The sequence below is a fragment of the Heterodontus francisci genome, chromosome 17 (assembly GCF_036365525.1).
Source record: "Heterodontus francisci isolate sHetFra1 chromosome 17, sHetFra1.hap1, whole genome shotgun sequence".
NCBI lineage: Eukaryota > Metazoa > Chordata > Chondrichthyes > Heterodontiformes > Heterodontidae > Heterodontus > Heterodontus francisci.
The window spans coordinates 70767001-71055358 of NC_090387.1; the positions used below are offsets into that span (position 1 = coordinate 70767001).

At 44.3% G+C, this 288358-nt stretch overlaps 3 protein-coding genes across 11 annotated transcripts; 2 read left to right on the forward strand and 1 right to left on the reverse strand.

The window, feature by feature from the left end:
* Positions 1–9476: 9476 nt before the first annotated feature.
* Positions 9477–121130, reverse strand: LOC137379034 (adhesion G-protein coupled receptor G1-like). Of its 6 annotated transcripts, none has more exons than XM_068049618.1 (17): positions 121076–121130; positions 113063–113154; positions 99682–99711; positions 95308–95349; positions 84886–84927; positions 73528–73569; positions 69843–69921; positions 63116–63266; positions 50767–50907; positions 46950–47069; positions 40036–40081; positions 39845–39948; positions 38572–38699; positions 19913–20181; positions 13607–13706; positions 12428–12705; positions 9477–11293 (listed from the first exon to the last, which is right to left on the reverse strand). In XM_068049618.1, the coding sequence occupies exons 2-17, from the start codon at positions 113148–113150 to the stop codon at positions 11214–11216; spliced, it is 1740 nt and encodes a 579-aa protein (XP_067905719.1). In that variant the 5' UTR covers positions 113151–113154; positions 121076–121130; the 3' UTR covers positions 9477–11213. The 6 variants fall into 6 exon arrangements, with proteins under 6 accessions (XP_067905719.1, XP_067905720.1, XP_067905721.1 ...); XM_068049619.1 differs by having other exon boundaries at positions 121053–121106; XM_068049620.1 differs by lacking the exon at positions 121076–121130 and adding an exon at positions 121049–121069.
* Positions 121131–204818: 83688 nt separating this feature from the next.
* On the forward strand, positions 204819–222620 carry LOC137379036 (uncharacterized). 3 transcript variants are annotated; one of them, XM_068049624.1, is made up of 6 exons: positions 204819–205037; positions 205537–205854; positions 214601–214906; positions 217667–217786; positions 219763–219806; positions 220527–222620. In XM_068049624.1, exons 1-6 carry the CDS (start codon positions 204992–204994, stop codon positions 220785–220787), a joined length of 1095 nt encoding a protein of 364 aa, XP_067905725.1. In that variant the 5' UTR covers positions 204819–204991; the 3' UTR covers positions 220788–222620. The 3 variants fall into 3 exon arrangements, with proteins under 3 accessions (XP_067905725.1, XP_067905727.1, XP_067905726.1); XM_068049626.1 differs by having other exon boundaries at positions 220536–222620; XM_068049625.1 differs by having other exon boundaries at positions 217676–217786.
* Positions 222621–250877: 28257 nt separating this feature from the next.
* LOC137379037 (uncharacterized) lies at positions 250878–271963 on the forward strand. 2 transcript variants are annotated; one of them, XM_068049628.1, is made up of 7 exons: positions 250878–250943; positions 251787–252005; positions 252505–252822; positions 261287–261592; positions 266927–267037; positions 269142–269185; positions 269903–271963. In XM_068049628.1, exons 2-7 carry the CDS (start codon positions 251960–251962, stop codon positions 270161–270163), a joined length of 1086 nt encoding a protein of 361 aa, XP_067905729.1. In that variant the 5' UTR covers positions 250878–250943; positions 251787–251959; the 3' UTR covers positions 270164–271963. The 2 variants fall into 2 exon arrangements, with proteins under 2 accessions (XP_067905729.1, XP_067905728.1); XM_068049627.1 differs by having other exon boundaries at positions 250880–250943; positions 266918–267037.
* Positions 271964–288358: the final 16395 nt, after the last annotated feature.

Genomic DNA, 288358 nt, shown 5'->3' on the forward strand with positions numbered 1-288358 from the left:
TTGCGAGGTCCAATACAAACCTGGAAACCTCATGGTTATGTCTGACACATTGAGCAGGCTACCCAATGCCAAGAAGACAGAAGATGTACTGTTGGATGTCCAAGTGGACGAAGTAGTTTTGGAACTGGATGTGTATAAATTGACCTAATGCAATTTGGACAGAATAAACATGAAGAGCTCCAAAGAAAGACTTCTAAAGATCCTGTCCTCAGAGAATTATTGCAGCTTATCATCAGTGAATGGGATGATAAAATGCAAGAGGTTCTCACAGACCTCAGAACTTTTTGTCCATATCGTGACGAATTAGGGATATCAAGTGCAGCCATTTTCAAAGCCAGACAAGTATTGATACCAAAAGCACTTTGTCAAGACATCCTTACCCAATTGCATCAAAGTCACATGGGCATTGACATTGTTAGGACCGAGGTAGGATTAATGCACAGTCAATTCAGTCCCATCATTCCATAGGTCGCAACATATTATTAAAGTTTTCCCACCCAACTGGAAAACAACCAAATTAAACACTCTAGTAACCCCCAGAATAAAATAGACCAAACCAGGTATCTCTGGACAATAACAAATTAACAATTTATTAAAACTAAATTTTAAACACTATTAAGGTAACCTTATGTCTAAAGACCTTATAACTTATTTTAACCTAACTCCCCCATTCACACACATACATTAAAAAATCAACAGTTAACAGTTTAAAAAAATTATGGATTAAAAATTAGCTGTTTCTTAAGAATAAATAAATAACTGGGTTATAAGTCTTTGTGGGCTACTTTCCTGATGGGTGAGGTATCCTAGTGTAAAAATAACCATATGCCACTCATAGTCTCCATGCGGATTTGATGAAACAATTTTTTCTTGATAGGCATTCAAAGCACTTCAGCTGCAGTAGGCGTCGAACAGTTCTTTCAACACGGGGTATAATGATAGGTCTATGTTTGGATTTTAAAATTGGTAGATTTCAGCGGAAGCTTTGCTGTGAATTCCAGAAAACACAATCAGTCTTGAAGCAAAGACTCCTTAGATTGGAAGTAAAGAAAAAGGAATTTTGCTACCTCCAGCAAAACGAATGTTCTCTTCAAAAGGAATTTTTTTCTTCTGAGGCAATTAACACAGCATGTGGCACATTGTAGAATTTCTGCTGAGAGAATTCTTTTCTTTCAAGGCAAGCACGCTTCACTGGTGGCTCTCTCAAAACTGGTGTCAGCCAGTCCCCTGCACACAGTCAAATTTAAACAGTACACCATGTGACCTCTCATTCCTGCTGCTGCCTAGGTAACAGGTGCAGCTGTCACACTATACCTCTTAGTTTTTAAAGGCACACTGTTTTTAAACAGAGTCTTAAGGGCACACTGTTTTAATCAGAGGAGAAAATAAGTAGTTCTGTGACAAAAGATCAAGACGACTTGCGAATGAGGCAGTTTATTGGCCAGGGATCAATGACGCCATAGAACAAGCAGTGAGGATGTGCAATGCATGTCAAAGGCATCAGTCAATTCAGCACAGAGAGCCATTCCATCGTCATGATGTTCCATCACATCCATGGTCAAGGATAGTTACTGACTTATTTACTGTCAGAGGTGACGACTTCTTATTTCTTACTGACTATTTCTCCAAATTTTCTATAATTCGCCAACTGAGGGATACATCAAGTGCATCAGAAGCAAACATGATGAGTGCAATTTTCAGTCTCTTTGGTTCCCTGGAGGAGATAGTGTCGGATAACAGTCCACAGTACACCAGTAAGCCATTCCAGGACATGTGCGCAAAGTGGGCAGTAGATCATGTTACGTCATCTCCACACTATCCAACGTCAAATGGACTAGCAGAAAGGATGGTGCGGACGGTAAAGTCACTAATCTTGAAATGTAAAGAGACCAATCAAGACATTCAAAAAGCAATGTTGCACCTACAAGCAACACCACTGGACATGGGATTACCATCCCCAGCAGAGATCATGTTCGGAAGACAAGTCAGAATAGCTTTTCCGAGTCATCATTGGAGCAGATCATCTTCAGTCCAAGATAAATTATTGGCAAGACAAGAGTGAATGAAACACACACATGACAAAGATGCAGGCGTAGAGTTGCCTCTACCGCATGTAGGACAGAAAGTCAGAGTGATCCCGCCGCAACAGAAGACATGGTTCCCTGTGGAAGTGTCCAAGATCTGTAATGAACCATGGTCATGTGAAGTAACCACCCCAAATGGAGCGACGTTGAGGAGGAATTGATGTCAGCTGAGAGAGTTATCCAACAGTATCACATCTAATACTCCTGTAGAACCAAGAACACATTCACATTCAGGTTCTGAGAGTGGGGAGTTAAGGAAGATGACATGTACAACACTTAAGTACAAGATAATTGTCAGTCTAGACCTATGATTTTTTTCCCCCAAAAATATACTTTATTCATAAAAATCTGTAAAAATGCATTACAAAGCAGTTCAAAACAGCACCAAGTTGACATTCCAAAGAATGCAAAGGAAATCAGTTTTCTTCAATACAGGAGTGAGTTGCCTCACAACCCTTCCATTCCATTTTACATGCCATGTACATTTTACAGCAAACCCATATTTGGTGTATACAGCCCAAGGGGTTCCCCATGGGTCCAGCCCCTCAGTTCACTATGGTGGGAGGACCTTACACAGTGGTCTTTCTCCATTGAGTCTTTGCAGTGGCTGCCCCAAACTTTAGTGCGTCCCTCAGCACGTAGTCCTGGATCTTGGAATGTGCCAGTCTGCAACACTCGGTCATGGACAACTCTTTGCGCTGGAAGACCAGCATGTTTTGGGCAGACCAAAGAGCATCTTTCACCGAATTGAGACCTATGAGTCAAGGGAAAAGAACTCACAATTCCAGATCTCAGCAAAGTTTCACTGTTACCAGCTCAGGTTGAGTCAGCAGACCACCTGTACATTTCAGAGACATGAATAATTAATGTGGAAGTCCATAAATGTGTAAATCCTGTTCACAATTAATTATGTACATAGCTTATAACTTACATAATGTTTCTGTTTAAGGAAAGGAGGATGTTGTGATATTGCTTTAATTGCTTTAATACTAATTAACATACGACTGAATATATAAATAGTTAAGTATACATCATCACAGGAAATGATGCAATTAATATGTGATACAGTAATTGCAGCAGTGTTAGTGAGAGGTAGCATTTGTATTGAAGAGCTCTCCTAAAATTCTGTTATTCTTCACTAAAGAACCCTTCGTTTAGTTTACCAATCATTGTTATAGTGTTTGGTACGTTTGTGTTGAGGACCAATAACAGAACAATCTGTTGGCCCTAAGAGTACTTGCTGGAATTACCAGCCTAGCCTCTGAACACTCCTTGACATGGCCTCAAACTTCTGTCTCAATGTAGAAGACACAGCAACTTTCCTCCCATTCAGGATTTCAGATCCAATTTAACTAAGGCAAAAAACCATTCCAAATTCCTGCCCTCGCAGGAGATCCAGCCAAGTTGCTCCCTCTCTAACTCAGGAATTTCAGGCCCCAAATGTTTATCTTTATTGACAGAAAATTGTACCTTACAGCCCAGCAATATGAATAAAGATACCACAGTGTTTGAAACTGATGGTAAGGTTAAGTTAACAAAACCAGTTCACTTTAAAATAAGTCATTGGTTGTTTTCTTTGAAAAGTTGGTTTTATTTCCAACAGCAAAACGTCACAACATTCAGTAAAATAGGCAATAGGCTCCAGGTCCATATCAACAGAAACAGAACAATTCTGGATTACGTCTCTGCAGTGTCATTACATTCTAAGGGCAGGGGACTTTTCAAATAGCTAAAGAATTTCCAAACTTTCTGCGAATAAAGAAACACAAGAATGTTACCTTGTAATCCGAGGTGATACTCTATATGTAATAATGCATCATGAATACATGTAACAGAACTACAGAGTATCCTCCAGTTACATATTTTCCACTGAAGCCAGTCTTGCTTTTTTAAACTGATTGTTGCTGTTGATCCATTCTGCTCTTGCCACAAACTTTGCTTAGCTTGGGTTTGGGAGAAGAAAGAGGAGAAATTAATTATTTCCTCTATCTTAACATTACACTGCATTTCCCTTTTGGAAAGAAGTGATGGCTGGTTGTCAATCTTGAATCTGGAATGCCCACTTCTTTCTATTCACTGTCTCCCTTGCTTTTGTTTAAAGATGCATGACTGTGCAGGTCAAACAGCATTGCTGAAATCCAAGAAGCAAACTGCAGTAGTTTCAAAATGGGCAGCTGACTGGCCAAATAGTTTTCTGTAATGTCGATGAGGGGAGAGGGCAAATATGGATGGGCAATAAATACTTGCCTTGCCAGCGACGCTCACATCCCATGAACGAATTCTCTTTGGCCTCCTTGTCACGGGAGACAATGGGTAAGCACCTGGAGGTGGTCAGTGGTGTGTGAAACAGCGCCTGGAGTGGCTATAAAGGCCCATTCTAGAGTGACAGACTCTTCCACAGGTGCTACAGATAAGATTGGTTGTTGGGGCTGTTACACAGTTGGCTCTCCCCTTGCGCTTCTGTCTTTTTTCCTGCCAACTGCTAAGTCTCTTCGACTTGCCACACTTTAGCCCCGCCTTTATGGCTGCCCGCCAGCTCTGGCGATCGCTGGCAACTGACTCCCACGACTTGTGATCAATGTCACAGGACTTCATGTCGCGTTTCCAGACGTCTTTAAAGTGGAGACATGGACGGCCGGTGGGTCTGATAGCAGTGACGGGCTCACTGTACAATGCGTCCTTGGGGATCCTGCCATTTTCCATGCAGCTCACATGGCCAAGCCATCTCAAGCGCCGCTGGCTCAGTAGGGTGTATATGCTGGGGATGTTGGCCGCCTCAAGGACTTCTGTGTTGGAGATACGGTCCTGCCACCTGATGCCAAGGATTCTCTGGAGGCAGCGAAGATGGAATGAATTGAGACGTCGCTCTTGGTTGACACGTTGTCCAGGCCTCGCTGCTGTAGAGCAAGGTACTGAGGACACAGGCTTGATACACTCGGACTTTTGTGTTCCGTGTCAGTGCGCCATTTTCCCACACCCTCTTGGCCAGTCTGGACATAGCAGTGGAAGCCTTTCCCATGCGCTTGTTGATTTCTGCATCGAGAGACAGGTTACTGGTGATAGTTGAGCCTAGGTAGGTGAAATCCTCAACCACTTCCAGAGCGTGGTAGCCGATATTGATGGATGGAGCATTTCTGACGTCCTGCCCCATGATGTTCGTTTTTTTGAGGCTGATGGTTAGGCCAAATTCCCATGAACGAATAAAAAAAAGGTAAACATGGAAGTGGATTGCAGGATGTATTCAGTTTTCATCATTGAAAAGCCTGTATGCTGCTGTGTTTATCTGTGTATCGAATTACTTCTTCATACCTATTTCTCTCTCCATCAGGATTCTCTTCACCCCACTTTGTATTGTCTGCTTACAAGGTTCCATTGATCCCTTCACCCAGGGAGGACAGCAGCATGTCATGTGGCAGCAGAAGCTTTACAATCTAAAAGGAGCAATGCTACTGCTGGACAACTCCAAAAGTTTTAAATATCTGTTTTGTGTGACCAAGTGGACAAAGGGGTGCAAGTGCTTCTGTCCACATGAGGTGGGCCTTAACCCTGTTGTTAATCAATACACTGAAGCTTTGTTGTAAAGTGTTCTCTGAAACAGTACAAGGCTAGCCAGTGTTATGAAAGTACCTCTGTTTTTGTTAAATATATTTTTTTGAGGATTCATAGTCAAACTGAAGAATGTTGGACCAGTTTTTTTCAAGAGGGTCATCAAGAGGACATTGAAAGGACTTGTTTGACAACATTATTTACTGGTTGTCACATGACTCAACTTAAATATAGAACAGAAACCCTTGTAACTGGGGAGGATGTGTGCAGAGAAGTGTCAGATCAGAAGGTAGACTTTCTGTTTCCAGTTTGACTTTTGAAAATGGGATTAGAATAGATAGGTGCTTGATGGCCGGCACGGACACGATGGGCCGAAGGGCCTGTTTCTGGGCTGTATAACTGTATGACTCTATGAATTGTTTGGAGTTCGGAATGAACTGTTTAAAAGGAGTTGGAGTTTTAAAAAAACAAGACTGAAGGACAGAACCCCAGCTTAGCCCAGCCTGTTCCATCTCTTTAAAAACCCTGCAGAAGAAGAGAACTTCCAAGGAGAGAAGCAAATTCCCAAAGGAGAGTAGAGCAAACCCCAGCTCAGCTTTCCAGCACCTCCCTAAAAGAATCTGAGAAGTCCACTGTGTCAACTCATCTCGTCTCCTATCTTTGAAGAAAAGCCTGCTAAATTAATTCTCAAAGCTGCCTGAAGAGAACTGTTCCAAAAGATCCCGGTGACCTGTCTACGTGTACACGGAGGCCAGACTATATGCCAATTTTGGAACACAATGGGCTGAATTTTAATCGTGTGCCACATTCCTCGGTGGTGCGCTTTCAACTCGGCGGCCTTTTGACACAGAAGGGCTGCCGAGGAGCCCCCACAATATTTCGTGCAGGGGTTCATTTAAATAGTGGGAGCAGAGTGGCCGTCTCCGATGACGTGTAGGGGCAGCCTCCATGTCCCCAGCAATGGCGTCCGGCGCCACCGTACAGGCGCTAGCGCCATTTTTTAAGGGCTTTTAGCTCTTAGAATTACTTTTAATTTTTAAAGGTGCAGCAGTGTTAAATTTTAATTAAACAATAAGATGTGGATGGCCCTTCCCCAACCCCCCCCAAATTTCAATGCCCGAAATGACCAACATATGCCTTTTCCTTACCTGAATTTTACCTCCTAAACTTCTAACATTTGGCCAAGGACCCCTTCCCACCATCCCCACATCCAATAAAAATTGATTTCCCCGCTCCTCCACCCCCACCCCGGCCTGAAATTTTTATAATTCCCCCCTCCCCACCAGGTTCTCGCCTCCGAACTCCATTTTTGATGTTCGTTTGCATATGGAGATGAAGGGCCCACCGCCAGGCGGTGGGAGGGCCGCACTGAGGTCCCCCCGCTGCCGGTAATATGCGGCAGGCCTCTCCCTGCAGAATTTCTCCAGCCCCCGCGTCGCGACCCTCGGCATCGAGGGGCCAGTAAAATTCAGCCCAACATATCTCATCGGCTGTTTCTTCAAGATTGAGCGAGTATTCAGCCCGAGTGTTTTTTGTCTATAACAGAGCTCTAAACAAAAATCCCTTTTATTTTTTCGGTTAACTGGTGTATGTGTGTGTGCGTGTGTGAGGGGCTAAGGTAAGAAAGGGAACTTTAATATTTCAATCTGTGTGTTTATGCTTCACTTCATTACTGGCTAAGACTTGTTTTATTATAAGCTGATAATTTTGTTGTTTATTAAAGAAACCTGGTTAGTGTGTTTTATTCTGGGAAAAATCGAGTATGTGATTGATTGTATCGTTAAGTGGGAAGATTTAAATATATGTTGTGACCTGTGGAGAAGTGGGACTAGAATAAACAGCGCAGTCCTCCTGACTCAGTTGTAACACCAGATGCTTGAAGCTTGAATCTCATGTGACAGGTCTCAAGTGCGATATAGAAAGAATGGCACAATACCTCGGGGATACAGAACTCCCAGAACTTTCACCAGCTGTGCCTAATACAGCTGAAGGATCTCGTATGCAGCTGATTCTTTTGACACTTTTCTGGAAGTACTGGTATTTTCCCTGAATGGAAGACTTTCATATTGGAAACCAGGAGAGTGTACTGACAACTGAGTAAACATATCACCTTCTGAAACTTACCCTACAGACCATTTCAGGCCTGGACACTATCGTTTTGCTGATTAACCCTTGTAGCCCACAAACAGAATGATAATTGAAATGCTATAAATATTTGATTTAGCAAACCAATCTACTAAGATGTTCCTATTGGTGTTTGGATAAAAGAAATAGGAAATGTTAAGTACAGGCATGGTCTCTTCTTCATTGAGATTACCTTGAGGTTTCTGTTCTGAAACATTTAATCTAACTTCTTCAGCCCTTCCTTGTAAATTACATTGCTGATATCTGGAATCAATTCCGCTGCCAATGTCTGCACTTTGACAAGACCAAGACTGATGATTAAATGATCAGGACTGAACATTACACTTCAGGTGAGGTCTGATCAATGTCTTAAACAGCAGCTTCTTTTCATTCTACTTTACTGCAACCTAAGAACTTATGATGTTATTTTTAGCTAAGCTAAGATTTATCCACCATTTCCTAACATATCTTTCCTAATCAACTCTTCGTAACTTTGTTCTATTTAACTCATTTTTGCTCACTATTTTATTTTGATCCCGTTGAGTTGTATTTGCCACCTACTGGACCAGTTAAAACACAACTAAATCCTGTTGAATCTGATTGTATTCTCCTCATTATTTAAAGTTCTTCTTACTTTCCTATCTTTTATAAACTTGTAGGCTCCAATTTTGATAGCCTTAATTGATTAAATGCATATATTATAATGTTGGGTTCCAAGGATAATTCCTGGTGTACTCTGCTCATAACCTGAAATGTTCTCATTATGACTACTTTCTGTTATCTATTTTAGTCCATTCTCTATTCAGACCCAGACATCTGTTCCATGACACCTTATGTTAGCCATTGATTATCATTGTGGAGCCCTGTCAAAGGCTTTGTGAAAATCCAAGCATGCAATATCCACCAGCCTCCCCCACATCACCCCCCCCACCCCCCCCCCCACCCGATGATGGACCAATCCTTGCATTGTCCACATGAAAAGAGACCCATACTGAGCCAAGATCTGGGTCCAGAAATTAATGCCTGAGGCAATTTCTGAAATGTCAGCCTGTTGTTTTTCTTGTTTCTTGCTCCCTCTCAAGTTTGCTGAGACTAACTGCCTCAGCTGAGACAAGTCATGCTGCACAGAAGGGTAATCGAATCTGTCATCGCGCTCAATGATGACCTCCAGATCTGATCCTACCAGAATCTGTAGGGTCACTGGGAGTGAAATTCATTAACAAGAGGATGGATGTTCTGCTTTGGGTCTATCTCTGGTACCCACCATATCGACAGAAACCTCAGCTTTTGAGTTGCCAGGAAACCTTCCCAACCTCAGCCCAATCCCAGCACTGGGCTCCTGAGCTAGGTAGCCAATCAATGATTTTTTTTAAACAAACACTTGGTACCACTTTAGGGGCCCAGGTCATTCTCCAAGCCCACATGCACCCTAATAGAGGCCGCTCTGTCCCCATTTACTTGGCAAATTGGCAGCCACACAAACACTCAATCCCAACTGTGAAATGCAGCAGGAAATTCTACTTAAGGAGGCCCACTCCTGACCCATCATTTGCCTTGAAGTTCCAACGTTTACAAGACACTGAGGAAACTAACTCTATGGAATCCGCCTTCAGAATTCCAGCTCTTAATTGTTTTTCTCTCAGCACTGCCTCATTGTGAGACAATTATCAACAGTGAGAATTGATATTAGATTTGGTCTTTCATACTCAAAGACTAGATGGATCCGAAGTATATATGTTTTATTACAGTTATAAAAGAAGTTACAATACAAGAAGTAAAAGATGATAAAATACAAAGGTTACACTTACAACGTTCTGCTTAAGCCATTGACATACAACCTGCTTAGCATTGCAAGCTTCTGAGGTGATCAAACTTGAGTTCCTTTACAATCACCTGAGTGTGCCGGGTCCATTCTGAGAAACTTTCTAACATCTATGCTTTACGAAAGCTTATTTACATTAATCACTCATTACATTATGGGACCCTGAATCTGCTTTTGGGACAGCAAGTCAACCAATTTCAATAGTTCTTAAGCCAAGCAGCCACCTGACAACTCCCACACATTCTGTAATAAGCAGAAACAGTCAACTAATGATTATCCATGCTATGTTCGCATAAACACAAGCTAATTATTGGAGACAGTATGGACCCCTACGTGGGTTCTTTAAGGATGTACCAACTAAACAAAGGTTACTCAATCTTCAAACAAGCCCTGATGATGCTCCTGACAATTTATACAGTAGTTTGCACAGAATCTTTTTCTCACATCACATTAATTGCTTGGCAAAGATAAGAAGCTGTGTTATACACACGATTATCCAAAATATAAAATATTAGTCAGTATACAAAAAGGAGCAGAAAAATTTCCAGTGCACCTAGATTTTAAAATATCAATGATTCTGTAGGTGAAGTTTCGAATATCTGAATTCTTTAGATTGGAGCCAAGGTCAAGTCAGGCACTACAGATTTCTATTAAATGCCTAATTATAACAGAAACATATACTACAGTAAATACTGTGTAATCAATGCTTCATGAGGAGCAAATAACTTTGTGAGGAGATAAACTAATATAAAACTATGGAGAAGTAAAAATAACTTGCAGATTTCCTTTGATGTTGCTAATAGTGAGTCAGAGGATGCACTATTTTATAATAGGAGAGGTATTACACCGATTAACATCCAGCATAATAGATACTTAATCTTCCCTGGCATTGCTTATAGATTCCACTCTAACTTGGTCAGGATGGGAAGCTGAAAGGATTGGGTTTATAAATTTAGTGGAGTTGATTGGTGCAGTTAAAGTGCAAAAGGGAGGGCTTTTTGTGATCGACATGGAATCCAGCCAATCAAGAAGAACCAGAGAAATAGACCGCAAAACATCAGCCAAGTATTCCAACATGCCAGGAAGCATGTTGGAATAAACATTGTATTCCAAATTGTTTAATGTTTTTACAAGAGAACAATGCTGCAGATGCTGGAAATCAAATAAAAACAGAAAATGCTGGAAATACTCAGCAGGTCAGGTAGCATCTGTGGAGAGAGAAAAACAGAGTTAACATTTCAGGTCTATGTCTGATTGCTCAGCTTTCTGAATGGAACTGATTTTGATTTTTTTTCATGTTACATTAATTGGATATTTGATTGGTAATTTAACAGATAACTCCTCATTTCAACAAATCACTAGTTCTAGTCCTATGGGGTGTGATGCAGAAATACACGCTAGATGCAAGATGCTTAATTATATAGGTAATAGCATTCAGAACAAATGGCCTTCCAAGCATAGAGATATTGAACATTTTTGTGCTGATTTCTAGGACGTGCTGAAACTACAAATGTAACAAAAAATTTCACTCATATTTAAGATACTTTACAAACAGTGAGGCTCTTTAAGAAGAGCTTGTTTTTGTAAACCGTTATAAAGGTGAATGGAACACAAGTGACTGCACTTTCACCTCTTTTCTATGTTGTTGATGTGTTAGTTGAAGTGTTGTCTTTGGTTGGTCGTTTTAGAGCATAGTACCACAAGAACATCAAAAATCCTGCAAAGATTTTTTTAAAATGACATTGTCATTAGTTACTTCATTTTGTGTTTGTTTTTCCATTTAATATTTGTCTACTCAAACTGCCTTAAATATAGGGCTGGATTTTATGGAGAAGGCAGGGCTCTTGGCGCTTTGCCAAAATGGCAGGGAGAACCCCATCTCAGCCTTTTCGTGCCCCACGCCTCCCTCCCCCCCACCCCCCACCCCGCCCGTGGAGTGATCTTCCATTGTTTTTCTAGCTAAGTGCCCCATGCCAGGATACCTGTACCTTTAAAGACGGGGATCCCGCCTCCAAGAGCTGCTGGCCAATCACAGGGCTGGCAGCTCAGCAGTATCGGCAGCGCCACCGGGAGCAGTGGCCACTGTCAGGATTGCAGAGGCCTTGGACCCAGGCCCAGTGCTGGAACCCCACACCTCAGGTAAGTGAGGAAGTTAGGCGAGGTCACTGGAGTCAGTCTGGAAGGCCCCGCCGAGGGGTTTTGCCGGTGTGGGGGGGGGGGGGGGGTGGGGGGGGGGGGGGGTGGGGGGGTGGGGGGGGGGGGGGGGGGGGGGTGGGGGTAGGGTGGGAAGGTGGTCCTGGGAGCTGCATTGTTTCCCGGCCCGTGCCCTCCATGGGCCACAGATCGCATGGAGAAGGGGCCACCACATCCCACATCATTTTACAAGGCACCCTCCCCGTGTGGCGGTTATATTCAGGCAGTGGCGAGAAGAGGCTCTTAAGTGGCTATTAATAGGCCATTTAAGGGCCTCAATTGGCCTTTGGGTGAGAAGGCCATCACCGGCCTGGCAAGTTCTCTTGGCGATGGAGCGGTGATGGCCCCTCCACCCCACCACCACCTGTCGGGATTCTCCGAACTCGGGGTGGGGCGGGGCCCATTAAATTCAGCCCACAGAACCATTTCGTTGTTTCGAACTGGTGAAAATGTCAGGCTCATGAGGAATGAGGGAAAGGTCGCCTCTGGGTGCCGCATCATACAAAGAGCCTTCCCAATTAATTCACTTTGTTTTCAAAGAACTTATTTCATGAAGTAAATTCAGTTAATAAAATAGCACTAACATTCTTATCAGTGACTATTTATTACCAATAATTGACTGCCAATATGTGTATATAGCACTAAAGCATTGACTAACCGTGCAAGGAATTTAAGATGGTGAACAGGTAGATTTGAGTCAACCGCATTGGACCAAACGAAAAGAAAGCCAAAGCCCAGGTTGTGCCCAAAAAGCAGCAGAGACCAAGAACTGTCCACAGATCCTTCCAAACAGACCCTTTCTCATAATTGCTCCTTCTGTGCATATAAATTATCTTGATACAGATGGTGATTAGCATTGCTGTATTCCCAAAGCATATAATGACGAAATAGCCGATGTTTGTAACATAGTGGACCATGTTATTTGTTATCCAGCACCTGTTCAAAAGGAAAGAATCTTTGAAGTGTACAACGTGGAACTTTACCTTTAATTTCAGATACCATTGCATGCCATGTTTCTAACTAGTGCTTGACCAAGTTATTTTCCAATCAAATTCTTGTTCATCTCATGTACATTGCAAACTGAGATATAGTGCATCAGTATTCTTGGACAGGTGTGGCTTTAACCTAATCCTTTCTCATAGGTTTAGATCCAGTGCAAGCATGTAACAGGAACAAAAGATGGTTTATTTAAGCAGGTAAATTACAAGTGGGTAATTTAACTTCCTCACAGAATATGCCACATGTTGCTTCACAGCAATTTGTCACAACCAATGCAATTTACTCTGCGATGAAATGGCAGAAATTGCACAGCGTTCACAATGTAATACTGAGTCTTCTCGAGCTGCAAAGAACAGGAAGTAGCCACTTACTGTTCCAAACAGTTTTTTAATTAAATCATTTCCCTTTCCTGTCTCTCAAAGATGTTGCCTTATTACTAGCTTATGGTTGTACCGACACTAGTCACCCTCCAACTTCCTGTCTTGATCATGAGTGTGAACAGACTATTTGACTGCATCACAGTGAAGTCTGATTCGACTTCACCTGAGGTCCATGCATTCCCGGCAGTGCTCACTGGATACCCATTAGAAGCAGGAACACTGGCAGATTTCCCTCTAACCATTAAGGTGTTCAGGCAAATTATAGCACAGTTGCCACCAGTTGACTGAACCAGGTAATTCAGAACAGATCCAGCACTGATCCTGAAAACTTCCTGGTGTTCAATGGCTCAGCTTCTGAATGGAATTTTATCTCTCCTGAAACTCTAGTGGCAAGACTTAACAGTGGAAGAAAACAAAATACAAGCATTATTGCTCCTGGCATTTTGACCATGACCTACATTGAAAGAGAGCTGTTTTTGTCCCGGGTTTCAATCACAAACAGGCCATAATTGTTTTTATTCACTCCGATACACACAAACACCACTAGAGCAGGAATACCTGTCAATAGAAGAAAATGATTTACATTCATCACTATATTAACATTTGATAAACACAATTCAGTAATATATCTTAAGAATACTAGGGAAGAATGGGGTAATTGAGCTAAGGGTTTCCAAGGCTTGAGAGCTAGTTTCCATCTTCTGCACCCAAATTCAGCTCTGGAAAAGCAGGTGTTAGATGCAGAATAATGCACCCTTGACAAAACTCTTTAAAAAAGGAACATATTTTAAACTCATTGTTAGCAAATAATCCATCTTTGCGGTTCCATTTCTCATGTCAGCTATCTTTGTGGGCTGCTTAAGTGAGATTGACAATTAAGCACCAGTTCATGCTGAATAATGGGTAGTTTTGAGCTGTAAGTGTATACACAAGAACTGGGTTGTGCCTAACTCATACACACAAGATCATAGAAATTCTGGTGCTAGTGTTGCAGCATTAGAAGTATGCTAGGACCATGTTCTAAATACCTGGAGATGGAGTCATTAACAAAATAGTTCTTGCTGACAATGCCAGTAGCAGTGCAATAGAGTACCCACTGAGTGTTAACTATGTTAATTTCAGAGTGGCATCCTGCCAGTTTGGGAGGGGGAGCTACCAGCCAGTTAAACTCAAGGGTGAATACAACACTTTTTCAGCAGTCAACAGCTCTTACATTTGCAGGGCCACAATTCAATGGGAGTTGACTTTGCTAGGATATTTTGCTGCTTACAAATGTCACATTTGTTCCAGAACAGCACCTATACCTGCTATCCCCAGATGTAGGTATTGCTAGGCCTATCAGCAGCATATCTGACAGGATTCCTGGGGTAGTCGAGGAGTGCCTTCAGACATTGCCCCACACTGTTGTTTGGACACAAGTTGCATGGGCAAAAAAATGCCCATGCCATCTTGGCCAGAATTTACTGTGCTGGGCAAATCTGCCGTGTCTTAGTCGCACCCCATTTTCTGACGCTGCTGCCAGGCATCTGCCATCCTTTCATGGAAAAAATTGCATGATTCCTAGTTATCTTCATCCCTTTCACTGCCATAAGAATGGAAGGTTACACCGAGTGGACGCCTTCGTCTCAATCAAAATAATACTAACATATTTGCAGAGAGGGTAAATAGAGAAATGGTGAAGGACTTAAACTAATATGACAGGGATGTAGGGAAAATTTCAGTTTGACTTTGGAGAGGGAGAGTGGATGAATGTAGATGTTGGAAGACAAAGCAGAAGGTTTTGTTCAAATAAATAGAAAACATCACAGAACAGGAGGAAAAACTTCTGCGAAGAGATGGAGAGCAGGTAAAAGTCATGGTCCATGTTGGAAGCAATAGCGTAGATTGGAGTACATTTGAAATCTTGCAGAAGGAGTTAAAAAGTTAGGCACTAGATTGAAAAAAATACCTCCAGTGAAGCGATCTCAGAGCAGGAAAGGAAAGAAGCTTTGAGCTAGTGAGGGGTTAAAAACACTGTTTCGAAGGGGCCAAGGATATCAAAAAATTCAATAAGAAAACCAGGAAAATTAATAATGGTCAGCTTTCCAAATAGCGAGTCAGGATTGACAGGTATGTACATGAATGCACAAAGCATTCAAAACAAATTTGGATAGTTAGAAGCATTAATATCTGTGGAGCAATATGATATAGTAGCTATAATGGAAGTTTGCACTTAGTTGCAACTTTTTCAGGAGAGTTAGTGAGGGTGTTGCCTGTGTTAGTTAGAAAGGCTCTATCTGATGTAAGAGCAGGAAATAGTTGGGAAATAGAGGCCACAACATTATTAGGTTCAATATAAAAACAGAAAAGGATAAAAAGGACAAAGATAAGGGTACTTAGCAAAGGACTCAGTTTTACCCCCTTACACGCCCACCTCAACGAATTTCATGCTCAGCGTGACATTGAGCTCTTCTTCTGTCGCCTTCACCTCCAGGGTCACTTCTTTGGCCAGGAATCCTACCCCTGACCAGCAGACCCATTCACCTGCCTGCGGTATTCTCTCTCCACCTGGACCCCTCCCTCTGGCCTCTTACCCACTCCTGATCTTTTCATTGAGAACTGTTGGCGTGACATCGGCTGTCCTAATTTCTCTGCTTCCTTCACTCACTCCAACTTGTCTCCCTCCAAACTTGGTGCACTCCATTCTCTCAGGTCTAATCGCGACATTGTGATTAAACCTGCAGACAAGGGTAGCGTTGTCATTGTTTGGCGTACCAACCTCTACCTTGCAGAGGCTGAGCGCCAACTCTCAGACACTTCTTCCTACCTCCCCCTGGACCATGACCCCACCACTGAACATCAAGTCACTGTCTCCCGGACTGTCACCGGCCTCATCTCCTCTGGAGATCTTACCTCCACTGTTTCCCACCTCATATTCCCGCAATCCCAGACAGCCCGCTTCTAGCTCCTTCCCAAAATCCAGACAGGACTGTCCTATCCCTGCCCCACTGAATTTATTTCCTCCTATCTTGACTCTATCTTTTCTCCCCAGGTCCAGTCTCTTCCCACCTGCATCCGTGGCTTTTCTGACACCCTACGTCATTTTGGCAATTTCCAGTTTCTTGGCTCTAACTGCCTCCTCTTCACCATGGATATCCAATCTCACTACACCTCCATCCATCACCAGGATGGTTTGAGGGCTCTCCCCTTCTTCCTTGAACAGAGGCCCAACCAGTCCCCATCCAGCAACACCCTCCTCTGCCTGGCTGAACTTGTTCTTACATTGAAAAACTTCTCCTTCAACTCCATTCACTTGCTCCAAATTAAAGATGTTGCTATGTGTACCTGTATTGGTCCCAGTTATGCCTGTCTTTTTGTGGGGTATGTCGACCTTGTTTCAGTCCTGCTCAGGCCCCCTCCCCCAAATCTTTTTCCAGTACATTGATGACTGTATTGGTGCTATTTCCTGCTCTCGTCCCGAACTGGAAAACGTCATCAACTTTTCTTCCAATTTCCACCCTACTCTCACCTTTACATGATCCATCTCTGCCACTTCCCTTCCCTTCCCCGACTTCTCCGTCTCCATGTCTGTGGATAGACTGTCCACTAATATTCATTAAAAACCCACCGACTTCCACAGCTACCTCTAATACACTTCCTCACACCCCGCTTCCTGTAAGGGCTCCATTCCATTCTCCCAATTTCACTATCTCCGACGCATCTGTTCTGATGATGCAACCTTCCATAACAGCGCTTCTGACATATCTTCCTTTTTCCTCAACTGAGGATTCCACCCCCCCCCCCCCCCCCACCACTGTGGTTGACAGGGCCCTCGACCGTGTCCGGCCCATTTCCTGCACTTCTGCCCTCACCCCTTCCCCTCCCTTCCAGAATCATGACAGGGTTCCCCTTGTCCTCACTTTCCACCCCTCCAGCCTCCACATCCAAAGGATCACTCTCCACCAATTCCGCCACCTCCAGTGTGATGCCACCACCAAATATACCTTCTTCTCCCCTCCCTTGTCAACATTCTGAAGGGACCATTCCCTCCGCGACACCTTGGTCCATTCCTCCATCACCACCAACACCTTGTCCCCTTCCCACAGCACCTTACCACGCAATAGCAGGAACTTTAACTCCTCTCTCCTCACCATCAAAGGCCTTAAACACTCTTTCCAGGTGAAGCAGCGATTTGCTTCTATTTCTTTCAATTTATTATACTGTATTTGCTGCTCACAATGTGGTTGCCTCTACACTGGGGAGACCAAACACAGATTGAGTGATTGCTTTGCAGAACACCTCCACTCAGTCCGCAAGCATGATCCCAAGCTTCTGGTTGTTTGCCATTTTAAATTGCCACCCTACTGTCACACCCACATTTCTGTCTTTGGCCTGCTACAGTGTTCCAATGAAGCTCAACGCAAGCTCGAGGAACAGCACTCATCTTCTGATTAGGCACTCTACAGCCTTCTGGACCCAACATTGATTTCAACAATTTCAGAGCATGACATCCTTTTTTTAATTTTAATTTTTAATTTTATTTTACTTATTTCAAATTTTTTTAAATTTTATTTAATTTTTAACCATGTGCCTGTCTTAAACTTGTTTTTCATGTTTTAAACCTTTGGACAGAGCTGTTCATTATTCTGCCATTAACACTCTCTCTGGACTCATGCTTTGTCTTTTACTATAACTATTAGCACTCCTTTTGCTTTTTGTTCTGTGGTATCTCTGTCATTTACTCTCTCCTGCCCTATCACACGTGCTTCCCTATCAGTGCTATCCCACCTCTAAGTCAATAGGGTATGGGTTTAATCAGCACTATAGACTTGGATGAGATGTAAAACTGAGGTTCTTTGTTCCTGCTGATGTAGAAGTAAAACAGGGTTGTCCAACCTTTTCACATGGGGGGCCATATTACAATTTCTGTCTTACATAGGAGGCCGGTGAGGCACTTTCAGAAAGATGAAGGCATTAAACAATTATCTTACAATTATCAAAACAACAAATGTGCATTTTTGCGATGAAGCTTTAAATGAGAAGATTAATTTATTGATTTACTTTCTCATCACTATGTTGGACACTGATTTAGTGAGTTACCTGGCATTTCTTTGCTTGCACAAGTAGTCAATGTTTGCCCGCACACTGGTTGTAGTAATGCGGAGTTTTCTGGATAGATGTTCATCGGTCAGCAGTGATCTTGATCACTCTCTCTCTGTCCTCCCTGTCTCTCCCCTCTGTGTTGCTCCCCCCGCTGTCTCTCTCTGTTCCACCTCTCTCTCTCATTCCACCTCTCTCTCTCTGTTCCACCTCTCCCTCTCTGTTCCACCTCTCTCCCTTTCTGTTCCACCCCTTTCACACTCTCTCTCTCTGTTCCACCCCTCTCTCTTTCTCTGTTTCACCACTCTCTCTCTGTCTGTTCCACCCCTCTCTCTTTTTCTCTCTCTGTTCCATCTCTCTCTCTCTCTGTTCCTCCTCTTTCTCTCTCTCCCTCTCTGTTCCACCTCTCTCTCTCTCTGTCTGTTCCACCTCTCTCTCTGCCCCCCTCTCTCTCTCTTACAGTTGTAGGAAGCAGGAGCACTCAGCACAGCAGCTTTGTGGTTGGTCAGTTTTTTAAAGTAAAATCTTGCTGTCATTTTCACAGTTGATAGGTGCTGACATTGGGAAGAGTGGGTTCTCAACTTTGGACAGATTCATGGTTTTCTGGCAGGCTTTTGAAAAAAGTCAGAACCTGCCAGAAAACCCCGAATCTGTCCGAAGTTGGAAAACCGCTGTCAGCACCTGTCAGCTGTGAAACTGACCTGCAATTTTTAAAAAAGCCAGTCTGTAAGAAGAAGACAATGGAAATTTTCTCATCCCTGAAATAAATCCACGGGCCGGATGGAAACCTTTGGCGGGACAGATTTGTCGGGCCATTTGTTAGACAACCCTGACTAAAATATTGCTTCGAACTTTCCAAAAATGAGCACATAGTTTGCTCAGTGTCTTGACTAATATTCCTCCTTCAATCAAAACCACAAATAACACATCATTTGATCATTCATTCATTTGCTGTTTTTGCACAAATTGGTGATTGTATTTGTGCCCATAACAACAGTAACCGCATTTCATCCATTGGCTGTAAAGTACTTTGAAAACTCCTGAGGATATGCTAAGATGCCATATAAATTCTTTCTGTTTTCCTACTTTACTTCATTCTCCTCCTCACCCACTACTGTCTTTCACGTTCCTCTTTCACTTCTTGCTTGCAATTTTTTCACAGGCCATTGGCTCAGGGTGCACTTGAGCAGGTGAACAAGTTGGATAGCACTGTGCATAAGTGGAAAGTAGCTGGCTTGGGAAACACTGATGGCGGGCAGGCCTGGGTAAGTGAGCAGATGGATCAGGAAGTATGCAAGGCAAATGCATAATTCAGCCGTCCTTTCGAAATGTTGCACCATTTGTTACCAGCAGTGGCGAAATAGTAAAAAATCCAGTAAAAGCTATTGAAATTGATCTAAAATTTGGATCATTTTGAGCAACGAGTATTTTTTTTTCATAACAGCAAGTTATCTAAAGTTTGTATTTTTCTAACTGATACCTGTTATAGAAATGGGTGATAGATAGGCCTCATAACAGTATCATCTTTTGGGAGCACCTGTGCTTAACTATCCATTGGGTATCTGACCGCTGCACACTATTTTGAAAAATATTCTATTGGGGCACCTAATGTTTGATGTGCAAAGCACAAAATGGGGTCAATAAAATTAGCCACAAAAAGTGAAAGGAAAATACTTCATACTCACCCCAGCCAATCACAGCCAGTTTTTGTAAGTAGTATCTTATATAGGTGTTGAACACTTTGATCAGCATCAAATACAGCTGAAATGCTTCGATTCCCATCCAGGTCAAAGTGCACAGCAATGAATAATGTAGAAATACGGCAATGGTCTTACAGAGACTGTCATTCCTCAACTTACTGAGCCATACATTTGTCAAGAAGCTCATGTTTAAAAGAAATAAGGCAGTGCAGAGGTTCATGTGGATCATGGTGACTTGCTCACATTTAATCTTCCTAAAAACAAAAACAAAAGCAAGAAAATTTTTTCCAACATTGTGAGGGTAACTACACAGGTATACTGCAGGCACCTGTTTGATACTGGTACTATTTTTATTTTTTATTTAGAGATACAGCACTGAAACAAGCCCTTCGGCCCACCGAGTCTGTGCCGACCATCAACCACCCATTTATACTAATCCTACACTAATCCCATATTCCTACCACATCCCCACCTGTCCCTATATTCCCCTACCTATTCTAGGGGCAATTTATAATGGCCAATTTACCTATCAACCTGCAAGTCTTTGGTGGTGGGAGGAAACCAGAGTACCTGGCGAAAACCCACGCAGACACAGGGAGAACTTGCGAACTCCACACAGGCAGTACCCAGAATTGAACCCGGGTCGCTGGAGCTGTGAGGCTGCGGTGCTAACCACTGTGCCACTGCGCAGACAGTTCACTTTTACAGCCCTGTTCACATTATTCTAATCAGCTCTGTTCATGTCCGGAGAGCTCTGCTGGCCAAGGTGAAATTTTCAATCTCCAGTCGTAATGGTGGTGGAAGACCAGTGGAATTCCTGAAGAAGTGGCGTGAATGACTAGAAAAAAGGCAGGTGAATGGGAAAATTCCCACAGAAGTTCCTGGCAAGTGAAAAACAGCCAAGGGGAGCCAAAATGTTACTTTTTACGAACATTAGAAATCTAACAGTGCTCAAGCAGAAACATTGACATCTTCTCTACTGATCTTTCAATGTAACTGGATTATGCAGGGGTGATAAGTGGGATAGAGTCATAGAGAGATACAGCACTGAAACAGGACCTTCGACCAACAACTACCCATTTATATTAATCCTACATTAATCCCATATTCCATACCACATCCCCACCACCTACTGACACTAGGGGCAATTTACAATGGCCAATTTACCTATCAACCTGCAAGTCTTTGGCTGTGGGAGGAAACCAGAGCACCCGGTGGAGACCCAAGCACCTGGTGGAAACCCATACGGTCACAGGAAAACTTGCAAACTCCGCACAGGCAGTACCTAGAACTGAATCCGGGTTGCTGGAGCTGGGAGGCTGCAGTGCTAACCACTGCTCCACTTTGCCACCCAGGTTAGAACACAATCTGTTGCATTCCTGTCCATTCTTGTGCACCCTGATTTTCTGCAGGTAGAGACCAGTTCCATACAATAGATCCATCCAAGTATGGATGAAATATAGCAAGCGTATGGGAATGTTGGATGTGTTGGGACTGTAATATGTGCACGTTTGTGGACAGCAAGAATGTCCCGGATTGCCACGTCTGTAGTAAATGTTTCTGGCTTGAGACATTCCAGCTCAAAGTCTTTGACTCAGTACTTCAGGGTACTCAGTATTTTGAAAGGATAGGCAGGAAGGAAAAGGAGGAGGTGTAGCTTTGTTAGTAAAGGAAGAGATCAGTGCTGTAGTGAGAAACGATATAGGCACTGGAGATCAAGATGTAGAATCAGTCTGGGTAGAAATAAGAAATAGCAAGGGAAAGAAGTACCTGGTGGGAGTAATCTATAGGTCCCCAAACAGTCGTTCCGCAGTGGGGCACAGTATAAACCAGGAAATACTGGGGGCTTGTAAGAAAGGTACGGCAATAATCATGGGTGAATTTAATATGCATATAGACTGGATTAGTCAAATTGGCAAAAGTAGCCTCGAGGGAGAGTTCATTGAATGTATTAGAGATTGTTTTTTGGAGCAGTATGTTGTGGAACCAACCAGGGAGCAGGCTATTCTAGATTTGGTATTGTGTAATGAGGTGGGATTGATTAATGATCTCATAGTTAAGGATCCTCTAGGGAAGAGTGATCAAAGCATGCTAAAATTTCAAATTCAGTTTGAGGGTGAGAAACTGGAGTCCCACACTTGCGTTCTGGAGTTAAACAAAGGTAATTACCTAGGCATGAGGACAGATTTGGCCCTAGTGGACTGGGCAGGAAGACTAAAAGGTAGGACAGTTGATGAGCAGTGGCAGATGTTTAAGGAGATATTTAATTCCTCCCAACTAAAATATAGTCCAGAGAGGAAGAAAGGTTCTAAGAGGGGGAAAAAACATCCATGACTAAGCAAGGAAGTTAAGGACAACATAAAGACAAAAACTAAGGCATACCATATTGCAAAGGCCAGTGATTGGGAAACTTTTAAAGATCAACAAAGGGTTACTAAAAAAGTAATAAAAAGAGCAAAGGTAAATTATGAAAGAAAACTAGCGCAAAATATAAAAACAGATGGCAAAAGCTTCTATAAGTATATAAAAGGTAAGAGAGTAGCTAAAGTGAATGTTGGTCCCTTGGAGGATGAGACTGGGGAGTTAATAGAGGGGAACACAGAAATGGCGGAGACACTAAATCAGTATTTTTCCTCAGTTTTCACGGTGGAGGACACTAGTACCATCCCAATAGTGACAGGTAATGCAGAGGTAATAGAAAGAGAGGAACTTAGAAATATCATCATCACTAGGGAAAAACTACTGAGCAAACTATTGGAATTGAAGGCAGACAAGTCCCCAGGGCCTGATGGCCTACATCCTAGGATCTTAAAGGAAGTGGCAGTGGAGATAGTGGATCCATTGGTTATAATATTCCAAAATTCCTTGGATGCGGGAAAGGTTCCAGTGGATTGGAAAAAGCTAATATAATGCCCTTATTCAAAAAGGGAGGGAGACAGAAAGTAGGAAACTATAGACAGTTTAACATCTGTCGTTGGGAAATTGTTAGAATCCATTATTAAGGAAGTAATAACAGGACATTTAGAAAGTCAAAATGCAATCCATCAGAGTCAGCATGGTTTTATGAAGGGTAAATTGTGTTTGACTAACTTGCTAGAGTTCTTTGAAGCTGTGACAAGCAAAGTGGGGACCCTGCAGATGTAGTATATCTGGACTTCCAGAAGGCATTTGATAAGGTGCCGCACAAAAGGTTAATACACAAGGTAAAATCACATGGGGTTAGGGGAAATGTATTAGCTTGGATAGAGGATTGGCGAACCAACAGAAAACAGAGAGTCAGGATAAATGGATCTTTTTCTGGTTGGCAAGATGTAACTAGTGGGATGTCACAGGGTTTGGTCCTCAGGCCCCAACTATTTACAATCTATATTAAAGATTTGGATGCAGGGATAGAAGGTACTATAGCCAAATTTGCAGATGACACTAATATAGGTGGGATAGTAAGTTGCAATAAAGAAATAAGAAATTTACAAATGGATATGGATAGGTTAGGTGAATGGGCCAAAATTTGGCAGATGGAGTTTAACGTGAATAAGTGTGGGGTTATCCATTTTGGTCAGAAGAATAGAGAGGCAAATTATTATCTAAATGGACAGAAACTTCAGCGTGCTTCGGTGCAGAGGGATCTGGGTGTCCTCATACATGAATTGCAGAAAACTAGTATGCAGGTGCAGCAGGAAGGCAAATGGAATTTTGGCATTTATTGCTAAAGGAATAGAGTACAAAAGTAGGGAAGTGTTGCTGCAACTGTACAAGGCATTAATGAGACCCCTCCTGGAGCATTGTGTACAGTTTTGGTCCCCTTACTTGAGGAAGGATGTAGTTGCATTGGAGGCAGTTCAGAGGAGGTTCACTAGATTGATTCCAGGGATGAGGGGTTTGTCTTTTGAAGAGAGATTGAGCAGTTTAGGCCTTTACTCTCGAGAGTTTAGAAGAATGAGAGGAGATCTAATTGAGGTATATAAGATGATTAAGGGGATTGACAAAGTAGACGTAGAGAGGATGTTTCCTCTTGTGGGGCAATCTGGAATGAGATGTCATAGTTTTAGGATAAGGGGTAGCAAATTTAAAACAGAGGTGAGGAGAAATTACTTCTCTCAAAAGGTCGTGAGTCTGTGGAATTCACTATCCCAGAGTGTGGTGGATGCCCAGACATTGAGTAAATTTAATGAGGAGATAGACAAATTTTTAATTAGTAATGGGTTGAAGGCTTATGGAGAACGGGCAGGAAAGTGGAGTTGAGGCCGAGATGAGATCAGCCTTGATCATATTAAATGGCGGAGCAGGCTCGAGGGGCTGAATAGCCTACTCCTGCTCCTAGTTCTTATGAGTGCGAGTTACAGACACTCTGACATATAAGGGAGCGGGAGGAACCATTTGATACTTTAGTTTAGTTTAGCTTAGTTTAGAGATACAGCACTGAAACAGGCCCTTCGACCCACCGAGTCTGTGCCGACCATCAACCACCCATTTATACTAATCCTACACTAATCCCATATCCCTACCACATCCCCACCTGTCCCTATATTTCCCTACCACCTACCTATACTAGCGGCAATTTATAATAGCCAATTAACCTATCAACCTGCAAGTCTTTGGCATGTGGGAGGAAACCGGAGCACCCAGAGAAAACCCACGCAGACACAGGGAGAACTTGCAAACTCCACACAGGCAGTACCCAGAATCGAACCCGGGTCACTGGAGCTGTGAGGCTGCGGTGCTAACCACTGCGCCACTGTGCCGCCAAAAATACTCACACCTCAAGGGCAAGGAAAGGTGCAGGATGAGGAGAGTGTGACTGTCAATCAGCAGGGTAAAGGGGAACCAAAGGGGAGATAGAGAAGGAGGTCCTACAGACAGTGGTCTCATCCAACAGATACAGTGTACTTCCTACCTGTGAGGATAAGGGTGCAGGTTGTGGGGTGGACAGTCAGAATGATAACCAACACACTGTGGAGCAGGAGCCAGTACAAGGTGGTGTGCGTGGTGGGGGATTGGGGGGGGGGGAGCGAGTGGAATAGAAAGACTGTAGTCATAGGGGATTCAATTATTAGGGGGATTGATATCATTCTCTGCAGTCACAACTCAGAATCCAGAAGGGTGTATAGCCTGCCTGAAGGATATCTTGGAGCAACTGGAGGGGAACTTGGAAAGGGAGGGGAGGAAGATCCAGTTGTCGTGGTGCATGTTGGGACCAAAAGGAAGGAGGTCCTGGTAAGGGAATATCCGAAGTTAGGAAACAAATTAAAAAGCAGGATTTACATATGATAATCTTGGGATTACTACCCGAGCCACTTGCTAATTAACATACAATAAGGCAGATCAGATTGGTGGAAAGACAGGAGAGGTTCCATTTCATGGCATACTGACACCAATACAGGGATGGGAAGGAGCTGTACTGTTAGGATGGGCTCCATCTGAATTGGAGTGCAACCAGTGTCCTAGCAAACAAGGGTAGAGATCTGGTGAAAATAACAAGTCTGAAGATAAAAAGGGTGTAGGATAAGCCATGGAACTATAGGCCTGTCAGTTTAACTTTGGTGGTGAGAAAGCTTTTAGGAAAGATAATCTGAGACACAATTAACAGTCACTTGGACAAATGTAGATTAATTAAGGAAAGCCAGCACATATTTGTTAAAGGTGAATTGTGTTTAACTAACTTGATTGAGTTTTTTGTTGAGGTAACAGAGAGGGTTGATGAGGGTAATGCAGTTGATGTGGTGGTACATGGACTTCCAAAAGGCATTGATAAAGTGCCACATAACAGGCTTGTTAGCAAAGTCAAAGCCCATGGAATAAAATGGACAGTGGCAGCATGGATACGAAATTGGCTGAATGACAGGAAACAGAGCAGTGGTGAATTAGGACTAATGCTGTTCTAGACATATATTAATGACCTAGACTTGGGTGTGCAGGGCACAATTACAAAATTTGAAGATAACACGAAACTTGGAAGTATTGTGAATTGTGAGGAGGATAGTGATAAACTTCAAGAGGACATTAACAGGCTGGTGAAATGGGCAGACACATGGCAGATAAAATTTAATGCAGAAAAGAGTGAAGTAATACAGTTTGGTAGGAAGAAAGAGGAGAGTCAACATAAAATAAAGGATACAATTCTAAAAGTGTTGCAGAGGACCTGGGGGTGTCTGTGCACATATTGTTGACGGTGGCAGGGCAGATTGAAAAAGTGGTTAATAAGGCATAAGTGATCTCGGGTTTTGTAAATAGAGGCAGAGAGTACAAAATCAAGGGAGCTATGGTGAACCTTTATAAAATACTGGCACGGCCTGAACTGGAGTATTGTGTCCAATGCTGGGTACCAGACTTTAGGAAAGGTGTGAAAGAATTGGTGAGGGTGCAGAAAAGATGTATGAGAATGTTTCCAGGTATAAGGGACTTCAGTTATGTGGATAGATTGAAGAAGCTTTTTTTTCTCTTTAGAGAAAAGACAGAGGATTTTTGATAAAGGTGTTCAAAATCATGAGGGATCTGGACAGAGTAGATAGGGAGAAACTGTTCCCATTGATGAAAGGGTTGAAAACAAGAGGACACCCATTTAAGGTGAATGGCAAAAGAACTAAAGGCTACATGAGGATAAACTTTTTTACATAACAAATGGTTAGAATCTGGAATGCACTATCTAAGAGTGTGGTTGGGTCAGATTCAATCTTGGCTTTCAAAAGGGAATGGATAATTATCTGAACAGAAAAAAAGTTGCAGGGATACAGGGAAAGGGTGGGGAAGTGGGCCTAGCTGAGGTGCCATTGAAGACAGCAGCACAGATTACCAACAATGGCATCTGCCCAGCTATGTGGAAAATTGCCTCGGTACGTCCTGTGCACAAAAAGTAGAATAAATCCAACCCGGCCAATTACTGCCCATCAGTCTACTCCCGATCATCAGCAAAGTGATGGAAGAGGTCATCAACAGTGCTACCAAGTGACACTTGCTCAGCAATAACCTGCTCACTGACACTCAGTTTGGGTTCCGCCAGGGCCAGTCAGCTCCTCACTTCATTACAGCCTTAGTCCAAACACGGATAAAAGAGATGAACTCCAGAGCTGAGGTGAGAGTGACTGCCCTTGACATCAAGGCAGCATTTGACCAAGTATGGCATCAAGGAGCCCTAGCAAAACTGAAGTCAATGGGAATCAGGGGGAAAACTCTCCGCTGGTTGGAGTCATACATAGCACAAACGAAGATGTGGTTGTTGGAGGTCAATTATCTCAGTACCAGGCCATCACTGCAGGAGTTCTTCAGGGTAGTGTCCTAGGCCCAACCATCTTCAGCTGCTTCATCAATGACTACCCTCCATCTTAAGGTCAGAAGTGAGGATGTTCGCTGATGATTGCACAATGTTCAGCACCATTCGTGACTCCTCAGATATTGAAGCAGCCCATGTCCATATGCAGCCAGACCTGGACAACATCCAGACTTGGGCTGATAAGTGGCAAGTAAAATTCACGCCACACAAGTGCCACACCATCTCAAACAAGACAGAATCTAACCATCTTCCCTTGCTGCTCAATGGCATTACCATCGCTGAATCACCCACTATCAACATCCTGGATGTCACCGTTGACCAGAAACTGAACTGGACCAGTCACTTAAATGCTGTGGCTACAAGAGCAGGTCAGAGGCTGGGAATTCTGCAATGAGTAACTCACCTCCTGTCTCCCCAGTGCATATCCAACATCTATAAGGCACATGTCAGGAGTGTGATGGAATACTTTCCACCTGCTTGGATGGGTGCAGCTCCAACAACACTCAAGAAGCTCAACAGCATCCAGGACAAAGCAGCCCACTTGATTGGCACCCCATGCACCACCTTGAACATTCACTCCCTCGACCACTGGCGTACAGTGGCAGCAGTGTATACCATATATAAGATGCACTGTAGCAAGTCACCAAGTCTCCTTCAACAGCACCTTCCAACCTGCGACCTCTACCACCTAGAAGGACAAGGGCAGCAGATGCATGGGAACACCTGCACCTGCGTGTTTCCCTCTTAGCCACACACCATTCTGACTTGTAACTATACGTAAAAAGGGAACGTTTGGCTAAGACAAATGTGGGTCCATTACAGGCAGAGTCAGGAGAATTTATAATGGGGGAAATAGAGAAATGGCAGAGAAGCAAAATGATGACTTTGGGTCTGTCTTCACTGAAGTAGATACAAGAAATCTCCTGTAATTAGAGTTTCAAGTATTAGTAAGAAAATTGTATTGGAGAAATTAATGGCGCTGAAGGTTGATTAGTCCCCGGGACCTGATATTTTACATCCCAGAGTGTTGAAAGAGGTAGCTATGGAGATAGTCAATGCACTGGTGATCATCTTCCAAAATTCTATAGATTCTGGAGCAGTTCCTGCAATTTGGAAGGTAGCAAATGTCACCCCACTATTTAAGAAGGGAGGAAAGAGAGAAAACAAGGAATTAGTGACCTGTTAGCCTTACATTAGTTGTTGGGAAAATGCTAGAATATATTCTAAAGGATGTGATCAATGAACACTTGGATAATAATGATCTGATTGGGCATAGTCAACATGGATTTATAAATGGGAAATCATGTTTGATGAACCAATTAGAGTTTTTTGAGGATGTTACGAACAGAATTGATAAGGAGAGTCGGCGGACATAGTATACTTGGATTTTCAGAAAGCTTTTGATAAAGTTAGCAAAATTAAAGCACATGGGATAGGAGGTAATATACTGGGATGGATTAAGGATTGGTTAACAGGCAGAAAGAGAGAATAGCAATAAACGGGTCATTCTCACATTGGCAGACTGTGACCAACGGGGTACTGCAGGATCAGTGCTTGGGCCCCAGCTGTTCACAATATATATCAATGATTTGGATGTGGGGACCAAATGTAGTATTTCCAAGTTCATGGATGACACAAAACTAGGTGGGAATGTGAGTTGTGAAGAAGATGCAAAGCGGCTTCAAGGGATTTGAATAGACTTAGTGAGTGGGCAAAAACATGGCAGATGGAATAGAATGTGGAAAAATGTGAAGTTATCCACTTTGGTAGGAGGAACAGATGTGCAGAGTATTTCTTAAATGGTAAGAGATTAGAAAGTCTAGATGTACAAAGGGACTTGGGTGTCCTTGTCAATAAGTCACTGAAATCTAACATGCTGGTGCAGCAAGCAATTAGGAAGGCTAATGGTATGTTAGCCTTTATCGCAAGAGTATCTGAGTACAGGAGTAGTCAAGTCTTGTTTCAATTGTATAGAACCTTGCTTAGACCGCACCTGGAGTACCGTGTGCAGCTTTGGTCCCCTTACCTTAGGAAGGATATTATTGCCATAGAGGGAATGTAATGAAGGTTCACCAGACTTGGTGAGATGGCGGGAGTGTCCTATGAAGAGGAATTGGCGAAACTGGGCCTGTATTCTCTAGAGTTTCGAAGAATGAGAGGTGATCTCATTGAAACCTACAAAATACTTAAAGGGATAGACAGGGTAGATGCAGCTAAGATGTTTCCCCTGGTTGGGGAGTCTAGATCCAGGGGACACAATTTCAAAATAAGGGGGAAGCCACTTAGGACAGAGATGAGGAGAAACTTCTTTACTCAGAGGGTTGTGAATCTTTGGAATTCTCTACCCCAGAAGGCTGTGGAAGCTCAGTCATTGAGTATGTTTAAAACAGAGATTGACAGATTTCTAAATACCAATGGCATAAGGGGATATGAGGATAGTGTGGGGAAAAAAGGCATTGAAGTGGATGATTAGCCATGATCATATTGAATGGCGGGGTAGGCTTGATGGGCTGAATGGCCTACTCCTCTGCTCCTATGTTCCTATGTTCCGATATTCCTATGTTTCTGTATTGCCGTTGCTGGGTCAAACTCCCGGAACTCCTATCCTAACAGCACTGTTGGTGTAGCTGCACACCAAGGACTGCAGCGATTCAAGAATACAGTTCACCACCACCATCTCAAGGGCAATTACAAGATGGGCCTTTCCAGCGATACTCACCACCCCTGAATGAATAAAATATAACCATTCTATTTATTTAAATTCATTCATGGGATGTGGGCGTCAGTGGCTAGGCCAGCATTTATTGCCCATCCCTAATTGCCTTTGAGAAGGTGGTGGTGAGTTGCCTTCTTGAACTGCTGCAGTCCGTGTGGGGTAGGTACATCCACAGTGCTGTTAGGAAGGGAGTTCCAGGATTTTGACCCAGCGACAGTGAAGGAATGATGATATAGTTCCAAGTCAGGATGGTGTGTGACCTGGAGCGGAACTTGCAGGTGGTGGTGTCCCCATGCATTTGCTGCCCTTGTCCTTCTAGTTGGTAGATGTTGAGGGTTTGGAAGGTGCTGTCTAAGGAGCCTAGGTGTGTTGCTGCAGTGCATCTTGTAGATGGTACACACTGCTGCCACTGTGCATTGGTGGTGGAGGGAGTGAATGTTTTGTGGATGGGGTGCCAATCAAGCGGGCTGCTTTTTCCTGCATGGTGTCGAGCATCTTGAGTGTTGTTGGAGCTGCACCCATCCAGGCAAGTGGAGAGTATTCCATCACACTCCTGACTTGTGCCCTGTAGATGGTGGATAGGTTTTGGGGCGTCAGGAGCTGAGTTACTCGCTGTAGGATTCCTAACCTCTGACCTGCTGTTGTAGCCACGGTATTTATATGGCTACTCCAGTTCAGTTTCTGGCCAATGGTAGCCCCTAGGATATTGATAGTTGGGGATTCAGCGATGGTAATGCCATTCAATATCAAGGGGAGATGGTTAGATTCTCTCTTGTTGGAGATGGTCATTGCCTGGCACTTGTGTGGCACGAATGTTACTTGCCACTTATCAGCCCAAGCCTGGATATGGTCCAGGTCTTGCTGCATTTCTACACGGACTGCTTCAGTATCTGAGGAGTCGCGAATGGTGCTGAACATTGTGAAATCATCAGCGAACATCCCCACCTCTGACCTTATGATTGAAGGAAGGTCATTGATGAAGCAGCTGAAAATGGTTGGGCCGAGGACACTACCCTGAGGAACTCCTGCAGTGATGTCCTGGAGCTCAGATGATTGACCTCAAACAACCACAACCATCTTCCTTTGCGTTAGGTATGACTCTCATTGACTCCAGTTTTGCTAGGGCTCCTTGATGCCATACTTGGTCAAATGCTGCCTTGATGTCAAGGGCAGTCACTCTCACCTCACCTCTTGAGTTCAGCTCTTTTGTCCATGTTTGAACCAAGGCTGTAACGAGGTCAGGAGCTGAATGGCCCTGGCGGAACCCAAACTGAGCATCACTGAGCAGGTTATTGCTAAGCAAGTGCTGCTTGATGGCACTGTTGATGACACCTTCCATCACTTTACTGATGATTGAGAGTAGATGATGGGTGGTAATTGGTAGGGTTGGATTTGTCCTGCTTTTTGTGTACAGGACATACCTGGGCAATTTTCCACATTGCAGGGTAGATGCCAGTGTTGTAGATGTACTAGAACAGCTTGGCTAGGGGTACGGCAAGTTCTGGAGCACAGGTCTTCAGTACTATTGCCGGAATATTGTCAGGGCCCATAGCTTTTGCAGTATCCAGAGCCTTTAGTCATTTCTTGATGTCGTGCAGAGTGAATCGAATTGACTAAATTCTGGCATCTGTGATGCTGGGGACTTCAGGAGGAGGCCGAGATGGATCATCAACTCAGCACTTCTGGCTGAAGATTGTTGCAAATGCTATGATGAAAGAAATAGGAGATAAAAGTAAAGGTGAGACTAGAGTAAGGAACAAGAGTAACATAAATGATCAGGAAACAAATGCAGTTATAAAACAGAAACCTAAAAGAACTATTAAAAATAAAGAAATAGGAAAATTGTAAGGGATATATTAAACTGTCTGTACGGCAATTTACACAGAATCCAAAACAAAATGGGTGAACTGGAGGCAATAATCCACAGTGAGGAACCAGATGTAGTACGAAGTACTGAAATATGGCTCCACAAAGAACAGGTCTGGCACTCCATGATGACATGGAGGGGGCAGGCAATGGTGTCTGGCGCCACTGTGTTGGCGCCGGCACCATTTTTAAAGGGGCTTACAGCCTGCAATGCACATTTAAAATTTAAAGGGACGAGTAAGTTTAAGTTTCCTAAAACTAAACAAAATATATGTACTATGCATTCTCTCACCCTACAATGGCAATGACAATATTCCTGCCCTTTTCCCTCCCGGAATACAGATATTTAAAATTTGACCTTCCCCACCCCCCCCCCCCCTCAAAGTTCAGCACATTTGCCCTTTACTCCTTCCCATCCCCCACCACCCCCCCCCCCCCCACCCCCTGACACGTCTGCAGCATTTTAACCCTGCTCTCCCTCTCACACACAGAGAAAAAAATCCTCCTCCCCCTTCCCACAGGTGTTGTGCCATGTTTCCCCGATTGGGGATTCAAAGGTGCGGCATTGTCGGCCGCCTGAATGAAGATCAGTGCAGTGATTAAGGAGGCGACGGGACCCTCATTAAATCAGGTATATAATTTAGTTTACATATTTAAATGGGGGGTCCCATCGCTGAGCAGCGGAGTGGCTGCTACGAGATCTTGCTGCCACCACCGTGATCGGCATGGGGCCTGTTGCTGTCGGGGTCGGTGGCGGGCCTCCACCTTTATTGCCCCCCCTCCCACCACCAATGCTCCCAATGGCAGAGGGGCTTTAAATTCCAGCCTGTAGTCTCAGTCCCCAGCCAGAATAATGACCTAGGAATTTTGAGTGAACTATCTGTGCTGTACCCATTAAGAAGACAGTAAAGGCAATCACTTGGGACATTAAACTAGTGGAGATGAACCACTTGTTATGACAAGGTGAGAAAGGTGTCTAGGGGTCCCTCTCAGCCTTCACCTGGTCTTACCGTAACAGGGTTTAATTTTTAAAACACCATTTTTTTAGCTCTCCCTTGGTGGACCCTTATTCACCGTTTTCCAATTATAAGGCAAAGAAACCAGCACAAACAGGTTTTCTTAGGTTTAGAGAAGAAAAGTTGAAATTTATTAAACTTGAACTTTAACTCTAATTTGGTTAACGCCTATGGATCCATGACGCGTCCCATGCTAGCATGCACACGCGATACACACATGCAAAAAGAGACAGAAAAGAGAGGAAGAAAAATAAAGTGGAAAAGTTTGAGGCAATATCTGAAGAGTTTTTGTTACGGTTCTTCAAGATCATTGTCGAGTCCTTGATTGTAGGCAGATCTTGCTTTTCGTTGGAGCCAAGTATTCTTCTTAAAGCTTGTTCGCTGTAGGAGACATTTCTCTCTTGGGGTTCATCTGCCTTCAGTGGATTCAGAGGCTTGTGAGAAAGAGATGGGAGCAGACAGGAGAGATCTTCTCAGTCCAGGAGCAAACAGTCTTTGAGTTCAAACTCTCTGTGTCCAGTTCAAAAGAAAACCCTGGAACAGCCAGTTAGTTATGTGACAAGCTGGTCTAACCACTCCCGGCCCTTGTGGATTGTATCCTCCTTAGCAAGCCCTGGAATGTGCAGCCTCCCCTTCGATGTCTGTTAGTATGTGAATGTTTTTTTCCAGCCTCGGCTGATCTATTTAACAAGTCATTTCCTCGCTCCAACAACAGTTAAAAATCATTGTTCATGACAAAATTGATGCACCCCATTCTTGGCAGATGGGGACCTAGCATGACATACTCAAACCTAATCACTTGAACAATGGGACTCTGGTTGAGAGAAGGGGATTCCTAGGCATGAACTGATTAAGTTATGAGAGGAAATACACACTGGGTGATAGTCATGTTACAGTTGGTTTGTCGCTCTCTGCAGACCAGACAAGCAACTAGACACTGACCAGAGAAGACCCAAGAGGGTTTCCCCCACCTCCCTCTCTCTCTCCAGCCCACCTTGCAAATTTCAAACGCTGCCTGCTGGCTGTAATCACCTAGGCCTATCACTGCTGCCGACAGAGACCCTGTGAAGGAAACCATCTGCATTGCTGTCTCCAGTGTTATGACCTACCGCTCCTGTCAAAGCCCCCAATCAAAATATACCATTCTGATTGTGGAAGAGACGCACTGATAATTCAATCCTGTCGCTCCACAGATCGCCTAACATATCATTTAAAACTTTCCAAGTTAAGGAAAGACCCAGCCAAATTGTGCCATCTATTAACCCCTGAATGAGGCTAACAAAACCAGCTGTCTTTAAATCAACAAATTAACTCTTCAATTAGAAGAACTAAATTCTTAAACACTATGAAGATATAAACAACATGTAAAATAGAAAATATTAGAGTCCTTGCAAATTTACAGTCCAATGTTGCTTGAAGTCCTCACAGAATGTTGTTTGAAGTCCTCACAGAAGGTTGCTTGAAGTCCGCACAGTCATCCGATATGGGAAAAAAGGTTCTTCCACAGTAGAACAATCCATAGTCTAACTGCAGCAGTAGGTGATGCTTTCCTTCTCCAGCAAATTTCAACAATTAACGACTTGCGAAAACTTTCAATGGAATCAAGCTGACGTTAGAGTTTTTGAGGGATAAAAACTTCCCTTTCTTCAATTTAAATTACCAGAGATCTCTGTTTTGGCTTGACTTTTTTAGAATTTTGAGAGATAATAATTATACAGACTAAAGTCCTATTTAGGGCGGCACAGTGGCGCAGTGGTTAGCACCGCAGCCTCACAGCTCCAGGGACCCGGGTTCGATTCCAGGTACTGCCTGTGTGGAGTTTGCAAGTTCTCCCTGTGTCTGCGTGGGTTTTCTCCGGGTGCTCCGGTTTCCTCCCACAAGCCAAAAGACTTGCAGGTTGATAGGTAAATTGGCCATTATAAATTGTCACTAGTGTAGGTAGGTGGTAGGGAAATATAGGGACAGGTGGGGATGTTTGGTAGGAATATGGGATTAGTGTAGGATTAGTATAAATGGGTGGTTGATGTTCGGCACAGACTCGGTGGGCCGAAGGGCCTGTTTCAGTGCTGTATCTCTAATCTAATCTAATCCTTCAGTTTAAATGGTTGAGAGCTCTTTTTCAGGTGTGCTCATCACAGCTGTCTGTGTGTCCTCTGTGTCTGTGTACTGTTAGAACAAACTGTGTTCAACTAAAAAGCCAGTTCAAAATTGAATTGTAACAAATGTAATGCATGAGACGCATGCCCAGTGGTTGTATCTATGGGAACGAGAATGCACCCTTTAAATCACAGTCTCCAAATGGCTGTTTCTAAGGCAACAAAAATGCACCTTCCTATAACTCCTGAGGCTTGATGGGTCTTAAAGCAATATTAATCCCTTGCAAACCTTAAAGGCAAACTGCATATTCCCGGAAAAAAAAACTACAGGACCATGACACCAGGAAAACCCAAATCAGCTGGCCACATCTTCCAGCTAGAAGTCTCAGGACCACGGTGTTCATCCTGAAGACAACCAAGTCACCAAACTCCACAGACTGTATACCCCTTTTTATTGCTCGGGATTCTAACCAGAGCAATCTATCCTTCCCCACTCCATAATCTATTTGTTTGTGTGTGTCTGTCTGTGTGTATGTGAAAGTTATTTTACTTAGATTGCTTTAAGTGCAAAAAAGCTAACCTCTTTGTTAAACTCAGGAAAACCTGTCCAATTGGTTCTTTTCATGATTGCAGAATGTAAATAGTTAAACACACTGAATTGGAAAGCATATTGATTTTTAAAAAAAGAAATAAACCCTGTTGTGGTCAAAAAAGGAGAGGAAGAAGAGGGGAGCCCTTTGACCCCTCCTCACCTAATCGTAACAGAAGTTAGGGAACAGATAATAGAAGCACTATTCACTAGTAAAGGAATAGTGCTAGAGGATTGGTGGGCAACTAATGTCATTGCTATACATTAAAAGTGAGATTGAACAAGTCCAGGGAACTACAGATCAATTAGCTTAGCTTTGATGGTAGGAAAGCTAATAGAATCCTTCTATTCTAAGGTGTAATAGAAAAACATCAAGAAACTAAAAGTGGAATAAAGAGTAGTCAGCATGGGTTCCAAAGGGAACATGGGAACATAGGAGCAGGAGTAGGCCATTCAGCCTGTCCAGTCTGCCCTGCCATTCAATTAGTTCATGGCTGATCATCTACCTCAACACCACTTTCCCGTGCTATCCCCATATCCCTTGATGTCATGAGTATCCAGATATCTATCAATTTCTGTCTTGAACAAGCTCAGTGATTGAGCTTAATCAGCCCTCTGGGGTAGAGAGTTTCAAAGATGACACTAGGAAGGTCATGCTTGACCAAACTTATCAAATGCTTTGAAGAAGTAACAGAAAGGATAGATTAGGGTAATTAGGGTAATGCAGTAGATATAATATATTTGGATTTCCAAAAAGCCTTTGATAAGATGCAGCATAGTTGACTCAGGATGAACGTCGTAACATATAGGGCTCAATTTTATAGTCTCCCCGCCAAAATCAGCGGCGGGCGAAAAAAATGGCGGCCCACACACCAAAGAGCTGCCGCGATTCCAAGCGCGGTGGCTCATTTAAATAGTCAGGCAGGACACCCCCCCGATTACATGTAGGGGGCGGGCTGTGCGTCCCCGGCAATTGCATCATCTGCCTATGCACAGGCACTGACGTCATTTTTAAAGGGCTGTCAGCCGTACCGGTAAATTTAAATATTTAAAGATACATTAAATGAAGTAAAATAAATACATTTCTTTTGCCCATCTCCCACCCCACAATATCAAATTATTTGCCTTTTCCCCCTCAAAACACTTAACTTTACCATCTGACCTTACCCCTACACCCATTACGTTCATTTTACACTGAATCCTCCCACCCCCGCACTGAGAAGCGTACCTCTTTCCCCCTCCCCAACAGTGTTGCACTTCGTTTCCCCAGACAGGGATCCGAAGGTGCGCAGGTTCCAGCCGCCGGGGTGAAGATCGCAGCGGGACTTCAGGAGCTGATGGGAGACTCATTTATTCAGGTAAGTTAATTTATTTACATATTTAAATGGTGGTCTCTGCGCCAAGTGGCGGGGGGCTGTGACGAGGCCTTGCCGCCATCGGCAATATCGGGCCGGGCCCTGCTGGCATCGAGGTCCGTGGCGGGCCTCATCCAGGGCAATCTTCATGCCTCCCCCCACCACAGATCCTGACATTGAGGGCTGTATAAAATCCAGCCCCATGGAGTCACAGGACAAGTAGCAGATTGGATAGCAAGCTGATTACAAAACAGAAAACAGAGAGTGGGGGTTAAAAGTAGAAATACTCAACAGGTCTGGCAACATTTGTGGAGAGAAACAAGTCATAGAGTCATACAGCACAGAAACAGGCCCTTCAGACGACTGTGTCTGCGCCAGTCATCAAGCCTATCTATTCGAATCCTATTTTCCCGCACTTGGTCTTTAGCCCTGTATGCTATGGTGTTTCAAGTGCTCATCTAAATACTTCTTAAATGTTGTGAGGGTTCCTGCCTCTACCACCCCTTCAGGCAGTGCGTTCCAGATATGACATTTCATCAGAACAGGAAAAAATTAGAGATGCAACAGATTTTAAGTGTGTACAGAGACAGGGAAGGGGTGGGGGGAGAACTAAAGGGAAGGTCTGTGGAAGGCAGGAGTGATTAAATGACAAAAGGGGTGATGTTGCAAGGCAAAAGGAGATGGTAATGGGACAAATAAAAGAACAAAAGTTGGGTCCAAGAAAGGTATAATTGGGAAAAGCAGAATCATCATCAATAGCGCCATCCAAAAACAAGAAAAGGGGCAGAGGTTATAATCTGAAATTACTGAACTCAGTGTTGAGTCCAGAGGCTGTCAAATGTCTAATCAAACGAAGAGATGCTGTTCCTCGAGCTAACATTGAGCTTCATTGGAACAGTGTAGGAGGGCAGAGAGGTCAGAGTGGGAATGGGGTGAAGGATTAAAATGATAGGCGACCCTGATCTTCAATGACTGACATTCTGCTTGGTCCTGTAAAGTGCCCACAGGTCATGTTAATAGCCTGGGAAAGGAAATCCTAGCACTTCTGGACCTGGCCAGGAACTGCATTTTGCATAATTTATTTCCATCTGCCAGTCCAGAAGATGCTGGCTCTGCCCAGGCTGAGGTTGAGTATGATATTGGCGTAGTAAATTCCGAGGGAGGATGCAAAATGAGTTGAGCCTGAGACCAGGCTGGTAAACAGATCAGGCGTGGATAGGCTACAGACTTAGGCCACAGGTTGAGGTTTGACAGGGCTGGTGTTGGGTCAGAGACTGAGTACAATTAATACTAAATTTGATATCAAACAAGGTTGGAGAACACAGGATCAGAACAGTGGCTGATGTAGTCACATAATGTTTTAGACAGGAGAAGAGCCTTGGTCTACCAAACCTATCCTTCAAAACCTCACATCGGTTTCCTTTTGGCGATTGTGGAACGAATAGCTCTGTGTCCACTTTCCTAATAGAAATTCATCCCATCATTGTTTGAAGAACTTACTACAGTTTTTGTTCCACCATTCTTGCAAATAGTCTGTTCCTTTGAAGACAACCACCTCCCCACAAACTGGCAATCGCATCCATCACCCCTGATGATGATGTATTACTAAACAAAAATGTCTAAATTTCCTATTTTCTTTTGGCTACCTTAACTTGAAACAGTTAAATAATGAAGGAAGATTACTAGGATCAATGACAAGGGAGATTCAGAAGTTAAATAGCTAGATCTGTGTGACTCACCTGTATACACAGTAAAAGATCACCGTGACGGCTAAGAAGATGGCAGAAATCCCACAGCCAATCTGTGTGAGGTACATTAATGATGACCCAACATCCGTATCCAAAGTGCTGTTCTCGTTACGAAAGTCCTTTTGGAAATAAAAGCATAGCCAATACTGAGTAATGATTAAATCCAGTCTCGCTCAGAACAGCCTGTTTCTAGTGCCAGTTCAAAACACTTATGGATAAAACTACTTGAGTATTAGGAGCATCTCAAGTGCATGTACCTGTAAGTTGGAAGTGGTATTGTGTGTAGATCCCTGGTGAGGCTGCACTTGGGGCATTAGGCCAGAAATTAAGTCATTCTGGGAGTCCTATTCTGGAGCAATTCCTGCAGAGGAATTGTAAAATGTGGCAATGCCTGAATCCCACAGATTCTGCCCCATTCTGTAAAAGCCATCAAATGTTAAGTGGGGAGGGTGGTTGTAGACACTTCTACCCACCCCCACTTACATTCAGCCTACATTTTTGGGGTGTATTTGTGGGCATTCATGGGCTACCCTGGAAATCTCATCAGACATGCCCCCTAAGCACATAGATTTACAACAGATGTAGGTTCTGTGCTAGCCCCAAAATCTAACTATGCCAACAGGAGCCTCATATCAATGGAGTTTAACATTAGTGAGATATTGGGCCTTTCTGACTTTGGCTGGACCAGCCTCTGGCTGTTCCTCTCAGAGCGGCAAGCTACAGCTCTGAGGTTCTGACGTCTCTGCCCGGTGAGTGCCTCTGTTGCGCCGCTAAAGGTGCAGGTGCCCGCCCTTGATATCTAGTGACCGTGTCTCCAGGTTTGGGATGGGGGTGGTGGGTGGTGGTGGGAGTCACTGCCAGTTGAAAGCAGTGGGCAGAAGTTGCATCCTGCTTCACTTCGGGTGGTGCGGCTGCATTGCAAAATTTCTTCCCTGTTGCCTGCAATTTCAGCTGGTATATCTTGAAAAAAAACTTTGATGCCTTGGAGAGGACAGAAAGGTGAGTAGCCGGGATAAGTTTAGTACTTGAGGTCTGAATAGGGAGATTCACAAAGCTCAATATATTTTCATAGAAATTTTTGCAAAGCAGTAAACAATGGAGACTTCAAAGGATCAGAAAATGCTGCAAATGTTGAAGTGCTCAAATGAGGAAAACGTGTGAGAGGATCAAGGGGATAGACTGAGATGTCTACTGGTGATGACAGACGCACTACCATCCCTCATCTCTCGATCCCATATATAATGATCATAAGTGTTTAACTTACCAGTAACACAGCAAAGTATGACAGATGGTCACATTGGCATATGGTTTGATTTGGCTGAATTGTCGTTTTACAACCAGTAGAATCCCAGTGATCCGTCATGTTGTCTGTAACATGAGTTGATAATCTATAAATTACAGTTTAAAAAGGTTTTCTAACAGTAACTTAAATATTTTAACAGGCCTTTTGCTTACCATCTTCATTTTCAAACCAGAATACACACCGATTTATTGACTTATCCTGAAATGAAGAGCATTTGTTTGATTAGTTTGTGTTTTACTATAATGCTTTTGAAATGTCTAAGCTACAGGTATACTACAATGGAGACCAGTGTTTACACAACACAATGCTCAGTCTACAACTGAATTATACTGCTGACTGCATCTCACACCAGGATCATTAACTGAACTGTGTATTTCCATGCTCAGACACATATGCTCTGCTCTCCTGATAGCTATTATTTAATGTAATACAATCACAGGAAATAATGGGCACTTCCTCATAGCATCAAAAAGATTGAAATAGAATTTAGAAAGTCCTCAGGAAACAGAGACTTTCTGAACATGTTTACAGTGCTGTTTTACAGGGCTAGAGTTCTATTACACCTTGTGTTATTTTAAAATGGAGTAAAATGAACTACTCAGGGTGCTCTCACATCTCATGCTTTACTGCACTAACATGCCAGAGCTAGACTCTTGAAGCATATCCAAACTGACTCACATCAATGCAGAAGTGGAAGCATATCTGCATATTCAGTGAGGTGTTTCAGTAGGAGTCAATGCAGCAGTTCACGTGTGCAGAAGGTAAACTGAGAAGTTTCTGAAGGTCACTCCCTAGAGCCAAGTAGATGTTTATTGGTATATGATTGAGGTATTTGCAAATATTACAGTGGCTGAATTGGATAACTCCTGGAAACGGATGCAGGTATCACAATGAGTAATTAACCTGCCCTCACAGGCTGAGGAAGTTCCCACCCGGGCTGAGCACAAGTCAGCCCATTTAAGTTACTGCTCATGCGTATCTGCACATAATAATTCAAGGGGCCTGCACTCTTAAAATGAATAGGCCATGCACAACAAAAAGAAACAGAGGGAATGTTGCTCAGCAGAGGGCCCAAGTTTGTGCGACACTGACTCTGTTTAAAGCTAGGCTGCATGACTTAAAGGCAGCCTGCACCTTTTAAAGAGAAGGAGACTTCTGACTGCAGCAGGAGCTGGAACTGATTATAGAAGAGAGTGTGAGTAAGAAGAACACTAAATTATGGTGCAATAGGGCAGAGAGCATGTTCCAAAGTTCTCACACACTGCTCTGGATGCCTTGGTGGAGTAGGGGGACAGGTAGAGAGAGGTCCTCTAGCCACAGAGGCCAGGAAGCCTTCCAGACAAAATGTGCGAAGGCCGTGGGAGCAGATAGGCATCGCAGTCAATGCCAGAAGTTGAGCCCCAAGGACCTGGATACAGTGTCACTAGAACTTCAAGCACCTTACACAAATGGTCAAGGTCAGTGAATGCATCTTCAAATGCCATATCTTACCAACTGCACACTGGCCTCTCGCACTGCCCAATACATCACCACCCCCACTACTCACCTACGAACAATCTCTATCAATCAGGACTCATACCTCACCTTCATGGCTCCATCTCACCCTCACACAGTTAGCACTGCTGCAAACCTCACACCCACATCTCACAGCTTGCATACAATGTCAGCTATTCAACCATGACAGCTACATCACCTAAACATATTGCAGCACACTCACTGACATACTTCCCTCTCTCTTGCAGGACAAGTTAATGCCTAACCAGAGGCAGTAGAATCTAATGGCAGGGGGATGGGCACACCTGCCTGTTCTTACCTCGATGAAGGAGATGGTGCTCGCCAACATTGGAGCAGCCATTGCTGAGACTGTGGCCTGCAGTGGGACTGAAGCCACCAAATATGACGGTATGCTCATACTTAATCCTCCTTTCATAATCCACTTCCCCAGTCATCCCACACTCTCATCTGATTTACAAGCTGCAGATAGAGTAAGCAGGTACCTCTTTGTTCCCCCCCCCCCCCCCACCCCCCCCTTTCCTCACCACAACCCTATCCTTCTGTCTTTATCCCTTCAGATACCCAAGAACTGCAACCTGGCCAGGCACTGGTGGAGAAGCAGAGGAACTGGAAGAGCAGGAACACAGTGGTGAAGAAGAAACACTGTCACTCGCTCTCACTGTTCAGCCACCAGCTCAAAAACTAACACTGTGTGTAATTTAGAGCATAGCTTAGAGGTGGGATCTGCACCCATGAGTCAGTGGGCATGAGTGGCCTGCAGACAGGGCAAGGGGCAAGGATAGCTCAGATGCCAGCTTGCTGAAGGGGAAGTGTGAACACAAGTCCTGCTGCAGTACTCAGATGAGCACTTTGATGGGGTAGGCTACAGAAGAAGGGTTTGTACAATGAAATGCTTGGTGCATTGGCAAACTTGCCAGAAAGCCTGCGGTCAATGTCAAGGAGCACGGAAGGGTCTGGCACCAACTTGGAACAGGGCTTTGCGCAGAGCTAGGAGCCCAACCTTACCAGTGTGGAAGTGGTGGCCAACTCCATGAGTGCATTTGTGGATCCAATCATAATGCGGCCTCTGATGGCCGATGTCTCAGCTTCAATTGTAGCACAGGTAGAAGCCACACAATGTCTGAATGCTGCAGTGGAAGCTACGCTGAAGTCATGCAAGCTCAGACTGCTCTCACACATGCTCTGCTTGTGCCCCAACAGATTACTGGGATCACTGAGGCACTGCCCTGGGGGAGTGGCAGTGGCTTCATGGAGCACGAACATGTTGTCCTCGCTCAGGATGACAGCATTCACCCTCTCACCTCTGCCATTCTGTCGGCGCCCTTGCCAGTCAGCCAGCCAACCCAGACTGCTGTTGTCTACATTGAGGTGGTGCAGTCCAAATCTGGGACTTCTAGGCCCAAAGTTGCTTGAGGTCATCCTCCAAAGCTACTTGCAGTGTCCCCCGATGAAAGTCAGCAGCCTTCCACCAGCCATACTGCCACTACTGGGTAGCACCATGTAGGAGGACTAGGCCAGGCGATGGTACATGGAACGCAAGCACTAAGGGAACATACAAGGTTTACTTGAAACTTGTGTGCAATATGGCGTGGCTTGTCTTATATTGTGCTGGCTTTTATTTTTGCATTGTGGCCAAGCGGACACTCTGATGCACAGTAACAGAAGGAAGGTAAGGTATGGGACTGTTGGTGAATGGGGAATTAGGTGTTGCATTTACTGGGATCACAGTCAGATGAGATGTTCATGAACAGCCCAGCTGCAAAGGGACTATGTAGGCTGCCACCTCCCTACCTCTTCCTCTTCCTGCTCCTTCTCGTGCTCCTCAGCTGCTCATCACATAGCTGGTGACAAGGACTTTGCCCTCAATATGGCGAGGCCGTGCAGGGTGTAGCTGGCCACCATGAATCTGCTGAGTATTGCAGGGCTCCTCCAGAGTGGCCCAGGCAGTAGAAGCATTGGGCTGAATTTTATGAGCGCGCCGCAAATCTCGGCGGTCTGCCCACGCAGATCGGTGATATTTTGCACGGATTCTCATTTAAATGGAGGGGGCAGAACAACTGTCCCCGATGACATAGAGGGGGCAGCCACTCCATTCCCGGCAATGGTGTCCGGCACCACCACGCAGTCGCCAACGCCATTTTTAAAGGGCGCTAAGCTCTTTAGGTGAAGTAATATTTTTAAAGGGACATTAATTTGACATGGAGTTACAAATATTCAATAAAAGATGAAAGCCCCTATACCACCGCACCCCCCCCCCCCTACCCCCCGCCCCCCCAATGACGACACTTTATTTTTGGGCCATTCCCACCAAACAAAAAACATTTTTCCCACCTCGAACTTTCCCCCCTGAACTTAGTCACCTTTCCCCTTCAACCCCTTTCCACCATTCCCTCAGCCAATGGAATAACTTTTCTCTGCTCCCCCCGAACTATTTAGTTTAGTTTAGTTTAGAGATACAGCACTGAAACAGGCGCTTCGGCCCACCGAGTCTGTGCCGACCATCAACCACACACTTATACTAATCCTACACTAATTCCACATTCCTACCACATCCCCATCTGTCCCTATATTTCCCTACCACCTACCTATACTAGCGGCAATTTTATAATGGCCAATTAACCTATCAACCAGCAAGTCTTTGGCATGTGGGAGGAAACCGGAGCACCCGGAGGAAACCCACACAGACACAGGGAGAACTTGCAAACTCCACACAGGCAGTACCCAGAATTGAACCCGGGTCGCTGGAGCTGTGAGGCTGCGGTGCTAACCACTGCGCCACTGTGCCGAACTGAAAATTAAATTCCTCCCCTCTCCCCACCAGTATTTCACCTCAGATCCCCAAACGGGGACCTGAAGGTGCAGGACTGCCAGCCACCAGTCAGAATATCGGCATGGGATGGCTGCCCAGTCAGTTAAGTTAATTTACATTTATTAGAATTAATTTGACTAGGCAAATGAAGGCTCTGCTGCTGTGGGGCGGGGGTGGGGGGTAGGGGGGCGGTGGGTGGGGGCCACACTGAGGCCTCGCCACTGCCGGTATAATGTGACGGGGCCTTCCCAGCGTTGGGCGTTGTGGTGGGCCTCTCCCGGAATGATTTTCTGGCCCCCCACCCACCACAACCCCCGATGTCGGAGGGCTGGTAAAATTTAGCCCATTATTTCAGCACCCCAATGGTCTGCTGTATCTCATTTTGTGTGGCAGCATGGCATTCATTATATGCATGCTGGCCATCTGTGCCTAGTGTCATGCAGGCCCCCACCTGCCAAGAATGAGGCACATTAAATTTGCCACATGGACATTACATTTCAAATAGTTGCTGGGAAGAAGTGAAGGTCTGTTACAAGAAATTGCCAGGCCCCTGGCCGGAAAGACATTTTTTCATATTAGCTGACAGTGTTGGAACAAAGGACCATTTCCTGACCCACACAATACACAAAGCCAAAAGTGGTTATACCTGTCATGTGACCACCCTGCTGGCCAACTTAGGGAGTTTTAAATTGTAGAGACAATATTTGAACTGGCAGAAAGCTCTTGGCTGCTGGATTGAGAACACATCTCTCCTGTCTGCTCCCATCTCTTTCTCGCAGCTTCGGAATCCATTGAAGACACATGAATCCCAAGAGAAAAAAGTCTCCTACAGTGAACAAGGTTTAAGAAGAATACTGGGCCCCAACAAAAAGCAAGATCTATCTGCAAGCAGGGACTCTACAGTGAGCTCAAAGACCCGTAACAAAAAACTCTTCAGATATTGCCTCAAACCTTTCCACTTTATTTCTTCTCTTTTCCGTCCCTACCTGCATCTATGTATCGCGTATGCATGCTAGCATAGGCGCGTCGTCTAGCCGTAGAGGTTAACCGAATTAGAGTTTAAGTTCAAGTTTAATAAAATTTCACCTTTCTTCTTTAAACCTAAAAATGCCTGTTTGTGCTTGTTTCTTTACCTTATAATTGGAAAGTGGTGAATAAGGATTCACCAAGAGGGAGCTCAAAACACTGTTTAAAAATTAAACCCTGTTATGGTCAGACCAGGTGAAAGTTGAGAGGGACCCCTAGACACCTATTTCACCTGGTCGTTATACTAGGTTGTACACCAGTCGTGAGACATGTTGTCAAGCGATAGCCCTTGTCACCCAGTAGCCACCCTCTGGTTTGTTGTGGTCACTTAAATGCAGTTGGCACAGCGGATGAAGGCATCATGACTGCTGCCAGGATACTGTTCATTGATCTGCATGATGTGCTGCATATTGTCAGACACCACCTTTCCAGTTGTGGTACATTGCAGAGTTGACAAGTGGCACCTGCCAAGTGACCTATATGTTGTCTATGTCACCCTGCACCATGGGGAAGCCCACAATCTTCACAAAGTCATGTGTTCACTCTGCTGATCTCAGGCAAGAGAGAATGAAATATATTCAGCTCTCTTGGAATACAGCGCCTCAATGAGCTCCCTTATGCAACAGTGGATGGCAAAATGGGGGATGTTGCAAATATCTCCAGCTTCAGCCTGGAAGGAGCCTGACACATAAAAGTTCACAGTAACGGTCACCATAACAGCCACTGGCAAATCTGTCCTCACCCTGTTCTGAGGCTTCAGTTATGCCTGCAGCAATTGGCAGATTTCAGTGAGAATAACTTCAGTGAAGCACAGACATCTCACACACTGTTCCTCACTTCGAGTAGGAGAATTGGCCCCTGAACACAGTGGATGGATATGGCATCCTGCTGAAAGCCCTTCTCCCCCGCCTCCTGCTCCCTCTTCCAGCAGCTGGTGCTGCTCTGTGTGCCCTCTGTTCATTCTCCTGGTCATGCTGTACTTTAAGGGGAGTGTCGACTACTGAACCCACGTCTGGTTTTGCAGAAGTCTTTCGGTCAGAATTATGTCCTTCAGCATCTGCCACACCATTCCCTGTCGACTTTTGCAACTTTGAAGAACACTAGAAATCACCAAACACTTCAATTGTAGCAACAGCCAATGAAAATCAGTCAGCAACTAACCTGCAAGTAGTTGATGATCCCTTTAAATAGCACTGTTGGGGCTTCCTTCCTGCTGCTAAACAGCTGTTCAGCTGTGTGTGTTTAATAGATGGCGTTAGCTGTAGCATTTTGTTCCAAAATGGCAGCACTGGTATACACACTGATTGAAGTCACAATCTACCTACTCTGCAAACTTCCGGTGGATGTTCCTTGCATGTGTGCTGAAGCTGTTGCCAAAATGTGTCTGATGCGACTTGCACCAGAAGGATGTGTGCATGGCACAGATGCCATTTTGAAGCAAAAACATCATTCATAGCTCCAAAGAAACAGACGCTAAGAAGCCAAATTTTGCAGCTTAAATTGTTTAGATAGAATCAACAAAGAACATTACTTTATAAATCTTTACAATAATCTGTCAGTTCGAAGCAATTCAAACGTCAGCTAAACAGCAAGTATGTACAAAACAGAACAGGTTGTTGTAATGGCTGTTAGTGTAACAAAGGGATAACATTCAATCAACCTAAAGGCTTTTCTTTATCTTTGAATGTTCTTATTAATTACTGAGGATTTTCTTACCAGCATCTCTTTATTGTGGATAATCCTAAGAGTCATATATTCTGTGAGGTTCTGAATGCTTGTATTTCCAACAATAACTCCAAACACTCTTCCATTTAATAGGCTACTGTTATTTTCATCCTGTAGAGAAATAAGCCATGAGATCTGTCTGCAATTTTTAGTGGTGAAGAACATTTCATGAGGCACTTAAAACACCTCGAGAATAAATAAATAGAGGCCAAATATCTTTGACTATTCTGGTGCACTCCTGTTTGTGGTGGAACAGACACAAATTTGGCTGTGACCCAGATACACCAGGTAAGTGGTTCAATTGAACTCCCAGTGGGCAACATGTCTGCCAACTTTCCTGCCACTGGCAAATGGCATGGCAGTGGGAATAAACTGGCACCCACCCCCACGATGCCTTCCCACACCATTTTGCCAGCCTTCCTGCCTCCCAGCATGTCGCCAAGGGGCTGGTAAAATCCCGGACATAATTTCCTGCCTCCCCCAACCCCATCCTCTGCCAGGCCGTGTACAGGCTGAGAAATTTAACCCCCACTTGCCCTGTTAAAATTCAGTTGAGACAAGTGATTGCTGCTGGGTGAGCAGTCATCAGTTGGTTTTATGCTAATCCCACCATGCTAGACCCCTGCTGGTTCTGCACACAGACCCAAAGATTGGTGCTAATATGTCCCAAGTGAGAGGGAGTGGCTAGGATATAATTTTGAATTCTTTTATCTAATCACTTAAAATTATGCGATAATGGTTTTCAATGTCTCAATGATTGCAAGCTGAAGAAAAAGCGTTTGAATCTCCATTTTGCACACAACATACTTCACCTGACTGACTGATGCAATAACTACCTGTGAAAGGACCATTAGAAGTGATTCTTCTTTGCTATTGCCCTGTTGTTCTTCTATTCTTTCTGCTGCTGGCCTTTTCTCTGGGCCATTACGCTTCATGTCTTTACTAATCATTTTTGACCTCACCTGCATTTGTGTCATATTTTGGTTTTCATTCTTTGATGATTTTTCAATATTTCCCTTATTAGTTCCTCATCAGTTTTAAATGAGTATTATTTAATCTCTCCTGACCCCCTCCGAAATTTACCTGGAAAACCTAACATTCATTTTTCTTCTGGAATTATTTTTTACATGGACTTTCTTTTACATAAAAGACAGAGATCCTTAATGAAGTCTTGTGAAGAGACAACTTGGTTTAAAAAGTCATTAAATAGTATAGAAAAGGTCTACTTGAAGCACTACACAAGGGTGGGCAAAGGGCACAGATTCGAACTGGTGAAAAGAACATTTTGGACTAATGTCAGGCTTTTTTTGTACACAGAATGATTACCAGGTACAGTGGACTCTTGGTAGGAAAACTGGAAGCAAAACCCTTGGAATCATAAGAGATGGATACTATGAGGGGAACCATGGGCTTTTGTAGATTTGTGAGCTAAGATGGGCTGAAAGGCCTTTTTCATCTGGATTTATCTTATGAGCTTGTTATAAAGTTTCTGATTGCCATTTATTAAAATGCATTGGCATAGCTGTAGGGTGCAAGAGGAATGTGACCCATGCAGCAGTCATGCACATTAGCACACATATTTCTGCACGTATGTTGCCATACACACAGCATACAGTAAACCATATACTGCCCAATGTTTGAATTGTCTATCACTGTATAGTTGTTGATATTTATACATTCTCTAAGACACACAATATCCTCTGTAATGGCAATCTTACCTTATCTCTTTAACAGCTCATCTCTATGTGTCGCTTCCCTCAATGATTTGGCAATAAAACTTGCTATAAGAGCATCCAAAAAGACTTTGTAGAAGAGGATATTAGATGGGCATGGTCATAATATAAGGTCTTTTTCAGATATGTTAAGCGCTAGAGGGCCATTAAAGACATAGAACCTTTGAAGGATTCCTCAGGGCAGATTCAGGTGGATTCCCAGAATGTGGTAGAGATTTTAAACGGTACTTTGTGTCAGTCTTCACTGCAGAAAATGATACTGAATTACCAATAATACATTGCAGAGGTAATGCTAAAATTGAAAACGTCAAAGTGGAAACTGATACAATCCTGAATTGAAGAAGGGATCTCAAAACAGATTGGGGATCCAGTGCTGACAATGTTCCCTGTAAGCTACAAGCACTGCCACGCAGTAACCCAAAAGTTACTGCGCAGGCTGCTCACAAGATGTTCCCTTTAAGATACCGCACATGCGCGGTTGCATAAAATAATTTAAAGGTACTGTGCATTTAAATGAACAGGCTACGCACACCACAGATAATTTAGAGCAGACATTGGTCCTGACCTCATTTACCTGAGGATGCTCAAAGAAATAGTGACATTGATCTGCAAGCCCCTTGCTAATTTACGGGGATCTGGTAATGTCACATGGGCCAGAGAGAGGTGACGGTGATGCTTATATTTAAAAAGAACACTAAGTTAAAACTGGAAATTACAGTCCCACTAGCTTGACTTTGATTATAGGCAAGTCATTAGAAGGGATCATTAGAGATACACTGTACACCTTGAAACAGCAGGAGTTACTAGAGAGTTCCAACATGTATGCTGTAATGGATGGATGTATCTCATCAATTTGAGGGAATTTCTTTGAGGAAGTAACTAAGTTGGTGGATGTAGGTAGCCTAGTTGACATTGTATATCTTAATTTTCAAAAAACCTTTGACAAGATACCATATAATAGGTTACTTCCTAAGATTATTCCTGTGTTACTACCAAGCAGGTTTTGGGTTTGATGTGGAATTGGATGCATTTTCATCGACATAAAATGGACATCAATGGTTTTGCGTGGTGTCTTGTCACTAGACTTAGCGTCATAGAGTCATTACTGCACAGAAGGAGGCCATTGAGTTCATGCCGACCCTTTGTCGGGCAATCCAGTCAGTCCCACCCACCTGCTATATCCCTGTAGTCCTGAAAATCTATTGATTTCAAATCCTGTAGGCATCAGTGTTCAAGCCATTGCTCTTCCACATCTTTATCAATGATCTGGATGAAGGGGTCAGGTCAGTAGTCCTCTTAATTATGCTTTCATAAGCCTCAAATACATCATCATACATGCACTTCATCCTCCCCACTCCTCACTGTTGAAATTATGGTTCATCATACTGCCTCCTACTCTGCAACAAAAACAAGAAATGCTGGAAATACTCAGCAGGTCCGGCAGCATCTGTGGAGAGAGAAACAGAATTAACGTTTCAGGTCACGATAAAGGGTCTGCCGGACCTGTTGAGTATTTCCAGCATTTCTTGTTTTTGTTTCAGATTTCCAGCATCTGCAGTATTTTGCTTTTATTATGCCTCCTACTCTAGTTCATTTCATACAGGGTCTCAAACATATGGAACTCCTTCCTGTCCTCAGCCTCCCCTTACTCCTAAAAGTAAGTAAAAGATAAATGTGATGGCAATTACTTTGCCCAGCCAATTATGATACACAATAGTTAGCTATTTACATTGACTTTGTCGTCACAGTAATATATAAAGGACAGTGAAAAATCAATCCCGAAAAATAATATAGTCGGTTGCTAACTGCTGCTGACTACTTTCCTTATGGATTCATTGGCCCTTTCCTTGTGTTACAATAAACTCCTATCAGTCCTGATACAAAGGAAATGGCTATGTTGCAATACTTGGTTGATACTCTTGTCAGGGATAGCAGGCTATGCCTAGTTATTCTCACTGTCGATTCCTTGTCCTTTTGAATTGCATTGTAGTGATGTGGGGGGACAAAAAGTGTATCTTTAATTTTACAATTATACAAGTTTATACAGACCTTAGTGCAGATTTTAAACATTTTACCTCAAACAGCGTTGTATTATCAAATATTGCGAAAGTGATGCTTGATAGATCATTATGCTGCTCCTCAGCTTTCTTGGACAACTCTGATGGCAGCACCAGCTCAACTTCAACATTCTGAACATCAGTGGTTTCTTCGCCTATCTGAACAACACAAAGAGAAACCATTTCGCCTATCGGATTGTTCAATTGTAATTTATAGATATAATAGATTTGGATTTGGATGTTTATGCTAAAGTACAAAGAAAAGTATCTTCTCTGATAATGCAGCATTCCCTCACCACCGCATTGAAGTTACTGCAATTATTCTGCGAAAAGGATGGATCGATCAAATAAATGTAAGTCTGGAAAATCAACCACCCAACAATATTGCTCTTTCTGCGACAACATCTGTTGTTTATATGGACAAAATCCAACAGGGCCTGTTCTTGTGAGAATGCGACAAATTTTTTCAGAGTTGTGAATGGGGAATGAGATCTAGCTATCGTCCTGAACTCAGCAGAACAAGGCCCTAGTTAAATCTTTGAACAGGGTAAAGCCTGTGAAACATTCTTCTGATTTCCAAAGTCCTACATTTATCACTTAATTGTTGAGGTATCTGTAGCTCTTGGGAAAGAAGGGAGGGTGACATTTTCATGGTACTTATATTATGGGGTAGCATCTTAGAATCTGCCTGTTTGGGGAACATGATCCATAGATTTGCAAAAAAATTACTGTCTGCTATTACTGCTCACTTTTCTCTGGATATCAGTTATGCTCACTCAGAGCCTATCATCTCTTCTAGATTATGGAATCAGCCTGTTGGGATTTCCATGTAGATCTGAATCAGTTTACTGTCTCTGACATTCTATTGGATAGGTCACAATATTCCCTTCTTGTTATATTTAGGGCGTTAAGAGAAACTGATGGTCCAGTCTTGAATCCCTGCATTAGCAATTTACTTGGAGGATAGGGGCTCTGCTGAAGGCATAGATGTGGATTTCAAGGTGTTTCAGCACCATGGCTAAGTGTCTGGAAGAGACTGGCTCCAGCCTATATTATGGTATATACACTCTGCAATCTACCATGGCTATTTTGAATGATGCTGCAGGCAAGTTCTCACAGCAGGAATCAACATTTGCATACATCAAAACTTTGGTGGAAGCTCAAATGTCTGCTATGCAGTCTCTGGTCTCCACCCTGGAGAGACAGGTGCCCACCTGGGACAGAGAGGCATCCACTTTGCACAGACTGGTGGACCATATAGATAGGGGCTTTGAAGCACCCACTTACCTTCTGCAGTCTGCTAGTCCTGTAAATTAGTGGAAGTGATGAGGCCCAACCCCATGGGATTGGCAGGGGAGATATGGATCTATTCCATTGAATGAACAGTCAAGGCAATTCTTAGAGACAAGAAGCTTAAGATGTTGAAGGGTCACAAAATAATACATTGTTTTACCAGAACACCAAATCCAGTGTATAATACTGTGGTAAAACTGTAGTCAGGATCGTACGATCACTTTATGGAAGTCACAGCATGGGGGGGGACTTCAAATCACAACACAAGTAATAGAACCATCCATTGAAAATATAGGGTAAATCCTATATGTGGTTGATGTGATGTACCTGGACTTCCAAAAGGCATTTGATAAAATGCCACATAACAGGCTTGTCAGCAAAGTTAGAGCCCATGGAATAAATGGGACAGTAGCAGCATGGATTTGAAATTGGCTGACTGACAGGAAACAAAAAGTAGTAGTGAATGGTTGTTTTTCAGTAGGAAGGTGTACAGTGGGGGTTCCCCAGGGGTCAGTGTTAGGACCCCTGCTTTTCTTAATATATATTGATAACCGAGACTTGGGTATACAGGGCACAATTTCAAAATTTAAAGATAACACAAAACTTGGAGATATTGTGAGCTGTGAGGAGAATATTGATAAATTTCAAGAGGACATCGACAGGCTGGTGAAATGGACAGACATGTGGCAGATGAAATTTAATACAGAAAAGTATGAAGTGATTCATTTTGGTAGGAAGAATGAGAAGAGGCAATATAATTTAAAAGGTACATTTCTGAAGGGGATGCAGGAGCAGAGGGACCTGGGGGTATATGAGCACAAATCATTGAAGGTTGCAGGACAGGTTGAGAAAGCGGTTAATAAAGCATATGGGATCCTGGGCTTTGTAAATAGTGGCATACAATACAAAAACAAGGAACTTACAATAAACCTGTATAAACACTTGTTCGGCCTCAACTGGAGTATTGTCTCCAGGTCTGGGCACCACACTTTCGGAAGGATATTAAGGCATAAAGAGAGTGCAGAAAAGATTCACGAGAATGGTTCCAGGGATTAGGAATTTCAGTTATATGGATAGGTTGGAGAAGCTGGGTCTGTTCTCCTTGGAGAAGAGAAGGTTGAGAGGAGATTTGATAGACGTGTTCAAAACCATGAAGGGCCTAGACAGAGTATTTATTTATTTAGAGATACAGCACTGAAACAGGCCCTTCGGCCCACCGGGTCTGTGCCGACCAACAACCACCCATTTATACTAACCCTACAGTAATCCCATATTTCCTATCACCTCCCTACACTAGGGGCAATTTACAACGGCCAATTTACCTATCACCTGCAAGTCTTTTGGATGTGGGAGGAAACCGAGTAGATCGAGAGAAACTGTTCCCATTGGTGGAAGGCTACCGAACCAGAAGACATTGATTTAAGATAACTGGCTAAAGAAGCACCAGCAACATGAGGAAAAACTTTTATAAGCAGCAATTGGTTAGGATCTAGAATGCACTGCCTGAGAGTGTGATGGAGGCAAATTCAATCGAGGCTTTCTAAAAAGAACTGGATAATTATCTGGAGAGAAAACATTTTCAGGGTTACGAGGGAAAGACAGGGGAGTGGAACGAGGTGAGTTGCTGTTGCAGAGAGCCAGCAAGGAGATGATGGGCCAAATGGCCACCTTTTATGCTGTAACCATTCTATGATTCATGCTAATGCACTTAGGAAAGTATACAGAAAAGTATCTTCTCCAGCAATGGAATAGAGGGTTATGTGTTCACAGAGTTGTGAGTAGCTGTTAAACAGAGTGGCAATGGGAGTGTAGGTATTCGGTGCAGAGGGGAAGGAGGTGCTCAGTGCTTTAAACCAAAGGGGCACCAGTAAATATATAATCAGTAATTATTTAGAGCTACAGACCTAAAATTAAAGTTAACTATATAGAAGGTACCAACATTAATGGGATCCAGATTGCATTAAATAAAAATCTGCTATATATAAATAATAAATAGATGCAAGGGAATACTAGATGAAAAACATATATAACATAAGTAGATAAGACTTTTGAGAAAAGTGATGGGACAACTGAGACCTGTTGCCTGCAATTCCTGTGCCATGTGGGAACTGCAGCATGCTTCATTTTTAAAAATTCTTTCATGGGATGTGGGCGTCGCTGGCAAGGCCAGCATTTGATGCTCATCCCTACCTGCCATTGACAACTGATTGGCTTGCTAGGCCATTTCAGAGAGCAGTTAAGACTCAACTACATTTCTGTGGGTCTGGAGTCACATGTAGGCCAGCCATCAGATTTCCTTCCCGAAAGTACTGTGTCTTGGATAACCCAATGTGCAGCAAGTGCCTCCAGTTACTGAACTCAAGCTCGGGGCTTCTGAGCTTGAAGAGCATCTGGATTCACTGCAGGGTATACAACAGGCTAGGAATTTCCTGGAGCACATGTTCCAGAAGGTGGTCACCCCACAGCTACAGTGTTCAGGAGGATAGTAAGTGGGTGCCCATCTAGAACGGTAGGATGACACAGGCAGTGTAGGAGTCAAATTGGTTTGCAGTGAGGGTGATGACTACCTTGGGAGATTGCAGTCCCTAGTTACATCCATGGCAGTGTGTGGTAAATGACTGCATGGGGGACAAACCAAAGTGTAGAAATGCAGTGGTCATAGGGCATTTGATAATCAGGGAGATAGACGTTTCTGCAACTGTCAATGTGAGTCTTGCATGACATGTTGCCACCCTGGTGCCAGAGTAAAGAACATCACTGAGAGGGTGCAGAACATTTTGAAGGGGAAGGGGAACAGTCATATAAATACTCTGGGTATAAGATCAGGTTAGAGGCTGGGAATTCTGTGGTGAGTACCTCACTTCCTGATTCCCCAACGCCTGTCAACCATTTACAAGGCACAAGTCAGGAGTGTGATGGAATACTCTCCACTTGCCTGGATGAGTGCAGCTCCAACAACACTTAAGAAGTTCAAAACCTTCCAGGACAAAGCAGCCTGCTTAGTTAGCACCCCATCCACCTACTTAAATATTCACACCCTCCACCACCAGTGCAAAATGGCAGCAGTGTGTACCATCTACAAGATGCACTTCAGCAACTCGCCAAGGCTCCTTGGCAACCCACGACCTCTACCACCTAGAAGGACAAGGGCAGCATATGTGTGGGAACAACACCACCTGCAAGTTCCCCTCCAAGTCACTCACCATCCTGAATTGGAAATATATACTGCCGCTCCTTCACTGTCCCTGGGTCAAAATCCTGGAACTCCCTTCCCAGAAGTGGGTGCATCTACACCACATGGATTGCAGCGATTCAAGAAGAAGACTCACCACCACTTTCTTAAGGGCAATTAGGGATCGGCAACAAATTCTGGCCTTGCCAGCGATGCTCACAACCCATGAAAGAATAAATTAAAAAATACAACCAAAAGTTGTGGTCCATGTAGATACCAATGACATAGGACAGAAAAAAGGTTGAGGCCCTGCAGTCAGAATTTCAGGAGCTCCAGAGAAAATTGAAGAGCAAGACCTTAAACCTATTAATCTTCTGAATTATTCACAGTGCCATGCACAAGTGAATATATGAATACTACAATAAGACACTTTAATGTATTTCTGAAGAAATGGTGCTGGAGGGAGAACTTCAGATTTCTGGGGCATTGGGACCAGTTTATGGCAGGAGGGACCTTATCATGGTAACAGGTTGCACCTTAACAGGGCTGGGACAAATGTCCTCATGGGAAGGTTAACTAATGCTGTGAGGGTGGGTTTAAACTAATTTGGCAGGGGTTGGGCAGCTGAATGAAACATTACAGAGAGGAAACATGATGCACAGAGCACTGGGAGAGACAAATAACACTAGTGTAAAGAATAGTTCAGCAATAGGAGGGATCAAAGAGGGACCAAATGTGATGGGTTGGAGCGCATATGCGTAAACACATGTAGCACAATAAATAATGTTAATGAGCAGCAGGCACAAGTTGTCATATGGTATTTTGATATAGTAGCAGTAGCAGAGACTTGGCTCAGAGAAGGACAGGTTTGGGAACTTAATATTCCTAGCTACAAGGTATTCAGGAAAGATAGGAAAGAAAAGAAAGGAGAGGAGGGTGGCAGTATTGATTGAAGGAACTATTATACCCCAGGAGAGGGATGATTTAATTGAGAGGTCAAAGACACAATCTATTTGGTTGAAATTAAGGAACGATAGGGGAGTTATTATGCTATTGGGTGTCGGCTATAGGCTACCAAATAGAGGAATAGATTTTAAGGCAAATTACAGAAAGATGCAAGAACTTCAGAGTAGTGATAATGAGAAACCTCAATTCTCCTAATTAAGACAGGGATAGTAACAGTGTAAATGACAAAGAGGGGCAGGAATTCCTCACATTGAACAGGAGAACTTTCTTGATCTATGTGTTTCTAGCCCAACGAGGAAGGAATTAGTGCTAGATCTAGTTATGGGGAATGAATTGGGCAAGTGGATCATGTTTCAGTGCGAGAGCATTTGGGTAACAGCGATCATAATATCATCAGGTTTAGAATAGTTATGGAAAACGGAAAGATCAGCCCCTCTCATGGTGACACCAGCGCCTCAAGAAGCCACTGAGGCAAAGGGGCTCATGCACACCTCCAGGCATCAGGCTACCAGAGGACAACCACCACAGTTATCAGAAGCCACAGAGCAGAGGGTTCAGCAGCCTGCCTCCACCTCAGCTGACAGCACAGGAGGAAGCACCATGTAGGAGCATCTGCAAGATCATGAAAAAGTCCACCTATCTGCACTTGGGTTTCACCGGTTTATATTTTGATATTAGATGCCACCTTGCCTTAAATGAATTCTGAGATGTTGCACCACTAAAAGTGTCCTTCACATTTTTTCAACACTACTGGAGATAAAGCAGCAGGAGCAAAGAGGAGATTCAAAAAGCGCCCCAAAAAATCAGAGGCCTGAGATAACGCTGCGGGAGTGGAGAGGAGGTTCGGAGCCAAATCAAACACAGGAGAAACAAAAATCAAGAAGTGACATCAGAATGTCATCACAATCAATGGAGAAAGAGAGAGAGACAGAGAGAGAGACAGAGAAAGGGGAAACAGAAAGCAAGCTGGGGTGAGTATCCTGGTAAGCTTTCAATTTAATCTAAGTTAATCAACTGTAAAGTAAGACTTGATAGATCCAATGGTCTAAAAAAATAAAGTGGATTTTAAAGTTTCATATATACTAGACCTGGTATTGTGCAACAAGATAGGATTAATTAATGACCTCATTGTGAAAGTGCCCCTAGGCAACAGCGATCATAATATGATTGAATTTTACATTCAGTTTGAGGGAGAGAAGAGTGGGTCTAAGACTAGTATTCTAAATTTAAATAAGGGCAATTATGAGGGCATGAAAGCAGAGCTAACAAAAGTGAACTGGCAAAGTAGGTTAAGGGATAGGTCAACAGAGATGCAGTGGCAGACATTTAAGGGGATATTTCAGAATACACAGAATAGATACGTTCCAACGAGAAAGAAAAATTCCAAGGGGGGAGTGGCATCAGTGGTTAACTAAAAAAGTTAAACATAGTATCAAACTTAAAGAAAAAGCATATAATTGCGCAAAGATGGGTGGCAGGTCAAAAGATTAGACAAAATATAAAAGGCAGCAAAGAATGACTAAAAGATTAATAAGGAGAGAAAAATTAGAGTATAAGAGAAAGCTGGCTAGAAATATAAAAACAGATAGTAAGAGTTTCTATAGATATGTAAAAAAGAAAACAGTTAACAAAGTGAGCTGGGGAATTAATAAGGGAAAATAAGGAGATGACAGATGAATTGAACAGGAATTTTGCATCGGGCTTCACCATAGAGGATACAAGTAACATCTCAGAAATAGCTGTAAATCAGGAAATGGAAGGGAGGGAGGAACTCAAGAAAATTACAATCACCATGGAAGTGGTAGTGAACAAATTGTTGGAGCTGTGGGCTTACAAGTCCCCGGGTCCTGATGGACTTCATCTTAGGGTCTTCAAAGAAGTGGCTAGTAGATAGTTAATGCGTTGAAATTCCCTAGATTTGGGGAAGCTTCTGTTACGACCAGGTGAGAAAGGTGTCTAGGGGTCCCTTTTAGTCTTCACCTGGTCTTATTGTAGCAGGTTTTATGTTTTTAAACACACTGTCTTGAGCTCCCCCTTGGCGAATCCTTGTTCACCGCTTTCCAATTCTAAGGCAAAGAAATGAGCGCAAACAGGCTTTCTTAGGTTTAAAGAAGAAAAGTGAAATTTATTAAAACTTAAACTCTAATTCAGGTAACGCCCATGGATACATGCTGTGCCCCACGCTTGCATGCATACGCGATATACACATGCAAATAGAGACAGAAAAGAGCAAAAGAAAAAATGGAGGGGTTTGAGGCAATCTCTGAAGATGGGTTTTTTGTTACTGTGCTTCAAGCTTGCTGTAGTCCTTAATTGTAGGTAGATCTTGCTTTTTGTTGGGGCCCAGTATTCTTCTTAAACCTTGCTCACTGTAGGAGACTTTTCTCACTTGGGATTCATATGTCTTCAATGGTTTCCAAAGCGAGTGAGAGAGATGAGAGTGACAGGAGAGGGGCGATGACAAGCCAGCCATGAGAGGTCTTTTCCAATCCAAGAGCAAACAGCTTTCTGAGTTCAATTTTAATTCCCCTAGTTGGCCAGCAGGTGGTCACGTGACCAACTTGTTTGACCAGGTCTCTTCTGTGTATTGGTACAGGGACTGGTTCCTTTGTTCCTACACTGTCTGCTTGGTTGAAAAAAAATGTCTTTCCAGCCAGGGACTTGGCAACCCCTTGTAATAGGCCCTCTTTTCTTCCCAGCAACAATTTTAAAATTTAATGTCCATATGTGTCTCATTCTTGGCAGGTGGGGGCCTGCATGACAGTTCCATTACAGTGGAAAATAGCCAATGTTACTCCTTTATTCAAAAGTGAGGGAGACAAAAAGCAGGAAACAACAGGCCAGTTAGCTTAACATCTATCTAAGGGAAAATGTTAGAAGCTATTGTTATAGCAGGACATTTAGAAAAATCAAAGGTAATCAGGCGGTGTCAATACGGTTTTGTGAAAGGGAAATCATGTTAAACCAATTTAGCGGAGTTCTTTGAAGAAGTAAAATGTGCTGTGGATAAAGGGGAACCGGTGGTTGTAATGTACTTAGATTTCCAGAAGGCATTTGTTAAGGTGCCACATCAAAGGTTATTGTGGAAAATAAAAGCTCATGGTGTAGGGGGTAACATTTTGGCATGGATAGAAGATTGGCTAGCTAATACGAAACAGAGGGTAAGCAAAAATAGGTAATTTTCTGGTTGGCAAGATGTAACAAGTGGTTTGCCACAGGGATCAGTGCTGGGGCCTCAACTTTTTACAAGCTAAATAAATGACTTGGATGAAGGCACCAAAGGTATGGTTGCTAAATTTGCTGATGACACAGAGATAGGTAAGAAAGTAATTTGTAAAGATGACATAAGGAAGCTACAAAGGGATATAGATAGGTTAAGTGAGTGGGCGAAGATCTGGCAAATGGAGTATAATGTGGGAAAATTTGCAATTGTCCATTTTGGAAGGAAGAATAAAAAAGAAGCATATTAACTAAATGGTGAGAGATTGCAGAGCTCTGAAATGCAGAGGGATCTGAGTGTCCTAGTGCGTGAATCGCAAAAGGTCAGTATGCAGGTACAGCATGTAATTAAGAAAGCGAATAGAATGTTATTGTTTATCGCGATGTGATTGAATACAAAAGTAGGGAGGTTATGCTTCAGTTATACAGGGCATTGGTGAGACCACATCTGGAGTACTGTGTACAGTACTGGTTTCCTTATTTAAGGAAGGATGTAAATGCATTGGAAGCAGTTCATTGGAAGTTAATGAGACTAATACCTGGAATGAGCGGGTTGTCTTGTGAAGAAAGGTTGGACAGGCTGGGCTTGTATCTGCTGGAGTTAAAGAGTAAGAGGCAACTTAATTGAAATATAATTGATTCTGAGGGGTCTTGACAGGGTGGATGTGGAAAGGATGTTTCCCCTTGTGGGAGAATCTAGAACTAGGGGTCACTGTTTAAAAATAAGGGGTCACCCATTTAAGAAAGCGATGAGAAATTTTTCTCTCTGAGGGTCGTGCTTCTTTGGAATTCTCTTCCTCAAAAGGCAGTACTAGCAGAGTCTTTAAATATTTTTAAGGCAGAGCTGGATAGATTCTTGACGTGCAAGGGGGTGAAAGGTTATCAAAGATAGGCGGGAATGTGTTGAGGTCACAATCAGATCAGCCATGATCTTGTTGAATGGCAGAGCAGGCTCGAGTGGCCGAGTGGCCTATTCCTTCTCCTAATTCATATGTTCGTATGTTAATCAAATGTCAGTAAGGGAATATTTAGGAGACAATGGACATAGCATCATAAGGTTTAGGGTAGCTATGGAAAGGACAAGGAGCAATTCAGTATAAAGATAATTAATTGGGGGAGGGCCAACTTCAATGGACTGAGAATGGATCTGGCCCACATAAATTGGAATCAAAGATTGGAAAGTAAAACTGTAACTGAACAATGGAATTATTTTAAAGAGGAGATAGTTCAGGTACAATCAAATTACTTTCCCACAAGGGGGTAAGGTAGAGCAAACAGATTCAGAGCTCCCTGAATGATGAAAGAGATAGAAAGTATGACGAAGCAGAAAAAGGGTGCTAACATTCAAGGGAATCTAAAAGTCTTCTATCGGCATATAAATAGTAAAAGGTGGTAAAAGAAGGGAATGGCTTAGCTCTAATTAAGATAATGTCCCCTTATTCTTGATTTCTTATTAGGGGAAATAGTTTCTGCATATTTACTGTATCAAAAACACTTAATATTTTAAACGCACCAATCAGATAACCCCTCAATCTCCTATAATCAAAGAAATACAAGCCAAGCTAATGCAATGTGTCCTGATAATTTAGCCCTCTAAGCCCCAGTATCATTCTGGTGAATCTGCCTTGCACCTGCTGCAAGGTCAATCCGTCCTGAAGTTTGGTGCTCAAAACTGAATGCAGTATTCCAGATGGGGTGTGACCAAATCTCTATGCAACTGAAGTGTAACTTACTCCGCTTTGTATTCCAACCCCCTTGAAATAAAGGAAAGAATTTCATTAGGCTTCTTGATTGCATTTTGTACCTATCTACTATCTTTTAGTGATTTCTGTTCTTCAATTAACAAATCTCTTTGCTTCTCTGCAGTCACTAATGTCGCACCATTTGAAAAATACTCTGATTTATTTTCTGAGGGTCCAAACAGCATTGCTTCCTCCTTGGCCACATTGACCTCCATTTGCCATAGTTTTACCCACTCATTTAATCTGTCTATGTCCCTTTGTAACTTCCTGCTCTCACCTCAATTGGCCTAAAGGCAGGTGGGCCGCCCACCATCTCCTTTGCCACTCCCAACCTGCTCCCCGGCAGTGGGGGTGGGCATAAAATTCTGGGCTCTGTCTCCTGTGTCCTAACCAATTTTCAATCCAAGTCAAAAGGCTGCCTCCAATTCTGTGCACTCTCATTTTTGCTAATAATTTCTTGTGTGGAAACTTATTGAATGCTTTCTGGAAGCCCATATAGATAACATCCATTGACACTCCTTTAACTACCTTGATAGTGACATCCTCATAAAATTTAACTAGGTTAATCAGACACGACTTACCCTTAATAAAGCCATGCTGGCTGTCTCTGATGAGCTCATATTTATTCAAGTGCTCACCCTATACCTAATATTAGACTCTATTAGCTTCCCCACAACTGAAATTAAACTGTGTTTGCCTGGTTACTCTCTCATACTCAAACAATGCAGTGATATTAACAAATTTCTAACCTAACAGCACAATTCCTAAATCAAAGAAGGCTTGAAAGATTGTGACTAACACTTCTGCAATTTCCTTACCTACTTTTTTTAATAGCCTGAGCTGGAAACCAGACGCTCCTGGAGACTTATCCATTCAAAGTCCTATTATTTGTTCTATTACCATTTTTAAAAACTTATATTGAATCTGATGTTCCTTCCCTTCATTTATTTTTAGTTGCCTTTTTATCATTGGCATTTCATCTTCTTCCTCTACTGTGAAAATGGATACAAAGTACTCATTTAATAAATCTGCCATTACTTTGGTGGTTTATTACAGTATCACCAGTGTCTGTCTTTAAAAGGCTCAAGCCTCCCTTACTCTCAATTTATTTATAAAAACGTTTACTATTATCTTGTTTATTTCTTGCGAGTTTCTTTAATTCCCTTTTTGCTGCTATTATTATTTAGTATTCATTTGTTGTTTTCTATTATTCTCCCAGTCCACTGGATTGCCACTGTTCTTGGCATTTGCATAAGCCATTTGCTTTAGTTTTGAACTCCATCATACCTGAACTTGCTACATCAATCAAGCAAATTTCCTGATTGATTTTGTCAGTTAGAGAGGAGTTTCCCCGATTTGTCCATTAGATTTTTCTGGGGCTTTTTTGTCTCTCCTTGCAGACAGCATTGTTCGGAAGTTGGTGGTTGATGTGTGAGGTTGCACTATCCACTGAATTGGGTGACATGATGGACCCGAAAGCCTTTCCTCACCCTTCCTTTTGTATGTTGATATTTATTCTCAATCTAGCAGGTGTACTGAATTTGGAACCATGTCTAATGCCTAGTCCATTGCACCACCCTATTTCCCGAGTCAGGCAATGTTACTGGCTGAGTATGCAGCTTGGGATGTAAATAGAAACCCTAAATCATGAAGAGTCCATAATTTTACCAAGCTAGGTGAAGCTAGTGATAGAGATAAATATCAACGGACCAAATGGTCTAAATCTCATTCAATTCCTTTTATGTTCATCGAAGCATGTTCAAATTTAAATGCATATTAAGAAAAAGATGCAAACATCAAATATGAGTTTTGAACTTGATATTAAATATGTTGGAAATCACATTAGATTGCTCTTACAAGGCAAACCTTCCTTTCTACCTTGTATACATTATCAACATTTAGATCAGAGACCTAAAGATTGGTTTTACATGTAGTTGTAGCATCACTAGGCATTGTTTGAGCAAAAATCACTTACCCAAGAGGAATTAGCACTTAGTTTTATTCCTCGAAATTGTGAGATGCAACTTTTTCTGGCATGAACTCTAAGTTGTGGATAGATTTGTGTGATGTTGGCCAATTCTAAAGCCCCAAACCTAAATGCCTTATTCAAGCATTTCCTGAGAAATCTGTAACAAGATAAGATATTAAAATATGTCAATGGTGAAATTATAGCTGTCTAGATTAATGAAAGTGCAACCAGTTATATGAGTCACAAAGAGCTTCATCCCTATTGACTTTTTCTTTGATCCTTTTCCCTTATTTTCTTACTTTGTGTTTCTGTCCACCCTCCCTCTTTGATCATCAGCACTATTTAAAATAACCAGCTGATGTTACATTCAACACTCACCAGCACTGGAGTATATTTAAACAGGCAAGTGGCTCTTGCATCAGTAGGTTCTAGCAAACAATGTATGATAACTGGTGAATTCAGGTGTAATGGACAAATTAACTGGATAAAAGTGATCTGCACTTTCTCCCAATATAACATACATTGTATCCTCACTATAATGGACATTTACCTGAATTTTATAAGCCCCTGATGTCATTTTTTTATTTCCAAAATATACTTTATTCATAAAAATCTGTAAAAATTACATTCCCAAACAGTTTTAAAACAGCACCAAGTCAAAAAATACAAACAGTGCAATGATCAGTTTCCTTCCATACAATTATGAGTTGCCTCACAACCCTTCCATTTCATTGTCATGCCATATACATTTTTAACATTTACAACACACAAAATTTTCCCAATATAGTTCGAGGGGTTTCCCATGAATCCAGCCCCTCAATTCAGCTTGGTGGGGGGACCTTACACTGTGGTCTTTCCCCATTGAACCTTTGCTGCGGCTGCCCAAGCTTTAGTGCATCCCTCAGCACGTAGTCCTGGACCTTGGAATGTGCCAGTCTGCAACATTCGGTCGTGGACAACTCTTTGCGCTGGAAGACCAGCAAGTTTCCGGCAGACCAAAGGGCGTCTTTCACCGAATTGATAGTCCTCCAGCAGCAGTTGATGTTTGTCTCGGTGTGCGTCCCTGGGAACAGCCCGTAGAGCACAGACTCCTATGTTACAGAGCTGCTTGGGATGAACCTCGCCAAAAACCACTGCACCTCTTTCCACACCTGCTTTGCAAAGACACATTCCAGGAGGAGGTGGGCAACCGTCTCTTCCCCACCACAGCCACCGTGGGGGCATTGTGCAGAGGGGGCGAGACTTCGGGCGTGCATGAAGGATCTGACGGGGAGTGCCCTTCTCACCACCAGCCAAGCTACATCTTGGTGCTTGTTTGAAAGTTCTGGTGATGAGGCATTCCGCCAAATGACTTTGGCGGTCTGCTCGGGGAACCATCTGACAGGATCCCCCATCTCCTTTTCCCGTAGGGCCTTGAGGACATTCCGTGCAGACCACTGCCTGATGGACCGGTGGTCAAAGGTGTTTTTCCGCAGAAACTGCTCCATGGAGGATAGGTGGTACGGCACGGCCCAACTGCATGGAGCGTTCCGCGGCAATGTGACCAGGCCCATCCTTCACAACACCGGGGACAGATAGAACCTCAGCACGTAGTGACACTTGGAGTTTGCATACTGGAGATCTCCACACAGCTTGATGCAGCCACACACGAAGGTGGTCATCAGGATGAGGGCCACGTTGGGTACATTTTTCCCACACTTGTCCAGAGATTTGAACATCGTGTCCCTCCGGACCTGGTCCATTTTAGATCCCCAGATGAAGCGCAAAATGGCTCGGGTGACTACCACAGCGCAGGAGTGGGGTATGGGCCAGACCTGCGCCACATACAGCAACAACGTGAGCGCCTCGCACCTGATGACCAGGTTCTTACCCACAATGGAGAGAGATCGCTGCCCGCACATGCCCATCTTTTGTCATACCTTGGCTACTCGCTCCTCCCAGGTTTTGGTGCATGCCCCTTCCGAACCATATCCCCAGCACCTTCAGGTAATCTGACCTGACGGTGAAGGGGACAAAGGATCGGTCAGCCCAGTTCCCAAAGAACATGGCCTCGCTCTTGCCGTGGTTAACGTTGGCTCCCAAGGGCAGTTCGAACTGGTCGCAGATGCTCATCAGTCTGCGCACGGACAGCGGATCCGAGCAGAAGACGGCGACGTCATCCATGTACAGGGAGGTTTTAACCTGAGTGCCTCCGCTGCCTGGGATTGTCACCCCTCTTATGCTCGCATCCTTCCTAATAGACTCAGCAAAGGGTTCAATACAGCAAACAAACAAGACCGGGGACAGAGGACAGCCCTGTCTGACTCCAGATTTGATCGGGAAACTTTCCGATTCCCACCCGTTGATTGAGACTGCGCTACTGATGTTTGTGTAGAGCAGTTTGATCCAATTGCAGATTCCCTCCCCAAACCCCATTTTGGAAAGTACGTCCATCATGTAGGTGTGCGATATCCTGTCAAAAGCCTTCTCCTGCTCCAGGCTGATGAGGCAGGTGTCTACCCTCCTGTCCCGTACGTAGGCGATCGTATCCCTGAGTAGCGTGAGACTATCAGAGATCTTCCTGCCGAGTACAGTACAGGTCTGATCGGGGTGGATCACCAACTCCAGAGCAGACTTGACTCGAGTGGCTATGACTTTGGACAGAATCTTGTAGTCAACATTAAGCAGTGAGATGGGCCGTCAATTTCTGATTTCTGCCCTCTCCCCCTTCCGCTTGTAAATGAGGGTGTTGATGCCTTTCCTCATGGATTCTGACATGCTGCCGGCCAGGAGCATACTCTCGTATACTTCCAGCAGGTCCGGGCTGACCCAGTCCCACAGGGCCGAATACAACTCAACCGGAAAGCCGTCGCTTCCGGGAGTTTTACTCATCTCGAAGGACCCGACGGCCTTTGTCAGCTCGTCCAGAGTTAGCGGCTTGTCCAGTCTCTCCCTCCTGCTGTCATCTAAGACCTCTGTGACCTCTAAGGACTGGGAGGCTCTGCTGTCTGTGGGCTTCGCGTCATACAGCCCAGCATAAAAGGATTTGCTGATCCTTAGTATGTCGGACTGCGAAGACGTTACCGAGCCATCTTCTTCCTTCAGGCTACTGATAACAGAGTTCTCTCTGTGTACCTTTTGGAAGAAGTAACGCGAGCACGTCTCATCCTGCTCGATGGAGCGGACTCTGGACCGGAAGATGATCTTGGAGGCCTCCTTGGCAAAGAGTGAGGCCTGCTGGCTCTTCACCACTTGGAGGTCCTCCTTGACCTCGACCCCCATTGACTGCAACCGGAGCAGATTTTGCATACTTTTCTGGAGTCAGGACATTTCCCTCTGTCTCTCTCTCGCCCTCTGAACGCCTTTGTGGATGAAGAACCTCTTGATGTTCTCCTTAATCACTTCCCACCAGTGAACTGGAGACTCAAAGAGGGGTTTCACGGTCATCCAAACTTTGTAATCCCTTTTGAGTTCCTCAACATTCTCTGGGGTCAGCAGTGTAGCATTGAGCTTCCACGTCCCCCTGCCAACCCGCTGGTCGTCCTGTAAGTGACAGTCGGCCAGTAAGAGGCAGTGGTCGGAGAAGAACACCGACTTGATGTCGGTGGATCCGACCGTGACGGCACGGGACACAAACAGGAAGTCAATCCTGAAACGGGCAGACCGTCTGATCTTGACCATGTGTATCTGCGCTGCGCTCCGTCTGCAGGTTTGCTGAAGACGTCATGCAGTTTGGAATCTTTAACTGTTTCTACTAGGAATCTGGACGTAGCGTCCAGTTTGCTGTTGTCACTGCCGGATCGTCCAGCCGCATCGATGATGCAGTTGAAGTCACCGCCTAGGATGACCAGCCTGGACGTCGCCAGCAGCAGTGGGAGCTGCTGGAAGATGGTCAGCCGCACGCTGCGTTGTACCGGGGCGTACACGTTGATCAACCGGAGCGGAGCGTTGTTGTACATTACGTCTGCTACCAGGAGGCGACCGCCCACCACCTCCTTAACTTTGGAGATGGTGAAGTTACCTCCCCGCAGCAGAATACCCAGGCCGGAGGAACGGCAATCATTACCCCCTGACCAGATCGATGGCCTGTGGGACCACCATCGCGACCACTGCCTGTAGGTGCTGAGGTGTGGTATTCCACACTCCTGCAGAAACAGTAGGTCGGCTTTGACTTTGGCGAGGTAATCCAAGGTTGAAACACATCGCGTAGTGGATTTAATGCTATGCACATTAATGGAAGCAATTCTTACACCCATTTAAAAAAGTTAGTTGTTGCTTCCCATACCATTTGTCCTTGCTAGTCCCAGTCCTTCAGGATGTTCCTGCATACCCATCGTGTGCGCAAGCTGTTTCACGTTGGTTGGGTTCAGAAACCCCTCCTGGTTTTTCATGCAGGGGTCGTTCTGCTGGGGTGACCTCAGGGGGGCGGGTCTTGTAGGCAGCAAAGATTGGATTATCCTCTGCTGCTTCCATCTGTTCCTCCTCGAAAACATCACTGCCCTCGGCTTCCCGGAGCTGAGGTGCGCCAGACACGTCTTTGCTCTCAGTGTCCCGGAGCTGAGATGCGTTGGCCACGTCGTTACGTGTGGCGCTTTGGGGTTGGGGCACGCCGGGCCCATCACAGCTTCCCGTGCCCGGGGGCTGGGGGGCTTTAACTTCCATCTCCTTGGAGTTCTGCCGCCTCTTTTGAAGGGGCTGTCGTTCCAGCATTCCCCCGTCCAGTGAAGAGGAGCTGTTGCAGTCTGATTCAGAAGGTAGCCTCCTCTTGCCACTGGTTTGCGTGGTGGCCTGTTCCGCTTTTGGAGGTTTTTTCTTTGTGGTTTTCCTTTGTACCACTTGTCACTGACCTGTTTGTCCATCTGCTGCCTCCTCCTCCATTGATTCTGTCTGTGGAGGAGGGGTTTCCGGGCGCAGGGTAGGTGCTTGGTCGCTGGTTTCAGCTGCCTCCCCTTCCTTCTCCTTCTCATATTGAAGTTCCTCACTGCGGAGAAGATTGCTGGTCTCCTTTTGCACGCCTTCGTCGAATCTTTTAACTTCCATTGAAGGGCATGAAGCCTTTGTAAAATGGTGCCAGCGCCTGTGTGGTGGCACCGGACACCATTGCCAGGGACGAAGCGCCCACCCATTCTACATCATCAGGGGCGGGCATTCCGCTCCCACCATGTTAATGAACTGCCACGCGAAATATCACGGCAGCTCTGTGGCGCACGGCTCAAGCGTGCGCTGCGTACTTTTGCCATCTCGCCACTGAGAACGGTGGCAAATGAAATTCCAAGAACGGTGGAATGCTACTAAAATTCAGCCCTTGGAGTCAGGCATGATTTTTTTCATTTGTTTTCTTTGGAAGGAGGCTGAATCTTTTTTGCTCAACAAGCGGCAGCTGTCAGAATTAGGCAATTAATTTTTTTTCCAGATTTTCTTCCTCTGCTCAGCTCCAATACTGTACCCTGACCTCCATACAGAGAAGCCGATGTGATGTTTTAATTTCCCTTACCAGCCATTAGTATGGCCCCTGCATGAGGCAAGCAATTTGCATGTCATAGTGAAGATCCCATATCAGCACAGAGCTGCCATTTCCTTCCAATAATAACTCTGTCTTTTTATGAAAAGTGGAACCTTTTATTCTATGTCTTACTGCAGAACCATTACCCAGCTTTGTCCTTTTAAGTAGATTTGCAATGCACTCTACTGATTCAATAAGTTACAATATTTCAAACGCTTGGATTTGACAGCATTGATAGCATAAAATGACAAGAAAATTTACAATCCTACGTGTTAGTAGCCTCATTAAACAGAGATAATGCTGAGAGGCATTCATATCATAGGAGTTGAGTTAATAGGAGATGGAGAGTTCTCCTTCTGTTAGTGTTTATACCCTGGAATGCAGCTATCAAGAACGAATGGTATCACAGACCCACAAAAATGTAGGTCCACAAATGTGCTGTCAAGGAGCCAGTTACAATTAAGTAAACAAGGGGAGTTAGATGCGACAACTGGGTCTCCACATTCCACTAAAGGAAGGCCCTTGCATCCTTATCCCATTGTGATGTGAGAGAATACCCAACAGTCATTGATGACCACTGATCATTCCTACAGTTCCCTGGCTGCAGCCGAATTCCCTTTCCCACTTGCTGGCCAGGTAGTCAATCTGGCCATGTTTTTGGTGGGACTCTCCAAATATTTATTGAAATGAGGCCCTGCTGTTAAGATTGGCAGGACTTCTATGATCTCGACCCATTACTGGGCTACTGCACATGCTTCCCTCGCCCCAGTGAAAATGGAGGTCAGAGTGTAAGGAAGGCATTTGACTGCAGGGAGCATCTTATCATGCTTAATTGTGTCCTCTTCCCACATTAATAAACATCCAACAGGGTTCATTGCATAGTGGTCAGGTGCAGGAAACCTGATCGATATTTCTGCCCCATCCAGTCGCACCAATGGGGGCATTTGTACTAGGTCCACTGCTGCTCAGACTGAGACGAGCTAACTCCGGACAGCCTAGAGATCAAATATGGTTCCTTCTTACTTTGTGTCATTCAGGGCCTCACTGCATGGTGCATTTACCAACTTGGCTAGGAATGATCTGTATTTTAGAATTTTTGAAACAAGTTGTTGAAAGTACGACAGATCATGAGAACAAAATCTATAAGTGGTCTGTTCCACTCAGATCTCAATTCAGTCTTTAACTGTTAACTCAGGTTATATTTCCTGATTGTACAGCACTGTAAAACAGGCTCAAGCCACATAAACGTACTTCTGACTTTCTTTGTTATCTTTGCAAAATGTGTTCTGCTTGTTGGCAAATGTGTCAGATCCGACTCCTCTTACAGCTTCTGAAATAAAATGATAAAAAGTTGATTTAATCTTTTGAAAGTAACTGACATTCTCTTTTTCTTATTTCTTCCTTTATAAACAATGGTTAAACTGGTCAAACACTCTTTAAGTAAAAGTGGCTCTGTAGCTTAAAAAGCTGTGTTTAACTCATGATATGAAATGCCAAACCAGAGTGTGCCCGGGCATGCTAACAATTGCTTAAAAGCAGTTTATCACCATGCATCAAATTCCATTAAGACACCATGGACTGGAAATTCCATGAGGGAGTGGTGGGGCAGGGGAGTGGGTGCATTTTTACTGATCTCCTACCATAACTCCAACTTACATCACATGGTTACAAGGTTTTTGATAGGAGAAGGACATTCAGCCCATCTTAATTCATTACATGGAGTTACATCAAGTTCCGTTGAGCGTCCATCATGGAAACAGGCCATTCAACCCAACTGGTGTTTATACACCACATGATTCTTCTCCTACCTTCTTCATCTAACTCTATCAGCAGAACCTCCCATTCCTTTCTCCCTTATTTGGTTAATTCGCTTCCCCTTAAATGCATTTATGCTATTTGCCCCAACTATTCCTTGTGGTAACAAGTTCCACAATCTTATCACTCTTTGGGTAAAGAAGTTTCCCTTGAATTCCCTTTTGAATTTTCAGTGACTATCTTATGCTTATGGCCTCTATTTTTGGACTCCTGCACAATTGGAAACCTATTCTCCATATCTACACTTCCATACTGATAAGGTGGATAGGGAACAGATAGGGTAGAGAGAAAGAAACTATTTCTGTTGGTTGGGAAGTCAAGGTCCCAGGGGCATAGTCTCAAAATTAGAGTCAGACTTTCAGGCGTGAAATTAGGAAACATTTCTACAGACAAGGGTGACAGAAGTTTGGAACTCTCTTCTGGCACAGCAATTGATGCTGATCAATTATAAATTTTACATCTGATATTGACAGATTTTTGTTATACAAAGCTTTAAAGGATATGGGGCAAAAGCAGGTATATGGAATTAGGTTGTGTGAAGGAAGTCAAGGACAGATTTTTTTCTCTGTTTAAAAACTAAGGGGGTTTGAGTACCTTTAAGACTGAAAGCAGTTTGTGTAAAGACTGGCTGGAACTGGTTTGATCCAGCAGACCAGCGAAGCATGCTCTCCTTGAAGGAAAGATTTGTCTCTCTCTCTCTCTCTCTCTCTCTCTCAGCAGGAAATCTACATTGGCCTACAGACTGACTTTCGCCTAAAGAGGAAAAGACCCCTGGAAAGGAATATTTGCATTGTTAGAGGTAGGGAATTTATTTTTACTTCCAGTCTTTAAGAAGTCTTTGCCACAGGAGTAACCTTCTGTTGCCTTTCGTGTTGCTGGGAGTTCTGGACTTCTCAATAAAGTTTCTACTGATAGACTGCTAATTCAAAATCTAAATAGATCTGTTGCTATACTCCTTGTTGAAATATCTGTGTGGTGCCTGCTGCAGCCAAAGTGCCTTGAATGCCTATCAATTACAGACTGTTCATCAAACTCACCTGGAGGCATTGAGTGACATCTGACTATTCAACTCTGGGATACCTCACTGCTCTGGGAAAGCGGCCCACCAGGACTTACAACCCAGTTATTTTTATTATTCCCAAGAAACAGCTCTAATTTAAGACATTATTTTTAAAACCAGTTATCTGTTGGTTTTTGAATGTATGCATGTGTGCCTGAGGGTTAGGAGGAATAAGAAGTTATAAAATCTTTTTAGACATAGATTTATCTCAGTATTGTTTAAGATTTAGTTTATTAATAAATTGTTAAGATGTTGCTGTTTAAAGATACCTGATTTGGTGTGTTTTATTTTGGCGGTTAATAAAGTGTTTAATGTGGCTTATTTCCAGTAGGTGGGAAACTTTAATAATATGTTGTGACCTGTGGAGTAATGGGACTGAATTAACAGTGCATTACTCCTGCCTCAGTCATAACAGTTGCAGATGAGTCATAATCGCATTGAATGGCAGAACAGGCTCAAGGGGCTAAATGAACTACTTCTGTTCTTATACTCCCATGTTCCTCTGTTCCCAGTTTCTCTGGGTAGGATTTTCCTGTGGGCTTCTAAACCCTGCGGTCTGGTTGAAACATGGGTCCGAAACCCATACTGTGTGGGAAACAGTCACTCTATGTTTTTCCTCAGGGCGGCCATTTAATAGGTGGGGGGAGGGGGGTGTTGGTGGGGGTGGGCTCATCGTCCAATTAAGGACAGCGGGTGGCTCTCAAAGTTGGAAGGTCAATCACAGACCTTACAGCTTGAAAGAAACAGCAGGCTGCAATAGAAGGTAAGTAAGCGAGAGGGTGCTTCAAGATGGAGGTGCCCTCTCTCCAAATGGGGGGTGGAGTTCCGGCTCTTACACAGTCAAAGGATATTGATCACCACTATTGTCCAGACTAATCTTGTTAATTGAATCAAGTAGCACCCCATTGTCTCTCCATTCATGTCTCTCTGAATGCAAATATACAACCATGTTTCAGCCGCTCAGCTCTGTTTTATTTTAAACAAGTTGCTTGCAACGTCCAGTAAAAAAGTTTCAAGTAGTGTCCCAAATGACAAAATTAATGTTTCCATTTGGCAGGTGTTATTTCTGTCACACTGATAATTAATATGTAATCTGTAAACTAAATATATTGACTATGATTTGTCTGTTATTTCATGCTTAATTTATGTTCATAATGGTTTGATAAAGCAAATGATTATAAAAATGGAATCATATCAATTTGGTTGTTTTATTGGGGGGGGGCGGTCATTCAGTAAATTTGGTTCTTTTGGTTAGTTGATCTCCACAGAGATCATAGCACAGCCATCTGTTCGTCATGGTTCAATGTGCAATTGCTTCAAGATATCTGCTCACAAAATTCAGTTCTGTAGCGCCTGTCTTTTCTGTGTTACGATTGCCAGAATGGCATCCGTATCTTGCGCATGCATTTCTGGTGCTGGCTGTATTGGCAATCCTCTCCCTAGTTGTAGCAATATTTAGTTTCAATCCATGATGATTCACACAGGTTAACATGAGCCTCGCACTACCATTGGCGTCTTCGCTAACCTAGAAGTCTAGTAATACCCAGTTGCCCTTGTTAACAGCCATACTACTCTCAGCTTTAATCAGCTTCTGTTCCTTTCTCTCTCAAGCCACAGTTGTTTGGTTCAAGATGTCACCATTTGTTCAATATTAGCAATCTTATCTCTGAATCACAGTTTGTAGCGTCAGGCCTCACTCGGAAGACTTAAGCAACCGTCCTCAGCTGACATTTCAGTGCTGTAGTGAGGGAATCAATTATTTCTTTGCTAATCATGGATCATTGCTGTGCAAAAACTGGCTGCCATTTTTCCCTATATTGTAACAGTGACAATACTTCAAAAGTACTTCATTAGCTGTAATATGCTTTAGGACCGACTTGGGTTGTGGAAGGTGCTTGATAAATGAAACATTGCTCTCTGTCTCTAACACTCTCTACCTCCCCCTTTTTCCCCTCAAAAATTGTCACATCTTTTCATCTTTTTGTTGTTTCCAGTCAATAAGGTAACGGAACAAAAAGAAAGCAGACATTTCTAATAACATTTAAAAATTACATTACTCACCATTGCTGTTCGGACATTTACGATTGTTGTTGCATGGTTTATCTGTAAAAATAAAAAGAAACAGCTGTAAATGTTGGAAACCTTAAATAAACGCTTTGTTTGGTCAGGCTCTCCCTTTTTGAGACAGTTCCTAACGAAGAGTGGAACTAAAAACTCAGGGATGGGGGGGGGGGGGGGGCGGGGGGGAGACAGAACGAGTTGAAACCAGAAAAGAGACAAAGTCATCGGACCGCAGTCATCTCCCAATCACAAGATTGGAGAGTGCAAGGAGGCTGCAGGCAGAGTTTTTTTGCAGAGAAGCTGCAGACGGAGTGGAAGCTGGATCTGAGAGCTGGGCATTGGCTAATACAAATTGCTGCAGCTGCTTTTGTGACTTAAAGAGATACTGGTAGAGCTGCATCATCAAGGTTACTGTGAGCGGTGCGAAGGAGGTTCAAGAACAGTGCACTGTTTTTGATGGAGAATTCCGGATTACAGGGGAACAGTTGTCAGATGAAAATCGGTGACTGCATCTTGGAAGACAGGAGCTGAAAATCTATGTGAAGAAGTTCAGAGTTCTGAAGAACATCGGTGCCATATTTACGGAGTGCATTGCCCAGGAGATCCGTGAGAAATATATTTGTTGTATCTGATAATTAACGTGTAATCTGTAAACTATATATCGACCATGATTTGTCTGTTATTTCATGCTTCATTTATATTGATTTTAGTCTGATAAAGTAAACGATTATAAAAATGGAATCATGTACGTTTGTTTTATTATTGGGAATCATTCAGTAAATTTCGTTCTTTTGGTGCATTGATCGCCACAGAATCATAACACAGCCACCTCTGTGTCATGGCTCAATGTGCAATTGCTTCAAGACATCAGGTCACAAAATTCAGATCTGTAGTGCCTGTAATTTCTGTGCTGCAAGTGCAAGAATGGTGTCCATACCCTGAACATGCATTTCTGGTGCCTGCTGTATCGGATGCCATAGTGCTTGGGGTGCCAGCATGGGCACAGGGAGAGTGAGCCAGAAGTATGCAAAGTAGGCAGATTTGACACCAGTGGTACTATTTTCAACCTGAACACACCAATTAATTCCCTCTCCTAACCTCACACTGCCTGCAGCAACAGCAAAGACCCCCATTTCCACCAGTGCTATTTAAAGGAATTGTTAACTATTTGCAGGTTTATTGATAATTCATTTCTATTGGCTGTTGCTGAGTTTGTAGAAGTGCTTGGTGGCTTGTGCTGTTATATAAAGTTGTTTAAGTCTACAGGGAGTGATGTGATACATGCTGACTGGCTTAGTTCTGACTTCAAGGGTTCTGCACAGACTTGCTCCCAGTCATGGGTGTAGTACTTTGTATCGCCCTTGTCCTGCAAATTGACAGGGAGAATCAGCAGAGGTGACACAGTGAAGGACAAGCTGCTGGAAGAGGGAAGAGAAGGACAGGGCGAGAAAGGCTCTCAGAGTGTGCTCATAAATGCCCTGGGTCATCACAAGCCATTCTCCCATCTCAACTACAAGGAGGAATATGCATGAGACATCTCTGATTCGCCAAGGAAGTGTTTGGTGAACTCTGCAACCTGTTGTAGCCAGAACTGTAGCCTCAGAGCAGGGTGAGGACAGCATTGGCAGTGACTTTGAAAATGACCATGGCCATGAGCTTTTGTGTCTGTCTCCTTCCAGGCTGGAGTAGGAGATATTTGCCATATCTCCCATGCCTTCCACCGTTGCATAAGGGAGGTCACTCAGGTTCTGTATTCCAAGAAAGCTGAAAACATTTCATTTTCACTTGCAGGGAGCAGCAGGCAGAGTAAGCATGAGGCTTCATGAGGATTGAAGGCTTCGCCGTGGTGAAGGGTTGCTCTTGACTGCATAGACGTTCCTTTGCAGGCACATCATCTAAATTCTAGACGTACCACAACTGCAAAGCAATTCAACTCCCACAATGTCCAGCTGGTGTGTGACTACACTCAGCGAATCATGCAGGCCAATGCCCAGCATCCTCTCAGCAGTCATGATACCTTCATTCTGCGCCAGTCTGCTGTTCCATCAGCATATAAGCCACCATGAGAAACCAGAGGGTGGCTACTGGGTGACCAAGGCTATCCTCTGACCACCTGGCTGATGTTTCCAGAGTGCAACCCACGCAGAGAAGGGCAGAAAGCATATAACAAAAGTCGTGCTGCTGCACAACATGTGACACAGCAGACCATTGGTATGCTTAAAGAACAGCTCTGAACAAGCCCTGCTATGCTGGCCAGAGTGCATATCACAATTCATCATTGTTTGATGCATCCTTCATCATGAGGGTGGAGCCCTTGCCACCAGGTCTATGGTGTGCAATTGAGGAAGAGGAGGCAGGTGTGGAGGAGGAGGAGGAGACGACGGCAACGACAACAGAAGAGACTGAGAAGACAGAGAGGGAGACCAACATTTCCCCTTTCTGGACGGGCTGTCCGTAATCAGCTCATGTGACTGTGGTTCCAGTGAACACAACACCAATTCCCCATTCTACAGCAGTCCCACACTTTATCTTCCCTCTGTTACTAGCAATCACAGTGCCCACTTGGTCATATTGCTGAAATTTAAGCCACCACAAAACATACATTCCAAACAATCTTTATAGAACAACCTATCCAATATTCCATACAAAACACAATTAATCACCCTTGTGCATTGCTTTTGTGCCTGTCTTCCAGGTGCCTTCACCTGTCCTAGTGGTCCTATACGTTGTTACACCAGTGGCTGCAGTGTGGCTGGCGGAAAGCTGCTAATTTTCACTGTGGGAGACTGCAGATGGCCTTGGAGGACAACCTCGAGCAGCTCTGACCCTCGCAGACTCTGCTTTGGATTGCACCACCTCAGCATGGGCTGCAGCAGTCTGGACTGACTGACAGGGAACAGCAAGGACACCATTGGAGTGGCAATGGTGGGAGGATGTATGTTGTCATCCTGGGAAAGGACAGCAGATTCATGCTGCATGGAGCCATTGCCACTTCCAATGGGGCAAAGCTTCAGCAATGTGTTGGAGGTTAGATTACTGGCCTGCTCTGAGACTGTGCAAGCCCCTTTGAACACGCAGCTATGATACTAGCAGTCTGATCATGTATGACTTCAGTCTGATCTTCCACTGCTGCATCCAAACATTGGGTGTTAGAAGGGCAAAGACAGAGTATGAGAGTAGAATAGCACTGAACATAAAAGTGAACCCAAAAGTCTTTTATAAAAACATACATAGTAAAAGGGAAGTCAAAGGATGAGTGGGTCTGATTAGGAAGTGAATGGAGTTCTTTTTGTGGAGGCAGAAGGCATAGCTTAGGTACTAAATGAGTACTTTGCATCTGTCTTCACTAGAAAAGAGGATGTTGCCAATGTCACTGTAAAGGAGGAGGCAGTAAGTAGCAAAATTGGAAAGGATAAAATTAGAGCAAGAGTAGTTACTCGGGTGGAGCATAAATGGTGGAATGGACTGGACGGGCAGAATGGCCTGTTTCTGTGCTGTGCTGTGTATTCTATGTAGTACTTAAAAGTTTGCCAGTCCTCAAAGTAGAAAAAACACCCGGTCTGGAGGGATGCATCCAAGGTTAAATAAAGGTAAACATTGAGGAAGCTCTGGCCACAATTTTCCAATCCTCCTTGGATATGGGGGTGTTGCCACAGGACTGGAGGACTGTGCATGTTACACCCCTGAAGAACAAAGAATAGAATTAAACCCGACAACTACAAGTCCATCCATTTAACGTCAGTGATGGAGAAACTGAGAAATAATAATCCAGGACAAAATCCATTGACATTTGAAAATATACGGGATAATAAATGAAAGTCCGCAGCATTTATTGAAGTCAAATTGCGTTTGACTGGCTTGAGTTCTTTGAAGTAATGGAGGTGGTTGATTTAGGGTAGTGCAGTTGATGTTATGTAGAGGGTTTTCAAAAGGTGATTGACTACCACATAACACACTTGTTTGCAAAATAACAGCTCATGGGATTAAAGGGATAGTGGCAACATGGCTACAAAATTGCCTGAAGGACAGAAAATAGAGAGTAGTGATGAATGGTTGTTTATCAGACTGGAAAGAAGTATATAATGGTGTTCACCAGCGGTCAATATTAGGATCACTGCTTCTTTTGATATATATTAACGACCTGGGCATGAGTATACAGGGCATAATTTCAAAGTTTGCAAATGATACAAAACTTGTAACAGTGAGGGGGATAATAACAGACTTAGGGAGGATGCGGACAGACTCGTGAAATTGACAAACATATGGCAGATGAATTAATTGTAGAGGTGTGAAGTGGGAAGAATGAGAATAGCCAAAATGAACTAAGTAGTGCAGTTTTTAATGGAGTGCAGGAACAGAGATCTGGAGGTGTAGGTGTACAAACCTTTGAAGGTGGCAGGACAGGTTGAGAAGCCTTCGGAAAACCAAGGGTCCAAAATGATTTTCCATCAGAACAACAAAGTACAAAAACAAGGGAATTATTCTAAACTTTATAATACAATGGTTAGACCTCAGCTAGAGTATTTTGTTCAGTTATGGGCAGCAGACTTTAGGAAGGATGTTAAGGCATTGAAGAGGGTGCTGAGGAGACTTAATTACCATGGATGAGGGATTTCAGTATGTGGAGAGACTGGTGATGCTGGAGTTGTTCCCTTTAGAGCACAGAAAGCTCAGAGAAGATTTGATGAAGGTGTTCAAAATCATGAATGGTTTTGTTAGAGTAAATAAAGAGAACTTCCAGTGACAGAAGTGTCAATAACCAGAGGATGCAGATTTAAGGTGAATGGCAAAAGAATTAGAGGCAACTTGAGGAAACATTATTTTACACAGAGAGTTGTTGTGAACTGGAATGAACTGCCTAAAAGGGTGGTGGAAGAAAATTCAATAGTAGCATTCAAAAGAGAATTGGTTAAATGCTTGAAGGGGACAGAAGAACTAGAGGGCAATATGGAAAGAACAGGGGAGTGGGATTAATTGGATAGTTCTGTCAAAGAATCAAAGAACTGACATGGTGGGCTGAATGGCCTCTTTCTGTGCTGTATTGTTCTATGCTTCTGTGTTACTATGAATTGAGAACTGGTGAAGTCTGAAGGTATAATGAATACTCCCAGAAAACTGGCTGCAGTCCTACAGCATTCGCTGCCTGTGGTCAGAGTTAGATTCAAGTCGTTCAACCCCTTCCTATTGTAAAATGCAGCTGCTTCTTAAGGGAGCGAATGCAGGACAATGTTAGTGCAGTCGATGATGCGTTGCACCTGGAAAAACCCAGCAATTTGGGCAAATCTGAGCTCTCTCCTCCTGATCAGAGGACATCCATTGCCTGCATGATGGTCTTCCGGGCAGCAAACTGACTGATGTTGCTGCTGTCGTGGTCCAGCCTGGAATGAGCCTGTGGGCCGAAGTTGTGAGCTACCGTTACTTCATAGCCACAGGCAATACCAGGTGTGCTGTCGTGTTAGACATTAATTTCAGATGCAACATGTGACATAGGTCAGTGGTTCAAGGCCTCCTTATATATTGCGAGTCTGTCGTGTTGAGGTAAAATGTAGGCCGGACTTTCCAGATATTGGGGAAGCAACGGCATTCGCTGCAGACTTGAAGAAAGCTGCTGACAAAGATCTAGCCATCTCTGTGGTGTGGTTTATCCCTTTTCTAATGGCAATTTAAATCTGACAGCAAGTCAAGTGGACCTCCAGGTGTACTGTAGCAGTGACATCAGCAAGCTGAGTAAACATCCAATCACATTGAAACATGCTCACAGACAGCAAACCAGGAAGTGAAAAGCACTGGTTATCCTTCACTTTTAATTTTTCACATCACGAAATAAATGATTATGATTGGATTACCTTAGATGTTGCAATTTCATGAACAAACTTTAAAAAAAATTAAAAATGTGGATTTTGTCATCATGATGGAGAAATTTTACATTCCACAAATATAAAATTAGTTTTTCAGGCCAGTGAGGATGTTTAGTAGTAATAATAAACTTAGTACCCCATTAAAAACCCAGTTACATCTCATTCAACAAGGTGTATGTTGAATGAATACCTGGCTGAAGAGATGGTGTGAGGGGGAGGGTCTTAGATCCTGGGACTGGTTCTGGGGGAGGTGGGACCAGTACAAAGTGGACGGGTTACACCTGGGCAGGACCGGGACTGGTGCCCCAGAGAGAATATTTGCGAGAGTGATTGGGGAGGGTTTAAACTAAAATGGCAGGGTGATGGGAACCATTGCAAGGAGTCAGAGGAGGGGGGATCAAAGACAAGAGCAAAAGACAGTGTGGGGAATAAGAAAAGTGATAGGCAGAGAAATCAAGGGCCAGAATCAAACAGGGCCACAGTAAGAAATAGTGGGAAGGGGACAAGTAATGTTAAAAAGATGAGCCTTAAGTCTTTGTGCCTTAACGTGTGGAGCATTCACACTAAAGTGATGAATTAATCGGACAAATGGATGTAAACGGGTATCATATAGTCGGGATTACGGAGACATGGCTGCAGGGTGACCAGGGATGGGAATTGAACATCCAGGGATATTCATTATTTCGGAAGGACAGACAAAAAGAAAAGGTGGTGGAGTTGCTGGTTAAAAAGGAAATTAACGCGATAGTGAGGAAGGATATTAGCTCTGACGACGTGGAATCTGTATGGGTAGAGCTGAGAAACATTAAGGGGCAAAAAAAATTAGTGGGGGTTGTATATAGACCCCCAAACCGTAGTGGTGATGTTGGGAAAGGCATTAAACAGGAAATTAGAGACGTATGCGAAAAAGGAACATCTGTAATTATGGGTGACTTTCATCTGCAGATAGATTGGGCAAATCAAATTAGTCACAATACCGTAGAGGAGGAATTCATGGAGTGTATACAGGATGGTTTTCTGGACCAATACGTTGAGGAACCAACCAGAGAACAGGCCATGCTGGACTGTGTATAGTGTATTGAGAGAGGAATAATTGACAATCCAGATGTGCGAGACCCCTTGGGGTTGAGCAACCATAATAAGATAGAATTCTTCATCAAGATGGAGAGTGACGTATTTGAATCGGAGACAAGGGTCCTGAATCTTAATAAAGGAAACTACGAAGGTATGAGATGCAAGGTGGCTATGATGCATTGGGAAATGTTACTTAAAGGGATGATGGTGGATAGGCAATGGCAAACATTCAAAGAGCACATGGATGAACTGCAACAATTGTTTATTCCTGTCTGACGCAAATGTAAAATGGGAAAGTTAGCCAAACCATGGCTTACAAGGGAAATTAGAGATAGCATTAGATCCAAGGGAACAACGGACCTGAGGACTGGGAACAGTTTAGAATTCAGCAAAGGAGGACCAAGGGATTGATTAAGAAGGGGAAAATAGAGTACGAGAGTAAGCTTGCGGGGAACATACAAACTGACTGTCGAGGTTTCTACAGGTATGTGAAGAGAAAAAGATTGGCGAAGACAAATGAAGGTCCCTTACATCAGAAACAGGGGAATTTATTATAGGGAACTAAGAAATGACTGACCAACTAAATTCATACTTTGGTTCTGTCTTCACAAAGGAGGACACAAATATCATACCAGAAATGTTGGGGAACACAGGGTTTAGTGATAGGGAGGAACTGATGGAAATCAGTATTACTAGAGAAATGATGTTGGGGAAATTGATGGGATTGAGGGCCGAAAAATCCCCAGGACCTGATATTCTACATCCCAGAGTACTTAAGGATGTGGCCCTAGAAATAGTGGATGCATTGATGGTCATCTTCCAGGATTCTACAGACTCTGGAACAGTTCTGACTGATTGGAAGGTAGCTAATGTAACCCCATTAATTAAAAAGGGAGGTAGAGAGAAAACAGGGAATTATAGACCAGTCAGCATGACGTTGGTAATGGAGAAAATTCTAGAGTCCATTATCAAAGATTTTATAGCAGAGCACTTGGAGAACAATGGTAGAATAGGGCATGGATTTATGAAAGGGAAATCATGCTTGACAAATCTACTAGAATTCTTCGAGAATGTAACTAGTAAAGTTGATGAGGGGGAGCCAGTGGATGTGGTTTATTTGGGCTTTCAGAAGGCTTTCGACAAAGTCCTACATAAGAGATTAGCATGTAAAATTAAAGCGCATGGGGTTGGGGGTAGTGTATTGTGATGGATAGAAAATTGGCTGGCAGACAGGAAACAAAGTGCAGGAATAAACTGGTCTTTTTCCAAATGGCAGGCAGTGACTAGTGGGGTACCGCAGGGATCGGTGCTAGGACCCCAGTTATTCACAATATATATTAATGAGTTAGATGAGGGAAATAAATGTAATATTTCAAAATATGCAGATGACACAAAACTGGGTGGGAGGGTGAGTTGTGAGGAGAATGCAGAGAGGCTTCAGGATGATTTGGACAAGTTGAGTGAGTGGGCAAATGCATGGCTGATGCAGTATAATGTGGATAAATGTGAGGTTCTGCACTTTGGCAGCAGATGACTTGTTGAATGCCACGGTGAAAATAATCCCTTTTGCAGAGAATATTCATATTGCTGGAGGTAGCAAAATTCCTTTTTCTTTACTTCCAATCTAAAGAGTCTTTGCTTCAAGATTGAATCTCTCTTGACTAATTGTGTTTTCTGGAATTCACAGTAAAGCTTCGATTGAAATCTACCAATTTTAAAATCCAAACATAGACCTGTCATTGTACCCATGTTGAAAGAACTGTTTGACGCCTGCTGCAGCTGAAGTGCTTTGAATGCCGATCAAGAAAAGACAGTTTCATCGAATCCGCGTGGAGGCTTCGAGTGTCAGATTAGTTTTACACTCAGATACCTCACCCATCAGGAACATAACCCACAAAGACTTATTTATTTATTCTTAAGAAACAGCTAGTTTTTAAAACATTTTATAAAAACAGGTTAACCATTGATTTTTCAGTGTATGTGTGTGAATGGGGGAGTTAGGTTAAAATAAGAAGTGATAAAGTCTTTGGACAGAGGATTATCATAATAGTGTTTAAGATTTAGTTTTTAATAAATAGTTAATTTGTTGTTGTCTAAAGATACCTGGTCTGGTCTGTTTTATTCTGGGGGTTACTATGGTGTTTAATTTGGCTGTTTTCCGGTTAGGTGGGAAAACTTTGATAATATGCTGTGACCTGTGCAGTGATGGGACTGAACTGACAGTGAACTGCTCCCGCCTCGGTCGTAATATATATCTTTGCTGTATCTGATCGTTACGACCAGGTGAGGAAGGGGTCTCAGGCTCCCCTCTTGCCCCTTTTCTGGTTTGGCTAGAAAAAGGTTTATCTTTTTAAAACACAGTGATTTTAGCTTCTCCATTTCATTGAGCCCTTGCTCACTGCACTCTAATTGCAATTGCAAATGAAGCAATCAGACAGGTTTTCTTCAGGTTTAAACAAGACAGGTGTACGTTTATTAGCCTTATCACTCTAACCAGGTTAAAATTACCAAAATACGTGACAGAATCCCACTCGCATGCATATGAGAGGCACACACACACACACACAAATAGATACAGAGGAGGAGAAAGAATTGGTGGGGGAGGTTTGAAGTCGAGTTTGTAATAAATGGAATTCAATTACTGGATGGTAATGTCCTTGATACAATGTCCTCAATTGAAGTTAAGGTCTTGAAGTCCTCACTGGGCCTCAGTGCACAATTTCAAGCTCGCTTCTCTGGTACCAGAAGGCCAAAGAGAGGCTTTGTCTGTAGTCTTGAAGCATAGAAGCTGCTAATGTAGGTACCCTGGGACTTTTCTGGGGAGAGAGAAGCAGAGAAAGAGAGGGGATCTTCTCTTTCTGCCAGTCCAGCTGCAGTCTTTCTCCTTTCTGTTGAAATTGCAGTCTGTTTCCTTTCTGTGAGGCACAATTCAAAAAAGCCCCAGTATTACCAGCAGGTAGGTGGATGAATAGGATGGGAATAGAGGGTTACGCCCCCCGGAAGTGCAGAAGGTTTTAGTTTAGGCAGGCATCAAAATCGGCGCTGGCTTGGAGGGCCGAATGGCCTGTTCCTGTGCTGTACTGTTCTTTGTTCTTTGTTTGTTGTAGGTCATGTGACCATCTCATGCTTGAAACAACCACTTCTGAGAGGATTGTTGGATTTCAAAGCTTTCCAGACACACCCGGTGGGGGGTGGAGTTCCGGCTCTTGCACAGTCAAAGGATATTGATCACCACTATTGTCCAGACTAATCTTGTTAATTGAATCAAGTAGCACCCCATTGTCTCTCCATTCATGTCTCTCTGAATGCAAATATACAACCATGTTTCAGCCGCTCAGCTCTGTTTTATTTTAAACAAGTTGCTTGCAACGTCCAGTAAAAAAGTTTCAAGTAGTGTCCCAAATGACAAAATTAATGTTTCCATTTGGCAGGTGTTATTTCTGTCACACTGATAATTAATGTGTAATCTGTAAACTAAATATATTGACTATGATTTGTCTGTTATTTCATGCTTAATTTATGTTCATTATGGTTTGATAAAGCAAATGATTATAAAAATGGAATCATATCAATTTGGTTGTTTTATTGGGGGGGGGACGTTCATTCAGTAAATTTGGTTCTTTTGGTTAGTTGATCTCCACAGAGATCATAGCACAGCCATCTGTTCGTCATGGTTCAATGTGCAATTGCTTCAAGATATCTGCTCACAAAATTCAGTTCTGTAGCGCCTGTCTTTTCTGTGTTACGATTGCCAGAATGGCATCCGTATCTTGCGCATGCATTTCTGGTGCTGGCTGTATTGGCAATCCTCTCCCTAGTTGTAGCAATATTTAGTTTCAATCCATGATGATTAACATGAGCCTCGCACTACCATTGGCGTCTTCGCTAACCTAGAAGTCTAGTAATACCCAGTTGCCCTTGTTAACAGCCATACTACTCTCAGCTTTAATCAGCTTCTGTTCCTTTCTCTCTCAAGCCACAGTTGTTTGGTTCAAGATGTCACCATTTGTTCAATATTAGCAATCTTATCTCTGAATCACAGTTTGTAGCGTCATGCCTCACTCCGAAGACTTAAGCAACAGTCCTCAGCTGACATTTCAGTGCTGTCGTGAGGGAATCAATTATTTCTTTGCTAATCATGGATCATTGCTGTGCAAAAACTGGCTGCCATTCTTCCCTATATTGTAACAGTGACAATACTTCAAAAGTACTCCATTAGCTGTAATATGCTTTAGGACCGACTTGGGTTGTGGAAGGTGCTTGATAAATGAAACATTGCTCTCTGTCTCTAACACTCTCTACCTCCCCCTTTTTCCCCTCAAAAATTGTCACATCTTTTCATCTTTTTGTTGTTTCCAGTCAATAAGGTAACGGAACAAAAAGAAAGCAGACATTTCTAATAACATTTAAAAATTACATTACTCACCATTGCAGTTCGGACATTTACGATTGTTGTTGCATGGTTTATCTGTAAAAATAAAAAGAAACAGCTGTAAATGTTGGAAACCTTAAAGAAACGCTTTGTTTGGTCAGGCTCTCCCTTTTTGAGACAGTTCCTAACTAAGAGTGGAACTAAAAACTCAGGGATGGGGGGAGACAGAACTAGTTGAAACCAGAAAAGAGACAAAGTCATCGGACCGCAGTCATCTCCCGATCACAAGATTGGAGAGTGCAAGGAGGCTGCAGGCAGAGTTTTTTTTGCAGAGAAGCTGCAGACAGAGTGGAAGCTGGATCTGAGAGCTGGGCATTGGCTAATACAAATTGCTGCAGCTGCTTTTGTGACTTAAAGAGATACTGGTAGAGCTGCATCATCAAGGTTACTGTGAGCAGAGCGAAGGAGGTTCAAGAACAGTGCACTGTTTTTGATGGAGACCATACCCGTGGAATTCCGGATTACAGGGGAACAGTTGTCAGATGAAAATCGGTGACTGCATCTTGGAAGACAGGAGCTGAAAATCTATGTGAAGAAGTTCAGAGTTCTGAAGAACATCGGTGCCATATTTACGGAGTGCATTGCCCAGGAGATCCGTGAGAAATATATTTGTTGTATCTGATAATTAACGTGTAATCTGTAAACTACATATAGACCATGATTTGTCTGTTATTTCATGCTTCATTTATATTGATTTTAGTCTGATAAAGTAAACGATTATAAAAATGGAATCATGTACGTTTGTTTTATTATTGGGAATCATTCAGTAAATTTCGTTCTTTTGGTGCATTGATCGCCACAGAATCATAACACAGCCACCTCTGTGTCATGGCTCAATGTGCAATTGCTTCAAGACATCAGGTCACAAAATTCAGATCTGTAGTGCCTGTAATTTGTGTGCTGCAAGTGCAAGAATGGTGTCCATACCCTGAACATGCATTTCTGGTGCCTGCTGTATCGGATGTCATAGTGCTCGGGGTGCCAGCATGGGCACAGGGAGAGTGCGCCAGAAGTATGCAAAGGAGGCAGATTTGACACCAGTGGTACCATTTTCAACCTGAACACACCAATTAATTCCCTCCACCATAGCCAAGCCACCATGACAAACCAGAGGGTGGCTGCTGGGTGACCAGGGCTATCCTCTGACCACCTGGCTGATGTTTCCAGAGTGCAGCCCACGCAGAGAAGGGCAGAAAGCATATAACAAAAGTCGTGCTGCTGCACAACATGTGACACAGCAGACCATTGGTATGCTTAAAGAACACTTCTGCCTGCACAGCTCTGAACAAGCCCTGCTATACTGGCCAGAGTGCATATCACAATTCATCATTGTTTGATGCATCCTTCATCATGAGGGCTGAGCCCTTGCCACCAGGTCTATGGTGTGCAATTGAGGAAGAGGAGGCAGATGTGGAGGAGGAGGAGGAGACGACGGCAACGACAACAGAAGAGACTGAGAAGTCAGAGAGGGAGACCAACATTTCCCCTTTCTGGACGGGCTGTCCGTGATCAGCTCATGTGATTGTGGATCCAGTGAACACAACACCAATTCCCCATTCTACAGCATTCCCACACTTTATCTTCCCTCTGTTACTAGCAATCACAATATACTCTTGGTCATATTGCTGAAGTTTAAGCCACCACAAAACATACATTCCAAACAAACGTTATAGAACAACCTATCCAATATTCCATACAAAACACAATTAATCACCCTTGTGCATTGCTTTTGTGCCTGTCTTCCAGGTGCCTTCACCTGTCCTAGTGGTCCTATACGTTGCTACACCAGTGGCTGCAGTGTGGCTGGCGGAAAGCTGCTAATTTTCACTGTGGGAGACTGCAGACGGCCTTGGAGGACAACTTCGAGCAACTCTGACCCTCGCAGACTCTGCTTTGGATTGCACCACCTCAGCATGGGCTGCAGCAGTCTGGACTGACTGACAGGGAACAGCAAGGACACCATTGGAGTGGCAATGGTGGGAGGATGTATGTTGTCATCCTGGGAAAGGACAGCAGATTCATGCTGCATGGAGCCATTGCCACTTCCAATGGGGCAAAGCTTCAGCAATGTGTTGGAGGTTAGATTACTGGCCTGCTCTGAGACTGTGCAAGCCCCTTTGAACACGCAGCTATGATACTAGCAGTCTGATCATGTATGACTTCAGTCTGATCTTCCACTGCTGCATCCAAACATTGGGTGTTAGAAGGGCAAAGACAGAGTATAAGAGTAGAATAGCACTGAACATAAAAGTGAACCCAAAAGTCTTTTATAAAAACATACATAGTAAAAGGGAAGTCAAAGGATGAGTGGGTCTGATTAGGAAGCGAATGGAGTTCTTTTTGTGGAGGCAGAAGGCATAGCTTAGGTACTAAATGAGTACTTTGCATCTGTCTTCACTAGAAAAGAGGATGTTGCCAATGTCACTGTAAAGGAGGAGGCAGTAAGTAGCAAAATTGGAAAGGATAAAATTAGAGCAAGAGTAGTTACTCGGGTGGAGCATAAATGGTGGAATGGACTGGACGGGCAGAATGGCCTGCTTCTGTGCTGTGCTGTGTATTCTATGTAGTACTTAAAAGTTTGCCAGTCCTCAAAGTAGAAAAAACACCCGGTCTGGAGGGATGCATCCAAGGTTAAATAAAGGTAAACATTGAGGAAGCTCTGGCCACAATTTTCCAATCCTCCTTGGATGTGGGGGTGTTGCCACAGGACTGGAGGACTGTGCATGTTACACCCCTGAAGAACAAAGAATAGAATTAAACCCGACAACTACAAGTCCATCCATTTAACGTCAGTGATGGAGAAACTGAGAAATAATAATCCAGGACAAAATCCATTGACATTTGAAAATATACGGGATAATAAATGAAAGTCCGCAGCATTTATTGAAGTCAAATTGCGTTTGACTGGCTTGAGTTCTTTGAAGTAATGGAGGTGGTTGATTTAGGGTAGTTCAGTTGATGTTATGTAGAGGGTTTTCAAAAGGTGATTGACTACCACATAACACACTTGTTTGCAAAATAACAGCTCATGGGATTAAAGGGATAGTGGCAACATGGCTACAAAATTGCCTGAAGGACCGAAAATAGAGAGTAGTGATGAATGGTTGTTTATCAGACTGGAAAGAAGTATATAATGGTGTTCACCAGCAGTCAATATTAGGATCACTGCTTCTTTTGATATATATTAACGACCTGGGCATGAGTATACAGGGCATAATTTCAAAGTTTGCAAATGATACAAAACTTGTAACAGTGAGGGGGATAATAACAGACTTAGGGAGGATGTGGACAGACTCGTGAAATTGACAAACATATGGCAGATGAATTAATTGTAGAGGTGTGAAGTGGGAAGAATGAGAATAGCCAAAATGAACTAAGTAGTGCAGTTTTTAATGGAGTGCAGGAACAGAGATCTGGAGGTGTAGGTGTACAAACCTTTGAAGGTGGCAGGACAGGTTGAGATGCCTTCGGAAAACCAAGGGTCCAAAATGATTTTCCATCAGAACAACAAAGTACAAAAACAAGGGAATTATTCTAAACTTTATAATACAATGGTTAGACCTCAGCTAGAGTATTTTGTTCAGTTATGGGCAGCAGACTTTAGGAAGGATGTTAAGGCATTGAAGAGGGTGCTGAGGAGACTTAATTACCATGGATGAGGGATTTCAGTATGTGGAGAGACTGGTGATGCTGGAGTTGTTCCCTTTAGAGCACAGAAAGCTCAGAGAAGATTTGATGAAGGTGTTCAAAATCATGAATGGTTTTGTTAGAGTAAATAAAGAGAACTTCCAGTGACAGAAGTGTCAATAACCAGAGGATGCAGATTTAAGGTGAATGGCAAAAGAATTAGAGGCAACTTGAGGAAACATTATTTTACACAGAGAGTTGTTGTGAACTGGAATGAACTGCCTAAAAGGGTGGTGGAAGAAAATTCAATAGTAGCATTCAAAAGAGAATTGGTTAAATGCTTGAAGGGGACAGAAGAACTAGAGGGCAATATGGAAAGAACAGGGGAGTGGGATTAATTGGATAGTTCTGTCAAAGAATCAAAGAACTGACATGGTGGGCTGAATGGCCTCTTTCTGTGCTGTATTGTTCTATGCTTCTGTGTTACTATGAATTGAGAACTGGTGAAGTCTGAAGGTATAATGAATACTCCCAGAAAACTGGCTGCAGTCCTACAGCATTCGCTGCCTGTGGTCAGAGTTAGATTCAAGTCGTTCAACCCCTTCCTATTGTAAAATGCAGCTGCTTCTTAAGGGAGCGAATGCAGGACAATGTTAGTGCAGTCGATGATGCGTTGCACCTGGAAAAACCCAGCAATTTGGGCAAATCTGAGCTCTCTCCTCCTGATCAGAGGACATCCATTGCCTGCATGATGGTCTTCCGGGCAGCAAACTGACTGATGTTGCTGCTGTCGTGGTCCAGCCTGGAATGAGCCTGTGGGCCGAAGTTGTGAGCTACCGTTACTTCATAGCCACAGGCAATACCAGATGTGCTGTCGTGTTAGACATTAATTTCAGATGCAACATGTGACATAGGTCAGTGGTTCAAGGCCTCCTTATATATTGCGAGTCTGTCGTGTTGAGGTAAAATGTAGGCCGGACTTTCCAGATATTGGGGAAGCAACGGCATTCGCTGCAGACTTGAAGAAAGCTGCTGACAAAGATCTAGCCATCTCTGTGGTGTGGTTTATCCCTTTTCTAATGGCAATTTAAATCTGACAGCAAGTCAAGTGGACCTCCAGGTGTACTGTAGCAGTGACATCAGCAAGCTGAGTAAACATCCAATCACATTGAAACATGCTCACAAACAGCAAACCAGGAAGTGAAAAGCACTGGTTATCCTTCACTTTTAATTTTTCACATCACGAAATAAATGATTATGATTGGATTACCTTAGATGTTGCAATTTCATGAACAAACTTTAAAAAAAATTAAAAATGTGGATTTTGTCATCATGATGGAGAAATTTTACATTCCACAAATATAAAATTAGTTTTTCAGGCCAGTGAGGATGTTTAGTAGTAATAATAAACTTAGTACCCCATTAAAAACCCAGTTACATCTCATTCAACAAGGTGTATGTTGAATGAATACCTGGCTGAAGAGATGGTGTGAGGGGGAGGGTCTTAGATCCTGGGACTGGTTCTGGGGGAGGTGGGACCAGTACAAAGTGGACGGGTTACACCTGGGCAGGACCGGGACTGATGCCCTAGAGAGAATATTTGCGAGAGTGATTGGGGAGGGTTTAAACTAAAATGGCAGGGTGATGGGAACCATTGCAAGGAGTCAGAGGAGGGGGGATCAAAGACAAGAGCAAAAGACAGTGTGGGGAATAAGAAAAGTGATAGGCAGAGAAATCAAGGGCCAGAATCAAACAGGGCCACAGTAAGAAATAGTGGGAAGGGGACAAGTAATGTTAAAAAGATGAGCCTTAAGTCTTTGTGCCTTAACGTGTGGAGCATTCACACTGAAGTGATGAATTAATCGGACAAATAGATGTAAACGGGTATCATATAGTCGGGATTACGGAGACATGGCTGCAGGGTGACCAGGGATGGGAATTGAACATCCAGGGATATTCAGTATTTAGGAAGGAGAGACAAAAAGAAAAGGTGGTGGAGTTGCTGGTTAAAAAGGAAATTAACGCGATAGTGAGGAAGGATATTAGCTCTGACGACGTGGAATCTGTATGGGTAGAGCTGAGAAACATTAAGGGGCAAAAAAAATTAGTGGGGGTTGTATATAGACCCCCAAACCGTAGTGGTGATGTTGGGAAAGGCATTAAACAGGAAATTAGAGGCGTATGCGAAAAAGGAACATCTGTAATTATGGGTGACTTTCATCTGCAGATAGATTGGGCAAATCAAATTAGTCACAATACCGTAGAGGAGGAATTCATGGAGTGTATACAGGATGGTTTTCTGGACCAATACGTTGAGGAACCAACCAGAGAACAGGCCATGCTAGACTGTGTATAGTGTATTGAGAGAGGAATAATTGACAATCCAGATGTGCGAGACCCCTTGGGGTTGAGCAACCATAATAAGATAGAATTCTTCATCAAGATGGAGAGTGACGTATTTGAATCGGAGACAAGGGTCCTGAATCTTAATAAAGGAAACTACGAAGGTATGAGATGCAAGGTGGCTATGATGCATTGGGAAATGTTACTTAAAGGGATGATGGTGGATAGGCAATGGCAAACATTCAAAGAGCACATGGATGAACTGCAGCAATTGTTTATTCCTGTCTGACGCAAATGTAAAATGGGAAAGTTAGCCAAACCATGGCTTACAAGGGAAATTAGAGATAGCATTAGATCCAAGGGAACAACGGACCTGAGGACTGGGAACAGTTTAGAATTCAGCAAAGGAGGACCAAGGGATTGATTAAGAAGGGGAAAATAGAGTACGAGAGTAAGCTTGCAGGGAACATACAAACTGACTGTCGAGGTTTCTACAGGTATGTGAAGAGAAAAAGATTGGCGAAGACAAATGAAGGTCCCTTACATCAGAAACAGGGGAATTTATTATAGGGAACTAAGAAATGACTGACCAACTAAATTCATACTTTGGTTCTGTCTTCACAAAGGAGGACACAAATATCATACCAGAAATGTTGGGGAACACAGGGTTTAGTGATAGGGAGGAACTGATGGAAATCAGTATTACTAGAGAAATGATGTTGGGGAAATTGATGGGATTGAGGGCCGAAAAATCCCCAGGACCTGATATTCTACATCCCAGAGTACTGAAGGATGTGACCCTAGAAATAGTGGATGCATTGGTGGTCATCTTCCAGGATTCTACAGACTCTGGAACGGTTCTGACTGATTGGAAGGTAGCTAATGTAACCCCATTAATTAAAAAGGGAGGTAGAGAGAAAACAGGGAATTATAGACCAGTCAGCATGACGTTGGTAATGGAGAAAATTCTAGAGTCCATTATCAAAGATTTTATAGCAGAGCACTTGGAGAACAATGGTAGAATAGGGCATGGATTTACGAAAGGGAAATCATGCTTGACAAATCTACTAGAATTCTTCGAGAATGTAACTAGTAAAGTTGATGAGGGGGAGCCAGTGGATGTGGTTTATTTGGGCTTTCAGAAGGCTTTCGACAAAGTCCTACATAAGAGATTAGCATGTAAAATTAAAGCGCATGGGGTTGGGGGTAGTGTATTGTGATGGATAGAAAATTGGCTGGCAGACAGGAAACAAAGTGCAGGAATAAACTGGTCTTTTTCCAAATGGCAGGCAGTGACTAGTGGGGTACCGCAGGGATCGGTGCTAGGACCCCAGTTATTCACAATATATATTAATGAGTTAGATGAGGGAAATAAATGTAATATTTCAAAATATGCAGATGACACAAAACTGGGTGGGAGGGTGAGTTGTGAGGAGAATGCAGAGAGGCTTCAGGATGATTTGGACAAGTTGAGTGAGTGGGCAAATGCATGGCTGATGCAGTATAATGTGGATAAATGTGAGGTTCTGCACTTTGGCAGCAGATGACTTGTTGAATGCCACGGTGAAAATAATCCCTTTTGCAGAGAATATTCATATTGCTGGAGGTAGCAAAATTCCTTTTTCTTTACTTCCAATCTAAAGAGTCTTTGCTTCAAGATTGAATCTCTCTTGACTAATTGTGTTTTCTGGAATTCACAGTAAAGCTTCGATTGAAATCTACCAATTTTAAAATCCAAACATAGACCTGTCATTGTACCCATGTTGAAAGAACTGTTTGACGCCTGCTGCAGCTGAAGTGCTTTGAATGCCGATCAAGAAAAGACAGTTTCATCGAATCCGCGTGGAGGCTTCGAGTGTCAGATTAGTTTTACACTCAGATACCTCACCCATCAGGAACATAACCCACAAAGACTTATTTATTTATTCTTAAGAAACAGCTCGTTTTTAAAACATTTTATAAAAACAGGTTAACCATTGATTTTTCAGTGTATGTGTGTGAATGGGGGAGTTAGGTTAAAATAAGAAGTGATAAAGTCTTTGGACAGAGGATTATCGTAATAGTGTTTAAGATTTAGTTTTTAATAAATAGTTAATTTGTTGTTGTCTAAAGATACCTGGTCTGGTCTGTTTTATTCTGGGGGTTACTATGGTGTTTAATTTGGCTGTTTTCGGGTTAGGTGGGAAAACTTTGATAATATGCTGTGACCTGTGCAGTGATGGGACTGAACTGACAGTGAACTGCTCCCGCCTCGGTCGTAATATATATCTTTGCTGTATCTGATCGTTACGACCAGGTGAGGAAGGGGTCTCAGGCTCCCCTCTTGCCCCTTTTCTGGTTTGGCCAGAAAAAGGTTTATCTTTTTAAAACACAGTGATTTTAGCTTCTCCATTTCATTGAGCCCTTGCTCACTGCACTCTAATAGCAATTGCAAATGAACCAATCAGACAGGTTTTCTTCCGGTTTAAACAAGACAGGTGTAAGTTTATTAGCCTTATCACTCTAACCAGGTTAAAATTACCAAAATACGTGACAGAATCCCACTCGCATGCATATGAGAGGCACACACACACACACAAATAGATACAGAGGAGGAGAAAGAATTGGTGGGGGAGGTTTGAAGTCGAGTTTGTAATAAATGAAATTCAATTACTGGATGGTAATGTCCTTGATACAGTGTCCTCAATTGAAGTTAAGGTCTTGGAGTCCTCACTGGGCCTCAGTGCACAATTTCAAGCTCGCTTCTCTGGTACCAGAAGGCCAAAGAGAGGCTTTGTCTGTAGTCTTGAAGCATAGAAGCTGCTAATGTAGGTACCCTGGGACTTTTCTGGGGAGAGAGAAGCAGAGAAAGAGAGGGGATCTTCTCTTTCTGCCAGTCCAGCTGCAGTCTTTCTCCTTTCTGTTGAAATTGCAGTCTGTTTCCTTTCTGTGAGGCACAATTCAAAAAAGCCCCAGTATTACCAGCAGGTAGGTGGATGAATAGGATGGGAATAGAGGGATACGCCCCCCAGAAGTGCAGAAGGTTTTAGTTTAGGCAGGCATCAAAATCGGCACCGGCTTGGAGGGCCGAATGGCCTGTTCCTGTGCTGTACTGTTCTTTGTTCTTTGTTTGTTGTAGGTCATGTGACCATCTCATGCTTGAAACAACCACTTCTGAGAGGATTGTTGGATTTCAAAGCTTTCCAGACACACCCGGTGGGGGGTGGAGTTCCGGCTCTTGCACAGTCAAAGGATATTGATCACCACTATTGTCCAGACTAATCTTGTTAATTGAATCAAGTAGCACCCCATTGTCTCTCCATTCATGTCTCTCTGAATGCAAATATACAACCATGTTTCAGCCGCTCAGCTCTGTTTTATTTTAAACAAGTTGCTTGCAACGTCCAGTAAAAAAGTTTCAAGTAGTGTCCCAAATGACAAAATTAATGTTTCCAATTGGCAGGTGTTATTTCTGTCACACTGATAATTAATGTGTAATCTGTAAACTAAATATATTGACTATGATGTGTCTGTTATTTCATGCTTAATTTATGTTCATTATGGTTTGATAAAGCAAATGATTATAAAAATGGAATCATATCCATTTGGTTGTTTTATGGGGGGGGGGCGGTCATTCAGTAAATTTGGTTATTTTGGTTAGTTGATCTCCACAGAGATCATAGCACAGCCATCTGTTTGTCATGGTTCAATGTGCAATTGCTTCAAGATATCTGCTCACAAAATTCAGTTCTGTAGCGCCTGTCTTTTCTGTGTTACGATTGCCAGAATGGCATCCGTATCTTGCGCATGCATTTCTGGTGCTGGCTGTATTGGCAATCCTCTCCCTAGTTGTAGCAATATTTAGTTTCAATCCATGATGATTCACACAGGTTAACATGAGCCTCGCACTACCATTGGCGTCTTCGCTAACCTAGAAGTCTAGTAATACCCAGTTGCCCTTGTTAACAGCCATACTACTCTCAGCTTTAATCAGCTTCTGTTCCTTTCTCTCTCAAGCCACAGTTGTTTGGTTCAAGATGTCACCATTTGTTCAATATTAGCAATCTTATCTCTGAATCACAGTTTGTAGCGTCATGCCTCACTCCGAAGACTTAAGCAACAGTCCTCAGCTGACATTTCAGTGCTGTAGTGAGGGAATCAATTATTTCTTTGCTAATCATGGATCATTGCTGTGCAAAAACTGGCTGCCATTCTTCCCTATATTGTCACAGTGACAATACTTCAAAAGTACTCCATTAGCTGTAATATGCTTCAGGACCGACTTGGGTTGTGGAAGGTGCTTGAAAAATGAAACATTGCTCTCTGTCTCTAACACTCTCTACCTCCCCCTTTTTCCCCTCAAAAATTGTCACATCTTTTCATCTTTTTGTTGTTTCCAGTCAATAAGGTAACGGAACAAAAAGAAAGCAGACATTTCTAATAACATTTAAAAATTACATTACTCACCATTGCTGTTCGGACATTTACGATTGTTGTTGCATGGTTTATCTGTAAAAATAAAAAGAAACAGCTGTAAATGTAGGAAACCTTAAAGAAACGCTTTGTTTGGTCAGGCTCTCCCTTTTTGAGACAGTTCCTAACTAAGAGTGGAACTAAAAACTCAGGGATGGGGGGAGACAGAACTAGTTGAAACCAGAAAAGAGACAAAGTCATCGGACCGCAGTCATCTCCCGATCACAAGATTGGAGAGTGCAAGGAGGCTGCAGGCAGAGTTTTTTTGCAGAGAAGCTGCAGACAGAGTGGAAGCTGGATCTGAGAGCTGGGCATTGGCTAATACAAATTGCTGCAGCTGCTTTTGTGACTTAAAGAGATACTGGTAGAGCTACATCATGAAGGTTACTGTGAGCGGTGCGAAGGAGGTTCAAGAACAGTGCACTGTTTTTGATGGAGACCATACCCGTGGAATTCCGGATTACAGGGGAACAGTTGTCAGATGAAAATCGGTGACTGCATCTTGGAAGACAGGAGCTGAAAATCTATGTGAAGAAGTTCAGAGTCCTGAAGAACATCGGTGCCATATTTACGGAGTGCATTGCCCAGGAGATCCGTGAGAAATATATTTGTTGTATCTGATAATTAACGTGTAATCTGTAAACTACATATAGACCATGATTTGTCTGTTATTTCATGCTTCATTTATATTGATTTTAGTCTGATAAAGTAAACGATTATAAAAATGGAATCATGTACGTTTGTTTTATTATTGGGAATCATTCAGTAAATTTCGTTCTTTTGGTGCATTGATCGCCACAGAATCATAACACAGCCACCCCTGTGTCATGGCTCAATGTGCAATTGCTTCAAGACATCAGGTCACAAAATTCAGATCTGTAGTGCCTGTAATTTCTGTGCTGCAAGTGCAAGAATGGTGTCCATACCCTGAACATGCATTTCTGGTGCCTGCCGTATCGGATGCCATAGTGCTTGGGGTGCCAGCATGGGCACAGGGAGAGTGCGCCAGAAGTATGCAAAGTAGGCAGATTTGACACCAGTGGTACTATTTTCAACCTGAACACACCAATTAATTCCCTCTCCTAACCTCACACTGCCTGCAGCAACAGCAAAGACCCCCATTTCCACCAGTGCTATTTAAAGGAATTGTTAACTATTTGCAGGTTTATTGATAATTCATTTCTATTGGCTGTTGCTGAGTTTGTAGAAGTGCTTGGTGGCTTGTGCTGTTATATAAAGTTGTTTAAGTCTACAGGGAGTGATGTGATACATGCTGACTGGCTTAGTTCTGACTTCAAGGGTTCTGCACAGACTTGCTCCCAGTCATGGGTGTAATACTTTGTATCGCCCTTGTCCTGCAAATTGACAGGGAGAATCAGCAGAGGTGACACAGTGAAGGACAAGCTGCTGGAAGAGGGAAGAGAAGGACAGGGCGAGAAAGGCTCTCAGAGTGTGCTCATAAATGCCCTGGGTCATCACAAGCCATTCTCCCATCTCAACTACAAGGAGGAATATGCATGAGACATCTCTGATTCACCAAGGAAGTGTTTGGTGAACTCTGCAACCTGTTGTAGCCAGAACTGTAGCCTCAGAGCAGGGTGAGGACAGCATTGGCAGTGACTTTGAAAATGACCATGGCCATGAGCTTTTGTGTCTGTCTCCTTCCAGGCTGGAGTAGGAGATATTTGCCATATCTCCCATGCCTTCCACCGTTGCATAAGGGAGGTCACTCAGGTTCTGTATTCCAAGAAAGCTGAAAACATTTCATTTTCACTTGCAGGGAGCAGCAGGCAGAGTAAGCATGAGGCTTCATGAGGATTGAAGGCTTCGCCGTGGTGAAGGGTTGCTCTTGACTGCATAGACGTTCCTTTGCAGGCACATCATCTAAATTCTAGACGTACCACAACTGCAAAGCAATTCAACTCCCACAATGTCCAGCTGGTGTGTGACTACATTCAGCGAATCATGCAGGCCAATGCCCAGCATCCTCTCAGCAGTCATGATACCTTCATTCTGCGCCAGTCTGCTGTTCCATCAGCATATAAGCCACCATGACAAACCAGAGGGTGGCTGCTGGGTGACCAAGGCTATCCTCTGACCACCTGGCTGATGTTTCCAGAGTGCAACCCACGCAGAGAAGGGCAGAAAGCATATAACAAAAGTCGTGCTGCTGCACAACATGTGACACAGCAGACCATTGGTATGCTTAAAGAACAGCTCTGAACATGCCCTGCTATGCTGGCCAGAGTGCATATCACAATTCATCATTGTTTGATGCATCCTTCATCATGAGGGTGGAGCCCTTGCCACCAGGTCTATGGTGTGCAATTGAGGAAGAGGAGGCAGGTGTGGAGGAGGAGGAGGAGACGACGGCAACGACAACAGAAGAGACTGAGAAGACAGAGAGGGAGACCAACATTTCCTCTTTCTGGACGGGCTGTCCGTAATCAGCTCATGTGACTGTGGTTCCAGTGAACACAACACCAATTCCCCATTCTACAGCAGTCCCACACTTTATCTTCCCTCTGTTACTAGCAATCACAGTGCCCACTTGGTCATATTGCTGAAATTTAAGCCACCACAAAACATACATTCCAAACAAACTTTATAGAACAACCGATCCAATATTCCATACAAAACACAGCTAATCACCCTTGTGCATTGCTTTTGTGCCTGTCTTCCAGGTGCCTTCACCTGTCCTAGTGGTCCTATACGTTGTTACACCAGTTGTTACACCAGTGGCTGGCAATGTGGCTGGCGGAAAGCTGCTAATTTGCACTGTGGGAGACTGCAGATGGCCTTGGAGGACAACCTCGAGCAGCTCTGACCCTCGCAGACTCTGCAGCATGGGCTGCAGCAGTCTGGACTGACTGACAGGGAACAGCAAGGACACCATTGGAGTGGCAGTGTTGGTAGGATGAATGTTGTTGTCCTGGGAAAGGACAGCAGATTCATGCTCCATGGAGCCATTGCCACTTCCAATGGGGCAGAGCTTCAGCAATGTGTTGGATGTTAGATTACTGGCCTGCTCTGAGACTGTGCAAGCCCCTTTGAACACGCAGCTATGATACTAGCAGTCTGATCATGTATGACTTCAGTCTGATCTTCCAGTGCAGCATCCAAAATTTGGGTGGTAGAAGGGCAAAGACAGAGTATGAGAGTAGAATAGCACTGAACATAAAAGTGAACCCAAAAGTCTTTTATAAAAACATACATAGTAAAAGGGAAGTCAAAGGATGAGTGGGTCTGATTAGGAAGCGAATGGAGTTCTTTTTGTGGAGGCAGAAGGCATAGCTTAGGTACTAAATGAGTACTTTGCATCTGTCTTCACTAGAAAAGAGGATGTTGCCAATGTCACTGTAAAGGAGGAGGCAGTAAGTAGCAAAATTGGAAAGGATAAAATTAGAGCAAGAGTAGTTACTCGGGTGGAGCATAAATGGTGGAATGGACTGGACGGGCAGAATGGCCTGTTTCTGTGCTGTGCTATGTATTCTATGTAGTACTTAAAAGTTTGCCAGTCCTCAAAGTAGAAAAAACACCCGGTCTGGAGGGATGCATCCAAGGTTAAATAAAGGTAAACATTGAGGAAGCTCTGGCCACAATTTTCCAATCCTCCTTGGATATGGGGGTGTTGCCACAGGACTGGAGGGCTGTGCATGTTACACCCCTGAAGAACAAAGAATAGAATTAAACCCGACAACTACAAGTCCATCCATTTAACGTCAGTGATGGAGAAACTGAGAAATAATAATCCAGGACAAAATCCATTGACATTTGAAAATATACGGGATAATAAATGAAAGTCCGCAGCATTTATTGAAGTCAAATTGCGTTTGACTGGCTTGAGTTCTTTGAAGTAATGGAGGTGGTTGATTTAGGGTAGTGCAGTTGATGTTATGTAGAGGGTTTTCAAAAGGTGATTGACTACCACATAACACACTTGTTTGAAAAATAAAAGCTCATTTGATGAAAGGGATAGTGGCAACATGGCTACAAAATTGCCTGAAGGACAGAAAATAGAGAGTAGTGATGAATGGTTGTTTATCAGACTGGAAAGAAGTATATAATGGTGTTCACCAGCGGTCAATATTAGGATCACTGCTTCTTTTGATATATATTAATGACCTGGGCATGAGTATACTGGGCATAATTTCAAAGTTTGCAAATGATACAAAACTTGTAACAGTGAGGGGGATAGTAACAGACTTAGGGAGGATGTGGACAGACTTGTGAAATTGACAAACATATGGCAGATGAATTAATTGTAGAGGTGTGACGTGGGAAGAATGAGAATAGCCAAAATGAACTAAGTAGTGCAGTTTTTAATGGAGTGCAGGAACAGAGATCTGGAGGTGTAGGTGTACAAACCTTTGAAGGTGGCAGGACAGGTTGAGAAGCCTTCGGAAAACCAAGGGTCCAAAATGATTTTCCATCAGAACAACAAAGTACAAAAATATTAATGATGCGGACATTTCAAAGTTTGCAGATGATATGAAACTTTTAATGTAACAGTGATGGGGATGGTTACAGACTTCTGGAGGATGTGGAAAGACTCATGAAATGGGAAAACACATGGCAGATGAATTAATTGCAGAGAAGTGTGAAATGATGCATTTTAGTGGGAAGAATGAGGAAAGTCAAAATGAACGAAATGCTGCAATTTTTACAGGGGTGCAGAAGCAAAGAGATGGAGGTGTAGGTGTACAAATCTTTGAAGGTGGCAGGACAAGTTGAGAAGCCTGTTCGGGAAACCAAGGATCCCAAATGATTTCCTAGCAGGGCATTAGAGTGCAAAAACAAGGAAATTATGCTAAACTTTATAATACAATGGTTAGGCCTCAGCTAAAGTATTGTATTCAAATATGGCCAGCAGACATTAGGAAGGATGTTAAGGCATTGAAGAGGGTGCTGAGGAGTTTTGTTACAATGGTACCGAGGATGAAGGATTTCAGTATGTGGAGAGACTGGTGATGCTGGAGTTGTTCCCTTTAGAGCAGAAAAGGCTCAGAGAGGATTTGATAAAGGTGTTCAAAATCATGAATGGTTTTGATAGAGTAAATAAAGAGAAACTGTTTCCAGTGGCAGAAGTGTCAATAACCAGAGATTGCAGATTTAATGGCAAAAGAATCAGAGGCAACTTGAGGAAACATTATTCCACACAGAGAGTTGTTGTGAACTGGAAGGCAGTGCCTAAAAGGGTAGTGGAAGAAGATTCAATCGTAGCAATCAAAAGCGAATTGGTTAAATGCTTGAAGAGGTCAAAAAAAACTACAGAGCTATGTGGAAAGGGCAGGGGAGTGGGATTAATTGGATAGTTCATGGGTGAGGAGGGGAGTTAGTAGGTCGCTGTCAGATTGTGTTGCTGTGTGCTCTGCAAGCTGGCTTGCAGTCTTGGGGGCTCTGCAAGGGTTTTGTGTGGATTTTGGGGGGCCTGAAATGGGTTATGAAACTGCTGTGTGATATGTTTGATTTCTCATACAACTACTTCAAGAGGCTGTTGGATGGCCACCTGAGAGAAATAGACTTGGAGGGCTCCGGGGATCGAGCCAGGGAATGGGACTGACTGCATAGCTCCCTGGAGAACCGGCATGGACTCGAAGGGCTGAATGGCCTCCTTCTGTGCTGTAAATGGCTCTAAGAGGGTTGGATATTTGCAAGGTTGGGCTTTGAGTGCCATCAGGGACTCCACCGAGAGAATTATCAAAACATCAGTTGACAAGGCAGGGTTGTTTTGGCATCGACACCGATCTGCAGGCCCACTGGTCACCTGGCATGGGTCTCACACACCCTGTCTTCTCAGGCATCTTGGTTGCCTGGATACAACCATACAGAGAAGGAGATCAGGACTTCAAATGTATCCATTTTGACTTTGAAAGCTGGTTTTGCAGAGACACACAGTTAACAGACTGTTTTGGCACATGAAGAAAACAGGAGAGCTCTCCCTCAGTCTATTTAAACCCTATTTATTATTCTCTCTCAAAATTTTAAAGAAGCTTCAAGCCAGATTAATTCTTTTAAAAACAATAATAGCTATTTGTTAATCTGCGGTGTTCATCGCTGAAAAAAGAGTAACACTTCAATGCTGAACTAGCCAACTGAATTTCCTATTGTTGAAGAACTTGTTTTTTTCCCCATCAGACAACTGTGAAGACTTCAAGCAACCTTAGACTGTGTCTACATTGAAGATTCCAATTCGTAAGGAACATAAATCGACAAAGACTTTATTGTTATTTCTAATTTTTCAGGCAGCTAATTAAACACCAAACTACCTTTAGTTTGGGTATATGTATGGGAATGCAGGAGTTAGATTCTTTAAATAAGTTATAAGGTCTTTAGATATTGGTTTATCTTAGTAGTGTCTAAGATTTAGTTTTTTTTTCTACTAAACAGTTAATTTGTTGATATCTAAAGATACCTGGTTTGGTTCGCCTCATTCGGGGGTTACTAGATTGGCTTTCTTTGATTTGGGAAAACTCTAAGATATGTATGATGTGACCTGTGGAGTGGCAGGACTGAATTGACAGTGCATTGCTCCCACCGCAGTCAGAACTATATATATATATATATATATATATATATATATATAAAATATATATATATTGATTGGGAGCTTTGTCTTGAGCAGTCGTGCCATAACAATGTGTAAAAAATGACTGCTGTTTCCTACATTATAACAGTGACTACACTTCAAAAGTACTTCATTGGTTGTAAAGCATGTTGGTACATCCTGAGGTTGTGAAAGGTGCTATATAAATGCAAATATTTCTTTTCACTCTTAAAAGGAGACATCAGTTTTTGCCAAAGATTATAAATGGGTAATATAGCTCAAGGAGCTCCCTTCAGTGAAGAGAGTCTGGAGATTCAGTTGGAGAAGGAAAGTGACTTCTTTTGGAGCAGGCGGAAATTATCCAAAACATAGCCAGTGTACAGTAAGCCTGGAAATAGGCTGCCAATCATGTGAGTGCTGTCTCCTCAGTGCATCACTCATGGGAGCAAATGAGAAAATTTTCTCGAGACTGAGGAAGGGCGGCAAGGTAAGGAACATTAATAGATGTCCACTAAAATGAAGAGTATACTTAAGAACAGAAGAAATAGGAGCAGGAGTAGGCTATACAGTGCATTGAGCCTACTCCACCATTCAATAAGATTATGGCCGAACCTCTGCATCAGCTCTACATTCCCGTCCTATCCCCCATACCCCTTTGATTCCCTTAGTGTCCAAAACTCTATTGATCTCAGTCATGAATAGAATCCTCGACTGAAGATTCAAGGCTCGCTGGGGAAGAGAATTTTTTTTTTATTCTTTCGCTGGCAAGTCAGCATTTGTTGCCCATCCCTAATTGCCCTTGAGAAGGTGGAGAGCCACCTTCTTGAACTGCTGCAGCCCATCTGTTGTAGGTACACCAACAGTGTTGTTAGGAAGGGAGTTCCAGGTTTCTGACCCAGGGACAGTGAAGCAACAGCGAGCGATACAGACCCAAGTCAGGGTGATGAATGACTTGGGAGGGAACTTGCAGGTGGTGGTGTTCCCATGCCTCTGCTGCCCTTGTCCTTCTTGGTGGAAGAAGTCACGAGTTTAGAAGGTGCTGTTGAAGCAGTGCATCGTGTATATGTTATACACTGCTGCCACTGTGCGCTGGTGGTGGAGGGAGTGAATGTTTAAGGTGATGGATGGGGTGCCCATCAAGCGGGCTTCTTTGTCTTGGATGGTGTCGAGCTTCTTGGGTGTTGTTGGAGCTGCACCTATCAAGGCAAGTGGGGAGTATTCCATCACATTCCTGACTTGTGCCTTGTAAATAGTGGACAGGCTTTGGGGATTCAGGAGGTGAGTTACTAGCCGCAGGACTCTTAACTTTTGACCTGCTGTTGTACAAGGTACCATAAAAAGACAATTACAGATGGTAAATTGCAAAATGAAATGGTACTTACAAAAACAAATGCCAAGTAAGCCCAATTACTAACAATTTGGCCAGATAAAAGCTCAAAACTTTAAGAGAAGGGAATTTCCAGCAAATACATTAAGAGGGAATGGTAGCTAATGATATTACCATATATGGATCTCAAAAGCAGGAAAAACACACATAGAAAGGTAACACCTACATTCTAAAAGATGAAATGAAAGATTAGAAACAGTATAAACGTGAGAGTTTTGAGTCAAAAACCAGAAGTGTCCCTCATCACTGCTTCTCAACCTATGGTACTCGAGGAATTTAAAGTAAAAGTTTACTTTAAATTTTGGTGGATATTCTAAGATATTTGCTGTAACATTGTCAAGGTTGAATTTTTGGATTCTAGTTTAGAAATAAGATTATGTTTTATATCTCTTCGTAATCTTTGATATTGTAGTATACTTAGCCACTTAAAGTGTATATCATATTCAATTATTTAATAAATATATAAAAGTTAATAAATCATCTCAAGTAGCATTCTGTATACAACTACAAGAACCCCCTCTCTGTGACTCCTTAAGTGGGGAGATACTTATTGAAGAGAGTTTCCCAGACCCTTATAATAACTGGGATATTTATGACTTAGCTATGATTATTTTAAAAATAGGCTACCTGAAAGATAGCAATAGTCTCTGTTAGTTTTCTTTCTTTGAGGGAAGACTAGTTCAGTTCTTCAGACCCAAACAATTGTCTGTAGGAATCTGTTTGGTCTGAACTTAATTCAGGGAGAGTTATAGGGATGTACACTTAATTTGGTTCAGTCCCTATAAGGGGTTAAAGTCATAAATCACTTCATGTTAACCTTCTGTAATTCATGTACAAGGACACCCAAATCCTCTGACTACTAACATTTACTCATCTCTCATCTTTTTAAAAGAGATTTTTTTTTCTATTCTTACCAAAGGAAATAATTTCACACTTCCCCACATTATACTCCATCATCACCTTCTTGCCCAATCACTTAACCACTCTCTATCCCTTTGCAGCCTTTTTGTGCCTTCCGCATTCTAGAATGGTCCCTGTGGATTGGAAGATAACAAGAAAGGACGGAGAAAGAAGGTGGAGAACTATAAGCTAGTTAGCCAGACATCATAGTATGGAAAATGCTAAAACCTATTATTAGGGATGTGATAACAAGGCACTTAGAACATCATAATATAATTGGGCAGAGTCAGTATGGATTTATGAAAGTGAAACTATGCTTGACAAATCTGTTAATTACGATAGAGCCATGCAAGCATTCAATCCCAGAGACAGAGCACTTTCTCTGCCACTTTGGATGCTGGGTATAGAGCACCCAATTCCACAAAAGTTGTTTCTTTCACCTGCTGCCATCTTGCGTTTGACCTGCATGGCTCATGTTTCAATTTGTAAATGGACTTCATGCATTGAAGGCTGTCTATAGCACATAATTTGTGAGTGTCCGTGGTTTCAAGGTGCAGCTTGTATCCGTCATAATGTGAGCTATTTGGGACTGCCAATAAGTGTCAGTGTTTTATCAAGGAGTCTGTTTTTTGGTTGTGTCTGTTCGTACAGATTTCAGTGTACAAATCCTTAAAAATGGGTAAACAGGTTAAGAAATGGCATTGAAGAAAGAACTTGCATTTATATAGAACCATAGAAAAAGTACAGCACAGAAGGCGGTCATTCAGCCCATTGTGTCTGCGCTGGCCAAATAAACTATCCGCCCAAACTAATCCCACCTTCCAGCACCTAGTCCATAGCCCTGTTGGTTACAGCACTTCAGGTACATGTCCTTTTACCTTTTAAAAGAATTGAGAGTCTCTGCCTCCACCACCGTTCCAGGCAATGAATTCCAAACACCCACCACCCTCTGGGTTAAAAAGTTTCCCCTCATGTCATCTCTAATCGTTCTACCTTAATCCTTAAATCTTTGCCCCCTGGTAACTGACCTCCCCGCTAGGGGAAGCAGTTCCTTCCTGTCCACTCTATCTAGGCCCCTCATAATTTTGTACACCTCAATCAAGTCAACCCTCAGCCTCCTCAGTTCCAGGAAAAACAACCCTAGCCTATCCAATCTTTCCTCGTAGCTGCAACCTTCAAGCCCTGGCAACATTCTTGTAAATCTCTTCTGTACTCTCTCCAGAGCAATTATGTCCTTTATGTAATGTGGTGACCAGAACTGTACGCAATACTCCAACTGTGGCCGAACCGGTGTTTTATCCAGTTCCAGCATTACATCCCTGCTTTTGTATTCTATACCTCAGCCAATAAACGAAAGCATTCCATATGCCTTCTTCACCACTCTATCCACCTGTCCTGCCACTTCAGGGACCTGTAGGTCTCTCACTTCTTCAACCCCTCTCAATATCCTCCTGTTTATTGTATATTCCCTCGCTTTATTTGCCCTTCCCAAATGCATTATCTCACACTTCTCTGGATTGAATTCCATTTGCCACTTTTCTGCCCACTCAACTAAAACATTAATATCATTCTGGAATCCACAGTTTTCCTCCGCACTATCAACTACACGGCCAATTTTTGTGTCAACAGCAAATTTCCCAAGCATGCCACCCATATTTAAGTCCAAATCATTAATATATACCACAAACAGCAAGGGACCCAACATTGAGCCCTGTGGAACGCCACTGGAAACCGCTTTCCATTCAAAAAAGCATCCGTCGACACTGTTACGACCAGGTGAGAAAGGTGTCTAGGGGTCTGTTACTGTCTTGACCTGATCTTACTGTAACAGGGTTTAATTTTAAACACAGTGTTTTGAGCTCCCCCTTTGTGAATTCTTGTTCACAGCTTTCCAATTATAAGGCAAAGAAATGGTTAACAGGTTGTCTTTGGTTTAAAGGAGAAAAGTGAAATTTATTAAACTTACTTAAACTTAAACTCTAATTCGGTTAACGCCTATGGATATTTGACGTGCCCACCCTAGCATGCACACATGATACACACATGCAAAGAGGGACGGAAAAGAGCAGCAGAAATAACAAAGTAAAAGGTTTGAGGCAATCTCTGAAGAGGGGTTTTTTACTGTGCTTCGCGCTAGGTGTAATCCTTTGTTGTAGGTAGTCTTGCTTCTCAATGGTGCCCAGTATTCTTCTTTAAACCTTGTTCACTGCAGGAGACTTTTCTCTCTTAGTGCTCATATGTCTTCAATGGTTTCCGATACTGGTATGAGTGAGATGAGAGCAGACAGGAGAGAGATGTCCTCAGTCCAGGAGAAAAGTGCCTTCTGATTTCAAATTCCTTGTTGGAAGTTCAAATTCAAAAAACTCCAACAGTCAGTCATGTGACTAAAACTGGTCTGACCACTTCTTCTTTGTTTGTGGATTCTGCTATCTTAGCAGTCAACCTGGAATGCTAGCTCCCCCACCTTCAATTTCTGGTAATCAAAAGTCCATTTTTGGTTGTATGGGTCATGTCCTTTGTCCCTTGTTCCAACACTGTCTGTTACTATGCAAGTGTCTTTCCAGTCAGGGGCTTGCAATTTTAAGTTTTAATGTTCATGTGGCAAAGTCATTTGTGCCTCAGTCTCGGCAGATGGGGGGGTTTGCCTGACACCTCAACACCCAGGGGAGTGAAATGCAATTTGAAGAAAAACAGCACATTTCATTACAGGGTTTGAAAGAAATATAAGGTACAGAAAGAAAAAACATGCATTTCTCTCATTCACTTCCATTCATTCAACAATCTTAAAGCCTCTTATAAATGGTCTTTTCTGGGTGCCAGGGCTGTTTTAATTTCCCCCTTTTTTTCTCAGGAGAGTTAGTAGTGGGCGTATCTATCCTGAACTCTCTGAGTCATGCAAAGACTTTTGGCTTCAGGGATGGGTGGTTCCCTTTTCCTCTGACTGTGTGGGAGGAGTTTTTATTACTCTACACTTAGTTCTCTGGGACACTCCTACCTTTAGGTATTTGTGCAATCTTGGCTATAATCTCCTGTGGAACTTCAACTAGGTGAGGCATCACCCTCACGGTTTCTGTGTCCCATAGAGGTCTCTTGTTGTCTCTGCAGGTTCCTGTAAATGCTGTTTGCAACTCTGGTGGGGTGCTTCTAGAGTCTACATTTACATACGAGGATCTGGGGTCTAACTTTTCACATTTTCCGGGGTTGGTTGACCAGACAGTAGGGGTTTTCATCCGGGATTCTTCCTGGACTACTTTTAACCTGCCCTCTTGGTCACTTTTTCCCCTTCTCTTTCTAAACTTTTGCCAGCTGTGTGCCTGCCTGTCCCCTTTTGTTCTCGGCAGGGATCCCTTACAGTTCACCAGCCCTCTGCTCAAGGGTCCTCCTAACATCAGTACAGGACTTAGGGATGCAGGTTTCACTGTAGGTTGGGTTTCCCTCAACCTGGCACATGTGGCAACTCCAGCAGTTATCCACCACATCTTTGTGGAGTCTTGACCAGTCAAACTGCTGCCTTATGTGAGCTTTGGTCTTTCGTATACCAGCATGGACAGCCACTGTAGTCTCGTGGGCCTTCTTAATATTTCTCCCCAGTATTTCTGGGGCACCACTAACTGGTGAACTACTGTCCAGTCCTTGTCCTCAGGTCTGTGAGGAGAACTCCATTTTCTCATCAGTACCTCATTCTTTAAATAGTAGCAATCAGGGACTCCCTCTGCTTCACTGTCAGACTGGGAAGACTGAGCTAATTCTCACAATACTAGGTTGGCTCACTGAGCTTCACCTAGGGAAAATCCATTTAGTTCATTCCCTGGATCTTCTAACTTTCCAAAGAAAGTCTCAGACAGGCAGACCTCATGGTCATTTGCCTGCAGTGCCAATGCAGTCTCTGGGGGAGCTGGTTTGATCATGGCCTAATCCACTACACATTCAGGGACTCTGCAGGGGACCATCTCCTGCCACTGCCTGTTCTCTCTGACCTCCTATGGTGTTTCGTTCAATACTGGTGGGGGGGGGGTACCACCTTCACCCCCGCCAGATCATTACCTAGCAGCAAATCAACCCCGTCCACAGGCAAACGAGGGACAATCCCTACAGTCACCAGTCTCGAAACTAGGTCACACTCCAGGTGCACCCGGTGTACAGGTACAGGCATACACTGCCCTCCAATACCATTCCCCACCATTCTGGTGTTCAATGCATTCAATGGGAGAAAGGTCAGGCTTTTTCCCAGTAAAAGGGATTTAGTCACACCTGTGTCCCTGAGCTTGCTTGTCCCACTCGGGGGATATGTGGTTATTCTTCCTTCAAATAAAAAACCCTGATAACCTTCAGGAATCCTATTAACCTTTCCTGCACTTGCCATATTAAGCTTCATGGGTTTCACTCTTACTGCTGTTAAAGCCACAGCTTGTTCTGTGTTTTGCATCAGGGTCCCATCTGCACTGAGCGGATGTACCTTGATTAACCCTACCGGTTTTCCCTTTAGTTTCCAGCAGCTTCTAAATGCCCTGCTTTATTACAATGGAAGCACACAAGTCTCCGGGTCTCACTCTTGCTTACAGCACCTTCCTTTTTGGCTGGAGAAGGGCCCTCTGTGTCTCCTGCTTTCCTTTCTCTTCCAGAACTGCCTGGGTGGATATCACCTTCCCACCCTTTGTCCTTTTTGGATTTGTGAGGGTGATTAGGAAAGGTTCTCCTTGGGAAACTGACTTATAACTTAAAGTAAACTCATCGTCCAGAACAGCCACTTGCCGGGCTCCCTGAACCCGCTGCTCTTCTACATGGATCTTTATTGAGAATGGGAGAGAGTTTTTAAATTCCTCTAACAGAACTACTTCTCTGAGAGTCTTATAGCTGAGTTGTATTTTTAAAGCCCTCAGTCACTGGTCAAAAGCCAGCTGCTTACTTCTTTCAAATGCCAAATAAGTTTGATTGGCTTGCTTTTTGAGGGTTCTAAATTTTTGGCGATAGGCTTCAGGTACTAATTCATATGCCCCAAGGATTACATTTTCGGTCAGTTCATAATTTGATGAACTCTCATCTAGCAATAAGGAATAAACCTCATGGATTTTTCTGGTTAGTTTGCTTTGCATTAAAAGAGACCAGGTCTCAGCTGGCCATTTTGGTTCCATTCCCAGTTTCTCAAAAGACACCAAGAACATTTCCACATCTTCCTCATTGAATTTTGGAATTAATTAAGCGAGTTTTAACAATCTTGTACCCAGCCCTGAATTGTTCGCTTCCCTATTGGCTATACTTTCACTAGGGTTACTCTGTCACCCGCTTGTTAACTCAAGCCACTTCAACTCTCTTTCTTCACATTCTTTCCAGAATTTTCTTTCTCTCTCTCTCTCTGCTCTCTCTCGTTCCTTCTCCTGTCTTTCTTTCTCTCTGTCCTTCCTTGCATTTTCTTCATGTTCCTTTTAGAAGGCTTTCTCTTTCTCCCTCTCCTGCTTCTCTCTCTGTCTTTCTCCCTCTCTTGTCTCTCACTCTCTTTTTCTCATTCCTCTATTTCAAGTTTCCTTTGTTACAATTGTATCTTTTCTAACAATACCCTGTCAGATTCTGCTTCTAACCCTGTTTCTGCTTCTTCAGATTCAAGGGAAAAATAGCTGGCCTCTAGCCTTAGGAGTTCAGACTTCCTAGCCTTGCCATGTACAGTGATCCCACACTGCTCAGCCATTTTTCTCAACTCCTCCATAGACTTTTAACTTATCCCAAGTTACTTCACCCTGGCTTGGAGAGCTATTCGCTTCAGTTGCAGACATGTTCGTTTTCAATCACACACAACAACAAGAAAATCTGTATTGAAATTTTGTTCTTTTTTTGATTGGGAACAATTTGGCATCCCACTTCGATTTTCACTCATTTGTGGGTAAAATTCCAGATGCTAGTGCCCACATTTCTGTTACGACCAGGTGAGAAAGGTGTCTAGGGGTCTTTTACTGTCTTTACCTGGTCTTATTGTAACAGGGTTTAATTTTAAACACATTGGGTTTTGAGCTCCCCCTTTGTGAACCCTTGTTCACAGCTTTCTAATTATAAGGCAAAGAAATGAGCACAAACAGGCATTCTTCAATTTAAAGGAGAAAAGTGGAATTTATTAAGCCTTAAACTTAACCGAATTAGAGTTTAACACCTACGGATATATGATGCGCCCACGCTAGCATGCACACACGATACACACATGCAAATAGGGACAGAAAAGAGCAGCAGAAAAAAGCAAAGTTAAAAGTTTGAGGCAATCTCTGAAGAGGGTTTTTTTACTGTACTTCACGCTAGCTGTAATCCTTGATTGTAGATAGACTTGCTTTTCGTTGGTGCCCAGTATTCTTCTTTAAACCTTGTTCATTGTAGGAGACTTTTCTCTCTTAGTGCTTATATGTCTTCAATGGCTTCCGATGGTGAGCGAGATGAGAGCAGACAGGAGAGAGATGTCCTCAGTCCAGGAGAAAAGTGCCTTCTGATTTCAAATTCCTTGTTGGAAGTTCAAATACAAAAAACTCCAACAGTCAGTCAGTCATGTGATTAAAACTGGTCTGACCACTTCTTCTGCATTTGTGGATTCTGCTATCTTAGCAGTCAACCTGGAATGCTAGCTCCCCCACCTTCAATGTCTGATAACAAAAGTCCATTTTTGGTTGAATGTGTCAGGGCATGGTCCTTTGTCCCTTGTTCCAACACTGTCTGTTACGATGCAAATGTCTTTCCAGTCAGGGGCTTGCAATTTTAAGTTTTAATGTTCATGTGGCAAAATCATGTGTGCCTCAGTCTTGGCAGGTGGGGGGTTTGCCTGACAAATACTACCCTTTGTTTCCTGTCATTGAGCCAATTCTGGATCCATCCTGCCACATTCCCCTATATCCAATGGGTTTTCACTTTACTGACCAGTCTGCCATGTGGGAAATTGTCAAATGCCTGACTAAAATCCATGTAAACCACATCCACTGCACTACCCTCATCAATCCTGCTTGTCATTTCCTCAAAAAACTCAATCAAGTTCGTAAGACATGACCTTCCCTTAACAAATCCATGCTGACTATCCCTGATTAATCCGTGCCTTTCCAAGTGACAGTTTATCCTGTCCCTCAGAATAGATTGTAACAATTTACGCACCACCGAGGTCAAACTGACTGGCCTATAATTACCTGGCTTATCCATCATACCCTTTTTAAACAACGGTACAACTTTCGCAGGCCTCCAATCATCTGGTATTTCACCTGTATCTAGTGAGGATTTGAAGATGATCCTCAGCGCATCCGTTATTTCCTCCCTGGCTTCCTTTAACAACCTGGGATGCAATCCATCCGGTCCTGGCGATTTATTCGCTTTCAGGGATGTCAGACCCTCTAGTACTTCCTCTCTCATTATGCTTATGATATCTAATATTTCACACTCCTCCTTTTTAGCTACAATGTCTGCATCATCCCTCTCCTTTGTGAAGACAGAGACAAAAAACTCATTAAGAACTCTGCCCACATCATCTGCATCCAGGCACAAGTTCCCCTGTACATCTCTGATAGGTCTGACCCTTTCCTTAGTTATCCTCTTTCTCTTAATGTACTGATAAAACATCTTCGGGTTTTCCTTGATTTTACCTGGCAATAATTTTTCATGTCCTCTCTTTGGTTTTCTCATTTCCTTTTTTACTTCACCCCTGCACTTTCTATACTCCTGTCGGCTTTCTAAAGTATTAAAATATTTTTGATCATCATAAACTTTCCTTTTTTGCTTTATCTTACACTGTAAGCTTCTAGATAACCAGGGGGTTCTAGATTTGGCAGTACCACCCTTAATCTTTGTGGGGACATGCCTACATTGTGCCCGTAATGTCTCACTTTTGAATGCTTCCCACTGGTTTGCCACTGATTTTCCTTCAAGTAGCTGTATCCAGTCTACTTTCTCCAGGTCACCTCGCAGTTTCGTAAAATTTGCCTTACCCCAATTTAGAACCTTAGCTTCTGTTTTATCTACATCCTTTTCGATGATTATGCTAAAACTAACTGTATTATGTTCACTAACTCCAAAATGGTCACCCACTGTTACTTCATCCACTTGCCCAGCTTCATTACCGAAGACTAAATCTAGAATTGCAACCCCTCTCGTTGAGCTTGTAACGTGCTGCCAAAAAAGTTCTCTTGAACACAGTTCAAGAATTTTGTCCTCTCTGTGCCCTTCACACTGTTTGTATCCCAGTTGTTATTGGGGTAGTTGAAATCCCCAACTGTTATTGCCCTAAAGTTTTTGCACTCAGAAATCTGCCTACATATTTGTTCTTCAATCTCCCTCTCACTATTTGGGGGTCTATAGTACACGCCCAGTAATGTAGCTGCCTCCTTTTTATTTCTGAGCTCCACCCATATGGTCTCGTTTAATGATTCATTTAGCATATCAACCCTCCTCAAAGCTGTTATTGATTCCTTAACTAACAATGCTACACCCCCTCTTTTTTTTATCTCTCTCTCTATCACACCTGAAAACTCTGCATCCAGGGATGTTGAGCTGCCATTCTTGCCCCTCTTTAAGCCAAGTTTCCATTATAGCAATGATATCGTGTTGCCATGTGTCTATCTGTGCCCTCAGCACATTGGCTTTATTTACTATACTCCTTGCATTTAAATAAATACCCTTCAACACTGCCACATTCCAGTGTCGCACACATTTTAACCTTTGCATTCAGTACCTTTCATAACATCAGGATGTTCCAAAGCGCTTTACTGCCCGTGGATTAATTTCAAAGTGCAGTCATTATTGTTATGTGGGAAAGTTAAGAAAGCAAGTTGTTTTGGGGCTAAGATGGAAGAGGATCGAATACAAAAAGTAGAGGTCAGTCAATCGGTTGCAACAAATAAAAAAAAATTGAAAACTTGTGATCTATTAATTCAAATGGAATAAGAAGCAATTAAATATCTTACCATTTCCTTGTGCACACAGAAAAATGAGGACAAACAAAATAATATATTTTGTTTCCCAGGTGAACGTATATCTCCTTGTGTTTTTCATTTTCCTGTTCAGAGGGATAAAAGTATTCCATGATCAGACACCATACAGAAGAATTCTCTAAATCAAATACTAATTCTAATGTATCTTTTCACACTCGATGCAGCATTGCACAAAAGCCAGAGTATGGGTGCAAGGTGACAATACACGTTGTTGTCGGGTAGTAGTGTAAATTGCTGGGTTAAAATGGAACTAGAATGTGCAGTGTTGTCAGACATCACTAGGGCTGGAGGGTTTTCATAGGAGCAGGAGGGATATAAATAAATAAACTGGTTCTGAAATTCCAAAATGAGCTCCCAATATGGATTTCTGCCTGCTAATCCACTCTTTTGTGGGGTCAGCTTATTTAAATATCTGCTGACATTGAGTGTAATTCCTGTGTAACATGAGAATAGTGTGCAGGGGGTGGAAACCTCAGCTGTAGGCTTCAAACCATAATGACTTGAAGGGTACAATAGCAGGCTGGGGGAACAGCAGGTAAATGGTGAACCTTATGCAAAAATGAATGGAATCTCAGTTAGTGGTAATAAGTGGCTCAGCTGAGACTTCAGGAGAGTTTAAAAGAATGTCTTCGACTGGGGGAACAGACAGAAGGACCTAAAGAAGAGAACAGATAATTTAGAGGAGACACGAGCACAAAGTAATGATACTCCTGGATGAAATGCAGCAAAGTAGAGAAAGGCTGCTGGGTGCACATGCAAAGAAACCTCAAAAAGTGTAGGGGTAGTGAGAGGAGGACTGAGAATAATGGGCGGCACAGTGGCGCAGTGGTTAGCACCGCAGCCTCACAGCTCCAGCGACCCGGGTTCAATTCCGGATACTGCCTGTGTGGAGTTTGCAAGTTCTCCCTGTGTCTGCGTGGGTTTCCTCCGGGTGCTCCGGTTTCCTCCCACATGCCAAAGACTTGCAGGTTGGTAGGTAAATTGGCCATTAGAAATTGCCCCTAGTATAGGTAGGTGGTAGGGAAAATATAGGGACAAGTGGGGATGTGGTAGGAATATGGAACTAGTGTAGGATTAGTATAAATGGGTGGTTGATGGTCGGCACAGACTCGGTGGGCCGAAGGGCCTGTTTCAGTGCTGTATCACTAAACTAAACTAAATAATGTAGAGAGAGGTGGCAATGAACGAGTGCCACATCTCTCACCTCCACGACTACAGACCAGTGGCACAAAAAGTCCAATGACTTGACAAATGCAAGCAAGGTAACAGATTGACAACAGTCTCTTTCCTTTCCTGGGCACTATGGGCAGCAACACACTGTTTACCCTGTAAAATGACTTGTTGTGCAAGTCATTCTTCTCACTGCATTGTGTCCCAGGAATACTTATCTGATTGTCTGCATTTAGATGCCTTTTGCAGCCCATTTTGTGCTGCATTGTCTGCAAAGAAGCTAGGAACACCACTCTTGGAATTTCCATGCACAGGCCTTTTTGGCATGCAAAGTTATGCTGGGAACAGCAAGGTACCATTATGTGGAATACATGATGGGAGCAGATGTCAGAGTCACTCTGATCAACTCCTATACTTCCTAGCAGAGGCCTAAGCTTTGTTGTAGTGCTCCTCAGCTGCTGTTCTTGCAACCTGTGGAGGGGTCATTATCTATTGTAGCAAAGGATACACTACTGACAACTTTCAGCAAATTTGATATTGATTTGGAAAATTGTTTGCATCAGGTAAATCTGTACATCTAGCATTATTCAGAAAGTTCAGGAGGTTTACTGTCAGAGCTCACAATGCTATGCTGATATCATCTACTGCATTCTGCACTTTGAACAACGCAGCAGTGAAAATAAAACCATATGGCCCGATCATGCTGCTGCCTTGTTATCATTAACAAATTGGATGAAATCCCATGTCTCCAGGAAATGATGTCGGTAACCTGATGAATGCCCAGATATTATCCTGAGTAATATTATAGATATCCCCTGTGACTGCGTCAAAGGAGCTGATGGCATAGAACTTTTGGTTTGAACATACTTTTGGTTGTGCGTCCATGTAGCTTGCCTGTAGCCTCTTTGGTGAATTGCGCTTTTCTCACACAGAGCTCCTCATTGAGGTCTTCATGGGCTCTGCATGACCAATAAATTCTTTGGGGGAGTGGGGTATTATCTCGTGGGGTGCATCTTGCTCAGATGCTGCCCTACTCTCCATTGCCCCATCCTGTATTGTTCTTCTTTCTCCTCCTCCATTAAAGTAGTGAACCAGAGAATGCCGATTGGCAATCCCATTCTACTGACTCAGATACTCTGACTTCAGATCGGGGTTGAAAATTCCCATTGATTTCACAGACCCTTAGGCTATCAGAGGCAAGGTCAGTACTATCAAGCCATTAAGCAAAAAAAAAACCACTCCAAAAAGTCTCTTCTAATGCTAGCAATTGCAGTATAAAGCTTCTTCAGGCTGCTGACAACAAAATAGAAGCACTTAAACTAGTATCAGATGATGATGGCAACACATCCACCTCTTTTATTTCATTTTGAACTAGTGTTGCTACATTGGGAGTCAAAATCATAGGTTGTGGACATTGCTACACTGTTGATTTCATTAGCATGTCTTATAATGAACTCTCCACAACAGTGGCAACGAAAGAGGCCAAAATCCAAGCAGAGAAAGTGGTTTCGCTTTTAAGGGACGGAAACCTAATGTAAATAGGAGCTGCTCCAATTTTCAGGCCTCACAAAGTAGAAATATCATTCTAACATCAATGATGCACTGGAAATGACAAGTAAATTCTGGCTCATTGTATCCAAGACTGCTATTTGACCCATATTCAAACCAAGACCTGCTCTGTAAGCTACTTGAAGTAATGAGCCGCTACATTCCTCTGTAGTGCAAAAGTCAAGCAGTCTGGTTACAGGGCAGGAATTTGGGTCATAACCTTTTAGACCCTAATTCAAAATTTCATTGGGAGAATGCTGTGGGGATAGTGTGTGTGTGTGGGGGGCGGGGGTGGGGGAAGGCACTTGCTTCTTGACCACCCCCACCCCCACCCCCCCATTCTGTGGTGACGGCATTGAAAGAGGTGGCATTGATGGGATGATGCCAGGCATTCTAAAATCTGTCTCATAGCGCATGTATGCCACAGACTGAATCCTGGCAGAGGTGAGGTGCAGAAGTTTCTTTTAATATTAGTTTGCATGCAGTCACTGTCCAAGATATCTACATTCACGGAGCCCTGATTTCAGACAGTCAGTGTTGGGGCTGATCAGCAGGTGAAATGGATCTGATCTACTGTGTTCCTGCCATTTTTAAATTGTTTTGATTTTTCACTGGAAGTGACGGGTGATATGCAAGGCGGGTGTGGTATAGCGATATTCACATGACAGGAACATGTTACCCAATGTGCTTTCCATCAATTGGACCATAACATTGCTGTATCCCAGGAATGCTTATTTGTTCCTGGTGTCTACTGTTTGTAGTGGTAGCAAGTTATTTAAAATTCCAAATCTAGAATTGTAGGGCAATTGTAGGGAGTGTGGCCTGATGCTCACAACATTTTAATTTGTTTTTTTATCTTTGACTGGCCCACCAAAGATGCTTCTCAATTCCTCACTGACAGATAAATCCAGCTTCTGATCTGGGAAATGGAAAATGCCCTAATGATGAAGTAACTGGCACTGTTCTGAAATTGGGGGTTGAGGCATATTGCTGGGGTAGAGTAGAGGAAGCTTTGCTTTTCGCCACACTGCAGCTGACCTGGCAGCTCATGATGCCCATGCATGAACAAGCAAGTTACTTATTTGTCACCTCATTGAAAAAATTTCATCAAACAAAAGTAGAAGAAATATTTCCTCTGATCTTTAAATTGGGTTTTACTCCACAACTTGTGACTATATATTAAGGTTAAATTCCCCTCAGTTTGGCGTATCTGTCGTAACCTCATAGGGTTGCCAAACAGGAAATTATGAAATGTATTCCACTTGTTTACACTTGACAATTAAGTAACTTCTTATTTCATGCATGGGCAGCATGAGCTGCCAGGTCAGCTGCAGTGTGGCTAAAAGCAAAGCTTCCTCTACTCTACCCCAGCAATGTACCTCAACCCCCGCAATTTCAGAAGGTAGGCTTCTGCTTCCGAGCAACATTTGGGCTGGTTTCCTTTGTAGGAAGTTTAATTCCTGATTTTAGTACCCACAAAATACAGTGTAGAATTTGTTCAAACCACAATGGAACTATAACACCTGGACAGCCAGAAATAAACTTGTATATTTTTCAGCATTCACAGACACTGACATTGGACATTAAGATCTGAGGTCTCACACAGGAGCTGTATACTCGCCAAATCACTTAACTAGAGTTAAAAGAGGGCAAACTCTTCCCATTACACGGGCTTCATAGAATAGCCAAGTGGCATTGAAGTGTTTTCCTTTTTTTAAAGCTTTTTTCTTGTTTATCTCTTTTTTTTTAAACAGTGCTCTTCAAAAGCGATGGGATTTGGAAGTTTTGTTTTCCTCACTTGACAGCTGTAAATGTCCTGAAGCAAACATCCTGATCACCAATTGTTCTGCAATTATAACCAGTGGTCTGCCAATGAAATCCTACCAGGGCTCTTCACAAGATGGTTCGAGGCCCTCTCCCATTCCCTCTTTCCCAGTGTGGAGCCCTAACCTTGGTTCTAGATTTTCCTCAGCAGTGGAGTTTACACTGTAAATGTGGCATAACTATGCTTCCAGCCACTCTGGTTATCCTCGCAGGCTTTCCTGACTCCAATCGATTTGCACATTGTGTAGTGAGACTTGGGAGACTGCCTCTGGGTGGGAGGGAAATCCAGTGCTGTTGCAGCATGTAACTGGCAGAGCAGACATTCTGAAGATTTTCAAGCAGGAAAAGATGCCTGAATAATGTTCACTGAACCTAAAATATACAGAATCTGTAATGGGAAAGAGAACTCACTGGGGAAGGATGTCAACCAATAGCATGACCCAGGCCCAGTGAGAATACGTGCCTCACCACCCATAACCCTTGCATGACAAATCAATTCAGGAAGAAGTTTAATGACCTCAACAAGTCGCCAAAGGTAAAGGGAGTCACAGGCCCTTGTATTTGACTTGATCCCCTCTTTTACACAGCACGTCCCATGTGCCTCAGAAAGCATGAAAACGTTCACATCCTCTTCCTGCCCTTGTAACAGATCCCCATAAAAAAAGGAATTCTTATTCTAGTTTAGGTATCATCCCTCCTGATGGGAAGCAAAGTTCCCCTTGAAGGAGAAAACTACATACAATGCTCACCTGAGGTGTACCCCTTGGCAAGAAATCCCCAGCCTGAAGCCCCTCACTTCTTTCGAGGAGGAACCTGTAGCAGGCCAGTGGCAGGCTGATCAAGAAAGTCAATGGTTGCAAAATTCTGATGCGTTGCACTCCTTTTTTCCGTGCTATGTGTGTTGTTTTATCTCCAAAATGGCGATTGTGATGCACCCACACATTTCCAGTTTGCCCTCACTGGATGCTATCTTGGTGAAGGTATAAGTTAGGAAGCATCCTCCAGATGTATGTAGAGTAAGTAGTTACTATGCCAATTAGCATGTAACAATGATTTGGTGGCAGCACTGCCATTTTGGAGATCAACGCTTCAGCTATCGCCGCCTCTTAACCTTGCACAGCTGCACATGTGTTTAACAGCAGGAAGGACCCCCGCCTACATCAAGTACTATTTAAAAGGATCATTAGCTGCATTCAGGTTAGTTGCTGATTGATCCCTATTGGGTCTTGCTGTGATTGTAGAAATGTTTGGCCAATTCCAGAGTTGTGTAAAGTTGAAGTCTAGAGAGAGTGGTGCGGGATGTGATGAAGGAATTTGTCTTGACTTCAAGGATTTTGCACAAGCCACTTGCTCCCAGACATGGGTGCAGTAGTTTGCACTCCCATTGGCCTGCTGTCTAACAGGGAGAATGAGTAGAGGTAACACACAGGAGGGCAAGATGTTGGAAGATGCAGGAGGAGGATGGGTAGAAGGGCTTTCAGCTGGAGGCAATTCTACCTGAACTTCAGTGACGCACAATGTGTGAGAGGGCTCCACTCACTCAGGACACCTTCAGTGAAATCTGCCATCTGCTGCACCACAATTGCAGCCTCAGAACAAGGCAAGGATAGAATTGGCAGTGGCTGTGAAGGTGCCCATGGCAATGAACTTTTATGTGCATTTTTCGTTTCAGGCTGGAGAAGGCAATATTTGCAACATCTCCCAGTTCTTCATCTACTGTTGCATAAAGGAAGTCACTGGGCTCTGTCTTTCAAGAGAGTCAAATACAGTTAATTTTCTCTTGCCAGAGAGAAGCAGATGGAGGGAACACACAGCTTTGTGAGGATTGCAGGCTTCCCCATGGTGCAGAATGCCATTGACTGCACACACATTGCTTTGCAGACGCTGCATGTCAATTCTGAGGGATTCCACTCTCTCAGTGTCCAGCTAGTTTGTGACCATACGCAGTGAATCATACAGGTTGCCCAGTGTTGTGGCTGCAGTCATGATACCTTTATTTTGCACTGGTTTATTGTACACATAGGTAGCAAGTATATAGTGAGTGCTATGCTGCCATACAAAATGAAATTGAGCAGACCATTTGGATTGCTTAAGCAATATTTCTGCTCTGGAGGAGCCCTGCAGTACTTGCCAGGGTGCATGTCACAATTGATAGTGGTCTGCTGCGTCCTGCACAACCTTGCCATCAAGAGGGAACTACCCTTGCCACCAGAAACCAGCTAAAGATGAGGAAGTGGAGGAGGAGGAGGAAGGGGAGAAGGAAAGGAGAAGGCAACCAAAACAGCCTCTTTCTGGCTGGGCTGTCCATAATTGACTTACCCAACTGCAATACCAGTGAATGCAACCCCAATTCCCCATTCAGTGATGGTCCCACATCTTACCTTCCCTCTGTCACTGACCATCACAGTGTCCTCTTAGCCACAATGCTGAAATAAAAGCCACTACAAAACAAACACTGCAAATTAAATTTATGAATTAACATATTGCACCCTTGTACCAGTGACCCTTGGGGGAAATCATGATTGGAAGGTGAGCAAGATTGGGCATGGGGGTCGGGTGGGGGGGTCAGGTCAGATTGCAGGGTGGGCTGAAGATCAGGGCTTCGGGGGTGGAAGGATGTCATCAATCATGGCAGGGGCTAGTGCGAGGCTGCGATCAGCAGAAGGAAAGCCGAAGGGGGGGCAACACTCCTGCTTCTCCTGGCCCACAAGTAGTGCTATAAAAAGCACTTATCTTCTGTAGTTGGCAGTTCCCATCTCCATTATGCTGCCAGGTTTCTTCAGCCTTGGGAAACCCAGCTGACAGCAGTTAAATTTAAATCAGACTCCTAACTGCACTGTGAGAGCTTGATTTAGATATGTTAATGAAGTGTCCAGCCTCGCCAAGGCAAAACACTTCTACACCTTGTCAGTTGCTGCCATAAAAGCGCAGTGAGTTGGGGGTGCGTTCCTTGTTTTTTAGAATAGAGTTTTAATAATGGTACCTCTGAGGCATTTTGAAAGACCTTATTTAAAATCAAACCATTCACATCAAACAATAGCAACAAACATTAGTTTTCAAACATTCCAACCTTCATAAAAATTATGAACACCTCTATTAAATCTTCCCCTGTTCTAAGGAAAACAACCCCAGTTTCTCCAGTCTGTCCAGGTAACTGAAGTCCATCACCCCTGGTATAATTCTGGTACATCTCCTCAGCACCTTCTCCAAGATCATGTGCCCCAATTAGTCTGATCATTCAGGAAAACATGTCTGTGACAGTTGCAAGGCCTAATAAATTGCTTTGATGTAAGGGGTTGAGATATTGACCAACTGTCACAAATACATTTTGTAAAGGCACAAATAAGCATTAGTATTAGTATTAACCATTAAACAAACCTGATCAGCAATCAGATGAGAAATGATCAAACAACTTACTTACGATTAGAACATTAGAATACAGACCTCGTTTTAAGCAGGTTCCAGTTGAATGGCTGGCAGTAACGTCATACCACAATAAGAAAATTGTGTAATTTAAAGGAAAACGTACTTCTGTATTTTGTACACAGTCTAGCACCATTGAACCCAAGTGAGAAATATAGAAGTGACTGAAACCACAAAGAAATAATAACAAATTTCTGAAATAAATATGCCGGTTTTTGATAACTGAAAAAGCTATTGTACAAAAGTGATTTCCGATTACAGATTTAAACCTTTAAATTAAACTCAACGTAGTTTTTAGGTTGGATGCTACCATACCTATTACCAGATTTAAATTTAATCTTGTTTTTATCTGTGTTCCTTTTTCTCTTGGCCCTTTGGTACAGCTTCTTTCTTCTGTATTCATCCTTGGGGAAAAAATTCCATCTCAAATCATTTACAATTGCCCATCTGCCTATCCTTTGGCCTTCCTTTCACCAAGATACTTCTGCAGCTGTCGATTTGCTCAACCCACTAGCTGGTATTTTTGATATCCTTCTCCCCAGCAAAGCCATTACACTCGCCAACCTTGGCAGTTCTTCTTGGTATGGTCCCCGTCTTCACTCCCTCAAATCCAAAGACTGAGCATATCTAGTGCACAATTGGTTTGGATGGCCCATATCAAGAATGACTGGGGCACTCTTTTCTAGGATTGGCCTGGAGAGCAAAGATAACCTTCAGCTTTGTTTCTCCACAATCATCTCCTCAAACTCCCATCCCTCCCCTCTGACCTTCAGCAACAAGAGCAAGGATCTCATGAACTTTTTTGTCATTAAGGCTGAACTCAACCATTCAGACATGTCCGCAGTTTCTCTCCCTTTCTGCTTCCAACTATAATGCCTCCTCGCAGGTTGCCTAGCCCTGAAACGATATCTTCATCTTGTTTTCTCCCCTCAAGCCGTCTCCAGGTTCATCTCATCCATAAGACCCACCTCCTGCTCTCTTGATCCCAATTCCACTAAACTGCTTATCAGCTGATTTTCCTTCCTAGCCCTTGAGCTAATGAACCCCTCTCCTCAGGTACCATTCCCCACCCTTTTAAAATTATCATTATCATTATCATTTTATTCAGAGAACCACCGGACACCTCTCTTCTTGGAAACTGTCATCCCACCTCTAATTTCCCTTTCCTCTCTAAATTCCTTGAACATGATGTTATCTCTCAAATTCATGCCCATTTTTTCCTTTAACTCCCTCCTTCAATCTTCAAACATTCCATTAATCCTTTTCAGTAATTATTTTTGATTACTTTTGTACCTGTTCACTAACTCTCGATGAGCTGTGCACCTGGATCCCCAAATCCTTTTGCTGCTTCACAACAATTCGAGCTCAGTTATACTTTAAACTTAAAATCTTAACAGAACATGAAAATGTATACTTTAAACTCTAAATCTCAACTGAACACCCCTGTTTGACTTTTACTTTCACTCCAAGAGTTCCCTTGTACTTTACAGGACCTTGGCAGCTTATTCACTTCTCCTGGCACCAGTCTAAGGTGTCGCAGGAGAGATTAAATAACAAAGATGTCATAGGACAAAGGAAAAGAGAGTGTTAATGCTTGTGGTGAAAGACAAAGCATTAGTCCAGAGAGAGTGTTAATGTCAGAATAATGAGCAGCTGTGTCCAAAAGCACCACATGAAAAACAGGCACACGGTTTAAAAATAAAATAAAATAATAAAAAATAGAAAAATATAATAAAAGGCCAGTCATGCTCTGAAATTGTTGAACTCAATGCTGAGTCCACAAGGCTGTAGAATGCCTATTCGAAAGATGAGGTGCTGCTCCTCGAGCTTCCGTTGATGTTCACTGAAACACTGCAGCAGGTCAAGGACAGAAATATAGACATGAGAGCAAGGGGTGTGTTGAAATGGCAAGCAACTGGTAGCTCAGGTTCATGCTTTTGGACTGAGCAGAGGTGTTCCACAAAGCGGTCACCCAATCTACGTTTGGTCTCCCCAATGTAGAGGCGACTGCATTGTGAGTTGAACATTCCTTGTTCCAGCCCTACTCAGGCCCCCTCCCTCACCTCTTTTTCCAGTACATTAATAACTGTATTGGTGCCGCTTCCTGCTCTCGCCCTGAACTGGAAAACTTCATCAACTTTGCTTCCAACTTCCACCTTTCTCTCACCTTTACATGGTCCATCCCTTCCCTTCCCTTCCTCGACTTCTCTGTCTCCATCTCTGGGGATAGGCAGTCCACTAATATTAATTGTAAGCCCACCTACTCCCACAGCTACCTCAACTACATTTCTTCACACCCTGCCTCCTGTCAGATCTGCATCCCATTCTCCTAGTTTCTCCATCTCTGACGCATCTGTTCTGATGATGCAACCTTCCACAACAGCGCTTCTGACATGTTTTCTTTTTCCTCAACAAAATGATTCCCCCCCATTGTGGTTGACAGGGCCCTCAACTGTGTCCGACCCATTTCCCACACCTCTACCCTCACCCCTTCCCCTCCCTCCCAGAACTGCAACAGGGTTCCCCTTGTCCTCACTTTCCACCCAACCAGTCTCCACATCCAAAGGATCATCCTCTGTCATTTCCACTACCTTCAGTGTAATGCCACAACCAAACACATCTTCCCTTTCCCTCCTCTGTCAGCATTCCAAAAGGATCATTTCCTCCACAACACCTCGGTCTACTCCTCCATCATCCCAACACCTCGTCCCCTTCCCACGGCACCTTCCCATGCAATGACAGGAGGTGTAATACCAGCCATTTTACCTCCTCTCTCCTCACCATCCAAGGCCCCAAACACTCCTTCCAGGTGAAGCAGTGATTTACTTGTACTTCCTTCAATTTAGTGTACTGTATTCGCTGCTCACAATGTGGTCATCTCTACATTGGGGAGACCAAACATAGATTGGATGACCGCTTTGCGGAACACCTCCACTCAGTCTGAACGCATGACCCAGAGCTTCTGGTTGCTTGCCATTTCAACACTCCACACCTGCTCTCATGTCCACATTTCTGTCCTTGGCTTGCTGCAGTGTTCCAGTGAACATCAATGCAAGCTCAAAGAGCAGCACCTCATTTTTCGATTAGGCACTCTACAACCTTGTGGACTCAACATTGAGTTCAACAATTTCAGAGCATGACTGACCTTTTTTATATTTTTATTTTTTAAATATTTTATTTTATTTTTTAACCATGTACCTGTTCATCATGTGGTGCTTTTGGACAGACCTGCTCATTATTCTGCCATTAACACTCTCTGGATGAATGCTTTGTCTTTCACCACAAGCATTAACACTCCCTTTGCCTTTGTCCCATGACAGCTTTGTTATTGAATCTCTTCCTGCCCTCTGCCCTACCTTCCCTTTTGTTTTCTTCCCCACCAACCCCCAGCCCCCCCCCCCCCCCCCTCACTTACTTCCAGTCTAATTCTTTTCTAAACTTTGCCAGTTCTGATGAAAGGTCACAGATCTGAAATGTTAACTCTGCTTCTCACTCCAAGATACTGCCAGACCTGCTGAGTATTTCCAGCAGTTTCTGCTTAATCTTCAAATTTAGATTCTTAGATTTGAAGTTTTGAACCCAGGTTTATAAACTGTTGGATTTAGTCTGACAACAAATAACTGAAAATAATAACATTCTGGCACATACGTCAGAGGGAATGATTTCAACTATAATCATTTGCCTCACACTATAGTTCCCTTCCTTTGAAAGAAAATTGTGAAATAGAAACCTGTTCTGCATTTTCTGGACTGGCTGGTAAGTTCCATTCTGAAGATGGCATGCTAACTGGAAGGCAACGTTTCAATCAAATCAGAACGCAGCTATTAAAATAAGACCATATTTAATATGTCAGTGTGATTTTTTCTGTTTCCTGCTCGAGGCTCCTGTCCTCCTTTCTGACTTCTCTAAGTTATACTGTCAGGTGTGCTGTGGGTTGAGACTGCTCAGACAGATTTCATGTAGGAAACATTAGGGCCATTAAATGAAAGGCTTTCATCCCATCAGTCTCAGCAGAATTCTAATTGAGGCCTCAATGAAAGAACAAGGTGCTAACAACACCCAATCCCTGCAAAATTCTTTCATCCAAAGTCGCTGCAGTACATTCTTTACATAATCATTTTTTTCACCTGGAACTCCCACTGGTGATTTATTTTCGAGCAATCTCCATTACTGCTTCCCATTACTGGTGGTGGTAATTACAGCCTGCTTACTCAGAATGTCCTGTGGAGATGGTAAGTACAGGCTGTTTATGGGATTATGGCAGTCACCCACTTTAACTCTAGCAGGAGACCGGTGGAAACTGCTGAAAAACACCAGAAGTTCAATTGTACTGGATCTCCACAGTATCGGAAATTTTCCAACCTGCCCTGTAAAGGACAGCGCTGCTATCTGCTCTTTACAAACAAATATCACTGGGTTAGGGATGGAGGGTGGGAGGAAAGTGGGTGGGGTGGAGGAAAAGAGGGTGCATGGAGGGTGCAGGGACACTTTTGCCTTGTAAATTCTGTGGGGCACAAGATAGTGGTGTTGTATTTCAAGAAGTTTTGAGGTCAAATGCTTTAAAATCAACCAATAAGTTATGAATTGTTGTGCTATCAGTAGTTTGAGGAATAATAAAGTTCAGTTATATGAATGTATCAGTTGTCGTTGTGCACATAGGCACCAATGATATAGGTAAAAAACGGGATGAGGTCCTACAAGCAGAATTTAGGGAGTTAGGAGCCAAGTTAAAAAGTAGGACCTCAGAGGTAGTAATCTCAGGATTGCTACCAGTGCCACGTGATAGTCAGAGTAGAAATGAAAGAATAGTCAGGATGAATGCGTGGCTTGAGAGATGGTGCAGGAGGGAGGGGTTCAGATTTTTGGGACATTGGGACCGGTTCTGGGGGAGGTGAGACTATTACAAATTGGACGGTCTACACCTGGGCCGGACTGGAACCAATGTCCTTGGGGGTGCTTTTGCTAATGCTGTTGGAGAGGGTTTAAACTAATGTGGCAGAGGGATGGGAACCAAATGAGGAGGTCAGTAAGGAGGTAGTAACTAAAGCCTGTAAAGAACTAGATAATTAAGTCAGCGTGACTAAGGGAAAGAGTAGGCAGGGAGCAGATGATGAACGCAAAGGGACTGGTGGTCTGAGGTGCATTTGTTTTAATGCAAGAAGTGTAGTAGGTAAGGCAGATGAACTTAGGGCTAGGATTAGTACCTGGGAGTATGATGTTATTGCTATTACCGAGACTTGGTTGAGGGAAGGGCATGATTGGCAACTAAATATCCCAGGATATCGATGCTTCAGGCGGGATAGAGAGGGAGGTAAAAGGGGTGGAGGAGTTGCATGACTGGTCAAAGAGGATATCACAGCTGTGCTGAAGGAGGGCACTATGGAGGACTCGAGCAGTGAGGCAATATGGGCAGAACTCAGAAATAGGAAGGGTGCGGTAACAATGTTGGGGCTGTACTACAGGCCTCCCAACAGCGAGCGTGAGATAGAGGTACAAATATGTAAACAGATTATGGAAAGATGTAGGAGCAACAGGGTGGTGGTGACAGGAGATTTTAATTTTCCCAACATTGACTGGGATTCACTTAGTGTTAGAGGTCTAGATGGAGCAGAATTTGTAAGGAGCATCCAGGAGGGTTTTCTAGAGCAGTATGTAAATAGTCCAACTCGGGAAGGGGCCATACTGGACCTGGTGTTGGGGAATGAGCCCGGCCAGGTTGTTGAAGTTTCAGTAGGGGACTACTTTAGGAATAGTGATCACAATTCCGTAAGTTTTAGAATACTCATGGACAAAGATGAGAGTGGTCCTAAAGGAAGAATGCTAAATTGGGGGAAGGCCAACTATACCAAAATTCGGCAGGAGCTGGGGAATGTAGATTGGGAGCAGCTGTTTGAAGGTAAATCCACTTTTGATATGTGGGAGGCTTTTAAAGAGAGGTTAATTAGCGTGCAGGAGAGACATGTTCCTGTGAAAATGAGGGATAGAAATGGCAAGATTAGGGAACCATGGATGACAGGTGAAATTGTGAGACTAGCTAAGAGGAAAAAGGAAGCATACATAAGGTCTAGAAGGCTGAAGAAAGACAAAGCTTTGAAAGAATATCGGGAATGTAGGACCAATCTGAAACGAGGAATTAAGAGGGCTAAAAGGGGTCATGAAATATCTTTAGCAAACAGGGTTAAGGAAAATCCCAAAGCCTTTTATTCATATATAAGGAGCAAGAGGGTAACTAGAGAAAGGATTGGCCCACTCAAGGACAAAGGAGGAAAGTTATGCGTGGAGTCAGGGAAAATGGGTGAGATTCTAAACAAGTACTTTGCATCGGTATTCACCGAGGAGAGGGACATGATGGATGTTGAGGTTAGGGACAGATGTTTGATTACTCTAGGTCAAGTCGGCATAAGGAGGGAGGAAGTGATGGGTATTCTAAAAGGCATTAAAGTGGACAAGTCCCCAGGTCCGGATGGGATCTATCCCAGGTTACTGAGGGAAGTGAGAGAGGAAATAGCTGGGGCCTTAACAGATATCTTTGCAGCATCCTTAAACACGGGTGAGGTCCCGGAGGACTGGAGAATTGCTAATGTTGTCCCCTTGTTTAAGAAGGGTAGCAAGGAAAATCCAGGTAATTATAGACCGGTGAGCCTGACGTCAGTGGTAGGGAAGCTGCTGGAGAAGATACTGAGGGATAGGATCTATTCCCATTTGGAAGAAAATGGGCTTATCAGTGATAGGCAACATGGTTTTGTGCAGGGAAGGTCATGTCTTACCAACTTAATAGAATTCTTTGAGGAAGTGACAAAGTTGATTGATGAGGGAAGGGCTGTAGATGTCATATACATGGACTTCAGTAAGGCGTTTGATAAGGTTCCCCATGGTAGGCTGATGGAGAACGTGAAGTCGCATGGGGTCCAGGGTGTACTAGCTAAATGGATAAAGAACTGGCTGGGCAACAGGAGACAGATAGTAGCAGTGGAAGGGAGTTTCTCAAAATGGAGACGTGTGACCAGTGGTGTTCCACAGGGATCCGTGCTGGGACCACTGTTGTTTGTGATATACATAAATGATTTGGAGGAAAGTATAGGTGGTCTGATTAGCAAGTTTGCAGACGACACTAAGATTGGTGGAGTAGCAGATAGTGAAGGGGACTGTCAGAGAATACAGCAGAATATAGATAGATTGGAGAGTTGGGCAGAGAAATGGCAGATGGAGTTCAATCAGGGCAAATGCGAGGTGATGCATTTTGGAAGATCCAATTCAAGAGTGAACTATACAGTAAATGGAAAAGTCCTGGGGAAAATTGATGTACAGAGAGATTTGGGTGTTCAGGTTCATTGTTCCCTGAAGGTGGCAACGCAGGTCAATAGAGTGGTCAAGAAGGCATACGGCATGCTTTCCTTCATCGGACGGGGTATTGAGTACAAGGGTTGGCAGGTCATGTTACAGTTGTATAAGACTTTGGTTCGGCCACATTTGGAATACTGCGTGCAGTTCTGGTCGCCACATTACCAAAAGGATGTGGATGCTTTGGAGAGGGTGCAGAGGAGGTTCACCAGGATGTTGCCTGGTATGGAGGGTGATAGCTATGAAGAGAGGTTGAGTAGATTAGGATTATTTTCATTAGAAAGACGGAGGTTGAGGGGGAACCTGATTGAGGTGTACAAAATCATGAGAGGTATAGACAGGGTGGATAGCAAGAAGCCTTTTCCCAGAGTGGGGGGATTCAATTACTAGGGGTCACGAGTTCAAAGTGAGAGGGGAAAAGTTTAGGGGGGATATGCGTGGAAAGTTCTTTACGCAGAGGGTGTTGGGTGCATGGAACGCGTTGCTAGCAGAGGTGGTAGACGCAGGCACGATAGCGTTTTTTAAGATGTATCTAGACAGATACATGAATGGGCAGGAAGCAAAGAGATACAGACCCTTAGAAAATAGGCGACATGTTTAGATACAGGATCTGGATCGGCGCAGGCTTGGAGGGCCGAAGGGCCTGTTCCTGTGCTGTAATTTTCTTTGTTCTTTGTTTGTTCTATTTATTGGGGTCTCATTTATTTTAAATTCTGCTATTATTATTGATAATTGAGCAACTTTCTGATTGAGTTCTTTCCAGTGGACTGTGCTATTTATAACAAGAGGCATTTACAGTTACTTCGGTTATATTGTTATCAATATTAAATTTACATTTACATCAAAGAACAAAGAACGAAGAACAAAGAACAGTACAGCACAGGAACAGTCCATTCAGCTCTCCAAGCCTGCGCCGATCTTGATGCCTGCCTAAACTAACACCTTCTGCACTTCCGGGGCCCATATCCCTCTATTCCCTTCCATTTCATGTATTTGTCAAGATGTCTCTTAAAATGTTACTATCGTATCTGCTTCCACCACCTCCCCTGGCAGCAAGTTCCAGGCACTCACCACCCTCTGTGTAAAAAACTTGCCTCGCACATCCCCTCTAAACTTTGCCCCTCGCACCTTAAACCTATGTCCCCTAGTAACTGACTCTTCCACCCTGGGAAAAAGCTTCTGACTATCCACTCTGTCCATGCCGCTCATAACTTTGGAAACCATGTCGCCCCTCCACCTCCGTCGTTCCAGTGAAAACAATCCGAGTTTTTCCAACCTCTCCTGATAGGTAATTCCCTCCAGACCAGGCAACATCCTGGTAAACCTCCTCTGTACCCTCTCCAAAGCCTCCACGTCCATCTGGTCGTGTGGTGACCAGAATTGCATGCAATATTCTAAGTGTGGCCTAACTAAGGTTTTGTACAGCTGCAACATGACTTGCCCAATTTTATACTCTATGCCCCGACCGATGAAGGCAAGCATGCTGTATGCCTTTTAATTTTAATTTTAATTTTCCTTTTCAATTTTACATTTACAGTTCTGAGCCTTGAAATTCTGTGGTCATTTACACAGACAAATTAGTGGTTTGCCAACTTGGGTGAGTAGAGGAATGGAAGTGGTGGTGAGTGGAGTCAGTATTTGTGACCCAGAAATGCCAGAGTTTTGCCACTTTAATTCAACAGAAGTAAATGCAGGCTGAAGAAGCAGCCAAAATACAAATGATATAAATAGCTTCATCAATCAGAAATGACATCTTTAGGGAGCACATAAAAACTAAATGGACAGTCAAAGGAAGGGTGGAGCTGATTAGGGATCAAAAAGGAAACCTTGTGACGGCAGCAGGCATGGTTGAGGTATTATCTGAATATCAGGTTAGAATTCAGCAAAGGAGGATCAAGGGATTGATTAAGAAGGGGAAAATAGAGCATGAACTGACTGTAAAAGTTTCTATAGGTATGTGAAGAGAAAAAGATTGGTGATTGACAGAAAAAGATTGACAACTAAATGCTTACTTTGGTTCTGTCTTCACAAAGGAGGACATAAATATCATACCAGAAATGTTGGGGAACATAGGGTTTAGTATGAGAGAGGAACTGCAGGAAATCAGTATTAGTAGAGAAATGGTTTTGAGGAAATTGATGGGATTGAAGGCTGATAAATCCCCAGGGCCTGATGGTATGCATCCGAGAGTACTTAAGGAAGTGGCCCTAGAAATAGTGGATGCATTAGTGGTCATCTTCCAAGATTCTAGAGACTCTGGAACAGTTCCTACAGATTGGAGGGTGGCTAATGTAACCCCACTATTTAAAAAGGGAGGTAGAGAGAAAGCAGGGAATATAGACCAGTCAGCCTGACGTCGGTAGTGGGGAAAATTCTAGAGTCCATTATCAAAGATTTTATAGCAGAGCACTTGGAGAACAGTGGTAGAATTGGGCAGAGTCAGTATGGATTTACGAAAGGGAAATCATGCTTGACAAATCTAGAATTCTTCGAGGATGTAACAAGTAGAGTTGATGAGGGGGAGCCAGTGGATGTGGTTTATTTGGACTTTCAGAAAGCTTTCGACAAAGTCCCACATAAGAGATTAGCGTGTAAAATTAAAGCACATGGGATTGGGGGTAGTGTATTGTGATGGATAGAAAATTGGTTGGCGGACAGGAAACAAAGAGTAGGGATAAATGGGTCTTTTTCCGAATGGCAGGCAGTGACTAGTGGGGTACCGCAGGGATCGGTGTTAGGACCCAGCTATTCACAATATATATTAATGATTTAGATGCGGTAAATAAATGTAATATTTCTAAATATGCAGATGACACAAAACTGGGTGGGAGGGTGAATTGTGAGGAGAATGCAGAGAGACTTCAGGATGAGTTGGACAAGTTGAGTGAGTGGGCAAATGCATGGTTGATGCAGTATAATGTGGATAAATGTGAGGCTATTCACTTTGACAGCAGATGACTTGTTGAATGCCACGGAGAGAATAATCCCTTTTGCAGAGAATATTCATATTGCTGGAGGTAGCAAAATTCCTTTTTCTTTACTTCCAATCCAAGGAGTCTTTGCTTCAAGATTGAATCTTTATTTTATTTAGTATTTTTTTATTTATTTGGAGATACAGTACTGAAATAGGCCCTTCGGCCCACCGAGTCTGTGCCGACCAACAACCGCCCATTTATACTAACCCTACAGTAATCCCATATTCCCTATCACCTCCCTACACTAGGGGCAATTTACAACAGCCAATTTACCTACCACCTGCAAGTCTTTGGATGTGGGAGGAAACCGGAGCACCCGGCGAAAACCCACGCAGACACAGGGAGAACTTGCAAACTCCGCACAGGCAATACCCAGAATCGAACCCGGGTCCCTGGAGCTGTGAGGCCGCGGTGCTAACCACTGGGCCACTGTGACTAATTGTGTTTTCTAGAATTCACAGTAAAGCTTCGACTGAAATCTGCCAATTTTAAAATCCAAATATAGACCTGTCATCGTGCCCCATGTTGAAAGAACTGTTTGACGCCTGCTGCAGCTGAAGTGCTTTGAATGCCTATCAAGAAAAGACTGTTTCATCGAATCCGCGTGGAGACTTCAAGTGTCATCTGATTATTCTTACACTCAGACACCTCACCCATCAGGAACATAACCCACAAAGACTTATAACCCAGTTATTTATTTATTCTTAAGAAACAGCTAATTTTTGAAACATTTTTTAAAAAACAGGTTAACCATTGATTTTTGAGTGTATGTGTGTGAATGGGGGAGTTAGGTTAAAATTAGAAGCTATAAAGTCTTTGGACATAGGATTATCTTAATATCTCCAAATTTGCAGATGACTCAAATCTGGGTGGGAGGTTGAGTTGTGAGGAGGATGCAGAGAGGCTTCAGGGTGATTTGGACAAGTTGAGTGAGTGGGCTAATGCATGGCAGATACAGTATAATGTGGATACATGTGAGGTTATCCACTTTGGTAGCAATAACAGGAAGGCAGACTATTATCTGAATGGCTATAAACTGAGGGAGGGGAATATGCAGCGAGACCTGGGTGTTCTCGTACACCAGTCGCTGAAGGTAAGCATGCAGGTCCAACAGGCGGAAAAAAACGCAAATGGTGTGTTGGCCTCTTAGAGAGAGGATTCCAGTACAGGAGCAGGGATGTATTGCTGCAATTATACAGGGCCTTGGTGAGGCCACACCTGGAATATTGTGTGCAGTTTTGGTCTCCTTATCTAAGGAAGGATGTTCTTGCTATATAGGGAGTGCAGTGAAGGTTCACCTGACTGATTCCTGGGATGGCGGGACTGACGTATGAGGAGAAATTGTGTCGGTTAGGATTATATTCACTGGAGTTCAGAAGAGTGAGGGGGGATCTCATAGAAACCCATAAAATTCTTACAGGACTTGACAGGGTAGATGCAGGAAGGATGTTCCTGATGGCGGGGGAGTCCAGAACGAGGGATCATAGTCTAAGGATACGGGGTAAACCTTTCAGGATTGAGATGAGGAGAAATTTCTTCACCCAGAGAGTGGTGAGCCTGTGGAATTTGCTACCACAGAAAACAGTTGAGGCTAAAACATTGTATGTTTTCAAGAAGGAGTTAGATATAGCTCTTGGGTCTAAAGGGATCAAAGGGTATGGGGCGAAGGCGGGAACAGGCTACTGAGTTGGATGATCAGCCATGATCACAATGAATGGCGGAGCAGGCTTGAAGGGCCGAATGGCCTACTCCTGCTCCTATTTTCTTTGTTTCTATGTAAGTACTCTGCATCTGTCTCCACTAAAGAAGAGGATGCTGCCAATGTCACAGTAAAAGGAGGAGAGGTCAAGAGATTGGATAGATAATAGATAATGACTAGGTACTAAAATGGTTGGCACTGCTCAATGTAGTAAAGTCACCTGGTCTGAATGGGATGCATCCTAAGTTGCGAAGGGAAGTAAGGGTGGAAACTGCAGAGGCTTTGGCCACAATCTTCTGATTCTCTTTTGATATGCAAGCATATCCATTGAACTGGAAGATTGCAAATGTTCAAAAGACTGAACAGGGATAAACCTAGTAACTTACAGGCCTGTCAACCTAATGTCGATAGAGTGGGGGGGACTCCTAGAAACCATAATCTGGGAAAAATAATTTTTGCCTGAAAAAACATGGATTAATTTGGATCTGTTAAAGACAAATCTTGTATGACAAACTCTTTGATGAATTAACAAAGAAAGTTGATGCAGCTGATGTGTGTCAATTGAATTACAAAAGGCATTTAATAAAGATAACATAATAGACTCCTTCACAAAAATGAAGCTCATGGGATTATTTGGCCAGTAGTAACATTGATAAGAAATTTGCTAAGAGATTGCAAGCAGAGCGTAGTGGTGACCAGAGGTTCTTCAGGCAGAAGTGAAGTATTCAGTGGTGCCCCCCAGGGGTTGGTATTAGGGATACTGCTCTTTTTGATATATATTAATGCCTGAAATTGGGTTTGGGCAGGGGCACTATTTCCAAATTTGTAGATGACATGAAACTTGGGAATGTAGTAAACAGTGTGGAGTATAATAAAAACAAGAAATGCTGGAAATACTCAGCAGGTCTGGCAGCATCTGTGGAGAGAGAAGCAGAGTTAACGTTTCAAGTCAGTGACCCTTCTTCAGAACTCTTCAGAACAGTGTGGAGTATAGCTGGCTATAGGAAGGATATTGAGGATTGAGATTGCAGATTCACGAGGATGCTGCCTGGCATGAGGAAATACACATACAAAGAAAAACTTTAAAAATTGGAGGCCAGATTTTAACCCCCCTCTCCCCCCCACCCCCCCGCCACTCCACCCAGCTATGGGAACAGGGTGGGAGAGGGATAAAAGTGGTACTCAGGTGCTACCCAGTGCATACTTCTCAATGTAATTTTAACTCCCAAGGTTTTGGCAGGACTGAGACAGCAGGCAAATAGGCATCTCATTGATTATTTAATTTCTGAGATCCAGTTACATCATTCAGACCCGATTGGGACCAGAAGAGGCCAAGGAATGTCGTTTTATGTTTTTTATGTTTTCCTTCTGCATCAGGATTAACCCCCATGTCAAAACTTTACCCCGTCCCTGCCCCAGAAATTTTCCCTTGCCGCTTCCCCATCCTTCCCCACCACAGCAAATTATCTTGATATTCGAGTCCCTGGCGGTGGTCTCCTGCCGTCTGAGATCCCACTGCAGACCCTCAACTAGATACTGATCCTGCCACGTTGGGATGGGAGACTCAGCTCCAGGAGTTAAAATATCCCGGGTCTCCCACCTGCTCCGCCATCCAAGCTTCCTATTCATACTTTATACAAATACGTGGAGTATAAGGAACAAATTTGAATGAATTGCATGCACCAATTCAACTTGGAGGGTATGACGTGATAACCATTAATGAGACATGGTTGCAAGATGGTCAGGACTGGGAACTAAATATACCAGATTCTAAGATATACAGTAAAGATAGGGAAAATAGCAGAGGGGGAGGAGTAGCTTTAATGATTAAGGATGAAAACACTTCAATGATTAGAGAAGATATAATAAACGTTAAGCAGGCAGTGGAGATTTCATGGGTAGAAATGAAAAATAGAAAAGGATTTAAGACTATAGTGGGAGTTGTGTAAAGGCCCCTGGTAGCATCTGTGAAGTGGGGGATTGTATAATGCAGATATTAGGCAAGCATGCAACAAATGCAGAGTGGCTTTAGTTGGAGATTTTAACTTTCATATAGATTGGGATAATCAGACTTGCACATGTCAGAATAGTAATGAATTTCTTGAGTGTACCCAGGGTAGTTTTCTGCAACAATATGTCCTAGAACCAACAATGGGGCAGGCCATATTAGATCTGGTAATTCTGTAAGAAATAGGACCTTTAATAAATGATATTTTTCAAAATAATATAGAATTCTTATGGAATTAATAGACATAGTATTGTGATTGCCTCTCTCGCTGTTAAGAAAGATCCTATGGCTGGTAGCCAGGGCAGCCTGGGCCAGTTATCTCTGCCAAGGACATAATTCTAGGACAGGCTCTGAAACAAGACATTCCTAAAGCTAATAAGGTGGGATACCATGAGTAAAGTTTAAACAGAACATCCTAGCAGGTAATGAGCCACAAGATGACTCCATCATCTCCGGGTGGAAGTGGGAGGGATGACCTTAAATATGATTGACATGGTACACTCACCAGCCCCTGGAAGTAAAGTATATAAACAAGTGCTCAGGAAAGAAAGGAAGTTTTCTTTGGATGGAAAAGGGCTTCCCAAGGTGGATCTATGTTGGCTTTGGCCTAACACTTTGGTTAGCTCAAGAAGACTGAGAATCCCGTGAAACGAAGAAATGACCAATACCTCACCTGCCTCATCCATCGGGGAGACTGCCAACACCATTGTGCCCCATTGAATCATCTGGGATCGGTAATCCATTCAATCTGTTATTGGCCGTTTGTCTTCTGTCCATTTAGCTTATTTAATAGTGACCATAATAAGATGAAGCTCAATGTAATGTTTGAAATGCAAAACAACTTCAAAGATTCTAAATTTAGATAAGGCTGACTTCAATGAAATGAGACAGAGACAGTCCACAGTTCCGAAGAAGGGTCACTGACCCGAAATGTTAACTCTGCTTCTCTTTCCACAGATGCTGCCAGACCTGCTGAGTGATTCCAGCATTTCTTGTTTTTATTATGGGCAAATCTGTTGATGGTTAAAATGACAGAAGATCAGTGGGAGGTGTTCAAAAACAAATTTGTAATACAGAACCAGTTTATACCTTTAAGGGAAAAAGCTCTACTTGCCAAAAAACTGCCACAGATGACTAAAAAGGTAAGAGACAACATAAAACTAAAAGAAAAAGCATACAAAAATGTGAAAAATAGTATAGATCTTGGTGAATGGGAAAGAAACAAAGAACAGCAAAGGTGACAAAACTGATAGTAAAGGGCAACAAAAAGGAAGTATCCAAGGAATATCAAAGTCAACACACAAAATTTTTACAATTACATTAGGGAAAAGAACATGGCCAGGAGCAATGTGGGCCGCTTGACAACTGATAATGGTGACGTTGTCAATGAATATAAGGAAATAGCAGACATGTTGAATAATTACCTTGTGGCAATATTTACAGTACAGGAAGAAGTCAGCATGCCAGAAATCCCAAGGGAACTAATATTGAATCAAGGATAAGGATTCAACAAAATAAATGCAAGCAAAATAACAGTAATTAAGAAAATAATGGTACTAAGGAGTGACAAATCCCCAGGACCAGGCTTTTTCCATCTCAGGGTTTTAAAGAAAGTAGGTAATAACATTGCCAATGCCCTAATTATAATCTTCCAAAGTTCTCCCAATTCAGGAATGTACCTTTAGATTGGAAAATTGTGCATGTTACTGTGCTGTTTAGGAAAGGTGAGAGAAGAAAACCAGGGAATCATAGACCAGTTAGCTTAACATCTGTTGTCCGGAAATTACTAGAGTCTCTAATTAAGGATGACAACTGAATACCTTGAAATTTTTCAGCTCATCAGAGAGCAACAAGGATTTGCAAGGGTAGGTCATGCCTAACAAACTTGTTTGAAGTTTTGAATGTGGTGATGGAAGTAGTGGGCAGGGGTATGTCAATGGATGTTATTTATATCAATTTCCAGAACACATTTGATAAAGTCCCTCATAATGAGAGACAGTTAACTAAATTTGAGGCTCATGGAATTGAAGGCAAATTATTGATATGGTTAGGAAATTGGTTGAGTGACAGCAGACAGAAAGTGGGGATAATGGGCTTGCACTCTAATTGGCAGGATATGACTAGCCATGTCCTACAAGGATCTGTGTTGGGTCTTAAATTTAGACGATGGGATAAAAAGCCACATATCCAAATTTGCCAATGAGACAAAGTTAGGCAGCATTGTAAGCAATGCATGTGGAAATGTAAAATTACAGGGATTAGAATAGGTAGGTGCTTGATGGCCGGCACAGACATAATGGGCCGAAGGGCCTGTTTCTGTGCTGTATGATTCTATGAGATATTGATCAATTAAGTGAATGGACAAAACTGTGGCAAACAGATTTCAATGTAGGAAAATGTGGGGTCATCCACTTTGGACATTAAAAGGATAGATCAGGGTACTTTCGAAATGATGAAAAGATAGAAACAGTAGAGGTCCAGCGAGACTTGGTTTCCAGGTGCACAGATCATTAAAATGTCAGGAACAGGTACAGAAAATAATTTTTTAAAAAGGCTAATGGAATGCTGGCCTTTATATCTAGAGGACTAGAATACAAGGGGGTAGACATCATGCTTCAGCTATACAAAGCCCTGGTTAGACCACACCTGGAGTATTGTGAGCACTTCTGGGCACCACACCTTAAGAAGGATATATTGGCCTTGGAGGGGGTACAGCATACTTTACCAGAATGATACCTGGATTCTAAGGGTTAACTTACGAGGAGAGATTACACAAACTAGAGCTGTATCCCATGAATTTAGAAGGTTAAGGGTGATTTGATTGTTGTTTGCAGGTTAAGAGCAACAGCCAGGGTAGATAAAGAGAAACTATTTCTGCTGATTGGGGAGTCTAGGACGAGGGGACATAGTTTAAACATTGGAGCTAGAAATTTCAGGGGTGAAATTAGGAAATACTTCTGCACGCAAAGGTTGGTAGAAGTTTGGAACTCTCTTCCAGCAAAGGCAATTTATGCTCAATCAATTCTTAATTTTAAATCTGAGATCTATAGATTTTTATTATCCAAAGATATTAAGGATATGGGCAAACACAGGAATGTGGAGGTAAGCCAGATAAGCCGTGATCTCATTGAATGGCAGAACAGGCTCAAGGGGCTAAATGGAATACATCTGTTCCTATGGACCTAGGTTCCTACCCCTACAGAGTTAAAATCAGGATTTTGGTCTTTTCCTATTGTAACAATGCATATTATGAGGTGATATAATACAATTGTTTAAAATTCTAAAAAAATAGTTCAGGGTACACGGAAGCAGACTGTTGCCAGTTGTTGAGAGGTTTAGTATGAGGGACTGTAGATGCAAGATTAAATAGTGATAGAGTCAATGAGCTGGATTTTCAATCACCTGTGGGGGTGAGATTGGGTGCAGGGGGTGGGGGGGCGGTGGGGGTAGTGGGGGGGCGGTGGGGGTGGTGGGTGGTGGTGGGGGCGGTAGGGGCAGTGGGGGGGGGCGGTGGCAGTGGTGGGGGTGGTGGGTGGTGGTAACCAGGAACCCGTACACCTCTAATTCACTTGCTGGGATCGCATTGATGAGTTTGTTGTCAAACTGAGATGCTCGTGCAGTGACAAAAAGTTACCATCGCTTGAGCAGAGCAGATTGAGTACTTGAGGAGTAAGTGCCTGAGCACTTGTGTGGATCATGAGGTTGTTGGCCCTCTGTTCTCCTGCCTGCTCCATTCTTTCAGGCAATGACAAGTCCAGTAATAGCTGCCATTTGCCTTTTAAAAGTGCCCTCCAAAACTAGTTCCCACCTCTTCCCTGCGCCCATCACCCCTAATTGGTCACTGAACTCACCTACGGGCCAATTAGGACCATTCCCTTTAAAGTTGTGTTGCATCGTTGATGCCGTACAGGGTCAGGACCCAGAAATGATCTGGCCTTCGGATTCCCGACCCCAGAATGAGAGTCCAGAGTCAGAGAGTCATTATGGTACAGAAGGAGGCTATTTGGCCCATCGGGTCCATGCCAGCTCTCCATAGAGCAATCCAGTAAAGTCCCCTCCCCCGCTCTATTCCTGTAACCTTGCAAATTTATTTCCTTCAAGCGCCCATTCAATTTCCTTTTGAATTCATCATCTCCACTTGCACCATCCTCATGGGCAGCGAGTTCCAAAAAGGTTCTTCCTCACATCCCTCCTGCATTTCCTGCCCCCTCGTCCTTGTACTATTAGCTAATGGGATCAGCTTTTCTTTGTCTATCTTATTTAAACCTGTCATAATCTCGTTCACCTCTATCAGATGTCCATGCAATCTCATTTTCTCCAAGGAGAACAACCCAGCTTTTCCAACCTAACTTTTTAACTAAAATCCCCCATCCTTGGAACCATTCTGGCAAAGTTCTTCCTTACCCTCTCAGGGACCCTCACATTCTCCCCAAAGTGTGGTGATCAGAACTGGATGCAATACTCCCACATGCCAAAGACTTGCAGGATGATAGGTTAATTGGCCATTAGAAATTGCCCCTAGTATAGGTAGGTGGTAGGGAAATATATAGGGACAGGTGGGGATGTGATAGGAATATGGGATTAGTGTAGGATTAGTATAAATGGGTGGTTGATGGTCGGCACAGACTTGGTGGGCCGAAGGGCCTGTTTCAGTGCTGTATCTCTAAAACTAAAACTAAAACTAAAACTCTAGTTGTACAGGTTCACCATAACTTCCCTGCTTTTGTTCTCTATGGGCCGAATTTTACCGGTCCCTGGGGATGCCACGGGTTGCGGCATGGAGGCCGGTAAAATTCTGCAGAGAGAGGCCCGCGTTGACCCGCAACATCGAGAAGTGCCCGCCACAAATTACCGGCGGCGGGGGAACCTCGGTGCGCACCCCCCCACCACACGGCGGCAGCACCCCAATTAGAATATGTTAAACGGTATTTACCTCTGCAGATTACGCAGCCTGCCACCTCTCCAAGGACAGTTCCAGATTTTACTTTGAATGGGCGGCCGTCACGTGCCGTCCCGCTCACAATTAGAAAAACTGGCAGGTCATCGGATGCAAAAGGTTTCGCGACAGAAGGTAAGTTCCTTTTTCAGGGGTCCCACTCTGCATATAGGAAGGGAGGAGGAAAGGGAAGATACTCAGGAGTCCCACTCTGCATATAGGAAGGGAGATACTGTGTACCCTCCATCCGTAAACAGTGTACCCTCTGCATTTGTTTGTGTTTGTGCAGGAGAAATGGCACTTTAGTCACCTAGTGCTTGGGGAGGGTGCCAGAAAGGGTCAGAGCGTTAAGGTTATAAGGATTGTGGAAGTAATCGATGCAGCTGGTAGGATCTTGATGTGGTCATGCTCTCTCAGTGTTGGCCAAGATGGGCAATGCTATGCTATGCCACATAGTTAGTTGATCCATGTTAGCACCTGATGTACCCATCAACACCAATCCCTGCCCTGTTAGCAACCTTTGCATTAATGAAGGATACAACTTCATTTATCACATGGAATTGAGTATGGCTCATCCTACATTGTGTGATCCACTTCCCCTGAGAATCCGTATACACCGGAGACAAGATCAACAGGCAGGTGCAGTCCATGTACAGGCCCCCGGTCGTGAGCAGCAGCCCCCAAGGGGAGCCTACCATTACAGTCGCCGTACATCTACAGGCCTCACATGATATGCCATCGGATGTCAGAGCACCAGTTTCAAAGGTGATTGAAAATGTAGGGAGGGTGCTGATACGTCTCTGTGCCCTGCTGAAGGATGACCTGCATCCCATGGACTTTGGTGGACATCCTATGCCTGCAGTCCTCATAGTGGCAGCAGCTCTTAAGTTTGACGCCTATGCTGCATTTCAGGGGCCCACCAGAGACCACTGTGGGGTCACACAGTCAGCAGTGCACCGCTGCATGAGGGAAGTCACCAATGCCCTGCACCGGAGGGCCAGTAAGAATGTCTGCTTCAGGACGGACTCTCACAGGCAAGGCCAGAGGGTCATCGGTCTCGGCACCATTGCTGGAGAGCCATAGTCCTCAGGGTCCATATACTTCACCCATGTGGCCATCAGGCCTTCCGCCAGGCTACTACATGCAGAAGTTACCATTAAAGGAATCCTCTCAGTCTAGGTGCAGCTGGGATGTGATCACTGGAGATGCTTCATGCAAATCTGTGCCCACTTCTCAGGCAGCTGCCATGACACCTGGGTCCTGCGCCAGTCCCAGCTGCCACCGCTGTTTCCTGAACTGGCTCAGGTGGAGGGATGGCGTCTTGGAGACAAGGGCTATCCCTTGCAGACATGGCTCCCGACATCAGTGAGAGACCCCACCACTGCTGCAGAGGAGAGAAAAAACACCATCCACTGAACTGAAAGCTCTGCCATTGAGCAGGCGATCTGCATGTTCTAAATGCACTCCCAATGCCTGGATAGACAGGGTGGTGTCCTGTACAATGGGCCAGAAATGTCTTGACCTTTCTTTCCTGCTTGTGGTGGTCTGCATAAATATGCACCCAATCGGGGGCATGCCTGGGATTATGAGGAGAGACGTCAACTGCATTCATCCTCAGTCCATGAGGATATTGAGGACCTCTCACAGGAAGGCACATGGGAGGGCAGATGCCACCCAGGCTCTGCATGCAGGGCTAGCAGGGATCTAGCAGACAAAGGCTCTCTGTTCCATATGAGCCGACATGAGCTCTGGAAGCTGCACCTCGGCCTCGAGCACCTGTTGTGCGACATTCCACATCTGCAGCATGTTGGTGTAAACCATTAGACCCAGCAGCTGACTGGGCCAATGTCCATGTCACTGCATCCATTGAGATGCTCAGGAGTTATGGTGGCATGGCACAGAATCGATTGCAGACATTCACGTTCCTGGAGGGCCAACAGAGCAAGGGATGCAACATTGTCCCTACATGCTGGCACACATCATGCACACAGGAAAACAAGACACACATTTCGGTGAATAAGATTTAGTGCAACAATTGTTTACATTGCTGTGACACATGTGTATTCCCATTTGTGTCAGTGTGTTCTCTGTAAACGCTTGCAAGTGCCCCTTCTCAGTGCAACCTCTGCACTAGCAGCCTGACTGGAGGAAGGCTGCTGATCTGATTGCCCTTTGGCTGTGGATGACTTTGATGCTCGTACCCTGTGGGCCCGAGGCCTAGAGGGCCCCGGCTGGCTGGGGAAGTGCTCGTTCATCCCCTTCCGACATTGGACCCTTTGACGCTGGATGGCCCCACAGCTACTCACCTTCTCTGCCCTCTCCAGCCAGACTGCCTTGTTCAGGCAGGAGGGCCTCCTCTTACCGTCACTGATGAAAAAGACTTCCCACTTTGCCCGCACAGCCTGAGGGAGAGTGAGCAAAGAGGCTTTGCTGCACTGTGGGGCTACCCTAGAGTACCCCTCTGCCATCCTTGGCTTTTGGTGTGGTCCTTTAAATACAAAGGTGACTCCACCGTGTAACTGCTCTAACTTCTGGCTGCAAGGTTTGTCTTGTACATGTTTGAAAACCAATGGAGGACTAGCGAGGAAATCTGTGCTGTTGTCATGGTTTTTCAACTATTACACATCGACACGTTCGCAAACACTTTGCTTCTGCAGCAGCTGATCATAGTTATTGGTGTAATAGTTCTAGTTGGCAATGCAGCTAGAATATGAGCATATTTTCCTGTTTTTTTAACAAAGATCAGTTAATTGCGGTTTCATGTATTTTCACATAACAGTTTGCAGAGAAGTGAATGCAGATTCCAAATGCATATTAGTCTGCGGCTTTTCAAGGTCAGATGGTTAGAAGCCCAAAGTATGTAAATATTCTTCAATTATGGTTTTATTTCTGTTGTGTATTGCATTTTGTGGTACGTTTTAGTCTCACATCCTGGAATGTGCAAAATTAAGATTATTCACCCAGATGCGGCACGCCTACGAGAAGCAATATAATATTTGAGTGGAAGAAGAGGATCGCAACTTCACTGGACACTGGGACACAGCAGGGCAAGTATGTGGCAGCAAAGCGGAAAGTGCTGGGGTAACTCAGCAGGTCAGGTAGCATCTGTGGAGAGAAAAGCAGGGTTAACTTTCAGATCTGTGAACTTGGACAAGTTAACTCTGCTTCTCTCTCCACAGATGTTGCCTGACATGCTGGATATCTGCAGCATTTTCTGCTTTGCTGCCAGATTGACAGCGGCCCCACTCTTCTGCAGTCAGGTAAGTATTACTTTGACAGCTGTCAGGAAGCAGGTGCTGGGGTGCTTTAATAGGGTCCCAGCAACTGCTGCACATCTGTCAAAACTCTCTTGCTGTGCCAAATGTCCCGCCTCTCCCCACGTAATATGGTGGGGGGGGGTGGGTGTGGGTTTGGCTCGGTGCAGTCATGCAAATGAGCCCCCACGCGAAATATCACGGGATCTCTGCGGCGGCCGCTGAATGCAGGCACCTTTCTGAGTTTAAAGGGTGCCACTGCGCAGCACAGCGCCCGAATAAAATTCAACCCTATGTGTAAGATTTAGACGAGAGCAAGAGCAACCTGTTCACATTTAGAATTGGTCGGCTGTGGAACTCACTTCTAGGGCTGGATTTTAACAAGCCCTCGACATCGTGATCCTTGGCAGAAGGCAGCCTGAAGATGGCTCCAAATGAGGCCCGCCACAGATCTCGACACTGGCAGGGCCTGGTCTGATCCTCTCGGCGGCAGCAAGGCATCGTGGCAGCTATCTCCCACTATCAACATTCTGGGGGTTACCATCGACCAGAAACAGAACTAGAGTAGCCATATAAATACTGTGGCTACAAGAGCAGGTCAGAGGCTAGGAATCCTGTGGTGAGTAACTCACCTCCTGACTCAGCAAAATCTTTCTACCATCTACAAGGCACAAGTCAGCTGTGTGATGGAATACTCTCCACTTGCCTGGATGGGTGCAGCTCCAACAACACTCAAGAAGCTCGACACCATCCAGGACAAAGCAGCCCACTTGATTGGCACCCCATCCACAAACATTCACTCCCTCCACCACCGACACACAGTGGCAGCAGTGTGTACCATCTACAAGATGCACTACAGGAACGCACCAAGGTAACTTAGACAGCACCTTCCAAACCCGCGACCTCTACCACCTAGAAGGACAGGCACAGCAGATGCATGGGAACATCATCGCCTGCAAGTTCCCCTCCAAGTCACACACCATCCTGACTTGGAACAATATCGCTGTTCCTTCACTGTCGCTAGGTCAAATTCCTGGAACTCCCTTCCTAACAGCACAGTTGGTGTACATACCCCACACGGACTGCAGCAGTTCAAGAAGGCAGCTCACCACCACCTTCTCAAGGGCAATTAGGGATGGGCAATAAATGCTGGCCTGGCCAGCGAAGCCCACATCCCATGAATGAATAAACAAAAGGTTGTATTTAAAAGATAAGTGTTTTGGGTGGGAAAGGGCAATTAGTTATTGAAATTGTAATGGCGGGGGTGCGCAAGGGGCATAAGAAATTTATTTGTTTAATTTCTTTGAAAATTTAAATATGGCGCTATTGTCGGGTACGGACAGCCTGCCCCCTCCACGAGATTGGGGGGTGGGCCGCCCCGGCCATTTAAATGACTGCCGCGCTTGAGATCGTGGCGGCTCTTTGGCGTGCAGCCCGCCATTTTTTGAGGTTGCCACTGGGCTCTTAAAATCCAGCTCTTAGTGTTAGTGACAGAAACTATGGCAAAATTCAAGATTAGATTGGATAAGTGGATGGAGGAAATGGGAATATGGGAACGAGGTGGCCAAACATGGTTAGAACTATTTACAGGCATGGTAGATAAATGCTAGTATGGACTGTTTGGGCTGAATGTCCTGTTTCTGTGTTGTAACTTTTATTTATTTCTATGCATTTCAAATCCTAGAACCAGTCAACATATTTGGAAAGGGAAATAGTGGAGAAAATTTGGGGATGGTTGGGAGGGGGTGGTCAATTTAGGTATGGAACTTTCAAACAAAGCCACATCATTGTGCATCCACATGTGGGACTGATACAGATCTGGACATGCTCTTCAGTTCTGAGAAACGTTTTCAGCAAATATTAAAAACATATTCAAAAGCAACTGTCCCAACCAAATACTAAATTTGCATATTCATAGGAACATTAGCAACAGGATTACATCATTCAGCCCCTTGAGCCTGCTCTACCATTCAAATAGATCATAACTAATCTGTGCCTTAAACTCATTTACCTGTCTTTGAGCTCCACATCCCTGAAACCCTTGCCCAATAAGCATCTACCTATCTGAGATTTGAAAGCTCCCATTGTCCTAATATCCACAGCCTTTTTGATGTGAGAGTTCCAGATTTCTGTTACTTCCTGTGTGAAAAGAATGCTTCCTGACTTCACACCTAAATGGCCTTGCTCTAATTTTAAGACTACATCCTTTGTCCTTATTCCCCCACCAAAGGAAATCATTTCCCTGTAACTACCTTATTAAATGCTTTTATCATTTTAAACACCTCAATCAGATTGCCCCTTAATCTTGTTTACACCAGAAGATACAAACCAAGGTTATGCAGCCTATCCTCATAATTTAACCCTCTAAGCCCTTGTATCATTCTGGTAAATCTGCATTGTATCACCTGCAAGGCCAATATGTCCTTCCTGAGATGCAGTGCCCAGCACCAGGTGCACAATATTCCAGATAGGGTTCAACCAAGACTCCATACAACTGAAGCGTAACTTACACCTCCTTGTATTCCAGAACCCTTGAGATAAAAGCAAACATTCCATTTGCCTTATTGATTGCTTTTTGTACCTGTCCACTGGTTTTTAGTGACCTGTGTACTTAAACTCCCAAATCTCTTTGTTCCTCTCCAGTTCTTAGTTTCTCATCATTTTGAGAACACTCCAATTTATCTTTCTTGGATCCAAAGTGGATGACCTCACACTTTTTTCACACTAAACTCCATTTGCCATAGTTTTGCCCACTCAATTATTCCACAAATGTCTATTTGCAACTACCTGCTTCCATCCCATTACTGGGATTTAAATTCAGGACTGTCCACTTTTAAGTACGTCTCCCCACCAAGTGTTATTATCCCCCCTCGTACAAGTGGTGATGCCAAGGAGCTCTGCATATTGGAATTTCGATCTCTTGGGGATTGGGGACAGAGATTGTGGGCATCATGGGGAAGACATTGGGAGTTGGGGGTGTGTGGATCAAGGGTCAGAGGGGTTGAAGGTCACAGACAGGGGCTCAAGAGGGTAGAGTGAGGTATGTGGAGGTTGGGACCAGAGAATTGAGAGGGAGATCGGAGGTCAGGGCCAGAGCCTGGAGCTCAGCGATTGCAGATAAAGAGGCAGCGATTATGGGAAGTACTTAAACCGTTAGTTATTTATACAATGTTTAGAGTTGGTTTTGACTGAGGCAGCCAGCACTGGTACTGCAAACCAATTTTGCAGTAAGGTCCTGAAGCAGGCTTTAGGCCCTTATTGGCAAATAATTCTTGTTAGTCGTTTCCTAATATGGCAGGAAGCACACTTCCTGTTCATCATTTTGGGACTTTAGGAGGCTGCGTAGCACCAGAAAAACAGCGCTATACAGCCCAATTTAAATACACTGTCCTTCCTTAATTAATGCAATCTTTAAACCTGGACATATTTTCTCTATTCCTTCGTCCAAGTCATGAATAAACAGGGCAAAAAGTTAAGGCACCTGAACAGATCCTCAGGAAACAATACATATCACATTTTTCTAATCAGGCTACATATCCTTTATGCCCACCCACTGTCTTCTACTTCTCAACCAATTTCCAACCCAAGTCAAAAGACTACCTCCAATTCCATTCACTGTTATTTATGCCAATAGTCTCCCCCGAGGCAGGTTTGAAGGTGGGGAGAGCATATAATCAGGTGGGATGGTGGCAACAGAGACCCCGCCACCTTTCCACCTCCACCAAAATTAAGTCTGGAGGGGGAAGGCCTATGAACAGCCTTCCTGCCCCGTCGACAATTGAGGCCCTTAACTGGGCAATTAATGCCCAATTAAGGGGCTCATCCTGCTACAATTAGCCCAGCAGTGGGCGGCCATGTCGCCTCACGGGAAGCGCAGCAGGAAAAACTGTGCCGGCTGCTTGCCAGCTTTGAGGGTGTGAAGGTCTGTCGTTAAAAGGCTCAGTGCCTGAACGAGGGACCCAGCATTGGGAAGGGGGAGGGCCCGCTAAGACCCACCACCACTGCCCTTGCTACCGACCCCCTACAGCCCCTCCCCGGGACTCCCACCCTGCAAAACCCCTCTCACCATGACCTACCTGTGGTCTGTGTCCAGCGCTGCTCCTGGGCCTTGGGCAGGTGCTTCACCAGCAGCAGCCACCACATCAGCGGCAGTGCTGAGCAGTTTAAGAGCTGCCGGCCTCTGATTGGCAGCTGTCAATCAGCAGTCCGCTGTCCAGTTAAGTGCCTAATTGACATTTGATTTGGCGGGCTTGACACTGAAGAGGTGACGCAGGGTTTTCGGCGTCGCATTTGCCAGTCGTCGAGACCCCCGTTGCCCGGATAAATCCCAGGCCTGGTGTGGAACCTTATTGAATGCTTTCTGGAAGATGATACAGATAACATCTATAGACACTCCCGTGCTCAATTATTAGTGACCTCCTCAAAAATTCAACAAGATTAGTCTTACCTTTAGCAAAACCATGCTGGCTCTCTCAGGTGAAATATTTGTTCAGTTGCTCAGTCACTCTATCCCTAATATTAGGTTCTAGTAGCTTCCCTACAAATGATGTTAAACTGACAGGTATGCAGTCACCTGTTTTCTATCTCCTACCCTTCTTAAATCATGGAGTGATATGAGCTAATTTCCAATCTAATGGCACAATTTTCAAATCAAGAGAGGCTTGAAAAATTATGCTAACACGTATAATTTCCTCACCTATATATAAATGCACAAAGTGTGTTCAACAAGGTTGGTGAGCTACAGGCACTGATAGCCACATAGGAATATAATGTCATGGTGATAACAGAGACCTAGTTCAAAAAAGGACAGGACTGGGTACTAAATATTCCTGGATATGAGGTGTTCAGGAACGATAGGGAAGGAAGGAAGGATAGGAGGAGAGGTGGTAGTATTGATTAAGGAGAATATTACAGTGCTGGAGAGTAAGGATGTCGTAGAGGGGTTAAAGGCAGAATCTATTTGGTTAGAGTTGAGAAACAATAGAGGGACCATTACACTACTGGGTGTATTCTGTAGGCCATCAATCAGTGGGAAAGATGTAGAGCGTCAGTTGGCCAGATGGCTAGAGTATGGTGTAGAATAATGCCAGCAGTGTGAGTTCAATCCCTGTACTGGCTGAGGTAGTTCTTGGGGCCTGCCTCTTTGTTGTGCCCACTGGTGATATCATGGTTTCAGCCATGATTAGCAACCCTGGAACAACAAGCATAGAGAGGAAAAAGCAAACCAAGCACTGGGGTTGCTTTCTATTGGGGCTAAAATTGAAAAGCAGAGACGTTCTGTTAAACTTGTAAAAGTTGTAGTGACACTGTTACTCTCTGGCAGTCAGTTGCACATTTGGAGAACTGTGCATGCTTCTGGGTTTCATATTATAAAAAGGATTTAGGAGGCATTGGGGAAGGTGGGGAAAAAAATATTCACAAGAATGATACCAGACTGGAGAGGATGTATTTATCAGGAAAGGCTGAACAGCTGGGGCTCTTTTCTCTAGAAAAGAGAAGGCTGAGAAGTGACTTTCAAGATTCTGAAAGGTTTTTTTTATTCATTCATGGGATGTGGGCACCGCTGGCTAGGCCCACATTTATTGCCCATCCCTGATTGCCCTTGAGAAGGTGGTGGTGAGCTGCCTTCTTGAACCGCTGCAGTCCATGTGGGGTAGGTACACCCACAGTGCTGTTAGGAAGGGAGTTCCAGGACTTTGACCCAGCAATAGTGAAGGAACGGCGATATAGTTCCAAGTCAGAATGGTGGTGTGACTTGTAGGGGAACTTGCAGATGGTGGTGTTCCCGTGCATTCGCTGCCCTTGTCCTTCTAGTTGGTAGAGCTCGCAGGTTTGGAAGGTGCTTTCTAAGGAGTCTTGGTGCATTGCTGCAGTGCATCTTGTAGATGGTACACACTGCTGCCACTGTGTGTCGGTGGTGGAGGGAGTGAATGTTTGTGGATGGGGTGCCAATCAAGTGGGCTGCTTTGTCCTGGATGGTGTCGAGCTTCTTGAGTGTTGTTGGAGCTGCACCCATGCAGGCAAGTGGAGAGTATTCCATCATACTCCTGACTTGTGCCTTGTAGATGGTGGACAGGCTTTGGGGAGTCAGGGGGTGAGTTACTTGCCGCAGGATTCCTAACCTCTGACCTGCTCTTGTAGCCATGGTATTTATATGGCTACTCCAGTTCAGTTTCTGGTCAATGGTAACCCCTAGGATGTTGATAGTGGGGGATTCAGCAATCGTGATGCCATTGAATGTCAAGGGGAAATGGTTAGATTCTCTCTTGTTGGAGATGGTCATTACCTGACACTTAAGTGGCAGGAATGTTATTTGCCACTTATCAGCCCAAGCCTGGATATTATCCAGGTCTTGCTGCATTTCTACATGGACTGCTTCAGTATCTGAGGAGTCGCGAATGGTGCTGAACATTGTGCAATCATCAACGAACATCCCCACTTCTGACCTTATGATTGAAGGAAGGTCATTGATGAAGCAGCTGAAGATGGTTGGACCTAGGACACTACCCTGAGGAACTCCCGTAGTGATGTTCTGGAGTTGAGATGCTTGACCTCGGACAACCACAACTATCTTCCTTTGTGCTCGGTATGACTCCAACCAGTGGAGAGTTTTCCCCCTGATTCTTATTGACTTCAGTTTTGCTAGGGCTCCTTGATACCATACTCAGTCAAATGCTGCCTTGATGTCAAGGGCAGTAACTCTCACCTCACCTCTTGAGTTCAGCTCTTTTGTCCATGTTTGAACCAAGGCTGTAATGAGGTCAGGAGCTGAGTGACTCTGGCGGAACCCAAACTGTCACTGAGCACTGAATGCAGAATACAGGCTTAAAGACAGGATTCTTGGTAGTGTGGAGGAACAGAGGGATCTTGGGGTCCATGTCCATAGATCGCTCAAAGTTGCCACCCAAGTTGATAGGGTTGTTAAGAAGGCGTATGATGTGTTGGCTTTCATTAACAGGGAGATTGAGTTTAAGAGCCGCGAGGTTATGCTGCAGCTCTATAAGGCCCTGGTTCGACCACACTTGGAATATTGTGTTCAGTTCTGGTCGCCTCATTATAGGAAGGAAGTGGAAGCTTTAGAGAGGGTGCAGAGGAGATTTACCAGGATGCTGCCTGGACTGGAGGGCATGTCTTACAAAGAAAGACTGAGGGAGCTAGGGCTTTTCTCATTGGAGCGAAGAAGGATGAGAGGTGACTTGATAGAGGGGTACAAGATGATGAGAGGCATAGATAGAGTGGATAGCCAGAGACTTTTTCCCAGGGTGGAAAGGGCTATCACCAGGGGGCATAATTTTAAGGTGATTGGAGGAATGTTTCGGGGAGATGTCAGAGGTAGGTTCTTTACACAGAGAGTGGTGGGTGCGTGGAATGCGCTGCCAGCGGTGGTAGTAGAAGCAGATACATTAGGGACATTTAAGCGACTCTTGGATAGGTACATGGATGATAGCAGAATGAAGGGTAGGTAGTTAGTTTGATCTTAGAGTAGGTTAAAGGTTTGGCACAACATCGTGGGCCGAAGGGCCTGTACTGTGCTGTACTGTTCCATGAACAAGGTTTAAGAAGAATACTGGGCGCCAATGAAAAGTAAAAGCTGTCTACAATCAAGGACTCTGCAGCGAGCTGGAACCACAGAAACAGTAACAAGAAACCGCCTTTTAGAGACTGCCGCAAACCTCTCCATGTTTATTTTTTCTTCTGCTCTTTTCTGTCCCAATTTGTATGCGTGTATCGTGTGCACATGCTAGCGTGGGCATGTCATATATCTGTAGGTGTTAACCATATTCAAGTTTAGGTTTAAGGTTTAATAAGTTTCACTTTCCTTCTTTAAACCTGAGAAAGCCTGTTTATGCTCATTTCTTTGTCTTATAATTGGAAAGCTGTGAACACAGACTTAAAAATAAACCCTGTTGCAATAAGACCAGGTAAAGGCTGAAAAGACCCCTAGACACCTTTCTCTCCTGGCCGTAACAACTTCAACATTCCTTTTCTATTCATATCAGTTATGTTAATAATTCCTGTATGATTATCTGAACTTGGATTATTTATAATAATGCTGGAAATACTCAGCAGGTCTGGCAGCATCTGTGGAGAGAGAAGCAGAGTTAACGTTTCAGGTCAGTGACCTTTCATCAGAACTTTCAGTTAACTCTGCTTCTCTCTCCACAGATGCTGTCAGACCTGCTGAGTATTTCCAGCATTTCTTGTTTTTATTTCAGATTTCCAGCATCCGCAGTATTTTGCTTTTATTATATCAGATTAATAATATCTCTTTTTGCACTCTGTATCTGTTTTCATCCTTTCTTTTTCTCATCTTTAAGTTGTTATCAATTTCAGTGTCATTTCTAGGCGAATGCCCCCATCCCACTCCCCATTCTTGGTTTAAAGTTCATTCTATGGCCCTATTTATACTTTCATCCTGGACCTTGCTTTCAGCCTAGTTCAGGTGATTAATACTGTCTTAATACTGATGCTGGTGTTTCATGAAATGGAACCTCTCTTTCCAACAACAGTCTTTCAGCCACACATTCACTTCTCCTGATCTGCTGTCCTTATGCTAATAAGCATGTGGCTCGGGTAATAATCCTGAGATTACTCCCAAGGTCCTGCTTTTTAGCTTAGTTCCAAGTTCCTGATACTCTCTCAGCAGGACCACCTCCCTGTTTTTTCCCTGTACTGTTAATCCTGACATCAATCACAGCAACTAGTTCTTCATCCTCCCTTTCCAGATTCCTTTCCAGCTGCTTTAGCCTGGCACCAGGCAGGCAACACACTCTTTGTAACTCTTGATTGGGGATGCTGTATATCCCTCTAATTATTGAATACCTAATAACTGCAACCTTTTTGTTCGATCCCTCCCCTCTGCCACCACAACCAGTGGTGTGCAGCTCAGCACTGAAAATGGTGTTGAATGGCTGCATGCCTCAGGAGAGGGGCCGAGGGGGCCCAAACCTCTCCAATGTCATGCTGGAGGGCTTGGTGCAGGAGGTGCACAGGAGGAGAAAGATCCTCTTCCCTCAGGAGGCCTAGAGTCCCTTCACGCAGATAATGAAAAGGCAGTGGGAGCAGGTAGCTGTTGCGATCAATGCCAGCATTCTAGCCATGTGTGCAGTGTTGATAGAAGTTGAATGACCTGACACGAATGGTCAAGGTCAGTGAATGCATCTTCAAATGCCATATCCTACCAACTGCACCATTAGCCTTGCACACAGCTCCATTCACCACCACCCCCTTCACTCACCTACCAAAAATCTCCATCAATTACTACTCATACCTAACATACATAGCTTCACCTCACCCTCATGTACCTAGCACTACTGAAAGCTTCACACCCACATCTCACAGCTTGTACACAATGTCAGCTATTTAACAGTAGTAAGCACATCACCCAAACACATTGCACACTCACTAATGCAGTTACTTTTCTCCTGCAGGACAAGGTGGCCCATAATCGGAGGCAGCAACACCTACACGCTGAGGGACAGGTACAGCTACATGTCCTCACCCTGGTGGAAGAGATGGTGGTGGAAATCATTGGTGCAGCTGTGACTGAGACTGTGGCCAGTGCTGAAGACATTGAAGATGATGGTATGTTCCTACCTAATCCACCTCCCCCTCATCCTGCAATCTCTTTTGATTTATAAGCTGCAGATGGTGTAAGCGTGCACCTCTTCCTTTCTGCCCCCTCCCTCACTCCAACCTTACCCTTGGGCCACCCAACATCTGAATGCTGCATTTGAAGTTCAGATTGAGGTCATGAAATCTCTGCATGTTGCCTTGCAGTCTCAGACTGCTGCCATCGCGGCTGCCAGTGCTCAAAGGGGCTTTCAGGGTTTCACAACAGCCCAGCAACCTGTCCTTCAACAGATTACTCGGAATGCTGAAACACCGCCCTGGAGGAGTGACAGTGACTCTATGCAACATGAATCTGCTATCCTCTCTCAGGATGACAACATTCGTTCTCGCATCACTGCCACTCTGACAGTGCCCTTGCTGTTGCCTGTTAGCCAATCCAAACTACTGCTGCCCATGCTGAGACGATGCAGACCAAAGCCAGGCCTTCTAGGCTCAGAGGTGCTGGAAGTTGTCCTCCAGGGCCATCTGCAGCACCACCATCCCCCCGCCCCCCACCCCCCCACTCAATGTTATCAGTCTTCCACCAGCCATGCTGCAGCCACTGCGGCAGCACTGCATAGGAGCACTGGGACAGGCAAAGGCACCCACATGTCAGAATCACAGAATTGTTACAGTGTAGAAGGAGGCCATTTGGCCCATCATGTCCACACTGGCTCTCTGAAAGAGCAACTCCCTCAGTTCTATTCCCTTGCCTTCTCCCATAACCAGCACATTCTTCCTTTTCATATCACTGTCTAATTCCTTTTCGAATACTTCAGTTGAACCTGCCTCCACCACGTTCTCAGGCAGTGCATTCCAGACCTTAACCACTTGCTGCGTGAAAAAGTTTTTCCACATGCCACATTTGCTTCTCTTACCAAATACTTGAAATCTGTGCAATCTTGTTCTCGATCCATTCACAAGTGGAAACAGTTTCTCTCTATCGACTCTGTCCAGATCCCTCATGATTTTGAATGCTTCTATTAAATCACCACTCAGCCTTCTCTTCTCCAAGGAAAACAGCCCGAACTTCTCTAATCTATCTTCATTCCTGAAATTCCTCATCCCTGGAACCATTTTTCTGAATCTTTTCTGTATTTTATTTTATTTATTTAGAGATACAGCACTGAAACAGGCCCTTCAGCCCACCGAGTCTGTGCCGACCATCAACCACCCATTTATACTCATCCTACATTAATCCCATTACCCTCTCACATTCCCACCTTCACCTCCCCAACCACCTACCAATATAAGGGGCAATTTATAATGTACAATTTACCTATCAACCTGCAAGTCTTTGGCTGTGGGAGGAAACCGGAGCACCGGGCGAAAACCCACGCGGTCACAGGGAGAACTTGCAAACTCCGCACAGGCAGTAACCAGAATCGAACCCAGGGCGCTGGAGCTGCGAGGCTGCGGTGCTAACCACTGCGCCACTGTGCCGCCTACTGTACTCTCTCCAATGCCCTCATGACTTTCCTCAAGTGCAGTCTCCAGAATTGGACACAATACTCTGGCACTAAAGGAATGCACAAGGGTGAACAATTAAGTTTTGTATGAAATATTGGATGTTTTGTTAGATAAAGTTGGTATAACTGAGGGATGGTAAGGTGTGGGAACCAGGATTGAATGATGTGCTCACAGAAAGCCCGTCTGGAACATGGATGTGTCGGCTGCTTCCTCACTTGTTCCTCCTCCTTCTCCTCCTCTGCTGCTCCTGTGGTGTTTGCCAAATTTCTGGTCAAATGGGCTGTGCCCTCAGGATGTCAGGTTATGGAGAATACAGCAGACCACCATAGATCGGAACACCCGCTCTGGCGAGTACTGGTGTGCTCTTCCACAGCCATCGAGGCAGCAGAACCATTGCTTCAACACCACCATCATCTACTGGACGATGTTTCTCTTGGCAGCATAGCTGTCATTATATAAATGCTGGCCACGTGTGGTTGCCTTACAAAGGGGACTCATCAGCCCGGTGTAATGTGGATAGCCCTCGTCACTCAACAGCCACCTTCTGGTTTGATGTGGTGGTTGAAAGATTGATGGAGTTGCAGGCTGGTGTAGATTGAATGCATTATCACTGCTGCCATGTTAGTGGGTATTCACCAGCATGATGTGCTGAACATGGTTGCACACCAACTGTATATTCAGGAAAGGGAACACTTCTGTGCGTTTGGTGCATCTCTGCACTGAGATAATTCACCCACAAAGTCTCATGTGTGCAGTCAATGGCATCCTACACCATGGGCAAACCCGCTATCCTGGCAAAGCCATGTGTGCACTCCATCATCTTCTCTGCTCTGAGAGAACACAATGAAGTCCCCTCTTCTGGCACACAGAGCCTCTGTCATCTGTCTGATTCAGCAATGGTCAGTGAACAGGGAAACATTATCTATGTCATCTGTTCCAGCCTGGAAGGTTCCAGCCACAAAGAAATTCAGGGCCCCTGCTCTAAGGCTGCAGGTCAGGTTCATGTGATGGGAGAGTTCTGTGAGCACCTCCTTTGTGAATCATAAAAGCTGAACACACTGCCCCTGGCTTTGGTGGAGGGTAGGAAAAGTGCTTCCTGAAAGTCCGAGGTGGATAAGGCCTCTTGTTAAGAACCTTGCTCTGTCTCCTCCTCTTCCATCTAGGAGCAGCTTGTCTTCTTATTTGCTGCCTCTGCACCATCTCCCCCTCATGTTGCAGCCCAGGGGGGAGTCTGTTACTATAGTCCCCATGACTGGGAGCAGGTGGTGTGCTCAGAACCCTTGCAGTAACGCCCTCCCCAATTGCACTGCCACTCCCTGCAGACTTCACCAACTGTAAGCAACTCCTCAAAACACCCAACACTCCCACAAGGTCAAACAGAGCCACTAGAAAGTAAGCAGCAACTAACCTGCAAGCTGTTGACAATCACTTTAAATAGCACTGGTGGAGCATCCTTCCTGCTGCTGAATGCATGGGTGTGTTTAAGACAGGGCATTAACTAGAGCATGAGGGTTAAAATGGCAGCACAGATGTCACATCATCAGATTCTGACTGACGTCATGCTCTGTTTACTCTGCATACTTGTGACGCCCTCATCAAGATGGCATTCGGCAAAGGTGACACCGGAAGTGAGTGGAAGTGACCAGGTCACCATTTTGGTATGAAAATGGCATCCGTAGCATTGAAATTGCGGGTGTTACGGAGCCAAATTTTGTGGCGATTGTGTCTTCTGAACAAGCACTGCCATTGGTTAGCTGATCAGTTGTTGATGTGGCTTTCAGCTGTTTGATCACACTATGTCTGTTACTGAAAGCATTGTGTGAAAAATTCAATGGCATAGTACAGACAAGCATACATAAAAACATACGAATTAGGAGCAGGAGTAGGCCACTCGACCCCTCGAGCCTGCTCCACCATTTAATAAGATCACAGCTGGTCTGATTCTAACTTCAACTCCACATTCCCGCCTACCCCCGATAACCTTTCACCCCCTTGCTTATTAAGAATCTATCTACCTCTGCTTAAAAATATTTAAAGACTCTGCTTCCACCGCCTTGAAAGGAACAGAATTCCAAAGACTCACGACTCTCTGAGAGAAAAAATGTTTCCTCATCTCTGTCTTAAATGGGTGACCCCTTCTTTCTCAATAGTGACCCCTAGTTCTAGCTTCTCCCACAAGGGGAAACATCCTTTCCACATCCACCCTGTCAAAACCCCTCAGGATCTTCTATGTTTCATTTAAGTCACCTCTTACTCTTCTAAACTCCAGCAGATACAAGCCTAGCCTGTCCAACCTTTCCTCATAAGACAACATGCCCATTCCTGGTCTGAGTCTAGTAAACCTTCTCTGAACTGCTTCAAATGCATTTTCTTATTTCCTTAAATAAGGAGACCAATGCCCTGTATAACTGAAGCATAACCTCCCTACTTTTGTGTTCAATTCCCCTCGCAATAAACAATAACATTCTATTAGGTTTCCTAATTACTTGCTGAATCTGCATACTAACCAATTGTGATTCATACACTAGGACACCCAGATCCCTCTGCATCTCAGAGCTCTGTAATCTCTCAGCATTTAGATGATAATATGCTTCTTTTTTATTCTTCCTGCTTCTAGTGGCACTACGCAGGCTTGCCTCCATTCTTCGGGGCTAGGCAGCACTGTGAGCTGCTGCCTGCATGGCCTGTGTGGCATACATCATTGATATGGGTGCATGCATGTGAAAACAGCACTATCCTGATGCCACACAACCCAGTCGGTTGATTTAATGCCATGATTCCAAATGCTCCTGGGAGCAGGAGCAGCCGGAGAGTTTCTACACCCAGGACTCATTTCAATGACAGCAACCTTACGGTGGGAAGCGGCAACCAATTATGTGACCTGGAGTCAATCTGCCGATAGCAGGTAAATGGACTGACTGACTGACTGCAGGGCCATTCTGCAGGGATCCTGTGGTCAGGGAACTCCTGTTCCTTCTGGCCCCAAAAGCAAAGTTTATATAATAAATTAAAATTGTTATGTTTAGATCTTTTTTCTTACCTGATCTTCTTTGGCATTGAATTAACCTTGCTGGAAACTCACTCACCCTGCGCAAACAGCTGATTTAAAATTGCAGTCGGATGTCAATGATGTTGCCAGGACTCAACATGCAGATGTGATAAAGGACCACATTGATTTTGGGTGGGTGTCTTTGCTGCCTATTCAGGAGATCAGGTGAAAATGCAAACCGGCAGCTCTTGACATCTCAGAATGAACAGTTGACTGGATGGAAACGATGACAAATTAATAATTGTAAATTAGGTAATATTTTATTTGCATCCAAACAACTGTTAGTCTGCTGATCCCACATAATTTTGTGGCATGAGCTTCATTTACCTAATGTGGGAAAATTTCCATCCCATATTTGGCCTGGCATTGGGAGCTTGCCAGAGGGGGATGGGAAGCCTTAGATGGCTACTTAAAATTGGTGATGGGTAAAGTTCAAGGAATGTAGCCGCACAAATTTAAGTGACCAAATGTGGTGATCTAAATGTTAGCAACAATTAAAAGTTACTGTTTTTAATATAAATTTCAGCCTTTGCACAGTTCCTTTGGCCAAAAACCCAGTGGTTAGTATGGGAAGATGGGTTCACAGAACTCGTGTAACTTATTGTTTGTGACACCAGTGCATGATGAATTGAAGCAGCTTTTTGCTGAACATTTCACATTTCTCCTTTAGCTCCAATCACTTCCTTCAAATAAAAGGTGTTACTAAGGGTACACGCATGGTCTTAGCTATGCTTGCATTGTTGGGGGATGTATGGAATATTCCTCATTCCAGCCCTACTTGGGCCCCCTTCCTTACCTCTTTTTCCACTGATTACATTGATTGCTGTATGTCATTTCCCGGGCTCTTGCTCCAAAGTGGGAAATTTCGTCAATTTTGCTTTCAATTTCCACCCTTCTCTCACTTTTAAATGGTCCATCCCCAACTCTTTCCCTCCTTTTCTTCACTTCTCTGTCTCCATTTCTGGGAGTAGACTATCAATGAATATTCATTATAAGCCTACCTCGACTACACTTCCTCACACCCTGCTTCCTGCATGGACTTAATTCCATTCTCACAGATTCTCCACCTCAGTCGCATCTGTTCCAATGATGTAACCTTCGCTTCTGAAATGTCTTCCTTTTTCCTCAACCGAAGACTCCCTCCCCAGCCCACAGTGTTTGACAGGGGCCTCGACCGTGTCCCCCCCATTTCCCGTACTGCTGCTCACGCCCCATTCCTCCATCCCAGAACAAACGTGACATTCCCCTTGACCTCACCTTCCAGCCCACCAGCCTCAGGATTCAATAGATCATTGTTACGAACAGATGGGAAAGGTATCTAGGGGTCTGTTACTATCTTCACCTGGTCTTATTGTAACAGGGTTTAATTTTAAACACACTGTGTTCTGAGCTCCCCCCTTTGTGAATCCTTGTTCACAACTTTCCAATTATAAGGCAAAGAAATGAGCACAAACAGGCTTTCTTTGGTTTAAAGAAGAAAGATGAAATTTATTCAACCTTAAACGTGATACACACATGCAAATAGGGACAGAAAAGAGCAGAAGAAAAGATAAGTCGAACAGTTTCAGGCAATATCTTATTCCTGTTTCTCGAGCTCGCTGTAGTCCTTGATTGAAGATATCGTCTTACGTTTCATTAGGGCCCAGTATTCTTCATAAACCTTGTTCACGTAGGAGATTTTTCTCCCTCTGAGTTCACGTGACTTCACAAGATTCAGTTCTGTGGGGAAGAGATGGAAGCAGGCAAACAGCAGAGGAGGTACTTCTTGCTTCAGTTCCAGGAGAGATTGTCACTCCATGATCACACGGCTTTGTCTGAGTTCAAATCCTTTGTTGAAAGTTCAAATTCTCTGCAACAACCAGTTAGTCATGTGACTAAACACTGGTCTGGACACTTTTTCTGTGTATTGGGGAAGCAATGACTGGGTTCCCATTGTTCCAACACTGCTAGTACTATACAAATGTCCTTCCAGTCAGGGGTTTGCAATTTTAAGTTTTAATGTTCATGTAGCGAAATAATGTGTGCCTCAGTTTTGGCAGGTCGGTGGGTGGGGGGTGGGGGGGGGGTCTGCCTGACATCATCCTCTGCCATTTCTCCCATCTCCAACATGATGCCACCACAAAACACACCTTCTCCTCCGCTCCTCTTTCAGCATTCCAAAGGGACCGTTCCCTCCACAACACCTTTGTCCACTTCACAACCCCTTCTCTTCCCATGGCACTTGCCCATGCAATTGCAGGAGGTGTAATACCTGCCCTTTTACCTCCTCTCTCCTCAATTTCCAAGGCCCCAAACATTCCTTCCAAGTGAAACTGTGACTTACATGTACTTCCTTCAATTTAGTATACTGTATTCTCTGCTCACAATGCAGTAGCCTCTACACTGGGGAGACTAAATGCAAATTGGATGACCGCTTTGCGGAACACCTCCATCCAGTCCACAAGTATGAGCTTCCGGTCGCCTGTCATTTTAATTCTCCACCTTGCTTACATCTGTGTTCTCGGCCTCCTGCAGTGTTCCAATGAAGATCAACATAAGCTCAAGGAACAGCACCTCATCTTTAAATTAGACACTTTACAGCTTTCTGGACTCAACATTAAGTTCAACAAGTTCAGACCATAATCTCTGCCCCCATTATGTTTCCTTTTTCTCTTGTTTTTGCTTTTGGATGTCAGCTGTTCATCATTCAGCCATTCACACTTCCTCGACACCCATCTTTTGTTTCTTTACTTATCCCATTACCACTCCCTTTGGCTCTGCCCACCAACTCTTTGTTGTTAAATTTCTCCTATCTTTCACCCTATCACTGACCTTCCCTTTTGTTCTTTTTCTATTGTCCCCGCTTTCACTTGCTTAAAACCTGTCACATTTCTAAGTTCTCCCAGTTCTGACGAATGGTCATCGACCAGAAATGTTAACCGTGTTCCTCTCTCCACAGATGCTGCCTGACCTGCTGAGTGTTTCCAGCATTTTCTGTTTTTATTTCTGAACAGGGATACATTGTGAAGCAGGCCTAAGGCAAGAATGTGAAATAGAAGGAATGTGTGAAGGGCATTTATCCATGTCTGGATGGTTTGGAAGATGTTGGGCTTGTTTGCAGTTACAAAGTGATAGGAAGAGCTTAAGTGAGGCTGATTCTGCAGTTGTTACAACTAATGTCTATGTACTCTGGTGTTTAAAGTAACAAAATGAATTAGAACAAGAAAGCAGTCCTATATATTAATGGCCCCGATGTGATAATTTTAGAGTTCCTAAAGTCGGTGTTAGTTTGAGGAAGTGTTCCCCAACATTTGGTTGGCCAGCGTAAATTTTGTCGAGTTAGGTTTGGTTTGAGGAAGAGTTTCCCATGCATCAGTTCAAGGGGTACTGTTCACTTAGGGATAGTGACCTAAAGGGATCTCCGGTTAACAACGGGAGGATCAAATAATATTCCAAACAAGGTCTGGTCATTTCTTATTAAATGGATTGAATCTAAAGGGGGAAACCTTATGGGATAGGGCTGGAAACAATGACAGGAGGATGGAGAGAGACACTATAGTACTTAGTGGAGAGTGTCCAGTTAAAATGTAAGGTATTAAATGTTCAAAAGTGGGAATTCAGAAGTTAGCAGAAGAAGCTGAGGCTATAGATAAAGAAGCTGCAGACCTTGCAGAGCAGCTAGTCACAGCAGGGAAACAAGTAGATAACTGGCGATTTGAGGCAATTGGAGCAGCTAGGACTGTTCTGACATTGGTTCAGTATCTTGCAGATGAACAGAGCGGGAATTCCAATTTAGAGAAAGGAGTATCTAAATTGGAGCGTGCAAAGCTGGTGAAGACCGCAGGAGGTATAATAGTTCGAGGGGCTCTTACCACCCACGTCCTGCGAAGGGCATGGAAGGGCAGCATGTGCTGGAATTAGGTTGCCCAGTCGAGATGGAAATTGATTAAACCTGCTGGTGCTCGGAGGATCCCCAGCTCCAAAAGTTTGAAGGGTTATTTGGGACAGGGAGTGTTATGATCATGCCCTTCTGCATCCACTTTATCTTCTCTGACTTCAGAGACTGGAGCCCACATGGTTTAAGTGATGCCATTAGGTACAATAGAGGAGCAGTTAGATGCCTCTTTGGCTCCTCAGACACTGGTTACCCCATAACAGTAAACTCAATCTTCCAGAACCACTGTGAGTGGGAGAAGCACATTCAGGTGGACAAGGCATGACTGTGAATCTTGAACTCCCTAGGGAGGTTGTGAAGGTAACACTACTTTTAGTGGCTTTGGGAATTCCTAGTATGCACAAGGAGGGACAAAGTTACAAGGCATGAGAGCTATTCTTAGTGCAGTAGGACCTACACCGCTTCAGGATGTTCATACGTTTTCCCAATGGTGGTATAATATTCTGATGGAGATAGATTAGTTAAAGAAGTAGAAAAATTAAAAGCAAAGTTGAGGGAAAAGGGATAGGAGGAAAAGAAAGAAGTTAAAAAAAGAACCACAGCAGAGAAAGAAATAGATAGCATTTTCTGTTTTTAAGGAAAAAGAAACTGGATTTTGTTTTCAATTTCTGAGTGTGTATGTGAGTGTGGGGAAGCTTCCTGATCTGTGAATGAAAGACTTTCTTAAAAGTGTCTATGCGACGTTTAATTTAGCGTCAGCATCGCTCACTGTTCAGTTTAACCTATTGTACCTGCTGGTGTGTGCTGTTTGAAATTTGTTGATTCTTTATTCTATGTGTATACACGTGTATTATGGCTGAGAAACCTGAGCCATGTTTTTGGGCCTGAACTGGTTGACCTGGGAATATAACACAAAGTTTGGTCATTTGAATTTGTAACCCATTACAGGGGGTCAATATTTCTAAATTGTATGGAAGTATGAAAGTGTGTATGTGACTGTTGCATGTGTTTATTTCCATTTAAGAATGTGCACCCAGAGTTGGGAAAAATTTTGGATTATATTTTAAATTAAAGAAGCTGGTGTAGATGTTTCAGAGATCACAAGCTGTGGGAAGCTCCACCCTCTGTAACTGTCTGTGTCAGAATGTTGAATGTTTTATTTCACTTGAATGCTAACTCTTTCTTCAACTTTATTCAGTAGTTTTTGACAGTAATTTGGAAAGTTGGATGAAGAAAGGAAAGAAGATAAAGTAATTTACTTTCTTTTTGAAAAGCATGTGTGAATGTTTCTGTGTCACTATCTGTGGTTTCACCTTTTTCAAGATGTGTTGTGTTTTGTTTAAAATATTGATCTGAATTACATTGGAAATATTGATTAACCAGATAAATTGTGAAAACACAACTTTCATTGCGGCCATGGTGAAATTCTGATTGAAGTAAATCATGAGAGTCTCTAATTCCGCACATGAGATTGTCACATAAATAACTGGCATTTTTGAACTTATGAACAATTTCAAGGAATCAGTGATTTGAAGTGACTCTGATTGTTTAATTATCTTGGTAGTTCCAGAATGTGTGACCAGCAAAAGAAGAAAAGGAGGGAAAAGTTCTGAAGAAGGGTCACTGACCTGAAACGTTAACTCTGCTTCTCTCTCCACAGATGCTGGCCAGACCTGCTGAGTATTTCCAGCATTTCTTGTTTTTATTTCAGATTTCCAGCATCCGCAGTATTTTGCTTTTATTTGAGAAAAGGAGAGAGTTCGGCTGCTGTCTGAGAACGAACTGATGACATTTTGCAGTTGGTTTGTTATGCAGAATTGTTTCACAGAATGTTTAAAGTTTTTAAGTTTACTTGAAAGCTGTGAGAAGCTGACCCAAGGTGACATTATTGATGAAGTCTAGGTTCATTTTATTTTCTCCCGCATAACATATTGTTGCACTGAGCTTCACAAGCAGTTATGTGTTTTTGTGCTTTTTTTGCACCTGATTAAATCTGTTTTCAATTTATCAAGCAACAACTTCTGATTTGAAAATTTATTGAAGTTTCAGGGAATTGTTTGATATTATTTGGGATCCATAGATGTCAACACAGCCTTACTAAATACAATGGAAATTGATTTGAGATTTTGATGGAAGTTTGATGACAAGTATATGTGATATCTGTCAGGATAATGGTAATTTTATATCCCGTATGGAACTAACTCACTTACGCAACGTTGAAGTGTGGACGTTAAATTAATCTGTAATTGTGGATATAGGGTTTGGAGGTTTGAACATAATTTGCATCCTTGTCACAGATTTTTTGTTACAGCTCACCACCACCTTCTCAAGGGCAATTAGGGAATGGCAATAAATGCTGGCCTAGCCAACGATGCCCACATCCTATAAACAAATACAGGTTTAGATATATCAAGATGTTGTACCTAATTGTTCTAATCAATCTCTTCCAAGTGTGGAATGTGGTAGTTTGCAATTCTATCGAAACAAAGTGATCACAGTTCAACGGATTTCAAAATCGAATCCTGTGAGCCTGAGTTTTCAGCAACCCTACTTCAACACTAATCGCATTGCTATTTGGAGGAAGGAGATATAGAAATGGAATACAAGGTTTCAACTGCTTCAGTGATTGATGTAGGCATTAACAACCACATGGCTGAAATTGAGAATGTTCACACAATGTTGGATCAGACTGGACATATTGAGCCAGCGGGAGTCGTTGTTCAGATGGGGCCTGACAGCTACTGGTTAGATGAACACATGATGCACCCAGTTCTTAGGCTGTGCTGTTTTAATTAATGTCGTTCAGAATTTGATTTATCATGAATGGCATGTTCAAAAACAAAGACTACTGCTGGACAATGCTGTTGAATCACATTGACTGTAAAATGACTGTATAAGTGTTACCCAGATAACTGCTGTCAGAAAGGAGAGAGAAAAGAAGGAGAGTGTGGGAATGTGAGTTCAATACCCGGAGGGACACGATGTTCAAATCTCTGGACATGGGCGGGAAAAATGTACCCAACGTGGCCCTCATCCTGATGACCACCTTCGTGTGCGGCTGCATCAAGCTATGTGTAGATCCCCAGTACGCAAACTCCAAGTGTCACTACGTGCTGAGGTTCTATCTGTCCCCGGTGTTGCGAAGGATGGGCCTGGTCACATTGCCGCGGAACGCACCATGCAGTTGGGCGGCGCCGTACCACCTATCCTTCGTGGAGCAGTTTCTGCGGAAAAACACCTTTGACCACCGGTCCATCAGGCAGTGGTCTGCACGGAATGTCCTCAAGGCCCTACGGGAAAAGGAAACGGTGGATCCTGTCGGATGGTTCCCCGAGCAGACCGTCAAAGTCATTTGGCGGAATGCCTCATCACCAGAACTTTCAAACAAGCACCAAGACGTAGCTTGGCTGGTGGTGAGAAGGGCCCTCCCCGTCAGATCCTTCATGCACACCCGAAGTCTCGCCCCCTCCGCACAGTGCCCCCGCATTGGCTGTGGTGGGGAAGAGACGGTCGCCCACCTCCTCCTGGAATGTGCCTTTGCAAAGCAGGTGTGGAAAGAGATGCAGTGGTTTTTGTCAAGGTTCATCCCAAGCAGCTCTGTAACACAGGAGTCTGTGCTCTACGGGCTGTTCCCAGGGACGCACACCGAGTCAAACATCAACTGCTGCTGGAGGACTATCAATTCGGTGAAAGACGCCCTTTGGTCTGCCCGAAACTTGCTGGTCTTCCAGCGCAAAGAGTTGTCCACCACCGAATGTTGCAGACTGGCACATTCCAAGGTCCAGGACTACGTGCTGAGGGACGCACTAAAGCTTGGGGCAGCCGCAGCAAAGGCTCAATGGGGAAAGACCACAGTGTAAGGTTCCCCCACCAAGCTGGACTGAGGGGCTGGATCCATGGGAAACCCCTCGAACTGTATCGTTAATATTCTCAATTGCTGTAAATGTAAAACTGTAATTGACATGACAATTGTGAAACGGAAGGGTTGGGAAGAAACACATGACAGTATTGAAGGAAACTGATCTACCTTGCAATGTTTGTATTTTTTGGTGCTGTTTGGAAACTGTTTGGCAATGTAATTTTTACAGATATTTATGAATAAAGTATATTTTCGAAATAAAAAAAAAAATACCCATCGTTTGTGGGATCAGCACATGATGAGTTAAAACAGCTATCTGCTGAACAGGGATACATTGTAAAGCAGGCCTAAGGCAATGATGAGGAATTGAAGGAATGTGTAAAGATCATTCATCCATATCTTGATAGTCTGGGAGATGTTATTCTAGTCACTGTGTTTATAGTAATAAAGGGAATGGAAGAGTTGAAATGCATCATATAACCATGGTAAAAGCTGATTAGGAGAGGTTGAGTTGAGCTAAGTGTATCTTCCTTGTTTCACGTTGGTGTTTTTGATATCATTTTAGTGTGTCTTTTGATGTATTGTGATTTAGTGGTAGTATGCGTGAAATGTAGAAATCAAAGGTAGAATTGTTGTAAGAGTTGTGAGTAAACCACTGTATGTTGTAGTCATACTGGATTGTGGAGTGTGATGTAACTGAGTTCTCATAGTGAATTGTGAGCTCAACAAAGACATGCATACATATTGGAATAGTGTAGTGTGACGTATCTGAGTACTCAGGTTGGATCGTGTATTATGAGCTCATTAAAGACCTGCTTCTGTATTGTTACAACAGATGTCTGTGTATTCCAGTGTTTAAAGTAACAAAATGAATTAGAACAAGAAAGCAGTTGCAACAGCTGGCACAAGTATGAGGCAGGAAACTGAATCAATGAAAAAGAGATAAATCAGCGACAAAGAGATGAATCAGTGACAAAGAGAGGAATCAGCACAATGCTTAAACTTTCCGTTTTATGGCTGGCAAACTGGAGGTGGAGTAGACTGAGTTGGTAGTGAGGAAGGTGGCACTTCTTTCCACTCCACAGAACCCTCCCATAAGCAGATAGTCTATAATGCTGGATGGGGGCAGAGGAAGAGGACAAGATGGTAAAACTGACTGTTCCAGCCACTGGGACCACCTGCATGTAGTATAATCCCTTTCTAGACTAATACAAACAAAGCTGAAGGAGAGGCATAAAGGTTGAACACAGGGATTTAATGGAGACTTGTTGTTGCTTCAGCCTACAGGTGCTAACTCTGCAAGAGAACTGAATCATATGATATTGCATCACTTCCTGTGATGACATACGTTAGCATAAACATATATTTAAATGATTATATTTAACATACCAACAAATACACTATCACAACATCCCCTAACCTTAAATGACAACCCCATATAGTTCAAAATTAATATATACATGAATAAGCAACACTTATGAAATACAAGAAATTTGACAACTATAACATTATTTACATAAAACATTCAACTGTAACAAGAGACTGAGACTGATTCCTTCTCAGTATCGCACCATTTGGTGTTGTCATCTCATACAAACATGGTTCTTTGCACACCTTGGACACCTCTGCTGAGATCCATGTCTGTTCATGCGAGTGAAGGACCTTCACCTCTGGCCAACGTATGGTGGCGGTAATTCTGCACATGCATGCATGTTATGTGCGTCTTTCATCTTATCTTGTTTCTGAGGTAACCGGTCTGTGATCAAGGACGACTTGGTGAGATGATAGCTTGGTAGTGTAGTTCTCGCAAACAGAATTTCAGTAGGTGATGGCAATCCAGAGTCTAATGGCGTTTCACGAAGATACAGTAACGCAACTTGAATATCTTGCCTGGTTTCCAAACACTTTTTGATCAGCAATTTGACCGTTCTGACCGTATGTTCAGCCATCCCATTTGAACGCGGATATCTGGATGATGATGTGACATGGTTGATGCACCATCATTCACACATATCCAGGAACAGTTTTCCAGTGTATTGCGGACCATTGTCGGATACCAATTCTACCAAGGTACCAAAAAGACTTAAGATGGCACGAAGAGTTTTGGCCACTGCAGTATTCAATGCATCCTGAAGCTTTTGCACAGTAGGAGATTTGGAGTGATGGTCAGTCACTAGCAGGTACTCTTCTCTGCCCACAGGGGGGCATGAGGAAAAGCTTTTTCACCCAGAGGATGGTGGGTGTCCGGAATTCACTTGCCAGATCAGTGGTGGAGGTAGAAACCCTCAACTCATTTAAAAGGTACCTTGACCTGCACCTGAAGTGCTGTAACTGCAAGTCTACGGACCAGGTGCTGGCAGATGGGATTAGATTGGGTGGCTAGTTTTTTCAGCCGGTGCAGACACAATGGGCTGAATGGCCTCTTTCTGTGCTGTAACATTTTTATGGTTCTACGGTTCTATCTTGATATGGCCAATAAGCTCTTAGATCTGTAGGGATCTCCTGAATAGTCTCAGGCCAACCCTCTGCCACAGAATTCGGAGTTTGGGGTCTTGAGAAGTCTCCCCCTGTAGTTCCACTCTCTTGTTTTGACTGAAGCATATGAGATCTATGTTGTAAACATCCTCCAAGCTTGCACAGACTTCGTCCACCTGGAAGTCAAGTGGTATGTCTCCTGCCTTCCCAGTCTACTTAGAGTGTCTGATAGGACCATCTGACTACCAGGTTTGTTTCTGACATCACAGTTATAGCGCTGAATCTTGATGAGTAACCTCTGGAGTCAAGGAGGTGAACTCATGACTGGTATTCTCCAGATCGTCTCCAGTGGCTTATGATCTATCACAACCATGAACTCTTTCCCAAATAATTATGTGTGGAACCTGGTGATCCCAAAGACAAGAGCGAGAGTTTCTTGTTCAATATGGGAGTAATTTGCTTGTGCTGGTGACAGACCTTTGGACCAATTGTGACAGGCTTGCCGTCTTCAAGAAAACATGCACCGAGACCTTTCTGTGATGTGTCCGCTTCTAATGTTGTTGCCTTCCAAGGGTCATAGTATTGAAGACATGACTCAGCTGACAGTGCTTGTTAAACACATTGAATGCACGTTGGTGATAATTCTGCCATAAGAATGGTGTGTCTTTCTTCAGCAATTCTCCTAGTGGAGATGCCTTCTCCGAGAAGCTCGCTATTTACGCAGCAAGGAATTTGAATAGACCTCGACACCTTTGGAGGTCATCCTTGTCCTGCGGTGTCTGCATTGAGTGGATGACTTTGATCTTCCCAGGATCAGGGCAAATACCTGAGCTGGAGTAAATGGCACCAAAAATATTTATATGATCTGCCTTAATGGAGCACTTCTTACTGTTGAAAATCCAACCTTCTTGTCTGGCGGTCTCCATTAATAAGTGCAGATTTCTGTCATGCTCTTCTTCCATGCATCCTCCTATGGCAATGTTATCTGCAATGCACACACAGTCCAGGACCTGTTCCATTATCCAGTCCATATGCTATTGAAATATATCCTGGCTGACCGACAACCCAAATGGTAAACAGAGGAAACAGGACCTGCCAAAGGGAATTCTAAATGTTGTTAGCTCTTGCGACTCTCTTGACAAGTGTACGGAGCAATATCCACTTTTTGTGTCAAATTTGGAAAAGTGTTTTGCTCCAGCAAATGTTGGGTTTAACTCTTATAGTGTTGGTATCTTATGAAGACATCTCTTGAGGGCTTTGTTTAGCCACCTTGGGTCTAAACATAGTTGAATTGAATCATTCTTGATTGCGGTAGTGATGGAACTGCACCAGGTTGTGTGATGTTGCACTTGTTGAAGGATGCCTTGCTTTCCTATTTCATCCAGTGACATCTTCAACTTTTCTTGAATGTGCACGCTGCATTTTGGCAGCAGGTTGATTGACGGTATTGCACCTTCTTGAGGGTGTATGACTCCATTCCTGTGGAAATTCCCAATTGTGTCAAACTGGTCTGGATACAGTATCTGGTGGTCTTGTACTGATACAATGGGTGTGCACCTGTTTTTACAGCTGTGGTCTTACTGGGTCAACAAGGGTGACCATGTTAAGTTTGTTGCACGCCAGCAATCTTGCTACTGCTGGTCCTGGCACATCCACTATGTAGAGTATCTGAGTAGACCAGGTTGACTCTTTGTACCTGCATTCCTGCTCCAGAGAACCTGGGCATTTTATTGTTGAGCCATTGTATGCTGTAAGCTTCATGCTATGGGTTGGCCAACAGACTTCCATGCGTTGTAGTACATGTCCTCGAGGATGCGGAAAGGTAGAGTGTTGGCACTTGCAGCAGTGTCAATCCTCACTCTCAGTCGAAGCCGTCCATCCTTATTGGGGCAGACGATCTGAAGTGTTGCGATTCCTTTTTGTTAATGGAATGCACCTGTTCTGCTAAGGAGTGGTGATATTGGGGGACCATAATTATCCAAATAAAAACAAAAGGGTGACTTAATAGAGGTGTACAAATATATGAGGGGCCTAGACAGAGTAGACTTGAAGGACCTGTTTCCCCTTGCAGAGAGGTCAACTACTAGGAGGCACAGATTTAAGGTGATTGATAGAAGGATTAGAAGGGACATGAGGAAAAGCTTTTGCACCCATAAGGTGGTGGGTATCTGGAATTCACTGCCAGGAATGGTGGTGGAGGCAGAAACCCTCAAATCTTTTAAAAGGTATCTGCACCTGCACCTGAAGTGCTGTAGCCAGCAAGGCTATGGACCAGGTGCTGGAACGTGGGATTAGGTTGGGCGGCTAGTTTTTTCGGCTGGGACGGACATGACGGGCTGAATGGCCTCCTGTGTGTAATTTTTCTAAGGTTCTGTGGTTTCTATGGAAAGAACACACTCCAATAATGAGGGTGTGATGGAACAAGAGAACAACAACCAACACATTGACATCATGCCTGTAACAGCCAAGGGTGAGCTCCACATCCCCAAAAAGCTATACCATAACAAGATCTGGAAGAGTTGTCAAACCACCAAAACAATATATGGACACTCAAGCTTCTATACTTGTAAATTTCATAACCTGTATCCCATATAACTAATTTTGATATTATCCAATTTTTTGTGTTTTTACTTGTAGTGTACGAGACATATCTTTGGAAAGAAAGGGGATGTTGTATGATCACTTTAAGAGTGATGTCCCTTTAAGAACTCAATATGCTAATGAACTAAGTACCAGGATGTAGTCATGTGACTAGTAGCCAAAGTCTCTCTGCAACTGTAAAACCCAGACAAAGGTTCTGTAAATAGTTTGCTTTACAGTGTATATACCAGTTTAGTTGTTCATAAACATGTTAAGAGATCTTCAATGAACTGGATTCCACGCATCTCATTATGTTGCATCAGACAACATAAAGAACTCATGACACCCTACATCCTTCTGTATCCGTCCCAGGAAAAAGCTATCCCCAATTCACTTACAACAGCACTTTCAAAATTTCAACTGTCTAGCCTTTGACCCTCCATTTGCAACAACATTTCTGCAGCTACTGATTTGCTCAACCACACTCTCACCTCCACCTTTGATACCCTAGTCTCCAATAAAAATATCAGTCTCTCTCACCCTGACCATTCCCCCGGTACGGCCCTCATCTCCACTCATCTCCATGGGACACAGACTTGAAAGGATATAGCGGACAACTGGTTTCATCATTCACTGCCGGATCTGGCTGGAACACTTAAAGCACTATCGGGTTCTGCTCTCGTCTGTGAAAACTGCTCACTATTCCAGGATCAACCTAGAATGTAAAGATAACCGCCGGCTTCTTTTCTCTCCTGTAAACCATCTTCTTAAACCCCTTTCCCCGTCCCCTCTACCATCACCTTCAGCAATAAGTGTGAGAAGTTCATGGACTTCTCCATCACTAAGATTGAGACCATCCAATCAGTTGCCTCTGCCATATTCCTCCCTTCTACTAGCCCACCTGGCCAAACTTCCTCTAAACCTCTCCCCATGCCCTAGCCTTGAACTTACATCTTTCTCTAGTTTCTCTCCTATCTGCCCCTCAGGCCCTTTCTGATTGCATTTTGTCCATGAGACCCACCTCCTGTTCCCTCGATCCTGTTCCCACTAAACTGACCACCCAACTACCCCTCCTCATCCCCATGTTAGCCAATATATTAACGGTTTTCACACTTCAGGTGTTGTTCCTCTCTCTAAATCTGCCATCATCATCCCTCTCCTGTAAAACATTAACCCATTGACCCCACTGTCCTGACAAGCTAGCGCCCCTTTCCTCTCCAAAGTCCTTGAACTTGTTGTTGCCTCCCAAATCCATTCCCATCTTTGCCGGAATTCCATGTTTGAATACCTCTAATCAGGTTTTTGCCCTGTCACTGTGGTAAAACATTGACAAAGGCAAACTATCCCTCCTCATCTTTCTCAATCTGTCTGCAGCCTTTGACAAGGTTGACCGCACCATCCTCATCCTGTTGTTCAGCTGTGTGGGGCTGCACTTGCCTGGTTCTTGTCTATCTAATCATAGCCAGGGTATCACTTGTAATGGCCTCTCTTCCTGCTCCTGCACCTTTACCTCTGGTGTTTGCCAAGAATCTATCCTTGACACCCCCCCCACCCCCTCCTATTTCCCACCTACATGCTGCCCCTTAGTGACATCATGCAAAAACATATCATTAGTTGTCACATGCACACTGACAGCACCCACCACCACCTCTCTCAAATCCTCCACTGTTATTAAATTATCAGACTGCTTATCCAACATCTAATATTGGATGAGCAAAAATCTCCTCAAATTAAATATTGGGAAGACCGAAGCTATTGTCTTCAGTGCCCACTACAAACTCTATTCCCTAGCTATTTACTCCATCCCTTTCCCTGGCAACTGTCTGCGGCTGTCGACCCTACGATGAGCTTCCGACCACATATCCACGCCATCACTAAGACCGGGTATTTCCCTTTCCATAACATTGCACAACCCTGCCCCTGCCTCAGCTCACCTGCTGTTGAAAGCCTCGTCCATGCTTTTGCTACCTCTAGACTTGACTATTCCAATACTCTGCTAACTGACCCTGCACATTCTTACCCCTCACAAGCTTGAGCTCAGCCAAACTTTGCTGCCCATGTCCTCACATCAAATCCTGTTCTGCTATCACACCTGTCCTCACTAACTTACATTGGGTCCTGGTCAAGCAATGTATCGATAAAAAAATTCTCATCTTTGTTTTCAAAGCCCTCCATGATCTTGCCCCTCAAGCTTGTCTCTGTAATCTCCTCCAGCCAAACAACCCTCCAAGATATCTTTGCTCCTCTAATTTTAGTCTCTTGTGCATCCCTGAATTTAGTCCACCAATGGTGGCCAGGCCTTCAGCTGCTTTGGGCTGAAGCTCTGGAATTCCAGCATGAGCTGATATCACATAGTGCAGACTGCCTCTTCCTCTTAAAGGCAGTCTTTCCCTCTTAAAGGGGAGCTGCACTCAGTGGAAGGGAGCTGTGGAGCACCAGAGAAGAGATGGAGCTACTAGGGTCATGGATGCAGTGCTGGAGACTATAATGATGGAAGTTGAAGGAGGAGAGAGGTCATGTTTCTGTGGGGGGCCAGGAGGCCCTTAAGGCAAATCTTCAGAAGGAAATGGTAGCAACGTGACAGGGAGGTTAATGCCCAGCATCTGCCTCCAAGGATCTGGCAGTAGAGCTGCAAGAAAGTTCAACAACCTCACTCAGATGTTCAAAGGTCTGTGCAAAAGGACATCGCCCACCCACTGCACTACTAACCTCTTATGCTGCTGAATACACCACACCAACATCACCCACCCATCAGCAGTCCCTAGCAGTTAGAATTCAGGGCTAACATCCAGATACTCCACCTCACCCTCATACACATTCCAATGATGCCAGCCTCACACCCAGCTTCTACTGCTTTCACGTACTTCCAGCTATTCAAAGAGTAAGAGAGGTCAACTTGAAGTTGAACAGGAAGAAGCTTCAACTTTGTCTCTCATCAGTGCCTTATATGAGACACCTACAAGGAGAGGATGGCCTACACCCAGATCCGGACGAAATATCAGCTATCATGGAGATACAAGCCCCTAAAGAAAAGAAGGCAGTGCAATGTTTTCTTGGGTGTGTTACATACCTGGCAAAATTCCTACCCAGATTGTCTCATGTTGTGGAGCCACTAAGAAGATTGACTGACAAAGATGCTCACATTGAGTGGCTAGAACACCACACTAAAGCACTACATGAGCTCAAACAACTTCTCATGCAAGCTCCAGTGTTGAAGTACTACAGCTTGCATGAAGACGTTGCAATCCAATGTGCTGCATCAGAGAAAGGACTTGGAGCCACCTTTCTTCAGAATGGTCAGTGTCAGGCAAGCCCCCCACCTGCCAAGAATGAGGAAAATTAATTTTGCCACATGAACATTGATTTTAAACTGTTGATCTTTTATAAAACAATTGGAGACTTTGGCTGGAGAGAGATATTAGCATATCCACAGACAGTGCCTCAAAGGACAAAGGGGACTTTTGATTACCAGACGTTGAAGGTGGAAATGCTAGCATTCCAGGTTAACAGCTAAGATGGCCGAATGCACAAACAGATGTGGTCCGACCGGTTTGGGTCACATGTTGGAATTTTTTGAATTTGAACTTCCAACAAGGAATTTGAAATCAGAAAGCTGTTTTCTCCTGGACTGAGAACACCTCTCTCCTGTCTGTTCTCATCTCACTCTCACCAGCTTCGGAAAACATTGAAGACACATGAACACCAAGACAGAAAAGTCTCCGACAGTGAACAAGGTTGAAGAAGAATACTGGGTCCCAACGAAAAGCAAGACTACTTACAAAAGGACTACAGTGAGCTCGAAGCACAGTAAACAAGAAACTCTTTCAATATTGCCTCAAACTTCTCCATTTTATTTTTCTTCTGCTCCTTTCTGTCCCTATTTGTATGTGTGTATCGTGTGTGCATGCTAGCATGGGCGCGTCATATATCTGTAGGCGTTAACCATATTAGAGTTTAAGTTTAAGGTTTAATACATTTCACTTTTCTTCTTTAAACATAAAAAAGCCTGTTTGTGTTCATTTCTTTGCCTTTCATTGGAAAGTGGTGAACAAGGATTCACCAAAAGGGGGAGCTCAAAACACAGTGTGTTTAAAAATAAAACCCTGTTACAAAAAGACCAGGTGAAGACAGTAAAAGCTTCAAAGAATGATGCTGAGATTGCAGAACTATCAGCTAGATGTCAAGTATTGTCCTGGGAAGGAGATGTACATAGCTGACTGATTGAGTAGAGACCATATATATGAACCCTGAAGCAGAAAGTCTGATCCAATTTTCGATGAAATCGAACAGATTAATCAAGCAGACTACCTGAGAGTGAGTGATGTGACATCCATCCAGCTCCAGAAAGAGACTTTAAGGGATCAGACACAACAAACGCTGCCATTCATGGTGATGAATGAATGGCCAGTGACAGAGCAGAAGTACCCGTCTCAGCTCAAGAGTACTTCAGTTTCAGAGAGGAGATAACGATGCAGAATGGAATTCTCTTCAGGGGCATGAAAGTCATTGTGTCTAAAGTAATGCAGCTACTGATGTTAGACACAATCCACAACATTAACCTGAAGTAGATGCTTGCGTCCGATGAGCCAGAGGTGTTCTTTTTCTGGCCAGTAATGAGATGCACAACTGAAAGACAAAGTAACACAATGTAGCACATGTAATGCATTTCAGGCAAAGCAACAGAAAGAGCCAATGATGTCAATTGACATACCATCACGTCCTTGGAGTGTTGTGTCACAAGATCTGTTTAAGTATCAGAGTGAGGACTACCTGATCACAGTAGATCACTACAGCAATTACTGGGAGGTGGATAGGCTAACAGGTGACACCACAGCTGCAGCAGTAGTCAAATACACAAAGATCCAGTTTGCAAGATATGGCAGGTCAGATAAGATGATAACTGACAATGGGCCCCAATTTGTGGCAAGACAGTATGAAGAATTTTCATGAAACTGGGAGTTGAAGCATATCACAACATGGCCACTACACAGCCAGAGCAAGGGAAAGGCTGAATCAGCAGTGAAGATAGAAAATAACATCCTCAAGAAGACTTCAAGAGAAGAGTGAGATGTATACTACGCAGTCCTAGATTGGTGCAACATGACCAATGAAAGTGGAAGCAGCCCGGCACAGAGATTGATGTCTTGTTGCTCAAACACGCTGCTACCTATACTGAGGGGCAACTGAAACCACATGTAGTAAAAGGGATAGCTGAGAACATTCAACACAGAAAACAACAAGCAAAGAAGCAGTATGACAAAGGTGCAGCCTGCCGCCCCCCACTCCAGAGCTGGAATAGGACAGCTGGTCAGAATTCAGCCAGACAGTCAAGGCCTAGAATGGAGACGAGGCTGGTGTAAAGACAAAGTAGGACCCAGATCTTACCTAGTTCAGACAGAGACATGACAAGTCTACAGGAGAAATCATAAATTCCTGAGACTGACAGATGAACTGATACAAACTCCAGCTCAATCGGAGCCAGTGGGTCAGCCCAGGCTAGAGAACCAGCAAGAAGCAGATCAGATGGCAGTTCAGAGAGGAGAGAGTAAGGAAAACCCTTCCTATGCAGCAGCAACTGTTAGCACACTAGTCAAAGCTGAGACTGACAAACAGCAGCTTCAGAAACAAGAAGGAGCATCTGCATCCATGGGACCTACAGCAGAGAAATCAATGATCACAACATCGTTGATGGCAGCGCAGCAGAGCTGGGCAACTAGGTCTACCAGATCGAGGCAGAATATCAAGATGCTTGCTAAGTATGAGCAGATGGTCAGTAAGTGAGCTCAGCATGCCTACTGGAGCATAGGGAATTCTTTTACAAATTTCCAGGTCTTTATTTGCTTTTGAAATGATCTATCCAAGTTTGTGAACACTGGATACATATTTATTGATGCACACGGACATAGTTATTGGCTCACAACTGAAAAGAGCACTATGAACACTTAAGGACTCAGTTGAAAAAAAGATATCACACACTGATATACATTTGTTGTTTGTTATTGTGCTGTGATTGGGGTCACTGTACGATTTTACTTTTATTCCTTTGGACAAGTAATTCTCAAAAAAGGAGATGTTATGGTATGTGAGGAGAACATGACTTGTTTCTGTGCTGTCTTTAGGACCCTGAGTTTCTCTCGATGTGAGTCTATGTATTTTGACTTCCTTTAGTGGCTGCAGCCATAACCACACGGTTGGTATCCTTCCATCTACGAAAGATGATGGACATGCAGCAAACAATCCATTTAGGTGGGGTGTCTTCTCTTGGTGCACCGTTGTTGATGGCTGTGAAGGCCAATCCTTGAGAGGCAGGTTCTGCCACAAGTGCCACATGTGAAGCTGCCAAGTGATGCTGTGAGTTGTTGTTTTTGACGTTGGTGCCTGTTGTCAAGCTGCTGTTGCAACTAGTCATTGTGGTAGTGCACACCAGGGCACGTGCGATAGTCGACATTTAGGGGCTTCATGTCATCTAGCCCCAGCTACCTCACCATACAGAAGATCTTTGGGGACGCAACCGTCTTCCATCCTGCGGACGTGTGCGATCCACCAAAGCTGTTTGATTAGTGCCAACACACTTGGGAGCTCTGCCTTTGAGAGGACTGGCACCTTTATGAATTTGTCCTGCCAGGATATGCCCATAATGCACAGCAGACAACGAAGATGGAAATTATTGAGCTTCTTTTTGTGGTAGCTGTAAGTCGCCCATGTTTTACAGCCAGACAGCAAGGTGCTGAGAACACAAGCCTTATAAACCATGTGCTTGGTCCTAAGAGTCAGCTTGGTGTTATCCTATGTACATTTTACAAGTTGGCCAAAGGTGGTAGCTGCTTTCCCTAGGTGTTTATCGAGCTCTGCATCAAGGGACAAATTGTGGATACATGGTGGCAGAATTTGCCAACCACTTCCATGTCCTGATCAGCGAACTCCTCTCCACTGATGATGTTGCGCTAGTCGCTCACATGGAGACTCAGCTACAAAGACTCATGGACTGTCTCTCCCATGCCTGTAACTCATGGTCATGGGACAAGGTGTTGCATCTCCACCCCTGATCACACTAAGTAACACTCTACTACAGTCACAGCCACGTAGACAAAGAACAAAGATGGAAGCTTTACGTGAGACACACATGTTAGAATGCTGAATTGTGTGCTGCCTTTTTTGTGACAACCAAACCTAAGACTGATAACATTCTCTGAAATATGTTGTGGTCCCTTTAAACAGAAATCCTTTCTCTGACAAAATGAACACATCATCCGGCCTGCCCTCCCTTATTGGTTGGGGAGCACCAAGGCAGGCTCTTAATTGGTCTGGTCTTATAAAGAACAACTGAAAAGCTGCTACCCTGGAGCTCAGGCTCAGGACCCAAAAACGGTCCTGTCGTTGCACCAGTAGACCAAAGCAGTAAGATTCCACCCCCAGTGTCTGCAGCTTCTTTTTCCATTAACATCAACAAGCCGGCCTACATTCATGGTACTAACTATTTAGAATTCAGTGCTGTTCAGGAAGGCCAATGGAAACAATGGGTTTACAATCTGAATCTCACTTTGCTTGAATAGAGTTTTCACAAACTTACAGGTGCTGAGGAATATTGTACTATTGTCAACTTGTCTGAGCTGGTACCATTCCTGCCTCTGAATCCTGAGTCAGAAAGTGAGAGGTTCAAGCCCACCCCCAGACTCGAGCTTGTAATGTGAATGTGCTGCTTGCTGCAGCCTTGTGTATAAAGGTGCAGGCACTCCTTACATATCCCATGTCACAATTGGGGTTGTAATGAAGATGCCCACCTGCCAAGAATGAGGCATATTAGTTTCATCATCTGAGCATTAATTTTAAACTGTTGCGGGGGTGAAGAAATGACTTGTTTAAAGAGATCACCAGACATTTGGCTGGAGGACATTTGCATATTAAGAGACAGTGCTTGGAGAGCCAAAGCACCTACTCCCTGGTCCAATTAACCCAAAAGGAGTTTGATCAACAGACATTGAAGGTGTAAGAAAGTTTGCATTCCAAGGTCTGCTTAGATGGAGAATCTACAAACGCAGGAATGGTCAAACCAACTGGTCACATGACTAACCTGCTGGCCCAGGCTTTTTGAACTACACATAGGACAGTTTGAAGACAGACTGCAGATTGCAACTGAACCTGGAACAAGAGAGCCTTTCTCCTGGCTGGTGCTCTCTCGCTTTCTCACAAAACTCTGAACCCATTGAAGTCACTTAAACTTCAAGTGAGAAAAGACTCCTACTTCGAAACAAGTTAAAGTGTGCACTGGGCCCCAACAAATGGCAAGACTTATCAGCAACCAAAGACTCCACATCGAACTCAAAGGATTCAGGGTGGCACAGTGGCGAAGTGGTTAGCACTGCAACCTCACAGCTCCAGCAACCTGCGTTCAGTTCTGGGTACCGCCTCTGTGGAGTTTGCAAGTTCTCCCTGTGACCATGTGGGTTTCCACCGGGTGCTCCAGTTTCCACCCACAGTCTAAGACTTGCAGGTTGATAGGAAAATTGGCCATTGTAAATTGCCCCTAGTGTAGGTGGTAGGAGAATTGTGGGGATGTGGTAGGGCATATGAGATTAATGTAGGATTAGTACAAATGGGTGGTTGTTGGTCAGCACAGACTCAGTGGGCCGAAGGGCCTGTTTCAGTGCTGTATCTCTCAATGATTGTAATTACAACCCAGCTATTGCCTCAAAATTTTCTCCTTTATTCTTTCCTCTTTTTCTGTCTCTATCTGCCTGTGTGTTGATCACGTATGCATGCTAGCGTGGTCGCATCGCACAGTCGTTAACCGAACTAGAGTTTAAGGTTTATAAACTTCCACCTTTCTTGTTTCAATCAAAAAAAACCTGTCTGATTGATTTCTTTGCCTTACAATTGGAAAATAGTGAACAAGGATTCACTGAGGCGGGAGCTAAAACACGGTGTTTTTGAAATTAAACCCTGTTACAGTTAAACCAGGCAAAGGATGAGAGGAAACCCCTAGACCCCTTTCTCACCTGGACGTAACAGAAATTTGGGGGCTAGCATCCTGGATTTGACCCACAGACAAACGAGAAATTGGAAGTGGGAAGCCAAATTAATCCCAAACAAAAAGAGAAAAGATTTCAACACAGGTTTTCTTGTGGTTGTGTGTGCTAGAATGTCTGTGACTGAAGACAGTAGCTCCCCAAGCCAGAGTGAAATAACTTGGGATAAGTTAAAAGCACTGTCTATGGAGGAGTTGAGGAAAATGGTTGAGCATTGTGGGATCACTGTCGTGCCAAGGCTAGAACATCTGAACTCCTAAGACTAGTGGCCAACCATTTTTCCCTTGAATCTGAAGAAGGAGAAATAGGGTTAAAAATAGACTCTGACAGGCTAATGCAAGCAAAGATACAAGTGGAACAGAGGAAACTTGTAGAAGACAAGGAAAGAGAAAGAGAAAAAGAGACAGGAGAGAAAGAAAGAACCTTCCAGCAGGAATGTGAAGAAAAAGAGAGAGGAGAGAGAGAAAGTAAGACAGGAGAAAGAAAAAGAGAGAGAGGAGAGAGAAAAAGAAAGAACCTTCCAGAAGGAATGCAAAGAGAGAGAGAGCTGAAGCAGATCGAGTTAACTGGGGGCGACAGAGTAACCCCAGTGAAAGAATGGCCAATATGGAGGAGTGTAATTCAGGGCTGGGTACAGAATTGTTAAAACTTTCCCAACTGATCCCAAAATTCAATGAGGAAGACGTGAAAGTGTTTTTTGGTGTTGTTTGAAAAACTGGCAAGGCAATTAAAATAGCCAACTGAGGCTTGGACTCTGCTGATACAAAGCAAGTTAATAGGAAAAGCCCATAAGGTTTATTCCATGTTGCCAGATGAGAATTCATCTAATTATGAACTGACAAAGAATGCTATCCTCGGGGCATATGAGCTAGTACCAGAAGCCTATCGCCAAAGGTTTGGAACCCTCAAGAAGCAAGTTGATCAAACTTACCTGGAGTTTGAGAGAAGTAAGCAGCTGGCTTTTGAGCAGTGGATGAGGGCTCTTAAAGTACAGCTCAGCTATGAAAATCTCAGAAAGAGGTAATTTTGCTTGAGAAATTTAATAACTCTCTCCCACTCTCCAGAAAAACACATGTAGGGGAACCGAAGGTTCATGGAGCCCGGCAGGCAGCAGTTCTGGCCGATGAGTTTGCTTTCATTTATAAGTCAGTTTCCCAGGGGAAGACCTTTCCTAATCACCCCCACAAATCCAAAAAGGACAAAAGGTGGGAAGGTGATAGAAGCCCAAGCAGTATTGGGAGGGAAAGAAAAGCAGGAGACACAGAGGGCCCTCCTCCAGCCAAAAAGGAAGGTGCTGTAAGTAGGAGTGAGACCCGGACACCTGTGTGCTTCCATTGTAATAAGGCAGGACATTTAAGAGCTGACTGCTGGAAACTAAAGGGAAAACCAGTAGGGTTACTCAGGACAAACCGCACTTTGAAGGAGAAGGGACCCTGATGGAAAGCACAGCAGAACAAGCTGTGGCTTTAACTGCAGTAAGAGTGCAACCCCGGGAGCTTATCGCTGCAACTACAGGAAAATTTAATAGGATCGTTGAAGGTTATTATGGTTTTGTGTCTGAAGGGAAAGTAACCCCATACCCCTTGAGTGGGGCAAGCAAGCCCCCAGCAATTCTCAGGGACCCAGGGGCCGCTAGATCCCTTTTACTAGGAAAAGGCCTGACCTTTCCCCCCAGAGAGTGCAGTGAACACCAGAATGGTGGTGAATGGTATTGGGGGGCAGTGTATGCCTGTACCTTAACACCGGGTGCACCTGGAGTGCGACATAGTTTTGGGACCGGTGACCGTAGAGATTGTCCCTAATTTGCCTGTGGACGGGGTTGACCTGCTGCTAGGTAATGAACTGGTGAGGGCGAAAGTGGTAGCTTCCCCAGTAGTGAAAGAGAGACAACAGGAGGTCAGAAAGACAGGGCAGTGGGAGGAGATGGTCCCATGCAGTTTCCCTTAGTGTATAGTGAATTGGGCCATGATCAAACCAGCTGCCCCAGAGGAGACTGAATTGGCACTGCAGGCAGATGACCATGTGATCTGTCTGTCTGATACTTGCTTTGGAAAGTTAGAAAGTTTGAAGACCCAGGGAATGAGTTAACTGGATTTTCCCTAGCTGAGGCTCAGCAAGCTGACCCAGTCTTGAGAGATTTAGCACAGGCTGCCCAATCTGAAAGTGAAGCAGTGGGAGTCCCTGATTGCTACTATTTAAAGAATGAGGTACTGATGAGGAAGTGGAGTTCTTGCAGACCTGAGAGCAAGGAGTGGACAGTGGTTCACCAGTTAGTGGTGCAGCAGAGGTTTCCGAAGAGAAATATTAAGGAGGGCCCATGAGATTACAGTGGCTGTACATGTCGGTATACTAAAAACCAAAGCCCGCATAAGACAGAAGTTTGACTGGCCAAAACTCCACAAAGTTGTGGTGGAGTACTGTAGGAGTGCCACATGTGCTAGGTTGAGGAAAACCCCCAACCTACAGTGAAATCTGCACTCCTAAGTCCTGTATCAGTGTTTGAAGGACCATCTAGCACAGGGCTGGTGAACTGTAAGGGACTCCTGTTGAGAACAAAAGGGGACAGGCAGGCATACGGCTGGCAAAAGGTTAGAAAGGAAAGGGGAAAATGGGACCAAGATGGAAGGTTAAAGGAAATCTGGGAGGAATCCCAAATGGAAATCCCTACTGTCTGGTCAACCAACCCTGAAATATTTGAAAAGTTAGACCCCACATCCTCCAATGTAAATGCAGACTCTAGAAGCACCCCACCAGAGTTGCTAACAGCCTTTACAGGAACCTACAGAGACAAGGAAAGTCCTCAAGAGGGCAGAGAAACTGTGAGGGTGATGCCTCATCTAGTCAAGGTGCCGCATGGGAGTGCAGCAGAATCTGGACAAATACCTGCAAGCAGGAGTGTCACAGAGGACACACAGAGGGAAGATTCGCAAAGAATCCACTCCCACTGTCAGGAGGAAAGGGAACCAACCATCCCCTAAGGTGAAAAGCCCTTGCATGACTTATCAAAGCACTGAAAGGGAGTTCAGATTTGAGCTGCCCAATGCAAAGGCCCATGAGCAGAACTCCCACTTAGGGTTAATTATATCTAACCCTCCCCCCTGCAGATCTCAACAGGAACAAAGACACACTAGGCAGTCATGGACATGTGCAAATTGGAAAAACTTCCACAAAAACCACATGTTTATTGGGATGCCAAAAAGGGCAGTTGAAAGCAGCACTGCTACCAAGAAAAGACAGACTGTAACAACTTATAGGATTTCTGAATAAATGAGAGAGATGCATGTATGTTTTCCTGTATTTATCTTCCCTCTAGTCCCTTTTAATGAAATGCTCTTCTGAAAAATCACGTTTCATTCTGCTGGGTGTGGAGCTGTCATGAAGACGCCCACCTTCCAAAAGTAAGGCATATTAATTTCGTCATATGAACATTAATTTTAAACTGTTGCGGGGGTGAAGAAATGACTTGTTTAAAGAGGTCACCAGACATTTGGCTGGAAGACATTTGCATACTAAGAGATGGTGCTTGGAGAGACAAAGCACCTACTCCCTGGTCCAATTAACCACATGGAGTTTGACCAACAGACATTGAAGGTGTAAGGAAGCTTGCATTCCAGGGTCTGCTAAGATGGAGAATCCACAAATGCAGGAGTGGTTAAACCAGCTGGGCATATGACTAACCTGCTGGCCCAGGCTTTTTAAACTACACACAGGTCAGTTTGAAGACAGACTGCAGATTGCAACTGAACCTGGAACAAGACAGCCTCTCTCCTGGCTGGCTCTCTCTCTCGTTTGCTCACAAACCTCCAGACCCACTGAAGTCGCTTAAAGCTCAAGAGAGAAAAGATTCCTACATCGAAACAAGTTAAAACATGCACTGGGCCCCAACGAATGGCAAGACTTGTCAGCAACCAAAGACTCCACATCGAACTCAAACGACCAATTACAACCCAGTTTTTGCCTCAAACTTTTCTCCTTTATTCTTTCCACTTTTTCTGTCTCTATCTGCGTGTGTGTTTATCGCGTATGCGTCGTGTACTCGTAGTCATTAACAGAATTAGAGTTTAAGGTTAATAAACTTCCACCTTTCTTGTTTAAATCAAAGAGAACGGGTCTGTTTGATTTCTGTGCTGTACAATTGGAAAGCAGGGAACAAGGAATCACTGAGGAGTCACACAAGGAGTCTTACGAGTAAGGCAGATGAATTGAGAGCATTGATTAGCACATGGGAATATGATATTATTGCTATCACAGAGACATGTTTGAGGGAAGGGCAGGACTGGCAGCTCAATATTCCAAGGTATAGAATCTTCAGGTGTGACAGGGGAGGGTGTAAAAGAGGAGGTGACGTTGCACTGTTGATCAAGGAGTCAATTACTGCAGTAAGGGGGGATGATATCTTAGAAGGTTCCTCAAATGAGGCTATATGGGTAGAACGTAAACACAAAAAGGGAGTAATCACTTGGCTGGGCGTGTACTACAGGCCTCCAAACAGTCAGGGAGAGATAGAGGAGCAGATATGTAGGCAAATCTCAGACAGATGTAAAAATAATAGGGTAATAATAGTAGAGAATTTCAACTTCCCCAATATCAACTGGGATAGTCTTAGTGCAAAAGGCTTAAAGGGGACGGAATTCTTAAAGTGCATACAGGAGAGCTTTTTGAGCCAGCACGTAGAAAGTCCTCCAAGAGAAGGGGTGGTACAGGACCTAATCCTAGGGAATGAAGCTGGACAAGTGGTAGAAGTGTCAGTGGGGGAGCATTTCGGGGATAGTGACCATGACTCTGCAAGATTTAAGGTAGTTATGGAAAAGGACAAAGAGGGACCAGAAATAAAGGTACTGAATTGGGGGAAGGCCGATTTCAATATGATAAAACAGGATCTGGCCAAAGTGGACTGGGAGTAGCTACTTGTAGGAAAGTCTACATCAGACCAGTGGGAGTCATTCAAAAAGGAAACAGTGAGAGTAGGGCCAACATGTTCTAGTAAAGGTGAAGGGTAGGACCGACAAGTCCAGGGAACCCTGGATGTCAAGGGATATAGAGGATTGGATAAGGGAAAAAGGGAGGCTTATGGCAAATTCAGAGAGCTGAAAACAGCGGCGGCACTAGAGGAGTATAGAAAATGTAGCGGGGTACTTAAAAAAGTAATTAGGAGAGCGAAGAGGGGACATGAAAAAACACTGGTGGGCAAGATAATGGAAAATTCCAAGGCGTTTTATAGGTATATTAAGGGCAAGAGGATAACCAGGGAAAGAGTAGGGCCCATTAGGATGCAAAGTGGCAATCTGTGTGTGGAGCCGGAGGACATAGGTGAGGTTTTAACTGGTTACTTTTCATCTGTGTTCACTGTGTAGAAGGACGATGTAGGTATAAAGATCAAGGAGGGGGATCGTGATATACTTAAACAAATTAGCATTGAAAGGGAGGAAGAATTAACGGTTTTAACGGGCTTAAAAGTGGACAAATCCCGGGGCCCAGATGAGATGTATCGCAGACTGTTATGTGAGGCAAGGGAGGAGATAGCAAGGGCTCTGACACAAATTTTCAAACCCTCTCTGGCCATAGGAGAGGTACCAGAGGACTGGAAGACAGCAAATGTGGTACTATTATTCAAGAGGGTAGCAGGGATAAACCAGGTTATTATATGCTGGTGAGTCTCACATCAGTGGTAGGGAAACTACTGGAAAAAATTCTGAGGGACAGGATTAATCAGGATTAATCTCCACTTAATCAGGGATAGTCAACATGGCTTTGTCGGGGGAGATCGTGTCTAACAAATTTGATTGAAATTTTTTGAGGAGGTGACCAGAGGTGTAGATGAGGGTAAGGCAGTTGATGTAGTCTACTTGGACTTCAGTAAGGCTTTTGATAAGGTCCCTCATGGGAGATTGGTTAAGAAGGTATGAGCCCATGAGATCCAGGGCAATTTGGCAAATTGGATCCAAAATGGTATGAGTGGCAGGAGGCTGAGGGTAATGGTCAAGGGTTGTTTTGGCGAGCGGAAGCCTGTGACTAGTGGTGCACCGCAGGGATTGGTCCTGGGACCCTTGCTGTTTGTAGTGTACATTAATGATTTAGACATGAATATAGGAGGTATGATTAGTAAGTTCGCAGATGACACAAAAATTGGTGGCAACGTAAATAGTGAGGAGCAAAGCCTTAGATTACAGGACGATATAGATGGGCTGGTAAGATGGGCGGAGCAGTGGCAAATGGAATTTAATCCTGAGAAGTGTGAGGTGATGCATTTTGGGAGAACTAACAAGGCAAGAGAATCTACAATGGATGGTAGGACCCTAGCAAGTACAGAGGGTCAGAGGGACCTTGGTGTACTTGTCCATAGATCACTTGAGGCAGCAGCACAGGTAGATAAGGTGGTTAGGAAGGCATATGGGATACTTGCCTTTATTAGCCGAGGCATAGAATATAAGAGCAGGGAGGTTATGATGGAGCTGTATAAAATGCTGGTTAGGCCACAGCTGGAGTACTATGTACAGTTCTGGTCGCCACACTATAGGAAGGATGTGATTGCACTGGAGAGGGTGCAGAGGAGATTCACCAGGATGTTGCCTGGGCTGGAGCATTTCAGCTATGAAAACAAACTGGATAGGCTTGGGTTGTTTTCCATAGATCAGAGAAAGTTGAGGGGGGACATGATTGAGGTATACAAAATTATGAGGGGCATTGATAGAGTACATAGGAAGAAACTTTTTCCCTTAGCGGAGGGATCAATAACCAGGGGGCACAGATTTAAGGTAAGGGGCAGGAGGTTTAGAGGGGATCTGAGGAAAAATGTTTTCACCCAGTGGGTGGTTGGAATCTGGAACACACTACCTGAAGAGGTGGTAGAGGCAGGAACCCTCACAACATTTAAGAAGTATTTAGATGAGCACTTGAAACGTCATACCATACAAGGCTACGGGCCAAGTGCTGGAAAAATGGATTTGAATAGATAGGTGCTTGATGGCCGGCACAGACACGATGGGCCGAAGGGCCTGTTTCTGTGCTGTATAAGTCTATGACTCTATGAGGGAGGAGGTAAGACATGGTGTTTTTAAAATTAAACCCTGTTATGGTTAAACCAGGCAAAGGCTGAGAAGGAACCCCTAGACCCATTTCTTCCCTGGTCGTAACAGGGTAGAGAGTGAGAGAAATGGGAGGGAAGAGGAGAGGAGAGGAAATAGCAAGGAAAGGTAAGAGAACGGGGTGTGGAGAGGGAAAGGATAGGGAGGAGATGGGGCATAGAAAAGGAGACACAAAAATGGTTCTATGCAGATGGAATAGAATTGGAGATACAAGAATGTTGAAATTCTGGCCTGGAAGGGTTTGATGGATGTGCAGGGTAATCCTGGGTGGGGGTGGAGGTGGGGGAGGGGAGGGGCACAATTTAGGTTAGAATCTGGAGCACCAGTCAATCAGTTTTATTAGAGAGGTTTACACATGCTTATAAAGTGATTGACAAAAAGTTAAACCCCTCTCTGTCATTCCTTACTCTCTGGCAATGAGCACAAGGTTTACCGCCATTATATTATAAAAGCAAAATACTGCAGATGCTTGAAATCTTTGCTGAGGAACTTTTGGATTGTATTTTGGGTGTTCTCATGTTATTCTGGGATTTCTTCCCAGCTCACCCCCAATAGATCCAGGCATAATTCATCATCGGCTGCGTTTGCTGACAACAGTACCACTAGGTGGCGCTGCAGTGGCACATGTACAAATGCAGCACGTGCCACTAAAACGTCACAGTCTGCGACTTCAGGCAGCTGCCAGGACTAAAGATGGCGCTGCTCAAATAATCACACGAAGGCAACCTAACCTAAACACCCGGCCATTTAAATGATCTGCTGCGTTTAATATTGCAGCGGCTATGTGAAGCTCGGCCCCTTCACATGTGGGCCGCCATTGTTTCCAGCCGTTGCCGATCACGGTGTCGGCAACATAAATTTCAGCCCATAGTCTCCCTCAGCATGATCCCTCCACCATCCAGACTAACACAACCTGACCTCCATTCGGGATTCTGACTGAGTGGGAGAGTGTGTGGATACCAGGGGTCCCCTATCTGCACCCATCCATTTTTCTTTGTCCTCATAAACCACACTTTATTGTTTACTCTCATCATCTTTTTGGATGGATTACAAATGATGCACATCCCTTTCCCTTCTCGAACTTCACAAACTGTTTTTGCGTTGTTGAACGCGCAGTTTATTTGGTAATTTCCCGTGAGCACCCCGGTGTATTCTTCCTTCTCATGCCCCACCAATTTACCCCACTCCACGCTTGAATTCCCAATGTATATACCTCCGCCTCAACCCTAGGGGTTTCAGTGGGATAGATGCGATAAATGACTGGCTCTGCATTATCATTATTATTTTAATTATTTTGAAGTGCTAACATCTTGTCTGGACATAGGTTGCCAGTCACGAATCCCAGGATCGTCACCCTTAGCGTCATCTTCATAATTCTGTAAGATAAAAGAAAAAACAAAACAAAACCCTGATCTGTGAGAAAATTTGCCACAGGCATATTATAATGATATACAATCGAACTTTAATGGTACGTGAAATTAGGGTCAATCTGGGTCTCCTGACCCTGTTACTCCTTCTCAGGGGCTGCGATGGTGTTCTTTGTCGTGACGATGGTGTTCTCTCAGACAACTCAATTTTAGTATCTCCAGCTGCCATCTGGAAAAAGTGTTCTAACGTTCAGGTGTTACCATCTGTGGTGTCACCTACGGGAGTGTCACCACCTACGGGAGTGTCACCATCTACAGGACTGTCATCTATGATACCCCCCTGATGTGGGATAGGGGTTTTGTCACAATCTCACATGATTGGATCACAGGGTTGCAGAGAGGCAATTCCGCCAGAACTATTAGGCTTCGGTCCTGCATTTGGCGGCTGGTGAATCTTCATCTGATTAATGTGAAACCACTTGACCCACTTGGGCACCTGGACAGCAAACACCGTAGTGCACTACAGAGTAGGGGCCTTTGTAGAGTGGTTCAAACACTCCCACTCTGGTGTAATTTCGGACCATGATCTGATCTCCCACAACTCACTCCTGAGGTTTCAGTTGCTCCAAGTTCAATCGGTTACGCTGGTGACTGTGACCTATAGTTATGGCATTGAGATATAGGGAACGCAATGTCTGCCACAACTCAGCCATAAATTTGCCCTTGGTCACTTCCCTGGCCTGTGCCTCGGTAAGGGTGGGCACCAGTATATGCTGTGGTGTTCTCATCTGATGCCTGGTGATCAGTTCATGAGGGGACCTCATCCCACTTATAGCATTTTTGAGGGTACGGTCCATGTGTTCCATGACATCTGAAGACTGGGGATTGTATGCAATGTGCCATTTACCTTCAATCCCTCAGAGCTTTACAGTAGCCTGCATTACCTGTCCTATGAAGTGGCTGCCCTGATCTGACCTCATCATCTGCAATAGCCCCCATCGAGAAAATACTTCCCTAGCTGGGGTCTTGGCAGCCCACAATGCAGTGGCTGATTTACGGGGAAAAGCTTCCACCCACTTGGTGAACAAGACAGAACTTGTTACCTTTCCTTGTCGTAGGTAGGGAACCAATAAAATCAATCAGAACACACTGCCAGGGTCCCTCTATGTGCCTAGTATGACCCATGGAAACCTTGTAATGAGGATCAGGATTGTTTGCTGCACAGGCCAAACAGGTTTCCCAATGACTGACAACATCCTGGTGGATGCTGGGCCACCAAGTCACAGGCCTGATGCGTTCACAGGTAGCCTCAAAGCCGGGGTGACACACTCCTGGACCCCCTATACTAATTAGCATTACTATACTAATAAGCTCTTAATGATATCCCTCGGGGACAACCTACCTATCATCTTTAAACAACATTCCTTCCCTTAACTGGACATCCAGGGCTCCAAAAGGTCCTTCCACTGGGGAATTATCTAGTTTGGCCTGGATGGCTGCCCTCAGAACTACATCTTTCACTTGTACCTCTTTCAAGTCGTCTGGGAGCTGGATCTCAACAGGTGTATTGGGAGTAACTGCCGTTACTACACCCGACTGATTGGGGTCCCAAGGCATTTCTTCTACAGCCCCATTTTTGGCTAATTCGTCCACCTTCTTATTCCCTTCCCACCTAGGCTCAGTTTTAGAATGAGCCTTAACCTTGTGGATGTAAACCTGGCCATCCGCTTTCCTGCCCAGCTGGAGAATAGCCTTCAACAAAGAGATGCTTTTGCCGGTAAACATTGAGTCCCAGCAGATCATATAGGGAGTAGGAAATTCCTGAGGGCGGGTAACTACATAAGTGACAGCAGCCAGCTCGGCCGGTTGGGCGTTGATGTGGGATGGTCATTTTATAGTCAGCTCAATGCTTCGGAGGGGGTCATGGATTCCACAACCCATCTTCCGTTCTCCTTGTTCTACAAAATTAGACCCATCCACATAAATGTCTCACCCTTTGGGATGTATTCCTGCCCGGAACACCACATCAGTCACCCAGACCCCCTCCACGGTGCACTTATGGGGTTCCCCCTTCCCCCTGGATAGCTGAGGTTAGCTGCCAGCTGACGCTCCAGCAGTGATTTGATCTTTAGGGTGGTGTTCTGCAAAAAAAAGGTTCCACCGAGCCACTCCTGCACTGGACACCGTCCCCTCTTTGATGTGCCCCTCTAGTAATATTCGGGTAGGGGTGTGATGGGTGGTCAGCATCACCACCTGACTGCCAGTATACAGGGTGAAATATTTCACTGACCAGAAGGTGACCAGTAGATGGCGCTCACACACCAAATATCCCTTCTGTCCCTCAATGAGGACCCTCGACACGATGCTACCGGCTGGTGGAGGCCGTCTACCTCCTGCAGAAGGAATCCACTTAGGTTGGTGTTGCTTGCAGCAACTTCCAGAGTGAATTCTCTGGTTGGGTCCACCATAACCAGTGCCGGAGCCGACTGTAAATCTCCCTTCAATTGGACAAAAGCCTCCTCGCACTGCTGTGTCCACTCCCAGTCTACTCCCTTCTTAAGCAGGGCTAACAGTGGTGCTGACTTCCCACCATAATCCTCAATGAACTCCCTGCAATACCCGGTAAGGCCCAAAAATGATCGGTGGGCTGGCACTGATCCCAGGCAGTTAAGCACCTCTATGATTTCCCACCTCCCCTGATCTATGGCCAATTCCCCTGGTCTGATCGTCAAGCCTAGAAATTGGACTTCCTTCTGTTTCATCTGCACCTTCTTGGGTGCAACCCCATCTTCTCCTACTACCCCTCCCCACAAGTAATTAGTCCCCATATCAACTGTCACCTGGTGGCAGAGCATCCAGCCTGCTCCCAAAACTCCTACTCCTGTGTCTGACCACTTGCCTCTCGTAATAAAGCCAGGAATTCTGCCAAGATTCCTTATGGTCCCATTTACTCTCGGAGAAGAGGAGAAGTCAGCCACATATTGGTTGAGGTGGCCGGGTCAACTAAATCCTTTCAGGGCATCAGCCATACACTGGTGGAAGATGGAAGGGCTGTTATGAAAGCCCTGGGGCAAACATGTCCAGGTATACTGCTGATCCTTAAATGTGAAAATGAATTTGTACTGGTCCTCCTTCCTTACCAGGATGGGCCAAAACCCATTCGATATATCTAAAACAGTAAATATCTGGGTGCCGACTGGGATAGCAGCTATCAAGTCTGTCACAGCAGCAACCATGGGGGCACAAGCTAGGATGTTCTTATTGAAGACCTGGTAGTCCACTGTCATCCTCCATGACCTGTCTGGTTTCTTCACTGGCCAAATGGGGGAATTGACATGGGTAGCTATCAGTCAGAGAACTCCCTGTCCCACTAGGGATTTCATTGCTTTCTCTAAGTCATCCTCTGCCTCTCTTGGGAAGGTGTATTGTTTCTGGGGTCACACGGTAGCTTCCCCATCTATTTGTCCCTCCATCCCGGCCACCCTTCCACAATGAGGCCCTCTGTTCCTCAATTAAATCTTTATATTCGGATCGGCTATTCTGTATCAGGGCATCAGTGTCATACGATCTCAATGAAATGATCGGCTGCCTTTTCTGGTTCTCCCAGGGAAGACCACAACCCCATCTTCTCCTAATACCCCTCCCCACAAGTAATTAGTCCCCATATCTACTGTCACCTGGTGGCAGAGCATCCAGTCTGCTCCCAAAACTCCTACTCCTGTGTCTGACCACTTGGCCAGAATTCTGGCACAGCCGGAAGCAGCAGCCTTCCATCCTGGATTGGGACTTGCAGCACCTTATGGGGAATTCTGGAGCACAGACCAACCTGCTTCAGAAACGGTGTTAGTCTGTGCCATTGGTGCTGTGAGATTCTGGTGTGTCACCAGAAACTGGAGCAGAGGCCTGTGCAGCTAGCGTAGCAGCCCCTAGAGCATCTTAAAGATGCACTAATTCCATCTCCAATGAGTTTGTTTCTTCTTTGAAGTGCAAACTCACTTTTGTATTCAGCACCAAGCCCCCATCAGCCCCTCTATTCTACCACTGTCCCTCCTCAATCCCCCACTGCCACATTGTGAGAATCTTAGCAATTCTAGGTACATTTTTAATGAAGACTGAAGCAGCCATTTAGAGACATTTGTTTGGGAATTTGCCTTCCCCATCCCAAAGCTATCAGTCACATTTCATAGCCAAGGTGATACCATAGACATTCCTTTAGGGAATCTACCAACTCTTCTCAAGATGACAGGTGACGAGAGAGTGGATCAGGAGCAGCAGAGGGAGGCTGCAGATGAATGAGAACAAGAAGCACAACAGGTGGAATTGTCACCAGCCCTTAAGCAGCAAGACAAAAGTGAATCCATATCCACTTCACTTCATCACTGTCTATTGCAGGACCATTTCTGGATCAAGTTCCCCCGGCAAAAGGTGGTGAGGGGCCTACTTGCCGACAATGAAACAATAAATGATTCCTGGCAAAGGAAGTGTAAAAGTAAGAAAACATTCCAGAGGGGTTTGCAGCTGTTGAATTTGAAAGGGAATGTGTGTGTTATGGACATGGCCTGACAAAACAGCACAAACAGAGTAAGGAGGGGACTGACATACTGTGGTAAACCTCTTCACATGGAAGGTTGGAAGTTCAGAAATTGCCCTCACCCATTCCATTATGTCCAGCTATGCAGCCCTGACCATGTTTCGTTGAAGACCGAGCCCTTCATTCCCAAAATGGCACCTCTCAGTGCCTGTATCTCCTTCACAGTGGCTCTCTCAGAAAAAACAAGTTTGCCTTTCACCAAAGGCTGCGTTTGCTGACAATGCTGCCACTAGGTGACGCTGCGGTGCCACTAAAACGTCACAGTCTGCAACTTCAGGCAGCTGCCAGGACTAAAGATGGCGCTGCTCAAATAATCACATGAAGGCAACATAACCTAAACACATGACAGCACATAATGGCGGGAGAGAGAGAGCAAACGAGCGAACGAGCGGGGCCGGCGCTGGGGGGGGCGGAGTGGGGCCGGAGCTGGGGGGGGCGGAGTGGGGCCGGAGCTGGTGGGGGCGGAGTGGGGCCGGAGCTGGGGGGGGGGGCGGAGCGGGGCTGGAGAGCAGCCGGAGATGGGGGGCGGGGCGGAGCAGGGGGCGGAGCTGGGACGGAGCTGGGGGGGGCGGAGCGGGGCCGGAGCTGGGGGGTGGGGCCAGAGCTGGGGGCGGGGCGGGCCGTAGCTGGGGGAGCGGAGCGGAACCAGAGATGGGGGTGGCGGGGCCGGAGCTGGGGGGGCAGGATGGGGCCGGAGCTGGGGGCGGGGCGGTGCCGGGCCGGAGCTGGGGGGCAGGGCGGGGCCGTTGCTGGGGGGGGCGGAGCGGGGCCGGAGCTGGGGGAGCAGGGCGGGGCCGGAGTTGGGGGGGTGGAGTGGGAGAGGGCGGGGCGGGGGGCGGTGCAGGGGGACGGGGTGGCGGTGGAGGGGAGGGGAACGGGGGCTGGGGGACGGCGGTGGAGGCGGATGTGGGGAGGGGGACGGGGTGGGGGCGGGGAACGGGGGGAGGAAGGGGACAGGGGAGGGGGGGAGGGGGATGGGTGGGGGTGGAGGGGTTCGGAGGGGGATGGGAGGGGAGCGGAGTGGGCTGGGGGGGAGGGGAGCGAAGCGGAGTGGGCTGGGGACGGGGGAGAGTGGAGCGGCCGGAGAGAGCAGCGAGGGGGGTGGGGGGGGGGGGTGCGGAGCTTGACGTATGGGTGAATTCCCGTTAGCGTTGCATTGCTGTACGCATAAAGCGCATGCGCAGAGGCCAACCAGGCGCGTTGCCCGAAGATACACACGTCACGCGATGGTGCCATCTGCGCATGCACTAACCAGTCCTGGCAAGTTGGAACGCAGTGCACACGCAGAGAACAGGAGACCATCTGCGCATGTGCGCACTTTGGCGCAGCCTGATGACGTCAGTGGGCGGCTACGTTGTCAGGAATCACTTTGTTCTCCAAACGCACCCCTCTTAAGCCCCACAGGAAGTGTCAGTGTAACTTTAAAGTTATACTCACGTCAGAAATTACCCACTCTGCCCCAGCTCTGTGAACTGGGTATATGTGAAATTTGGAACTCTCTTCTGCAAATAGCAATAGATGTTAAATCAATTGTAAATTTTTAATTTGAGATTGATAGACTTCTGTTTGCCAGAGGTATTAAGGGATATGGGGCAAAAGCAGGTATATGGAGTTCGGTGGCAAATCAGCCATGATGTCATTGAATGGGCAAACAGACTTGATGGGCTCAATGGCTTCCTCCTGTTCCTATGGGATGTCTGGCTGGACGCCTGGTTCCAGTGAAGATGGGGAGGGGACACAGGCCACAGCACTCCAGCTCCTTCCAGAAATCTGACGGTGATATTTACAGAATCTCACAATCTGCGCTGCTCAAGTGCCTCTGCCAGGTCACTGATACCATGTTAACCAGGGTTGGTACTTACATCCACTTCGCAACTGATGAGGCCAGTCGGAATGAGTGGTCTTTCAGGTTTGCTGTTCAGGCTGAATTCCCACAGGTACAAGGAGTCATAGATTGCACACATATGAAAATCGAGGTGCCCTCAGATCACCCAGCAGTATTCATTAACTGAAAGGGATTGCACTTCATTAATGTTCAGTTGGTCTGCAACCACTGAAATATCATCAAGCCTGTCTGTACAAGACACCCAGGCAGCTGCCATGATTTCTTCATCCTGCACCAGTCAAGTTTCCCACAGATATTCCACACCCCCAACCAGTCAGCAGATGGCTCCTTGGAGACAAGGGAAACCTTCTAAAGACATGGCTGATGACACCTGTAGGGCGCCCTAGCACTGACTCCCAGGAAAGGTACAACCAACGACACATGAGTGCAAGTGGTCATTGAGCAAGCAATCAAAATGCTGAAGGGAGCCTGCACAGATGTGGAATGTCTTTCAGTATGTACCAGCAAGTGTTTCGAGAACGAGAGTAGTGTTTTGTTCCTTGCACATATTCGAGCAGCAGAGAGAATTGATGCTGCAGGGAGAAGGAAGCTGATGAGCACATTGCAACTTTGGAGGAGGAGGGAGAGGAGCTAGAGGAGGAGTCTGATTGGCCAAGGGATATAGCCACCTCAAGTAGTTGCCAGGGATTCTGGGATGACCTGACGAAAGCAAGCTTCAGCCAATCTGAAAAGGTGCAGCCATCTGTCAGATCAATTCTGAACCCTCTGTGCCCACCCAATCCCCCAGCACAAAGAAGCCCACAATAAACAATCCATCGCTCTCACTGACACCCATTGCTTGTCTTTACCTCCGCTCCTACCATTCTTCATTGGGTAGAAGGTCACTTGGCAGACATCAGGCAAAATGGGGCAATGGAGTTTTGAAACAAAGTTTATGGCTGATAAACTTAAAACAGAAATGTGACAATGTAAAACCGTGTTAAACCCTCAAGCGAATACCGTTGTGTAAATAATTTCTCTTCCTTTTTCTTGCAACCCCTGCGACTTCAGCAGAGGCAGAGGCAAGCTGTTCGTTTCCTGCTCAGATGCTCTTGGCTGATGTCCTCTGGGTTTCGCAGCCCATGAGGGCTCTGGCGAAGACTCACTCATCTGTACCTGTGTGGTGGAAGACCCGGCCATCAGAACAGAAGGCAGCATGTGCGGATCTGACTGACAGAGGGGCGACAAGGGGTGAGGAGAGGAAGCACCTTAAGCAGAGGCCCACGTCTATCTGCCCTTTCTCCATCTTCCCTCTCATGACCCAGCCCAATTTCCTGCTAGTCAAGAGCTGGAGAGCAATTTACTGCGGTTCAGTGAGGCACTGAACAGTCAAGGTGAAACTTTCCTCCATCCTGTTTAAGGTGCCTGACTGAGTACACAGGCCATTGGTGAGGGCCAACATGCACTTGGTTACATGCTGGCTCTGATGCTCTATGTAGGTGGTCACTCTTCCTATGGATGTAGATATTAATAGAAAGACCTGAGACGTCATGGCACTCATGTTAGAATCGGACTCCTCCAACCTCTTTCCAATCACATGCAGTGCCACTGGAAAGGCTGACAGAACCTCACATACTTACTGTTGCTGCTCCAGAATAGTCCTATTTGTCAACGGTCCTGCATCCTCCAATGGTGACTCTCCACTGCTGTCCCTGTCTCCACCACCTGCTCCTGCTCACTTGTAATGTAGGCTTTACCATGTGACAACCCAACTACCTGTCTTGGCGGCCCAACCAGGTGTGTGTGTCTCCCCTATTGAGGGATGCACATGAGTCCTGTGAGGATGTTTCTTCACAGTGAGTGACCTCCTCTGAGGAGTCTTCATCGTCCTCCAGCAGCACCTCCTGAGGGACACTTGTAGGACTTGTGAGAAATGAAAGGCATGCATTAAAACTGATAGGGTGGGAGGGTTCTAAGCCATCATTGTGCAGATCATCATTTCTCAGTGGTTACTAACATGGTCGACATGAGTAAGTGTTGTATGCCGTGTGGTTGTGTGATATTTCATTTTGTCACCAGGTAGCTAGGAGACGCCCATCATTCCATTTCCAATGGTTAAGCATGTCAAGACCCATCTTACCTCCAGTGCTTCTCCACAGCTGTCCATATGGAGATGACTGGAGGACCACCTCTGGTTCTCTGCCTCCCCCTAGTGGTCTGCACTCTCTTTTCCTGCAAGGAGAGAAAGAAGAGACCTATGAGTGTGAGATGTGGAATGCTTTGAGATGGTGGAAAGCCAAGATTTGTGGAGGGTCATTGTGAGGGACAGGTGTGACATGACGAGATAATGTTGAGTGTCAGATGTGACTTGTCAGATGGGGATGTGAGGAGGTGCCTTGAGGGAGAGGGATGGGTGCACCTGTAAGGGTGTTGATCTAAGGAGTGATGTGCAGCAGAAGGTTGGGAAAGCAAAATGAGGGGAGTTGCCTTTGAATGTGCCATGCTACTCACTTTTACTGCCCATATTGGGTAATTGAAACTCTTGCAGCACTGTATCCAGGAGCAAAGCACCACACTCCTGCTGCTAACCTCCTTTGCCACACCCAGCCAATCCTGCTTGATTTCTGAGACTGTCCTCTTACTCCTGTCCAGGGGAACAGAATCTCCCTGCACGCCCTCACAGCCCACTGCATGATGTCCAGGTACGTATGTGAGAGGCGTGGTGCTGCCTTTCTACATTGACAGTCCATCTGTGAAGCTCCTAGCTCTGTTTTGACACTTCTTGAATGCTCCCATTCTGACCTTGGTAGGGTCCCTTTAAATAGTGGAGCTGAAGCAGACAGCTGCGGGTCGTCATAACGCCCGCCTGCTCGTTCACTGTAATAGGTTGAGAAAACCAGAAGCCAGGTACAAATGCCGTGGGTCAGTTAAAAAGCCACCAATAAGCGCACTGCTGAAACTTCTGAGTTCCCAAAGTGCTGCTGGCCTTTCCCACAGCAAGTAGGTCTGATGGTGTCGAGCTTCTTGAGTGTTGTTGGAGCTGCACCCATCCAGGTAAGTGGAGAATATTCTATCACACTCCTGACTTGTGCCTTGTAGATGGTGGATTGGCTGAAGTCTGGCATCTGTGATACTGGGGACTTCAGGAGAAGGCCGAGATGGATCATCAACTCGGCACTTCTGGCTGAAGATTGTTGCAAATGCTTCAGCCTTATCTTTTGCACTGATGTGCTGGGCTCCCCAATCATTGAGGATGGGGATATTTATACATCCATTGGGACCTTTAAAGACTGTTGTGGTCTGGCACTCTCATTCATTAGTAGTGATTGTGACATTGCCAGCTTTATAGCTTTTGCACTGCGTACCTTTAGAAATACAAAGATATTGGGTGTTTTTCTCTCTCTCTCTTTTTCTCAAATGATAGTTGGATCGTGCAAAGTAAGTGAGGAGATCACTAAATAATGCAGCACTTTCACCATGTATGGGAAGAAACTCCATGGGTCACCCAACATCTTCCCCATTTTAACTTAAGATCTGAAATTAGGCTGGGACCCACCTTACAGGAGGCATTGTGTGAGATGAAGGTTCAGTCCCTAGTCCCAAGACCAGCAGTGGAAGATAGACAGGGACAACTAATGCTTGGAGTTGCCAGATCACCAGCTCGGAGTGGGATTATCAGTCCCTTGTGCGGAGGCCACAGCAAGTCTGCATCTGGTGGGAATGGGCCCCAGCTAGGCGTCCAGGCTGGAATCATGATGGGGGCCTGGCTTTTGCACTTGTGGCAAGCAGGACAGAGCTACATTTCCTGCCCTGACCTCAAACACTCTGGTGGCGACAAATGCTAAGGCTTCCAGCAGCCTAGCCTGGGATCCACAGCCCGTGGATATTTGAGTCAATGATCTCATGGGCAGAGATTCTGTCAGATTAGATGGTGATTTAGTTTTTAGCCTTTCTTCAGTATATTCTACCTCTGGATTTGGTTGCTGAATTAATAATTTGTTTAGTGACTGATCTGTGTACACTTCTTAATGAAATAATGAGATAAATTGAGCAGACATGTTACTTACACTTGCTCATCAATTTTCTATGAGGTTTTGCATGGCAAGTTGCTGTTCGGCAAACATCTACATGGCTCAATGCCTTCTACAGAGTGTCTGGCACCTGCGTGAACAGGGGAAGCAACTGTATGTTTCCTTAACCAGTCAGATAAAAGAATCATTATTGAACAGTGCAGAGTCTGAAACAGGAAGTGGCAATTAGAATATTAGATTCAAAGTTGAATCAGTACAGAAAGCAAAATAAAGGGGGCAAGAAAGACTGGACTAAGAGAGAGGTAAGAGACAGAAAGAATCATTTAAAAGGATTTTTACTTTAATTTTTTTCAATCTCCAACAATAATTAGAAGCTGAAGAAATGAGACTCCATAACTTTAAAATTCATTTAAAGTACCAGGAAGATTGTTTGGCAATAATAAAGACTTACTATAGTGTTAAAAGGCTACTGAAACTGGAATGGACAAGACTTGCTATTTTGGGTGAATTTAGTCCATATCAATGATGTTAGGAGTTTTCTGCCATTCAATTTTTTGGAATGATGTCATGCTCAGAAGGAGCCATGAGAAAATAAACAATGAATTGGAGCAATTATGAAAATATGAAAACCTGCTAAACTGAACCACAAGAACATGGACACTTGTGTCACAGACAAAATGGAGTAGTGGTCACATGACCAAGGGTTGGCAACATGTCCTTACATGGACACCAGTGTCCATGGTAAACAATTTTGGGGTCTGTGATTGGTAATTTCAAAGATGAGAAATTTCCCATTGTCTTCTTCAGACTGGCTTTTAAAACAATTGCAAGTGTTAGTTTCACAGCTGACAGGTGCTGAAGCAAAACAGTGCTTCCGAACTTTGGACAGATTTGTGGTTTTCTGGCGGGCTCTGATTTTTCTTTAAAAGTTTGCTGGAAAACCTCGAATTTGTGCGAAGATCAAATGTGCTGCTGCCACTTTCAGCAGCAGTCAGAGAGAAAGCGGCACAGTGGTGCAGTGGTTAGCACTGCAGCCTCACAGCTCCAGGGACCCGGGTTCGATTCTGGGTACTGTCTGTGTGGAGTTTGCAAGTTCTCCCTGTGTCTGTGTGGGTTTTCTCCGGGTGCTCCGGTTTCCTCCCACAGTCCAAAAGACTTGCAGGTTGATAGGTAAATTGGCCATTATAAATTGTTACTAGTTTAAGTAGGTGATAGGGACAGGTGGGGATGTTTGGTAGGAATATGGGATTAGTGTAGGATTAGTATAAATGGGTGGTTGATGGTCGGCACAGACTCGGTGGGCCGAAGGGCCTGTTTCAGTGCTGTATCTCTAATCGAAAGAAGGGGAGAGTGGGTGGGGTGGGGAGTGCATAGTGATAGAAAGTATGGGAGAGAGACACAATGGGGGACAGAGAGCGGAGAGAGAAAGAGTGGGAGAGAGTGTGGGAGAGGAAGACAGTGAGGGGTACAGAGAGAGAGAGTGAGGGTACAGAGAGAGTGGAGGAGAGAGAGTGGGAGAGAGGGGACAGAGAGAGAGAGACTGGGAAAAGGGCAGACAGAGAGAGAGTGGGGGAAGAGAGAGTGAGGGAAAGAGAGATAGGGGACAGAGAGAGAGAGGGGGGGGGATAGAGAGAGAGAGAGGTAGGAGGACAGAGAGAGAAAGAGAGGTGGAGAGACAGAGAGAGAAAAGAAGGAACAGAGAGGGCAGGTCTGACACGGTGGTGGTGGTGGGGAAACAACACAGAGAGGGAACGGACAACACAGGAGGGGGAGACAAAAGGGGGAAGGACAGCATGGGGGGGCACAGAGAGGGGGTGATCAGAGAGGGAGGCAGAGAGAGAGGGAGGAATAGAGAGGGTGGATCCGACATGGCAGGGGGATTAACATGGGAGAGAAGCAACACAGAGAGAGGATGGAGCAACAGGGGAGGGTGGGTCAACACAGGGGGCAGACAGCACGGAGAGGGAACAATATGGGGGGACAACATAGAGTGGGGAACAGCACAAAGGGGGAGGGACACAGAGAGGGGGGCACAGTGTGGGACAGGGAGGGAGAGACACACAGACAGACAGAGGAGGGAGAGAGAGCCATCAAGATCACTCCTGATGGATGGAAATATATCTGGAATACTCCCCATCACCTACACAAGAGTGCAGCCAGGCATTGACTACTTGTGGAAGCAAAGAAATGCCAGGTATGTCACTAAATCAGTGTCCAACATAGTAACAGGAAGGTAAGTCAATAAATTAGTCTTCTAATTTAAAGCTTCTTCACAATAATACACATTTGTTGTTTTGATTAATAGTAAGATAAATTTTAATGCCTTTATCTTTCCAAAATTATCTCACCGGTCCCCTATGTAAGACAAAAATGACAATGTGCCCCCCCCCCCCCCACCCCCACCCCCACCATGCAAAAAGGCTGGACACCCCTGTTCCAAGCCTTGAACCATGTGTTTTAACATAACTTAGCAGCTAAGTTATTTTAAAAGTCAAGTTTAAAGGCCTGTGTTGTGTAAACGCATTTTAAAATGGCTAAAGTCACTTAGGGAATGTCTCGATTTCTCTGCTCTGGCACGCATTACTTTCACTTGGGACACAAGCTCAGTAAGATGTTGAAAGTTACTGGACTTTACTTCGATATAAATATCATAATTCTGCTGCTATCCATTGGGAATCATATTGTTCCAGAATCTCCAGAAGTCAGCACTGTACGTTCCTTGTGAATACAAGACTATGGTGTATTGGGGCTGAGTCATATTGGCGAAAACATGATGCTGCTGATCCAAATACAATAGTTAGGAAATCACAGATAGTTTTAATAAGCTTTAATCTATGATGAACTGTCTATGATTCCTTAACAAAATCCATGCTGCAAAAATTTGCAGTTTTAAAAACTGTCAGAGAAGACATAGTAAAAAGTTATTATGTTTCAATGACCATATTAGAAACAGTCATTAACTGCTTTTTTGCTGTGAATTGTATTACAGGACAAGTGTTGCAAGTATGTCAAAGATCAGTAACTTCAATGTGCATCATTTACTATCCAGTTTGATGGCAGATAACCTGAGAGGCCAATGTCATTTGAAAGTTGTCTGTATCATATAATTACATTACATTATAAGTGCACCTTTGCTAATAGGTAAGAGATTTGGCTTGGACATAAATTGGTTAGTCTGGAGTACAATCTTACAGATGGTGACTAAACATTTTGCAATTGAATAATACATGCAGTAACAACCGCCCAACCTTTTGCAGAAAAGCTTTTTGTTAGTAACTATCTTGTCAGAGCTGAGTCAGAATCAACAGTGATAGATTACGATATAGACATAAATGAATTTAAGAGAATTGCTTCATTAGAGGAACTGAAGGGCGCTCTTTCTTTGTAATTGTGTTTATCTAATTTTGTCACTAGCTTTGGTGAGCAAATTATAAGGCTGACTACCTTACACGACCCCAATGGGACCCGACGACATGTGTCGGATTTGGGTCGCACTTCCAGGCCCGGCATTCAGGCTCGGCTCAGGTTGGGCCGGGTCAGATATGCTCTATCACAACCTCAGGTAAGTGGCTCCAATGTTCATTTACTTTTTGGGCTTGAAAGGTGGTTTTGTTACAGTTAATTTAAGCTTGTGCAGATAAGCAACAAAGTGAAAAATGGAAGGTAGGTTAACTGATGGTCGGGTCGGGTTGGGCGCGGGAAAAAATGAAAGGACTCGGGCTGGGTCGGGCTCGGAGCCAGATGTGGTTCTGTCAGGCTTGGGTTGGGTTTCATTTGCAGACCCAAGCCAGCCTTTAGAGCAAATTACATTTTGTCCATGAGAGATTTTGTTGTTTCTGTATTTTAGAATCCAGGATCTATTTAACAGCTTGTCAAGATGAATAAACTAGCCTTGGTTACCTACTGTTAATCTTTCAGTCCCTTCCTGTCCCACTCTGTTTTTCTATTTTACATGACTCTTCTGAAGTACTATCTCCTCCATCCCATAAAATTCTCCTGAGTTGGAATTCACTGCCCTTTTGTTGGCTGCCCTGTCTTCAGACACATACTACAGCAGGTGGCAAAGCTGCCCAAACATTGGCCATGGGTTAAATTGTCTTGTGACAACAGCATTGTAAGAAATAGTCCGTCTTCCTATTGCTGATTTTTCTACTGCCTCACCTCAATAACCACAATAACGATCCTCTCCTTGAGTTTTATGATTTATTGGTTGAATTTGCACAACTGACACAGTGTGAATCCACAGAGGTCATCCGATAAGGTCCATCTGCCATGCCGTGACATGGTGTAGATAGCTCTATTCTGTCAACAAAAAGAATTCACATTGGCATTGCATACTATTTTGATTGTTAACTAGCTAATACAGTTGTGCTGCTCTCCATTGATGTTTGTATGCTTAGCTACTTTATTTATCGGGAGAAATGTGTTTTAAACAGGACTTTGTTTTGATGGCATTAGGTTGGCTAGACACTTTATATACAGAGTAATTGCTCCCATGTCCGTGGCTGTCAATAATTTTGTCAAAGATCCGTGGTGCAACATGTCAGTGCCTATCCTTGTACGTGATTCCTCTTGTACTGGTAATACACACCTCTGTTGAGGATGAACCTTATTCACCTCATCTGAAATAGCTTTGATGAGACCCAATTGAAATTGAAAGGCACACCATTGCATCCTATCTACAAGAATGAACTAACAAAAGGTTTTGGAGAAAAACAAGAAATGCTGGAAATACTCAGCAGAACTGGCAGCATCTTTGGAGAGAGAAGCAGAGTTAATGTTTCGGGTCAGTGACCCTTCTTCAGAACTGACAAATATTAGAAATGTCAAAGGTTATAAGCAAGCAAAGCGGGGGTGGGGCAAGAGATAACAAAGGAGAAGGTGTACATTGGACAAGGCCACAGATTAGCTGACCAGAAGGTCATGGAGCAAAGGCAAACAATATGTTAATGGTGTGTTGAAAGACAAAGCATTAGTACAGATAGGGTGTTAACGGACTGCAGATTGAACAGCTGCAAGTACTAATATGAAAAAACAGTGGGTAAGCAAACTGAACAAACTAAGATGAAATAAAATAAACATGCAAAAAAAATGATAAAAATGTAAAAAAGAAAAATTATCAAAAAATAAAAGTAAAATGGGGGCCCCGTCATGCTCTGAAATTATTGAACTCAATGTTCACTCCAGCAGGCTGTAATGTGCCGAATTGGTAAATGAGATGCTGTTCCTCGAGCTTGCGTTGATGTTCACTAGAACACTGCAGCAAGCCCACGATAGAGATGTGAGCATGAGAGCAGGGTGTTGAAATGGCAAGCAACCGGAAGCTCAGGGTCCTGCTTGCGGACTGAGCGGAGGTGTTCTGCAAAGCGGTCACCCAGTCTGCCTTTGGTCTCCCCAATGTAGAGGAGACCACTTTGTGAGCAGTGAATACAGTATACTACATTGAAAGAAGTACAAGTAAATCGCTGCTTCACCTGAAAGCTTTTGGAGACAGACTGACTCACAGCCCAAATCAAAATGAATAGGAATAGAGTAGCACCATTATAACAGAATGGTCTCCATTCAGACATCAATAGATAGCCATGGTTTCCATATCCTGATCCATTGTGTGCTCACACCAGGGGAGAGGGCCATGTTCACCTAACAGAAATGCAAATGTGATGGATTTTGACCTTAAAAGGTAACCCTCTGAAGCGAGAGCGATAGAGAGAGAGATCAAGCCAAGACCACAGAAAGCCAGTTTTCAGCCAGAGGCTGAGAGACACCTAACTAAACAGAAGAACCCTGCTGAACAAGAACTGAACAACCACTACAGCAGAGAAATTATAAAGTGACTTTGAGACTCTCCATCTGTAAAGATAAACCAAATTAACACTGCCAACTTTGGTCTGAGTTTTAACCATTAGAACTCTACAACACCTCAGCAAGTTCAAGACTGCAAAATCCAGGCATGCATCGTTCAAAAAGACTTTTCTTCTGCCAAGATTCAACAGTATTTTTGTAAATAATGAACTCTTAGATTGCCTTGGACTTTAATTGCATTCTCCCCATTCTCTTGCATCTGTGTGTAAATGTGTGAGTGAGTGAAGGTTTCCTTTTCGGGACCATTTCGGGATTGGAGCGCAGGGGTTTCATGTCTTATTCCATGTTCTGGTTTAATGGCCAGTTCCCCAAATAAGGACGACAGTTCTTCACTGTTCGGGATTTGGGAATTGTCACATTTCGGGATCGGAGCCCAGGAGTTTGGTGGGTAGCAGGACGGAGGGATGGCTTCAGTTTCTGGAGCTGGTTGGGATTTTGCTGGAGCTAGTCATGGAGCTGGCTGGAGGGGGACAGGTTACAGACACAGGGAGTCTCTGGGACCTGTCCCTTTTGCCTGTTACATTCAGGAGGAAAGCTCCGGGGAAACTCCCTGGCGTTACTCAGCCGCGGTGTTCAATCAGAGGGAGACCTGGGGACATCTCCCTGCTGGGGAGGTGACCGGCTCCCAGGACCGGGACATTAGAACACGGGGTGGGATCCGGCACAGTCAAGCGTCATGGAAAGTAGCCGTTTCCCTCTGATTAGCAGGTATTAACAAGTGGGCTGTGTTAGACACGGCGGGTGGGCAGGTTTGGGGTTGTGGGGGGTGTGGGGGGGGGCGGGGAGGTGGGGGAGGGGTAGCTGGTGACTGAACCTCTGATAATATTTCCGCTTTTATCTTTCAGGGAGATGTAGCAGTTTGTCAGCTCACTCTGTGTATGTGTAGCCGATGCTCCATCTGCAGTGCAGGCAGCCAGTGAGAGAAGCCAGTGTACAAACCGCAAGTTGAAGTGAGCTTTACTCCGGGGCTCTCTCGTCCCTAGTAGCAGCTGCAGCAGTCTAACTGCCACCTCTCAACATGTCCAGCTGTATTCCCCTGCTCATCCTGGTAATCGTCTCTACTGGTGAGTCAAGCCGTTTCACCAGAATAGAACCCTTATTCTTTACATAAAGAGCTTTTACGGAAGAATTTTACCCTCATTTGCTTCGCCTCTACTTCTGTATATTTCCTCTTCTCTGTTTGAAAGATTCCTCCGTTCTCCTGGAGATTTCATTCTCTCTTCATGCTGTCCTGATCATTTAGATGGTCGGAAGGGCGCGATGTAAATTTTCGACAATATCAATAATATAAAGACCTGAAATGTTAACTCTGCTTCTCTCTCCACAGATGCTGCCAGACCTGCTGAGTATTTCCAGCATTTCTTGTTTTTGTTTCAGATTTCCAGCATCTGCAGTATTTTACCTTTTTATATATATATATAAATCTTTAACCTTTGCAGTTCTGATAAAAGATCAATAGCCTGAAATGTTACTGTTGTTACTGTCAATGCTCTCATTCTCCCTGAGTATTTACAGTTTTTCTGTTGTTTTCGATATAAATGGAATTCTTTCTTTTCTCCACAGTTACCGGGGCTTCCACGTTTAAGGTGGGTCAGTACCCGCCTGAACTGAACGAGAGGACGGGTGCCAATGCGACCTTCTACTGCTCCTTCGCGTTTCCGAAGGATATATCCACTGTCCGAGTGCACTGGTGGAAGGACGCTGAGAAAACCTTCCTCAATGCGAAAAAGGACAGCAGGTATCAGTTTGAAATTCGGAATAAAGCTAGCGCTGTCTTTCGCCTCCTGAATGTGGATGTCTCGGACTCCGGCACGTATTACTGTAGAGTGGAGATAGCGGGGAAAGCGGGGAAAGGCGCCGGCACAAGGCTCCAGGTAACCGGTAAGAAATCACATTGAATTTAAAACCCCCCGCTGGAAAGATCCCATGCAGTGGGAGAGATCTGGAAATGTCGCCGCAGCTCTTCCCGCCATTGGATGCTTGTTATCCTTCTCAATTCTTAGCCATATTACAAGTTAGTGAGAAGGTGATAGATTTAAAGATTTACACTGAAATCACAGAGCCAGTGCTGACACCAGGCATAGTGGCTCTCATAGGAGGGAATTCAGACTGATAGAGCCGGGATCCGGAGCGGAGATCCACTGGTTTCTGTTATTGAGACCAGGATCATTTCACTCCCGGAGTATCGCTGTAAGGAGAAAGAGGGGGAGGGAGTTACAAACGGTGTTACTGCGTTAAATAGACATCTCCTGGGCTAGAAAACTCTACAAAAATCGATTACCCGTTGGAGATGGGCTGGTGTCTCTCTACAGTAAAAGAAACCCTGGATTTTATGAAATGTTTGTATAGGGTCCGAGCTCCGGTTGCCGCTCCTCGGGTCAGTGTGTATTCAATCCCCAGGCCGGTACCTGCAGCTCCCACTGAGCGTTTTAGCCACAGCGGAGAGGACACTTTCTCTGTTTTAGGGTGAAAGCTGGCCCGGCTGAACTATCCCGTGCAATGTCCACAGTTTTTTCCCCTTCAATTCTTACCCGCTTTCGCTATTAATTCACCTATTTTCAAATATTGCCAGTCAGTTTGTAATTATTTGTACCCGAGCATCAACGGATTCTCCCGCCCCTTCCCACACACTCCCCATTCCCTGATTTATATTTAATATTTAGACACCCAGTGTGTTTGCTCTCCTCCCCAGCTGATCACCAAACATTCAGGCAAAATGCACAAACTAAATCAAAATCAATTTTCAAAATCTCGAACGAAAAACTCAATCAACAAAAGTGAATAAATCTGCGAGCGTCTGTTAGGATTTTTTAAAAATAACTGCAGTTTGAAAATGATATTATGGTATATATTAAAATTCCTCTATCGATTATTTAACGGATGAATTAACTCATGTGTTTTATGTTATAATATCCCAATAATTAATAGTTTTAATAAGTGCACCCGTTTGTAATATTCCACCAACACTTGGCGCCGTTTATATTCAATTCCTCTCGGTCATGTTACCGGAGTTAGCAACTTGTTTTCTGATACAGCGAATGAAGTTTGAGCCCCGCTTTTCCCTCCATTAATCTGTCAAGAGCGTTGCTCCTAATTTTGATAAAAGCAAAATACTGCGGATGCTGGAAATCTGAAATAAAAACAAGAAATGCTGGAAATACTCAGCAGGTCTGGCAGCGTCTGTGGAAAGAGAAGCAGAGTTAACGTTTCTTCGGAACTGCCGAAGAAGGGTCACTGACCTGAAACGTTAACTCTGCTTCTCTTTCCACAGACGCTGCCAGACCTGCTGGGTGGTTCCAGCATTTCTTGCTCCTAATTTTGAACTGGATTTAATGTCAATGCAATCGGAAACATTCCCAGAATATTAAATGAAATTAATTGTCTCAGCAAGTACAGGAAGAAATAATTCGCGTCTCATTGGATGGAAAGATCCAACTCTTTTCTGCAAGCAGTTAGTCTCATTCGCAGTTCCAGGTGTTGAAATCTGGTGTTGAGCATTAGTTAGTATTCGCGCCGCCTCTGCGAGGGAAGACAATTAATCTTCAAATACTTTTAACATGATCACTGGCATAAGGGAATGAGGATCTGAATCCATCTTTCATGTGGCAATGTGTGTCTGTATATTTGGACATTTGAGCTGCATTTTTCATCCCCCGGATTACTACCTATGCACAGCTCACACAAGGAGTTGCGCGTTTACTGCCTCCGTTTCTCTCGGAATTTCTTGCCTCACTTTGGAAATACATCCGACCAACCCTGCTTTGTTTAGTAGAGAATAAAAGGTATTTTCGCTATCTGGCTATTAAACTACGAAAAAAGCAGGGTATATTACTGGCTGGACTGTGCTTTACCCTTTCCCCAAAGAGCAGAAAATCGTCAGTTTTATAATACTTTGAAATTATTCATGACGTTTTTGAGTTTTGATGTAAGATTTAATCAGCAACTAGAGTCTGGGCGTGCTCCTTACTGCTACTGAGGGCTTGAAATCTAACAGTGTAGCTTGAATAAGCAATGGGGTTTATTACTAAAAACAGAGAGCAGACTGGTGAATGATTTAAACTGTTACATTACTGGCACGAACCCACTTGTAAAATGTATTCAACCTGTTAATTGTATCCCATATCCCACACGCGTTAGACCAGTCCAGACTTTGAAATCATTGTGGGATTATTGAGAATTTCTCAAATTCCTTCTGCTATTTTAGTAACAGAACTTGCATTTCTGTAGCGCTCGCTGCATGTAAAGAAAAGTTTCAAGACTCTTTGCGGAGCACCGGTCAAAGAGAGGGAATGAGAAAACCAAAGATAGAGGAGGCATTTGAAGGCGAGGATGAATTGATAAAATGTTGTAGGTGCCGGAGAGAGAGGTCCGGGGGGATGAAAGGGTGATCACTGATGAGGCATCGACCAACAGGGAGCAGGTTACAGGGAGCAGGTTAGAGTTTGACCAGTTGTGTCTGTGTGTGAGGAGGGTGCATCAGCGAAATGGGATGGGGGAGGCAACTAAGGAATTTGAAGGCAAGGATGAGGATCTTAAACTCAATGAGTTTAGTAAGGGGAGTCAGGAGAGCTGGACAGGGGTTGAGTGCTGGATACGAGGGTGGGGAAGCAGGTTGACATGTTGTGGACAGTGCATTGGGGAAACTGTGCCTCGAGGCGGTGATGTTAACCAGGCTTTGGCAAGAGAGGGGGAGAAACTGGGACAAGAAGCGTGGAGAGTTTGAGCTGTAATAATGGTCATTCGGATGTTGGGTACAAGACTGAGTCTGGATTTGAGCAGTACACCAAGAATCCACATTTCGAGACTTGATCCGAGGCCGCTGGACAGTTTGATGATATGTAGGGGTTTATAAAAAGTGAAGATAGCTTCTTCAGTTTTAGTGGCATTTAGTTGGAGGTAACTTTGACAGATCCATATCTAAAGATCAGAAAGCCATCTGCAGAAACGGTGACACCTTTGATGACAAGAGAAGCGATAGAGAGATAGAGCAGAGCATCATCGGTGTCCATGTTGATGTAACAAAAGGATTCCATATGAATGAAGGTAAAGATACCAAGCATGTAGCATAGGGATATACAGCAGTGACTGCGCCGACATGCGAATAGACGCGACTGGTGACAATATAATCTGAATGAAGTAACAAGTAGGATTGGAATCCTGTGAGAACAATGTTATAGATATAGACACTGTTAGGGAGTGGTGCAGTTAATAGTGTTGAAGACAATGGGGAGGTTGCGGGACAGCAACTCCGACCAGTATGGTTTATGTTGTCGAAGCCTGGATGCAGGGTCTCTGGCTGGGAATGATGGAAGAGATGGCAGTGGAAATGGCAATGATGCGTCTCAGAGAGAAAAGACAAGTTGGTGATGGGGGAAGTTAGAGAAAATGACAGGGTCAAGAAAGGCACAAATAAATCTAGTTGCTTCTAAGCAATGGAAAACCTGCCAAAATAGTAAAGGAAGGTAGTTCAGAAGAAGATGCCAAGAATTCATTCACTGGAATCCCACAGTCGGTTTGGAGATTGGTTAACTGTTTAAGCGCCGTTTCGGGGAATGGAGGGACGGGGGTCCTCGTTACCGGTGCCACATCTGTCCCTCGGGATCCTTCTCTGCCTCAACAACCGATCACATCAGAGTAAAATAGGAAATTAATTACAACAATTTGAGTTAGCATTCATTTATTACACACACCGCATTGGAGCTGATTTTAAAGCAAACCATACAATGTGTGCCCACAAACAGGAAGAACCTAATACCAGTGTTCAATAACACCCAACAGGGACTTGCATATGAAATAAATACACAGTGTAAATACATATAAAAACATGAAGCCCACTAAACCCATTCTTTCCACAGGTTAGTACCCCAGTGAGCGCTTCTCTGTCCTAAACCTCGTCACTGTTTCAGCATGAACTCCCTTCTCATGTATAGAAACCTGTCACTGATCCTGCTCAGAAGGGGATAAAGGGGAGTTTATATAGAAACAGCAAAATTAATATACTGGGTATGAACTCCCATATTATTCAGAGTTAAATATCATTCTCGTCCCTTCACGTTCAGCAGTTCTGATGGATCGGGAGGTAAATTGACTGAGTCCAACAGTTCAACAATAACACAAAGCGTTTGTTCAAGAACAGGAAAGGATGGGGTGGGTGAGGACAGGATGAGGTGTTGCTCCCCATCTCCACTGGAACCGGGTGTCCAGCCAGCCATCCCATAGGAACAGGAGGAGGACATTTAGCCCATGGACTCTGTTCCGCCATTCAATGAGATCATGGCTGAACTGCCACCTAACACCATATACCCACCTTTGCCCCATATCCTTTAATACCTCTGGCTAACAGAAGTCTATCAATCTCAGATTTAAAATTTACAGTTGATCTCACATCTATTGCTATTTGCGGAAGAGAGTTCCAAATTTCTACCACCCTTTGTGTGTAGAAGTGTTTCCTAATTTCACTCCTGAAAGTTCTTGCTCTAAATTTTAGACTATGCCCCCTAGATCTAGAATTCCCAACCAGCGGGAATAGTTTCTCTCGAGCTCCCCTATCTGTTCCCATTAATATCTTGAAAACTTTGATCATCCGGGAACAGGCTATTTTCGATCTAGTAATGTGTAATGAGGTAGGATTAATAAGAGATATCGTAGTTAAGGATCCTCTTGGGGGTAGCAATCACAACATGCTAGAATTTCAAATTCAGTTTGAGGGTGAGCAACTCGGGTCTTAAACCAGTGTCCTCAACTTAAACAAGGGCAATTACAGAGGTATGAAGAAAGAGTTGTCCTAAGCGGTCTGGGAAAATATACTAAGGAGAAGGTCAGTGAATGAGCAGTGGAAGACATTTAAGCAGATATTTCATAACGCTCAGCAAAAATTTATCCAGGTCAAAAAGAAGGACTCAATGAGAAGGATGAACCACCCATGAGTAACAAAGGCAGTCGAGGAGAGTATCCAATCAAAAGCTAAAGTATACAAAGTGGCGTAAACTGGTGGTAGGCCAGAGGATTGGGAATTTTTTAGGAACCAGCAGCGGATGACTAAAAAGCTAAGAAAGAGGGAGAAAATTGATTATGAAAATAAATTGGCAAGAAATATAAAAAAGTAAACAGTAAGAGCTTCTATGGGTATTTAAAAAGAGAGACAGTAGCTAAAGTAAATGTGGGACCCTTGGAGGATGTGACTGGAGAATTGATAACGGGGAAATGGGAAATGGCAGATCATTTAAACCAATATTTTGCATCGGTCTTCACGGTGGAGGACAGTCTCTATCATGAGGGACAAAGTATTTGATAAACTAATGGGACTAAAGGCAGACAAATCACCAGGACCTGATGGCCTACATCCAAGGATTTGAAAGGAAGTAGCTGCAGAGATAGTGGAGGCATTGGTCGAAATATTCCAGAACTCACTGGATTCCAGGAGGGTCCCAGCGGATTGGAAAACCGGTAATGTGACGCCCATGTTCAAGAAGGGAGGGAGACTAAAAGCAGGAACCTATAGGTCAGTCAGCCTAACATAGGTCGTTGGGAAAATGCTAGAGTCCATTATTAAGGAATAAATAACAGGACATTTAGAAAAGCTAAACAAAATATAACAGAGTCAACATGGTTTTGTGAAAGGCAAATCATATTTGACAAATTTGCTAGAGTTTGTTGAGGATATAACTAGCAGAGTTGATAAAGGGGAACTGGTAGATGTAGTGTATTTGGATTTCCAGAAGGCATTCGATAAGGTGCCACATAAAGGATTATTGCACAAGATAGGAGCTCATGGCATTGGGGGTAATGTATTATTATGGATTGAGGATTGGTTAACTCACAGAACACAGAGAGTCGGGATTAATGGGTCTTTTTCAGGTTGGAAAGATATAACTAGTGGAGTGCCACAAGGATCAGTCCTAGGGCCTCAATTATTTACTATCTATATTAATGACTTGAAGGAGGGGACAGAGTGTAATATATCCACATTTGCTGATGATACAAAAATAGGTGGGAGGGCATGTTGTGATGAGGACATAAGGAATCTGCAAGGGGATATAGATAGGTTGAGTGAGTGAGTGGGCAAAAACCTGGCAGATGGAGTTTAATGTAGGAAAATGTGAGGTCATGCACTTTGGTACGAAGAATCAAAAGACAGACTACTATTTAAATGGATAGAAACTCCAAAAAAAGTGCAGCACAGAGGGATCTGGGCGTTCTTGTGCATGAAACACAAAAAGTTAGCATGTAGGTGCAGCAAGTCATTAAGAAGGCAAATGGAATTTTGGCCTTTATTGCTAGGGGATTGGAGTTTAAAAATAAGGAAGTCTTGTTACAACTGTACAGGGTGTTGGTGAGGCCGCACTGGAGTACTGTGTACAGTTTTGGTACCCAAATTTAAGAAAGGATACAATGGCATTGGAGGCAGTTCAAAAGAGAGTCTCTAAGCTGATTCCTGGGATTAAGGGGATGACTTATCAAGAATAGTTAAATATGTTAGGCCTTTATTCATTCGAGTTTAGAAGAATAAGGGGTGATCTTATTGAAACGTACAAGATTCTGAGGGGGCTTGAGAGAGTAGATGTTGAGAAGATGTTTCTACTAGTGGGGGAATCTCAAACTAGGGGACATAGTTACAGAATAAAGGGACACTCATTTAAAACTAAGATGCGAAGGAATTTCTTCTCTCAGAGGGCAGTGAATGTTTGAAATTCTCTACCCCAGAGAGTTGTGGAGGCTAAATCACTGAAAGTATTTCAAAGAGGAGGTAGATTTTTGAAATATTGGGGCATTGAGGGCTATGAGGAGCTGGCACGAAAGAGGAGTTGAGTTCTGGGGCAGATTAGCCATGATCTTATTGAATGGCGGGGCAGGCTTGAGGGGCTGAATGGCCTACTCCTCCTCCTATTTTGTATGTTCTTATGTTGTTTAACCTTCTAAACTCAAGGGGATACAATCCTAGTTTGTGTAATCACTCCTTGTAATTTAATATTTGGAGTGCCGGTATCATTCTAGTAAACCTATGTCACACTCCCTCCAAGGACAATAAATCCTTCCAAAGGTGTGGTGCCCAGAACTGCTCACAATACTCCCGATCTGGTCTAACCAGGGCTTTGTATAGCTGAAGCTTGATGTCTACCCCTTTGTATTCTCGTCCTCTAGATATATAAGTTCCACTTATATCGATACATAAGATATATTATGTTCTTATGTTCTAAGGCCAGGATTCCATTAGCCTTTTTGATTATTTTCTGTACCTGTTCATGACATTTTAATGATCTATGTACCTGACCTCCCAAATCTCCTTTGACCTCCACTGTTTCTAGCTTTTCACTATTTAGAAAGTACCCTGTTCCATTCTTTTAGCCAAAGTGGATGATCTCACAGTTGCCTCCACTGAAATCCATTTGCCATAGTTTTGCCCATTCACAATTTATTAATATCTCTTTATAATTTTATACTTTACACTGCTTACAATGCTGTCTATTTTGTACCATGGACAAATTTGGATGTGTGGCTTTCTATCTCATCATCTAAGTCCTTAATAAATACAGTGAATAGTTGAGGCACCAACAGAAATCTTTGGGGACACCACGAGTCCCAGCCTGCCAATTAAAGTACCTGTTTATTATTCTTGTTCTTTGTCTCCTGCTCCTCAGCTAATTTCCTCACCAGGTCAATCATTTGCCTTCACTTCCATGAGTTTCAACTTTAGCTAACAGTCTCTTCACCATTCAAGAGCTGGCTATCCATTAACATTTTTCCCGATATTATTCAGTTGAATTATAACCAAGTCTGGACACAAGGTGTGTGGTTAATGTAAGATTTAGATTAGTGAAATTAACCAGAGTAATTCTCAATGGATCTGCACTTCTTCATTGTGTGTCTGTGTGTATATATATATATATGTATATACGCGTGTAGTTTATCTTCACCAAAATCATCGTCACCAAAATCATCATCCCCACAAGTGTCTTTTTCAACATTTCACCGGCGGTAAACGTAACAAATTCGGTAAAAATTTACGCATTGAAATAAATATTGACAACCGCGCGTCAGAATGAAAGCTGCACAAATCTTGATTTTTATCCTGGATCAGTGCTGGGATTCTCAGGGTTGTAAAAACAACAAATGATTCCAGCTGAACCAGGAAACTTCCTTTGTCCCAGTTTCCAAACAGGAATTTCAGAGCGATTCCCCCGTCGTAACTTCGGCGGAAAGCCGGCAGAAACGGCTCTGACTTAGACGTTTCGGGTCAGTGACCCTTCTTCGGAAGGGTCACTGACCCGAAACGTTAACTCTGCTTCTCTTTCCACAGATGCTGCCAGACCTGCTGAGTGAATCCAGCATTTCTTGTTTTTGTTTCAGATTTCCAGCATCCGCAGTATTTTGCTTTTATATGACTTAGACGTCCCGTGCAAACCCTTCACAAGTAAACACAATATTCCAAATGTAAACTAGGGTCGGGAGAAAATACAATTAAATAGGATCGAGAAATAGTTGAATTCGAAAAGGATAGATTGAATGAATATTGCAGTGTAAAATAGTTTCGATAAAATGACTAGATCTAGAACTGAATACAATCGGATTCATTTCCATTGGAAACTGGCATCAGAATAATATGAGATTTCTCTCGTCTGTCCCACAGCTCACCCCGATTCTCCGCTGATTGTTCCCACTCTGTTTCGAAAAGACTCGGCGGTTTTCCTCAAACTTGCCTGTAACATTGGCGGCGTTCACTCCAAGGATCTGAGTGTGAACTGGTTTGTGAACGGCATCGAGACAGTAACTGGAATCCGCAAAGATCTTCAGCCACGGTCAGGCGGCCTCTTCCAGATCTCCAGCTATTTGGAGGAATCGCAGCCTGCTCAGAATGGGACAGTTTATACCTGTCGGGTCTCCTACCCAGACAGACAAGTTCAAACCCTTTACACCTACATTTCTGGTGCTGAAGGTACGGTCATTTTAACAGATTCTTAAAGGTTGCTCGAGACTTGTAGATTTAGTCTGATGTGCACAAGATCTATGGCATTGAATTGATGTCCCTGGATGACAATTTAAGACACGCTGGGTGGGAATAGCTGATGGTTTACTGCTGTTTTGTTCGTGGTAACGGAGGCGAGACGTTCAGATCCAGTCTTGGTATTTAAATAATGCAATAATAAAGTGAAACCATAGCGGATCTTTTGGGTCACTCCCGCCTTAGTAACAATGGACGCGACTGACACGAGTTTTCAACTGGCCTCCAGTTTCGAGGTGGTGAGAATCATGGAGGGGAGCGATGCCTTCCACCTGGAATACAATGCCTGGAAACCCCGGTAGTGAAATAATAACTTTCAAAAGGGAACTAGGTATAAATTTGAAAAGGAAACCTATCCAGGGCTTACAGGGAAAGAGCAGGGGAATGGGACTAACCGAATAACCATCTCAAAGGAACGATGGGCCGAATAGCTTCCTCCTGTGCTGTTTGATTTTATAATATCCCCTTATCAATGGCGTTTCTCTCCGAGTGGAAGCAGCTAATGGCAAACTTCTGGGATAATGACTTTGAGCATAGAGAATTGGGAGAGGTAGATAGCACTAGAGTAGGAATTAGTAAAGTATTAGGTTGGGTCAGAGTAAGAGGGAAAGTGATAAAGTCTAAATGACGGTTACTGTGCACACATGTGAGTACACAGTGTGTGGTAAATAAGGTTGCTGAGTTACAGGCGCAGATATCCACATGGAAGTATGATGGTGCGGGAATAATGGAGACCTGACTCAAAGAAGGACAGGACTGGCTACTAAATATTTCCGGATACAAGGTGTTCAGGAAAGATAGGAAAGGGAGAGGGGTGGCAGTATTGATTAAGGAGAGCATTGCAGTGCTAGAGAGAGAGGATATCCCAGAAAGGTTGAGGACAGAATCCATTTGGCTGGAGCTGAGGAACTAAAAAGGTGCAATTACATTGCTCGGTGTAGTCTGTAGGCCACCAACTAGTGGGAAAGATGTAGAGGAACAAATTTGCAAAAAAATTAAAGAGAGGTGCAAGAATTATAGAGTAGTTATAATGAAGGACTTTAATCATCCGAATATAAACTGGGATAGCAGTAGTGTTTTTTTTTATATTCATTCATGGGATGTGGACATCACTGGCTAGGCCAGCATTTATTGCCCATCCCTAATTGCCCTTGAGAATGTGGTGGTGAGCTTCCTTCTTGAACCGCTGCAGTCCATGTGGGGTAGGTACACCTACAGTGCTGTTAGGAAGGGAGTTCCAGGATTTTGACCCAATGACAGTGAAGGAACAGCGATATAATTCCAAGTCAGGATGGTGTGCGGCTTGGAGAAGAGCTTTCAGGGCAGAGAGAAGCGAGAGTTCCTAGAGGGTGTTCAGGAGAATTTTCTACAGCAGTTTTTTTTTTTCCTTTCCAGTCCAAAGAGAAAGAAGGCACTGCTAGACCTGGTCCTTGGGAATGAGGTGGGCCATGTGGATCAAGTGTCAGTAGGGGAACATTTAGGGGACAGTGATCGTTGTATCATAAGGTTTAGGTTGGCTATGGAAAAGGACAAGCAACAATCCAGAGTAAGAATAATTAACTGGGGGAAAGATAACTTCAATGGGGTAAGAATGGATCTGACCCAGATAAATTCGAACCAAAGTTTGGCAAGCAAAATGGGAACTGAACAATGGGCTGCCTTTAAAGAAGAGATAGTTCAGGCATAATCAAGGTATATTCTCAAGAAGGGGAAAGGTCGGGCAAACAACTCCAGAGCTCCCTGGATGACAGAAGAGATAGAGATTAGGATGAAGAAAATGTGTGCATAAGACAGGTGGCACAGTGGCGGCACAGTGGCGCAGTGGTTAGCACCGCAGACTCACAGCTCCAGTGACCCAGGTTCAATTCTGGGTACTGCCTGAGTGGAGTTTGCAAGTTCTCCCTGTGTCTGCGTGGGTTTCCTCCGGGTGCTCTGGTTTCCTCCCACATGCCAAAAGACTTGCAGGTTGATAGGTAAATTGGCCATTATAAATTGCCCCTAGTATAGGTAGGTGGTAGGGAAATATAGGGACAGGTGGAGATGTGGTAGGAATATGGAATTAGTGTAGGATTAGCAAAGAAATATTTTATCAAATGCCTGCTCACAAAGTTAAGGTAGCAATATTTTTTAATTTCAGAAAATTCCTGTCAGTGTAATGCAGAAATTAAAGTAGAATCTGTTCAATTTTAAATGTCGTTGACAACTTGTAGCAGGAGCTGAGCAGCAACAGTGAGATTGAGTGCAGGTCTGTAACAGAGAAGTGCTGGCAGTAACAGTGAGATTCTCCAGTCCAGGTCTGTCACAGAGAAGGATCAACAGCAAAGGTGAGATCCTCCAGTCCATCAATAAGAGGGAGTGTGGGTCTGTCAAAGAGAAGGGTAGGTTTTTGCAGTGAATGAGGGCATGGCTAGAATAGGAGAGAATAGAGAAGGTAAATTGAAACATTTCTCCTCTACACATTGCCCCATTATTTCTCTGGCTTAATTTTACAAAAATGCATGTATATTTCTAACCAGCATTATTTGCAACCACTATGTTTACTAACCAGGATGTGGTATTGTCAGATTAAATCACATTGTTACTGTGTATATCAGTGTTTAAATTTAAGTGTTGAAAGGTGCATGTGTTGTATTGTTCACACATTTCCTGTGCTGTGATATAACAATTACATTGAGACATGTATTTGCATTTGAGATGTTGCAGAGCAAGAATCAGATCTTCTACCCTGGTGGATCTATATCTGTATTGGGAGTGGAGCTTTCCTCCTGCTGCTCCTGGTTACATCAATACTTTGTAAATTCTGTGTATGCAGAGGTAAGCATGCCATATTTTGTTAAACAGTTTAAATTTAGAATGTTCAATATACTTTATATAAACACAAGTTACAATGAACTGAAGTGATATTGTAAGTGAATTATATTTGTCTGAAGTAACTTTACTCATGGATTTAAAGAATAAGTTCAGTGAACACTGAGAAGAGCTTCGTAACAATGGGGAAGTTGATACTCTTCTGTGGTGAATAATATAGTATTTATCGTACATCACCATACAAACTCTTCAGTTACTTGTTTGATATGTGAATGGAGTAAATCTTGAAGAATCTCAGTTTTTGCAAGAGAGGAAAAATATTGGATCACCGCCACAAATATTTACACCGTGTATTGCATCAACTATCCTATTATTACATATTCCACAGTGGAGCCTAGCTCTGTCCCATTTCTGGTAGATATGATAGAAAAGAGTGGTATGTATAAATAATGCAAGCAAAGTTATGTTGTGCTGGCTGGGAGTTCTGGCGTTTCCTTGCGAGTCTACATATAAGATTGTGGTAACTCTCCATAATTTCAAGTGTTTATGTCATATTAGATTTTCTAAAGGGTAGTTTAAAACCGTATAGGCTGGACTTTATCAATAGCAAAGACTTAAAAGTAACCTTATTATTTATCCAAGCTATAGCTTTCCCCCTGGCTAAAGGTTGACCAGCCCCACAACATCTAAAGCCCATAAACTATATTAGCTCATAACCTCGATAAGGGATACTATATTCCTAGATATTGGGGATCACTCTAACCACCTGCACAATCTAGATATTAGGGATCTCACTTACCTACCCTCACAATCTAGCTATTGGGGATCACTCTTGTCCACCAATACAATCTAGATATTGGGGATCACTCTTGTCCACCATCATAATCTAGATGTTGGGGATCACTCTCACCTACCCTCACGATCTAGATATTGGGGATCACTCTCATCTACCCTTATGATCTAGATATTGGGATCATTCTCATCCACACTCACCATCTAGATTTGGTGGAATCACTCTCACCTATCCTCATGGTCTAGATATTGGGAATCAATCTCGTCCACATTCACGATCTAGATATTGGGGGTCACCCTCACCTCCCTCACGATCTAGATATTGGGGATCACCCTCACCTCCCTCACGATCTAGATATTGGGGATCACCCTCACCTACCCTCACGATCCAGATATTAGGGATCAGTCTCATCTACCCTCCTGATCTACATTTTGGGGTTCACTCTCATCTACCCTCCTGATCTAGATATTAGGGATCACTCTCGTCTACCCTCTTGATCTAGATACTGGGAATCACTCTCGTCCACACACAATCTAGACGTTGGGGATCACTCTCATCTACCCTCATGATCTAGATATTAGGGATCACGCTCGTCCACTCTCTTGGTCTAGATATTGGGGATCACTCTCACCTACCCTCACAATCTAGATATTGGGGATCATGCTCGTCTACCCTCATGATCTAGATTAAAAATCAACTAGTTATGTCGAAGCTAATTTGAAAGGTAAACAAGCAAGGCAAGTTAGTAAGTAACTAAATCTAGTTACATTAATTCATAACTGAGACCATTTTCTTTCACCAATTTCTGCAACTGACTACTGAAGACTCATTTAATTGGCAACTGATATTAGTCAGATTGTTCTGAACTGACGTGTAGATTTGATTTCTGGTGAGCAGGCAATGATTGACAGTGAAAAATTCTGGTTATATTTAATAGGCGTCCTGCTTGAAAATTGAAATATTTGATTTGCTCAAGCATTCGGATCTATGAAATGATATGAAGTATATGGCAGTGTCATTTACATTCATAATGGGGTTCTATTAGATTATGCAATTGAGATATTTCCATTAATTGGTTTAGCTCAAACACAATGGTACATTGAAAGGCAATCTGCTGCTCGACCCATCCCTATCTTCAAGAGAATTTGTTTAAGGTCATATTATTTACTATAAATTTATTCTCTGCTAGGCAAACGGAGAAGAGCAGAGAAGATAAATGTTCAAGAACAACAGGTAACTTGTTTATAATCCTTTTTATCAGCTGCTGTGAAATTTCTTTAAAATATGTTTTATGAAGACTGAAATGTCCTAACTACGGACAACAGTGAAAAGAGAATTAAGGCTATGCAGCAAAGGTTTTCCACAGCAATTTTCTTTGGACATTCCACCCTGGATCATAGACAAAATTAGAATACTTAGAAATTGTTGTGTTCCCTCTGTTATCTTGAAGGATTGTCTAATGACTTTTATATATATATTTATATTTATTCCTTCTCCTGGAAGTACTAACTCATGCTGGAATACAGTGCTGTAGACTGGGTTCCCTGTGGTACCTCGTTGAAGTGACACTAACATGTACAAACCTGAACAGTATGCCTCCAATTATAAGCAGCGGGTGCTGGAATCATTGTGCACAAACACCAAAGCAGGCGACGCACTCGACAACAATGGAGCTGTCGAGGCCCAGTCAAATTTAACGTGCGGGCCTCATTTCATCAAATTTCATTGGAGTCTCGCCCTAACACAGCCAGATCTGCTACCTGGCTGGTGGACAGGAGCAGTAAGTAGGAGGGGGCAGGAGATGCAATTGGGTACTCGTGGAAAATTGCACTGGTAGTCAGGTAAATAGTGGGGAGAGTGAATGCCTGGGGCAAGCAAGGTGGGGCACAGAGGGATTTTGATGCTGTCAAAAGTCAATATCTTGTCAATCTCTTTTGTACTATTGTCTTGCAGCATATGCAGCAACCAGCTAATTACAAGATGGCATATACTGCTGTGGATTTCAGCAACCTTGAAAAAGACACAAAGCACCAGCACATGAATAAGAGACCAGCATGCTCCCACATGCCACCAAGAAACCAGCAGAGACATGACAAGGTTATTTATGCAACACCGCAACTCAAACAGCACCAGGGCAGAAAGATGGGCCCGCTGTCCACTGAACCCAAGAACAACAAATCAGTTACGAGCAAGAAGTTTGTTCTCCAATCTTAGCTGGTCCTGAATTAACAGTTCAAAATATATACTGACAGCACTTTTTAAAGGGTTTATTCAAGCCATAATATCTTCAGTATATATTTTCTTACTCAGTCCTCTCATGCATGTTATGAGTATCAGCCTTTGTTTTATAAATATGACAAATAATATGATGACAACTGATGTTAATGACAATAGCTTGATTAGTGTTAGGCAGTAATCATCTGATCGCAGCATTCTGTAAACTTCTTAATACTGTAAAGGAACTGTGGAGCCTACATAAATGAAAAGTCCTGGAATCTGAAATAGGATTCACATTAAATTGCAAGAAAAATGTTCAACCTCCCCCTTACCCCACCCACCCCCACCAATGCTAAGATCCTCCCCTTGGAGAGCACACAGTACATCAGAAAACAAAATGTGCTCTGCACACTCACATGATCATTTGACTATTTTGCGCTTCTCAGTTGTGTGGGCCTGTGTACAGAACTGGTAGCAAATGTTACTGAGGGGTTAAAATCCTCAGGCTGGAAAATAAGTTGGGAGGACACAGTTGTTGTGAGTTTTCAAACAGTCAAAAGAAACAACTATTATGGGCAGAGAGAGGCATTTTGTGCAGAGCCAGCAGACAAGATTATAAAGTAAATAATGTCATCAGCTAAATTTAATGAGCAACTTCTTCACACAGAGGGCATGCAATGAGAAAATGCCGTTTGGATCAATCCTTCCCTAAATCATATACAGTTTGCACCACGATGTATTTCATCTCCTGGTACAAATGAACAGCTACAGCTGAGCCCAGAATGTAATCTAGCAAAACATCAGATCAACTGAGCACTTTTGTTTATACTATTCCACTCTGGCTGCATTCCACTGACACCCCTATTCCCATTACCTCAAGACATAGGAATCTGTATTCCATGTAGTGCTTGATATCTGTCTGTAGTTAACCAGATATTTATTTGGTTCTTCATTGAATCATACAACACTGAAGGAGGACCTTTGAAACAGCTATTGAATGTGTCCCAGTCCTTTAAGTCTTTTTTTAAAATAAAGCAACTAATTGTCGTGTTAATTGCTTCTGATAGGAATCTGTACCAGAGATCAAGTTCTTTGTGTGCAAAAAATTAGAATATTTTAACCTGTGATTTTATTGTGCAGAACTCAATTAGTCTCTGCCCCAGAGTATTCTCTATTCGTTACTCTCTCCTGCTTTCTGCTAATAAGCCACTTTCCAATACAGCTGACACAATTGCCATTACTTTTAAGAGCATTTGTTGTCCTTGAAAGTCTCAAATGGAACTGGGTAAAATTACTAGTTACCAGCTCTTGAATTGATGTACACCTCAAATTGTTAGACAGCTGCCACTGATATACAGGCTCCATCAGCTAATTGCATGTACTGCAATTGTAGATGATATTCAGTGCTGAGGGGGAGATAGTAGTCTTGCTTGATGCTTCAACCACAATCTACATGCATTGATGGGGCACCATGACTGCAAGCAAAAAAGTGGAGCCTGTGATACACGTATGATGACAGTATGGTCATGGCACTGGTTTAGTGTTTTAATGCTTTAAAAATGAAATTAGTTTATACTACAGCAATCCCCAGCCAGCTGAGGCAGAAATTACAACAGTGCAAATAAATAAAAAAAATGAACCCAATATTTTGGTCTTAGCATTGAGATTATGGAAGTTTAACAGATCAAAGCTGATAGATCAAAGTCAGTGGTTTTGCTGATGGTTCAGTATGTCCTGTGCAATTTGAAAACGCCATTGGTTGATTTTATATGATGTATATCTCTGCTCTGTAAGCTCTTTATCAGTATAATAAAGATTTTTATTTCTGTAGCTGGAGTCACAGGACGCAGTATTACTTCAGTTTAAGCCACATGGTAGACTCGATAAGCCCTCATGTATGAGATTCATTCATTTGCTTTTACACCGGTCTTAAAACTGAAACTGTTCTGGTCTTCAGAAGATGCCTTAAATCAGTCAAGCTCATCAAGTATTCACAGTTAACTCCCGTCTTATATGGTTCTCATTAAAAAATCAGTGGACGAGCCTCTAACTGCAGACAGAGCTTTACACACTGGGAGCGGTGGTAGGTACACAAAAAGGAGACGGCCCCGCTTGTGACGTGAGCATCTGTACTGTCGCAATTATGCGGCGGGCGGCGATTTTACATAATGGCGCCAGTCATCCCCCCCCCCCACCCTTGTAGTGGGGGGGGGCAGCAATGGAGATGCCAGCCGGAATTTTACGGTAATTGGATGGGAGCCGGACTCTGACGTGAAAGTCGGTGGTGAACCCCCTTCCGCCTAGCCCGGGGATCCGTCCCGTATTTTATAGGTCCCCAGGCTTTAATTGTCCCGAGGCCGGATTTCCACCCACTTGATTGCCAGCCAATCAGCGGGCCGGCAGCTCTTAGTCCAAGCAGCGCCCCCGAGAGCCGTGGCCACTGTTGGGACTGCAGACCAGCCAACACCATGGATCGAGGAGGAAAGGTAAGTAGCGGCATGTCTCACCAGTGGGATCGGTCCTTCCCTGGTGAGGATGGAGTGGTCGTTTGGGGGGTGGTCTTGGGTCCCGGGGGTGGGTTGGGAGGTGGGGGCTGCCCTCAATTGGACACCCTGTGCCCAACTGCCATGCCCCTCCCCGGGGCGCGGAAAGGCTGGCAGCTATCGCAGGGCAGCCTTTCACGTCCCCAGCACACTACTTACCAGAGGTAAAATACCCGTGGAGGCTGGCGAGAGCCCTTAAGTGGCCGTTAAGTGGCCAGGTCTTTCCTAGGACATGGTGCAGTTTCGTAAAACATGCCATACTCACTGTCATGGATGTAGCTTCTTGGTTCACAGAGGCCATTCCCTTGAGAACAAGTTCTGCTAAGATAGTGGGAGCGAAGTTAACCCAGTTCTTCACTCGATATGGATTACCGATTGAGATTTAGGCCGGATCAAGGTTCCAATTTTATGTGTAAAGTTATGGGTAATTTGGATGTAAAACAGTTAAATTCTTCAGCATACCACCCACAGACACAAAGAACTTTAGAAAGGTACCATTAGACCCTCAAAACAATGATCAGGGCAAACTGTCATGAATATCCTCATGATTGGGATAAAGGGCCAGAATGTCTTTTGTTTACCTCAAGGGATTCACCTAATGAATCTACCAATTTTAGTCCTTTTGAATTAGTTTACGGACATGAGATAAGAGGTCCTCGAAAACAAAAATTAAAGAAAGGTTTTTAGAACAGAAGGATGAATCTTCCGTGTTAGATTATGTATCCGTGTTCCGGGAATGGCTCACGAGAGCTTGCAAAGTGGCTCAGCCTTAAAGCTTCCCAAACAACTGAGAAGAAATAGGCAGACAATTTTCAGGAGTGAAATTAGGAAATACTTCTGCACGCAAAGGTTGGTAGAAGTTTGGAACTCTCTTCCAGCAAAGGCAATTTATGCTCAATCAATTCTTAATTTTAAATCTGAGATCTATAGATTTTTATTATCTAAAGATATTAAGGGATATGGGGAAACACAGGAATGTGGAGGGAAGCCAGAGAAGCCACGATCTCATTGAATGGCAGAACAGGCTCGAGGGGTAAATGGCCTACATCTGTTCCTATGTACCTAAGTTCCTACCCCTATAGAGTTAAAATCAGGATTTTGGTCTTTTTCTATTGTAACAATGCATATTATGAGGTGATATAATACAATTGTTTAAAATTCTAAAAAAATAGTTCAGGGTACACGGAAGCAGACTGTTGCCAGTTGTTGAGAGGTTTAGTATGAGGGACTGTAGATGCAAGATTAAATAGTGATAGAGTCAATGAGCTGGATTTACAATCACCTGTGGGGATGAGATTGGGTGCAGGGTGTGGGGGCAGTGGGGGGCGGTAGGGGCGGTGGGGGGTGGTGGGGGCGGTGGATGGGGGTGGTGGGGGCGGTGGGGGGCAGTGGGGGGGGGGTGGAGGTGGTGGGGGCGGTGGGGGGCGGTGGGGGTGGTGGGGGCGGTGGGTGATGGTGGGGGGCAGTGGGGTCGGTGGGGGTGGTGGGAGCGATGGGGGTGGTGGATGGGGGTGGTGGGGGCGGTGGGTGGTGGTAGCCGGTAACCCGTACACCTCTAATTCACTTGCTGGGATCTCATTGATGAGTTTGTTGTCAGACTGATGAGGGACAGAATCAAATTTTCAATGATATTAACAGAAAGAGCGAACTGTCTGAGACACAATAATGCACAGCTGTCTGGAGGACATTGGGGAACCATTACTAATTGTGACTGCTGATGAAAAATTTTGTATATAAACAGAATAGTCAAACTGAGATGCTCGTGCAGTGACACAAAGTTACCATCGCTTGAGCAGAGCAGATTGAGTACTCGAGGAGTAAGTGCCTGAGCACTTGTGTGGATCATGAGGTTGTTGGCCCTCTGTTCTCCTGCCTGCTCCATTCTTTCAGGCAATAGCAAGCCCAGTAATAGCTGCCATTTGCCTTTTAAAAGTGCCCTCCAGAACTAGTTCCCGCCTCTTCCCTGCGCCCATCACCCCTAATTGGTCACTGAACTCACCTACAGGCCAATTAGGACCTTTCCCTTTAAAGTTGTGTTGCATCGTTGACGCCGTACAGGGTCAGGACCCAGAAATGATCTGGCCTTCGGATTCCCGACCCCAGAATGAGAGTCCAGAGTCAGAGAGTCATTATGGTACAGAAGGAGGCTATTTGGCCCATCGGGTCCATGCCAGCTCTCCATGGAGCAATCCAGTAAAGTCCCACTCCCTCACTCTATTCCTGTAGCCCTGCAAATTTATTTCCTTCAAGCGCCCATTCAATTTCCTTTTGAATTCATCATCTCCACTTCCACCATCCTCATAGGCAGCGAGTTCCAAAAAGATTCTTCCTCACATCCCTCCTGCATTTCCTGCCCCCTCGTCCTTGTACTATTAGCTAATGGGATCAGCTTTTCTTTGTCCCCCCCGCCGCACGGCGGCAGCACCCCAATTAGAATATGTTAAACGGTATTTACCTCTGCAGATTACGCAGCCTGCCACCTCTCCAAGGACAATTCCAGATCTTACTTTGAATGGGCGGCCGTCACGTGCCGTCCCGCTCACAATTAGAAAAACTGGCAGGTCATCGGAGGCAGAAGGTTTCGCGACAGAAGGTAAGTTCCTTTTTCAGGGGTCCCACTCTGCATATAGGAAGGGAGGAGGAAAGGGAAGATACTCAGGAGTCCCACTCTGCATACTGGAAGGGAGATACTGTGTACCCTCCATCCGTAAACAGTGTACCCTCTGCATTTGTTTGTGTTTGTGCAGGAGAAACGGCACTTTAGTCACCTAGTGCTTGGGGAGGGTGCCAGAAAGGGTCAGAGCATTAAGGTTATAAGGATGGTGGAGGTAATCGATGCAGCTGGTAGGATCTTGATGTGGTCATGCTCTCTCAGTGTTGGCCAAGATGGGCAATGCTATGCTATGCCACATAGTTAGTTGATCCATGTTAGCACCTGATGTACCCATCAACACCAATCCCTGCCCTGTTAGGAACCTTTGCATTAATGAAGGATACAACTTCATTTATCACATGGAAATGAGTCTGGCTCATCCTACATTGTGTGATCCACTTCCCCTGAGAATCCGTATGCACCAGAGGCAAGATCAACAGGCAGGTGCAGTCCACGTACAGGCCCCCGGTCATGAGCAGCAGCCCCCAAGATCCCAATATTGCAAAACTGCTGTTTGGAGGGCTACAGACAACTTTGACCTTCATACCCTTGGAGCTGAATTTGTGCTTCGAATTCACATGGTTTATTCCTTATGTGCATTAGTGTTGAGATCTCTAATTGGGTTAACAGTCGCCACTCTTCCAGTGAGGGTTAATAGGGGTTTTTCAGTTTTTAATAAATCACATTATTCTCATACTTTGTCAGGCAAGGCCCCCCCACCCCGCCCCATTGTTTTGCCACATGAACATTAAACTTAAAATTGTAAGCCCCTGACTGGAAAGACATTTGCAAAGTAACAGACAGTGTTGGAACAAGGGACAAAGAACCATGCCTTGACACATTCAACCAACAATGGACTTTTGAAAGTGAGGGAACTAACATTCCAAGTTGACTGCTAAGATAGCAGAATCCACAAACACAGAAGAAGTGGTCAGACCAGAGTTTAGTCACATGATTGACTGGCTGTTGCAGAGTTTTGAACTGGGAGTTTTAAATTGGAGAAAACAGTGTTTGAACTCAGAAGGCTGTTAGCTCCTGGACAGAAAGCACTTTTCTCCTGGACTGAGAACACCTCTCTCCTGTCTGCTCTCGTCTCACTCTCACCAGCTACGGAAACCATTGAAGACACATGAAACCCAAGAGAGAAAAAACTCCGACAGTGAACAAGGTTTAAGAAGAATACTGGGCGCCAATGAAAAGTAAAAGCTGTCTACAATCAAGGACTCTGCAGCGAGCTGGAACCACAGAAACAGTAACAAGAAACCGCCTTTTAGAGACTGCCGCAAACCTCTCCATGTTTATTTTTTCTTCTGCTCTTTTCTGTCCCAATTTGTATGCGTGTATCGCGTGCACATGCTAGCGTGGGCATGTCATATATCTGTAGGTGTTAACCATATTCGAGTTTAGATTTAAGGTTTAATAAGTTTCACTTTCCTTCTTTAAACCTGAGAAAGCCTGTTTATGCTCATTTCTTTGTCTTATAATTGGAAAGCTGTGAACACAGACTTAAAAATAAAGCCTGTACCAATAAGACCAGGTAAAGGCTGAAAAGACCCCCTAGACACCTTTCTCTCCTGGCCGTAACAACTTCAACATTCCTTTTCTATTCATATCAGTTATGTTAATCATTCCTGTATGATTATCTGAACTTGGATTATTTATAATAATGTTGGAAATACTCAGCAGGTCTGGCAGCATCTGTGGAGAGAGAAGCAGAGTTAACGTTTCAGATCAGTGACCCTTCTTCAGAACTTTCAGTTAAGTCCTCTTCTCTCTCCACAGATGCTGTCAGACCTGCTGAGTATTTCCAGCATTTCGTTTTTATTTCAGATTTCCAGCATCCACAGTATTTTGCTTTTATTATATCGGATTAATAATATCTCTTTTTGCACTCAGTATTTGTTTTCATCCTTTCTTTTTCTCATCTTTAAGTTGTTATCAATTTTAGTGTCATTTCTAGGCGAATGCCCCCACCCCACTCCCCATTCTTGGTTTAAAGTTCATTCTATGGCCCTATTTATACTTTCAGCCTGGACCTTGCTTTCAGCCTAGTTCAGGTGATTAATACTGTCTTAATACTGATGCTGGTGTTTCATGAAATGGAACCTCTCTTTCCAACAACAGTCTTTCAGCCACACATTCACTTCTCCTGATCTGCTGTCCTTATGCTAATAAGCATGTGGCTCGGGTAATAATCCTGAGATTACTCCTAAGGTCCTGCTTTTTAGCTTAGTTCCAAGTTCCTGATACTCTCTCAGCAGGACCACCTCCCTGTTTTTTCCCTGTACTGTTAATCCTGACATCAATCACAGCAACTAGTTCTTCATCCTCCCTTTCCAGATTCCTTTCCAGCTGCTTTAGCCTGGCACCAGGCAGGCAACACACTCTTTGTAACTCTTGATTGGGGATGCTGTATATCCCTCTAATTATTGAATACCTAATAACTGCAACCTTTTTGTTCGATCCCTCCCCTCTACCACCACAACCAGTGGTGTGCAGCTCAGCACTGAAAATGGTGTTGAATGGCTGCATGCCTCAGCAGAGGGGCCGAGGGGGCCCAAACCTCTCCAATGCCATGCTGGAGGGCTTGGTGCAGGAGGTGCACAGGAGGAGAAAGATCCTCTTCCCTCAGGAGGCCAAGAGGCCCTTCAGGCAGATAATGAAAAGGCAGTGGGAGCAGGTAGCTGTTGCGATCAATGCCAGCATTCTAGCCATGTGTGCAGTGCTGATAGAAGTTGAATGACCTGACACGAATGGCCAAGGTCAGTGAATGCATCTTCAAATGCCATATCCTACCAATTGCACCATTAGCCTTGCACACAGCTCCATTCAGCACCACCCCCTTCACTCACCTACCAACAATCTCCATCAATTACTACTCATACCTAACATACATAGCTTCACCTCACCCTCATGTACCTAGCACTGCTGAAAGCTTCACACCCACATCTCACAGCTTGTACACAATGTCAGCTATTTAACAGTAGTAAGCACATCACCCAAACACATTGCACACTCACTAATGCAGTTCCTTTTCTCCTGCAGGACAAGGTGGCCCATAATCGGAGGCAGCAACACCTACACGCTGAGGGACAGGTACAGCTACATGTCCTCACCCTGGTGGAAGAGATGGTGGTGGAAATCATTGGTGCAGCTGTGACTGAGACTGTGGCCAGTGCTGAAGGCATTGAAGATGATGGTATGTTCCTACCTAATCCACCTCCCCCTCATCCTGCAATCTCTTTTGATTTATAAGCTGCAGATGGTGTAAGCGTGCACCTCTTCCTTTCTGCCCCCTCCCTCACTCCAACCTTACCCTTGGGCCACCCAACATCTGAATGCTGCATTTGAAGTTCAGATTGAGGTCATGAAATCTCTGCATGTTGCCTTGCAGGCTCAGACTGCTGCCATCGCGGATGCCAGTGCTCAAAGGGGCTTTCAGGGTTTCACAACAGCCCAGCAACCTGTCCTTCAACAGATTACTCGGAATGCTGAAACACCGCCCTGGGGGAGTGACAGTGACTCTATGCAACATGAATCTGCTATCCTCTATCAGGATGACAACATTCGTTCTCGCATCACTGCCACTCTGACAGTGCCCTTGCTGTTGCCTGTTAGCCAATCCAAACTACTGCTGCCCATGCTGAGACAATGCAGAGAAAAGCCGGGCCTTCTAGGCTCAGAGGTGCTGGAAGTTGTCCTCCAGGGCCATCTGCAACACCACACCCCCCGCCCCCCGACTCAATGTTATCAGTCTTCCACCAGCCATGCTGCAGCCACTGGGGCAGCACTGCAAAGGAGCACTGGGACAGGCAAAGGCACCCACATGTCAGAATCACAGAATTGTTACAGTGTAAAAGGAGGCCATTTGGCCCATCATGTCCACACTGGCTCTCTGAAAGAGCAACTCCCTCAGTTCCATTCCCCTGCCTTCTCTCATAACCAGCACATTCTTCCTTTTCATATCACTGTCTAATTCCTTTTTGAATACTTCAATTGAACCTGCCTCCACCACATTCTCAGGCAGTGCATTCCAGACCTTAACCACTTGCTGCGTGTAAAAGTTTCTCCACATGTCACATTTGCTTCTCTTACCAAATACTTGAAATCTGTGCCCTCTTGTTCTCGATCCTTTCACAAGTGGAAAGAGTTTCTCTCTATCTACTCTGTCCAGATCCCTCATGACTTTGAATGCTTCTATTAAATCACCGCTCAGCCTTCTCTTCTCCAAGGAAAACAGTCCTAGCTTCTCCAATCTATCTTCATTCCTGAAATTCCTCATCCCTGGAACCATTTTTGTGAATCTTTTCTGTACTCTCTCCAATGCCCTCATGACTTTCCTCAAGTGCAGTCTCCAGAATTGGACACAATACTCTGGCACTAAAAGAATGCACAAGGGTGAACAATTACGTTTTGTATGAAATATTGGATGTTTTGTTAGATAAAGTTGGTATAACTGAGGGATGGTAAGGTGTGGGACCCAGGATTGAATGATGTGCTCACAGAAAGCCCGTCTGGAACATGGATGTGTCGGCTGCTTCCTCACTTGTTCCTCCTCCTTCTCCTCCTCTGCTGCTCCTGTGGTGTTTGCCGAATCTCTGGTCAAATGGGCTGTGCCCTCAGGATGTCCAGGTTATGGAAAATACATCAGACCACCACAGATCAGAAGACCCGCTCTGGCGAGTACTGGTGGGCTCTTCCACAGCCATCGAGGCAGCAGAACCATTGCTTCAACACCACCATCATCTACTGGACGATGTTTCTCTTGGCAGCATAGCTGTCATTATATAAATGCTGGCCACGTGTGGTTGCCTTACAAAGGGGAGTCATCAGCCCGGTGTAATGTGGATAGCCCTCGTCACTCAACAGCCACCTTCTGGTTTGATGTGGTGGTTGAAAGATTGATGGAGTTGCAGACTGGTGTAGATTGAATGCATTATCACTGCTGCCATGTTAGTGGGTATTCACCAGCATGATGTGCTGAACATGGTTGCACACCAACTGTATATTCAGGAAAGGGAACACTTCTCTGCGTTTGGTACATCTCTGCACTGAGATAATTCACCCACAAAGTCTCATGTGTGCAGTCAATGGCATCCTACACCATGGGCAAACCCGCTATCCTGGCAAAGCCATGTGTGCACTCCATCATCTTCTCTGCTCAGAGAGAACACAATGAAGTCCCCTCTTCTGGCACACAGAGCCTCTGTCATCTGTCTGATACAGCAATGGTCAGTGAACAGGGAAACGTTATCTATGTCATCTGTTCCAGCCTGGAAGGTTCCAGCCACAAAGAAATTCAGGGCCCCTGCTCTTAGGCTGCAGGTCAGGTTCATGTGATGGGAGAGTTCTGTGAGCACCTCCTTTGTGAATCATAAAAGCTGAACACACTGCCCCTGGCTTTGGTGAAGGGGAGGAAAAGTGCTTCCTGAAAGTCCGAGGTGGATAAGGCCTCTTGTTAAGAGCCTTGCTCCGTCTCCTCCTCCTCCATCTAGGAGCAGCTTGTCCTCTTATTTGCTGCCTCTGCACCATCTCCCCCTCATGCTGCAGCCCAGGGGGGTCTGTTACTATAGTCCCCATGACTGGGAGCAGGTGGTGTGCTCAGAACCCTTGCAGTAACGCCCTCCCCACATGCAGTGCCACTCCCTGCAGACTTCACCAACTGTAAGCAACTCCTCAAAACACCCAACACTCCCACAAGGTCAAACAGAGCCACTAGAAAGTAAGCAGCAACTAACCTGCAAGCTGTTGACAATCACTTTAAATAGCACTGGTGGAGCATCCTTCCTGCTGCTGAATGCATGGGTGTGTTTAAGACAGGGCATTAACTAGAGCATGAGGGTTAAAATGGCAGCACTGATGTCACATCATCAGATTCTGACTGACGTCATGCTCTGTTTACTCTGCATACTTGTGATGCCCTCATCAAGATGGCATTCGGCAAAGGTGACACCGGAAGTGAGTGGAAGTGACCAGGTCACCATTTTGATACGAAAATGGCATCCGTAGTATTGAAATTGCGGGTGTTATGGAGCCAAATTTTGTGGCGATTGTGTCTTCTGCACAAGCACTGCCATTGGTTAGCTGATCAGTTGTTGATGTGGCTTTCAGCTGTTTGATCACACTATGTCTGTTACTGAAAGCATTGTGTGAAAAATTCAATGGCATAGTACAGACAAGCATACATAAAAACATACGAATTAGGAGCAGGAGTAGGCCACTCGACCCCTCGAGCCTGCTCCACCATTTAATAAGATCACAGCTGGTCTGATTCTAACTTCAACTCCACATTCCCGCCTACCCCTGATAACCTTTCACCCCCTTGCTTATTAAGAATCTATCTACCTCTGCTTAAAAATATTTAAAGACTCTGCTTCCACCGCCTTGTAAGGAACAGAATTCCAAAGACTCACGACTCTCTGAGAGAAAAAATGTTTCCTCATCTCTGTCTTAAATGGGTGACCCCTTATTTTTCAACAGTGACCCCTAGTTCTAGCTTCTCCCACAAGGGGAAACATCCTTTCCACATCCACCCTGTCAAAACCCCTCAGGATCTTCTATGTTTCATTTAAGTCACCTCTTACTCTTCTAAACTCCAGCAGATACAAGCCTAGCCTGTCCAACCTTTCCACATAAGACAACATGCCCATTCCTGGTCTGAGTCTAGTAAACCTTCTCTCAACTGCTTCAAATGCATTTACTTTCTTCCTTAAATAAGGAGACCAATGCCCTGTATAACTGAAGCATAACCTCCCTACTTTTGTGTTCAATTCCCCTCGCAATAAACAATAACATTCTATTAGGTTTCCTAATTACTTGCTGAATCTGCATACTAACCAATTGTGATTCATACACTAGGACACCCAGATCCCTCTGCATCTCAGAGCTCTGTAATCTCTCAGCATTTAGATGATAATATGCTTCTTTTTTATTCTTCCTGCTTCTAGTGGCACTACGCAGGCTTGCCTCCATTCTTCGGGGCTAGGCAGCACTGTGAGCTGCTGCCTGCATGGCCTGTGTGGCATACATCATTGATATGGGTGCATGCATGTGAAAACAGCACTATCCTGATGCCACACAACCCAGTCAGTTGATTTAATGCCATGATTCCAAATGCTCCTGGGAGCAGGAGCAGCCGGAGAGTTTCTGCACCCAGGACTCATTTCAATGACAGCAACCTTTCGGTGGGAAGCGGCAACCAATTATGTGACCTGGAGTCAATCTGCCGATAGCAGGTAAATGGACTGACTGACTGACTGCAGGGCCATTCTGCAGGGATCCTGTGGTCAGGGAACTCCTGTTCCTTCTGGCCCCAAAAGCAAAGTTTATCTTTTAAATCAAAATTGTTATGTTTGGATCTTTTTTCTTACCTGATCTTCTTTGGCATTGAATTAACCTTGCTGGAAACTCACTCACCCTGCGCAAACAGCTGATTTAAAATTGCAGTCGGATGTCAATGATGTTGCCAGGACTCAACATGCAGATGTGATAAAGGACCACATTGATTTTGGGTGGGTGTCTTTGCTGCCTATTCAGGAGATCAGGTGAAAATGCAAACCGGCAGCTCTTGACATCTCAGAATGAACAGTTGATTGGATGGAAACAATGACAAATTAATAATTGTAAATTAGGTAGTATTTTATTTGCATCCAAACAACTGTTAGTCTGCTGATCCCACATAATTTTGTGGCATGAGCTTCATTTACCTAATGTGGGAAAATTTCCAGCCCATATTAGGCCTGGCATTGGGAGCTTGCCAGAGGGGGATGGGAAGCCTTAGATGGCTACTTAAAATTGGTGATGGGTAAAGTTCAAGGAATGTAGCCGCACAGACTTAAGTGACCAAATGTGGTGATCTAAATGTTTCAACAATTAAAAGTTACTGTTTTTAATATAAATTTCAGCCTTTGCACAGTTTCTTTGGCCAAAAACCCAGTGGCTAGTATGGGAAGATGGGTTCACAGAACTCGTGTAACTTATTGTTTGTGACACCAGTGCATGATGAATTGAAGCTTTTTGCTGAACATTTCACATTTCTCCTTTAGCTCCAATCACTTCCTTCAAATAAAAGGTGTTACTAAGGGTACACGCATGGTCTTAGCTATGCTTGCATTGTTGGGGGATGTATGGAATATTCCTCATTCCAGCCCTACTTGGGCCCCCTTCCTTACCTCTTTTTCCATTGATTACATTGATTGCTGTATGTCATTTCCCGGGCTCTTGCTCTGAAGTGGGAAATTTCATCAACTGTGCTTTCAATTTCCACCCTTCTCTCACTTTTAAATGGTCCATCCCCAACTCTTTCCCTCCTTTTCTTCACTTCTCTGTCTCCATTTCTAGGGGTAGACTATCAATGAATATTCATTATAAGCCCACCGACTCCCACAGCTACCTCGACTACACTTCCTCACACCCTGCTTCCTGTATGGAGACTTAATTCCATTCTCCCAGATTCTCCACCTCAGTCGCATCTGTTCCAATGATGTAACCTTCGCTTCTGATATGTCTCCCTTTTTCCTCAACCGAAGACTCCCTGCCCAGCCCACAGTGGTTGACAGGGCCCTCGACCATGTCCCCCCCCATTTCCCGCACTTCTCCATCCCAGAACAAACATAGCATTCCCCTTGATTTCACCTTCCAGCCCACCAGCCTCAGGATTCAATAGATCATTGTTACGAACAGATGGGTAAGGTATCTAGGGGTCTGTTACTATCTTCACCTGGTCTTATTGTAACAGGGTTTAATTTTAAACACACTGTGTTCTGAGCTCCCCCCTTTGTGAATCCTTGTTCACAACTTTCCAATTATAAGGCAATGAGCACAAACAGGCTTTCTTTGGTTTAAAGAAGAAAGATGAAATTTATTAAACCTTAAACACGATACACACATGCAAATAGGGACAGAAAAGAGCAGAAGAAACGATAAGCAGAACAGTTTCAGGCAATATCTTGTTCCTGTTTCTCGACCTCGCTGTAGTCCTTGATTGAAGATATTAGGGCCCAGTATTCTTCATAAACCTTGTTCACGTAGGAGATTTTTCTCCCTCTGAGTTTACGTGACTTCACAAGATTCAGTTCTGTGGGGAAGAGGTGGAAGCAGGCAAACAGCAGAGGAGGTACTTCTTGCTTCAGTTCCAGGATAGATTGTCACTCCATGATCACACGGCTTTGTCTGAGTTCAAATCCTTTGTTGGAAGTTCAAATTCTCTGCAACAACCAGTTAGTCATGTGACACTGGTCGGGCCACTTTTTCTGTGTATTGGGGAAGCAACAACTGGGTCCCCATTGTTCCAACACTGCTAGTGCTATACAAATATCCTTCCAGTCAGGGGCTTGCAATTTTAAGTTTTAATGTTCATGAGCGAAATAATGAGTGCCTCAGTTTTGGCAGGTGGGGGGAGGGGTGGCGGGGGGGTTCTGCCTGACATCATCCTCTGCCATTTCTACCACCTCCAACAAGATGCCACCACAAAACACACCTTCTCCCCCCCTCTTTCAGCATTCCAGCTGAGGCTCCAGCAGTGATTTGATCTTTAGGGTGGTGTTCTGCAAAAAAAAGGTTCCACCGAGCCACTCCTGCACTGGACACCGTCCCCTCTTTGATGTGCCCCTCTAGTAATATTCGGGTAGGGGTGTGATGGGTGGTCAGCATCACCACCTGACTGCAGGGTGAAATATTTCACTGACCAGAAGGTGACCAGTAGATGGCGCTCACACACCAAATATCCCTTCTGTCCCTCAATGAGGACCCTCGACACGATGCTACCGGCTGGTGGAGGCCGTCTACCTCCTGCAGAAGGAATCCACTTAGGTTGGTGTCGCTTGCAGCAACTTTCAGAGTGAATTCTCTGGTTGGGTCCACCATAACCAGTGCCGGAGCCGACTGTAAATCTCCCTTCAATTGGACAAAAGCCTCCTCGCACTGCTGTGTCCACTCCCAGTCTACTCCCTTCTTAAGCAGGGCTAACAGTGGTGCTGACTTCCCACCATAATCCTCAATGAACTCCCTGCAATACCCGGTAAGGCCCAAAAATGATCGGTGGGCTGGCACTGATCCCAGGCAGTTAAGCACCTCTATGATTTCCCACCTCCCCTGATCTATGCCAATTCCCCTGATCTGATCGTCAAGCCTAGAAATTGGACTTCCTTCTGTTTCATCTGCACCTTCTTGGGGTTTACTTTAAAACCTGCCTCTCGTAATAAAGCCAGGAATTCTGCCAAGATTCCTTATCGTCCCATTTACTCTCGGAGAAGAGGAGAAGTCAGCCACATATTGGTTGAGGTGGCCGGGTCAACTAAATCCTTTCAGGGCATCAGCCATACACTGGTGGAAGATGGAAGGGCTGTTATGAAAGCCCTGGGGCAAACATGTCCAGGTATACTGCTGATCCTTAAATGTGAAAATGAATTTGTACTGGTCCTCCTTCCTTACCAGGATGGGCCAAAACCCATTCGATATATCTAAAACAGTAAATATCTGGGTGCCGACTGGGATAGCAGCTTTCAAGTCTGTCACAGCAGCAACCATGGGGGCACAAGCTAGGATGTTCTTATTGAAGACCTGGTAGTCCACTGTCATCTTCCATGACCTGTCTGGTTTCTTCACTGGCCAAATGGGGGAATTGACATGGGTAGCTATCAGTCAGAGAACTCCCTGTCCCACTAGGGATCTCATTGCTTTCTCTAAGTCATCCTCTGCCTCTCTTGGGAAGGTTTATTGTTTCTGGGGTCACACGGTAGCTTCCCCATCTATTTGTCCCTCCATCCCAGCCACCCTTCCACAATGAGGCCCTCTGTTCCTCAATTAAATCTTTATATTCGGATCGGCTATTCTGTATCAGGGCATCAGTGTCATACGATCTCAATGAAATGATCGGCTGCCTTTTCTGGTTCTCCCAGGGAAGACCACAACCCCATCTTCTCCTAATACCCCTCCCCACAAGTAACTAGTCCCCATATCTACTGTCACCTGGTGGCAGAGCATCCAGTCTGCTCCCAAAACTCCTACTCCTGTGTCTGACCACTTGGCCAGAATTCTGGCACAGCCGGAAGCAGCAGCCTTCCATCCTGGATTGGGACTTGCAGCACCTTATGGGGAATTCTGGAGCACAGACCAACCTGCTTCAGAAACGGTGTTACTCTGTGCCATTGGTGCTGTGAGATTCTGGTGTGTCACCAGAAACTGGAGCAGAGGCCTGTGCAGCTAGCGTAGCAGCCCCTAGAGCATCTTAAAGATGCACTAATTCCATCTCCAATGAGTTTGTTTCTTCTTTGAAGTGCAAACTCACTTTTGTATTCAGCACCAAGCCCCCATCAGCCCCTCTATTCGACCACCGTTCCCCCTCAATCCCCCACTGCCACATTGTGAGAATCTTAGCAATTCTAGGTACATTTTTAATGAAGACTGAAGCAGCCATTTAGAGACATTTGTTTGGGAATTTGCCTTCCCCATCCCAAAGCTATCAGTCACATTTCATAGCCAAGGTGATACCATAGACATTCCTTTAGGGAATCTACCAACTCTTCTCAAGATGACAGGTGACGAGAGAGTGGATCAGGAGCAGCAGAGGGAGGCTGCAGATGAATGAGAACAAGAAGCACAACAGGTGGAATTGTCACCAGCCCTTAAGCAGCAAGACAAAAGTGAATCCATATCCACTTCACTTCATCACTGTCTATTGCAGGACCATTTCTGGATCAAGTTCCCCCGGCAAAAGGTGGTGAGGGGCCTACTTGCCGACAATGAAACAATAAATGATTCCTGGCAAAGGAAGTGTAAAAGTAAGAAAACATTCCAGAGGGGTTTGCAGCTGTTGAATTTGAAAGGGAATGTGTGTGTTATAGACATGGCCTGACAAAACAGCACAAACAGAGTAAGGAGGGGACTGACATACTGTGGTAAACCTCTTCACATGGAAGGTTGGAAGTTCAGAAATTGCCCTCACCCATTCCATTATGTCCAGCTATGCAGCCCTGACTATGTTTCGTTGAGGACCGAGCCCTTCATTCCCAAAATGGCACCTCTCAGTGCCTGTATCTCCTTCACAGTGGCTCTCTCAGAAAAAACAAGTTTGCCTTTCACCAAAGGCTGCGTTTGCTGACAATGCTACCACTAGGTGACGCTGCGGTGCCACTAAAACGTCACAGTCTGCAACTTCAGGCAGCTGCCAGGACTAAAGATGGCGCTGCTCAAATAATCACATGAAGGCAACATAACCTAAACACATGGCAGCACACAATGGCAGGAGAGAGAGAGCGAATGAGCGGACTGGGGTTCGAGCGGGGCCGGGGACAGGGATGGGGGTGGGGACCGTGGTGGGGACGGGGGTGGGGCTGAGGCTGAGGCTGAGGCTGAGCGGGACGGGACGGGGCCGGGGGTGAGCGGAGCAGGCCGGGGTGGGGGGGCAGTGCAGAGCGGGCCGGGGTGGTGGGGAGGAGCAGAACAGGCCGGGGTGGGGAGGCAATGCAGAGCGGGCCAGGGTGGGGGGGAAGAGCAGAGCGGGCCGGGGTGGGGGGGCAGTGCAGAGCAGGCCGGGGTGGGGGGGCAGTGCAGAGCGGGCCGGGGTGGGGGGGCAACGCAGAGCGGGCCGGGGTGGGGGGGCAACGCAGAGCAGGCCGGGTTGGGGGGCAGTGCAGTGTGGGCCGGGGTGGGGGAGCAGAGCAGAGCGGGCCGGGGAGGGGGGGAAGAGCAGAGCGGGCTGGGGTGGGGGGGCAGTGCAGAGCGGGCCGGCGTGGGGGGGCAGAGCAGAGCGGGCCGGGGTGGGGGGGGCAGTGCAGAGCAGGCCGGAGTGGGGGGGGCAGTGCAGTGTGGGCCGGGGTGGGGGAGAAGAGCAGAGCGGGCCGGGGTGGGTGGGAAGAGCAGAGCGGGCCGGGGACAGGACGGGAGCAAGCGAGCGAACGGGCCGGGGACGGGGGAGAGAGGAGCGGCCAGAGACAGCAGCGAGGGGGGGAGCGGAGCAGGCCAGGGCCGGTCGGGGGCAGTGCAGAGCGGGCCAGGGTGGGGGGGGAAGAGCGGAGCAAGCCGGGGACGGGACAGGAGTGGGCCGGGGAGGGAGCGAGCGAGCGAACGGGCCGGGGACGGGGGAGAGCGGAGCGGCAGGAGACAGCAGCGAGGGGGGGAGCGGAGAGAGCAGCGAGGAGGCGAGCGGAGAGAGCAGTGAGGGGGGGAGCGGCTGAAAAAGCGGAGCCACTGGAGAGAGCAGCGAGGGGGGGCAGGGGTGCGACCAGAGAGAGCAGCGAGGGGGGTGGGGGGTGCGGAGCTTGACGTATGGGTGAATACCCGTTAGCGTTGCATTGCTGTACGCATAAAGCGCATGCGCAGAGGCCAACCAGGCGCGTTGCCCGAAGATGCACACGTCACGCGATGATGCCATCTGCGCATGCACTAACCAGTCCTGGCAATTCGGAACGCAGTGCACACGCAGAGAACAGGAGACCATCTGCGCATGTGCACACCTTGGCGCAGCCTGATGACGTCAGTGGGCGGCTACGTTGTCAGGAATCACTTTGTTCTCCAAACGCACCCCTCTTAAGCCCCACAGGAAGTGTCAGTGTAACTTTAAAGTTATACTCACGTCAGAAATTACCCACTCTGCCCCAGCTCTGTGAACTGGGTAAATGTGCTGACGATGCAGCACCTATATGCTAGTAAGGGGACGGTCCAAATTCTGGCATCTCCTCAGTGTGCCAGCCATGCCAAATGCCCCTGTGCCAGCAAGTCACCAGGGCCATAATTCCAGGTCCTGAATGATATGCCAATAATGTCTGTCTCAGAGTTAAGGTGCACTTGGCCAAATCTCACTCCTATTTACAACTTCCATCAGTTTTACCAGAGCGGAAAAGCATCACCCAGATTGGGGCCGAGGCAGAGACAATTACATTTAGTAATATTTCACCTTTCAGTTTTATGTTGTCGTATTTGGAACTAGAACCAATATCAAACCAAGCCTCACCACATATCCTTCCTTATAAAATAATCCACATATAAAACAATCTCCCAAATATCCCTCCAAAACAGTCAAAAAATTGGGACCATTGTTTAAGTTGAGAGTTGACAAAGCATGAATACACAAAAATGTTCCTCTTCAAACACATTTCTCTCAGCTCTATCTCATTCCAACCAGCATTTCTCCACCAGCTGTTGTTTCACTCTTCCTGCACCATAATAAATAAATATATATACATCTGCCAGCTGCATTCTGTCCTGGTTCCCAATTCCCATTTGAAAGTTGCACATCTGGCTCTCCTCTCTATTTTATCACAATTACTTGGAGCAGAGGCTGACTAGCACATGGGCCTACAGAACCCAGACAAGTATGTCCCCCCCACCCCCCCCCACCCAACACCCGTGCCTTTTCAGGAGTGAAATTAGGAAACATTTCTACACACAAAGGGTGACTGAAATGTGGAACTCTCTTCTGCAAATAGCAATAGATGTTAGATCAATTGTAAATTTTTAATTTGAGATTGATAGACTTCTGTTAGCCAGAGGTATTAAGGGATATGGGGCAAAAGCAGGTATATGGAGTTCGGTGGCAAATCAGCCACGATGTGATTGAATGGGCAAACAGACTCGATGGGCTCAATGGCCTCCTCCTGTTCCTCTGGGATGTCTGGCTGGACGCCTGGTTCCAGTGAAGATGGGGTGGGGACACAGGCCACAGCACTCCAGCTCCTTCCAGAAATCTGCCGGTGATATTTACAGAATCTCACAATCTGCCCTGCTCAAGTGCCTCTGCCAGGTCACTGATACCATGTTAACCAGGGTTGGTACTTACATCCACTTCGCTACTGATGAGGCCAGTCGGAATGAGTGGTCTTTCAGGTTTGCTGTTCAGACTGAATTCCCACAGGTACAGGGAGTCATAGATTGCACACATATGAAAATCGAGGTGCCCTCAGATCACCCAGCAGTATTCATTAACTGAAAGGGATTGCACTTCATTAATGTTCAGTTGGTCTGCAACCACTGAAATATCATCAAGCCTGTCTGTACAAGACACCCAGGCAGCTGCCATGATTTCTTCATCCTGCACCAGTCAAGTTTCCCACAGATATTCCACACCCCCAACCAGTCAGCAGATGGCTCCTTGGAGCCAAGGGAAACCTTCTAAAGACATGGCTGATGACACCTGTAGGGCGCCCTAGCACTGACTCCCAGGAAAGGTACAACCAACGACACATGAGTGCAAGTGGTCATTGAGCAAGCAAACAAAATGCTGAAGGGAGCCTGCACAGATGTGGAATGTCTTTCAGTATGTACCAGCAAGGGTTTCGAGAACGAGAGTAGTGTTTTGTTCCTTGCACATATTCGAGCAGCAGAGAGAATTGATGCTGCAGGGCTGATGAGCACATTGCAACTTTGGAGGAGGAGGGAGAGGAGCTAGAGGAGGAGTCTGATTGGCCAAGGGATATAGACACCTCAAGTAGTTGCCAGGGATGCTGGGATGACCTGACTAAGGCAAGCTTCAGCCAATCTGAAAAGGTGCAGCCATCTGTCAGATCAATTCTGAACCCTCTGTGCCCTCCCGATCCCCCAGCACAAAGAAGCCCACAATAAACAATCCATCGCTCTCACTGACACCCATTGCTTGTCTTTACCTCTGCTCCTACCATTCTTCACTGGGTAGAAGGTCACTTGGCAGACATCAGGCAAAATGGGGAGGATGGGGCAATGGAGTTTTGAAACAAAGTTTATGGCTGATAAACTTAAAACAGAAATGTGACAATGTAAAACAGTGTTAAACCCTCAAGCGAATACCGTTGTGTAAATAATTTCTCTTCCTTTCTCTTGCAACCCCTGCGACTTCAGCAGAGGCAGAGGCAAGCTGTTCGTTTCCTGCTCAGATGCTCTCGGCTGATGTCCTCTGGGTTTCGGAGCCCATGAGGGCCCTGGCGAAGACTCACTCATCTGTACCTGTGTGGTGGAAGACCCGGCCATCAGAACAGAAGGCAGCATGTGCGGATCTGACTGACAGAGGGGCGACAAGGGGTGAGGAGAGGAAGCACCTTAAGCAGAGGCCCACTTCTATCTGCCCTTTCTCCATCTTCCCTCTCATGACCCAGCCCAATTTCCTGCTAGTCAAGAGCTGGAGAGCAATTTGCTGCTGTTCAGTGAGGCACTGAACGGTCAAGGTGAAACTTTCCTCCATCCTGTTTAAGGTGCCTGACTGAGTACACAGGCCATTGGTGAGGGCCAACATGCACTTGGTTACATACTGGCTCTGATGCTCTATGTAGGTGGTCACTCTTCCTATGGATGTAGATATTAATAGAAAGACCTGAGACGTCATGGCACTCATGTTAGAATCGGACTCCTCCAACCTCTTTCCAATCACTTGCAGTGCCACTGGAAAGGCTGACAGAACCTCACATACTTACTGTTGCTGCTCCAGAATAGTCCTATTTGTCAACGATCCTGCATCCTCCAATGGCAACTCTCCACTGCTGTCCCTGTCTCCACCACCTGCTCCTGCTCACTTGTAATGTAGGCTTTACCATGTGACAACCCAACTACCTGTCTTGGCGGCCCAACCAGGTGTGTGTGTCTCCCTTATTGAGGGATGCACATGAGTCCTGTGAGGATGTTTCTTCACAGCGAGTGACCTCCTCTGAGGAGTCTTCATCGTCCTCCAGCAGCACCTCCTGAGGGACACTTGTAGGACTTGTGAGAAATGAAAGGCATGCATTAAAACTGATAGGGTGGGAGGGTTCTAAGCCATCATTGTGCAGATCATCATTTCTCAGTGGTTACTAACATGGTCGACATGAGTAAGTGTTGTATGCCGTGCGGTTGTGTGATATTTCATTTTGTCACCAGGTAGCTAGGAGACGCCCATCATTCAATTTCCAATGGTTAAGCATGTCAAGACCCATCTTACCTCCAGTGCTTCTCCACAGCTGTCCATATGGAGATGACTGGAGGACCACCTCTGGTTCTCTGCCTCCCCCTAGTGCTCTGCGCTCTCTTTTCCTGCAAGGAGAGAAAGAAGAGACCTATGAGTGTGAATTGTGGAATGCTTTGAGATGGTGGAAAGCCAAGATTTGTGGAGGGTCATTATGAGGAACAGGTGTGACATGACGAGATAATGTTGAGTGTCAGATGTGACTTGTCAGATGGGGATGTGAGGAGGTGCCTTGAGGGAGAGGGATGGGTGCACCTGTAAGGTTGTTGATCTGAGGAGTGATGTGCAGCAGAAGATTGGGAAGGCAAAATGAGCGGAGCTGCCTATGAATGTGCCATGCTACTCACTTTTCCTGCCCATATTGGGTAATTGAAACTCTTGCAGCACTGTATCCAGGAGCAAAGCACCACACTCCTGCTGCTAACCTCCTTTGCCACACCCAGCCAATCCTGCTTGATTTCTGAGACTGTCCTCTTACTCATGTCCACGGGGAACAGAATCTCCCTGCGGGCCCTCACAGCCCACCGCATGATGTCCAGGTACGTATTTGAGAAGCGTGGTGCTGCCTTTCTACATTGACAGTCCATCTGTGAAGCTCCTAGCTCTGTTTTGACACTTCTTGAATGCTCCCATTCTGACCTTGGCAGGGTCCCTTTAAATAGTGGAGCTGAAGCAGACAGCTGCGGGTCGTCATAACGCCCGCCTGCCCGCCCACTGTAATAGGTTGAGAAAACCAGAAGTCAGGTACAAATGCCGTGGGTCAGTTAAAAAGCCACCAATAAGCGCACTGCTGAAACTTCTGGGTTCCCAATGTGTTGCTGGCCTTTCCCACAGCAAGTAGGTCTGATGGTGTCGAGCTTCTTGAGTGTTGTTGGAGCTGCACCCATCCAGGTAAGTGGAGAATATTCTATCACACTCCTGACTTGTGCCTTGTAGATGGTGGACAGGCTTTGGGGAGTCAGGAGGTGAGTTACTCACTGTAGGATTCCTAACGTCTGACCTGCTCTTGTAGCCACGGTATTTATATGGCTACTGCTGTTCAGTTTCTGGTCAATGGTAACCCCCCAGGATGTTGATAGTGGGGGATTCAGCGACCGTAATGCTATTGAATGTCAAGGGGAGTTGGTTCGATTCTCTCTTGTTTGAGATAGTCATTGCCTGGCACTTGTGTGGCGCGAATGTTACTTGCTACTTATCAGCCCAAGCCTGGATATTCTACATGGACTGCTTCAGTATCTGAGGAGTCATGAATGGTGCTAAACATTGTGCAATCATCAGCGAACAACCCCACTTCTGACCTTATGACTGAAGGAAGGTCATTGATGAAGCAGCTGAAGATGGTTGGGCCTAGGACACTACCCTAAGGAACTCCTGCAGTGATGTCCTGGAGCTCAGATGATTGACCTCCAACGACCACAACCATCTTCCTCCGCACTAGGTATGACTCCAGCCAGAGGAGAGTTGTCCCCCTGGTTCCCATTGACACCAGTTTTGCTCGGGCTCCTTGATGTCATACTCGGTCAAATGTTGCCTTGATGTCAAGGGCAGTCACTCTCACCTCACCTCTTGAGTTCAGTTCTTTGGCCCATGTTTGAGCCAAGGCAGTAATGAGGTCAGGAGCTGAGTGGCCCTGGCAAATTGAGCATCACTAAGCAGGTTGTTGCTAAGCAAGTGCCACTTGAACGCACTGTCGACGACACCTTCCATCACTTTACTGATGATTGAGAGTAGACTGATGGGGTGGTAATTGGTCGGGTTGGATTTGTCCTGCTTTTTGTCTACAGGACATACAATTTGCCACATTGTCGGCTAGATGCCAGTGTTGTAGCTGTACTGGAACAGCTTGGCTGGTGGGGTGGGGGGAGGGTGGGTGCTAGTTCTGGAGGACAGGTCTTCAGTACTATTGCCAGAATATTGACAGGACCCATAGCCTTTGCAGTATCCAGTGCCTTCAGTCGTTTCTTGCTATTACGCGGAGTGAATCGGATTGGCTGAAGTCTGGCATCTGTGATACTGGGGACTTCAGGAGAAGGCCCAGATGGCTCATCAACTCGGCACTTCTGGCTGAAGATTGTTGCAAATGCTTCAGCCTTATCTTTTGCACTGATGTGCTGGGCTCCCCAATCATTGAGGATGGGGATATTTATACATCCATTGGGACCTTTAAAGACTGTTGTGGTCTGGCACTCTCATTCATTAGTAGTGATTGTGACATTGCCAGCTTTGTAGATTTTGCACTGTGTACCTTTAGAAATACAAAGATATTGGGTGTTTTTCTCTCTCTCTCTTTTTCTCAAATGATAGTTGGGTCGTGCAAAGTAAGTGAGGAGATCACTAAATAATGCAGCACTTTCACCATGTATGGGAAGAAACTCCATGGGTCACCCAACATCTTCCCCATTTTAACTTCAATAGGCGTGTGCCAGAAAGATCTGAAATTAGGCTGGGACTCACCTTACAGGAGGCATTGTGTGAGATGAAGGTTCAGTCCCTAGTCCCAAGACCAGCAGTGGAAGAAAGACGGGGACAACTAATGCTTGGAGTTGCCAGATCACCAGCTCGGAGTGGGATTATCAGTCCCTTGTGCGGAGGCCACAGCAAGTCTGCATCTGGTGGGAATGGGCCCCAGCTAGGCGTCCAGGCTGGAATCATGATGGGGGTCTGGCTTTTGCACTTGTGGCAAGCAGGACAGAGCTACATTTCCTGCCCTGACCTCAAACACTCTGGTGGGGACAAATGCTAAGGCTTCCAGCAGCCTAGCCTGGGATCCACAGCCTGTGGATATTTGAGTCAATGATCTCATGGGCAGAGATTCTGTCAGATTAGATGGTGATTTAGTTTTTAGCCTTTCTTCAGTATTTTCTACCTCTGGATTTGGTTGCTGAATTAATAATTTGTTTAGTGACTGATCTGTGTACACTTCTTAATGAAATAATGAGATAAATTGAGCAGACATGTTACTTACACTTGCTCATCAATTTTCTATGAGGTTTTGCATGGCAAGTTGCTGTTCGGCAAACATCTACATGGCTCAATGCCTTCTACAGAGTGTCTGGCACCTGCGTGAACAGGGGAAGCAACTGTATGTTTCCTTAACCAGTCAGATAAAAGAATCATTATTGAACAGTGCAGAGTCTGAAACAGGAAGTGGCAATTAGAATATTAGATTCAATGTTGAATCAGTACAGAAAGCAAAATAAAGGGGGGAAGAAAGACTGGACTAAGAGAGAGAGACGTAAGAGACAGAAAGAATCATTTAAAAGGATTTTTACTTTAATTTTGTTCAATCTCCAACAATAATTAGAAGCTGAAGAAATGAGACTCCATAACTTTAAAATTCATTTAAAGTACCAGGAAGATTGTTTGGCAATAATAAAGACTTACTATAGTGTTAAAAGGCTACTGAAACTGGAATGGACAGGACTTGCTATTTTGGGTGAATTTAGTCCATATCAATGATGTTAGGAGTTTTCTGCCATCCAATTTTTTGGAATGATGTCATGCTCAGAAGGAGCCATGAGAAAATAAACAATGAATTGGAGCAATTATTAAAATATGAAAACCTGCTAAACTGAACCACAAGAACATGGACACTTGTGTCACAGACAAAATGGAGTAGTGGTCACATGACCAAGGGTTGGCAACATGTCCTTACATGGACACCAGTGTCCATGGTAAACAATTTTGGGGTCTGTGATTGGTAATTTCAAAGATGAGAAATTTCCCATTGTCTTCTTCAGACTGGCTTTTAAAACAATTGCAAGTGTTAGTTTCACAGCTGAAGCAAAACAGTGCTTCCGAACTTTGGACAGATTTGTGGTTTTCTGGCAGGCTCTGATTTTTCTTTAAAAGTTTGCTGGAAAACCTTGAATTTGTGCGAAGATCAAATGTGCTGCTGCCACTTTCAGCAGCAGTCAGAGAGAAAGCGGCACAGTGGTGCAGTGGTTAGCACTGCAGCCTCACAGCTCCAGGGACCCGGGTTCGATTCTGGGTACTGTCTGTGTGGAGTTTGCAAGTTCTCCCTGTGTCTGCGTGGGTTTTCTCCGGGTGCTCCGGTTTCCTCCCACAGTCCAAAAGACTTGCAGGTTGATAGGTAAATTGGCCATTATAAATTGTTACTAGTTTAAGTAGGTGATAGGGACAGGTGGGGATGTTTGGTAGGAATATGGGATTAGTGTAGGATTAATATAAATGGGTGGTTGATGGTCGGCACAGACTCGGTGGGCCGAAGGGCCTGTTTCAGTGCTGTATCTCTAATCGAAAGAAGGGGAGAGTGGGTGGGGAGTGCATAGTGATAGAAAGTATGGGAGAGAGACACAATGGGGGACAGAGAGCGGAGAGAGAAAGAGTGGGAGAGAGTGTGGGAGAGGAAGACAGTGAGGGGTACAGAGAGAGAGAGTGAGGGTACAGAGAGAGTGGAGGAGAGAGAGTGGGAGAGAGGGGACAGAGAGAGAGAGACTGGGAAAAGGGCGGACAGAGAGAGAGTGGGGGAAGAGAGAGTGGGGGAAGAGAGAGTGGGGGAAGAGAGAGTGGGGGAAGAGAGAGTGGGGGAAGAGAGAGTGGGGGACAGAGAGAGAGAGGTGGGGGGATAGAGAGAGAGAGAGGTGGGGGGATAGAGAGAGAGAGAGAGAGGTGGGGGGATAGAGAGAGAGAGAGGTGGGGGGATAGAGAGAGAGAGAGGTGGGGGGATAGAGAGAGAGAGAGGTGGGAGGACAGAGAGAGAAAGAGAGGTGGGGGGACCGAGAGAGAGAGGAGAGACAGAGAGAGAAAAGAAGGAACAGAGAGGGCAGGTCTGACACGGTGGTGGTGCTGGTGGGGAAACAACACAAGAGGGAAGCAACACAGAGAGGGAACGGACAACACAGGAGGGGGAGACAAAAGGGGGAAGGACAGCATGGGGGGGCACAGAGAGGGGGTGATCAGAGAGGGAGGCAGAGAGAGAGGGAGGAATAGAGAGGGTGGATCCGACATGGCAGGGGGATTAACATGGGAGAGAAGCAACACAGAGAGAGGATGGAGCAACACGGGAGGGGGGGTCAACACAGGGGGCAGACAGCACGGAGAGGGAACAATATGGGGGGACAACATAGAGTGGGGAACAGCACAAAGGGGGAGGGACACAGAGAGGGGGGCACAGTGTGGGACAGGGAGGGAGAGACACACAGACAGACAAACAGAGGAGGGAGAGAGAGCAATCAAGATCACTCCTGATGGATGGATGGAAGTATATCTGGAATACTCCCCATCACCTACACAAGAGTGCAGCCAGGCATTGACTACTTGTGCAAGCAAAAAAATGCCAGGTATGTCACTAAATCAGTGTCCAACATAGTAACAGGAAGGTAAGTCAATAAATTAGTCTTCTAATTTAAAGCTTCTTCACAATAATACACATTTGTTGTTTTGATTAATAGTAAGATAAATTTTAATGCCTTTATCTTTCCAAAATTATCTCACCGGTCCCCTATGTAAGACAAAAATGACAATGTGCCCCCCCCCACCCCCACCCCCACCCCCACCCCCACCCCCACCCCCACCATGCAAAAAGGCTGGACACCCCTGTTCCAAGCCTTGAACCATGTGTTTTAACATAACTTAGCAGCTAAGTTATTTTAAAAGTCAAGTTTAAAGGCCTGTGTTGTGTAAACTCATTTTAAAATGGCTAAAGTCACTTAGGGAATGTCTCGATTTCTCTGCTCTGGCACGCATTACTTTCACTTGGGACACAAGCTCAGTAAGATGTTGAAAGTTACTGGACTTTACTTCGATATAAATATCATAATTCTGCTGCTATCCATTGGGAATCATATTGTTCCAGAACTTGTATTAAGGGGGAAACAGGCAAGAAAATCCAAAGAATCTCCAGAAGTCAGCACTGTACGTTCTTTGTGAATACAAGACTATGGTGTATTGGGGCTGAGTCATATTGGCGAAAACATGATGCTGCTGATCCAAATACAATAGTTAGGAAATCACAGATAGTTTTAATAAGCTTTAATCTATGATGAACTGTCTATGATTCCTTAACAAAATCCATGCTGCAAAAATTTGCAGTTTTAAAAACTGTCAGAGAAGACGTAGTAAAAAGTTATTATGTTTCAATGACCATATTAGAAACAGTCATTAACTGCTTTTTTGCTGTGAATTGTATTACAGGACAAGTGTTGCAAGTATGTCAAAGATCAGTAACTTCAATGTGCATCATTTACTATCCAGTTTGATGGCAGATAACCTGAGAGGCCAATGTCATTTGAAGGTTGTCTGTATCATATAATTACATTACATTATAAGTGCACCTTTGCTAATAGGTAAGAGATTTGGCTTGGACATAAATTGGTTAGTCTGGAGTACAATCTTACAGATGGTGACTAAACATTTTGCAATTGAATAATACATGCAGTAACAACCGCCCAACCTTTTGCAGAAAAGCTTTTTGTTAGTAACTATCTTGTCAGAGCTGAGTCAGAATCAACAGTGATAGATTACGATATAGACATAAATGAATTTAAGAGAATTGCTTCATTAGAGGAACTGAAGGGCGCTCTTTCTTTGTAATTGTGTTTATCTAATTTTGTCACTATTTTGATTGTTAACTAGCTAAAACAGTTGTGCTGCTCTCCATTGATGTTTGTATGCTTAGCTACTTTATTTATAGGGAGAAATGTGTTTTAAACAGGACTTTGATTTTATGGCATTAGGTTGGCTGGACACTTTATATACAGAGTAATTGCTCCCATGTCCGTGGCTGTCAATAATTTTGTCAAAGGTCCGTGGTGCAACATGTCAGTGCCTATCCCTGTACGTGATTCCTCCTGTACTGGTAATACACACCTCTGTTGAGGATGAACCTTGTTCACCTTATCTCAAATAGCTCTGAGGAGAAGCAATTGAAATTGAAAGGCACACCATTGCATCCTATCTACAAGAATGAACTAACAAAAGGTTTTGGAGTAAAAACAAGAAATGCTGGAAATACTCAGCAGGTCTGGCAGCATCTTTGGAGAGAGAAGCAGAGTTAATGTTTCGGGTCAGTGACCCTTCTTCAGAACTGACAAATATTAGAAATGTCAAAGGTTATAAGCAAGTAAAGCGGGGGTGGGGCAAGAGATAACAAAGGAGAAGGTGTACATTGGACAAGGCCACAGATTAGCTGACCAGAAGGTCATGGAGCAAAGGCAAACAATATGTTAATGGTGTGTTGAAAGACAAAGCATTAGTACAGATAGGGTGTTAATAGACTGAAGATTGAACAGCTGCAACTACTAATATGAAAAAACAGTGGGTAAGCAAACATGCAAAAAAAATGTTAAAAATGTAAAAAAGAAAAAATATCTAAAAATAAAAGTAGAATGGGGTCCAGTCATGCTCTGAACTTATTGAACTCAGTGTTCAGTCCAGCAGGCTGTAGTGTGCCTAATTGGTAAATGAGATGCTGTTCCTCGAGCTTGCAGCAAGCCCACGATAGAGATGTGAGCATGAGAACAGGGGGGAGTTTTGAAATGGCAAGCAACCGGAAGCTCAGGATCCTGCTTGCGGACTGAGCGGAGGTGTTCTGCAAAGCAGTCACCCAGTCTGCCTTTGGTCTCCCCAATGTAGAGGAGACCACATTGTGAGCAGTGAATACAGTATACTACATTGAAAGAAGTACAAGTAAATCACTGCTTCACCTGAAAGCTTTTGGAGACAGACTGACTCACAGCCCAAATCAAAATGAATAGGAATAGAGTAGCACCATTATAACAGAATGGTCTCCATTCAGACATCAATAGATAGCCATGGTTTCCATATCCTGATCCATTGTGTGCTCACACCAGGGGAGAGGGCCATGTTCACCTAACAGAAACTCAAATGTGATGTTACCTTCAGAGGGTTACCTTAAAAGGTAACCCTCTGAAGAGAGAGCGATAGAGATCAAGCCAAGACCACAGAAAGCCAGTTTCCAGCCAGAGGCTGAGAGACACCCAACTAAACAGAAGAACCCTGCTGAACAAGAACTGAACAACCACTACAGCAGAGAAATTATGAAGTGACTTTGAGACTCTCCATCTGTAAAGGTAAACCAAATTAACACTGCCAACTTTGGTCTGAGTTTTAACCATTAGAACTCTACAACACCTCAGCAAGTTCAAGACTGCAAAATCCAAGCATGCATCGTTAAAAAAGACTTTTCTTCTGCCAAGATTCAACAGTATTTTGTAAATAATGAACTCTTAGATTGCCTTGGACTTTAATTGCATTCTACCCATTCTCTTGCATCTGTGTGTAAATGTGTGAGTGAGTGAAGGTTTCCTTTTCGGGACCATTTCGGGATTGGAGCGCTGGGGTTTAATGTTTTATTCCATGTTCTGGTTTAATGGCCAGTTTCCCAAATAAGGACGACAGTTCTTCACTGTTCGGGATTTGGGGATTGTCACATTTCGGGATCGGAGCCCAGGAGTTTGGTGGGTAGCAGGACGGAGGGATGGCTTCAGTTTCTGGAGCTGGTTGGGATTTTGCTGGAGCTAGTCATGGAGCTGGCTGGAGGGGGACAGGTTATAGACACAGGGAGTCTCTGGGACCTGTCCCTTTTGCCTGTTACATTCAGGAGGAAAGCTCCGGGGAAACTCCCTGGCGTTACTCAGCCGCGGTGTTCAATCAGAGGGAGACCTGGGGACATCTCCCTGCTGGGGAGGTGACCGGCTCCCAGGACCGGGACATTAGAACACGGGGTGGGATCCGGCACAGTCAAGCGTCATGGAAAGTAGCCGTTTCCCTCTGATTAGCAGGTATTAACAAGTGGGCTGTGTTAGACACGGCGGGTGGGCAGGTTTGGGGTTGTGGGGGGTGGGGGGGGGGGAGGTGGGGGAGGGGTAGCTGGTGACTGAACCTCTGATAATATTTCCGCTTTTATCTTTCAGGGAGATGTAGCAGTTTGTCAGCTCACTCTGTGTATGTGTAGCCGATGCTCCATCTGCAGTGCAGGCAGCCAGTGAGAGAAGCCAGTGTACAAACCGCAAGTTGAAGTGAGCTTTACTCCGGGGCTCTCTCGTCCCTAGTAGCAGCTGCAGCAGTCTAACTGCCACCTCTCAACATGTCCAGCTGTATTCCCCTGCTCATCCTGGTAATCGTCTCTACAGGTGAGTCAAGCCGTTTCACCAGAATAGAACCCTTATTCTTTACATAAAGAGCTTTTACGGAAGAATTGTACCCTGTTTTGCTTCGCCTCTACTTCTGTATATTTCCTCTTCTCTGTTTGAAAGATTCCTCCGTTCTCCTGGAGATTTCATTCTCTCTTCATGCTGTCCTGATCATTTAGATGGTCGGAAGGGCGCGATGTAAATTTTCGACAATATCAATAATATAAAGACCTGAAACGTTAACTCTGCTTCTCTCTCCACAGATGCTGCCAGACCTGCTGAGTATTTCCAGCATTTCTTGTTTTTGTTTCAGATTTCCAGCATCTGCAGTATTTTACCTTTATATATATATATATAAATCTTTAACCTTTGCAGTTCTGATAAAAGATCAATAGCCTGAAATGTTACTGTTGTTACTGTCAATGCTCTCATTCTCCCTGAGTATTTACAGTTTTTCTGTTGTTTTCGATATAAATGGAATTCTTTCTTTTCTCCACAGTTACCGGGGCTTCCACGTTTAAGGTGGGTCAGTACCCGCCTGAACTGAACGAGAGGACGGGTGCCAATGCGACCTTCTACTGCTCCTTCCCGTTTGCTAAGGATATATCCACTGTCCGAGTGCACTGGTGGAAGGACGCTGAGAAAACCTTCCTCAATGCGAAAAAGGACAGCAGGTATCAGTTTGAAATTCGGAATAAAGCTAGCGCTGTCTTTCGCCTCCTGAATGTGGATGTCTCGGACTCCGGCACGTATTACTGTAGAGTGGGGATAGCGGGGAAAGCGGGGAAAGGCGCCGGCACAAGGCTCCAGGTAACCGGTAAGAAATCACATTGAATTTAAAACCCCCCGCTGGAAAGATCCCATGCAGTGGGAGAGATCTGGAAATGTCGCCGCAGCTCTTCCCGCCATTGGATGCTTGTTATCCTTCTCAATTCTTAGCCATATTACAAGTTAGTGAGAAGGTGATAGATTTAAAGATTTACACTGAAATCACAGAGCCAGTGCTGACACCAGGCATAGTGGCTCTCATAGGAGGGAATTCAGACTGATAGAGCCGGGATCCGGAGCGGAGATCCACTGGTTTCTGTTATTGAGACCAGGATCATTTCACTCCCGGAGTATCGCTGTAAGGAGAAAGAGGGGGAGGGAGTTACAAATGGTGTTACTGCGTTAAATAGACATCTCCTGGGCTAGAAAACTCTACAAAAATCGATTACCCGTTGGAGATGGGCTGGTGTCTCTCTACAGTAAAAGAAACCCTGGATTTTATGAAATGTTTGTATAGGGTCCGAGCTCCGGTTGCCGCTCCTGGGGGCTACCACCTGATGGCGGGTCAGTGTGTATTCAATCCCCAGGCCGGTACCTGCAGCTCCCACTGAGCGTTTTAGCCACAGCGGAGAGGGCACTTTCTCTGTTTTAGGGTGAAAGCTGGCCCGGCTGAACTATCCCGTGCAATGTCCACAGTTTTTTCCCCTTCAATTCTTACCCGCTTTCGCTATTAATTCACCTATTTTCAAATATTGCCAGTCAGTTTGTAATTATTTGTACCCGAGCATTAACGGATTCTCCCGCCCCTTCCCACACACTCCCCATTCCCTGATTTATATTTAATATTTAGACACCCAGTGTGTTTGCTCTCCTCCCCAGCTGATCACCAAACATTCAGGCAAAATGCACAAACTAAATCAAAATCAATTTTCAAAATCTCGAACGAAAAACTCAATCAACAAAAGTGAATAAATCTGCGAGCGTCTGTTAGGAGTTTTTAAAAATAACTGTAGTCTGAAAATGATATTATGGTATATATTAAAATTCCTCTATCGATTATTTAACGGATGAATTAACTCATGTGTTTTATGTTATAATATCCCAATAATTAATAGTTTTAATAAGTTCACCCGTTTGTAATATTCCACCAACACTTGGCGCCGTTTATATTCAATTCCTCTCGGTCATGTTACCGGAGTTAGCAACTTGTTTTCTGATACAGCGAATGAGGTTTGAGCCTCGCTTTTCCCTCCATTAATCTGTCAAGAACGTTGCTCCTAATTTTGAACTGGATTTAATGTCAATGCAATCGGAAACATTCCCAGAATATTAAATGAAATAATTTGCAAACAAAGGTCTGTCTCAGCAAGTACAGGAAGAAATAATTCGCGTCTCATTGGATGGAAAGATCCAACTCTTTTCTGCAAGCAGTTAGTCTCATTCGCAGTTCCAGGTGTTGAAATCTGGTGTTGAGCATTAGTTAATATTCGCGCCGCCTCTGCGAGGGAAGACAATTAATCTTCAGATACTTTTAACATGATCACTGGCATAAGGGAATGAGGATCTGAATCCATCTTTCATGTGGCAATGTGTGTCTGTATATTTGGACATTTGAGCTGCATTTTTCATCCCCCGGATTACTACCTGTGCACAGCTCACACTAGGAGTTGCGCGTTTACTGCCTCCGTTTCTCTCGGGATTTCTTGCCTCACTTTGGAAATACATCCGACCAACCCTGCTTTGTTTAGCAGAGAATAAAAGGTCTGTTCGCTATCTGGCTATTAAACTACGAAAAAAAGCAGGGTATATTACTGGCTGGACTGTGCTTTACCCTTTCCCCAAAGAGCAGAAAATCGTCAGTTTTATAATACTTTGAAATTATTCATGACGTTTTTGCGTTTGATGTAAGATTTAATCAGCAACAAGAGTGGCGATCAGCGGGGCTACTCCTCACTGCTACTGAGGGCTTGAAATCTAACAGTGCAGCTTGAATAAGCCATGGGGTTTATTACTAAAAACAGAGAGCAGACTGGTGAATGATTTAAACTGTTACATTACTGGCACGAACCCACTTGTAAAATGTATTCAACCTGTTAATTGTATCCCATATCCCACACGCGTTAGACCAGTCGAGGCTTTGAAATCATTATGGGATTACTGAGAATTTCTCAAATTCCTTCTGCTATTTTAGTAACAGAACTTGCATTTCTGTAGCGCTCGCTGCATGTAAAGAAAAGTCTCAAGACTCTTTGCGGAGCACCGGTCAAAGAGAGGGAATGAGAAAACCAAAGATAGAGGAGGCATTTGAAGGCGAGGATGAATTGATAAAATGTTGTAGGTGCCGGAGAGAGAGGTCCGGGGGGATGAAAGGGTGATCACTGATGAGGCATCGACCAATAGGGAGCAGGTTACAGGGAGCAGGTTAGAGTTTGACCAGTTGTGTCTGTGTGTGAGGAGGGTGCATCAGCGAAATGGGATGGGGGAGGCAACTAAGGAATTTGAAGGCAAGGATGAGGATTTTAAACTCAATGAGTTGGAGTACGGGGAGTCATTAGAGCTGGACAGGGGTTGAGTGCTGGATACGAGGGTGGGGAAGCAGGTTGACATGTTGTGGACAGTGCATTCGGGAAACTGTGCCTCGAGGCGGTGATGTTAACCAGGCTTTGGCAAGAGAGGGGGAGAAACTGGGACAAGAAGCGTGGAGAGTTTGAGTTGTAATAATGGTCATTCGGATGTTGGGTACAAGACTGAGTCTGGATTTGAGCAGTACACCAAGAATCCACATTTCGAGACTTGATCCGAGGCCGCTGGACAGTTTGATGATATGTAGGGGTTTATAAAAAGTGAAGATAGCTTCTTCAGTTTTAGTGGCATTTAGTTGGAGGTAACTTTGACAGATCCATATCTAAAGATCAGAAAGCCATCTGCAGAAACGGTGACACCTTTGATGACAAGAGAAGCGATAGAGAGATAGAGCAGAGCATCATCGGTGTCCATGTTGATATAACAAAAGGATTCCATATGAATGAAGGTAAAGATACCAAGCATGTAGCATAGGGATATACAGCAGTGACTGCGCCGACATGCGAATAGACGCGACTGGTGACAATATAATCTGAATGAAGTAACAAGTAGGATTGGAATCCTGTGAGAACAATGCCATGAAAATAGACACTGTTAGGGAGTGGTGCAGTTAATAGTGTTGAAGACAATGGGGAGGTTGCGGGACAGCAACTCCGACCAGTATGGTTTATGTTGTCGAAGCCTGGATGCAGGGTCTCTGGCTGGGAATGATGGAAGAGATGGCAGTGGAAATGGCAATGATGCGTCTCAGAGAGAAAAGACAAGTTGGTGATGGGGGAAGTTAGAGAAAATGACAGGGTCAAGAAAGGCACAAATAAATCTAGTTGCTTCTAAGCAATGGAAAACCTGCCAAAATAGTAAAGGAAGGTAGTTCAGAAGAAGATGCCAAGAATTCATTCACTGGAATCCCACAGTGTGGTTTGGAGATTGGTTAACTGTTTAAGCGCCGTTTCGGGGAATGGAGGGACGGGGGTCCTCGTTACCGGTGCCACATCTGTCCGTCGGGATCCTTCTCTGCCTCAACAACCGATCACATCAGAGTAAAATAGGAAATTAATTACAACAATTTGAGTTAGCATTCATTTATTACACACACCGCATTGGAGCAGATTTTAAAGCAAACCATACATGTGTGCCCACAAACAGGAAGAACCTAATACCAGTGTTCAATAACACCCAACAGGGACTTGCATATGAAATAAATACAGTGTAAATACAAATAAAAACATGAAGCCCACTAAACCCATTCTTTCCACGGTTAGTACCCCAGTGAGCGCTTCTCTGTCCTAAACCTCGTCACTGTTTCAGCATGAACTCCCTTCTCATGTATAGAAACCTGTCACTGATCCTGCTCAGAAGGGGATAAAGGGGAGTTTATATAGAAACAGCAAAATTAATATACTGGGTATGAACTCCCATATTATTCAGAGTTAAATATCATTCTCGTCCCTTCACGTTCAGCAGTTCTGATGGATCGGGAGGTAAATTGACTCAGTCCAACAGTTCAACAATAACACAAAGCGTTTGTTCAAGAACAGGAAAGGAAGGGGGGGGGGGGTGAGGACAGGATGAGGTGTTGCTCCCCATCTCCACTGGAACCGGGTGTCCAGCCAGCCATCCCATAGGAACAGGAGGAGGACATTTAGCCCATGGACTCTGTTCCGCCATTCAATGAGATCATGGCTGATCTGCCACCTAACACCATATACCCACCTTTGCCCCATATCCTTTCATACCTCTGGCTAACAGAAGTCCATCAATCTCAGATTTAAAATTTACAGTTGATCTCACATCTATTGCTATTTGCGGAAGAGAGTTCCAAATTTCTACCACCCTTTGTGTGTAGAAGTGTTTCCTAATTTCACTCCTGAAAGTTCTTGCTCTAAATTTTAGACTATGCCCCCTAGATCTAGAATTCCCAACCAGCGGGAATAGTTTCTCTCGAGCTCCCCTATCTGTTCCCATTAATATCTTGAAAACTTTGATCATCCGGGAACAGGCTATTTTCGATCTAGTAATGTGTAATGAGGTAGGATTAATAAGAGATATCGTAGTTAAGGATCCTCTTGGGGGTAGCGATCACAACATGATAGAATTTCAAATTCAGTTTGAGGGCGAGCAACTCGAGTCTTAAACCAGTGTCCTCAACTTAAACAAGGGCAATTACAGAGGTATGAAGAAAGAGTTGTCCTAAGCGGTCTGGGAAAATATACTAAGGAGAAGGTCAGTGGATGGGCAGTGGAAGACATTTAAGCAGATATTTCATAACGCTCAGCAAAAATTTATCCCGGTCACAAAGAAGGACTCAATCAGAAGGATGAACCACCCATGAGTAACAAAGGCAGTCGAGGAGAGTATCCAATCAAAAGCTAAAGTATACAAAGTGGCGTAAACTGGTGGAAGGCCAGAGGATTGGGAATTTTTTAGGAACCAGCAGCGGATGACTAAAAAGCTAAGAAAGAGGGAGAAAATTGATTATGAAAATAAATTGGCAAGAAATATAAAAAAGTAAACAGTAAGAGCTTCTATGGGTATTTAAAAAGAGAGACAGTAGCTAAAGTAAATGTGGGACCCTTGGAGGATGTGACTGGAGAATTGATAACGGGGAAATGGGAAATGGCAGATCATTTAAACCAATATTTTGCATCGGTCTTCACGGTGGAGGACACGATTAACATCCCACAGATATCAGAGAAGCAAGGAGCTAATGGGAGGAAAGATCTTGTAACAGTCTCTATCATGAGGGACAAAGTATTTGATAAACTAATGGGACTAAAGGCAGACAAATCACCAGGACCTGATGGCCTACATCCAAGGATTTTAAAGGAAGTAGCTGCAGAGATAGTGGAGGCATTGGTCGAAATATTCCAGAACTCACTGGATTCGAGGAGGGTCCCAGCGGATTGGAAAACCGCTAATGTGACGCCCCTGTTCAAGAAGGGAGGGAGACTAAAAGCAGGAACCTATAGGTCAGTCAGCCTAACATAGGTCGTTGGGAAAATGCTAGAGTCCATTATTAAGGAATAAATAACAGGACATTTAGAAAAGCTAAACAAAATAGAGTCAACATGGTTTTGTGAAAGGCAAATCATATTTGACAAATTTGCTGGAGTTTGTTGAGGATATAACTAGCAGAGTTGATAAAGGGGAACTGGTAGATGTAGTGTATTTGGATTTCCAGAAGGCATTCGATAAGGTGCCACATAAAGGATTATTGCACAAGATAGGAGCTCACGGCATTGGGGGTAATGTATTAGCATGGATTGAGGATTGGTTAACTCACAGAACACAGAGAGTCGGGATTAATGGGTCTTTTTCAGGTTGGAAAGATATAACTAGTGGAGTGCCACAAGGATCAGTCCTAGGGCCTCAATTATTTACTATCTATATTAATGACTTGAAGGAGGGGACAGAGTGTAATATATCCACATTTGCTGATGATACAAAAATAGGTGGGAGGGCATGTTGTGATGAGGACATAAGGAATCTGCAAGGGGATATAGATAGGTTGAGTGAGTGAGTGGGCAAAAACCTGGCAGATAGAGTTTAATGTAGGAAAATGTGAGGTCATGCACTTTGGTACGAAGAATCAAAAGGCAGACAACTATTTAAATGGAGAGAAACTCCAAAAAAAGTGCAGCACAGAGGGATCTGGGCGTTCTTGTGCATGAAACACAAAAAGTTAGCATGTAGGTGCAGCAAATCATTAAGAAGGCAAATGGAATTTTGGCCTTTATTGCTAGGGGATTGGAGTTTAAAAATAAGGAAGTCTTGTTACAACTGTACAGGGTGTTGGTGAGGCCACACTGGAGTACTGTGTACAGTTTTGGTACCCAAATTTAAGAAAGGATACAATGGCATTGGAGGCAGTTCAAAAGAGAGTCTCTAGGCTGATTCCTGGGATTAAGGGGATGACTTATCAAGAATAGTTAAATATGTTAGGCCTTTATTCATTCGAGTTTAGAAGAATAAGGGGTGATCTTATTGAAACGTACAAGATTCTGAGGGGGCTTGAGAGAGTAGATGTTGAGAAGATGTTTCTACTAGTGGGGGAATCTCAAACTAGGGGAATAGTTACAGAATAAAGGGACACTCATTTAAAACTGAGATGCGAAGGAATTTCTTCTCTCAGAGGGCAGTGAATGTTTGAAATTCTCTACCCCAGAGAGTTGTGGAGGCTAAATCACTGAAAGTATTTCAAAGAGGAGGTAGATTTTTGAAATATTGGGGCATTGAGGGCTATGAGGAGCTGGCACGAAAGAGGAGTTGAGTTCTGGGGCAGATTAGCCATGATCTTATTGAATGGAGGGGCAGGCTTGAGGGGCTGAATGGCCTACTCCTGCTCCTATTTTGTATGTTCTTATGTTGTTTAACCTTCTAAACTCAAGGGGATACAATCCTAGTTTGTGTAATCACTCCTTGTAATTTAATATTTGGAGTGCCGGTATCATTCTAGTAAACCGATGTCACACTCCCTCCAAGGACAATAAATCCTTCCTAAGGTGTGGTGCCCAGAACTGCTCACAATACTCCCGATCTGGTCTAACCAGGGCTTTGTATAGCTGAAGCTTGATGTCTACCCCTTTGTATTCTCGTCCTCTAGATATATAAGTTCCACTTATATCGATACATAAGATATATTATGTTCTTATGTTCTAAGGCCAGCATTCCATTAGTCTTTTTGATTATTTTCTGTACCTGTTCATGACATTTTAATGATCTATGTACCTGACCTCCCAAATCTCCTTCGACCTCCACTGTTTCTAGCTTTTCACTATTTAGAAAGTACCCTGTTCCATTCTTTTAGCCAAACTGGATGATCTCACTGTTGCCTCCACTGAAATCCATTTGCCATAGTTTTGCCCATTCACAATTTATTAATATCTCTTTATAATTTTATACTTTACACTGCTTACAATGCTGTCTATTTTGTACCATGGACAAATTTGGATGTGTGGCTTTCTATCTCATCATCTAAGTCCTTAATAAATACAGTGAATAGTTGAGGCACCAACAGAAATCTTTGGGGACACCACTAGTCCCAGCCTGCCAATTAAAGTACCTGTTTATTATTCTTGTTCTTTGTCTCCTGCTCCTCAGCTAATTTCCTCACCAGGTCAATCATTTGCCTTCACTTCCATGAGTTTCAACTTTAGCTAATAGTCTCTTCACCATTCAACAGCTGGCCATCCATTAACATTTTTCCCGATATTATTCAATTGAATTATAACCAAGTCTGGACACAAGGTGTGTGGTTAATGTAAGATTTAGATTAGTGAAATTAACCAGAGTAATTCTCAATGGATCTGCACTTATTCATTGTGTGTCTGTGTATATATATATATATATATATGTATATACGCGTGTAGTTTATCTTCACCAAAATCATCGTCACCAAAATCATCATCCCCACAAGTGTCTTTTTCAACATTTCACCGGCGGTAAACGTAACAAATTCGGTAAAAATTTACGCATTGAAATAAATATTGACAACCGCGCGTCAGAATGAAAGCTGCACAAATCTTGATTTTTATCCTGGATCAGTGCTGGGATTCTCAGGGTTGTAAAAACAACAAATGATTCCAGCTGAACCAGGAAACTTCCTTTGTCCCAGTTTCCAAACAGGAATTTCAGAGCGATTCCCCCGTCGTAACTTCGGCGGAAAGCCGGCAGAAATTGCTCTGACTTAGACGTCCCGTGCAAACCCTTCACAAGTAAACACAATATTCCAAATGTAAACTAGGGTCGGGAGAAAATACAATTAAATAGGATCGAGAAATAGTTGAATTCGAAAAGGATAGATTGAATGAATATTGCAGTGTAAAATAGTTTCGATAAAATGACTAGATCTAGAACTGAATACAATCGGATTCATTTCCATTGGAAACTGGCATCAGAATAATATGAGATTTCTCTCGTCTGTCCCACAGCTCACCTCGATTCTCCGCTGATTATTCCAACTCTGTTTCGAAAAGACTCGGCGGTTTTCCTCAAACTTGCCTGTAACATTGGCGGCGTTCACTCCAAGGATCTGAGTGTGAACTGGTTTGTGAACGGCATCGAGACAGTAACTGGAATCCGCAAAGATCTTCAGCCACGGTCAGGCGGCCTCTTCCAGATCTCCAGCTATTTGGAGGAATCGCAGCCTGCTCAGAATGGGACAGTTTATACCTGTCGGGTCTCCTACCCAGACAGACAAGTTCAAACCCTTTACACCTACATTTCTGGTGCTGAAGGTACGGTCATTTTAACAGATTCTTAAAGGTTGCTCGAGACTTGTAGATTTAGTCTGATGTGCACAAGATCTATGGCATTGAATTGATGTCCCTGGATGACAATTTAAGACACGCTGGGTGGGAATAGCTGATGGTTTACTGCTGTTTTGTTCGTGGTAACGGAGGGGAGACGTTCAGATCCAGTCTTGGTATTTAAATAATGCAATAATAAAGTGAAACCAGAGCGGATCTTTTGGGTCACTCCCGCCTTAGTAACAACGGACGCGACTGACGCTAGTTTTCAACTGGCCTCCAGTTTCGAGGTGGTGAGAATCATGGAGGGGAGCGATGCCTTCCACCTGGAATACAATGCCTGGAAACCCCGGTAGTGAAATAATAACTTTCAAAAGGGAACTAGGTATAAATTTGAAAAGGAAACCTATCCAGGGCTTACAGGGAAAGAGCAGGGGAATGGGACTAACCGAATAACCATCTCAAAGGAACGATGGGCCGAATAGCTTCCTCCTGTGCTGTATGATTTTATAATATCCCCTTATCAATGGCGTTTCTCTCCGAGTGGAAGCAGCTAATGGCAAACTTCTGGGATAATGACTTTGAGCATAGAGAATTGGGAGAGGTAGATAGCACTAGAGTAGGAATTAGTAAAGTATTAGGTTGGGTCAGAGTAAGAGGGAAAGTGATAAAGTCTAAATGACGGTTACTGTGCACACATGTGAGAACACAGTGTGTGGTAAATAAGGTTGCTGAGTTACAGGCGCAGATATCCACATGGAAGTATGATGGTGCGGGAATAATGGAGTCCTGACTCAAAGAAGGACAGGACTGGCTACTAAATATTTCCGGATACAAAGTGTTCAGGAAAGATAGGAAAGGAAGGAAAGGGAGAGGGGTGGCAGTATTGATTAAGGAGAGCATTGCAGTGCGAGAGGATATCCCAGAAAGGTTGAGGACAGAATCCACTTGGCTGGAGCTGAGGAACTAAAAAGGTGCAGTTACATTGCTCGGTGTAGTCTGTAGGCCACCAACTAGTGGGAAAGATGTAGAGGAACAAATTTGCAAAGAAATTAAAGAGAGGTGCACGAATTATAGAGTAGTTATAATGGAGGACTTTAATCATCTGAATATAAACTGGGATAGCAGTAGTTTTTTTAATATTTATTCATGGGATGTGGACATCACTGGCTAGGCCAGCATTTATTGCCCATCCCTAATTGCCCTTGAGAATGTGGTGGTGAGCTTCCTTCTTGAACCGCTGCAGTCCATGTGGGGTAGGTACACCTACAGTGCTGTTAGGAAGGAAGTTCCAGGATTTTGACCCAACGACAGTGAAGGAACAGCGATATAATTCCAAGTCAGGATGGTGTGCGGCTTGGAGAAGAACTTTCAGGGCAGAGAGAAGCGAGAGTTCCTAGAGGGTGTTCAGGAGAATTTTCTACAGCAGTATGTTTCCAGTCCAAAGAGAAAGGAGGCACTGCTAGACCCGGTCCTTGGGAATTAGGTGGGCCAAGTGGATCAAGTGTCAGTAGGGGAACATTTAGGGGACAGTGATCGTTGTATCATAAGGTTTAGGTTGGCTATGGAAAAGGACAAGCAACAATCCAGAGTAAGAATAATTAACTGGGGGAAAGACAACTTCAATGGGGTAAGAATGGATCTGACCCAGATAAATTCGAACCAAAGTTTGGCAAGCAAAATGGTAACTGAACAATGGGCTGCCTTTAAAGAAGAGATAGTTCAGGCATAATCAAGGTATATTCTCAAGAAGGGGAAAGGTAGGGCAAACAACTCCAGAGCTCCCTGGATGACAGAAGAGATAGAGATTAGGATGAGGAATGGGGCCGATTAGGGACCAAAAAGGGGATTTACACATGGAGACAGAGGGCATGGCTGAGGTATTTAATGAATAGTTTGCATCTGTCTTTACCAAGGCAGAAGATGCTGCCCAGGTCACGGTGAAAGCGGAGGTAACTTTGACACCTGAAGGGTTTAAAATTGATAAGGAGGAGGTATTGGGTAGGCTAGCTGTACTTAAAGTTGATAAGGCACCAGGACTGGATGAAATGCATGCAAGGATATGAAGGGAGGTGAGAGTGGTAATTGCAGAGGCACCGGCCATAATTTTCCAGTCTTCCTTAGACTCAGGGTTGCTGCCAGAGGACTGGAGAATTGCAAATGTTATACCCTTGTTCAAAAACGGGTGTAAAGATAAGCCCAGCAACTACAGGATAGTCAGTTTAACCAAAGTGGTGGGGAAACTTTTAGAAATGATAACTCGGGACAAAATTAATAGTCATTTGGACAAATGCAGGTTAATTAGGGAAACCCAGCACAGATTTGTAAAGGGCAGATCGTGTTCCACGAACTTGCTGGAGTTTTTTGATGAGATAGCAGAGAAGGTTGATCAGGGCAATGCTGTCGATGTGGTGTACATGGACATCTGAAAAGCATTTGAGATAGTGCCACACAACAGACTTGTGAGCAAAGTGATAGCTCATGGAATAAAAGGGACAGTAGCAACATGGATACAAAATTAGCTGAGTGACAGGAAACAGAGAGTAGTGGTTAATGGATGTTTTTCGGGCTGGAGGAAAGTTTGTCGTGGAGGTCTCCAGGGGTCAGTGTCAGGACCCTTGCTTTTCCTGATATATATTAATGACCTAGACCTTGGTATTCAGTGCACAATTTCAAAGTTTGTGGATGATACAAAATGTGGAAACATGAACTGTGAGGAGGACAGAACATTACTACAAAAGACATAGACAAGTTGGTGGAATGGGTGGACAAGTGGCAAATGAAATTTAAGGCAGAGGAAGGTGAAGTGATTCATTTTGGTAGGAAGAACGCAGAAAGAAATTATAAAACAAAGGGTGCAATTCTAAAGAAGGTACAGGAGCAGAGGGATCTGGGTGTGTCTGTGCATAAATCATTGAAGATGGCAGGGTAGGTTGAGAGCGCAGTTAATAGAGCACACAGCATCTTAGGCTTCATTAATAGGGGCAGAGAGTACAAAAGCAAGGAAGTTATGCTAAACTTATATAAAAAAAACTGGTTCGGCCTCCACTGGAATATTGTGTCCAGTTCAGAAAAACGTGAAGGCATTGGAGAGAGTGCAGAAAAAGTTCATGAGAATGTTTCCAGGGATGAGGAACTTAAGTTATTTGAATAGATTGGAGAAGTTGGACTGTTTGCTTTGGCAAAGAGAAAGTTGAGAGGAGATTTGACAGAGATATTCAAAATCATGAGGGTCTGGGCAGGTAGATAGGGAAAAACTGTTCCCATTGGTCGAAGGATCCAGAGCAAGAGGGCGCAGATTTAAGACAATTGGCAAAAGAAGCAATAGAGACATGTGGAAAAACTTTTTCACGCAGCGAGTGGTTAGGATCTGGAATGCACTGCCTGACAGTGTGATGGAGGCAGGTTCAATCGAGGCATTCAAGAGGGAATTGGATTGTTATAGAACATAGAACATAGAACATAGAACATTACAGCGCAGTACAGGCCCTTCAGCCCTCGATGTTGCGCCGACCTGTGAAACCATCTGACCTACACTATTCCATTTTCATCCATATGTCTATCCAATGACCACTTAAATGCCCTTAAAGTTGGCGAGTCTACTACTGTTCCAGGCAGGGCGTTCCACGCCCCTACTACTCTCTGTGTAAAGAAACTACCTCTGACATCTGTCCTATATCTATCTGAAAAGGAAGAATGTGCAGGGCTACGGGGAGAAGGCCGAGGAGTGACACTAGGTAAATTGCTCCTTTGGAGAGCCAGCACAGACACGACGAGCTGAATGGCCTCCTTTTGTGCTGTAATGATTCTGTGATTAGAATCCTGCAGCAACAACCATTTCTCACCCGACCCACTCTTTTTTAAAATTCTTTCATGGGATGTGGGCATTACTGGCAATGCCAGCATTTGTTGCCCATCCCTAATTGCCCTTGAACTGAGTGGCTTGCTGGGCCATTTCAGAGGGCAGTTAAGAGTCAACCACATTGCTGTCGGACCAGGTAAGACAAGCAGATTTCCTTCCCTAAAGGACATTAGTGAACCAGAGGGGTTCAATGATACCTTCATGGCACCATTCCTGAAACTAGCTTTCAATTTCAGATTTTTTTTAATTGAATTGAATTTATTAATTAATTGAGTTTAAATTCCACTAGCTGCTGTGGTGGGATTTGAACCCATGCCTGCAGAGAATTAACCTAAACATCTGAACTACTAGTTCAGTAATATTACCAATATGCCATTGTTTCCTGTCTCTGGGTAGGAGCTCGCTGAAGGCATTAAAATGAGATTGCCCTGTCAAAATTCCGAAGGGTTAGTTCAGGGGGCAGTCCCACGTGTTCGCAGTTCCAGCGCCAATGTCAATGGAGAGGAAAGATTAAGATACAATGTACAGGTTGTATTTTAACAAAATGGATCACAGTCCTAACAGGCACCTTAATTCAAAGTCACTTGGGTGGCAGCCCTTCATTTTAAAGGCACAGGGTTTTCATCAGAAAGTGTATAGTACACCTATATTTATTGGAGAGTGAAGACCAAAAGAGCAATGTATAATTTTTGCTGCGACAATGTGATCTGGAATTGACACAGTCATGTACTTTGTAATTCATGTAGCTGCTTAAGGTGCTTGTAAGCAAAGAAATATTTTATCAAATGCCTGCTCACGAAGTTAAGGTAGCAATATTTTTAATTTCAGAAAATTCCTGTCAGTGTAATGCAGAAATTAAAGTAGAATCTGTTCAATTCTAAATTACGTTGACAACTTGTAGCAGGAGCTGAGCAGCAACAGTGGGATTGAGTGCAGGTCTGTAACAGAGAAGTGCTGGCAGTAACAGTGAGATTCTCCAGTCCATCAGTGGGATAGAGTGCAGGTCTCTCACAGAGGAGCTCAATAGCAATGGTGAGATTCTCCAGTCCAGGTCTGTCACAGAGAAGGATCAACGGCAAAGGTGAGATCCTCCAGTCCATCAATAAGAGGGAGTGCGGGACTGTCAAAGAGAAGGGTAGGTTTTTGCAGTGAATGAGGGCATGGCTAGATTAGGAGAGAATAGAGAAGGTAAATTGAAACATTTCTCCTCTACCCATTGCCCCATTATTTCTCTGGCTTAATTTTACAAAAATACATGTATATTTCTAACCAGCATTATTTGCAACCACTATGTTTACTAACCAGGATGTGGTATTGTCAGATTAAATCACATTGTTACTGTGTATATCAGTGTTTAAATTTACGTGTTGACAGGTGCATGTGTTGTATTCTTCACACATTTCCTGTGCTGTGATATAACAATTACATTGAGACATGTATTTGTATTTGAGATGTTGCAGAGCAAGAATCAGATCTTCTACCCTGGTGGATCTATATCTGTATAGGGAGTGGAGCTTTCCTCTTGCTGCTCCTGGTTACATCAATACTTTGTAAATTCTGTGTATGCAGAGGTAAGCATGCCATATTTTGTTCAACAGTTTAAATTTAGAATGTTCAATATACTTTATATAAACACAAGTTACAATGAACTGAAGTGATATTGCAAGTGAATTATATTTGTCTGAAGTAACTTTACTCATGGATTTAAAAAATAAGTTCAGTGAACACTGAGAAGAGCTTCGTAACAATGGGGAAGTTGATACTCTTCTGTGGTGAATAATATAGCATTTATCGTACATCACCATACAAACTCTTCAGTTACTTGTTTGATATGTGAATGGAGTAAATCTTGAAGAATCTCAGTTTTTGCAAGAGAGGAAAAATATTGGATCACCGCCACAAATATTTACACCGTGTATTGCATCAACTATCCTATTATTACATATTCCACAGTGGAGCCTAGCTCTGTCCCATTTCTGGTAGATATGATAGAAAAGAGTGGTATGTATAAATAATGCAAGCAAAATTATGTTATGCTGGCCGGGAGTTCTGGCGTTTCCTTGCAAGTCTACATATAAGATTGTGGTAACTCTCCATAATTTCAAGTGTTTATGTCATATTAGATTTTCTAAAGGGTAGTTTAAAACCGTATAGGCTGGACTTTATCAATAGCAAAGACTTAAAAGTAACCTTATTATTTATCCAAGCTATAGCTTTCCCCCTGGCTAAAGGTTGACCAGCCCCACAACATCTAAAGCCCATAAACTATATTAGCTCATAACCTCGATAAGGGATACTATATTCCTAGATATTGGGGATCACTCTAACCACCTGCACAATCTAGATATTAGGGATCTCACTTACCTACCCTCACAATCTAGCTATCGGGGATCACTCTTGTCCACCAATACAATCTAGATATTGGGGATCACTCTTGTCCACCATCATAATCTAGATGTTGGGGATCACGCTCGCCTACCCTCACGATCTAGATATTGGGGATCACTCTCATCTACCTTTATGATCCAGATATTGGGATCATTCTCATCCACACTCACCATCTAGATATGGGGGAATCACTCTCACCTATCCTCATGGTCTAGATATTGGGAATCAATCTCGTCCACATTCATGAGCTAGATATTGGGGATCACTCTCATCTACCCTCACAATCTAGATATTGGGGATCAGTCTCATCTTCCCTCATGATCTACATTTTGGGGTTCACTCTCATCTACCCTCCTGATCTAGATATTAGGGATCACTCTCGTCCACCCTCACAATCTAGATATTGGGGAATCAGTCTCATCTACCCTCATGATCTAGATATTAGGGATCACGCTTGTCCACTCTCGTGATCTAGATAATGGGAATCACTCTCATCCACACTCACAATCTAGATGTTGGGGTTCACTCTTGCCCACCATTACAATCTAGATATTGGAGATCACTCTCTTCTACCCTCCTGATCTAGATATTATGGATTACTCTTGTCGACCCTCACAATCTAGATATTGGGAAATCACTCTCATTTACCATCATGATCGAGATATTAGGGATCACGCTCGTCCACTTTTTTGATCTAGATATTGGGGATCACTCTCACCTACCGTCACAATCTAGATATTGGGGATTACTCTCACCTACCCTCATGATCTAGATTAAAAATCAACTAGTTATGTTGAAGTTAATTTGATAGGTAAACAAGCAAGGCAAGTTAGTAAGTAACTAAATCTAGTTACATTAATTCATAACTGAGACCATTTTCTTTCACTAATATCTGCAACTGACTACTGTAATTATACTGAAGACTCATTTAATTGGCAACTGATATTAGTCAGATTGTTCTGAACTGAAGTGTAGATTTGATTTCTGGTGAGCAGGCAATGATTGACAGTGAAAAATTGTGGTTATATTTAATAGGCATCTGGCTTGAAAATTGAAATATTTGATTTGCTCAAGCATTCGGATCTATGAAATGATATGAAGTATATGGCAGTGTCATTTACATTCATAATGGGGTTCTATTAGATTATGCAACTGAGATATTTCCATTAATTGGTTTAGCTCAAACACAATGGTACATTGAAAGGCAATCTGCTGCTCGACCCATCCCTATCTTCAAGAGAATTTGTTTAAGGTCATATTATTTACTATAAATTTATTCTCTGCTAGGCAAACGGAAAAGAGCAGAGAAGATAAATGTTCAAGAACAACAGGTAACTTGTTTATAATCCTTTTTATCAGCTGCTGTGAAATTTCTTTAAAATATGTTTTATGAAGACTGAAATGTCCTAACTACGGACAACAGTGAAAAGAGAATTAAGACTATGCAGCAAAGGTTTTCCACAGCAATTTTCTTTGGACATTCCACCCTGGATCATAGACAAAATTAGAATAATTAGAAATTGTTGTGTTCCCTCTGTTATCTTGAAGGATTGTCTAATGACTTTTATATATATATATATATTTATATTTATTCATTCTCCTGGAAGTACTAACTCATGCTAGAATACAGTGCTGTAGACTGGGTTCCCTGTGGTACCTAGTTGAAGTGACACTAACATGTACAAACCTGAACAGTATGCCTCCAATTATAAGCAGTGGGTGCTGGAAACATTGTGCACAAACACCGAAGCAGGCGACGCACTCGACAACAATGGAGCTGTCGAGGCCCAGTCAAATCTAACGTGCGGGCCTCATTTCATCAAATTTCATTGGAGTCTCGCCCTAACACAGCCAGATCTGCTACCTGGCTGGTGGACAGGAGCAGAAAGTAGGAGGGGGCAGGAGATGCAATTGGGTACTCGTGGGAAATGTCACTGGTAAATAGTGGGGAGAGTGAATGCCTGGGGCAAGCAAGGTGGGGCACAGAGGGATTTTGATGCTGTCAAAAGTCAATATCTGTCAATCTCTTTTGTACTATTGTCTTGCAGCATATGCAGCAACCAGCTAATTACAAGATGGCATATACTGCTGTGGATTTCAGCAACCTTGAAAAAGACACAAAGCACCAGCACATGAATAAGAGACCAGCATGCTCCCACATGCCACCAAGAAACCAGCAGAGACATGACAAGGTTATTTATGCAACACCGCAACTCAAACAGCACCAGGGCAGAAAGATGGGCCCGCTGTCCACTGAACCCAAGAACAACAAATCAGTTACGAGCAAGAAGTTTGTTCTCCAATCTTAGCTGGTCCTGAATTAACAGTTCAAAGTATATACTGACAGCACTTTTTAAAGGGTTTATTCAAGCCATAATATCTTCAGTGTATATTTTCTTACTCAGTCCTCTCATGCATGTTATGAGTATCAGCCTTTGTTTTATAAATATGACAAATAATATGATGACAACTGATGTTAATGACAATAGCTTGATTAGTGTTAGGCAGTAATCATCTGATCGCAGCATTCTGTAAACTTCTTAATACTATAAAGGAACTGTGGAGCCTACATAAATGAAAAGTCCTGGAATCTGAAATAGGATTCACATTAAATTGCAAGAAAAATGTTCAACCTCCCCCTTACCCCACCCACCCCCACCAATGCTAAGATCCTCCCCTTGGAGAGCACACAGTACATCAGAAAACAAAATGTGCTCTGCAAACTCACATGATCATTTGACTATTTTGCGCTTCTCAGTTGTGTGGGCCTGTGTACAGAACTGGTAGCAAATGTTACTGAGGGGTTAAAATCCTCAGGCTGGAAAATAAGTTGGGAGGACACAGTTGTTGTGAGTTTTCAAACAGTCAAAAGAAACAACTATTATGGGCAGAGAGAGGCATTTTGTGCAGAGCCAGCAGACAAGATTATAAAGTAAATAATGTCATCAGCTAAATTTAATGAGCAACTTCTTCACACAGAAGGCATGCAATGAGAAAATGCCATTTGGATCAATCCTTCCCTAAATCATACACAGTTTGCACCACGATGTATTTCATCTCCTGGTACAAATGAACAGCTACAGCTGAGCCCAGAATGTAATCTAGCAAAACATCAGATCAACTGAGCACTTTTGTTTATACTATTCCACTCTGGCTGCATTCCACTGACACCCCTATTCCCATTACCTCAAGACATAGGAATCTGTATTCCATGTAGTGCTTGATATCTGTCTGTAGTTAACCAGATATTTATTTGGTTCTTCATAGAATCATACAACACTGAAGGAAACAGCTATTGAATGTGTCCCACTCCTTTAAGTCTTTTTTTAAAATAAAGCAACTAATTGTCGTGTTAATTGCTTCTGATAGGAATCTGTACCAGAGATCAAGTTCTTTGTGTGCAAAAAATTAGAATATTTTAACCTGTGATTTTATTGTGCAGAACTCAATTAGTCTCTGCCCCAGAGTATTCTCTATTCGTTACTCTCCTGCTTTCTGCTAATCAGCCACTTTCCAATACAGCTGACACAATTGCCATTACTTTTAAGAGCATTTGTTGTCCTTGAAAGTCTCAAATGGAACTGGGTAAAATTACTAGTTACCAGCTCTTGAATTGATGTACACCTCAAATTGTTAGACAGCTGCCACTGATATACAGGCTCCATCAGCTAATTGCATGTACTGCAATTGTAGATGATATTCAGTGCTGAGGGGGCGATAGCAGTCTTGCTTGATGCTTCAACCACAATCTACATGCATTGATGGGGCACCATGACTGCAAGCAAAAAAGTGGAGCCTGTGATACACGTATGATGACAGTATGGTCATGGCACTGGTTTAGTGTTTTAATGCTTTAAAAATGAAATTAGTTTATACTACAGCAATCCCCAGCCAGCTGAGGCAGAAATTACAACAGTGCAAATAAATTAAAAAAATGAACCCAATATTTTGGTCTTAGCATTGAGATTATGGAAGTTTAACAGATCAAAGCTGATAGATCAAAGTCAGTGGTTTTGCTGATGGTTCAGTCTGTCCTGTGCAATTTGAAAACGCCATTGGTTGATTTTATATGATGTATATCTCTGCTCTGTAAGCTCTTTATCAGTATAATAAAGATTTTTATTTCTGTAGCTGGAGTCACAGGACGCAATATCACTTCAGTTTAAGCCACATGGTAGACTCGATAAGCCCTCATGTATGAGATTCATTCATTTGCTTTTACACCGGTCTTAAAACTGAAACTGTTCTGGTCTTCAGAAGATGCCTTAAATCAGTCAAGCTCGTCAAGTATTCACAGTTAACTTCTGTCTTATATGGTTCTCATTAACAAATCAGTGGACGAGCCTCTAACTGCAGACAGAGCTTTCCACACTGGGAGCGGTGGTAGGTACACAAAAAGGAGACAGCCTCGCTTGTGACGTGAGCAGCTGTACCGTCGCAATTATGCGGCGGGTGGTGATTTTACATAATGGCGCCAGTCATTCCCCTCCCCCTCCACCCCAACCTTGTAGTGGGGGGGCAGCAATTGAGATGCCAGCTGGAATTTTACGGTTATTGGATGGGAGCCAGACTCCGACGTGAAAGTCGATGGTGAACCCCCTTCCGCCTAGCCCGGGGATCCGTCCCGTATTTTATGGGTCCCCAGGCTTTAATTGTCCCGAGGCCGGATTTCAACCCACTTGATTGCCAGCCAATCAGCAGGCCGGCAGCTCTTCATCCCAGTAGCGCCTCCGAGAGCCGTGGCCACTGTTGGGACTGCAGCCCAGTCAACACCATGGATCGAGGAGGGAACGTAAGTAGCGGCATGCCTCACCAGTGGGATCGGTCCTTCACTGGTGAGGATGGAGTGGTCGTTTGGGGGGAGGGGGGCTGCCCACAATCGGGCATCCTGTGCCCAACAGCCATGCCCCTCCCCGGGGCACGGAAAGGCTGGCAGCTATCGCTGGTCGGCCTTTCACATCCCCAGTACACCGCTTGCCAGGGGTAAAATACCCATGGAGGCTGGCAAGGGCCCTTAAGTGGCCATTAAGTGGCCAATTAAGGGCCTTGATTGGCCTCGGATGGTCGGGCCATTTTCCACCCCCCACCTGACACTGTAAACTGGTCCGGAGGTGGAGGCAGAAGCGGGGCCGGTAGGCCTCCCGGAGCCTGCCGCTCAATTTTAAGCCACCCCTATGCCACCATCCGACCCGCTGGGGCAGCGTAAAATTCAGCCCGCCATTCACTGCGTTACCTGATGTTCTCCCCAGTCACACACAAGTCCCTTGCAGAGCTCCCCCCCAGACACACACACACAAGTTCCAGGCAGAGCTCCCCCCGGTCACACATACACAAGCCTCTTGCAGAGCTCCCCCCGGTCACACATACACAAGCCTCTTGCAGAGCTCCCCCCAGTCACACACACACAAGTTCCAGGCAGAGCTCCCCCCGGTCACACATACACAAGCCTCTTGCAGAGCTCCCCCCCAGTCACACACACACAAGTTCCAGGCAGAGCTCCCCCCGGTCACACATACACAAGTCTCTTGCAGAGCTCCCCCCCAGTCACACACACACGTTCCAGGCAGAGCTCCCCCCGGTCACACATACACAAGCCCCTTGCAAAGTTCCCCCCAGTCTCACACACACACACAAGCCCCTTGCAAAGCTCCCCCCATCATACACAAGCCCCTTGCAGAGCTCCCTCAAGTCACACACACACACAAGCCCCTTGCAGAGCTCCCCCCAGTCACACACACACAAGCCCCTTGCAGAGCTCCCCCCATCATACACAAGACCCTTGCAGAGCTCCCCCCATCATACACAAGACCCTTGCAGAGCTCCCCCATCATACACAAGCCCCTTGCAAAGTTCCCCCCAGTCTCACACACACACACAAGCCCCTTGCAAAGCTCCCCCCATCATACACAAGCCCCTTGCAGAGCTCCCCCAAGTCACACACACACACAAGCCCCTTGCAGAGCTCCCCCCATCATACACAAGACCCTTGCAAAGCTCCCTCCAGTCACACACACACACAAGCCCCTTGCAGAGATCCTCCCAGTCACACACACACAAGCCCCTTGCAGAGCTCCCCCCAGTCACACACACACAAGCCCCTTGCAGAGCTCCCCCTAGTCACACACGCACACAAGCCCCTTGCAGAACTCCCCCCAGTCACACACACACACAAGCCCCTTGCAGAACTCCCCCCATCATACACAAGACCCTTGCAAAGCTCCCTCCAGTCACACACACACACAAGCCCCTTGCAGAGATCCTCCCAGTCACACACACACAAGCCCCTTGCAGAGCTCCCCCCAGTCACACACACACAAGCCCCTTGCAGAGCTCCCCCTAGTCACACACGCACACAAGCCCCTTGCAGAACTCCCCCCAGTCACACACACACACAAGCCCCTTGCAGAACTCCCTCTTGTCACACACGCACACAAGCCCATTGCAGACCTCCCCCCAGTCACACACACACACAAGCCCCTTGCAGACCTCCCCCCAGTCACACACACACACAAACCCCTTGCAGACCTCCCCCCAGTCACACATACACAAGCGCCTTGCAGAGCTCTGCTAAGTCACACACAAGCCCCTTGCAGAACTCCCCCCAGTCACACACAAGCCCCTTGCAGACCTCCCCCCAGTCACACACACACACAAGCCCTTTGTAGACCTCCCCCCAGTCACACACACACACAAGCCCCTTGCAGAGATCCTCCCAGTCACACACACACACAAGCCCCTTTCAAAGCTCCCCCCGGTCACACACACACACAAGCCCCTTGCAGAGCTCCCCCAAGTCACACACACACACAAGCCCCTTTCAAAGCTCCCCCCAGTCACACACACACACAAGCCCCTTTCAAAGCTCCCCCCAGTCACACACACACAAGAACGTTGCAGAGCTCCCCCCATCATACACAAGCCCCTTGCAAAGCTCCCTCCAGTCACATACACACACAAGCCCCTTGCAGAGCTCCCCCCAGTCACACACGCACACAAGCCCGTTGTAGACCTCCCCCCAGTCACACACGCACACAAGCCCGTTGCAGAACTCCCCCCAGTCACACACGCACACAAGCCCGTTGCAGAGCTCCCCCCAGTCACACACGCAAACAAGCCCGTTGCAGACCTCCCCCCAGTCACACACGCACACAAGCCCGTTGCAGACCTCCCCCCAGTCACACACACACACAAGCCCCTTGCAGAGCTCCCCCCAGTCACACACGCACACAAGCCCGTTGCAGACCTCCCCCCAGTCACACACGCACACAAGCCCATTGCAGACCTCCCCCCAGTCACACACACACACAAGCCCCTTGCAGAACTCCCTCTAGTCACACACGCACACAAGCCCCTTGCAGAGCTCCCCCCAGTCACACACGCACACAAGCCCATTGCAGACCTCCCCCCAGTCACACACACACACAAGCGCCTTGCAGAACTCCCCCTAGTCACACACACACACACAAGCCCCTTGCAGAGCTCCCCCCAGTCACACACGCACACAAGCCCATTGCAGACCTCCCCCCAGTCACACACACACACAAGCCCCTTGCAGAACTCCCCCTAGTCACACACGCACACAAGCCCCTTGCAGAGCTCCCCCCAGTCACACACGCACACAAGCCCGTTGCAGACCTCCCCCCAGTCACACACACACACAAGCCCCTTGCAGAACTCCGTCTAGTCACACACACACACAAGCCCCTTGCAGAACTCCTCCTAGTCACACACGCACACAAGCCCCTTGCAAAGCTCCCCCCAGTCACACACATACACAAGCGCCTTGCAGAGCTCCCCCCAGTCACACACACACAAGCCCCTTGCAGACCTCCCCCCAGTCACACACACACACAAGCCCCTTGCAGAGCTCCCTCCATTCACACACAAGCCCCTTGGACATTCAGCAGATTGACAATGGTCACTGTAAAATCCACTTCCCCTATGCTACTCTAGTTAGGTTGCCTTCCCTTTCGCAACATCAAGGACTCTTGCCTCGGTGGCACCAGCTTTTCAAAGTCATGAAACTGAAGGTACATGTGTGCCACACATCAGCCACAAAATTGAGAAACTGTCATTGGATTGCAGGGAATTAGATTCAAATTTATTTAAAGCAGCATTTCAAACATTTAAATTACAATGCCATCGCGTCGGGGCTTCAATATCGCCATGGTATTTCCCCACCTCTGTCAGAATCGGCACACAGCGGTACGGTGCCAGGTTTCGTGGCAGACTGCTGAGCAGAGATTCTCCACCACCCCATGCCATCGAACCCACGTCCAACAAGAAAATAAAATTCAGCCTGTAGGTTTCATACCCCACATCGGCTCTTCCCTACAGTCCTTCCTGTGGGAGTGTAAGAAATGGGACCTTTTAATAAGTGATACTTCTTCGAGTAATATAGAATTCTTATAGAACAGTAGGCATAGTATGAAACTGACCCACAGAAAAGATGTTTTCCTCTCTCTCAAAGGGACAGAGAAGCAGTTCCTAACACTAGGGTCATTACTGGTGCAAACAAGATAGGGGGAAGAGAAGTATGACATTTTTGAGGAGGTCAAATGGAAGCCACAAGACAACATAGATATTCCTAAGTTGATGGGAAGGGATCATCTGCTGCCTTGTGTCCCCTTTTATCTGTACAAGTGCCTGGTAAAGGCTGACAAATGGCCTCCAGTACTAAGTAAACTGAAAGATGACCTCGGGCTAAAGTGACGAACAAGGGGAGGTGACCACTCTGACTTTTCAGGTACCTGTCCTGTAGTCATTGATCAGAAGGGTTCAAACAAGTGATTGGCAAATGGTGAACTACCAACCCCCCAAAATAAGGTATATCAATGGATATAAAGGAGCAGAGAGAGCTGCAGCCTCCATCTGTCAGAAGATAGAGAGCTTCCCGACACCTCAGCAAACTGGAGGAGACGAAAAGACAAAGAGAGAGAGAGAGAGAAGGCTGCCCTTCCAGTTGCAGAGATCAACTGCAAAAGACTGTCATCCACAGCTACATTCGCTCATTCATTCTCCTGGATCAGTATTCTCACCTGTCACCGGTCATATACTTCTGTCTATTTAGCTTATGCATCATTTTAAACTGTTGCGTCTTAATAAACTTAACACATGAACCTAAATATTACAGAAAGCATCTCCTGGTTAAGTGGCGTTGAAAGTCCCAAATAACTTCTGTAATAGCAGGTAACAGAGTCACGGCATTGTGCAACTTGGAATATTCAGACTGGAATTCATAAGTTGTACTGATTCGAAGCCAGGCTAAAAATCTCATTCAGTGCGCTGCTCTGTGTTTGTTCCAAACTCTTGGAAAGTTTAGCACTGGGCAACTGTGGCTGACCAATCCAGAAATTTGCATGCTGTGCCATCTGGCTTGTGTGGTATAAACCAGAGGGCACAGTACAGAATCCTGCCATTAACTATCTATGCTAATCCTAGATCCTGTGTCTTGGTGATGTTAGGAAAGTTCCTCTGTGTTTTGTTAAATATATTTTTTGAGGATTCAGTTTTGAAAGATTGAAGAAATGTTAAACTTTGAGTTTTCCAAATTGGTCCTGAAAAGGCCACTTGACTTTGAAAAACTGATGAGGGTGGAAGTAAGGTCCGCAAGCCTAAGTGTTACCATTGTCACAAGGTGGGACACATTTGTGTAGAATGCTGGAAGTTGCGAGGTAAACCCATGTGACTTATTGGGGTTCACAATGCCGATGCAGAGAAAGGGGCCCTGACCAAAAGTACGACAGATCAGGCTGTATCTCTGACTGCAGCTATAAGGCTAAATACAAAAACCACTTGAATGCAGGGGTTGTGAATAAGAAACCTGAGAGTTACAGGGAATTCTGATCAAAAGGAAAAGTAACTCCTTATCCCTCAAGTAACTCAGGCAAATCTTTCGTTGTACTTAGGGATACAGAAGCCACCCAAACTGTTTTGCTGGGGTAACGCATAATATTTCCACCAGAGAGTGCACTGAATGCTAAACCTTTAATGAATGGTATTGGCAGGGAGCATATACCCGTACCTTTGTATCGGGTGCACCGAGAGGGTGACCTAATGTCTGGAACGGTAACTGTAGGAGTTGTCCATGGTTATGCAGTAGATGGAGTTGACCTACTCCTGGGGAATGATTTGGCTGGTGTGAAGGTAATACCTTCTCCAGTAGTCACAGAAAAACCAAGTAAAGTTAAGGAGATGGAACAGTTGCAGGAAAAGTTTCCAGGAATTTTTCCTTCATGTGCAGTGACCCGAGCAATAGCTGTACAAGTTCCATTGTCAGAGGTAAAATTGGCACCACCATCATATAGTTGAATATCTGAAACATTTTTTGGGATTTGGATAATCTGAAGGAAATGTTTAATAAGGCTTCTCTGATCACGGCTCAGTAAGGTGATCCAGAGTTAAATAAAGTGGCACAATCTGCTCTAACAGAAGCTGAAGCAAAAGGAGTTCCAGAAGGCTATTATATTAAAAATGGGGTCCTGATGAGGAAGTGGAGACCTCCTCACAGACATGGACGAAGAATGGATGGTAGTTCATCAGGTAGGGGCTCCGCCAAAGTATCGTCGGGAACTATTAAGGATAGCACATGAAATTCCCATAGGGGGACATGTGGGGATCCGGAAGACCAAATCATATATCAGTCGACATTTTTACTGGCCAGGTCTTTCCAAGGATGTGGTGCAGTTTCATAAAACAGGTCATACATGCCAGATCGTGGGAAAACCGCCACATGCCATAAAACTGGCACCTCTAATTCCCATACCAGTTATTGGGGAACCATTTAGTAGAGTTTTGGTAGACCGTGTAGGAACTTTATCGAAAACAAAAGCAGGAAACCAATACATTTTTATAAATGACCTGGATGAGGGTGTAGAAGGGTGGGTTAGTAAATTTGCGGATGACACGAAGGTCGGTGGAGTTGTGGATAGTGCCGAAGGATGTTGTAGGTTACAGAGGGACATAGATAGGCTGCAGAGCTGGGCTGAGAGATGGCAAATGGAGTTTAATGCGGAGAAGTGTGAGGTGATTCACTTTGGAAGGAGTAACAGCAATGCAGAGTACTGGGCTAATGGGAAGATTCTTGGTAGTGTAGATGAGCAGAGAGATCTTGGTGTCCAGGTACATAAATCCCTGAAAGTTGCCACCCAGGTTAATAGAGCTGTTAAGAAGGCATATGGTGTGTTAGCTTTTATTAGTAGGGGGATCGAGTTGCGGAGCCACGAGGTCATGCTGCAGCTGTACAGAACTCTGGTGCGGCCGCACCTGGAGTATTGTGTGCAGTTCTGGTCACCGCATTATAGGAAGGATGTGGAAGCTTTGGAAAAGGTGCAGAGGAGATTTACTAGGATGTTGCCTGGTATGGAGGGAAGGTCTTACGAGGAAAGGCTGAGGGACTTGAGGTTGTTTTCGTTAGAGAGAAGGAGGAGAAGAGGTGACTTAATAGAGACATACAAGATAATCAGAGGGCTGGACAGGGTGGATAGTGAGAGCCTTTTTCCTCGGATGGTGATGGCAAACACGAGGGGACATAGCTTTAAGTTGAGGGGTGATAGATATAGGACAGATGTCAGAGGTAGTTTCTTTACACAGAGAGTAGTAGGGGCGTGGAACACCCTGCCTGCAACAGTAGTAGACTCGCCAACTTTAAGGGCATTTAAGTGGTCATTGGATAGACATATGGATGAAAATGGAATAGTGTAGGTCAGATGGTTTCACAGGTCGGCGCAACATCGAGGGCTGAAGGGCCTGTACTGCGCTGTAATGTTCTATGTTCTATGTTCTATATACTCACTGTCATGGATGTAGCTTCTCGGTTCCCAGAGGCCATTCCCTTGAGAACAATTTCTGCGAAGTTAACCCAGTTCATCACTAGATATGGATTACTGATTGAGAATTAGGCTGGATCAAGGTTCCAATTTTATGTGTAAATTTTTTCAGAAAGTTATGGGTAATTTGGGCATAAAACAGTTAAATTCTTCAGCATACCACCCACAGACACAAAGAACTTTAGAAAGGTACCATTAGACCCTCAAAACAATGATCAGGGCAAACTGTCATGAATATCCCCATGATTGGGATAAAGGGTCAGAATTTCTTTTGTTTACCACAAGGGATTCACCTAATGAATCTACCAGTTTTAGTCCTTTTGAATTAGTTTACGGACATGAGATAAGAGGTCATCTAAAACTAATTAAAGAAAGGTTTTTAGAACAGAGGGATGAATCTTCCATGTTAGATTATGTATCCGTGTTCCGGGAATGGCTCATGAGAGCTTGCAACGTGGCTCAGCCTTAAAGCTTCCCAAACAACTGAGAAGAAATGGGCAGACAAGCATGCCAAGACCCGAACATTTCAACCAGGGGGATGAGGTATTAGCATTACTATCTTTACAGGATGAACCATTGAAAGCACGGTGCAGTGGTCCATATAATGTGGTCAAGAGAATTGGTAAAGTAAATTATTTGATTGACACTCCAGATCGCTGGAATAAGAATCGGCTGCATCATTTCAGTATGTTGAAACAATATCATCGCCAGGAGCAGGATAAGCAAGCAAGGTATGTCAGGAGATAGGGATAATGAAAGATGAAAGGGTTAGTGAGGAAGAGGCAGAAGGAGGCCTAGACAATTCTCAGATTGAACCTCCTGCTATGCAGTTAGCTAATACTGAATGGTAGGGAGATTGGACATTATGCTTTCATATTATATGCAGAACAACAAGAAGACCTAACAAGGCTAGTCACAGCAATTAAAAGAGTCTGTAGGGATAAGCCAGGATGTACAACCTTAGCCATACATGATGTGGATGTCGGGAAATCCTTTCCTATAAAACAGCATCCTTATCAATTAAGTCCAGAGAAACAGGCCCAGATAAAAGCAGAAATCCAATACATGTTGGGAAACCACCTAATTGAACCAAGTCAAAGCAGCTGGAGTTCACTAGTAGCATTAGTGCCTAAAACTGCCAGTTCAACTAGATTTTGCATAGACTATAGAAAAGTTAATGCAGTAACAAAGACAGATTCCTACCCAATATCTCATTTGGAAGACTGTATTGACAGAGTGGGCAGTGCCATGTTTATTATAAAAATAGACATGTTAAAGGGATATTGGCAGGTTCCTTTAACACCCCGAGCTAAAGAAATATCGGCCTTTGTCACACCAGATGGTCTTTTCCAATGCTGGGTGATGCCATTTGGGCTAAAAAATGCCCCAGCATCCGAGATTAATGAGCCAAGTGGTAACCAGTGTTCCGAACTGTGTAGTTTACCTTGATGATGTGCTGGTATAAAATGACACTTGGAAGGACCACTTGGAACAATTAGAAGCTCTGTTTAGAAAATTATAATTGCCTAATTTAGTAATAAACCTTGCTGTTATGACCAGGTGAGAAGGGGTCTAGGGGTTCCCTCTCAGTCTTTGCCTGGTTTAACCGTAACAGAATTTAATGTTAAAACACCATGATTTTAGTTCCCCCTTAGTGAATCCTTGTTCACTGCTCCAATTGTAAGGCAAAGAAATCAAACAGTTTCCTTAGATTTGAACAAGAAAGGTAGAAGTTTATTAATCTTAAACTCTAATCCGGTTAACGACTATGAGTATGTGAAACAATCACGCTAGCATGCATACATGATAAACACACATGCAGATAGAGACAAAAAACTAGAAGAAATAAAAGGGAAAAGTTTGAGGCAATATCTGGTAGTTACAGTCCTTTAAGTTCAATATGGATTCTTTCGTTGCCGGTGAGTCTTGTAATTCATTGGGGCCCAGTTCACGCTTCAACTTATTCTGAAGTAGGATTCTTTTCTCTCTTGAGGTTTACGTGTCTTCTGTGGGTCCGGTGGTTTGGGAGAAAGCAAGAGAGAGGCTTCCTTGTTCCAGTTTCAGTTGCACACTGCCTTCTGAATTCCAACTGACCTGTGGCTAGTTCAAAAAACCTGGACCAGCCAGTTAGTCATGTGACCAGCTGGTTTAACTAGTCCTGGCTCTGTGGATTGTATTATCTTAGCAGGGCCTGGAAGGTATTTCCTTACACCTTCAATGTCTGATGATCAAAATCCATTTGGGTTAACTGGAGCAGGGAATAGACCTTTGTCTCCACAAGCAGCATCTCTTAGTATGCAAATATCCTTCCAGCCCAGTGTCTGGTGATCTTCAAACAAGTCATTTCTTCAATAAAAGCAAAATACTGCAGATGCTGGAAATCTGAAATAAAAACAAGAAATGCTGGAAATACTCAGCAGGTCTGGTAGCATCTGTGCAGAGAGAAGCAGAGTTAACGTTTCAGGTCAGAGACCCTTCTTCGGAACTGACAAATATTAGAAATGTAAAAGGTTTTAAGCAAGTAAAGCGGGGGTGGGGCAAGAGATAGCAAAGGTGAAGGTGTTGATAGGACAGGATCACAGAGAATAACTGACCAGAAGGTCATGGAACAAATGCGAACGGTATGTTAATGGTGTGCTGAAAGACAAAGCGTTAGTGCAGAGAGGGTGTTAATGACTGTAAAGCGCAGAGCACTCCAAGCATTAAAAAAAAAACAGTGGGTAAGCACAATGGAAACAAACTAAACAAACTGAAAAACCTAAAATTAAATAACCAAATAAAAAAGGAAAAGGAAAAAAAACAAAAAAATAACAGCATATAAAGGGGGACCCGTCATGCTCCAATGTGCTTACCCACTGTTTTGTTTTTTTCATGTGTTTTTTTATGTTTGTGCTTGGAGTGCTCTGTGCTTTGCATTCATTCACACCCTCTCTGTACTATCACTTTGTCTTTCAGCACACCATTAACATACCATTTGCCTTTGTTCCATGACCTTCTGGTCAGTTATTCTCTGTGGCCTTGTCCAATGTACACCTTTTGTTTTGTGATCTCTTGCCCCACCCCCACTTTACTTGCTTAAAATCTTTTACATTTCTAATATTTGTCAGTTCTGAAGAAGGGTCTCTGATCTAAAACGTTAACTCTGCTTCTCTCTGTATAGATGCTGCCAGACCTGCTGAGTATTTCCAGCATTTCTTGTTTTTAAGTCATTTCTTCACTCCAGCAACAGTTTAAAATCAATGTTCATATGACAAAATTAATATGCCTCATTCTTAGCAGGTGGGGATCTGCATGACATTGCCAAAAGTGAATTTGCAAAAGCGAGAGTGACCTACCTCGGTATATAGTAGGGCAAGGACAAGTTTGCCAAGAACAGTGGTAGAGCGGCACAGTGGCGCAGTGGTTAGCACTGCAGCCTCACAGCTCCAGGGACCCGGGTTCGATTCTGGATACTGCCTGTGTGGAGTTTGCAAGTTCTCCCTGTGTCTGCGTGGGTTTTCTCCGGGTGCTCCGGTTTCCTCCCACAAGCCAAAAGACTTGCAGGTTGATAGGTAAATTGGCCATTATAAATTGTCACTAGTATAGGTAGGTGCTAGGGAAATATAAGGACAGGTGGGGATGTTTGGTAGGAATATGGGATTAGTGTAGGATTAGTATAAATGGGTGGTTGATGGTCGGCACAGACTCGGTGGGCCGAAGGGCCTGTTTCAGTGCTGTATCTCTAATCTAATCTAATCTACACGCATTGCTGGAGTTCCCTACCCCTAAGACTGAGTGGTAAATCATGAGGTTTTGGGAGATGTGTGGTTTCTACTGAAAGTTTGTACCAAATTTTAGCACTATAGCTGCTTTACTGACAGATTTACTATGAAGAAAACCCAAGATAGTGTGGTCAGGGGATTGTTAAACATCTTTTGAGAGGCTGAAAGCCATTTTGATTAATGAACCAGTGTTGGATGCTCCAAATTTCACGAAGCCCTTCAAGGTAGCAATTGATGCTAGTGACCTGGGGGTCAGTGCAGTCCTGTTACAAGACGATGAATCGAGCATAGAAAGGCCAACAGGAAACACTTCCAAAAAGCTAAATTGTCATCAAAAAAGATATTCAACAGTGGAATAAGAAACCCTAGGTTGATTATTGGTTCTTAAGTATTTTGAAGTCTATGTCCGCCATGACTACAGAGAGACACTGGTATATACAGATCATAACCCCCTAGCATTTCTGAAAAAATTTAAAAACCAGAATACCAGAAGGACAGGACTGGCAGCTCAATATTCCAGGGTATAGAATCTACAGGCAAGACAGGGGAGGGGGGTAAAAGAGGAAGTGGCATTGCACTAATGATCAAGGAGTCAATTACTGCAGTAAGGAGGGATGATATCTTAGAAGGTTCCTCAAATGAGGCCATATGGGTAGAACTTAAAAACAAAAAGAGGGCAATCACTTGGCTGGGAGTGTACTACAGGCCTCCAAACAGTCAGGGAGAGATAGAGGAGCAGATATATAGGCAAATCTCAGAGGCGTAAAAATAATAGGGTAATAATAGTAGGGGATTTCAACTTCCCCAATATCAACTGGGATAGTCTTAGTGCAAAAGGCTTAAAGGGGGCGGAATTCTTAAATGCATACAGGAGAGCTTTTTGAGCTAGTACGTAGAAAGTCCTACAAGAGAAGGGGCAGTACTGGACTTAATCCTAGGGAATGAAGCTGGACAAGTGGTAGCAGTGTCAGTGGGGGAGCATTTCAGGGATAGTGGCCGTAACTCTGTAAGATTTAGGGTAGTTATGGAAAAGGACAAAGATGGACCAGAAATAAAGGTACTGAATTAGGGGAAGGCCGATTTCAATATGATAAAACAGGATCGGGCCAAAGTAGACTGGGAGCAGCTACTTGTAGGAAAGTCTATATCAGACCAGTGGGAAAGAGGAAATGTACCCGTTAAGGTGAAGGGTAGGATCAACAAGTCCAGGGAACCCTGGATGTCAAGGAATATAGAGGATTGAATTAGGGAAAAAAAGGAGGCTACGGCAGATTCAGAGTGCTGAAAACAGCGGGCCCAAAGTGGCAATCTGTGTGTGGAGCCAGAGGACATAGGTGAGGTTTTAAATGATTACTTTTCATCTGTGTTCACTATGGAGAAGGACGATGTATGTGTAGAGATCAGGGAGGGGGATTGTGATATACTTGAACATATTAGCATTAAAAGGGAGGAAGTATTAGCTGTTTTAGCAGGCTTAAAGGTGGATAAATCCCTAGGCCCAGATGAGATGCATCCCGGGCTGTTATGTGAGGCAAGGGAGGAGACAGCAGGGGCCTCTGACACACATTTTCAAATCCTCTCTGACCACAGGAGAGGTGCCAGAGGATTGGAGGACAGCGAATGTGGTACCATTATTCAAGAAGGGTAGCAGGGATAAACTAGGTAATTACAGGCCTGTGAGTCTAACATCAGTGGTAGGGAAACTATTGGAAAAAATTCTGAGGGACAGGATTAATCTCCACTTGGAGAGGCAGGGATTAATCAGGGATAGTCAGCATAGCTTTGTCAGGGAGAGATCGTGTCTAACTAACTTGATTGAATTTTTCGAGGCGGTGACGAGATGTGTAGATGAGGGTAAAGCAGTTGATGTAGTCTACATGGACTTCGGTAAGGCTTTTGATAAGGTCCCACATGGGAGATTGGTTAAGAAGGTAAGAGCCCATGGAATCCAGGGCAATTTGCCAAATTGGATCCAAAATTGCAGGAAATAGAGGGTGATGGTTGAGGGTTGTTTTTAACGAGTGGATGCCTGTGACCAGTGGTGTACTGCAGGGATCAGTGCTGGGACCCTTGCTGTTTGTAGTGTACATTAATGATTTAGATGTGAATATAGGAGGTATGATAAGTAAGTTCGCAGATGACATGAAAATTGGCAGTGTCGTTGATAGTGAGGAGGAAAACCATAGATTACAGGACAATATAGATGGGCTGGTAAGATGGGCGGAGCAGTGGCAAATGGAATTTAATCCTGAGAAGTGTGAGGTGATACATTTTGGGAGAACTAACAAGGCAAGGGAATATACAATGGATGGTAGGACCCTAGCAAGTACAGGGGGTCGGAGGGACCTTGGTGTACTTGTCCATAGATCACTGAAGGCAGCAGCACCGGTAGATAAGGTGGTCAGGAAAGCATGTGGGATACTTGTCTTTATTAGCCGAGGCATAGAATATAAGAGCAGGGAGGTTATGATGGAGCTGTATAAAATGCTAGTTAGGCCACAGCTGGAGTACTGTGTACAGTTCTGGGCATCACACTATAGGAAGGATGTGATTGCACTGGAGAGGGTGCAGAGGAGATTCACCAGGATGTTGCCTGGGCTGGTGCATTTCAGCTATGAAGAGAGACTGGATAGGCTCGGGTTGTTTTCCTTAGAGCAGTGAAGGCTGAGGGGGGACGTGATTGAGGTATACAAAATTATAAGGGGCATGGGAAAGGCTTCCACTGCTATGTCCAGACTGGCCAAGAGAGTGTGGGAAAATGGTGCACTGACACAGAACACAAAAGTCCGCGTGTGTCAAGCCTGTGTCCTCAGTACCTTGATCTACGGCAGCGAGGCCTGGACAACGTATGTCAGCCAAGAGCGACGTCGCAATTCATTCCATCTTCGCTGCCTCCGGAGAATCCTTGGCATCAGGTGGCAGGACCGTATCTCCAACACAGAAGTCCTCGAGGCGGCCAACATCCCCAGCTTATACACCCTACTGAATCAGTGGCGCTTGAGATGGCTTGGCCATGTGAGTCGCATGGAAGATGGCAGGATCCCCAAGGACACATTGTACAGCGAGCTCGCCACTGGTATCAGACCCACCGGCCGTCCATGTCTCCGCTTTAAATACGTCTGCAAACGCGACATGAAGTTCTGTGACATTGATCACAAGTCGTGGGAGTCAGTCGCCAGCGATCGCCAGAGCTGGCGGGCAGCCATAAAGGCTAAAGTGTGGCGAGTCGAAGAGACTTAGCAGTTGGCAGGAAAAAAGACAGAAGCGCAAGGGGAGAGCCAACTGCGAAACAGCCCTGACAAACAATTTTACCTGCAGCACCTGTGGAAGAGTCTGTCACTCTAGTATTGGCCTTTATAGCCACTCCAGGCACTGCTCCACAAACCACTGACTACCTCCAGGTGCTTACCCATTGTCTCCCGAGACAAGGAGGCCAAAGAAGAAGAAGAAGAAGAAGAGAAGAAGAAGATTGATAGGTTAGAAAGGAAGAAACTTTTTACCTTAGCGGAGGGGTCAATAACCAGGGGCATAGATTTAAGGTCAGGGGCAGGAGGTTTAGAGGGGACTTGAGGAAAACGTTTTTCACTCAGAGGGTGGTTGGAATCTGGAATACATTGCCTGAAGAGGTGGTAGAGGCAGAAACCCTCATAACATTTAAGAAGTATTTAGATGAGCACTTGCAATGCCATAGCATACACGGCTACGGGCCAAGTGCGAGAAAATGGGATTAGAATAGATAGGTGCTTGATGGCTGGCACAGACACGATGGGCCAAAGGGCCTGTTTCTGTGCTGTATAACTCTATGACTCTAAGGAGTCCGGCCTAGGGCTGTGGAAAGACCCAGCCTAAACAAGAAGTCCTGCTGCTGATTCTACACTTCAACCTGGTGCAGCAGAGAACTGAAAGTGACCACCACCTCCAGTCTGAAGTCGCAACCACCAGAAATCTAAAACACCTCAACAAATTCAAGACTACAAACAACCCAGGCCTGTACCTTTAAAATGAACTGTTATACTTAGCAGACTCAACAGGTTTACCATAAATCACAAACACCTACAACACCTTGACCTCTTAGAATCATAGGAGTAGGCCATTCAGCTCATTGTGCCTGCCCCGCCATTCAATATGATCATGGCTGATCTTCCACTTCAATGCCTTTTTCCCACACTATCCTCATATCCGCTTATGTCACTTGTATTTAGAAATATGTCAATCTCTGCTTTAAACATATTCAATGACTGAGCTTCCACAGGCCTCTGGGGTAGAGAATTCCAAAGATTCACAACCCTCTGAGTAAAGAAATTTCTCCTCATCTCTGTCCTAAGTGTCTTCCCCCTTATTTTGAAATTGCGCCCCCTGGTTTTAGACTCTCCAACCAGGGGAAACATCTTACCTGCATCTACCCTGTCTATCCCTTTAAATATTTTGTAGGTTTCAATGAAATCACCTCTCATTCTTTGAAACTCTAGAGAATACAGGCCCAGTTTCCCCAATCTCTCTTCATAGGACAGTCCCACCATTCAGGGAACAAGTCCGGTGAACCTTCCTTGCACTCCCTCTATGGCAATAATATCCTTCCTAAGGTAAGGGGACCAAAACTGCACACAGTACTCCAAATGCGGCCTAACCAAAGTTCTATACAATTGAAGCAAGACTTCACTACTCCTGTACTGAGATCCTCTTACGATAAAGGCTAACATACCATTAGCCTTCTTAATTGCCTGCTACACCTGCATGTTAGACTTCAGTGACTTATTGACAAGGACACTCAGGTCCCTTTGTATATCTACACTTTCTAATCTCTTACCATTTAAGAAATACTCTGCACATCTGCTCCTCCTACCAAAATGGATAACCTCACATTTTCCACATTATATTCCATCTGCTACATTCTTGCCCACTCACTAAGTCTGTC

Excerpts from the sequence above, each read along its gene's own strand:
- LOC137379037 (XM_068049627.1), top strand. The coding sequence starts at position 251,960 with ATGTCCAGCTGTATTCCCCTGCTCATCCTGGTAATCGTCTCTACAG. Across the intron at positions 252,006-252,504 it reads CCTGGTAATCGTCTCTACAG|TTACCGGGGCTTCCACGTTT; the intron begins GTGAGTCAAGCC and ends TTTTCTCCACAG. Across the intron at positions 252,823-261,286 it reads CACAAGGCTCCAGGTAACCG|CTCACCTCGATTCTCCGCTG; the intron begins GTAAGAAATCAC and ends TCTGTCCCACAG.
- LOC137379036 (XM_068049624.1), top strand. The coding sequence starts at position 204,992 with ATGTCCAGCTGTATTCCCCTGCTCATCCTGGTAATCGTCTCTACTG. Across the intron at positions 205,855-214,600 it reads CACAAGGCTCCAGGTAACCG|CTCACCCCGATTCTCCGCTG; the intron begins GTAAGAAATCAC and ends TCTGTCCCACAG. Across the intron at positions 214,907-217,666 it reads CTACATTTCTGGTGCTGAAG|ATGTTGCAGAGCAAGAATCA; the intron begins GTACGGTCATTT and ends TTTGCATTTGAG.
- LOC137379034 (XM_068049618.1), bottom strand. The coding sequence starts at position 113,150 with ATGAAAAACACAAGGAGATATACGTTCACCTGGGAAACAAAATATATT. Across the intron at positions 69,922-73,527 it reads TAAATGTCCGAACAGCAATG|AAGCTGTAAGAGGAGTCGGA; the intron begins GTGAGTAATGTA and ends ATTTTATTTCAG. Across the intron at positions 38,700-39,844 it reads CATACTTTGCTGTGTTACTG|GACTTTCGTAACGAGAACAG; the intron begins GTAAGTTAAACA and ends TATTTCCAAAAG.